Genomic DNA, 288358 nt, shown 5'->3' on the forward strand with positions numbered 1-288358 from the left:
GATTGTACCTAGACCTAGAGTGTAATATCAACTTGTCAAGTATATCCTGAGCAACTTTGCTTTTTGAAAACCTAGCACAAAGTAGATCATGAGTAAAACGTGATTGTTGATAATTACATGGAGAAATGTGAATAAATGACTCTTTAAACCCTGTAAACTAAACTCGGAGTAAAATAGGTGGTTTGAACATTTGGGAAACATTAGTTTTTCCTGAAATCCAATCCTTGCAAAGCAATTATGACAAGAGGTGGATAAAGCGGTCTTATGGAAAAGGGCGTTTTACCGGTCCCCTCTAATCACATCATCCCCCGTCTTTTTAAAACATTTCTTCTCAGATAACCAGTTAAATCTAGTTCAAATGAACCTTTTCGTTTTTGAGGAGGACCATAATAGCAGTGAACACCAAAACGAAAGGGGATCTGGGCTTCGCAATACTAACAGTTCCATTTCCTAGCCAGTCGCCTCCCGGGCTGGATGTGCCCCCGTCCTAGATCTCAGCGGCGGCCGGAGAGCGCAGAGGTAGGGAGAGAAAAAGGAGGCGTCGGCAGGGCGCGAGCGGCCAGGGGGCTAAGTTCCGCCTCACGGTACTGGGGAGGACTGGAGACGCCGGGCCGCCCGCGCCGTCTGTCCCAAGCTCTCCTCCTGGACACCCGCCTGTCTCCCCGTCGTCTCCAATTGGCCGTCGGGGAACGGAAGCCGAAGCAGACTAGTGAACCCGGAAGTGCTTCGCGGCAGAGGCCCGGGCAACTCTTTTGAATGGAATCGGGCTGATTCATCGCCGGTTCGCAGAGTCAGAACCGCGTCGGGTCTGCGCCGCTGCTGCTGTTGTCTCTGTCTTCACGTCACCGCAGAGGCAAGACAAGGGTCCAGATCGCGGCATCCAGCTCCCGCCCGCCTTCAGGTAAGACCCAGAAGGCAGGCCTGGGAGGTCCGGGGAGGCAGCCGTGCTAGGCCGCCACCAGCCCCGTGCTTTCCTGAGTCACGTTGCCCAGCTGAGTTGCCACTAGAGGCCTGGGCCTCGAGGGAGGAGCCCGAGCTCCTTCATTCTCTTCGCCTGCTCTCAGGGATCTCTGGCAGGGTCAGGTGTGCATCTTGTCTCCTTTCTCCATTCTTTTCTGCTTGGCCGAATTCACATAATGGGAACCTCTTCTCTCTGAGAGAATCCTTGTTTATGGCCTGTTTGTCTGTGCTCTATCCGTAGTTGTTCCTGTCTTGAAAAACTTCAAAGCAGACCGGAGAAACAAGGGAGAGAGAGTAGAATTAACTTTCCCATTGAATACGTTTGTTTTATCTCCTGTCCTTTCTGTAAGCCTTGACCCTTTTTCTGTTAGTGTTAGGTTTTCAACTTCCTCCAAAAAATAAACAAAAGTCCTGCAGATACACTGGTTTTGGACCTTGAATATCTTAAAAACAAAGTGTGCTACTGTGCCTGTTAACTTACTTTCAATATTATACTAATTGAGTAATTGTTGGTGAATTGATTACATTTCTCGTGTTAAGTAGAAATCTGCTACCGTATGTTCCATCTTGCAACTTAATTTTCCTGGGGATGTAGCTCTGTGTCTGTCAAAAGAAAAAGAATGTAAACTTTTGAGTCTATAAACCTAGTGACTGAACGAAAAATTCTCGAGAAAATAAATGGTAACCAAAAGTTGATAAAAATTTTATGGAAAGGCAGGGGAGAGGGTTTAAAAATTAGCATAAAATAGAGTTCTAGTGTGAAAGTGATTTTATTCCACTGGTCACAAGTATGTTTTTAGTGCTACTGACTTAATGTGTTTGAGAAAAGCAGCAAGACATGCACTGATACTGTTGAAATAACAAAAACATGAACACAGTTTTAGTGCAGATGATTAATATAATGGTGGCCTTCCTGTCACGTAAGGCTACCTACCAGCTGACTCATTTGAAGTTTAGAGGTTAAGATATATAGTGGTTCTGAATTAACTACAGTTAAGGTGTGTTTAGTGAAGTGCTGTTTAGTGAAAAAGCCTGAATGTTGTCTTGAATTTGTCCCTAAATCTTGCCAAGGGAGGAAAGGTTTCAAGTTATTATCTTTCATTGATGCTTCACCTGTTGACTTTGGGAGTTTGGTTTTTTTGTTTGTTTGTTTGTTTCAGCCTGAAGTGTTTGGTAAATAATATATTGCCATTTTAATTAAAAAGCTGGATGGATTTTAGGCCGGGCGCGGTGGCTGACACCTGTAATCCCAGCACTTTGGTAGGCTGAGGCGGGTGGATCATGAGGTGATCCAGCCTGGCCAAGACTAGCCTGACTAACATAGTGAAACCATGTCTCTACTAAAAGTACAAAAAAATCAGCTGGGCATGGTGGCACGTGCCTGTAGTCCCAACTACTTCGGGAGGCTGGAGGTAGAACGTGGGAGGTGGAGGTTGCAGTGGGCTGAGATCACGCCACCGCACTCCAGCTTGGGCAACAGAGTGAGACTTTGTCTCAAAAAAAAAAAAAAAAAAAAAAAAGCTGGATTTTAATCTCTTTGACATGGGTCTATCTTATTTTTATACTGGCCATGTGCTTGTTAGTATATAGTTTGTGAACCCTATGTATGAAAATCAATAAAAGTTATTATTGCTGTTTTTATTGTTATTATCTTAGAAGTGGAAGAGATTATTTAATCTAGTCCTCTTATTTCAGTAACAAGAAGCAATTATGCTTTTTTAGTTTTCAATTTTGTAGTAATGTTCATTTAATAATTCAGTGTCCACCTGTGAAAACCTTGCCTGAATATCCATGTGATTTCTTGCTCAGGAACTTGTCATATTCCCTGTTTGTTGCAGTCATTTTTACATTTCATATTCTGCTTTGTGTGTGGTACTTTGGTGACCTTATTTGTGAAATGGGAGAACTGGATTAAATAATCTCTGCTAGTTCTAAAATGATAATAACAACAATTATAACAATAAGAATAGCAACGACAACATTTATTGAGTACCTTGAATGTTTCAGACACTATAAGTTGCTTTGAACATATTTTTACAACAGACTTGCAAAGTAGGTATTATCCCCACTTTATAAATGAGGTTCTAGAGTCTAGAAGAAGAAAAAAATTAGTGTCATATAGTGAATAGGTGTGAAGCCAGGATTCAAATCAAAGTCAACTGGTTCAAGAGCCTTTTTCACTCTATACTGCTGTCCTTTCCCTTTACATATTTTTTATGGGTTTATGTCAAACTTCTTCTACCCACCTCCCCCAGTAGATTATAAATTCTGTCAGTGCATGCCACTAAATTTCTTGAGTCAGCCCTCCATATCTCTGGGTTCTGCATCTGTAGATTCAACCAACCACAAATTGAAAATACTTGAAAAAAGTTGCATCTAGGCCAGGCACGGTGGCTTACGCCTGTAATCCCAGCACTTTGGGAGGCTGAGGCAGGTGGATCATCTGAGGTCAGGAGTTCCAGCCTCGCCAACATGGCGAAACCCCTTCTCTACTAAAAATACAAAAATACAAAAATTAGACAGGCATGGTGGCATGTGCCCGTAATCCTAGCTACTGGAGAGGCTGAGGAAGGAGGATCGTTTGAACCTTGGAGGTGGAGGTTGCAGTGAGCCGAAATTGCAACACTACATTCCAGCCTGGTCAACAGAGTGAGACGCGGTCTCAAAAAAGGGGAAAAAAAAATTGCGTCTGTATTGAACATGTGTAGACATTTTTTTTTCATTATTCCCTAAGCAATATAGAATAACTTTCTATTGTATTTACATTGTATTAGTTATTATAAGTAATCTAAAAATGATTTTAAAGTATATGAGAGGATGTGCATAGGTTATATGCAAATAGGGTACTATGCCATTTTATATCAGAGACTTGTGTATCCATGATTTTGGTGTCCTGGAACCAGTTCCCCACAGATACAGATGGATGACTGTACTCAAATGCTGAAATTGGGAGACTCCATAATAGGTTATTTATGATGAGTCCATTCTCACTCTTCCTTTTTTTTTTTTTTTGAGACGAAACTTTGCTCTGTTGCCCAGGCTGGAGTGCAGTGGCGCAATCTTGGCTCACTGCAGCCTCCGCCTTCCAGGTTCAAGCCATTCTGCCTGCCTCAGCCAGCCTAGCTGGGGTTACAGGTGCCTGCCATCACACCTGGCTAATTTTTGTATTTTTAGTAGAGACCGGGTTTTGCCATGTTGGCCAGGCTGGTCTCAAACTCCTGACCTTAGGTGATCCACCCGCCTCGGCCTCCCAAAGTGCTGGGATTACAGGTGTGAGCCGCCGTGCCCAGCCACCATTTTCACTCTTCTAAGTTGCAGAAATCTTGTTTTCAAAATCCTGTTTATATAATTAGATTTAATGTTGACTCACTCAAGATCTTCCACTGGAAAAAAGTCCTTAAGAAAGTGAGAGTATAAAGTTTTAACTACTTTGCACAAATCAGAAAACAGAGGAATTAGAAATACAGTAAGATAACAAATATGGAATAGCTTAAAAAGGATTGAGCATCAGTCTGAAAAGTAATTTTTTTTTTTTTTTTGAGACGGCGTATTGTTTTGTCACCCAGGCTGGAGTGCAGTGGTGCGATCTCGGCTCACTGTAACTTTCACCTTCTGGGTTCAAGTGATTCTTCTGCCTCAGCCTCCTGAGTTGCTGGGATTATAGGCATCTGGCACCGTACCCGGCTAATTTTTGTGTTTTCAGTAGAGATGGGGTTTTGCCATGTTGGCCAGGCTGGTCTTGAACCCCTGACCTCAAGTGATCCGCCCCCCTTGGCCTCCCAAAGTGCTGGGATTATAGGCATGAGCCACTGCACCTGGCCAAAAATTGATTTATTTTAAATCCAGCATGGACATGATCTAGCAATATCAGGTTCTAATCAGAGATTAAGAGAGAAAGAAAAAGTGGAAAGTAATCAACTTTGGAAAGTACTGATATCTTTTTTGTACTATTTTTACCAATTACGATTCTAAATATTATTGTATGTATGACATTATGTTAGGTATAAACACTTTATTCATATTGTCTGATAATATTTTCCATAAAGTTAACTATGTCATGAATGAGCTTTTGAGTCTTCTGCTTTTTTTTTTGTTTTTTTTTTTTGTTTTTTTTTGTTTGTTTGTTTGAGACGGAGTCTCGCTCTGTCGCCCAGGCTAGAGTGCAGTGGCCCGATCTCAGCTCACTGCAAGCTCCGCTTCCCAGGTTTACGCCATTCTCCTGCCTCAGCCTCCCGAGTAGCTGGGACTACAGACGCCCGCCACCTCGCCCGGCTAGTTTTTTGTATTTTTTAGTAGAGACGGGGTTTCACCGTGTTAGCCAGGATGGTCTCGATCTCCTGACCTCGTGATCCGCCCGTCTCGGCCTCCCAAAGTGCTGGGATTACAGGCTTGAGCCACCGCGCCCGGCCGAGTCTTCTGCTTTTTGATAGCTGTAAAAACTTGGTTTAGATCCATCAACCTTTTTATTGCTTTTATTTCTAAGAATTGAAAGTGTTCTCTTTTATGTTAAGTATAACACATTCACTTTGTGAATCTTTCTGCTAAATTCTGCGAAATGCAAGTCCCTATCTCCAATGTGATTTAGTCATGTGAAATACGCCCAGCATTTTGAAACCCAGTAAGTGGCAAACTATGTGAGGAAGAAGGATCTGTGTTGGTAGCCATGCTCAGGATGGGGTTGCTGATGAAGTAGCTAGTGTTTATTATATGCTTACTATTTGCCAAGCATTGTATTAAATGGTTTTTTTTGGGTCCATTGTTTTTGTTAATCTTTTAAATGGCTCTATGAGATATATATCTCTATTTTGCAGATGAGGAAACTGAGGAGGAGAGAGGTGATTGACTCAAGGACATAGAGCTTGTAAGTGTTAGAGCCAGTATTTGAATCTGGCACTCTGACTGTAGAGTCATAGTACTTGACTCTCATGTACCAGACAAAATAGTCATTAGTCATCGCCATTTACCATCTAGGCCCAGTAGACCATAAAAGGATAGTGAAAAACAACTATATCAGAAATGTTAGTAAAGCTTAAACATAGCAAATACAAATTTTTATATTAATTAATTAATTAATTAATTTTTGAGATGGAGTCTTGCTGTGTCACCCAGGCTGGAGTGTAGTGGTACCACTTTGGTGCACTGCAACCTCCACCTCCTGGGTTCAAGTGGTCCTCCTACCTCAGCCTCCCCAGTAGCTGGGATTACAGGCACATGCCACCATTTCTGGCTAATTTTTGTATTTTTAGTAGAGACAGGGTTTTGCCTTGTTGGCCAGGCTGGTCTTGAGCTTCTGACCTCAAGTGATCTGCCTGCGTTGGTTTCCCAAATTGCTGGGACTGCAGGCGTGAGCCACCATACCCAGCCTAAATACAAGTGTGTATTCTGTATTTTCTTGGTTTTGAAGGTACATATATCTTCATATGTCATCCTTTGAATGGGCATCATGGTTTGAATGAACTGCTTATCAGCCACCATGCATGAACCTAGAACATACTTGTCTTGTATAGATCAGTTCTATATTTCAAATACATTTCTAGTAGGCTCTAGCTTATTACTTCTGGTTCTTGTATTTATTATCCTGTGTGTGTATCTATGTGAAAATATACATCACATAAAATTTACTATTCTAACTTTCTGGTGTATAGTTTAGTGGCATTAAGTATATTCACAGTGTTATGTAACTGTCACCACCATCCATATCTAGAATTTTTTCCGTCCTCCCAATTACTTTTCTTTTGAAAACATTGAGAGCTCATAATTTTGTTGAAGATAGGATGCCATCTTTCCTTCATAATTGCAAAACATTTATATTTTTAGATTTATAGGCACCATTTAGAATTAGTCTAATGATTTTTAAAATTTCTACATTATCCATTTCCTTTTATTCACATTTGTGTACACTTTAGCATTTTTCCGTGTGTGAACTGTATTAACATCATAAGACATCAAAAAATATGTCACACATCTCTTTAGAAAACAGGTTCTCATTGCAAAATGCTGTGTGATGAAGTCCTTTCATGTTGAATAAGTAACTGAGTAAGAATGTCACTTTTTTGGTTTTAGAAATATATTGTTCACTCACTGACCCTTTAAAAAATAATCTGTTGAGGAGAAATTCACATAATGTAAAACTAACCATTTTAAATTGAACAGTTTAGTATCATTTCGTCCATTCACAGTGTGCCATTACCACCTCATTTTAGTTCCAGAACATTTCTGTCATTCCAAGGTAAAAAATCTCTTAGCCATTTAGCAGTTTCTCCATTTTCCTCCCTTCCCCACCCACTGATAACCACCAGTCTGCATTCTGTCTCTGTGGATTTATTGGATACTTCATATACATGGAATCACATAACATGTGACCTTTTGTGCCTGGCTTCTTTTACGTAGTGTGATATTTTGAGGTTCAGCTAACTTGTAACATGTACCAGTAGTACTTCATTCCTTTTTATAGCTAAACAGTATTTCATATTACAATATTCCTTTATGTGTTTATAGTAGAATTTGTTTATCCATTCATTCTTTGGTAGACATTTGGACTGTTTCCACCTTTCGGCTATTGTGAATAGTGATGGTGTAAACATGCATGTACATGAACTTATTTTGAGTATTTGTTTTCGGTTTTATGGGGTATATACCGATGAGTGGAGTTGCTGGATCAAGTGGTAATTCTATGTTTAACTTTTTGGGGAACTGCCAAACTATTCCCAGCACTCATTGGTTCTTAAGTTTGAGAAAATTAATCTAGGGTATTATCATCTCAAGATAGTCTGAGATTTTGTTTATATCAATGGTTCTCAATTGTGAGTGATTTTTGAGACAATCAAAACTAACTTCAAACATTTGTCCCCCGGGGACATTTGGTAAAGCTTGGAGACATTTTTGATTGTCACAACTGGATAGGTGCTGCTGTTGTCTAGTGGAGCTGGGGATGATGTTAAGCATCCTATAGTGCACAAGACAGCCCCACGAACAACAACAGATTATCTGGTTCTGAATCTTAGTAGTACTGAAGTTAGTAAATCCTGGCTTGTACCGTCAATTTTATTGTCATCATTAGAGACTAGAATGCTATAATCTGTCTCCTTCACATTCATCTTTGATTTTGTAGTAATGTGAAACATTTTCTTTGTTGCTTTTTTCCTTTTGCCATTATTAAAATGAAAAATTCTGATTTCTTAACCGTGCTAAATGAAGACTGAAAAAAAGACTACAAAGATGAAGTCTCTAGTGTTCTATATCTTTTCGAAAGATGGATCAGTGCTTTGGACAACACAATAAGAATGGAAGGATGATGTAATAACTATAATTTTTTTCACTATTGCATTATTTTAGACAGTTCTTATCATTTTTCCATATTCTTGTCATTTTAGTGTTTTTGGCATAGTTTTGGGAATAATTGATTAAGAAATGATGGACTACTAATGCCTCCTAGTATGATAAAATAGCAAATTTTCAGGGTGTAAGAAAAGTAACCACTAATATTCCATAATATTTGATAGATTTGTAATAATGTACAATTAACCTATATAGTAATTACATGAGAGAATGAACTGTCCTATTTAAAAAATAAGTAAATTTTTATTTTATTCTTTTTTTTTTTTTTGAGACCAAATTTCACTCTTATTGCCCAGGCTGGAGTGCAATGGCACATTCTTGGCTCATTGCAGTCTGCCTCTGGGATTCAAGTGATTCTCCTGCCTCAGCCCCCTGAGTAGCTGGGATTACAGGTGCCTGCCACCATGCCTGGCTAATTTTTTTTGTATTTTTAGTAGAGAAGGTGTTTTACCATATTGGCCAGGCTGGTCTCGAACTCCTGACCTCAGGTGATCTGCCCGCCTTGGCCTCCCAAAGTGTTGGGATTACAGGCGTGAGCCACCGTGCCTGGCCTCTTTTGTTCTTTGAAAAATGTCTGGAAAGACTAAAAGTTTTGAAATGTCTGTCTTCAAAGTTAGTGTTCACGAGAGAAACATACACATAAAATTTGGATACAGGGTTACTCACTGTGCTCTGTAGCTCCCTGTAAAGTAGCTTATTCTGTATTCAGAAAATGATTATTAAGAAACAGTTTTGATTTCTACTTCATTTTTAGGAATGTTGATTCTTTTAAAGATTTTGGTATAAAGTTTTTCTCCTTAAATTATCAAAATAATTATATTTTATTTTGTTTACTTTTTTCAGGAGAGAAAGAAAAAATAAAATATACTTGGGGAAATTGTGCCTGCCAGAATTAGCAAGAGCTTTCTTTCAGAAGAAATTTGTCAAACTCAACAAATTGAAGGTTAACACCTTAAGAGTTATAGTTATTGACCAGGTAAGGTTTAAAAATGTATTTTACTTTTAATTATTCTTTTAGGGGTGGATAGAGAGATAGCATGAAAATGTATTATTTTTAACAGATGTCAAATTATGAATATGTTTGATAGATAACCAGATTTTCAAAAGTGGTGTGATTTAGAATATGTATCAATATACTTCATTCCCAAATGTTAGTATTTTTATTAAACCTGGTTATCTCAGCTTAAATGTTTTAATTTGTTAAATATGTTTCCTCTTTGCTGAGACATCTAATTTTGCTACAGAAACAAATTTGACCTGCCAGATTTTCTTTCTTTCTGCTTCTTGCATCACTCATGTATATTCACAGCATCTGGAGTCTGTGTAAAGTCATCAGAAACAACACAGAGGAATAGATAAACTGAACACAGCTGGGAATCAGTTTTGGCCTAGAATAAATATATATATTCTAATGTACACTGTATGTTGTTTGTTTTTCTGTTGGTTCTTTAAGTTTGTAAGGTTGAAATGGTCCAAAAGAAATTTTTTTCTTCTTTGGTAATTTATTCTAGAGAATTGCTTTAATATTATAAAATATACAGGATCCCCCGCCCCCGCCCCCGCCCCCCACCCAGTTTACAGCCTTTAAAAAGTGCTGCGTGTTGAATGCCATATTTGATTTGAGGAATTTCAATGAGTATTTGATGGAGATTTTATTTGTAAGTGTTGGTATTAGGAGGATGCGTTAAGATTGTGAAGTGGAAATTTTGTCTGTATTACCATGTTTTCTTATATGCCTTTTCATTTTAAAAAGAAATTGTTAAAATTGTGAGTTTCATAAACATGTTACATGAAACAGTCCAGATACAAAAAATATATGATTCTGTTTATATAAAATTCAAAAACAGCTGAACTAATCTATGCTGTTGAAAGTTGAATTTTTACCTTTTCAGGGTGGAATAGACTGGAAGAGGGACTTGGGTGGTGTTTCTGAGGTGCTGATAATGTTCTGTTTCTTGAACTGGGTGATGGTTACATGGATGTGTTCATTTTGAAGAGTCCATGGCTATATCGTTTGTGTTCTTTTCTGTATGTGCACTTGAGTAAAGTTCTTTTCTGTAGGTGGGCTTGAATAAAGTTTGCAATATTAACATTGTTAAATTGTTACCAGGATTCAACAAATGTGATTGGTGGGGGGGTAATATATAAAGTACATTATTGAGTTTTAGTTTATATAGCAATTTGAACTCATAAAACAACATGGATGAAGGATGAAATGAATCTTAGCATTTAATTTAGAATACAATTTGTAATAATACCATTTTCTAAAGCATACACTTAGGAAAAAGGAATTTTATTTAAGGACATAGCAATTTTCAAGTAGAAAAAATTGCTTTGTTGTCATTTTTAAATTACTTAGTTGTACTGCTATTCATTTTTAAAATTTGGTTACTTCTTTTTGTTATTTAAGACTATATAAATACACTTGCTATTTCTTAACTTCTTCTCTGAGGTTTTCAAGCTTGAAGAATATCTTCTGTAGTTACTCCAAACATTAAAACTAAATCAGATTGGTATAATAAAACCACCTTGTATTGGTTAACTCTGAAGTTATAATTGAGAAGCACAGTTGAATTTCCTTAGTGAAAAAGTCGTATATCTCTACAACATCTGAAATAACACAAAATATCTGTGTAGGTTCTAGAACACTGTCTTAATACGTTTAATGTTTACGCTATAGTATTTCTTTTAGTATAATGAGTTTAGTTTTTAAAAGCCTTTGATGCTAATTCAGAGATCCATAATCTGCTCACAATGTCTTTCACATGTAGTTTTGATGATAACTGACAAGCTGTAAGTTAATTAGCACAGAACTTACTAATGAGGATGTTAAAATTTAATTTAAAAGTGAGGATTTTTATTTGTACACTCTGGACAAATTGAAGGAAATTCAATCATACATATGATAAGCATTTCAGGCACTTTTTCTGCATTCAGGTACTTTATTAGATAAAAATAAGAAAATATAATTAACTTAATGATAGCAAAGTTTTGAAAGTATGCTAAGATTGCTTGTCTTTAAAACTGGGGATAACCCAAAACCAAAGCAGTAAAATAAGGTCTGTTAATTAGCATGGAAGACAGCTTCTTGAATTAATATGTGGTGTTAATTAACAGGAAGTCTGATGTTGTGTTGTAATTACCACCAATATTTTTGACATACTGAGTGACTGAAAGTGAATTATATAGATAGCAATTGAATAAACACTTTTGTGCTTAGGAACGTTTTTTCTTTGTTTCTGTTTTCTAGAAATATGGACAGACTTCTTAGACTTGGAGGAGGTATGCCTGGACTAGGCCAGGTTAGTATATAGTCTCTTGAGCATTTCCTTGTGTGTAAACTGCAAGCCTTTTTGTAGTTATCCAAAGAGAAAGAAATTATCCCCAAGAAAATCACCTAACGGATAACTTTATGGTAAGAATCTTACCTTATTGATGTTTGCTATCTTGCAACACTAGATAACATGTGGTAAACATTTACTGTCTTAGTTTACTTTTCTCCTGGGAATAAGAATTTTCTGTTATTTGCTTTGTTTAAAATTTTGAGATATGTGAGATTATCAAAGTTGTCTTTTAGGGAAAAAAAAACCCCTCAACATTGCTTAACTTCCTGAATTTACAATGTAAACTTTAGATGTAACACAAGAAAAAGTAAGCACGTCATCCTGTTTGCGAGATCCAGAAAACTGACCCATAGAATGTTTGTATGTACAGTCTTAACACTGGTAAATTTCTGCTAGTAATTATAATATATAGATGGATTAATAAGTAATCTCTCTCCTTTCCTTTAAATTTGGTATAAATGGTTTCTTTTATAATCTTTTTTAAAAATAAATAAGCTTTCAGTTGTTTTAATATTGTTTGTCTTGTTCCGTTTGCTGTTGAGCAAATGACCTCTAGATTTCTTCCTCAGGATAGTCTATATGCTTTCAGGTCAAGAATTTCTGCCTCTTGTGAGTTCTACACTTTTGCTCTGTGCAATCATACATTGAGTTAATACTAATCAACAAAAGAAATGACTATGTGTTTTTCTGTTCCTAAGACTTCTATGTATGCAATGTATTGTTTTATGACCAAATATTGGAAATATTTTTATAGTCCCTTTTAAAATCTCTTTAGTTTCCAGCTTTCCCACATTTCTTTATTGCTATCAGTGACTTCATCTTTCTTCAAAGTAATCTATGTTTACTGTAAGAAGCAGTTTTTGTTTGAGACTTCATGAAATTCTCAGTGTTTTAGAAGAACTTTCATAAGAACTATTTGATTAGGTCTATCATGGTTTATGACTTTTAGAAAGTTCGAATCTTTTTGTGGTTCTGTATTGCATTCTTGGATGGATTTCAGTTTTTTCATTTACTTTTAGTTTTGATGATTTCTCATGTTTCTTTGCTGTTAGCCTATTTCTTCATGATTCTTCATTTTTGTAACACCTGTATAACTCATTCTCTCAAGAGGCCTAAGCCTCTTTGAACTTGATCCTGAACCATTCCCATTTTTTCGTAAACATTCTAGAGAGCTTCTAGAATTTCTCTAATTTATTCTGAAATTAGTAGTAATAATGTTCAGGCATGTGAAAATGTGAGAAGTGAGGAGAGGTTGTGTGTAGATACTGCAAATTTACCTGCAAATTATAGGTAAAGATGTTGCCTTAGAATTCTTAAGGGAAGTTGTATCAAATTTAAATATAAAAATAACTTTCCTTAAGCATAGATATAATAAATTACCCATTTTGGAAATCCATGCTGGAAAACCCCTGGACATGAAATAATGGTTTTACTGACCACAAATTGAGCTACATTATATGTCAATGGAGACTTCAAACCTTTGTATCAAGTGAAAAACTTGATGTTTTCTCAGTAACCGTATTGGTTTCTGATTAATCAGCCATTGTGTCCTTAGTTTGTACTCTTTTTTGAAGTTAAAAATCTGCTTAAGAATCATTTCATCTCAATTAGATGATAAACTCAAAGAAATAATTTGTGGAACTCTTATTTTTATGGTATCTCCCTTATCCTAGACTAGGTGTTTAATTTTCTTTTTCTCTAAAATTTTATTTTATCTTGTTACAGGAATAATTTGACAAATACATAGCATGTTACTTTTGCAACATGAAATGTTAAGTGTATTTTTTGCCTAATAAGAATATGTTGTTTATTATTTACTTATTATAATTTTTTTTGAGATGGAGTCTTGCTCTGTCACCCAGGCTGAAATGCAGTGGCATGATCTCGGTTCACTGTACCCTCTGTCTCCTGGGTTCAAGTGATTCTTCTGCCTCAGCCTCCTGAGTAGCTGGGATTACAGGCATTCACCACCACGCCTGGCTAATTTTTGAATTTTTAGTAGAGACCAGGCTTCACCATGTTAGCCAGGCTGGTCTTGAACTCCGTGACCTCAGGTGATCCACCTACCTTGGCCTCCCAAAGTACTGGGATTACAGGCGTGAGCTGCCACTCCCAGACTATTATTTATTTTAATAAGAAGTCAAAGATCTTTGGATTGATAATAGCTATCTTTTCATTAGATAAGGCAAGGCACCAATAGTAGTAGAGAAAAGGAGACACAAATTGACCCTTCTCTCTAGAAATCAGTGGGAAATGTTATCTTACCATTTAATGGAAAAGGCAGAATTCCCTCCCAAATAAGGAGCAGGTCACTTGCTGGTAAGTTTGTAGATGGCCCTCTTAAAATGTGGCAGTAGGCAGGAGCAGAACAGGTAAGGGCCTCATATGATTGAGAGTCCCTTAAGGTTATTTTATTTCCTTGATTGAAGAACAAGAACCATGGACATTTTATGAGTGAATAGGCCACCTTAAATCATGATCTATACGAATAACCTAACTTTGATGAAAGAAATGTCCAAGACTTACTTTTTTTATATCAGTCTCCAAACAGTTGCTACTTTACTGGCTTGAAGACATTCTGTTGCACTCCTGGTTGACGCAAACCTGGTGGTTAGTGTCCGACTCTGCAAGTTAAAGGCTCACTTCTCCACAGAACTACCCTTACTTCAGATACCAGCTTCCTGTGTCCCCAAGCCATCCACACTTCTGACCGACACTTTGACCTGACTATAAATTTGGAGGCCCTCACAACCTCCTCAGGTTTGATAATTCACTAGAACAACTGACAGAACTCAAGAAAGTGCTGTGCTTATTATTACAGTTTCGTTATCCAGGAATACAGATTAGGAGGACCAGTGAAATGAAGACACACAAGATGGGGTCTGGGAGGAGATGCAGAGCTCCTGTGCTCTCTCTTCATGGAATTAGGGCTTGTCACCCTCCCTGCACATCAATGAGTTTACTAGCCAGGGAGCTCCACCTGGTGTAGCTTTGGTGTCCAGAGTTTTTATTGGGACCCGGCATACATGAGCTTGATTGATTAAATCATTGGGTGATCAAACTCAAAATTCAAAATCTCCATCCTTCCTTCCCTCCTTGGAAATGGGCCTGGCTCAAAGTCTTAGCCCTCTATTTACCATGGTCTTTATGGTGATCAGCCCTCATTCTCAAGCTATGTAGGGGTGGTCACTGAGTCACTGTGTTAGCATAACAAAAGAAACTCCAAGGGCTTTTGAGGCTTTGTGCCAGAAACTCAGGAGAAAGACCAGATTATTTTGCAACAAAGACTTGTTTTCAGCCTTGACTTCATTATTTGTAGAAACAAGTCAATATTTCATTTGAATTTTTCTTGTACTATTATTTGATACTGATTTTGTGCTGTTTCCAAGAGACATGATCCCACCTTGAGTCCCAATGCCTTTAATATAACCCAATAGTAGTAAAAAGGTCTTTGGGCTTTGCTCTATGTGCTAATTGGTTATGTTATCATTATTATTATTTTGAGTCAGAGACTTGCTTTGTTGCCCAGTCTGGAGTGCAGTGGCATGATCTCAGCTCACTGTAGTCTCACGCCCCTGGATACAAGTGATTCTCCTGCCTCAGCCTCGCAAGTAGCTGGGATTATAGGCATGAGCCACCACGCACAGCTAATTTTTTTTATTTTTAGTAGAGATGGGGTTTCACCATGTTGGCTGGGCTGGTCTTGAACTCCTGACCTCAAGTGATCTGCCCACTGCAGCCTCCCAAAGTGCTTGGATTACAGATGTGAGCCGTTGCTCCCGATCTGGTCATGTTTTTTAATGGAGGAATTCATAGTAGTAATATAGGAATATCAGTATTATAATCACAGTTGATACTGATATTTCATTGTTTTTGAGGCCACTTGGCCTTAGTTGTTTTATTTGGGAGTTGTAGTAGGGCTAGTAGGTAAAAAAGGAACTTGTAAATAATCAAAGTCCCCATTCATTCTAGTCTCTTAATTTTCTCTAAATAGGAGGTGACTTTTCTCTTTTCCAAGGCTATTCCTTGTTCTCAGATCTCGTTCTCTTGACACATTGCAGATCTCCATTGACTCCTTTCTCTGCCTACAAAGATGTTTAAGTCTCCTGTATCCAAAAAAGGAAACTCTACTGCATACTGCCATAAAACCTTTTCTTCCATTTATTTCTAGAATTCCTGAAATAATAGCTTAAACTCCATAATCTACTTAATTACCTCTATTCACTCTCACGAGAATGCGTTCTGGCCAACTCTTGTATTACTGTATTGGAATTTTTTAAACTGCCAAGTCTATTGGCCTATTTTTAGTTCTCTTTTAACTAAACTTCAATATTCCACACTTACTGTCTTAAACCTTTCTCTTCCATTTGTTTTTATCATGCTATCTTTTCCTGTTTCTCATTATGGTATCCATTCCTACAAAACAACTAAGTTTTATATTTTTTAATATCACATTTTAAAATGTTAGTATTGGCCAGGCCTGGTGGCTCACGCCTGTAATCTCAGCACTTTGGGAGACCAAGGGGGCAGATCACATAAGGCTAGGAGTTCAGGACCAGCCCGGCCAACATGGGGAAACCCCATCTCTACTAAAAGTACAAAAATCACCTGAGTGTGGTGGTGCACATCTGTAATCCCAGCTACTCAGGAGGCTGAAGCAGGAAAATCACTTGAACCCAGGAGGTGGTGGTTGCAGTGAGCCAAGATTGTACCACTGCACTCAAGCCTGGGTGACAGAGTGAGACTATGTCTCAAAAAAAAAAAAGAAAAAAAGTTAATATTTGAATAGTGATAGGCTAAAATAATTAAATTTGTCCTCAGTCCTCTACTTCAGTTTAACTTACCAGTAGTTTGAAGCAGAAATAAAGATGTTTTATTAGTACTATTAAAATTTGTAAAGTAACAGCTTTACATTTTAAATGTATTTTTAGATTTTCTTTGTTAAAGTACTTACAAACTTGAAATTACTAAAAGGTGTGAGATTATTATATTAAAAACATATATTACTATAATTTGGCTGCTTCGTTGTCTTTATAACAAACTCCACCTAGGTCTTGGCATCTAAACGATTTCCAAAAGCAGTGAAAATAGAGCCCAAGAGATGAGAATAGCCAAAGCATATTCTGCAGTTTTTAAAAAATTTTGGTTTCTCCCTGGGTTCATTTTAGCTTTGGAAATAGTCAATATAAGCTTGAAAGTAGGTGGAACTTCAGCAAAATGACAGTGGCATTTAGTAACTTGTCTTCAGTTTTAATTTGTTAAGTCAATATTTGGAGTTTCTGTGTATCAGGTATTATATACTGTAACGAATTCCAAGATGAACAAGAATATCAATGCCTAATCCAGAGCCTTACATTATAATAGACACACAAGCAATCGTGTTTTAAGTGCCTACCACACATTAACTACTTTGAATCAGTGAAAGCTAATGCTCATTGGAAATAATGTGATTTGTAAGTACAGTGGAGGTTAGTTTAACTTCTTTTGGGAAAAATGAGACTAACTTGGGAAAAATGGGAAAAATGAGACTCAACTGAGGAGATGATGTTTGAGCTGAGTTTTGAAATATGTGTCAAGGCATATTCAAAAGGCTAGAGAATAAATACATAAGAAAATACTGGGAAAAGAAGCTTGTAAGGGACTCTGAGGTTGGTTATGAAAGGCTTGGAATGCCATACTTAGTGATTTTTAATTTTTCCCCTAGGTGTTGTAGTTTCATGAAGATTTTCTTTCTTTCTTTCTTTTTTTTTTTTTTTTCAGATGTGAAGATTTTTTTTTTCTTTCCAGTAGACTTGTGAGATAATTTGATCTGTGTTTTTGAAAAGTAATTCTAGTGGTAGTTTGGAGAATAGGTAAAGGGGAACAGATTAAAGGCAAAGTCATCAATTACATGAATATTTGTGACTTTCAACCTTCCAGGCATATAACAGGATTATATTTTTCTGTCATCTTTGAAGTTAGCATTACCATGATTTTGCTTTGACCAATGGAATGTGATTGGTTAATAGGTCACTTTTAGGTGGAAGCTTTAAGAATCAGTATGTGATTTGTCTGCCCTGGTAATAAACAACATCATGATCATGGAGCCTCTTTTTGCCAGGTCCCTTAGTGAAAATGACATACAACCTGCAAGTCTTTTTTTTTTTTTTTTTTTTGAGACAGAGTCTCGCTCTGTTGCCCAGGCTGGAGTGCAGTGGCCGGATCTCAGCTCACTGCAAGCTCTGCCTCCCGGGCCCACACCATTCTCCTGCCTCAGCCTCCTGAGCAGCTGGGACTACAGGCGCCCACCACCTCGCCTGGCTAGTTTTTTGTATTTTTTAGTAGAGACGGGGTTTCACCGTGTTAGCCAGGATGGTCTCGATCTCTTGACCTCATGATCCGCCCGTCTCGGCCTCCCAAAGCGCTGGAATTACAGTCTTGAGCCACCGCGCCTGGCCAACAACCTGCAAGTTTTAAGCAAAGTTAAAAATCATGTGATTTCTGTGTAAAATACCCTAATTTTTTTGGTCTCTTTAAAAAAAAAAAAAAACAAACACTGTGTAGGCCAAACTAAGCACATATGCAGCAGGCTATATAATGCCTATAAGTTGTCACTTTTTGTCTGTGGTACAGACCTCATTAATTTCAGATGCAAAAATAAGGCAAAATACTGTGGGTGAGTGATCCCAGAAGGCTTCCTGAATGCGGTGAGATATAGTGTACATTTTGAAGAATTATTTCAGGTGGCTAGATTTAAAAAATGAAATTCATGAATTGAATAGGATGTATTTTGTTATAACTCCCAAATCCTCACAGTGTATAGATTTTTTGTATATTCACTAATAACTTTTTCTGGTTTCTTATTGTGGTTATTGGACCAGAAATGTTGTTTCAATTGTTTGTCTCAGGTTTTGGTCTAATGTTTGGTAGAGAGAATTAATTTAGCATAGCAATGGAAAAAATGACTGGAATAAATGAAAATATAATACTGTTTTCATGGACGAGGAGTCTTTGTATCACCACATGCCAGTTCTTTCCAACTAATCATACATTCAATGCAGTTTCAATAAAAATATCAACTAGAATTTTCATGGAAATAGGCAAACTGACTCTAGAATTCATATATGAAAAAATAGTTCAAGAATAGCAAAGAAATTCGTAAAAAGGAAAAAGAAATTTGCTCTACCAGATTTCAAAATATATTTTAATGCTCTATGACTGAAGTAGTAATATATTGTTGCAGAGATAATCAGGTAGACCAGTATAATCAAAAACCCAGAAACACATCCATCAATATATGGGAACTTGGTTTGTAATATAAGTGACATTAAAATAGTGGAGAAGGAGAGGCCTGTTCATTAGACGATGCTGAAGCAAGTGGTAGCCAGTAAGGGGAAAAACTAAAATTAGATTCCAGCCTTATTCTATACAAAAAATATTTGTATCAAATGGATTGAATATCTAAATATGAAATCAAACTTTATAACATTTTTTTTTTTTTTAAAGATGGAGTCTTGCTCCGTCACCCAGGCTGTAGTGCAGTGGCATGATCTTGGCTAACTGCAACCTCCACCTCCTGGATTCAAGAGATTCTCCTGCCTCAGCGTCCTGAGTATCTGGGATTACAGGTGCCCACCACCACACCCAGCTAATTTTTGTATTTTTGTAGAGATGGGGTTTCACTATGTTGGCCAGGCTGGTCTCGAATTCCTGACCTCAATTGATCCGCCCACCTTGGCCTCCCAAAGTGCTGGGATTATAGGCAAGAGCCACCATGCCCAGTCCAAACTTTATAATTTTTGAAGATATGCCCATTTGAATGGCTATTATCAAAATTAAAAAACAACAACAACAACAAAATAAGTATTGGTGAGGATTGGAGAAATTAGAACTCTTGTACATTGATGGTAGAAATGTAAAATGGTGCAGATAATATGGATAACAGTATTGTTCCTTAAAAGATTAAACATAGGATTACCGTATAATCCAGCAATTCTACTTCTGGGTATGTGCCCAAAATAATTGAAGGCAGAGACTCCAACAGATGTTTGTGCACCAATATTCTTAGCAGCATTACTTATAATAGCCAAGGGGTGGAAACAACCTAGATGTCCCTTAACAAATGAATGGATAAATAAAATGCATACACATTCATTCCTTAGTATCCTTGGGGGATTGATTCTCGGATCTTTGTTGATACCAAAATCTGTGGCTGCTCAAGTCGCTTAGATAAAATGGCATAGTATTTGCATATAACCTATACATGGTCTCTCCCATACATTAAATCATCTATAAATTACTTATAATGCTTAATACAGTGTAAATGCTATGTAAATACATATATTTAAAACATTTTTGTTTTTTATTGTTGTATTGTTACTTTTTATTGTTTTTTCCCTCCGGTATTTTGTGTCTGGTTGGTTAAATCTGTGGATGATGAACCTGTTGATATGGAGGGCTGATTGTACATACAATGGAATATTATTAACTTTAAAGGAATGAAATTCTGACATATGCTACAATATGAGTGAACCTAAAAGATACTGTGCTAAGTGAAATAAGCCAGACACAAAAGGACAAATGTTATTATATGATTCCACTTACATGAGGTACCTAGAGTATCAGATTCATAATGATAGAAAGTAGAATGGTAGTTGCCAGGAGCTGGGAAGAGGAGAGAATAGGGAGTTATTGTTTAATGGGTACAGAGTTTCCGTTTGGGATGATGAAAAAAGTTCTGGAACTGGTGTTGGAGATGGTGGTGTTGGTTGTGCGACAGTGTTAATGTACCTAATGCCACTGAATTGTTACTTAAAAACAGTAAAAGTGGCAAATTTTATATTTTTACTACAAAGAAGACATTTTAAAGTTCAGTTACCGTATGTTTAAAATGAGGTTGATAATACCTACCCTGATGGTTCTTTATAAGGATTAAATAATCTCCAATATGAACTAGTTAGGTGCATAGCAGATACCCTTCCCCAATCCCCCAGTTTTTGGGGGCAGAAATTTTTATGTCTTTATGACCTCAATATAGGAAAGCACAACTCAAAGGATTCATAATTTGACTATCTCAAGACAGTATTACTAATTCTTGTCCCCAAAAGACAACAGAAACAAACTTATAAGACAAGCAAAGATGGAGACAAGATACTGGCAACACATTAATCTGCAACACTGTGTGGTTCATTCAGCAGAACCATAGATAAGTAAGACAAAAAAAGACCTCATTTAACAAAAGAATGTGAAATAAGAATGGCCAAAAAAAAATTATGACAAGATACTCAGTGTCGTTTTATATCAGGGAAATGAAAACTAAAACAACTATTAGATTAGTTTTTTTAAAAAAGCAACCTGTTGAATTAAGTATTAATGAAAATTTAGGAAAGCAGTAATTTTCATGTAAGCTGTGTGCATGTGTGTGTGTACGTGTTTGTGTGAGTGTGATGTTGGTTAGGAATTATAGCGCAGTGCTTAGATCATTACCTGGCAAATAACAGACAATAAATGTATGTTAAGTGGACACACCATATGTGGTAAATGGTTAAAGTCACTTTGGAGAGCAATTTGACAATATCTAGTAAAGTTGAAAATGACCAAACTTCTGTTACTCAATAATTCCATTTATTCACTTTAGAGAAACTTTTATATGTCAATATCAGGAGACATATTGAAGAATATTGTTAAAGCATTATTTGCAATATTAAAAATTGCAAAATATTTAAATGTCTAAATGTGTTATGATGAAATTAATGCAGCAGCTAAAATGAATGAACTAGGTTCTATATACCAATATGCATAATAGATCTTATAAACATAATAAGAGAAAAATTCAGTTGTAAAAAGATACATACAACATGGAAGCATGTAAATTTAAAAAACATAAAGTAACACCCTTTTTTAGGGTTATATAAGTCCAGAGTAAAAATATTACAAGTTGTTCTACAGAAGCACTGTCTAGTACAACTTTCTGCAGTGATGGAAGTGTCCATATCTGCACCATTCAATACAGTAGCCACTAACCACATGTTAAGTACTGGAAATGTGACTGGAGCAGCTGGAGAACTGAATTCTAAATGTTATATTACATAAATTTAAAGAATCACATGTACCTGCTGAGCCCATGAGATGTACTTTGTCTAACTGAAAACTGGACTTCTAATTTTATTTAAATTTATATGGTCACATCTAGCTAGTGGCTACCATATTGTACAGCGCAGGTCTAGATAACTCACAACAAATTCATGAAAAGGGAGGGAGGCAAAAGGAACTTCAACTTTATAATGTTCGCTTTTTAGTATACAAACATAAAACTAAAGCAAAAGAACAAGTTGTGGAATAACACTAAATAACATTAAATGACATTAAATAACATTTTTCTTTAGTACTTTTTAGAAGAGCCACCAAATAAAGTCAGAAATTCATTTGAATTTATTTTTTAGTACTTTTTTAATGCCTTACCTAGGTATTCCATTTTCTCTCCCACTCTTTAATTTGAAGGCGATAATACTAGAGAGGTTACCACAGTATAGATCTTTCAGGGCCCTGTAGAAAGTTCTCTTCTGAGTGATTTGGGAAGCTATTAGAGATTGCTGAGCAAAGGAGTTATGCTTATCAGACATACATTTTTAAAGAACTTGGACACACTGAAGATGAAGGTACCGTAATAATGTTTTAAAATAAATTACAGATTATTGTTTTATTTTTATTCTATATCTGCTACAGCAATCCTGCCATGTAGTGAACCATCATAGATTAATGTGTACAATTAGTCTTTATTTATATGTGTCACATCTGTCATAAATACAAGCTTTAATTTTGCTATAAGCACTGGTATAGTAGTATGCAAATGAGCAGACCTTTACAAAATTTTTTTATAGGTTTTCTTTATATTCCTTGAGTTCTTTAGCTTAGCTGTATTGACAGTATTTATATGCTCATGAATATTCTGGTTCCTTTTTTTTTCTTTGACTCTTGAGTATCTGATGTAATCCTGTGTACATTTATGAAGAGCCTTTCTAAACATTAGTAGATTAATGTGGGCATTTTCTCTTAAGAAGTAGAGAAGGGTCAAGAAATTTTAATTGTTTTATTTCTTAGCTTAACTACAAATAATAGTGATTTTGCTTTAGAAACAAAGCAGAATTACAAGATGCCTTTAACGTTTTTCTTATTTGCTGCTCTTGTGAAGTTATAATTTTATTAAATATAGTTCCTAATCATTCTATTCATACTCTGATACGTATACGATAGGAAATTAAGAAAGGGGTCAGGTTAAAAGCAAACTAATTAGAGCATATTCTTTCTAGTTGTCATTGTAGTGTGATTATTCTGAGTATGTATTAAACTCTGTGAAAAACAGGGTGCTCCTGAGAGGCCTCAAATCTAGTCTCGAGGGTTCTCAGATAAGTAAAAGGGACATAAATTTTCCATAGGTATATGATAGTTAACCTGTGTCAGTTTGTTTGAATATTTTAATTGTGATAGGTCTTCTTTTGGGAGGAAAGGTCTTTGACACTTGTGAATGCTAAATTTCTATTTTGATATGCAATTGTGCTAAACAGTTTTGTTCAAGTTCTTTAGAACAGAAGGGGATTGGTGATAAATTTTCAGTTACAGTGAAACTGTCCTTCAAATTAATCACATTCTGATGAAATAAGAGAAAAAATAAAAATTGTGAAAAGTAATGAAATGTTTAAAGTTTTAAATATAAAGTCAGGGATATGATGGATCTATTACATCCGATACCATTTTTGGTAGAAAGAGTATATGGGAAAGAAGACAGAAGAAGATCTCTCTATCTAATATGGGAAATTAAGACATTGCAACTTAATCTCAATATTGCAAATGTATGGGATATTATGATCAAAGATCCCATCTGTGTCTTTTCTTTCCCTACCTTCGACATTGTCTTACATGTTTGATTTACTGGTTACATTGCTGATTTGGCACATTGATCTTTGGGTTTCCTATCTTAAACTTGCATAATTTTACTTGTAATTTTTCAGTTCATTTTATCATTTGGGAAGTTCTCTAATTATCAGATTCATTTAAAACCCAAGCAGGTGGGACTGATTTTCTTACAACACAGACTCAAGGTGGTTCTCTGTGGGATATTGTCTGGGTTGAGTACCCTGAAAGTATGCCACCAGAGCAGGGCAGTGGTCTCCACTGGGCAGCCTCTCAGTGCTGCTTTTTAAGCTGTTGCCAGTGATTGCACAGGCTCTTCCCTTCAGAAGACTGAATGCCTGTGAAGGGCATAATGATTTAGGGACAATAGAGTAAATAATAATAATAATAAAAATTATGATAGTTGTACTTTTCTCTTACTCATTGTACATTTCCCCCTCTTTTTACTCAGTTACGTTCTTGCCTGCCTGTGGTAATTTTCTATTCCCTAGTGTTGTAAATACCGGAGCCTGAGTTATTAGAAGGAAAATGCTTACCAAAAGTAGACAGTAGAATGACAAAACCTAGTTTTTGAAAAGTGCACCATTCTGTTTTATAGAAAAGGAAAATTTTCACTTCATAAGAAACAATATATTTCACTACCTAGTAGAATACATTTTTGTTGTCATTGTATAGCTGTATCACCATAGAGAGATGATTTTGATTTTGCTTTAATTTGTACCTGGTTTTACGGTTTCAGGTTATTTCACTTCCATTTGTGATTTCTGGTTACTGTATTCATTTCCTGATTTCTACTGTATAGACTAGATGATGTCTTTGGATTTTTTTTTTTTTTTTTTTAAGACGGAGTCTTACTCTGTCACCTGGGCTGTAGTGCAGTGGTGCGATCTCAGCTCACTGCAACCTCTGCCTCCCGGGTTCAAGCAGTTCTCCTGCCTCAGCCTCTCGAGTAGCTGGGACTACAGGCATGTGCCACCATGGCTAATGTTTTGTATTTTTAGTAGAGACGGGGTTTCACCATGCTGACTGGGCTGGTCTCGAACTCCTGATGGTGATCTGCCTGCCATGACCTCCCAAAGTGCTGGGATTACAGGCATGAGCCACCGGGCCTAGCCTCTTTGGATATTTTATAGCTCAGCCATTCTATAAGACTTTTGCCTTGGGAGCTTTCAGCTTGAAATGGTATGAAAATTATAGTAATATAGGGAGACAGCCAGATACTGTGAGTAGGGAATGTCATTGTAACATCTAGAACAAATGTATGGATCTATAAAGAGAACCCACATATTTTGAAACTGTATTAAAATTTTCCTCTAGAATTTTAAAAATTGGGGTGGGGGAGCAGAGGAGAGCCAAATGGACTGATGCTGAGTACCTTCCTTATTCTGATATGAGGTGGTTATGCACTCAATCTTTTAATCCTCACAACGATCCTACATGGGTAGGGATAATTATTTTCATCTTATTATAGGGTCGAGTCATAGAACTAACAAGAAGTGGAGCTAGAGTTGGAACACAACTTTTTCTGATGTCCCAGCCTATTTACATCAACATTTCTTTAGGTAGAGAAAATCAATAGTGTTGTCATGGTTACTTGTTTCATAAATTAATAAAATTTAAATAGTCTTGTAATTTTTATTGTAGATCGAAAGTAAGATGCTTGCCTTTTAAAATTTTTGGGAAACTAAAATATTTAGGAGGGTTTTTCTTTATCCTGACATGTAATACTTGGCCCATGTTTTAAGAATATTTAAGGAATTAGTGAATATTTCATTTTATTCCCTCTGATAATGTGAATTTTGACACATTGGTAAAGGTAGAGGTTACAAAATAGTACAACTTTTAAAAGAAGGTTTACATTTCTTACTTTTTAAAGTTTTTAAAACATTTTCCTTACACTCCAGAAACTGACTAGCACTTCTAATTGCCAAAATACGTTGTTTTATTTTAAAAAATTATTTTGGGAAAAAGGCTTCTCTTGTTAAGCTAGTTTCAATGACCAGTCTTGTTGTACCTTGACTTGTAATAATGAAAAAAGAGGTACAGAAAGCTGTTTTATTTGAATAATAGATTTGCCAATTAGCCATCAAGTGCTTCCATCTGTGAAATTGTTGATCAGATGGGTTAGCTGGGATGTTTCCAGACTAGGGCATCATAAATGGCACTTGAAAACTGTCACTTTAATGATGAGGTTTCAAGTATTACACTGCTTGATGCTGTGGAACCTTTTTCTCCTTTTGCAGTACCATGTTTTTTTAGAACATACTGATCCCACTTATGAATTCTGTGGCATCAAGAAAATTTGGGAGACCTGCCACTGATGTAAAGTTCTGCCTAATCTGCTGCTCTGGCCTGTGCTGGGATTACACCAGAGTGCTAACAGCTTCTTTCGTAGCCTTTCCAGTAATGTTGGTTGGGGATCTGACTGGCACAGACAGGTGATGCTTATTGCTTGTGGGCTATGGAGCTGGCACACTTTGGCAAGTTTCTTTGCACTTTCCCATTAATATAAACTCATTTTCAAATATCTCACCTCCTTAAATAAATGTATAGGAGCATAGTAGCCTAAGGCCACATAAGTGTTGAGATTTCTATGTGTACCCCTTGTGTTAAATGACTTTAGCATCTGTCTTGTACCTTTTTGAAGGATTTAAATTGCTTATAGGTAATTATTACATTTTAAAATTTGTTTAATAATAGCATAGAAATATAAATTTCTGGAAATAATTGTTGTATGTCTTTCCTCACTGTTCCATGTCTTCATTGCTCATCCTTCCATTTTATGGGAAGTTTCCTTTTTAGTAAGTTGACTTCCTCAATGCCGGTGCGTGTGATTAGATATTAGAGTCTCTGAGTGACATTTTTCCTTGGTAGGACTGTACTGTGCTTTTCTTTTCCTGTAAATCCAAATTCCTGAAATTTGGGCACACTTCTGGGTTACCAGTCTGTGTGGGGTCAAATTCATGGCCCATGTCACTTTTTGGACAACAGCGTGGCCTTCTGCCTGATCTGGCACAGGTTTCAGACCTACCACTATGAAAGGCAGTATATATTGGGCAGTGGTGAAAACCCAGGGCTCTGGAGTTAGGCTAGATTTAAACACTGGCTGAGATCCATGGAAGAGGAAGAGGGAATGAGAATGCAGTGTAAATGTTCAAGAAAGCAGATAGTTTAGGATCTTGTTCCTATTCTTCTTCCAGAATAGATCACAATTTAGCATCATTCCCAGACCCTTCAACCTCAAGTGGACAAGCCCCCAATGAGAGAAAAGTATCAATGTTTTAAAAATTATGTTATTTTGCCCGGTGCGGTGGCTCACATCTGTAATCCCAGCACTTTGGAAGGCCGAGGCAGGTGGATCACCAGGTCAGGAGTTCGAGACCAGCGTGGTCAGCATGGTGAAACCCTGTCTCTACTAAAAATACAAAAATTAGCCAGGCATGGTGGCATGTACCTGTAATCCCACCTACTTGGGAGGCTGAGGCAGGAGAATTGCTTGCATCTGGGAGGTGGAGGTTGCAGTGAGTTGAGATGGCGCCACTGCACTCCAGCCTGGGACAGAGCGAGACTCCATCTCAAAAAAAAAAAAAAAAAAAAAATTAGGCCGGGCCCAGCGGCTCACACCTGAAATCCTAGCACTTTGGGAAGCTGAGGTGGGCGGATCACCTGAGGTTGGGAGTTCGAGACCAGCCTGACCAATGTGGAGAAACCCTGTCTCTACTAAAAATACAAAATTAACTGGGCATGGTGTTGCATGCCTGTATCCCAGCTACTCTGGAGGCTGAGGCAGGAGAATCGCTTGAACCCAGGAGGCGGAGGCTGTGGTGAGCCAAGATAGCACCATTGCACTCCAGCCTGGGCAACAAGAGTGAAACTCCGTTTCAATTAAAAAAAAAAATTGTGTAATTTTTTTTGACTGCCTGGCCACAGTGTCTTTTTTGTTCTCAAAGGTTTGTGTGGTCTCTCTCCATAGCAGAAATGTCCAGTAGTTAATAGATAACCTTGATTAATCAATAGGTTTCCCTTTACAGGTGAGGAAATTGAGGCATGTAGAAATTAAGTAACTTATTCAGTGTATTAAGACATTAAAAAAAGTGCCTTCAGAGCAGAACTAGAAGACTGTCTTGCTTTCAAGTGCTCCTGTGTAGAGCATTAAAGGAAGTATAAGAAAAAGAAAATGGAAACAGATGTGACCATGTTCATGGAAGAATAGAACTTTCCCTTCTTTGACTACTGCTACTTTTTCATCCTTTTTAAGTATTTTTCTTCTGATGTGTTTTCTTTTTTGGAAAATAGAGACAGGGTCTCACTATATTGCCCAGGCGAACTCCTGAGCTGAAGTGATTCTCGCTCCTCAGCCTCCCAAAGTGCTGGAATTACACAGGCATGAGCCACCATGCCTGCCGTTTGATGTGTGTTTTTCTATCTCCGTTCCCTTAATTCCTCAGAAATAGGCATCCTGTCATCTTTTGTGTGGTATCTCAAATAACATTGTGAATAGATGAATGCTTAATGAAATTAGGGTAGTGGTCAGCAGTATTTCTAGGAAGCCGCAGAGATGACTTCTGTCTCTTAAACTCTACCATGCCTCAGAAACTCTGAGCCATTTATGCTTCTCATTAACAGAATTCAGGCAGTTTTTATGAGAAACAAACAAGGTATTTTTTTTTTTTTTTGACAGTTTAGTTAACCAATTTTATTGTTAGGAGCAGTGTTACAACAAACATCCTTGTGCACACTTATAAATGGCATTATGTGGTAGTGTACATGCATGTTCTAATTTATAGATTTTGTTCAATTGCCCTCTAAAATTATTATTTTTTCTTTTTTATTATACTTTAAGTTCTGGGGTACATGTGCACAACATGCAGGTTTGTTACATATGTACATGTACCATGTTGGTGTGCTGCACCCATTAACTCATCATTTACATTAGGTATATCTCCTAATGCTATCCCTCCCCGCTTCCTCCACCCCACGACAGGCCCCAGTGTGTGATGTTTCCTTTCCTGTGTCCCAGTGTTCTCATTGTTCAATTCCCACCTATGAGTGAGAACATGCAGTGTTTGGTTTTCTGTTCTTGCGACAGTTTGCTGAGAATGATGGTTTCCAGATGCATCCATGTCTCTACAAAGGACATGAACTCATTCTTTTTTATGGCTGCATAGTATTCCATAGTGTATATGTGCCACATTTTCTTTTTATTATTATTATTATTATTATACTTTAAGTTCTAGGGTACATGTGCACAACGTGCAGGTTTGTTACCTATGCATACATGTGCCATGTTGGTGTGCTGCACCCATTAACTCGTCATTTACATTAGGTATATCTCCTAATGCTATCCCTCCCCCCCGACAATAGGCCCCGATGTGTGATGTTCCCCTTCCTGTGTCCAAGTGATCTCATTGTTCAGTTCCCACCTATGAGTGAGAACATGTGGTGTTTGGTTTTCTGTTCTTGCAATAGTTTGCTGAAAATGATGGTTTCCAGCTGCATCCATGTCCCTACAAAGGACACGAACCCATCCTTTTTTATGGCTGCATAGTATTCCATGGTGTATATGTGCCACATTTTCTTAATCTAGTCTGTCACTGATGGACATTTGGGTTGATTCCAAGTCTTTGCTATTGTGAATAGTGCCGCAAGAAACATATGTGTACATGTGTCTTTATAGCAGCATGATTTACAATCCTTTGGGTATGTACCCAGTAATAGGATTGCTGGGTCAAATGGTATTTCTAGTTCTAGATCCTTGAGGAATCACCACACTGTCTTGCACAGTGGTTGAACTAGTTTACAGTCCCACCAACAGTGTAAAAGTGTTCCTATTTCTCCACATCCTCTCCAACACCTGTTGTTTCCTGATTTTTTAATGATCGCCATTCTAACTGGTGTGAGATGGTATCTCATTGTGGTTTTGATTTGCATTTCTCTGATGACCAGTGATGATGAGCATTTTTTCATGTGTCTGTTGGCTGTATGAATGTCTTCTTTTGAGAAATGTCTGTTCATATCCTTTGCCCACTTTTTGATGGGGTTGTTTGTTTTTTTCTTGTAAATTTGTTTGAGTTCTTTGTAGGTTCTGGATTTTAGCCCTTTGTCAGATGAGTAGATTGCAAAAATTTTCTCCCATTCTGTGGGTTGCCTGTTCACTATGATGCTAGTTTCTTTTGCTGTGCAGAAGCTCTTTAGTTTAATTAGATCCCATTTGTCAATTTTGGCTTTTGTTGCCATTGCTTTTGGTGTTTTAGACATGAAGTCCTTGCCCATGCCTATGTCCTGAATGGTATTGCCTAGGTTTTCTTCTAGGGTTTTTATGGTTTTAGGTCTAACATTTAAGTCTTTAATCCATCTTGAATTAATTTTTGTATAAGGAGTAAGGAAGGGATCCAGTTTCAGCTTTCTACTTATGGCTAGCCAGTTTTCCCAGCACCATTTATGAAATAGGGAATTCTTTCCCCATTTCTTGGTTTTGTCAGGTTTGTCAAAGATCAGATGTTCGTAGATGTGTGGTATTATTTCTGAGGGCTGTGTTCTGTTCCATATCTGGTCTATATCTCTGTTTTGGTACCAGTACCATGCTGTTTTGGTTACTGTAGCCTTGTAGTATTGTTTGAAGTCAGGTAGCGTGATGCCCCCAGCTTTGTTCTTTTGGCTTAGGACTGTCTTGGCAATGTGGGCTCTTTTTTGGTTCTATGTGAACTTTAAAGTAGTTTTTTCCAATTCTGTGAAGAAAGGCATTGGTAGCTTAATGGGGATGGCATTGAGTCTATAAATTACCTTGGGCAGTATGGCCATTTTCACGATATTGATTCTTCCTATCCATGAGCATGGAATGTTCTTCCATTTGTTTGTGTCCTCTTTTATTTCATTGAGCAGTGGTTTGTAGTTCTCCTTGAAGAGGTCCTTCACATCCCCTGTAAGTTGGATTCTTAGGTATTTTATTCTCTTTGAAACAATTGTGAATGGGAGTTCACTCATGATTTGGCTCTCTGTTTGTCTGTTATTGGTGTATAAGAATGCTAGTGACTTTTGCACATTGATTTTGTATCCTGAGACTTTGCTGAAGTTGCTTATCAGCTTAAGAAGATTTTGGGCTGAGATAATGAGGTTTTCTAAATATACAGTCATGTCTTCTGCAAAAAAATAAAGGGTATTCAATTAGGAAAAGAGAAAGGCAAATTGTCCCTGTTTGCAGATGACAAACAAGGTATTTTTAAATAGGTAAATAGTTATTTTTAAATAGGTACCAGTATATGACATGTTACTTCAGAATTCAGAAGTTACAAGTGGGCATATGTTGAATACTAAGTTTCCCTGTTGTCTCTGTTCCCTTCTTTTTTTTTTTTTTTTTTTTTTTTTTTTTTTGAGACGGAGTCTCGCTCTGTCGCCCAGGCTGGAGTGCAGTGGCCGGATCTCGGCTCACTGCAAGCTCCGCCTCCCGGGTTCACGCCATTCTCCTGCCTCAGCCTCCGGAGTAGCTGGGACTACAGGCGCCCGCCACCACGCCCGGCTAGTTTTTTGTATCTTTTAGTAGAGACGGGGTTTCATCGTGTTAGCCAGGATGGTCTCGATCTCCTGACCTCGTGATCCGCCCGTCTCGGCCTCCCAAAGTGCTGGGATTACAGGCTTGAGCCACCGCGCCCGGCCGTCTCTGTTCCCTTCTTTAGAGACAACCTCTGTTACCAGTTTATGTCCTTCCAAAGATAATTTTATGTTAGTATTGTCCAGTGGAACTTTCTGTGTGGTGGAAATATATTATATTTAGCTGCCTAGTATGGCAGCCATTAGCCACATGGTGCTACAGAGTCCTTGAAATGTAGCTGGTATGACTGAATAACTAAATGTTTAAATTCTATTTAATTTAAAATAGTTTAAATTACATAGCTGCATGTGGCCAGTGGCCACTATATTGGACAGTGCAGTGTACATAAAACTGGATCCTGGAGATTGTCTCATCCCATATCCATAGATATAAAGCTGCATGTATTTTCTTAAAGAATGGCTTGCTTTCCCATTTTTTAGACAAACCATGGTTTACTTAATTAGTGCTCTACTGATATACACTTAGGTTGTTTCTTATCTTTTGATTTACAAACCTTGTTGTAGTAAATCCCTCGTTGAAAGCGTTATTTCACATGCATTTTTCTAGAGGATAAATTCCTAGAAGTGGAATTACTGTGTTTAATCAGTGTAGTTAGCCTGATACGGTAGAAAGAATACAGGATTTGGCCTTGAATTTAGGCTTTACTGAGTCACTTTTCAGACATTGATTAACTTCTGTGACCTTCAGTTTCCCCATTTATAAAATAGGCACGGTAGAATCCACTTTGCCAGGGTTGTGTTATTATTAGAAGTAATATATGTAATGGTCTTCTCAACTGGTATTAGGAGCTTAAATTAGGAATGGTAGATAATGAAAGCCCTACTACTATTACTTGTTTTACTAATAAGGAGACCATTATAAGCCTAGAGGCCTATGTTTAATGCTGAATGGCGGCAGAACCTTCAGAATAGCTTTGCTTAGCCCATTTTAGGTTTGTAAATATGGTCTCCATCTTTTATTCATTTGGTCTCCACCTTTTATTCATTTAACTTGCCTGAATTATATATCTATATAAATTACTTTTCATGTGCTAATTTATCGCTTTTTTATATCAACTGGCAAAACTGTTGTGCCCTGCCTGTCACCTGATAGTTAAATTTAAGCAGAATCGCCATCTTAATAAATCATTGCTTATATTTGAATATTTTATGGCATATTGGTGAAAAACAGGGAAATGGAGATATTGATTACTATTTACAAGCAGCTATAGGTTCTAAAACTGGATGAATTATGGAAGCATATTATGAGTTTGGATATCATTTTTTTCTATAGTATTTTCAGTGATGTTACTTATTTGAAACCTTTAGAATTACATTGAAGAAGTAAACTTTGTAACTTGATTTCTTGACCACAGTTATTTGTTATTTATGTATTTATTTATTTAGGATGAAATCTTGCTCTGTCGCCCAGACTGAAGTGCAGTGGCATGATCTTGGCTCACTGCAACCTCTGCCTCCCGGGTTCAAGGGATTCTCCTACCTCAGCCTCCTGAGTAGCTGGGACTACAGGTGTGCGCCACCATGCCTGGCTAATTTTTATATTTTTAGTAGAGATGGGGTTTCAGCATGTTGGCCAGGCTGGTCTTAAACTCCTGGCCTCAAGTGATCCACTTCCTCAGCCATCCGAAATGCTGGGATTATAGGCGTGAGCTCATCCTGTTTGTTATTTTTATATTCTTAATACACTGGCAACTACTAATAAGCTCATTTTAAGTTTTCCTTGACTTCATTTTTTATAAACATTAAGTGAGGTCTTTTTTCAAGAATTTATACTTTCATATGAATGGTTACTTTAGAAGTAACTACTTATTCAAAGTCATTTAAAGAAAAATTAATCTTTTAAAAACCGTTAACCAAGATTTTTTTTTTTTTTGGGGGGACGGAGTCTTGCTCTGTCGCCCAGGCTGGGGTGCAGTGGCCGGATCTGAGCTCACTGCAAGCTCCGCCTCCCGGGTTTACGCCATTCTCCTGCCTCAGCCTCCCCGAGTAGCTGGGACTACAGGTGCCCGCCACCGCGCCCGGCTAGATTTTTTTTTGTATTTTTTAGTAGAGACGGGGTTTCACCGTGTTAGCCAGGATGGTCTCGATCTCCTGACCTCGCGATCCGCCCGTCTCGGCCTCCCAAAGTGCTGGGATTACAGGCTTGAGCCACTGCGCCCGGCCCCAAGATTTTTACAAGTATGCTGATTAAGAATCAGTTTCAGGAATGCTCTGTATCTGTATGAGCAAGAGGGAAATGTGCTTTGCTTTGTTTTTTGTTTTCGTTTTTTTTTTTTTTTTTTATGGTAAATCTGAGTAGCTAAAAGCCTCGTTTGGGAGTGAAACTCAAGGGAAAAAACAAACATTGTTAAATTTTATACCTAAATGTAGTATTTGTTTCTACATCATATATATTATGTTGAAATTATAATTGCTCTTTTTTGGTATCAGTAACCTAAATATTAAAAGAAGTTTATTGTTAGGAGTAGTAGTAGCAGCAGCTGTGTGCCAGACACTATATCAAATGCCTTACATATGTTATCTCATTTAATCTTTACATTAACCAGTACCATGTAGTATGATTAGCACCATTCACAAGGGAAAATGGGTCATAGCTTTAAGTGGTTAAGAGAGGATTAAACCTCAGACTTGGTCTTTCTAATTCCAAAGTATCTCTGCATCTAATCAATATTTTAGTTTGGGAGAGTGTCATTCAGGTTGTTGATAGGCATTGCTATCTTTGTATACTGAACTTACGTGAATTACCCAGTGCAGAAATGATTGTTCTTAGTTTATGGTGATGGCCCCATGGCTCCCAGTGCACATGACTGTGAACAGTAAGTAGTATATTTTTCAAAGTGTATAAACAAGTACATTTGCAGTAATTGAGATGATGTGCTGTAGCAGGAAGGGGATTCGACTATGGATCAGGAGATACAGGTTCTGTTTCTGAATGTATGTCTTGACCTGTAGCATGCACAAGTTATTTATATACATTTATTTTTCTATCTGTATGCCGTTAAAAAGTATGATTATATGCTCTGGCTACTTAATTGTTATAAGAATAAAAAATGATGAGAAAAATCTAAAAACATTTTGTAATATCATCTAGCACTCACTAAGTAATTTAACCTAAAAGATGAAGGTCTCTAAGCACATAGCCTTGTGGTGAGTTGTAGAGCCTTGATGAAGCATTCCTAAGGTAGTTTCTTCTTTTTTGCCTAAAATTTCTCTCAAAGAATCCTTGGAACTATATTTAGAGCTATAGATTATGAGAAATGAAGTTCAGAAACTTCGTATGTGTGTGCACACGTGCGTGAGCATGTATTCACAGGTCCTATAACGCAGTTATATTGTTGGTAGGGTTAGGAGAGTTTTTTTTTTTTTAAAGAAAAACTTGTCTTAAAAATTTTTTATTTGTTGAGCTGCTGTAATCATATTATCTACTCTGTAAGTCTTTTTTCTAGTCTTTTAGACTTGGAAAAATATTTTACTTTGTAGTCACTGTATATGAGAATGATCACTGGAAAAGCATTTTACTTTGTAATCACTGTATATGAGAATGATCACAACAGGAAGTACTAAAAAAGGCATTCAATAACTTTATAATACTTTTTGAATTTTGAGAATTTCAGTATAAGAGTATTTATAGGCCTTTTGTATGTTTTTAATAGCTTAATTGAGATATTACTGACATACAGTAAACTATACATGTTTAAAGTGTATAATTTATTAAGTTTTGACTGTATTTACTCAGGAAACCATCACTACAATCAAGATGGTGAACATCCATCACTCTCAGAATTTACATATGCCCCCTGGTGTAGTCCCTTTTCTTGCACTTCTCCCCCCACCCCCAGACTACCACTGATTTGCTGTCACTATACATTACTTTGCATTTTCTAGCATGCTAATCAATGGGATCATATAATAGGTACTCTTCTTTTTGTCTAGCTTTCATTACTGCAATTGTTTGGAGGTTCTTCAGAGCCTGTATTAATGTTTTTTTTTTTTTTTTTTTGCTGAGTAGTATTTCATTGGATGGATATATAACACTTTGTTTATCCATTAACTTGTTCATGGATAATTTGGTGTGTTTTGGTTTTTGGCTGTTACAAATAAAACTGCTGTAAACATTATGTACATGACATTGTATGGACAGTTGTTTTTATTTCTCTTGCTTAAATACCTAGGATTAGATTGGCTGGACCATATGGTAGGTATATGTTTAACTTCTTCAAAAACTGCCAAATTGTTTTTCAGATTGGTTGTATCATTTATATTCCCACCAGCAGTGTGTGAGAGTTCCCATTCTTCCACATCCTTGCCAGTAGTTGATATGGTTAATTTTTTAAATTTAGCCATTTTCTAGTGGGTAAATAGTATCTGATTGTGGTTTTAGTTTGCAATTTCTGGATGACTAATGATGGTGAGCATCTTTTTATGTGCTTATTTGCCATTCATATATATGTTTTAGGGATATATTCATGTGTTGCCCAGTTTTTACTGGGTGGTTTATTTCATTAATGAATTTTATGAGTTCTTTATATGTTCTGGATATGAGTTCTTTATCAAATATATCATTTGCAGATGTTTTATCCCAGTACATGGGCTTATCTTTTTATCTTCTTAATACTTTTTTGAAGACCAGAGTTTTTAATTTTCATAGTTTAATTTATAAAAATTGGGGCCAGGCACGGAGGCTCACACCTGTAATCCCATCATGTTGGGAGGTCGAGGCGAGTGGATCACAAGGTCAGGAGATTGAGACGATTCTGGCTAACACAGTGAAACCCCATCTCTACTAAAAATACTAAAATTAGCCGGGCGTGGTGGCATCTGCCTCTAGTCCCAGCTACTCGGGAGGCTGAGGCAGGAGAATCTCTTGAACCTGGGAGGCAAAGGTTGCAGTGAGCCAAGATCGCGCCACTGTACTCCAGCCTGGGAGACAGAGCAAGTCTCTGTCTCCAAAAAAAAAAAAAAATTATAAAAATTTGTGTTATAAATTATACTTTGATGTGGTAATTAAGAAGTCTCTTCCTAACCCAAAGTCACAAACATATTCTCTTGTTTTCTTCCAGAAGTTTTATAATTTTAAATGTCACATTTATGTTTGTGTTCCATTTTGAATTGTTTTTTGTATATGGTGCAATATATGGGTCATGCTCAGTTTAAAAAAATATTTTTTGCATGTGGATATCCAGTTACTACAGCACCACTTGTTTAAATCCTGATGGCCTTTTATTTCTTGCCTTACTGATCTGACTAGAACCTTTAATAAAATGTTAATAGAAATGGTGAAATGAGCGTTCCTGTCTTGTCCTGATCGTAGGGGGAAGCATTCATTCTTTGACCATCAAACATGATATTAGTTGTACATTTTTTATAGATACTCTTTATCAGGTTGAAGAAATTCTCTGCTATTCCTACTTTGTTGAGACTTTTTTTTTTTTTTAATCAGAAGTGGATCTTGGGTTTAGTCAAACACCTTTTCTGCATGTATTGAGATGATTATATGACTCCTTTATTGTAATAAGATGATTTTTTTTATTCCTTATAACAATTCTTTGCTCTGAAATTGGTTGATGTAATATAGGCATTTCAGCTTTCTTTTCATTAGTGTTAATGTGGTCTATCTGACTGTCTACCTATTTGGATCTTTATTTAACCTATTTGAAATAAGTTTCTTGTAGGCAGCATGTAGTTAGATTTTGAGGTGTTGTGTTTTGCCTTTTTTTTTTTTTTTTTTTTTTTTTTTGAGACGGAGTCTCGCTCTGTCGCCCAGGCTGGAGTGCAGTGGCCGGATCTCAGCTCACTGCAAGCTCCGCCTCCCGGGTTTACGCCATTCTCCTGCCTCAGCCTCCCGAGTAGCTGGGACTACAGGCGCCGGCCACCGCGCCCGGCTAGTTTTTCGTATTTTCAGTAGAGACGGGGTTTCACCGTGTTAGCCAGGATGGTCTCGATCTCCTGACCTCGTGATCCGCCCGTCTCGGCCTCCCAAAGTGCTGGGATTACAGGCTTGAGCCACCGCGCCCGGCCTCCTTTTTTTTTTTTTTTTTAATCCAGTCATAGCCTCAGCTTTTTAATTCAGATATTTAAGTAATTTACATTTCACAAAATTATTGAATGTGGTTAAGTTTAAATTTTTCATATTGCTGTTTGCTTAATAATTTTCTCATTTGTTCTTTTGTCATTTTTTCCTTTCTTTGACTCCTTTGAGATTAATTGGATATTTTAATGATTCCATTATATCCCCTTTGTTGGATTTCTAGCTATAACTTGTTTTGTTAGTTTATTAGTTTATTTTTTGCTTTAGGGTTTATAGTATACATCTCTAACTTACCATAGTCTACCTTCAAGTGATACACTACTTTATTTATAGCACGTGAATGTTATAATAATATACTCCATATATACTCTCCGGACCTTTGTGCTATATGTTGAAACTCCATGCTTTATTTTCGTTATTTTTGTCTAAATAGTCAGTTGTCTTTTTTTAATTGTGATGATACATATATGTAACATAAAGCTTACCATTTTAATCATTTTTAAGTGATCAGTTCAGGTATGTTCACATTTTTGTGCAACCACCACTACCATCTGTCAGAACTTTTTCATCTTCTCAAACTGAAACTCTGTACCCATTAGACCATAATTCTTCATCTTCCACCCCCTCATCTCTTGCAACCAGCATTCCACTTTCTGTTTGTTACGAATCTCACTATTCAAAGGAGCTCACATATATGGAATCATTCAGTATTTGTCATTTTGTGACTGGCTTAGCATAATGTCATTAAGGTTCATCCATGTCGTAGTATGTGTCAGAATTTTATTCCTTTTTATGGTTGAATAATATTCCATTGTATGTATGTGTACCACGTTTTGTTTGTCCATTCATGTATTGATGAACAGTTGGGTTGATTTCACCTTTTGGCTATTGTGAATATTGTTGCTATGAACATTGGTGTAGAAATACCTGTTTGAGGATTGAGTATGGTGGTACATGCCTATAACCCCAGCACTTTGGGAGGCCAAGGTGGGCAGATACCTGAGGTCAGGAGTCTGAGACCAGCCTGCCCAACATGGTGAAACCCTGTCTATTCTAAAATTACAAAAGTTAGCCATGCATGGTGTCCCACCCCTGTAATTCTAACTCCTCAGGAGCCTAGGGCAGGAGAATTGCTTGAGCCTGGGAAGTGGGGGTTGCAGTGAGCCAAGATTGCGCCACTGCACTCCAGTCTAGGTGATGGAGTGATACTCTGTCTTTAAAAAAAGAAAAAAAGAAATATCTCTTTGAGTCTCTGCTTTTAGTTCTTTTGGGTATATAGGTAGCCCTCCTTATCCATGGGTTCTGCATCCATGGATTCAACCAACGTTTACATCTGTACTGAACATGTACACTTTTTCTTGTAATTATTCCCAAAACAATATAATAGCTATTTGAATAGCGTTTACATTGTATTAGGTATTATAAGTAATCTAGAGATTAAAGTATATGGAGGATGGGCATTGGTTATATGCAAATACTAGGCTATTTTATATTAGAGACTTGGTGCCTGAGGGAGGTCCTGAAACCAGTGCCCCGAGGGTACTGTGGGATGACTGTACACAGAAGTGAAGTTGATACATCATTTAGTGTCTTACTCGGTTGGGGATGTTCTAACAAATTACCATAGATTGGGTGGCTTAAATAACAAATATGTATTTCTCACAGTTCTGGAGGCTGGAAGTTGGAGATCAGGGTGCCAGTGTAGGGCCTGCTTCTGTGTTATAGACTGCTGGCTTCTTGTTGTATCCTCGCATGGCAGAAAGAAAGCTAAGAGTTTTCTGGAGACCCTTTGTAATAAGGGCACTAAATCTCATTCATGAGGCTTCCACCCTGGATGTCAACATATGCATAAGAAGGAGGGGGCACAAATATTCAGTCCGTAATAAAAATTACTTTTTTGAGAAAATGTTGTATTGTTTTTTACAGTGAATGATTATCTTTTAAAGATATTTAAATAAGAAAAAAATAACATTTAATGATGTAGTTAACATTTCTGGTGTTCTTCTTTTTGTTGTGTAGATCCGTATTTTTATCTGGTATCATTTTCCTCCTGCTGGAAGGATAAAACATTTTTGTAAGGAGGTCTGCTGCCCATTTAAAAAATTAAGTTATTTTTCTTTTTATCTTTGAGTCGTAAGAGTTCTTTTTATCTGTAGACACAAGCCTCCTCATATGATTTTCAGATATTATCTCCCAGTCTATGGCTTATCTTTTCACTTTCTTGAGGGCGACCTTTGAAAAGGTTTTAATTTTGATGAAGTCCAGTGTATCAGTCTTCTTCTCTTTTTTGACTTCTGCTTTTGATATCATGCTAAGAAATACTTGTCTAACCCAAGTTCATGAGGATCTACTCTTCTGTTTGCTTCAAGAGTTTTATTGTTTTATCCCCTATATTGAGTTCTGTGATCCATTTTGTGCATATTTTGAGGTGCGAGTCCAAATTTATGCTTCTGGATGTAGATACTCAGTTGTCTCAACACCGTTTGTTGAAGAGACTATTCTTTCCTCATTTAATTGTCTTGGTCCCTTTCTTAAAGATCAGTGGACTGTTAATTGTTAGAATTTATTTCTGAAATTTCAATTCTGTTCTCTTGATCTCTATCTTTTTTTTTTTTTTTTTTTTTTTTTTGAGACAATCTTTCTCTGTCGCCCAGGCTGGAGTGCAGTGCCGTGATCTCAGCTCACTGCAACCTCTGTCTCTTGGGCTTAAGCGATCCTCCCACCTCACCCTCCTGAGTAGCTGGGACTACAGGTGCATGCCACTATGCCTGGCTAATTTTTCTTTTTTGTTTTTTTGTACAGACAGGGTTTCGCTGTGTTTCCCAGGCTGGTCTCGAACTCCTGGCCTGAAGCAATCCGCCCACCTCTACCTCCCAGAGTGCTGAGATTATAGACATGTGCCATGTGCCACTGTGCCTGACCTCTATATCTGTTCATATTGTTGTATAATACATTTAAGATATTTTTATTTATCACTGATTTTGGGTTAAGACATTCATTGATGTAGTTTTCTTCATGTTTCTTGTGCCTTGGTTTATTCAACTTCATATGTCTGAAGGCCTGTTATTTTAATCACATTTGGACAAATTTTGGTCACTGTTTCTTATTTTTTCTATTGTCCTACCACCCTTCCCAGGAATCCCAAAGATATGTATATTTTTTCTGCTTATAATTGCTTATAATTGTAGATGGCTTAATTTTTTTCCCTGATCATTTTGCCTTGTGTTTCATTTTTCTATTGCTACATCTTCAATTTCATTATTTTTATTATTATTTTTATTTTTTCTGAGACAGGGTTTCACTCCCGTCACCCAGGTTGGAGTACAGTGGCATGATCACAGCTCACTGCAGCCTTGACTTCCAGGCTTAGGTGATCCTCCCACCTCAGTCTCCTGACTACAGTCATGTGCCACCACTCCCAGCTAATTTTTTTGTATTTTTAGAAGAGAGAGGGTTTTGCCATGTTGCCCAGGCAATTCTTGAACTCCTGGGCTCCAGCGATCCGTCCGCCTTGGCCTCCTGAAGTGCTGGGATTATAGTTGTGAGCCACTGTGCTCGGCCATTTATTTATTTATTTATTTTGTTAAATCTTCTATTAACCCCATCTAGTGTATTTTTTTATATTGCATCATTTTTTCTTCTGGCCAACTATTGACAGCCTAGAGATAAAGTTTTGTCATGCCTCTCTCAACTCACCCCCTGCTTTATCCTATTGCTAGTGGTACATTGTCATTTTCATCCCAAGAAGTTTGATTTGGGTCATTTTTATGTTTTCCATGTGTCTCCTTAACTTTTTGACAGTTTTAAAAACTTTTAAGTGTCTTTGCTAATTTTAACATCTTTGTTGGTGCTCAATTTCAATTGACTGACTTATCTCCTTACTGTGGGTCATATTTGTTTTGTTGCTTTGTATGCCTGATAGTTTTTACTTGATGTTTCACATTGTGAGTCTTATCTCATACGCTGGCTACTTTTTATTCTTAGAAATATTCTTGATATTTGTTATGGGATGCAGTTGAATTACTTGGAAACTGTTTGATTCTTTGTAGTTTGGCTTTTAACACTTGCTAGTTAAGACTGGGGCAGTGCCTTGTTTAGGAGTCATTATTTTCTACTATTAAGGCTAGACCCTTCTGTCTCTTCTAATTTTGTGAATTCTGAAATTTTCTAGTTTGACTGGTGGGAACAGGAACTGTTTCCAGTGCTGTGTGGGAGGTAGGTATACTCTTCCCTGTAATCCTTTTGGGTGATTCTTTCCCCAGACCATGCACTGATTGACTCCTCACACATGCACTGATCATTATTAAGCTAAATACCCAAAGAGGACCCTGTGAAGATCTCTAGGGTTTTGTCTCTTTGCAGCTATTTTTTCTGTGGTACTCTGTCCAGATTACTAGTTGTTTTGGTCTCAGTAATCTCAGCTCTGTCACCTCAACTCAGAGAGTCTACTGTTCTCTGCCTGGGTTTCTTCCCCTCTGCACTGCAGTCCAAAAAGTCTCTTAAGGCAGTAAGCTAGGGCAGTAGTAAGGCTCACCTCATTTGTTTCCCAATTTTTGGAGATCATTGTTCTTTGTTGCCTGATCAGTGTCTTACAAACTATTGTTTCATAGAATTTTGTCTATTTATTCTTTGCTTTAGGTGGGAATGTAGATTTAGTTTCTGTTACTCTATCTATCTTGGACATAAGCAGATCTCCCTTTTATCTACTTTTATTTATTTATTTTTTGAGACAGAAGGTCTTGCTATATCTATAGGCTGGTCTCAAACTACTCAAGGAATCCTCCCGCTTCAGTCTCCTGAGTACCTGGGACTACAAGCATGAGCCTACTGCACCTGGCTAATTTACTTTTTAATGGGAAAAAAATTGTGTTGGAATATTCTAGATGGAGTTCTCTCTATACTCAGATGTTAGAGAGATCAGTATTAAGATAGTGCTGAGATTTTAAGAAAATCTGTTCAAATTAAATAGTTAACTGATACCAGATTAACAGAAAGTGCTATTCTTAGCATACAGAGATAGTGAATAAATAAGATGAGGTTTAGATTTATATTACTTTATGGATACTTAAAATTGAATATATAGGGCAGGATTTCTTAAACAAGATAGCACAAATAATAAAGGGACAATTGGTTCGTTTTCATCTAAAAACACTATAAAAAATAAACAGCTAATATTTGTGGAGCACTTACTGTGTGCCGGGTACTCTTCTAATTACTTTAAATATATTAGGTCATGTAATCTTTACAACCCTTTGCAGTTTGTTTATCGTCACAGTGCTCATTTTTCAGATGCAGCTGAGGCATGAAGCATAAAAAGCAAACAGGGAGCTATGGATTGGGAAAGTTTTATCTAACATATAATTGACAAGGTATTAGTCAATTATATGAGCTTTGACAAATCAGTAAGAAAAAGATATCCATTTAAAAATGGGCAAAAGATACAAACATTAGTAGAAGCACAAATGTTCCATAAACATGTATAAGCTAGTGAGAGTATACAACCCTCTTGGAAAAACTTTTGGCAGAATCTATTAACAATGAAGATTTGACTAACCTACAACCCAGCAAATCTTCTAATTACATTCCCTAGAGAATGTCTCCCACATGGATACTGGGACATTCATAACAGCATTGCTTATAAGAGGGGTTGATAATCTTTTCTTTAAAGGGCTAGATAGTAAATATTTTAGACTCCTTTAGATATCCATATGATATCTGTTACAACTACTCATTCTGCCATTGTAGTGCTAAAGCAGCCATATATATTACAAAAATGAATGGACCTGGCCATATTCCAATACAATTTCACTTTAAAAAACAGTCAGCTGGTTTGCTGATAGGTTGTAGTTTGGAGATCCCTAGTTTATAATTTCAGGAAATTGAGAATGGCCCAACTATCTATCAGTAGGAGAATGTGTACATAATTGTACTTAATAGTAGAATTTTGTAAAGTATTGAAAAATGAATAATCCTCACCTATTAACATGATTAGTTCATATTAATGAAAAAGCACATAGAGGAATAATTCTATACAATTGTTTTTATGTACAATTTTAATATATGCAAAATGATACTGTATGTTATCTGTGTATACTTATGTAGTAAAGGTATAAAGAAATGTATGATCACGAAGATTAGAATAGTGGTGACATCTGAGGGTATGGAGTAAGGATGCAGTCAGTCAGGGAAAAGGATACAGGAGCTTCAACCCAAGCTACTTTAGTGATGTTTTATTTCATAGGCTGGGTAGAGTGAGCTTATTATATTATTCATTAGACCTTTTTGTATTTCTTAAGTATTTCATAATAAATTTTAAAAGAAATAAAGTAAGTAGCAGTGGTTAGAAAAAACATTTGTTCCTATTCCAGGTAGTTGTTGCGTGGCTCTTTCTTCCTCTCTGCTGCTCACATACCTGGTTCATTGGCCTCTCACTCCCAGAGAGGCATCTTTCTATCTTAGGCCCAAGACAGATCAGCTTTCTGAGTAAATGACCCTTTTGCTCAGTCCGCTGCCAAATTGGTTTACTATAGGTTGGTGCAAAATTCACTGCAAATTTTGATATTGAGAGTAATGGCAAAACTTGCAATTACTTTTGCACCAATGTAGTAGCCACAGTCTCTTGTTTTATAAGTATGCGTCAAATCCTAATAGTTTCCCTTTCTTTAGCCTCTCATTTATTTTGCCTTTTGGATATACTTACTCTTCCTAGAGAAAGGATCTAAATTTCTTAATGGAGACCACACAGGCAAAGGATTGCCTTTGGCATTTTCATGTATGCTTGGCTCACAGAGGCATCAGAATGCCTGCTTGGCATGTTTGTGGGTGAGATAGTGAGTCAAAAATAAAAGCTAAAACTGCATTTATTTATAAAGAGATTGAAGAGTTATTTATTGAGCATCTTTTTTGTGTATGTTTGGTAGTCTTTCCTAGTGTGGAGTTATTTCAATTATTTCGGTACCCTTCTCTAAACTTTTTGACTTTTCTATTAAGATTTTCGATCAGGTAACAGATGTAGTCTGTGAAGCAATGACCTAGATCCTGTGTGAAGTTACAAATAAGTGAATGCCAAACCCTTACAGAGTGTTTGAATTAATGGAGACTTAATGACATGATGAGGAGAAGAGCTGTAGCAGAGAATACGTAGGGCAGCTGAGGTGCGCTGCTTAGAGGAGGGAGGAGAGTCTTCTGTGAGCCAGACCAGCAGGGTGGAGTTGGAGAGACCAGCAGGGCTTGCAAGGTGTGGTCTAAACTGTGAATGTTTTCTTGCCTGAAGTAAAAGACGTATTTGTTGGTTAATGAATAATTATGTTAGCATTTGGAGAGAGAAGATACTTCAAACTTGATATTGATTTCCAACAAGATTAAAAATACGATATGTATAACATTGAGATATAGATTTAATTTCTATTCTTTTCATAAGAGGAAACTGGGAATGTCCATTTGGTGAGGGTACTTAAGTCTTAAAAGTATGCTTATTTAAAGACAAATATGTGATAACATTTTAAAATAAATGTTGGTATGTTTAGTAATATAAAGTTACCTTTGGCTTAAGTAAGCTAGGCAGAACAAATAAAATGTGTAAGGAACTTAGAATAGAAAGTACTTGGGATAGTGTTGCCAGATTTAGCAAATGAAAATACTGGATGCCCAGTTAAATTTGAATTTCAGATAAGTAATCATTTAGTTTTAATATAAGTGTGTCCCAAATACTGGGATGTACTAATAAAAATACTTATTTATCTGAAATTCAAATTTAACTCAGTATCATGTATCCGGCAATCCTATTTGAGGATGAAGAACTTCAGTAATTTATACCAAGAAGGAAGTTAACTAGTCCTAAAACTAGATGTGATGTTGTTTAATTTTGAGTGAATAACTGACTGTTGTAATGGTTTTGAATAGTCTTAAACCATTCCATTTTGGACAGGGCCTAACCAGCCATTTGCAGACAGACAGATAAAATGTTATTATAGTTGTGTTGACTTAACTTTGAACTTTGTAATGTTGTGTCTTGATTAATCAAGGTAGCAGGAAGGAGAGGAGATCTCAGATCATTTCCAGTAAGAGTAAAAACAAACTAAAATGAACAATAAGTGGATTTCATGTTCACATAAATACATTTATAGTTAATCACTAGATTGCTGTAATGCAGGTATGGTTAGAAGCAGTTAGATTTTGGAGATTTTGGATATGGCCTGAAGGTATTCCATATCTTGGTTAATGGTATTGATATTTACCCTACTGCCTAAGGCAAAACCTGCAATCATATTGTACTTCTCCATTTCCCCCAATTGTACTGTGCAGTGTGCTTCAAATGTTTATTCTCGTCATTGCCTCTGCTTATTTCAGCCTTTCTATAATCCTGTCTGTGCCCTCCTTTGTCTAGTCTTCCTTAGTAAATCTTCCCACCACCAGAAATTCTATAGTTCTTTTTAAAATGTGGAACTTACTACTTTATTTATTTGTTTAAATATCCTTAATGAGACCTCAATCATTTTCAGTTTAGGATAAAAATTATGGTCTTCAGGCCAAAGTGTAGTGAAGGGGGATGGGGAAAAGGGGATGGGAAAGAGAGGGCCACCTATCCCTTTTGGGTGTGATCAGGATCATCTGGGAGCTTTCTAAAATGATTTGTATGGTTGTGTGTCATTGTTGCTGGTGAAAGTGGCCTTATCACTTAGCTTATACTAGGGCAGAAAGAAAGTTGCAGCGTAGTATCACAGAATGGCCCCTTTGGCCCTTTTATGAGTTGATCTACTGTCTAGAATTTCTGTCCTCATGATTTGTCTCTTTCTACATTCATCTTTTGCTCTGAACTTCTCATATCTCAAACTAGCCATGTTATACTCTATAAGTCCTCAAGTTTCCCATACTATTCTGCTTATCCATTATATTACTTTTTGTAAGGTGTTCTCTGTAAAGGAAAGCCCTTTAACCCCATTGTGTATTTAATGTATTTACTACTTTCTTTCTAGACTACTTAAAAATGATCCCTTACCCTCCTCTTTCCCCTGGAAGTCTTCTGTGGTGTGCTAGTTAGGAAAGGTTGATTATGTTTCAGGAACAACCTCCAAATCTCAATGGTTTAAAACCAGAAGGCTTTCTTTTTCACTCATACTATATGTCTACATGGGTCGTCTGGGTGCTCTGTTCCGTGGTATCATTACTGTGGGACTCAAGCTGACATAGCACTATCATTGAACACTGGCTCCTTAAAAAGCTTTGATTGAAGGTGACACTGGCCACTCTGCTTACATTTCCTTGGCTGAAGCGAGTCACATGTTCATACCTGACCTCAAGAGGTCAGGGAAGTGCAGTCCTATTACGTGCCTGAGAGAGTAACCAAAAATATTTCATGGAGAGCAGCAATTAGTGCATATGATGTCTCTAGCCTGATAAACTCTCTACTTCATATTTCTGTGATAATTTGTAAACCTCTGTATCTCACTAAATTGAAATTATAATAAATGTTGTAGTAATTCAGAATTTGATGCATTTGGTGATTGGCTCTAGACCTCTGAAATTCCTAGACAACTGGCTGGGCAAACTAACTGTAGCCATTTCATTAACCTCACAATAATGAAATTCTTATTTTGTAAGTTTATATCAGTGGTTTTCAACCTTGATATAAATAACTTGGTTATTTATATCCTTGATTTAGAATAACTTGGGGAGCTAAATAAGAAAGGATTCCTGAGCCTCAATCCATAGCAATTAAATCAGAATCTCTGAGGGTAGGCCCAGGTATCAGAATTTTTTAAGCTCTCCTTGTAATTCTGAGCTATAAATACAGTTAAGAACCTCTGGCTTACATTCACTGCTTATTTGCTTTCTGAGGAGGCTCTTTGAAATAGGGCCTTGCTTTTATTATATTCCCAAGACTTACTCTCTTTCCTTTTATTTTGCCACTAAAATAATAAACTACACTGGGTTATAATCAAGTATTAATTTTTATGTATACTGTGTATTTTCTGTCTCCTATGTTACATTTTAAGGACTAGGACCACATCTAGCATCATATACCCAGTGCATGTCATAGTATCTGCCACCCAGTTTCCCAAGTCTTTTTTTTCTTCCTTTTTTTCGGATATTCATGCCCACATTCACCCATTTTTTTGGATTCCCTCTCTTCTGTATGTTGCTTTCTTTTTCTTGTATTGTTTCTTTGTCTTTCTCTTCTTTCATTAGATGAGGTAAAGTAACATTTGAGAAATAAAGCAAAATGTAATTATATTTGAAAAATGTAAAGCAAGATACACACAAACAGAAAGGTTATTTGTATTCCGTGTTAACACCTCCAGGGCCCAGCTTTTATGGCTGCTTAGTGGCTCTAACAGCTGATCACTGTAGCATCCACTTAACCTTCAGCTCCTTTGATCAGTGATCCAGCTAATCCCCCAGTCTTGAACTCCGTGTCTTCTTATCCATTGGTGTCCATTGCTTGGATGTCAGATAATCAGCTGTTTATAATATTATTTATTAAAGGAATATTTTGTTCTGAGAACTGTATATTAAAGAGAAATAATCTGGCTTTAAGACTATGAGTCAGATGTAACATTTATACAAATTCTGTAAACTGAAAAGATGCTCTATATCATAATAGTGAAATCTTGAGTCCTTAAGACTTAATATTTTGTGTGGAAAATATATCATCTTATCCTTCAAATATTGTCTTATAACTGCGTATTTATTTTAGGCATATCAGGGAACTCCAAAATGATTTATATTCTTAAGTGCTGAATATTTTTCATAAAGCCAAAAGTATGGATAAGGAAGAGCATGTCTCCTTTAAAGATGACCCTACTTATTTGAAAAGTCACATCCTCAGAAAAACAACCACTGAAATTTAAACAGTATTCACTCATGTTTGACTAATTAGAAATCCATGCTTTAGTTAGCCCATTTTATTGTTTAAAAAGCTTTGAGTGGTAATGTGTTTTATGTCTCTGTGCCTTTCAATGTGTCGTTTTTATCTTCCCAGAATGCCTTTATCCCCCTGCCGCTTTTCTTACTTGGAAAAGGTCTATATATTCCTTAATTCTTAGCATAAAGGAAGATTTTATCCAATAGATTGCTATCACTTATGTGTTTGTTCCCTATTTATGCATCTATTTTGGTACTTATTCTATATTGCAGTTATGGTTCTTCTCTTTCTTCCCTGCCCTCTACTTTGTAAACCTTTTTAGGGCGAGGACTTTCCTACTTGTGTGTAGCTAGTACATGGTACGTGGGCTGTCAAGTCTAGTTGTTGAGTGAATAAATAAAAACGTAGATTCTTTGTATGTCTCTCTGTGTGTAACATTTCATACATGGCTTTGCATAGTATAATTTAGAAGATGGTCTAGTTAATGAATTATGAATTATGGGTGCTTCCCAAAATAACCACTTAATTTATTTTTTATTTATTTTTACATGTTTTGTAATTTAAATACATAAATAGTACCATAGCTGAACAGTGTTTTCAAAAAGGCCACTGGCACTATAAGAACTCTAGAGCCAGTTGCAGTCTTTTGTGGAACAATTCTGATACCTCAGTGTTCTGTTATGAGACATTCACATTCTGCTTGATTCTGGGCCCCTCTTTCCAGTTATAAAAGACAGTATGTTTTTGCCAATCTTAAATGTTTATATTTTCTGGTTTCTGAAGTTTGAACTGGTCTCCATGAATGATGCTGCCTTTTTGTATGTGTGTCAGGTGGTGGGGGGTTGGTGGAGACAGAGTATCACTCTGTTGCCCAGGCTAGAGTGCAGCAGCACAGTTTTGGCTCACTGCAGCCTCCACCTCCCAGGCTCAAATGATCCTCCCACCTTAGCCCTCCAAGTGGCTAGAACTACAGATTTGAGCCACCACACCTGGCTAATATTTGTAGTTTTTTGTAGAGACTGGGTTTCGTCATGTTGCCCAGGCTGCTGAATGATGCTTTTTTATAACAAAGGTAGTTGAGCATTGTGCTTGGTCCTTTCTCATTGTAATGGAGCATAGTGATTGTTACCCAAAGTGGGAGACAGCCATTTCCTATTCTGATGAGACAGATTTCATAGATCTCTAAAGTGATTGGTGCTCATGGTATATTTCACACACACATAGACACTTTTTGTTTTTAGTTTTTGTGGGTTGATAGTGGGTATATTTATTTATGGAGGATACACACACGTTTTTTAAATAGGTGAGAATTGTTTCAAAGTGAGTACCAAAGGTGGTCTTAAAGGGAAAGAAATATCAGTTAGGCATTGTGCACTGGGCTGACAGCCCCTATGTTACTTTGATGGGGTCTCTTATAACCAGATAATGGTGTCATTTACCCCTCTCCCCTGCTAGTACATTGCTTCACCCACTGCCTGTTTCTTGCTGCAGTTTTTATATTCTCAAAATACTGGCTGCAGGGCCACCAAACTTAGGTGTGCTATATTAGAGGAACTCAGTAGGCCTAGGAAAAGAAACTTTTCAGAGAGGCAGGAACCGAATTTGTTAAATAATTAGAAAATCTGAGAGCAGGTGGGTGAGGTAGGAAAGGGATATAGAGTATGGTATAGGAATATAGTATACTTCTCGTTGTTTGACATCCTTGAACCATTATATTTCCCATTGTTTTCTTGTCTCTTGCTAATCAGATTTTTAATAAAGAACTATGTCATTGGTTAAAGTTACTCAAGAACCTAGGTATATTTCAGCAGTGGATGAAATTATGTCTCTGTTGTTATGTTGGCAATTATTTATTTATTTATGTATTATACAAGGTACATAGTGTTAGGTATGTTTTCTAATGTTTAATTCTTACTCTGATATTCTGAGTTTTTACTAAAGTCAGTACTTTCAGGATTACTCAGATGAAAGATGCAGTATATGTATGTTTTTATTTGTAATATTTGTAATATTATATAATTGCATTTTATTTTAAATTTCTATAATCCTTAAAATATATGGAGATATTAGTATTTATAAATGTAGCATTTCAAAAGCAATGCATCATTATTTTGACATTTCCATTCTTACTTTCTTTCCTTCTTTTTGTCTTTCTTTTTTTCTTTTAAAGAATTAATGCACCATCTGGAAACCTCTGAGATCATGCCATAAAAGGAATTTGGGCTTTTTTTGGCAACCAGTCATCAGGCTATGCTGTGATTATGCACCTTATCAAAATAATAAAACATAATTAGAAAGGTGTATTAACTCGTTTATGTTTTAAAACACTTTTATATTGAGGATTCTTGTATAGACATTATGGGAATAAAAAATTACTACTTCTCTATCCCAAGGTTAAGATGATTAATGGGACAGTTGTTGGATCTGCAAACAGAAATGTAAATGGAAACCCTATGTGATTAAATTGTTCTGAGCTATTTCTGAACACTATCTCCTCTATCTTCTTTTCAGTGTTAAAATAGGCAAATACAATTAGTTTATATGTTTTTCTGAGGGGAGATTGCAGTATTACATTGCAATTAACTTGCTCTGTTCTTCTCTTCTGAATAATATAGTCATTGGAACTGTCAGCCAAAGAATCTTTTTTTTGGAACATTTTTTTTTTTTAACTCTAAAAAGTAACAAGTTTTTTAAATTAATTGAAAGCAAACAGCTGAAATCATGCATTGAAAGGGTTAAGTCGACATGAAAGAATTCATTTCCACTTTAATGACCTAGCCTTGCTGGGTTAGGACGATGGGGAACATGCTTCTGACTTGTACTCCTATTGCCAATTAACACCTCCTATAACAGGTTGCCTTAGCTAGTCATTGAAGCTCATACAGTAGAAATAGTTTACATGCAGCTTGTTTTTCACACTAGTTGTTTAATACTCACAAAATTAAAGTATTAAAAGGTTGTTTCTTACCTTGCTGGGTAAGAGATAAACAATACAATGGTAGTTATTTGTATGTGTTTGAATTCACTTGTGTTGTTTTTTTTTTTTTAAAGAATTTTTAATTGAGGAAACAATGTAGTGGTTTCATCAAAATTTTTGATTTTATGACAAAATTTGTTGAGGGTTATATTAGGTACCATAAAATTAAGAATTATTTTCCATCAACTCAATAAATTATATGTTTAGGTTTTGTTTTAAAACATATAATCACCTTCATTTGTTCCTAAAGCCTATTTTCTTTTTTGTTATAAAGCATATATTTTAACAGACTTTTAAAAATAATGTTAAAACACAGGACTAAATATGTACTTTTAAATAGCCATTATAAACATAAGCCATATGTAATACTTAAATATTCAAACTCCTGTTTTTTTTTTGTTTTATTTTTACAAATTTTTGAAATGTTTAATGTGATTTCCCGAGATAAATTTATATTTTTAGATATTTTTGGAATGTTGCAGTTCAGTGATGCTATTTATTTTACATTTCTTTTAAGTGACACTTTAGTTCATGTTTAATCAGCAGGTATTTTAATAACATAATACAATTGGCTAAATAATTGATACCAGTTCACACTAAGAGAAAGGTGGAGTAATAGAACTAATAGTGTTAACAAATTTGTTAAAAGGCCTGAGTAGGTAACACTTTGAGGCGTTAGTTTTTATGCTGTTATAATGGCAAATGCCTTTTTTTTTTTTTTTTTTTTTTAGCACTTAGTCAACAAGGGCTACCCATGTAAAAGTCATAGGTTTTTATACTAGATCAGAGTTTAGTCTTCCAAATGGAAAAAAAAAATCTACCTCATGCCTCAGTTAATTTAACCACATTTAAAATTTGTAAACCTGGATGATAATATCTGTCTTACTAAATGTGGCAGATCAAAACTCATTGTACTGAGGTTTATTTGCCTTTGCGGAATTAATAACAGGTTTTATATCACTGGTTGCTTAGATTTTCATGAATGAATAAAGGCTGATCACACTGCTTGTGCTCAGCTCTTTACCCTACAGTTCTGTTAGATCACTGACTTACAGTTTTAGTCTGTTTAAAGGTGTGAATTTTCCCCCTTTTTATAACAAACTTATTTTCAAGAGTCAGAATTACTTAAGTGATTTCAAAGTTGCTTATAGGAATTTAGTATTGAGGATTTATATAGCAAAAGTAATTATTTCAATTCCTTATTTTTACAAGGGACATGTGCATTTTAGTTTCATATTTTTTACAGAAGTATGTAACTATAAATCATATTCCAAGTTTCAAGTGGTAACATTCATTTAAGTTTTAGCAGCAGACTGTGAAGTTGCAGAATGTTCAGATGTTTCTTATTTACTTTTCTATTGTCAGTGATGTGTGTGCTTATTTTATAGTGGCATTGTGTGAAAGACAGACTATTTATATAGCTTAAGTACCTCTTTAGTTATACTGGTGCCTTGGTTTATTCTAATAGTTATTATTAAGTGACCTTGAAGTTTAAGTTACATCACATTCAATCTCCAATAAATGACTTCTGTTCTTTTTTTTTAAATGGTGGTGAAACAGTTGTTATAAGGTCAACAAAGTTAACTTGAATAGTTCACATACTACATAAGCTGATAATTTTAGAACTATGCTCTTGATTAAGCACCAGAAAAAAGACTTTTTTTTTCCATTACGGTTTTTTATAGTAGTAGCAGCCTAAGCCAATTTTAAAAATTCAAAAAGTATTTGGAGGCCAGGTTTTCATTTGGTTTATATCATTATATAATTTTTTTAACCTCACTTTACCTAGCATTTCACTGACTTTCTTAAACATAATAATTTCTCAATAAATAAAAGATGATTGAAGGATTGATACTCTGTAAATTTATTCTGGTCTTTTTTAGTCCTATAAATAAGACATGTATAATTTGTCCTCATGTGATCACTTAGTCCATTTTAGTTGAATGTTAATATAAACTAACAATGCAATAGTTACAACTTAAGTCTAACTTGAGAAAACATGTTAACAGTTTCTACTTGTGAAATCTTTACTTTTTCATTGAAGTCTAGGATTGGAAATATGAGACATAAGCGTTGGGGTAGAGGGACTTGGAAACTTACTTGTGGGTGAGGGATAAAAACCATGCGCTGTCTCCTTTCCACTAGGTAGCTCCTCCCAATCCTGAAACTTTGTGTCTCTGCCCGTTACAACCTCATTAACCTGACCACTCCTACTCGACATTTCCCCTCACTGAAACTCTTGACTCATACGTTTTTCCCCTTAAGTTTTTTCATATTTAAAACAGAGTCTGGCCAGGCACAGTGGTTTATGCCTGTAATCCCAACACTTTCGGAGGCTGAGGCAGGCAGATCATGAGATCAGGAGTTTGAGACCAGTCTGGCCAACATGGTGAGACCCCGTGTCTACTAAAGATACCAAAAATTAGCCGGGCTTGGTGGCACATGCCTGTAATCCCAGCGACTTGGGAGGATGAGGCAGAAGAGTCACTTGAATCCGGGAGGCAGAGGTTGCAGTGAGCCAAAATTGTGCCATTGCACTCCAGCCTGGGCGAGAGGGTGAGACTCTGTCTCAAAAAAAATAGAGCCATACCTCAATATCTATATTTGCTCAGGGCATAGCCATCTAGCACATGAAGTATCTTGAAAATCCTTCATATTTGAGACTTCTGTTTCTACAAGGAATTAGTGTCTTATTTTTGTTGTTTATTCAGTTCTTTTTCTGAAGACAGGGCCTTGTTGTGTTGCCCAGGCTGGAATGTGCAGTGACACAATCACAGCTTGCTACAGCCCCAACCTCCTGACCTGAAATAATCTTTCCACCTTAACCTTCTGAGTAGCTGGGAATACAGGCACACACCACCATGTCTGGCTAATCTTTAAAAAAAATTTTGTGGAGATGCTGTCTTACTATGTTTCCCAGGGTGGTCTTCAGCTGCTGGGCTCAAGTGATCCTCCAGCCTTGGCCTCCCAAAGTGCTGGGATTGTAGGTGTGAGCTACTGCACCCAGCCCTATTCTAATATACAACAAATTTTGGGATTATAGGTGTGAGCCACCGTGCCTGGCCCTACTCAGTTCTTTAAAATACATTAATACTAAGAATATAATTTTATATTCTTATATATATGCATCCATAATTTAATTCTTTGGACTGGTAATATATTTGAGAACTGTGCTTGCCTGCTTTTTATTTTTCTATCATTTGTATGCCGTGACTTTTAAAAAGTCTCAAATGCTTTGTGTGACTTAAATTTCCCATAGCTTTTAATAAAAAGTTATTTTTTTAGGGCAAAGGCTTTTTTTTAATTGGACTTGGAAAAAGGCATATTAATTTTTATATTAGTATCTATACAGTGTATAGTGCATTTTGCTCTCTATAGCCCACTGTGCCCATCTAGACTTCAGGAAATATGGGGAGACACTGAAGTGTTCCCTGTTCTCAGTGAGCATACTAACTACTTTTGAATAGGAAGGACATCTCAAGTTTTCTTTCCATTTTCTTTAATAGGAAATGGCTCCAGGAGGCAGAAACTTCTAAAATTATAAACAATGAAAGTGAACTAAGCTCCTAGAATAAAAGTAGATTGGGGCATCTGAAAATGGGATGGCATACTCTACTGGAAAGTATATTACTAGTGTCAGAAGTTGCATTTTAGCTCTGATTATAATACTTTTAAGCCTTGTGGTATATGTTGATGCATATTTTGACTACCTCACAAGCTTCTCGAAGCTTTTGTTTAACCACGCAGTTTGTGGCAGCACAAGTATTATTTGTAGTTTGGGATTGGTATCTATCACACATTTGAAAAAAAAAAAAAAAAGGTGTGTTTTTCCAGAGCCTGAAAAATTCCAGATTTTCTCTGATAGGACTATGTGGCTCATGGAATGATTTAGAAAACTTAAGGTTAAACAAAGATAAACAGCTTTTATTACACCCTGTAACATATATATATGTGTGTGTGTGTGTATATATATATATGTGTGTGTGTGTGTGTGTATATATATATATATATATTTTTTTTTTTTTGAGACAAGGCCTCACTGTGTCCCAGACTGGAGTGCAGTGGTGAGATCATGGCTCACTGCAGCCTTGACCTGGGCTCAAGTGATCCTCCACCTCAGCCTCCCAAGTAGCTGGGACTACAGGCATGTGTCACTATGCCTGGCTGAGCCTTTCATATTGTTTTTTGTTTTTTGTTTTTTCCACCCGCTCTGTCACCAAGGCTAGAGTGCAGTGGCATGATTTTGGTTCACTGCAACCTCTGCCTCCTGTGTTCAAGCGATTCTCCTGCCTCAACCTCTGAGTAGCTGGGATTACAGGCACCTGCCACCATGCCTGGCTAATTTTTGTATTTTCAGTAGAGGTGGGGTTTCACCATGTTGGCCAGGCTGGTTTTGAACTCCTGACCTCAGGTGATCCGCCCGCCTTAGCCTCCCAAAGTGCTGGGATTACAAGCGTGAGCTACTGTGCCCAGCCCTATTCTAATATACAACAAATTTTGGGGGTTAGGGTGGATACACAGTATATTCCAAACTTACTTGCCTAGGAGTGAACTCTTTGGATGTTATTTTCTTGCCACTCATTTCTCAAAAATGAATATTTAAAAAATCTCTGCCCACACTGCAGAATAACAAATAATTGATGAAACTTGGTGATATATTGAATATAAGGACTGAAGGAGAAAGTCAACAAAAATTTTGCCTAGATTCATAGTTTGAGACTCAATGTATTAATTAGAATAAGTTGGCAAGTTAGTTTGTAGAGAAACATGGTTGAGTTTGAATTTTGAAGGCCTTGAATTTGAGATTTCTCCCTTGGGAAAGAATGTGGTCATAGTAAATTAGGAAGGAACCTTTAAAAATCATGTAATTTTTTTTTTTTTTTTTTTTTTTGAGATGGAGTCTCTCTCTGTCACCAGGCTGTAGTGCAGTGGCACGATCTCAGCTCACTGCAACCTCTGCCTCCTGGGTTCAAGTGATTCTCGTGCCTCAACTTCCCAAGTAGGTGGGGTTACAGGCATGCACCACCACACCCAGCTAATTTTTGTATTTTTAGTAGAGACAGGGTTTCACCATGTTGGCCAGGATAGTCTCGATCTCCTGACCTCATGATCCGCGCCCCCCTCGGCCTCCCAAAAAAATCATCTGATTTAATCAGTCATTGAATGTGTAAGCTTTTTCTGTAATACTTTTACCAATTTGAACACCTGTGTTTGATTAACTCCAAATATATGGGTAGCTTATTAACTTAAACTCTTCTTTAGATAGTTTGGACCAATACAAAATTTGTGTGTGTGTGTGTGTGTGTGTGTGTGTGGTTTTTTTTTTTTTTTTTGAGACGGAGTCTTGCTCTGTTGCCCAGGCTGGAGTGCAGTGGCGTGATCTCAGCTAACTGCAAGCTCCGCCTCCCAGGTTCCTGCCATTCTCCTGCCTCAGCCTCCCGAGTAGCTAGGACTACAGGCGCCTGCCACCACGCCCGGCTAATTTTTTTGTATTTTTAGTAGAGACGAGGTTTCACCGTGTTAGCCAGGATGGTCTCCATCTCCTGACTTTGTGATCCGCCCGCCTTGGCCTCCCAAAGTGCTGGGATTACAGGTGTGAGCCACCATGCCTGGCCCAAAATTTTTCTTAAATTGAACCCAAATTCACTGTCCTATAGCTTCTTCCAATTAGCTCATAGTTCTGCATAAAATGTAGTCTGAATCAGTAGTTCACACACTTTAGCATCATGATCACCTGGAGGGCTTTTTAAAAACCCACATGTCTGGGCTCTGCCTCCAGAGTTTCTGATTCAGTAAGAATGTGCATTGCTAACCAGTTCACAGGCGATGCTGACTGTGAAGGGTTCAGAGACTACACTTTGAGAACTGTTAGTCTAAACTTTGTCTATCTGACAGCTTTTCAGATTTTAAAGAGAGGTGTTTTGTACCTTGGGTCTTCTGTTTCCCAGACTTTATCAAGTTCTTTTGAACATTTCCTAGATATCATGCATGATTTGAAGTCACATTCCTGTCCTGGGTAGCTCAGATTTTGAGAGTGAAGAACTCTCTGAAGTGGAATCTCTAAAGAGCCAAGACTTGCCCCAAAAAAGCTGTATCCTTCAGTGCCTAAAATACTTTGCATGTGTAAACATAAGCCTAGCTGGTTGTTGCATGGGTTAATCTGTAATTTACCTCTTGTTTTTGTAGCCTCCAAGAAAGGAGAGAAATCTGCCTCCATGTGAATGTACTTGGTAGCCAGGCTCCTTTCTCTTAGCTTTTTTTTTTTTTTCCTCCCCAGGTTTGTTGAGGTATAATTGACAAAATTATATGATCTTAAGGTATACAATGTGGTGATTTGATATATGTATATTTAATGATGTGATTATCACAATCAAGTTAGTTTACATGTGTCACTTCATTCGATCCTCTGAATTTATTCATCTTATAATGAAGTTTGTACCCTTCAACCCACATCTCCCCTTTTCCCCACACCCCTGGCTAATGGTAACCACCATTCTACTCTCAGATTCTATGAGTTCAACTTTTTTAGATTGCACGTATACATGAAGTATGTGTTTTTCTCGGTCTTGCTTATTTCATTTAGCACAATGCTTTTGAGGTTCACCCATGTTGTCACAAATGGCAGGGTTTTCTTTTATGGTTGAATAATATTCCATTTGTGTGTATATGTGTGTGTGTGTGTGTGTGTGTGCATCACAGGTTCTTTATCAATTCGTCCATTGACAGACACTTAGATTGTTTCCACATCCTGGCTATTCTGAGTAATGCTGCAGTGAGCAAGAGACTGCAGATATCTTTGTATGGTGTTGATTTCATTTCCTTTGGGTATCCAAAAGAGGAATTGCTGGTCATATGGTAGTTCCGCTTTAATTTTTTGGTGAACTTCCATACTGTTTCCATCATGGCCATCTCCACTTATGTTCCCACCAACAGTGTATGAGGTTCCCTTCTGTCTATAACATCACCTTTTTCAAGTTAGAGGAGGGTTCCTTCAAGATTGTAAATTAAAATATTCAGTGTAGGAGTAGGTTAGAGTTCTTTTAACTTAAGGTTATATTACTGGTTAAAATGGCTAGAGTCATCAGATATCTCAGAGAAGGAGACTTTCAACAATATTCTTTAATTATAGGTTAAGTTCCTAGGTTTATTTGCCTTATTAAAAGAACTATCATGAACACTCTGGTTTCTGCAAACATCTCTGCTTATTTACTTAAATAATGTCTAGGAGTGAAAAAGTAGGTCAAAAAGTTCGTGCAGTTGAAAGGCTCTCGATATACCTTGCCCAGTTGCTTTTCTGATAGACTATCCCATTTTACATTCCCATCAACAATGCTGATAGTGTTTCTTTTATTATACCTTTTCTAAAATTGGGCTTTGTAAAGCTTGTTTGGTAGACAGACAAACCCCCACAATATCTTAATGTGTTAACTGGCACTTCTTTAATTAAAGAAGATCAACTAGGGAGCTTGAACATTTTTCATATTTCTCCCCTCCCCTCCCCCGCCTCCCCTTCCCCTCCACTCCCTCAGAGTCTCACTCTGTCACCCAGGCTGGAGTGCAGTGGTGTGATCTCAGCTCACTGCAACCTCTGCCTCCTGGGTTCAAGCGATTCTCCTGCCTCACGCTGCTGAGTAGTTGGGATTACAAGTACATGCCACCATGCCTGGCTAATTTTTTGTATTTTTAGTAGAGACAGGGTTCCACCATGTTAGCCAGGATGGTCTCCATCTCCTGACTTCATGATCCGCCCGCCTTGGCCTCCCATAATGCTAGGATTATAGGCATGAGCCATGGCGCCTGGCCTTCATATTTATTTCATCACATTTTCTGATGTAATTAGTCTCTTTATTATTCTTTGCCCATGCTTCCATTATGGTTTTAGTATTTTTAATTTGCTTGTGTACTGACTTTTAGTCATAAATGGGAAAACTATTTTTTCAGGGTGTTTTGTTTTAAATTCTTTAAGTATTTAGAAATTTAGATTATGTTGGCAATTTTATGTTCCTTTATTTGTTCAGTTGGGTTTGTACCTAAAATGTGCTTCTTCACCCAGATCAAATAGATATTCACCAATATTTTTGGCATAGCATTTGTTACACTTTAATTTTTTAAAAAAACATGTAACTCTTTAATCCATCTGGGTGGTGGTATAACATGATATAGGGAAGGAAATTTAGTTTTAAATGCTTCCAGTACTAAGAAAAAATGAAAAATTAAAATAGAATATGTTCAATTCTATGGTGATAACTTTGAAATCTAAATGAAATGAAGCTTTCTGCAACACTATAATAGTTCATCTGGCCTCAAGATATAGATAACCTGAATTTATCAATACAACTGAAAAGGTTATAACACTTAGCCACAGAACAGCCTCAAAGCCAAATGTTTTAATAATGAACACTTCCAAAATTGAAAAACATGGATAGATTTTTTATTCACATACATTTTATTGGAACATAGAAAATGGAAAACTTTGTAATTGGGAAACTTGTAAATTTTTCAGTTTGTTTTGTAACTAATATAATGATATCAAAACCTGGCAATTTTCACACACAAAAAATGCCAGAGCAATCTCACTTATGAGAAAAAAAAAATCAATGAACAAATAGTAAAGAAAACATGAACAATTAATCTAGAAGTACAAAGATGATTTAATAGTGGGAAATATTAATGTAATACACCACTGAAGAAAGGTAAGGTGAATGAACTGGTAGCCATTGTGGCTTCTTTTAAACAAAAAATGTTGGTATCTCATTGACAAATTTTGCTCAGTCTTTTTGTTTTAATTGTTACTTGTAAGCAGCATACACATGAATTTCCATTTTAAACCCATTATGAGAGGCTTTTATCTTTTAACAAGGGACTTTAATCCATTTATATGTTTTCATAACCAATATATTTGATCTTACCTTATGTTGCTTGGTATTTTTGTTTTTCTTCTTTCTTGATTTCCTTCTGTTGTTTTACTGTCAGTATTGTGTTTGGTTTTTCTTCCCCAGTGACTTACTAATGTGTACATAGCTTTTTAATTTTAGTTTAAAAATTTTTTCGAGACAGGGTCTCACTCAGTTGCCCAGGCTGGAGTGCAGTGGTCAACCATGGCTCACTGCAGCCTCAGCCTTTCGGGTTTTAGCCATCCTCCCACTCAGTCTCCTGAGTAGCTGGGATTACATGCTTTTTAATTTTTACAGTGGTTAAAGTTGTTCAAAAAACTAATTTATGTTTCTAGAATAATAAAAGTCAACACTTACATCTGTATTTTCTCCTATTATATAAGATAGAGCATATTGTGTACTTCATTTCTCCCTCCTGCCTGTATAGTTACCTGGATAATGGGGAGTTTGGATCCTGATTACATTATTTGTATCTGTATCTTTTTAACTGCATTCACTGGTTGTAACAGATTTCTTTATATGATGACTCTTCCACGTTTTAGCCTTTAATTTTTATTTGAGGAATGGGATGCTCAAGTGGATCTTTTATTCAAGAAGCTCTTTCAGGGAAGATATATGAAATCCTATTTTCTGAGCCCTTATATATTTAGTAATATATTTGTGGGCCTTTGGATGTTTTTAAAAAATTGAATATAAAATTCTTACTTTCAGTTTTTTACCTAAAACTTTGAAGATTTGCTTCATTGTTTTCTGCCATCTAATGTTGCAAATAAATCCAAAGTCAACCTGTGTTGCATTTGTTTCCCAGCAGGCTGTTTGGTTTCTCTACTCATATGGTTTTAGACATTTTACTTAAAGTAATTGAGATTTAGCTAAGATTTTTCAAGATACAGGTTTTTTTTCATTGCTTATTGCCTCACATATGACGGTCCCAAAAGTGAACTTTTTTTTTTTAATTCAAGAAAATTTTCTTCAGCTTTGCCTTTGCTTGTTGTTTCTGTTTATTTTATCCTTAGAAACAACTGTATTTTTTAGCTTTGAGCTCTTGTCTGTCCTGTAATTCAGGTGTCCCCATATGAGTCTGTGACCATAGAAAACGGGCCACACAGAAAGAGGTGAGCGGCAGGCAAGTGAGCATTACTGCCTGAGCTCCACCTCCCGTCAGATTAGTGGCGGCTTTAGATTCTCATAGGAGCACAAACCCTGTTTTGAACACCCATGTGAGGGATCTAGGTTGCATGCTCCATCTATAATGCCGGATGATCTGAGATGGAACAGTTTCATTTCAAAACCATCCTTCCCAACCCAAAACTCGAAAAGTGGTCTTCCATGAAACCAGTCCCTGGCACCAAAAGGTTGGGGACTGCTGCCCTAATTTTATTGTATTTCTAAAAGTTTTCATCTCTAACTTTTTACTGTACATTTTGGGACATCTAGACATTTATATTGTATATAACTGAATTAAATTTGTTATAATGCTTTTACCCTTGTTTCTCTTAGTGTGATTTTAATTCTTAATTATTTTTCATCTTTTTATCTTGTTCTGTCCTTCAGCTTTCCGTTTCAAAGATAAGGAACTTCTATTTTACTGATGTCAAATAGTTTTCTAAAATTTTGTTCATGATTCCTATATTTAGGTGACTTTTCTTTTTGAATCACCAGAATACTGCCCCCCAGGAGTGTTTGCCAAAAGATAATGTAGTTAGATGGTCCACAGCCCCACATTTTTCTCATCTTGGGAGCTAATTGGGTCATCCTTGATCTGTAGCTGTGAAACGGGAAAAGTTCCCTTGTCCCCTTCACAGGGCGTTCAATTGGGATGTAGCTCGCTTCTTCAGTGCACCACTGCTCACACCTCTAGGGGAGCATACAGACAGGCAGGCTGTGGGGCTCTGACCCCCAGCAGTGTCTAGGATTGAATATTTACAGCTGAAGCCCCAGTGGGTGTGTGTTACAGGGTGCTCTTTTAGTTTAGCCATCCATAGGTGGCTTGTGTTAGACAGCTCAATTAGACCCCCTGCCTTACTGCAAGGACAGAGGCCTTTCTGTATCTGGGAATTCTTGCCTTGGTGTACTGGAAGAATCCGATCACATGTGGGCTTGGAGAATGAATGCAAGGTTTTACTGAGTGGAAGTAGCGCTCAGCAGATGGGGGAGCCAGAGGGAGATGGTTTTCACCTGGAGTCAAGCTGCTGTCCTCTGACTGCCTTGGCCAACTCTGCTTCATTCTGCTGGTTGATGGCCTGCTTGCATGCTGGTTTGCTCCTACCCCGGTGGTTTCTCTCCACATCCAGCCATCCGTGTGTTCCTCTGCTGATGTGCTCCTCTCTCATGTTCAGCCACCGGTGTCTTCTTCTGCTGATGTGTTCTGTTCCTCTCAACGTCCAGCCACTTGTGTCTTTGCTTGGGTCTTGGAGTTTTAATAGACACAGGATGGGGGAGTGGCAGGCCAGGGTGGTCTTGGAAATGCAACATTTGGGCAGGAAAACAAAAATGCCTGTCTTCACCTAGGTCCATGGGCGCAAGCCCGGTGGTGGTGCCCTAGCCAGGGGCCACACCCTCCTCTACCCAGCCCTGCCCTGGCTCCCCTCCCCCCATATCAGCTGTTCATGTTCTTACGTACTTCTCTGAGCTCAGTTTTGAGTCTTTAATGGGGTTTTCTTCTGTTGCCTGGTTTTTGCTATTCTGAACAGGTGAGCATGTAGGAAAACAACAGCCTTAGTCACTGCTAGCCAAGGTCTTTAGTATCTGTCCCATTGACAGTCTATTATATGCGATTTCTCTCTCTCTCTGGCATCATTTCACCGCTACCAACCTTTATCTAGTTCTTGCCAACAGTAGTGAAAGGGGCAGCAGTAAGTATCACTGGCTGCTGTTTTTAAAACAGCACTCATGGCTGGGTGCGGTGGCTCACGCCTGTAATGCTCGCACTTTGGGAGACTAAGGTAGGTGGATTGCCTGAGCTCAGGAGTTCAAGACCAGCCTGGGCAACACGGTGAAACCCCGTCCCTACTAAAATACAAAAAATTTGCTGGGCATGGCGACGTGCCCCTTGTAATCCCAGCGCCTCAGGAGGCTGAGACAGGAGAGATGCTGGAACCCCGGAGGCAGTAGTTGCAGTGAGCCGAGATTGCGCCATTGCACTCCAGCCTGAGCGACAGAGCGAGACTCTGTCTAAAAAAAACAAAAATAAAACAGCACTCATACAATAAACAGCTGCATAGTCTTCTCTTAGTACATGGCTTTCTTGTTTACTATGTTTCTGAATCAGAAGAAAATCCATTGTGAGTTAGTATGTTTCTGAATTAGAAGAAAGGCCACTGACATGTGGCTTGCTTCCTGTCTCTCAAGGTAACTAGCTGGTATTTCTCTTTTCTGTTCCATTGGCTTGCAGTAGCACCTTAATTTATTCATTCATTCTTTTTTTTTTTTTTTTTTTCCAAATCAACAGGACTTTTATTGCATCATTTAAATATCACAAGTAGGTCTTAGGAGTCATCTGGCATCTTCTTTCTGTAGCTGGATAACTTAGATCTTATTCATCAGCCTGCTGAACAGTTCCTTTTTCAGAGACATAGATACCATCCAAAAATTTCCTGATATCCTTGTTTTTAACTGTTGTGGCTTGCTGAATCAAAGCCGCTGAATTTGAAACAAGTTCAATGTCATTTCCTTCAAGGATTAATTCATCTTTCTGGGCTTGAGATACTGAACAAGCAACACCTGGTCTCATCCGAACCCTGCGGATGTATTTTTCACCCAAGAAATTTCGGATTTCAACAAGAGACCCATTCTCCTGGATAACAACGTTGATGGGGAAGTGAGCATACACAGACCTCATCTTGTAACGGAAGCCCGGTGTAACACCCTTGATCATGTTCTGTACATGACTACAAATAGTCCGAACGGTAGCCAGTTCCTTTCTGTTACCCCACCATTTGTCAACCCGAAGCCTCTTTTTTTTCTTTCCAAGAAGACTGAGTTCTACATTGATGTGATTGAAGTCCCTCCGCAGGGTTCCTCTGGGGCCCTTCACGATAACTGTGCGTCCCTTCAGGGTAATGTCGACATTTTCTGGAATGTCGACAGTCTGATTGCTGAGAATGGTCTTCATTCTGGCAGTAGACGCAGCCTATTCATTCATTCTTTCAATCAGTACTTAAGTTCTTACTACGGCCGAGGTACTTTTCTAGGTACTGGTTATATATATAATATTAAACGAAATAGTGTTTCTTCCTTCTTTGGTGGCAGAAATAGTTTCTGGATTCTGTCAGTAACGCATTTTGGTGATGGTGTGATGTTTTATTTCCCTTTTTTTCTAAAAAAAAAAAAAAAAATATTTTCGGGCAAGTTGAGAAAGGCTGTATTAAAGCTACAGTCAAGATACCAGTTTAACTTCTTTCTCCATATGCAATGTATAAGGTTGCTCTGGATCTAGGAATAATTTTATGAATACAGTGTTCGTTAACCTATTTTTCTAGTTTTATTTTATTTTAAATTGGCAAATAATTATATATATTGGTAGGGGTAATGTTTTGATAAATATGTATGTTGTGGAATGATCACATAAGGCTAACATATCCATCACCTCAATATTTATCATTTCTTTGTGCTGAGAACATTTGAAGTCATCTTTTAACTATTTTGAAATATACATTATTATTAACTATAGTCACCAGGCTATGCAGTAGATCACAAGAATCAATTCCTTCTGTTTAACTGAAATCTTACTATTATCCTAACCTTTTAAGGCTACTACTACTTCCCCTAAACCTCTCATCACAACTAATTTATTGTTGTCCTCACCTTTTCGTTAATCTTTCTTAACTTTCTAAGTGAAATGAGTAAAATTATTATACCACTAAAATTAGGTTTGTATGATGACTTCAGCAAGATGCTTTGGCCTGATATTACTTTACTTTAGCAGAGTTTTCATTCTGAAGGAGATCTTAGCTATTTGAAAAATAAGCAATAAAACTGCATTAGGTGATAATAGATGAAGAATTTGGTCAGTTTCCAACTTTATTGCCTGACATTTATGATGAAAATTAAATTTGAGGGACTTGATTTTTTCCACCACTTTGAACAGAAGTAAATAAAAAAACAAAATTATTTTATTTAGAGAAAACTCATTCTAGAACCTTTTATACTTAATGCTTCCAGTAAATATTATGAACTTTTGAAACAATATAAAGTAATAGAATTTAACACACACACACACACACACAAAAGCACGAGGTACACATAGACCTATAAGTATGGAATGTAAAGCGATTGTTTACTTTCAGTATGTAAAAGTGTAAATAGGAGAGAGAACATAGCTTACAATTTGGATAAGGTAACATGTTGTTTACCTAATTTGTAATAGGGTTACTGTCAGGGAAAGGGAACTTTAAGCAAAACAGGACCTGGCAATTATGTCATATCTCCTTTTAATTTCCTAGATTGTTCAATATTAAAAAACAAGAAGCTTTCTATGTGCACTAATTGTGGGGCAGAATCACATTTATAAGACTGTAGGCCTCTTGAGGGTAAGAACTATATGTCAGTTACCTTGTGCAGCTGAATGTTATAGTCAAGAGAAGTTTGCTTCCTTACAGGAAGAAGATAGAATCCTTAGAGGAGAAACATAGTGTCTTCCTTAGCCTGTAATAAGATTGGTAGTAATACTTGTTTTAAAGATAGTGGTTAGGATTTTGGAAGTATTTTCACGTCAGCTATACCTGTCTCAACTGGTTTGTTCACACCTGGGGCAATTGTGTTAAATTTGTTGTTGTATAGGGGGAGGGGAACAGCTTCATTAGGTGACGTGCAGAGGATGTTGTTCACAGCTCTTTCACCCAGGGATTAGAAGTCTTCTTTCCCCTTCTCCTCCACTGTAGCGATGAATTTGCAGAGGAATCCCATAGCCTTAATCTATTAATACATGCTGTCTTTAGCTGAAAATCAAGAAGCTCAGAGAATTTGCTGTTTGATGTTGATGCTTTAGTTAATTGTGCTAGTCCAACAGCATTTCACATATACACACTGTGGTAACAAACGTGGCTGATTGGTAAATTATAGCCATTTTGTAGCCAAGGTAGATTGGCATTGCCGAAAGACTTAAACTTTGTGTCCATTAGACCCTTGGCTTAGTATTAAGTTTTACCTCTTTTCTACAGGTTTGATATTTGCAAATGTGTTTTGATTGTGTCGTAGCCAAATAAAAGGGTACTTGACATGTTTTTCAAAACTATTTTAAAAATATCAAGTTTATACCACATGTAACTTGAATTTTAAACTCATAAACTCTCTGTGTGTGTTTGTAATAATTGATGTATTTGTTTCTAGGGGCCACCTACAGATGCTCCTGCAGTGGACACAGCAGAACAAGTCTATATCTCTTCCCTGGCACTGTTAAAAGTAAGTAGTGAATGTAGTTACTTGCTTTAGAGAACTCTTTTGCTTTCATTTGGAGTATTTGCTTTGGAGTATTTGTCACCTTAATCCTCTCAGACATAAATAAGCTATTGTTTTAGCTACATTTATAAAAAGAGTTTTTTATTTTCGCTGAAACAAAATTTGGTTTTTGTTTTATAAAGAGGAACCAGAGACCTTAACGAACTTTGCTTGTATCCCCATCTCTTCCTTTCTACAGATGTTAAAACATGGCCGTGCTGGAGTTCCAATGGAAGTTATGGGTTTGATGCTTGGAGAATTTGTTGATGATTATACCGTCAGAGTGATTGATGTGTTTGCTATGCCACAGTCAGGAACAGTGAGTACTTTTATGGTTGCCTGCTGCAAGTAAATGTGTTTCTTTTCATTTTTCTTTTCCTATGCAAACTAACTCATCATATTACATTTTCTCTTTCCAATAGGAAAAATTAATCGTAAGCTTGATAGAAATTTTAGATTGTATTGAATGAAATCATTAATCTCTGAAACACAGCATAACTTCTTATAGGTCTACAAACTGAATGATGCTAATGCTAAATTTATTTTCTCATGCCTTCAGCTTAAACTGGTAAAATACTGGATTTAAAAGTTACTTACCCTATAATAGCAGAGTGTTAGTTTCATTTCGAACCAAGTTTTCAAAAGATTTGAGATTCTCTTATTTAGATTTTCAACTCACATGCACTAGTTCTTATGTCTTGTTCCCATTGTTTTGAAATATGTCATTTAAAAAATGTTCTATATGGTGATGAATGACTTTTAAGCTTTTTTTATTTAAAATGTTAAGTTAAAAAACAAACAAACACACACAAAAAACAATAGCAAACCTGAGTATTTTTGCCCAGGTATGGTATTTTGTTTATATGCACCGTACTCCATACAAATTACCTGTATAGAATACATTATTCTTTCTAGAGATTTTTGTTTTGTTTTGCCTTTTTGTTTGATCAACTTGTGTTGATAGATGTGCATTTTGACTGAAAGAAAATAGCAAAAAACAATAACCATTCCATCTACCTTCCAAAAACATAACACATATATCCTTCTCACCTGTTTGTTTAGAAAAATATGCATGCATTTTTCCAAGGGATATTTCTTCTTTGCTAGGCAATATTTCTCTTACTGAGCCTTGTAAAAGAAGGATTAAAGAAATTGTGTTATAAAGCTGTTTGTTCTGTTCGAGGCTCTGTAAGTTTACTTTGATAAGGTAGATGCTAGAGAACAAATTACAATTTCAAGTACTGTAATATATATATAGTATGTATATTAAAAATAAGCATTTAAAATAGAATGCTACAGAATGCAATATATTTATAAATGTAAGGTTTTCTCTAAATAGATGAATTTGTTGAGGGAAACTAATTTGGATCTACTGATTTTATCCATCTCGATATCCATTATATTTATTTTATACATTTGGAAATAGAGAAACACTCTACATGTTAACTAAAGGTTTAGATTTAAATCGTAGACTATTTATTACGTGTCTCTATCTTTTTATATTTGGCTACATGAAATACATAAAACTGACATATATGTTATGGGTACTTACGTAGATATCCATTATAATACATCGTTCTTAGGTTTTAATATCATTACTTCCATGTAAATGCTTGTTTGACAATGTAAAATGAAAGATTTTGATCCCTATATTCACTCTAATTCTATTTCCTAGTGTCATAGAATTAGAAAGTTTTCCTTCTGACCCCAGAGTCAGTAAACTTTTTCTATAAAGACATATGTCTCTGTTGCATATTCTTCTTTTTTTTAAAGACAGTCCTTTTAAAGTATATATATGAAAAGAAAGAACAAACCCGAAAACATTCTTAGCCTATAAGCAGCAGATTGCATACCCCTGTTCTTGAGGATGTACTCTCTGTTGGAATTCAATATGCGTACTGTTTGTTTTGGTGGGAAGGAAGTGCTTATGTTAACTAGTTTCTTTAAGTACATTTGATTTAGATTCCTGAGGTTAGAAGAAAGCCCTGGGAGCTTTAAAGACAATACTCTATAGCCAGAGAGATGATCTGAACCTTTTAATTCTTCCATGTTCAAATATTTTATTTTGGTTGAACTAGCAAAATAATGCTGTACGTAAGAGACTTGAGGCTGTTTCATTATGATAGCTGAATATTTGTAGAACTTTGGATGAGGCTCATTTTAGTTATCAGTTATGATAAGATGGCATTAGGAAGTATGCTTGCCTAGATAGGTCTAACCAACAGCTATGGTTGATTCAATTGTTTTTGTATTTCTGGTAAACATATACATAGCAATGGCCATTATATTCTTAAGAACCCTGAAAGTTGGCTTAACTCATTAGCCAACAGCAGTTTGTTAGTTGGCAATTTTAGAAGCTTGATTGGTATGAGGTTTATAATTGAATGACTTGAGTAGGTATCAAATGTAGGTATCAAAACCTATAAAATGATTTTGGCAACCCCAAATAATATACATAGGGAAGCTTTTTTTTTTTCCAAATTTACAAAAATTAATAATTTTTATTTCTTTCTAAATCAGGGTGTAAGTGTGGAGGCAGTTGATCCAGTGTTCCAAGCTAAAATGTTGGATATGTTGAAGCAGACAGGAAGGTAAGCATTTTAAGTGATCAGCTAAAGAAATAATGGGAAATATTTATAGAAACATACCTCAAAGTTATAGATGTTTATCAGTATCATTTCTAGAAAAAGAGGTCACATAGTTGACATGAAAGTATCTGTAAATATCGGTGCCATGCACCGCCTGTCTAGTATGTCTTCCCTTTAGAACCAAAGAAATTTGCCCATCAGAGAACTGCCTCATGTTAAAATTCTTGACTGTCACATAGTAAGCTTGGGCTGTAGCTTCCCTCTGTTTAGCATATGGAGTTACTGTCTAGTCACTTATAATTGAAAAAGCTTGTATGTTCCATGTATTTGAGAGCTGCAACTGAATGAGATTATGAATATTTAATTATGTTTGTAGGCATAGTTTTAAAGACAGAGAAAGTATAATCCAAATATTCTGAAGTTTTTTTCCTCAGACCAAATCTCTCAAAGTTGCCATTCTCTTGCTCAAATTCTTCTACTGTGGAAAAAACTTCAAAATTAATGTTAGCAAAAGGCTCAGCAGCTGAGCAGAACAGTGCAAATTGGTTTTTGACTGAGTTCCTAGTTCTACTGCTGGTTTAATTGATATTTAATCCTTTCACAACAGTGGATCCTGGTGTCCATTGTTAAAAATGTACTCTGTGCCTGAAAAATCCAACTCCCAGAGCTAAGGAGTTAAAGAGTAGATATTTACTTGAATGCTGAAAGGGTAAAAACTGGCTCTGAGAAACTGTGGTAACAAGGTGAAAAACTGAAAGCCTTATCTACCACTGCTAATGTGCATCTCTTAATGATAGTACTCCTTTGTCACACATATTCATTTCCATGTTTTCTGGATAATATGGTGTACAATTTCAGGGTTTCTAATGGTGCTTTTTCACACCTGTGTGTTTTTCATCTCTTCTTAATTTATACCCCGTTAGTGTGTTGTTTCTTTTCATATCATAAATGTATTTCTTGTTCTGTTCTGAGCATCTGAATGCCCTCTTTGTTTCAGGCCGGAGATGGTTGTTGGTTGGTATCACAGTCACCCTGGCTTTGGTTGTTGGCTTTCTGGTGTGGATATCAACACTCAGCAGAGCTTTGAAGCCTTGTCGGAGAGAGCTGTGGCAGTGGTTGTGGATCCCATTCAGAGTGTAAAAGGAAAGGTAGAGTAGATTCTATCTTTATTGCCATCTACTGCCACATTCTGTTTACAGATACATTAAATAAAAATCCATTTTGTTCAAAGCAGGATTCTTAATTATACAGAAAGCTGCTATCTGTTTACTTAAAAAACAAACAAACAAAAAAACTTTACAAGTTGATAACTGTGTCTTGGTATTATTAGCAATTTATTTAGAGATTTCTTCTTTAATCACTTGCGTAATTGTCATGAATATTTATCTTTAAATTTTTTGAATTTCATAAAATTAGGAAAGTTAAACCATACTCAAAGCCTGCCATAAACATTTTATTAATATTTAAATAAACATTGCTTTACCTTTATTTTCAAATGATGAATTTGGAATTGGCAGAACATTTTAAAAATCTATTTAAAGGGCATTGTTTTGCAGACATTGTACAGAACATATTCTGGAGGTGTGTTTTCCAAATATTTTAGACAATGAAAACTTGCCCAAAGACTTGGTATCAACCATTCACGTTTTTGGAGTGAGGATGCAAATGAATGATTAAATATGCTAAATAATTCTGAAAACAGATTAACTTGGAAAGCATATTGTGTTATAGTTCTTTGTTGAAACCCCTTTTGTTCTTGTTTAGTTCTCTTTCTCTTTTTTTGTTCATTCTTTCTTTCTTTCTTTCTTTTTTTTTATTTCTTTCTTTCTAGCCCCATATGCCATTTTCCTATTTCCTGCCTCATGACAGCAGGGAGCAGCTCTATTATCACCTTCACAGAGCTGTCTGCAAATGTGAGAGGCAATTCGATTTTGCTCAACCACAGGGAGAGTGGATTAGAAAAACTACAGAACATACAGAAATTGGCTAGGTGGTTACTGCTTTAAAATACTGCTGAGGTGTCTTGTTTGAGCATGTACTTCCATTGTAGTGTAGAATAATTGTTAAAATAAAATCACAATATATTTATGCAATCCTTTTTATGCAGGTTTTACAAATAATTTTTAGAGCACTTAGAAATAAATATTAGCTTGTTATCTATCAGACCTGGAGTTTGATAGTAGTGCAGATTACATTTATATCTGCTCACCAGCTCAAACAAACTAAACATGGCTGTTAAAACATGGAGTTTTTATGTGTCATAAATTTGAAGTTGAATGTTTTCTGACATCATACCATTATCATGTATAAAAATTGAGGTCTTCTCTAAATCATGATCTTATTTGGTGTGATTTAGCTTTTCAGAGGCAAAAACTATCCACAAAAACAATAATAGAAACTGATATACTAGACCATTCAGAATGGATAGCTTCTGATTCTTACTATATGCCTATATTTCAATTTATTTACTTTTTTTTAACTAAATGGGTTAGATAAAAGAGGTTGAAAAATCCTTGATTGTTATTGGCTTTATGAATTACAGTATAATATCTCTTAAGTTTAATTCTGTATTTTAAGGTACCCTTTTAGTAACTCGGAAGTAATTTCATTTAAGTAATGATTACTGTTTTACAAATGTAACAATTATCTAACAAAGTCCCCTACCACAATATTTACAAGTAATAATTAAAGCTTAATTTTAAATATAATTAGAATTCTGTTTCGTAGTAATTAGCTTAACTTAGGTTTTATGATATCTTGACTCGTGATGGTGGCTACTTTGAAAAAGGAAAGTAAAAACAAACACAATGAAAGAAAGCATTCTCAAAATACAGTAAATAAATGTAAATGTAAATAAATGAGTATGTATTTTATTTTTGGTTATCCTTTTGTAATGTTTAAAATGGCAATTTTAGTTTCCAAACCTAGTTTATGTGTTGTATAATATTGGAATTTTCATTATTTCTAATTAATTGTAATTTATATTAAAATGATGAATTTCATTTAATAATATGCATTCATCACATGTCTTAACAATGTTAAATTTAGTTTTTAAAAATAATATATCTAAAATTTATGAAGTCATATGTATCACTGTGTACTTTTGTATAGTAGGAAGAAATCTTTTTGAAAAAATTTAGTGTAAATACCTATCATTGATGATTTGCATCACTTGTTGGACCTAATGTCTAGATTCATACTATTATATCTCCTGAAATAAGGATCCAGTTCTTTGTCAGTAATGCAACTTCATCTTTAAGGAGTCAGAGTTTGATTGTAATTTATGGTTCTTTCAGTGTCAAGTCCTCTCATCACTATGAATCAGATTAAATGCTAGTAAATCCTTAGGGTGTTTTAGTTAAATCATGATACTTAGGAATATAAACTTATAAAAATGAAGAATAGCATAAGAGTCTCCCTCTCCTTTCTCTGTGTGTGATTTATGAAAGCTGTCAAAATATTTAGTAAGGCAATGATTAGATCAAGAATTAAAATGACATTTTATATATAAATGATTTAAGTTGGGTCTCTGTTCACTTTTTTTAAAACCTCTTTCTTGAACGTTTTGTATATTTCCATCTTTATAAATTCCAATATTTCTGTCTTTGAGAAATTAGATAAGCCTGGATTCTTTCTTGGTAATCTCAATTCATTCACAATTAGTTTGATTTTCTTTTATGCTGACTTGATTATATTTTTTATTGAATAATTGCTGTGAGCCAGGTATTGTGAATAACCATTTCAACTTATTTATTCTTTGTTATAATCCTAAAGATAGGACCTGTTACTATTACATGTTATTAGCGGTTAAAAAAAAAAAAAATTAGGGCCAAGGAGGTTGCTTTGCCAAAGTCAGACCATGAGTTAGCAGCAGAACAAAGATACGAATCCAGTTCTGTAAAATTTCAGAGCTCAGGCTTTTTTAATGACTCGTTAATTCTTTAATATTAAACCATTATGAATGATATAATCAGAGTAACTGCAGAATGCAAAATGAATACCAGAGGTCATTGTGAGGCCATTCCTTAAGTTACTGTGGATAGGTGTCACTCTCTTCAGCATAAGTCAGGGGAAAGAGCTGTACATTTCCTCTAAGTTCTCCATAGTTTTCTCTAAGTATTATGTATTATATATTAATTGATTTTTTAAAAATGTGTTGTTCCATTAATTTTAAAAAACAATTTAGACAGATTTATTCCTGTTGACTTTTGTGACATCCCTAGGAGTAAACACTGAAATTAACATAAATAATGAAGTACATTATATGATAAAGAGTCTGTAACCCTACTATAAATGTTTTTAAATGATACAGGTGAAAATCAATGGTAATTGCATTCATAATTTAAATGGAGAGTAAGCTCACAGAAGTTACCAGTGAGTTCTGCTCTAATCAGGGAAATAGTTTATAAGATCTGCTTGCAGCATTTTGTTCATTTGTAAAATATACATATTTACATATTTTAAACTTTAGTTCTCAAATGGCACAGTGGGGACCTCTTGCTGAATGTTTTATTATCTTGTATACTCAGCCCACAACTAGATCCAGCAGCAAATTTAGAAGTTAATTCAACTTGTAATGTGACTATACTTCTTTCTTGAGGCAAAAAGAATGGTCACTTTGGGCAAAATCATAAAACTAGCATACAACTTAATTAGGATATTGTAATATATTTATTAAAAAGCATTACTGCTTTAAAGAACTCATTTTCCTTGACGGGGTTCCTATTAGTAAAATGCTCAGTTGTTACCAGCTAACTAACTCCTAACAATCATTGTGTCTGTTCTCTCTTTTGAAAACATAAAAAAAGGAATGACTATGTCCAAATGTGTCTTCCACTGGTTAGGTTTTCTTGAAACATTTTTATTTAATCTGATCAAAACACTCAATAGACTTTAAAAAATGTGATGTTTATTTAACTGCAGGTCAGCTTATCTGCAGGTATTTCTTAAGGATACCTGATCTGTATGCTAATGATTCTAAGGTACAAAATAAATTTTAAAAAATGGTCGTTGTCTTCTTTGAGAAGATAAGTTATATCCATTTAGTGTTAGTAGTGAGCAAGATCTCATTCTGCCAATTATATACTGATAACCTATACTGATATTTTGCATACTGATACAAAATATACTGAAATTGCTTGTTTCTGTAAGTATTAAATTGGTTGCTAGAGACAGAAATAATTTAACAAATACTTATTCAGAATTTTGTATGTGCCAGTATACAATAAAGTATTACTTGTATAGCAAACACAGTAAATGTAAATTAAAATTAGAAGAAGGGAGAAAAATCAGTGTAGGTTGCACAGAATAGATAAAGCTTGGGCTGAGTTTTGAGAGGTAGGCGGGACATCAGTCAGAAAAGAGGAGCTTGTACCGCATGGGAAGAATGTAGAAACAATATCATTCCAAGAGGTACTCACCTCTTTGTTCATTCTTTTTTCCACAGATATTAGAATGTAAAAGGAGTGGTTTCATTGGTTTTAATTTGTTTAAACAACTAGCATTTTACAAAAGATGGGGCTTTGGAGAATAAATACAAATGCAAGAAGAAAGTTAGGGCATGTGGCTAGGTACCATGGCTCACATCTGTAATCCCAGCACTGTGCGGGACCAAAGTGAGTGGATCGCTAGAGCCCAGGAGTTTGAGACGAGCCTGTGCAACATGATGAAACTCCGTCTCTAGTTTTTAAAAAAGTTAAAATAAAAAAAAAGTTAGCGAATGAATGTTGTAAGAGCGTACCCTTTATTTTCAGATATCTAGAAGGTTGTGTCTTTTCTTTTAGGGGTGGGTAGCAAATATTTTACTTTTCCAAGAAATTTTATATTAGAAAGTTTTAAGATGGCGAAGGTTTTAAGTACTCAAATAGTTTACTCAAATTTTAGTCTTATTTTGAGCTTCTTATTTTATATATCTATGTGTATATATATATATACTCTCTCTCTCTATATATATATAATATATTATATATATTAGTAGTAGGCCATAGCCAGGGCATAGAGTAATGTAGAACACAGACTTAGGGGTCAGGCCTGCATTAAAATCTCATTTTTATCTCCTCTTTACAGTGTGACCTTGAACAAGTTACCTAATTTTCTTGAGCTTCAGATTTTTCCTCTATATAACAGGAATCTTAGTACCTATTTCATAGCATTATGACTATCATGAGGTAATATATGTAGAGATTAGAGTACACATGTCATATTAGGAGGTATGCAATAAATGATACTTTATTCTGAAGATTAACATAATTCACACTTAAAAGGATCAAGAACGGCCGGGTGCGGTAGCTCACGCTTGTAATCCTAGCACTTTGGGAGGCCAAGGCGGGCGGATCACGAGGTCAGGAGATCGAGACCATCCTGGCTAACACGGTGAAACCCTGACTCTACTAAAAATACAAAAAATTAGCTGGACATGGTGGCAGGCACCTGTAGTCCCAGCTACTCGGGAGGCTGAGGCAGGAGAATGGTGTGAATCTAGGAGGTGGAGGTTGCAGTGAGCTAAGATCACACCACTGTACTCCATCCTGGGCGACAGAGCGAGACTCCATCTCAAAAAAAAAAAAAAGGATCAAGAACTAGAATATTAAAAAAATAGAATGTGAATGTTTCTGCAAATTTTGATAAGAACAAGCCTATAAATTAATCTCTAATTTGCTACATTTAGGAAGATGGTAATGACTACAAAAGAAATGAAGTCTTCCCTTCTTATATTTTGTACATGCTAATTAATCTAGGAATACTCTTCTGATTGGCCAACTTTTATTTAGCACTTACCATTTTCTAAGATATTTTCCTTGGGCATGCTGATGAAACTGAAGTGAATATATTACTTTGAAACTTGGGCCTATGAGGTGATTAATGTATTGCACTTCATCATTTTGTGTTTTATTCATCTGTCTGTGTTGTCTTCCCCACAAGACTGAGATGTCTTTGAGGAGAGATACCAATATCTTGGAATTTAGTGTGTTGCAATAGTTTTTTCATAAATGTTTATAAAATAAAATTGAGGAATGAATTTGCATCAGTGTTCAGCCATTACCAGTTCTATTTTTTTTTAGCTTTTAGCATATCCAAACAATTGCAGTTAATTTTGTGACATTTATTAATTTTTTATATGTCAGCATAGAGTCATTTATTAAATAACTGGAACATGTGATTGACAAGGTCAGTTAGCCAGTTTACTTATGAACATTATCCTTGGTCAATTTGGACCCTGTAAAATTAGAGCTAGAGTTCAAGTTTAATATGTCATTTGTCTTCTAAAAGTAGGAAAAGATATTTAGCACAGCTGTTATATTTATAAGATTATTTTTTGATCAGTATCCCACAAGTGTCAGCTAGGGATGGGTAGTCCTAATCATAAACTGTGCACACTCATGCACACCCCTTTTCTTTGTCTAGTTTTCCAGGCAAAAAGAGAAAAACAGGAAATAGAATACATAAAAAAATCTATTTCCATTCCTGATATAGCTCTGTGAGCATACCCTTCCAAGGTATTCTTGGAACACATTTTGTTACTGTATTATCTTTTGTTTGCTTCCTGTCTTTCACTCTTATTATCAGTTTGAAGTTTTACAACACTCTCAGATCTTGTGAGGACGCCTAAGAAAATATTACAGGTACTAATGTTCCTATACTATTTATGATAGAAACACGTGTAATAGTTTATCACATTTATTTAGCTGATATAAGGAATTGTCAGCTAGGAATGTAGAAATAATTTTACTTTTAAAATTCTAAGAGCATAAGTCGTATATAGAGGTAAGAGTTCCTATGGAGTTCTTTTAACCTGGAGCTTCTAGATTAATATAATCTCTGAGCTAATTTGTTATGCTTTACTACTTGCTGTGCATTTTGAATGATGTGAATGTGCTTCAAATTAGTTTGAATCCAACTGTTTCAGTAAAAATACATCATTCATTACCTGTAAGAATATTATTTATTGACTCTCACTTCTTGAATGCTTTTCTTTCTGTAGTCATCTAATTATCCCTGGTCATTGGTTCAACAGACACCTGTTGATCGCTACTTTATGCCAAGAGTACATTGGAGTTATAGAGAAGAATATGATTTACTCCCTATCCTTAATGCCAGTTTTGAACTAGCAAGTGGAAACGTGGAAACTATGACTTTGATTGAGAGGCCTTTTCAGAGCCTATATATTTTAATTTTAAAAGATCACACTCTAGATGTGACGTTAGCCATTGTTAGTTGTGAGGATATTTCTGGACCTGGGACTTAGTTTTGTCAGGTTTAATGTCTTCTTGTCATTGTAATTTCCTGAAGAGGGTAGAAATGAAGTGGTAAATTTTCTTCAAAGTCATAACTGATCCCTCGGTTGTGATTTTTAGGCTACTAGTAAGCTGATTAATAGATGCTTACAGCCACTTTTCACATTCCACATAGCTTTACCATATGTAGTTTTAAATCCAAATTAAATACAAGTCAGTGGTCTATGAGTTTCTCAGTTTAGCAGGTCACAAAAAAGTATTTCATGAATTCAGAACGGAGCAGTGATAAGTAAAAACTATATTGTTAACAAGCTAGTGATTAGATTTTGTTTATAGATAATGGATATTTTTCTTTTCTTTCCTTTTTTTTTTCAGGAAAAATAAACATAAGTGTTAAAAATTTCTATAGCATAGTAACCAAAAGTGCTTTTTTTTTTTAGTTTTTCATTTCAGTAGATACTTAATTTGCGCTGTGTTTTGTGTGCCACTTACTCTGTTATAGAATGGATATTCAGTGACGAATGAGACACAAACCTTGCTGTTGAGTAACTGAACCTAGTAGTAATCCTTTCTTGTTTTTGTGTCAGGACAGCTATTATAACAAACAGCTTCATGATGAAGAGTACTGGCTTTGGCAGGCTGTATAGGTACAAATCATAGTGGTATCATTTAGGTTGTGTCATTTCATTTAATTGATTTAAATTCTCTACACTGCAGTTTCCTCATCCGTGGATTGATAATATTAATACCTAAACTTGGTTGAGAGGATTAGCAAGATAATTTCTATATATATTTAATTGATAAGCAAAATAAAAATACACAAAAGTGATACACAGCAAAGTAATTGGCCTTTACATATTTTTCCTACTAAAATGCCTTTGCCTATTGAGAGATAGTAGTTCAGTGGATATACTTTGTATTTTTCTTTGAATGTGGTGTTATAGCACAAGCAATGTATATACATCCCTTATTCTCATCCACATGCTCTACTGCCATGCTAACATAGTTGAGCCCATCTTTGTTCTCTAGGGCCCTTTATTCCTTTGCTTTATATGGAATTGCCAACAGACAAACCACTTGTTTTAATTTTTCCACTAGAAAGGGATCTGAAGTCACTGGTTCCATTTTATGTAGACTGAATAGCCACTAGATAGAATTGATATCAGATTAGTGATCCATAGGTGATAGTCTCTTGTAGCTTATTAGTAGTCCCCTGAGGAGTTCAATTTTAAGCTCACTGTTTGTCACTTATGAGTCTAGAAACACTGATCATGCAGGAGTAGTATCAAGATTCTAGGCATATTCAGTCATTTTTAAAAGAGAGATAATAACCTTCAGTGTAACTATACGCTTTCTTATGGTAATCAGGAATTTCCCTAAAGAAATACATCTTAAAGTGTCACTCTCTAATTTCCTATTGTTTTTTAATACTTCAGGTGTCTCCTGAAGCAAAATTTATAGTTATAACTCGATTTTTAGGGTAACTTTGTTCCAATTTTAACACTCTTCATGATACCAGTACTCTGCTTTGTTAACTGTATCAGTTTGGGTCCTCTGTGGATCAGATGCCAAAATGAAATTAGACATGCAAGAGATTTATTGGGGGAGACACCCATGTTGGAGAAAGGGGAGAGCCTTCAGACAGCAGTGAAGGTTTGACCCTGCAAAAGGAGAAAGTGAAGGTAGATTGGGTAGAAGAGCCACAGACTGTAGCTAGTGCTCAGAAAATTTCAGCCAGGCTGCTGGGGAATCCTTGAGCCAAAATTAGCCTTTACAGGAATCCCTTATTTGGCAGGAATGACTAGGTTCTAGTACCACTGCTGTGTTCAGTTGTTGGCTGGGAGCTGCCCAGGAGAAGTATGACCTGGTGTGAATGCCCAGTGGATCCAAAGGTGTAAAAGCTGGAGGTTGTGAGTCAGTCATACACTCCACAGCAGGTTCTGTTGAAAGATCTGAGCTGGGCAACTCCATCACTGCCACGCTTAGTAACAGTGAAAACTATAGTGGCAGAAACACATATATTATTTTATTACCAAGTCTGTGAGGCATTGTCATTCATGAGCAAATGGAGAAATTGAAGGGTTAAATAACTTGTTTGAGGTCCCTTAGCTAGTAAGTGATAGACCCAGAATTCTAACTTAGGCAGGATTGACTCCAGAGTGCCTCAAGCATTTAAACCTCTACACCATACTGATTACATGCATATGTTGAAAAAATTCTGTGAAACTTTATTTTTATTATAACTTAAGTAAATTCTTCTCCCAGTGTTTCATGACTCTAAAAATGTCTAATTACCTTTTACCATACTAGTTTCTAAAGATCGATTTGTTTTCATTAAAGCATATATGTTCAAAACTTGTGGATTTACTCTTTGAATTTTGATGCATGTCTTCACTTGTCAAAAAAAGTAAATTATGCAAGTTACACCCCATCCCCCTTTTCTCCCAATATACTGAAGTTGTACTACAGATCTCTAGCTACAGTAAGCAATTCTCCGAGGATGAAGAAAGAAAATGTACATACACATAGGAATTTCTTTTCCAGAGCTAAAATTGACATTTTATAAATAATTTCCGTGTTGCAAACTTGAGACTAAGAAATCACAGCAATTCAGTGATATGCATTTGGCATGAGTCAGTTTTAGTTCTTAGTGCTTTTCATTGGAAATGGCATAAAAAGTAAGATTTCTCTGAATTTTTTATGCTGTGGGCTTACAAGAGACATAAGATGTTTTTCTCTTATAGATGTCTGGCAGTGCATGGCAGCAGAAGTAACGAAATGGTCACAAACCCCAGCAGTACTTCCCAGGTCACATGCACTCTTAATTTTTAAAGAATCTAGAAACAACCTAAGCAGTTGATAACAGGTCATTTCTAGGTGATAAAGAGTATTTGATATGGGTTGCCTCTCTTTCCACACCTTTCATTTTTATAATCATTTAGAGATTTACTTTACATAGTGATGGTTTTATGTTTTAAAATATGTCGTCTAACTAGTAACTGAATTTTTACTTTCTTTTTAGTGTTTGACATTGATTTTGAGGTCTTAAAATTTTTTCAAGTTTTTAAAAATTATTTCAGTTCATTGCATATATACAAGTTACAGTTCATCTATATATGATGAATAATTTTATTATATATAATATATAAGCATACATATATAATATATATTATATATATAGTGAGCTGACCTGAGGTTATGGAAGATTCTGATTGTTTCATTTTTAAGCTCAAGAAAATGAATGCATTATAAATTCTTAAAACATTAGTTCTACTCTGTAAATACCCATAATCATTGACTGTGATATAAGTACAACTGGACCAAAGGCAACTACTGAAAAGAGAGAGAGAGAAAAAAATTACAGCTACTGCCAGAAGTGTTTGTGTATTTTTCTTTAAAACACCTTTGTATTAAACTAATTTGAAGAGCTTTGCTTAAAAATAGCTTCCTTTGGATGTAAAAATTGGGAACTATAGATTGGTGCTTTAGAAATTTAGTCTAGTCTTTCAGTGACCTAGCAGTTGATGTGAAAACACGAATTTTAAAATAAATAGCATATTGGATGAACTGTATTCTACTCATGAAAGAAGCCAAAAAATTATGGATTAGACTGAGTTTTAAGTCATAAACCAGATTCGTCATTAAAACGAAATGATAGATCCTTGACCCTTGGGCATGCTTGGAATAAATACGGAACTCAGTATTGTTTTTAAAACTATTTTGCTTTTATAATCTAAGACAGATGTACAAAAAACATGCAGTTTTTATTTTGTATTGGCAGCTTCCAAATATTTAGTATCTATTTCCAAGAGTTGCAATTAGTAAAGCAACCATGGTACTGAAATCTGCACATCCCACAAGCTAATTATATTTGCAAGGTCAGAGTGAATACATATTTTCAGAAAAATAAAGGGTTATATAAATATGTGTCTTCTACTTGGCTGTTATATCACAGTTTGTTGATCTGGAGTATAATGTGTACAATTCACAAATTTGTCTGATAACAGAAAGTGGTGTGTGATTGTGTTTATTTTACTAACCAGTATATTCACAGCAATCACTTCCAAATATCTCTCCAGTAAAGATGTGTTAATTACAAAACAGACAAGGTCTTCTATTATATTAAAGCTACTAACAAGAAGACAGCAGGAATCACACATGTAAATAGCATCATCAACCCCTATTTTAGTCCTCTGTTTTGATCTGTGAGTTGCGCATAGACCAAAGGTGCTATTAAAGACTGAGTGTATGAAATAGGCAGCATTATATGAACAAAATTTATTCAACAAGAAAACAGACCTTTAACATGAATTTAACAAGCCTGAGAAATTATAAACTATCATATGCTGCAGATTCATGCAGTGATAATAAACAAAAAAGGAAAGTAAGAGGTTTCCCTAAGCTAGCCAAACTGCTAATGGTTTTGTTATAAGCTGTCTACTGTTGCAGTGACCTCTGAAAAGTCTCAAGGCACTTGTACCAGAAAAAATTAAATGGTCAGGCTGGTGAATAGAGACTCAATGTGGTGTGTAGGCCTTCAGTATGGAAAGGAATTTTTCAAAGTCTAGCATCATATTCCTGAAAATATTCTTCATACTTTACTCAGAGGTTTTTGTTATTATATATTAAGGAGATACTTTTTGTGTAAAGTTTTTTGGTTAATTACTGCTTTAGTTTATAAGATACAAACTGAACTAATTTAATGTCTATATACTTCAAAATGAACTGTTTAGAAAACTCAGAGAGCTCAAAAAAATGGATTATTTCCCCTACCCACCCATACCTTAATTAATTCTTGGGGGTTCTTTGTTCAGTGTGTTGTATCTAAGATTTCTGTTCTTAACCATGGAGTGATCATTTTGCTGTCATTCTGTTGCATCATGCTGTAAATACATAAACATGGAGAAACGTTTTCAGCTTATACACACCGTCGAGTGCTCACTAGGGCTTTTTTTTTTTTTTTTTTAATCTTACTGTGGCATAATTAACACCTTCTTCACCCGTTGCTCATTAGTGCACTGGACATTAATGAGTCTATTTTGATAGGTTGCTCTCAGGGATGAATCCACTTATTTTCACAGCGCAAAAAGCAATGATAAAATTATACAAAAATTAAAATGTAGACTATATTGCCATGTTTATATTTTATTGCATACTAAATCTAATTTTGGTCTGCAGGTTGTTGAACATGTTAGTTTCCTTAAGACAGTTGCTATAGTGATGGCAGCAAATTCCTTTAATCTTAGTGTAAAGTAGTCATTTTCTATAGGCCATCATTGATACTTACGAATTGTCAATGAAAGCATGTCATTTTATTAACTTCTTGAATTTTTCTCTTAATTTCTTAAGAAAATTTAAAAAATTTGTTTTTAACAGATCATGATACCTACTTAACTGGTATTTTCATTTCCTTTTTATGAAGTTTCACACCTGCTTATAATATTTCAGAGAAATAATACAGACTTCTACAAGTAAAATAGCTGTCTGCCGTTTTAGTTTGAAAGCATTCACTATAAAAAAGTATACAGGAATTTTGTTGTGCTATATAATGAAATTTTCATAGTTTTGTAGGAGCTTTTTCTCCCCCTCATAAATGATTTTACTGAAATCTTGAAATGGACCAAAATGATGCTTTGCTCGTAAATATTTACCATTAATAGTTAGGGTGGCAATTCTTAATTTTGTGTTTAAGTTATATACCTATCTTTGAAAATGGTCACCTTCTTCCTCCTTTGCCAACATTTTAACTTTATCTTATTTAGTATGAGTGTGAGAAAATTTTACTTCTGTATTTTTAACAATTGTTTGAAGTTATTTATGATAACATCTGATTAAAATATGTCTGATGTTAGTACTTGTTTTTATTGCTTTTTTAAAAAAAGAGAATATGTTTAGAAAAAAAATTTAAGTATAAGCAATGTAGGCCGTATTTATTTATATATAAACCTGAAAGTTAAGTGTGGATTGAGGTTATTGTATAAAAAGAAAAAAGTTTTCACAAACCATTAAATCATTCATGTTCTTGGGATACTTGGCTTTATTTTGATGCAAGAGGAATGAATCTTTGGGAAAATGTTAACTGTTCAAAATAAAAGTAAAATTCAGAGTTGATATTGTAGGCCAAATGAGTAGACAGAAACTTGGATTGATTCACTTGCCATCATGTTTTAGTCTAGGTTTGTATTTTTTGTTATTGTCTTTGGACCCATCATAGCAATCTTTTACAAAGGGTGATTTCTTTCTTTAAATCTTGTTCTTTAGCATACAGCATGCAGTAATACTTATTACAAACAGAATTTTCAGACTTGATTAGATTTGGTTGGCTTAAGTATTTTTAATCTCTTAATATCCTCAAGTAATAATTGTACACATAAGAACAAATCTAGTTGACACAGCTTTTAAAACATTGATTGTTCAGCACTTTTAAAGGCAAAATATAGAAATACTCTGCTACTATACTATCTTGCTTTGATTGTTTTATGTGATAAATCTATTGAGTTAAATTCCCTTAAAGTGGCAATCTGTCTTAAAGTCACATGACTTTATGTAAAACTTTACAGTGTTGAAAAGCTTTAGCAAGTATGTGATTCTTGTCAATCTCTTTATATGTAAGAGCTAACAGATGTTATTGTATCATAGAAGAATTTGAAGTATTTCTGTACACACAAAAAGAATATACCTATTGTAATTTCTTTACCATGAATTTAGAACCTTATCATTCCATACCATGTTCTTGGCTTAAAGCATGGATGACCTTGGTTTTCTTATATTGTGCCTTCTATACTTGACAGTGGCTTGGACATTTAAGGCCATCAGACAAGGTATAAAGTCTTTCATAGTCACAAGAAGTAAAAGGTATCTGACTAGAAGAGAATACGTGGGCAAGTGCCTTGCTGGCTGTAATTTTGTTGTCATTTCAAGTACTGTGGTGGTGTAATTGATGTGACAGGGCTGGGCTTTAGATGTGGTCCCTTAACTTGTGCTCACTTTCAGTTTTAGTTTCTCTGTCATTCATTTTGATTAGGTAAAATTTAGGTGACAAACATATGCACACCAGTGAAGGCTGTTTGGTGTAAGTTTAGTAATGACATATTTCAATAATAAAGATGCAAAGTTAATTTTTTTCTTTACTGTTTCATGAAAATTGCAATAATTGGTGTCACCTTACATTACAAGATAGAGGGTGGTGTGCTGATGGCACAGTCAGCAGGAGGTTCTTTTTTATTAATATTATAATTAAATGATTTTCTGGATATAGTCCAGAAACAGATGCACGTTGATCATGCCTTGTCCACTGTTGCTTGGCATTATCACTTGCTTTTAAAAAAAGAATTGACTTGACACCTTGTTTTTACAGGTTGTTATTGATGCCTTCAGATTGATCAATGCTAATATGATGGTCTTAGGACATGAACCAAGACAAACAACTTCAAATCTGGGTCACTTAAACAAGCCATCTATCCAGGTATTGCCTATATTTGATAATGTGTTAAAACTCTGTTTTACATTTTAAAAGCCTGCTATAAGTAGTCTTTTTAAGTTCTAATTCTTAGTATTTTAATTTGCTTGCACATTAATTTTTCTTTTGTTTTAAAAGAGAATTGTAGAAATACTGTAAAAGTTAGATTTGCTCATGTGTGAGTCAATTTTTAATGGGGTCTTTAAATTTTCCTATCATATTTGAAGACACCCTTTTTGGGAGCATAGTAGATCCTTTATCTTGAAAGCATTCTGGCTTTGCATGGTTAACATTATAGAGAAGGACCAATAGGAGTTTCAGGTGAAGGACATAACTATTATCATTGCTTGATTAGTAGGTATTTTTCATAGCAGAAAACAATGGAGAAATTGCTGTATATTTTAAGATATCCCTAGAAATAATTCTTAAATATACTTAAAATTTTCTTTTTTAAAAAACCCACCTTTAAAATAAACCCTATAAAAGACCTCCATGTGTTACTTGTGATGAGAGTTTATATCTTGTTTTTTATTGTGATAATCAGTTACCATTAATTGCAGTTACCGATATTCAGACACTTAATATCCTCTTGAGTGATTGTTTTCTTTGTATCATTCACATGCCATGTTGTTTTTATACAAATCTGTATTGTCTGCAAAAATTATTTTAAATGTGTTTTTAAATGCACCACAGTCTGTGGCTATCTAGTTAATTACTTCTCTAAAGATTAATTAAATGGGCAGAAATACCACGTTTGGTTAAGTAGAATACATAAAACAAAGACATTTTAGTAGTTATTGCTGCTCCCTTCTGAAACCTTGCTCTGTCATGAGGTTGTCTTTGGGGAGTTATGGCTTTGACAGTTAACCATGGTTAAGCCTTAGTTACACTTTGATAACTTTATACTTTTAAATGCTTAATTTTGCGGCAGTCACTCTTCCGAAATCTTCATCAAAGTGAAGTGTTTTGTTTTAAAGGATTGAGGTGTGATTTGAAAAAAAAAAAAAAAAAAATTGCAAGTCAAGGAAAACTGCAAAGTATAATGAGTATGAAATAAGCTACCAGTGGTTTTGACTGGGTACAGACAAGCCCGTACTTGCATGTTCCAAGAGAGTATATTATTGGGCCTGTTTAGCCTGTGATAATGACCTTTTTTTATAAACTCCAGTAGCATCATACTGCTTCATTATTTTTTGCAAAAGGTTAAGTAGCATCTCACAAGCCAAGATCATTGTGATTACTACATGGTATGTTTCTGCCAGAAGTTTTTACTAATTGCAACTCACTTACCACCTGTTGCAGATTTCTTTTTTAAAATTAAAGCGCTGCTTTTTAACCTTAAAAATTGACTGTAATCAATATTAATAATGTGTTTTTTTAATACCAGTCCAGTTTGTATTTTTTAATCTTACTTTACAGCCTGTAATTTAAAGTGCACCTTATAAAGCAGGTTCCAAACCTGTGTTAAACAACATGTGTATATAACAACTACAGCATCATTATTTTTCCTTTCATTTTAGTTTGTTTTGCCTTCCAATTAGAACTTCTAAATATATTTATTTCACAGTTTATATAGCGCCCATCAGAATGACATCTATCTGGGTGCTCTACAGTTTTAAGACAATTTCAATACTAAAACACACAAATGGGACCAAGCCAACAAGTCACAGAACAAAGCCATACCTTAATGTACTTTCTTATTTTTCTAAGACAAGCTAGAAAACAACCCAGAAGAGCCTGAAGGGAATGGTAATATCTGTAATGAATTTTACTTTATGTTAGCAGAATATTTAACTCTGGGATCAGAAGCCTTTCAGAAATGCCATGCCTTTTATTTTGAAGGGGAAATTAGCTGGTGTTAAGAGGGGCCTTGCTCTTAAACCAGCTTTCAAGTAGTAGGGATAAAAGTCTGATAACAACCATCAGCTCACATGCTGGTGGTCACTAATGATTTTCTAACAGATTTTTTTTTTACTATTATACTTAAAGTAGTAGAGAAAAATTATGATTCATTGTAGACATCTATTTAATAATTTGGGAAAAGTTCAAATATGTTAAGTAAGAAAAAGATTATACAGCAGAATATATCAGTTCTCCATTCTGCAAGCGTGTATTTTATAGATGGTGCCTGTATATTTTATACCAGGATATTAGCATTGGTTACCTTTGGATGGTAGAATTGTGAGATTTTTTTGTCTTTCCTTGCCCATGTTTCTTAAATTTTTGTTCAGTGAAACATACATTGCTTTTAGAAAATGTTATTTTTAAAGTACTAATTGACAGTGTTGAAATAAGCTAAGAGACAAAGGTTATTTTCACTTTCATGTTTTATATAATAGAAGCCACTAATAATCTTCATAGAGAGGAGAAAGTATAATGCCTGTACTCTAGGCTTTTATATTAATATATGATAATGTATATTATTTTGCACTTGGAACATTTGTCTGTTACTGTCAAATGTTTAGAATTGAGAGTTAACAAGCATTTATTTTAGTGACTAAATTTTTAAACTATTCCATTATAAACTGTTCAGTGACATTTTGGATTCTTAAGTGTCACAGTAAATTTGAAGATTGGTAGTCAGTCTAATGGAAATTTAGTAAATACTGATGCATAGATGCATGTGCTAAGGCTAAGAGCCTCTAAGTATAGTGTTGAGTACAGTTGCATTGTTTAATAGAGTTAAGCTATTTGGAAAACATTGTATCAGTAATTACTGAACATATAAGTTATAAAACAATTGCACTAGAAAGGAGCCATTGTAATCATTTCGTACATGAGGAAACCTGAGGCCCATAAAGGTGAGTTGCCCAGGTTGCCCAGTGAGGTAATGCAGGAACTAGTACTCATAACCAGATTGCTTCATTCTTTTATATTATCGTTGGAAATTTAATTAATTAATTTTGGCATAGATAATATATATACAGTTAAAAAAAATTTACAGTACAAAGTCATTTAGCAAAAACTCTCCCTTCCTCTTTCGCCTTCTGCAACTCAGTTCTCCACTCTAGAGGGAACCACAAAACACATTTTGTTTCTTTTCAGTTATTCTATTTATATTCAGAAAGCTTCATTTTAGAACGTGATTTAAAGGATATCAGTTACCACCATATTTTCAGTTTATCAATATAAAATAAAGGCAAACAAATTTGTCTTTAGATCCAAGCACACCTTTTTAAGGAGCATGAAAACTTTAAAAACTTATCAGGAACCCATGAATAGCTTATATATAATTCGTAAACTGTGTGTTTTATAATGCGCCTGCTTTTCCACAGCAGTGAGTGCATAGAGGTAAAATCATAAGTCAGTTGGTCGTGTGTAGTTCTACATGAACCCAAAAAGGACATGGCTGGTTGACTTATGATTTGGGAGGAAGGCACTGGAGGCACCACAGCAGGTGAGTAAGTGAAATTGAAAGACTACTTGAGGATATCATTTGATTTAAACTTACCATTGTTTTGTTATTTTTATACCTGCTGATCTTTCTTGCTGTCTGTGTTAGTTTTATTGCTTTTATCTAAAAAACTGATTTTCAAGTAATAGGGATAAAAGTCTGATAACAACCATCAGCTTACATGCTGGTGGTCACTATCAGGAACCCATGAGTCACTATCATGAACCATGACTATCAAAATGAGACTATCTGATTTTGATAGTCTCAAAAATATAGGGCCTAGTATCTGTGGTTCCATCAACTGGCTTCTGTATGTATTGGCTATAGCAGTTACTAGCTTTATGACCACCATGTAGGGTTGTGCAATTAGTGAGTGCATTGCGCAAACATGCTTGGATGAGGGCGCTTCCAGCTCAAGCTCCACTGTCTGCAGCCAGACTATGTCTGCTTAGAGGACTGAGCACCTTTTTCTAATTCTCTACCAGGATGATTCATCTCCTAATGTACACAAATAGCACAGATTAAAGGAAGCCCTGATCACTTCTACTTTTTGGTCTGTACAGAATAGCATTTTTATGCACTAAAATTTAATTCATTGCTCCCGATGATTATTGAAATGAATAAGGATTTAATATATACCCTTGGTACTTTACAATCAGTCACTGCTTCCTATGGAATTTCATAGCTCACTTTTATAACAGACATTGGTAAAATAAGAATCTATTGTTAAAGTACTCATCTAAAATATTTTCATACTCATTGGAGTGATTTTTGCTAGCAAAGCTTAAAAATTAACATAATGCTTTGTTTCATCCTGATCCTTAAAGTACACAGACTTAATCCAAGAATTTCCTGACATGTATTGTAGCATAGTATGTTAGAAAGAACATAGGCTATGGAATAAGAATGACCTAGGTTCAGATCCCCATCTAGCCTTTCACTAGCTATAAACTTGGACAAATTACTATTTGTGTCTTATTTTCTTTCTTTTTTGTTGTTTTTGTTTTTTATAGAGATGGGGTCTTGCTATGTTGTCCAGGCTGGTCTTAAACTCTTGGGCTTAAGTGATGCAGTGCTGGGATTACAGGCTTGAGCCACTGAGCCTGATGCTGCATTTTATTTTCATCTGTCAAAATACAAATTGAATTGCCCTACCTTACAGTACTGTGAAGACTAGAAGATTTAATGTGTAAAGCAGATACTAGCTGCTCATTAAATGTTCTCTTTTTTACCCCTTCTTCCTCTACCTCGGTGACATCTTAAGACCTACATTGTAAAAGTCCATTAGTTAGAGAAGTGGTGATTATTTTGGTTAGCTTTTGTCTTTAGATTCCTGAGGGTTAACTCCAAAGTCCTTTTTGTTTTTATACTTGTTAAAAATATCCCTAAAGGTGTATTTCTGTACTTTCATGTTTTTCTAGGCTGCCAGAGGGTCCTTTAGGTCCACCACAATACTGTTGAACCTCATTTGAACACTTGATGTTGTTAGACTTAGATATGGGGGCAGTTGTGATTTGATTTCAGGACATCCAGGATTATTGTTTCTTAATAAAGCCATGCCGTTAGCTTAAGATTTTATTATGATTGGACTGTTCACCTTGGAAATAGAGTGAGGTGAAAAAAATTCTGGTTAGTGAGACTGCATGTCACTGGATAAGAGCATTAGCTAGACAGACCCAGTAAAGACCAAAATCCACATTGTTAATTTGGAGACATGCATAACATAATTATCTGAATCAATCATAATTGAATGAGGAAAAGGGGAACTCCAGATTAATGTGGGTAAAGAAACAGTTGTGTTATTGTAGCTTTTTAGGCTTTTCATTTGAAATACCCATGAGCCCCCTAGATATCATAAAGTTAGATTTAATAAATTATGAATGATTTATAAACTTAGCTTACAATAAGATCAAACCTTATCTCTGACTGAGCAAGGCTACTGAAACTGCTTAATTTGTGCTCCTCCATATCATGCTTTGAAGAATGTGTAACCCATTCCTCTAAACCTTAGGTTTAAACTTATAGCTAAGGAAAATACTTTAATTTTGTCTTAATTTACTTAAAATAAAATGCCTTTATTAGAGGATGGTACAGGTATTATGTAAGAATATCAACAGTTTCAAACATTTTTATTAGGTGAAAAATAGTAATTTGTCCTTTTTAAAATCATTTATCTATATAGGCATTAATTCATGGACTAAACAGACATTATTACTCCATTACTATTAACTATCGGAAAAATGAACTGGAACAGAAGGTAAGTTTGAATTTTTATCTTATAGGAGGAAAAAAGTCTTTTTCAAACCATTTAAACTATTACCTGGAATGTGATTTAAATTTGAATTTTTGACCTCTTTCAGTGTTTCGAAATATTATTCCATTATTGATGAATTGCAGCACAAAATAAAGGCATATTTTATTGGACTATTTAAAAACACATTTTACCTTATTGGTAGGTGCTGAAGTGGGAGAGGAAGTAGGAAATAAATCAAACACTCCACTTTGGTTTTATGATAAATCATAAAAATATTTCTTTTAGTTCTGTGATTTTCTGATTAACTTATCCTCTTCAAGAAAAAGGCTTCTTGTAATTAAATTAGTAAATATATTGCTCTATAAATTTGAGAGGAATGACTTAAATTGCAGTTGTGTCATGCTTTTTGATTGTTTATTTTAAGAGAGAGGGTCTTGTTCTGTCTCCCAGACTTCAGTGCAATGGTGTGATCATGGCACGCTGCAGCCTCAAACTTTTAGGTTCAAGGGATCCTCACTCTACAGCCTCACGAGTAGCTGGGACTATCGGTATGCACCACCACACCTGGCTGTTTTTTGGGTGGTGGGTGGGAGGTAGAAACGGACTCTTGCTTTGTTGCTCAGGTTGGTCTTGAACTCCTGTGCTCAAGTGATCCTCTCACCTCAGCCTTCTAAAGTGCTGGGATCATTAGCATGAGCCATTGCACCCAGCCTAGTGCTTTTAGAAAACATACCATGTTTACTTTAAGGAAAACTAAAAGTGAGTCAAAGAGAAACAGTTATAGGGTTTTCAGATAATTTGTACTAGATTCTTATCCCATTTTATACCAGTTTTCAAGTTTGATTAGTTTTTAACATTACCTGACATTTTGATGAATTAGCATTCTCATTTGTTTCTGCTATTTTAGGATTATTTCTAGTATAGTTTTTCTCTCAACTAATGCCAAGTATTTAACTCTGCCTGTTGTTTTTTGATATTACAATCTGAACCACTTTCCCCCTCTTTACTATTACAATTAGTCATCCACCTAATTAGTTTCTTGTATTTCTCTCTGAGAAAGTTAAAAGCATTTTTTAAAAGAACACTGAGTTTACTGTTGATTGATAGCCAGTAAGTTTTGGTTAGTGAGACCACTCTCAAGTCTGAAAGTGATAAGTAATCAGTAGCAAATAAGATCATTCTATCTAGCCCAAACTGTTTCTCACCAAGGTGTCTTAGATGGGGATTCTGGTACATGGCAAGTGGCGGATGGAGTGAGCTGGGCTCTCCACGCTTACCCCCTCTTTCAACCAGATCACGTCCATTTTTAATCTAATCTATACACTGGGGGGGGAGGGTATGCAATATAAGATTTTCTTTGAAATAAGAATTCTAATTTTGTTTTTTTTAAGTTTGATAAACTAGAGTTTTAAAAGGTGAAATCCACTTATAAACTCATCTGAAGAGCCCAGTGCTTGAGCATGTAATGAGCGAGGGGAGTGGGGGACTACTTCCCCCTTGGCCTGAGGGGATCCTATAAAGCTGTCTTCTAATTCCTGCCTGTGTACCACAGTTTACTTCTGCTGTGATAGATTTAGTTGATTAAGTATATTTTTAACACTTATTTTTAATTTTACATGGAATGAGTACAGGCTGTGAAAAATGGCACCACTCAGGTACAAACAAAATTCATTCAGAATATAAATATTTTATCAGACTGCTATCTGATACCCATCTATTCGGAAATGTCTAGCTAATTACATCAATTTTTTCTTTCTCTTTTTTGGGGGATTATCTCATAAACTTAGCCATTTTCCTTGGCATAAACAGCAAATATATAAGCACTTACATAAATTACTTAATGTTATGTTTATGTTCTTAATAGCCCAGTTTAGCTGTTAAACTGCCTTCTTGGTAACAAAAGCTCTGCCTTTACTCTTATCCAGACAACTTGTATATTTAACCCCAAGCCTTACTTGAGGGTCTCAAGGGAATCCTTGTCCAGGTATGATAGGAATATCCTGCTGCTCCTTGGGAACTGTCTTTGTTTGCTTTTGAAGTGGTAGGGAAATCTTAAGTCTCAACACTTAATTATAGGTGGCTATATAGCATAGGTAGTTGTAGCAGCATCCACATTTCTCAAACATGTATTTTCTAGAATGGTATCAGTGGAGAAGCTAGGAAGCAATCAAAGAAACTGAAATCATCTGTGGAGGGTTTTCCTAATTTTTTTTGGCATACTCTCTTTGCCCCTGGAGCCATAGTAAGAAAATGGGAGAATTAGTGCCTTTGGAACCAAAGGAAGGGAATGGAGGAGTTTTGTATCTTGAAAAGCCTTATAGGTGATTTTGACAGGCAGCTTATTTTCCAATATACGATAAAATTTGTACCACAAATAGCTGTAAATTTCTAAGCAAGTAGGATAATTTTTCTAAACTAAACCCCCATATATCTCCAAGTACATCTTCAGATTCTCATGGGTCAGGGATCTCATTTAAAGTATAACGGTTCTATTGACAAAACAACAATCATTTTATAGCCATCATTTTTTTTCTTTTACTTTTCACAGTTTTGTGAATCATCCAAAGGGGAAAACTTATTTAATGATAGTCCTTAATTGAAGGAAATTTGTAGGGTAGGACTTTAAGAAAAACTGTCTTAAAATGTAAACTTGAAAACTTAAAAACTTCTAAGAATAAGTACTCAGAATTGTAAGTCCAATTTGAGAAACATTGAACTAAGGTGTTTAGTTTCATGATCACTAATATAGGGTCCAACCCTAATTTGCTGGTGTGATTGCACATGAGTTTGTTTGTTTGTTTTTTTTTTTTTTTTTTTTTTTTTTTTTTTTTTTTTTTTTTTTTTTGGAGTCTCACTCACTCTGTCACCCAGGCTGGAGTGTAGTGGCGTGATCTCAGCTCACTGCAACCTCCGTCTCCCGGGTCCAAGTGATTCTTCTGCCTCAGCCTCCCAAGTAGCTGAGATTACAGGCGTGTGCCACCACACCCAGCTAATTTTTGTGTTTTTAGTAGCGACAGGCTTTCACCATTTTTTTTGGTTTGTTTGTTTTAGAGGTATGAAGTGGGAGATCAGGGGTCTCACAGCCTTCAGAGCTGAGAGCCATGAACAGAGATTTGCCCACGTATTTATTAACAGCAAGCCAGTCATTAGCATTGTTTCTACAGATGTTCGATTAACTAAAAGTATCCCTTATAGGAAATGAAGGGATGGGCTAAAATAAAGGGATGGGCTTGGCTAGTTATCTGCAGCAGGAGCATGTCCTTAAGGCACAGATGGCTCATGCTGTTGTTTGTGGTTAAAGAACGCCTTTTTTTTTTTTTTTTTTTTAATTATACTTTAAGTTCTAGGGTACATGTGCACAACGTGCAGGTTTGTTACATATGTATACATGTGCCATGTTGGTGTGCTGCACCCATTAACTCGTCATTTACATTAGGTATATCTCCTAATGCTATCCTTCCCCTCTTCCCCCTCCCCACAATAGGACCCGGTGTGGGGCTTTCACCATTTTAACCAGGCTGGTCTTGAATTGCTGACCTCAACTGATTCGCCCGCCTTGACTTCCCAAAGTGCTGGGATTACAGGCATGAGCCACTGTGCCCAGCCTAGATAAATCTTTTATTCTCAGCTTCATGGCTTTTCATCCTGACAATAAGGAAGTTATAGATGGAATACCAGAATGTGAAGGAAACTTTGAGATTACCTAATACAAGCCCTTAATTCATAGATCTCTAAACTGAGGATCAGAAAGATTGACACAAGGTCACTCAGTAAATAGGGCATTTATCTCGTTATCTTGGCATTGAAAAGCTAGGCTATATGAAAAATTAGAGATACTTTGTGTAATATTAATATGAATGTCATTCATTCATCAGATGTTTATTGAGCTGTTATTAGATATTGTTCTAGAATATAGACCCTAGTGGTCTTGAAATGAATAGGGCAAAATCCCTGCCTTCTTGATTTCCCTTTAGTGGGAGAGAAATGCAGTAAACAAGTAAACAAAAATTTCAGGTCTTTGTAAGCGTTATACAAGTAATACAGCAGGTTAAGGGAAGAAAGATTTTGATTTTGTTTAAGGTAGTGTAGTGCGACTATTTTAGGTATAGTATTGTTAGGGAAGACATCTATCTATAAGGAAGAGAGGAAGGCAAGTTATGCAAAGATGAGAATAGCCTTCTAGGTAGAAGGACAGCAAATGCAAAGGCCTTGGTGTTGGAGTACTCCTTAAGTTATATTAATATAAATACAGGAGCATTCTAATTGGAGTTTATTTGCATTAATAAAGTTAAATTTAAATCATTAAGTCAAAAAAAAATTTTTTTTTCTCTAGACAATGAAGGGGGTATCCTCAAGGCAGAAAAATAATTACTTTTTCTTTATTTTTTAGATGTTGCTAAATTTGCATAAGAAGAGTTGGATGGAAGGTTTGACACTTCAGGACTACAGTGAACACTGTAAACACAATGAATCAGTGGTAAAAGAGATGTTAGAATTAGCCAAGAATTACAATAAGGTAAAAGTTACTTCCACCGTTTGTTCTTTATAATCTTTGGAATACATATGATTAGATGCCAAGCATTGTATAAGTAATTAAAAATAGAGAAGCCTTTTTTGTAAATAAAATAGTAAATATTTGCTTAGCAGTTCATCTGGTCTGCAACTACTCACCCTTGCCTTTCTAATGCAAAGGCAGCCTTACACAATATGTAAAGGAATGAATGTGTTTGGGTTCTATTAAAACAAGCAGCTAGCCAGATTTGTCCCATGGGCTATAGTTTTTCAACTCCTGTTGAAGACCATGTAATACAGTTGCATATTTGAAATCTCTTCATTATTTAAGGTATGTTTTTCTTGAAGGGGACAGGGAGTAAGGGGATATAGATAACGATTAACAGCACTTACTACTTGCTGTGTATAATTTATATTATGAATGTTTCTATTTTTCATTTAATAATTATTTATTAAAAATCGAGTGTGCCAGGCATATCATACATGTATACATATAGATTGCAACTCATTAATGGGTTGAAAACCTGCAATCTGAAAATACACATTTATACATTATGCAATGTTACATTAACAAATATTTATTGAACATCTCTTATACAAGTTATAGTAAAAAAAAGAATCCTTGCTTTATTTATAGGAAAACAGGAACAGTTAGACAAGCTTCTAAATAATCAGCGCATTAGTTAAAAATCAGTCTGTACCATAACACCTTCATATTCAGATTGTCCACAGACCAGCTATATCAGCATCACCTAGGATCTTGTTAGAAATGCAGACTTTCAGACCTACTGGCTCAAAATCTACACTTTAACAAGTTCTCCAGGAGATTTGTATACTCTTGAAATTAGACATTAGGAAATACTACCATAGAGAAGACCATGGGAAGCCCTGTAGGAGTTCAGAGGCTCTGACTTTGAGGCTGGCCAACATTCAGGTTGCTGTCTTACAGATAAACAACAATCGAACTAGGCCTTAAAGCATAAATAAGGCTTGAACATACAAAGAAATGTTACCCTAGGCAAAATAAACATCACAGGCAAGGGCTAGGAGATAGAAAAGGCATAGAACAGATCCCGCAATCCCACCACTGGTTGCACATCCAAAGGAAATGAAATCAGTATGTTGAAGAGATGTATATACTCCCATGTTCATTGGAGCATTATTCATAGTACCCAAGATATGGAGTCAACCTAAGTGTCAATCAACAGAGGAATAAAGAAGATGTGGTATATAGATATACATACAATGGAATACTATTCAGCCATTAAAAAAAAGGAAATCCTGTCATTTATGACAACATGGATAAACCTGAAAGGCATTATTTTAAGTGAAATAAGCCAGGTATTGAAAGCCAAGTACCACATCATCTCACTTATATGTGAAATCTAAAAAAGTTGAACTCATGGAAGTAGAGAGTAGAATTGTGGTTACCAGGAATGTGAGGTTTGGGTGGAGCAGGGTGGGTGGGGAGGTGTTGGGGAGAAAACAACACACAGGACATGTTTAGGAAACAATATGCTTGGCTAGTATGCATAGTACCTGAGGGTGAACAGTGCGGAATTAAGTTTTAAAAAGTTTTTGAAGTCAAATAACAGCACTTGGGATGTCAGGATAAGAGGTTTTTTTGAGGAGTTTTTTGTTTTGTTTGTTTTGTGAGATGGAATCTTGCTCTGTCACCCAGACTGGAGTATAGTGGTGCGATCTCGGCTCACTGCAACATCTGTCTCCTGGGTTCAAGAGATTATTCTGCCTCAGCCTCCCAAGTAGCTGGGATTACAGGTGCCCGCTGCAACACCTGGCTAATTTTTATATCTTTTAGTAGAGATGGAGTTTCACCATGTTGTCCATGGCTGGTCTCAAACTCCTGACCTCAGGTTATCGACCCGCCTTGGCCTCCCAAAGTGCTGGGATTACAGGAGTGAGCCACCGTGCCTGGCCTGAGAGTTATTTTTGATCAGAGGCATGATATGCTTAGAACCTGACTTTAGAAACATAATTTCACAACAGTATAGAAGGAATGCTGTAAGAGAAGATTTGAAATGGAGAGTCTGTTTGAGAGGAGCTTGCTACTACCCAAACAAAAGATACGAAGAGCCTGTATTATTACCATGGTAGCAGTGGGAATGGAGGTATCAATAGGCAAATAAATAAAGCATGGTACTGGTTGGATAGACGAAGTAAAAGCAGGAGGAGGAATCAAAGAGGAATTCAAAGTTTCCTGCCTAGGTGACCAGTAGTATGGTAGTACCACTAGCATTTTCAATTTAGGTACAAGTAGAAGGATTGAGGAAGGAGGTAAAGAGTTTATTTTTAAGGAAGCAATTAGAAATGTGGGACTAGGAATTAATGGTAAGGGCTAGAGCTCAAGATTTCAGGATCATAGTTAAGATTGTTGTTAGTTATTACACCAAAACGTAATATTTCCCTTTTAAAAATAAATACATCTTAAAAATATATTTTATCCAAGAGACAGTGTATAAAATTTACCAAGTGTAACAAGAAGACTTTTGAGAGAACTAAGCTTTAAAATAAAGTTGATGGGCCCATGCAAATGAAATCCCAGCAGAATTAGGGTTGGCTTTGAAAAGTATGCCCTGATTATAGTGTTTCAACTGGAAATCCCCATTAGTGCTAGATCGTAGGGAAAATATTTCTTATCTTTCTAGTGTATGTTTTCATGCTGTGGAGATTAGATAAAGAGAAATAAATCACTTACCATATTTTAAATAGTTAACCTTTTATAAGTAAAAAAGTTATGACTTAAGTAATTATTCAGCAGACTGTAGGAATGGTTTTCATTTCTCTGTAACATTACACGTTTAAGTAAATTTGTATTGGTACCACTGCCAGGAAATAACCTATTTATGGTTACTGCTGCCCATCTACAGAAGTTTTTCCTATTTTACAGTTTTAAAAAATCTCTGTAGTACTCAAAAACTTGTAAGGTTTGGTTATAAAATGAAAACAATGTGTAAGCTGTGATATGAAAGAGTCCAAATTTGGGAATGTAATTCCCTCTGTGATTGAAAGAAATACGGTGGGTTTTTTTAGTAACACTTAAAATATAAAAAGAAAGGCCCATGCTACCAATTCTTCATAGTATTCTTTTTAATTGGTTGGTGTTTTAAGCTAAGGTAATTACTGTTGGATGCCAGTTAGGTCCTAAAGTAAAAGAAGGTTAGAAAATAATTAAATTCTTATGTCGCAAGTTTTCAGTTTCAAGTCTGAATTCCACACAAATTCTGCTTGATTATTATTAGTCATTTGATTTTTTCTAATTACTGAACCACAACACCCACAGTTCTGTTTTTCCAAGTCTCCTAATTTATTCATGCCAAGATGCATCTGCTATTTTTTTTTAAATTTTGATAATGTTTGATTACATACTTGTAAATGAATGTGCAGGTGAAAAAATGAATTGCGAAGAACATTTTAAGAATAGCATAGAAACAAAAATTTACCTTTTTTTTCCCCAAGCATGTAGCGCTATAAATTCTGAGATCTGACACTTTACTGTTCAGGTGGAAATATTGACCTACTTAGTAACCTGAAAGAAAGTTTGAATATTTCTTTTATATGCTTACATATGAAATATGTAAATATACAATTACATTTGGTTTAATACAGTAGCTATACTAAATGCAGATATCTCATTTGGTAGTACAATATGATAAAAACAACAGATATAAATATTGGGGAAAAGAGGTAAGATTATTATTATTTGGATGTGATAGAATGTGTTTGCAATCAAACATAAAAATCTAAGAGAATAAACTTAGAAAACTCTTAGAACTGTTTTAATCAAGAATTATATAATTGGTAAACACAGTTATATAAACTGAAAACAGTCGAAAAGTAGGCAAATCAGTTACAGTAGCATCTAAAATTATAAAATATTCAGGAATTAACCATCACAAGAAATGTAAATGTGTAAGTGTGTATGACTTATGTGAAGAAAACGAAAAACATTTGTAAATAAATTGGGACATACCATGTTTCCAAATGGGAAGACTTAGTATTGTAAAGCTGCTGTCAGGCTTCCCAAAAGTTACTATAATTCTAGTAAGAATATTAATGTGAGCTTTGAAAAATTTGACAACGTGACGTTAAAGTTTATCTTCATAAAATAACAACTAGCATTTATTGTTTGTTATGAGTCAGAATGGGAGAAAATATTTTTACCTATAACACAGAGTGAGCTAGTACCCAAAAATGCATAATACTCAGAGAATTCCTATAAAATATTTATTTTATTTTTGTTTTTTATTTCTGTAAGTTACTGAGGAACAAGTGGTGTTGGGTTCCATGAGTAAGTTCTTTAATGCCGATTTGTGAGATTTTGGTGCACCCATCCCTTGAGCAGTATACACTGTACCCAATTTGTAGCCTTGGCCTATAAAATATTTTTTTTTTTAAATAAGTTGAGCAAAAGAGAAAACTCACTGAAAAAAAAGACAAATGGTATATAAACATGGAAAAGTTCTAGCCTTTTTAAGTAGTCAAAAAAAAGTTAAAATAAGTAGAAAATTTCTTTTTCTTTTTAAATAAAAAAGAATTTTTTAGGAAAATATAGCAGTAGTGGGAAAGTAATTGATAGAACATTTTTGGAGGCCATCTTTCAGTTTTAAGTGCATATAACTCTTTAAACAACATGTTCTCTGTAGAGGATTTATTATGAAAAATAAAATTTCACAAAAACTAACTTAGAGAAATATCTACAATCTGCTGTTAGATGTACAAAATTAAATTGTATAACAATGTGAAAATAATTCCTATCACGTTACCTTCTCTCCCTTTTTCAAAAGTATCTCTATCTTGCATATATGTCAACATATTGTGTTGGTAGCAGTATGTGTGAGGCAGGAGACTCTATACTTTATGTAATGCCTGAATTATTTTCAGTTTTTGCTTTAAGCAAGTAATACTTATATGTAAGGTTGTGTTAGCTCAAAATAACAATGGCTTAAACAAGGTAGAAAGGTATGTCTCATATTTCAAGGCCAATATAAAACTTCAAAGACATTAGAGACCCAGGTTCATTCTGTCTTTCTGCTCTACTTTCCTTGTGTTGGCCTTCTTCCTTTAGGTCACCTCATGATTCATTGTGATTGCGATAGCTTCAGCCATCTCATCTAAGTTTCATGCAACAGGAAGAGAAGAAAGGGCAAAAGGGGGATAAATCAGTTTCCTTTCAGGATCCTTTGCATAAGTTCCACACAGCACTCCTGATTACAACCGACCCTGGAACTATATGGATTTGAACTGTATAGATTCAAATATATACATGGATTTTTCTCATAAATATACTATAATTTTTTTTGAGATGTACAACAATTTGAAAAACACCTCAGACAAACTGCATAGCCCAGAATTATTATTATTATTATTAAAGACAAGGTCTCACTCTGTCACTTAGTCTGGAGTGCAATAGCATGATCATGGTTCACTGTAGCTTCCACCACTTGGGCTCACACAATCCTCCTGCCTCAGTCCCCCGAGTAGCTGGGACTACAGGCATGTGCCATCATGCCTAGCTAATTTTTTGTAGAGATGGGGTTTCACTATTTGCCTAGGCTGGTCTTGAACTCCTGGGCTCCAGCAGTCTGCCTGCCTTGGCCTCCCAAAGTGCTGGGATTACAGGCATGAGCCACAGCACCTGGCAGCCCAGAAATACTGAAAAAAAAAAAAAAAAGGCATGTCACAAATGCATAAAATATAGGAGACACTAGTCTGGTTTATCATTTGCTACCATAAACTATACACTAATCTATTATAAAATAAAAAATTGTCAAAACGTATACATACAAACACAGTTGTACATGGCCCCATGCTCAGTTGAGAAGGTTGAATTGCTTGATATGTACTATAGATTGAGGTCCCCAGCTGCTGTTGCCTGCCATTTCAGACAGGTAATTCACCTTGTAAACAGATAATGTAAACTTATTGTATTGATAAATAAGTATGGTACTGTAAATGTATTTTCTTTTCCCTATACTTTTCCAAATAACATATTCTTTTCTCTAGCTTACATTGTTGTAACAATATAGTATATAATGTATATAACATACAAAATATGTGTTAACTGTTTATATTATCAGTAAGGCTTTCAGTCAACAGTAGGCTATTAATAGTTAAGTGACACACAGATTCTCACCTGTGATGGGTTAGCCCCCATAACCCTCATCCCCATTTGTTCAAGGGTCAACTGTATATCTCATTTGGCAGGACGTAGTTAAATGGACACAACTAGCTGCAAGAAAGTTTATGCAATGTGGTATTTTAGCTGGGATCATTGATACCTGTAGTAAAATCAGGGTTATGTTACAGAAGAAGGGGAAGATGGACATTAGGAAGGTGACTATCAGATTCTGCCATAGAAATGTTTTCCAACAACCTTAACTACAGTTTCTCTTACATGCACACGTACACACACACAAGCATGTGTGCACATACATGTATGATCTTTATTGTTCATCTCTATTTCATGTAATTACATTTTGAAATTGAATTCTCTGTGAAATTTTTATGAAGCATCTATGTTGTTTAGGGCCACTTAATAAATCATGCATTTGACATTATTATTATTATTCAAGTTGTATCAGTGAAAAGTAATGATTTCCCCAATTGCCATGAATGTTTCTTTGAGGTCTTTGGAGATACATAGGATTGTGTTTAAGCCACAGTTTCACTGCTTATTGCGTGTCTGGCTAGAGGCAAGTCAGCCTTTCTGAACTGTGTTTCCTTATCTCTAAAATTAGGTTGAGGATTGTGATATATATGAAGCATCTGGCACATGATAGGCATTTAATAAAATGATGGCTACAACCACTTCTGATGTTATTAATGTTATTCTTGACTCCTCTCTCTTTTTCTCACATCTACTCAATCAGTAAACCATTCTGACTAAATTCTTGACTTAATCTGCTTCTTTGCATTGCCACTTCCATTGCCTTACCTCCTCATTGGTTTCCTTGCATCTCCAGTCTTTCCCATTCAAATCTATTTTCCATTCTGTAGAATGATCTTTCTAAAATGCATATTGGTCATGCATCAAAGAAAACTATTAAAAAAAGAGAAAAGACAACCTACAGAGGGGGAGAACATTTTTGCAAATCAGATATCTGATAAAGGTCTAATATCTAGAAATAGAAAGGCATGTGTGGTGGCACATGCCTGTAAGCCCAGCACTTTGGGAGGCCAAACCAGGAGAGGATCATCACTTGAGCCCAGGAGTTCAAGACCTGGGCAACATAGGGAGACCCTCTCTCTACACAAACACACAGAATTAGCTGGGTGTGGTGGCCTGTACCTGTGGTCCCAGCTACTCAGGATGTTGAGGTGGGAGGATCACCTAGGCCCAAGAGGTCAAGGCTGCAGTGAGCCATGATCATACCACTGTACTTCAGCCTGGGCAACAGAGAAAGGCTCTGTCTTTTAAAACAAAACAAAACAAAAATGAAAAGAAAGTATATAAGAATTTAAAATAGGAAAAAAAAAAAAAGAAAGAAAGAAACCATAAAGAACTCTTGCAATGCAGCAACAAAAAGACAATCCAGTACAAAATATTAGGCAAGGACTTGGATAGAAATTTCCCAGAGAAGATATGAAAATGGTTACAAACACATAAAAAAGATGTTCAATCAATATTATTAATCATTAGAAAAATGCAAATCAAAACCACAATGGCTATAATCAAAACAATGAAAAATAACAAGTGTTGCCAAGGGTATGAAGAAATTACTAGTGGAGATATAAAATGGTACAGCCACTGTTGAAAACAGGTTCCTCAAAAGGTTAAACATACAGTTCCCATATGACCCAGCAATTCTGCTCATAAGTATATACTCAAAAGAACTGAAAATCAGTATTCAAACAAAAAGCATGTATACGAATGTTCATAGCACTATTCACATTAGCTAAAGTTGGAGACAATCCAAATGTCTGTCAGTAGATGAATGGATAAACAAATTGTGGTTTATACGGACAACGTACTACTACTCAGTCATAAAAAGGAATGTAGTGCTGATACATGCTACTACATGGATGGATCTCTAAAACATGGTAAGTTAAGACAGATGCAAAAGGCCACATATTATATGATTCAATTTATATGAAGAAACCAGACTAGGTAAATCCATAGAGACAGAAAACAGATGTGTGGTTGCCAGGGACTTGGGCAAGGCGGGAATAGGGAAGTAACAGCTTAATGGGTACTAGGTTTTCCTTTGGGGTGATGGAATACAGGTGATTGGGGCACTAAATGTGACTGAATCATACACTTTAAAATGGTTAATTTTATGTTATGTGAAATGTACCTCATTTTTTAAAATGCAGATTCGTTCATGTCACTACCTTGCTTTTAAAAAGCCTTTGATGACTGACTTCTCATTGCCTTAGAATGAGGTCCAAACCCCATTTGGCTCCTGCTTGCCTCTGTAGCTTTATTTCTTATCACTCTTATGTTGTTGAAATACTGAGTAATTTGCAGTTCTTCTAACTTATAATGCTTTTTCTTGCTTCCTGGACTGAAGCACTCCTTACCAATATATCCGCATCCCAACTCCTTCTTTTCATTCAATTCTCAGCTTAACCCTTTCTCACTTTTGAGGACCTCACCATACCACCAAGAGTGCTATTTACTCCTTCTTTATTTGCCAATAGAACTTTGTTCTTCTATCAAATGAATTTAATTTTTTTTAAGGGACCAGGTCTTGCTCTGTTGCCCAGGCGGGCTGCATGATACCATCATATCTCACTGTAGTCTTGACCTCCTGAGTTCAAGCAGTCCTCTTTCCTCAGCCTCCTGAGTAGCTAGGACTCCAAGCACTCACCACTATGCCTGGCTTTTTTTTTTTTTTTTGAAAGATACAAAGTCCTGATATGTTTCCCAAGGTGGTCTCAACCTCTTGGCCTTAAGTGATGCTCCCCCCTCAGCCTCCTGGGTAGCTGAGATTATTACAGTCGTGAGCCACTATGCCCAGCCTAATTACTACTTTTTAATTTCCTGGTTTTTACAGCTAGTCTATAAGCTCTGTGAATTCAGATATTGTCTCATTTTATCTTTAGTACACTGCCAGATAAATGGTAGATGCTCAATAAGTATTTGTTAAATGAATGAAATTATGCTATACTTGTATTTTTCTACCAAAAATGTAACTTTATTAAGTGGCCAATCATAAGCACTGTTATTAACTAATATTAACATAATATAAACTAAAATTTAAGGAAATGCAATGTCCTCTGAGGGGCACCTTTCTTTCTAATCTTCAGCTGTTCTCTATCATGGCACCCTTTGCCCCTCTCCCTTCCTTAAGGCTAACTGGATAAAATATAACCTCCTACATCATTGATCATTTCCTTCCGCCTGCCTCCAGTGTTCTCAGAGTCATAACCTTTTCATGACAGAGTACAGTGCTGATGACAATTTGCTGTTTCCAGCTCGTTAAAAGAGATGAGTGATTTATTTTCTTAGTGCACTGAGTCTTGCATCTCTTTCAGTAATTTTCCTTGTCCTCTTGCCTTCACATCATACCTTTGAACTTCTGAAGTCTCTTCTTTTTACTTCCATGGCCATACAGTCCCATGGTTCTCCTGACTTTTTGGCAACTACACACTCTGCTGCCTTTGCTAGCTAGCTTTGCTGCCTTTGCTATGAGCATTTCCAAGATTCAACCCCTGCCTTTCTGCTCTTCTGTTTTTATACCTTTCTTTAAAAGTCTGTTTTCATAGTTTAGTAATGCCAACAACTTTGAAATCTCTTCATTTCCTCTCATTTGAAATGTATTATCATCTCCACTGTTTGAGACCTTTCCACTTACATATTCATTACTTCAGATGCTGCTGTTCAAGAGTAAGCAGTATTGTCTACCTTACTTTCTACTTTTTCATGACAGTTCCCTCTACCAATTAGGTTATAACTGACACTTATTTTTCTAGGCATCATGTAGGTCTGAAACTTTGGACTCGTCTCTCTTGCTCTTCTTCCACATCCAGCCATTGTCTCATGGTTTTTCCCTTTCCCTATTACTACTAAGTATCACATGATGTGTTACTCCCTAATGCATTCTTTGTGCTCTCACCCTGACTTTCCCTCTCTTTGCTCAGGTGATGCACAAGAAAAAGTTAGGTACATTTACTTAACCCCTATGTCCCTATCGTGCTTTGTGCACACTCCTTTTTTGTATGTTTCACACTGCATTATGATTTGAGATTTATGGGCAAGTAAAGCCCAAATGTGAGCTCCTTGAGATCAAGAAGAGTTTGAAAAATTCCTTTTATGTTAGAAATTTTGCTGGAATTAACATATGAAGTGTAGATTAACTTCTTTATTGAGATGTTTTAAGGATTCAGTAAATTAATATTTGTAAAAATCATGCCTATATTGATGTTTAATTAGTGATGGTAGTAGAAAAGCTAGTTTTAATGTCTCCATATGTAAGCCTCTTATACCTTCTCAGTTTTCTAATTGCTAAATGTTTGTTAATTTTGCTTTCCCAAGTATGTTTTATCAAAGCCAGTTCTTTAAACTTATTCTCAATCCCATAACACATGATGTTTATATAGTCAATACTTTAAAAATCATGAAAGAAGTAAAATACATTGTCTTGAAATCCACTAGCAGTTATGCGTTGATTGCTTAATAGTGAAAAATTAGTATATGCCATTTTAGCAGTTTGTGCTGTCTTATGTAAAAATTGCCGTAATGGTGATATTAAAAAGATATTTAAATGGGATCATGGCATGTTATAGTGTGAACAAAGTTAACATGTTAATGTGGGAAAAAGAAACCAAAGGAATAGTGAAAGAAGTATGATGTGGAATAAGTGACAGGGTGGCAAAAGCAAAAGCTAAGGGAATAGAAGAGAAAACAGATGTTGGGGTAGCTCTAAGTATGTTCAGAAAGTTAAAAAAAAAAAAAAAGGTCCATTGGAATTGACCTCCTGGAGATCCTTAAGAGTGTTAGTGAAGTGCCAAAGATCCCATCAGTGTTTGTAAAAGGGTAAATAAAGTGATGGAATTTGAGATACAGATTGTCCATATAAGAAACTTGACTATTAGCAGAAAAAAGAGAATGAGGTTAATGGGTTTAGTAAAAGCCTCTGTAAGATAGGGGGTACATTGGAGGGGATTATGATCACATAACAGACCAAATTCCAAGGATTTCTTAGAACTGTGCAGACCGTGCATGATGGGATAGCCATCTGGGGGTCTTTGTTGATAAACTGTTAAAAACGTTTCTAGTGTGAATAGCCACAAACATTTTCAGTGCTTTTTTGTTGGTTGAGTAAACCGAAGAGCACGAATGCAAAAGCAAAATTTGACGCCAAATCACAGAAGTTGCCATAAACACAGAAGTTCCCTAGTGAGGACACTGCCTGTGCCTGAATTTCATTTGTTTCTGCTGCAACCATTTCTTACATTTTTCCTGGTGACTAGCCAGATTAGAACTGTGAATGAAGACAAACTGGTCTTGCTCAGATGGTAGATGAGATACAGGTAACTTGGGTAGATAGAGAAAATATTTAGGCATTTGATTTGGAATATCTTAGAATCGAAGAGATATGCTTACTCTTTTGTCATGGGGGTTTGCAACCTTAGTATATGCCTAAATCTACAGCTGCTCCTCATTTCCCAGATGGCATCTATGGCTGGGAGTACTTTTTACCATCTGTACTTCTCAAAGAGTTTGTGAACTCTCTCTTTTAATTATTGGGAATGGAAAAACTAATTGGTAAAGTGGGTAAATGATGTAAAAGATTTTTAAAATTTGAATTAGCGCTTTTTATACCTATTTAACTTTTCAAATAAGATCAATACTTCAAGTGCTTTTTGACTTTCATCGTTCATTGTCTATCTACCATCTTTGTTGTTTGCAATACTCCACAATATTCCCTAATAACTGTTCTTTACATGGATTGGTATTTTGAGCCAAATTCCAAAATTTTTGCCTCCTTCCAATACTGTAGTAAGTACTGTTGTTGGCATGTACGTAGAACAACTAACACTGAATGGGTATGTAGTACAAACTTAGTGAATTGTTCCATTCATCTAAATGCTTTTAAGTCAATAAAGTATAGTGTCACAATTTGTGAAAGTAATTCAAAAAAACATACTCTTAATATGTTTTGTCAATGTTTCCATTTATGTAAAACATTGAATAGTGGGAGAACCATTTCCCAGTTAGGAAATACTGAAAATAATAGAGTGACATCTGACTCTGAAAATGAGCATATTCTCTGTCTAGGGATTTCTAGATTTGGCATGTTATTAACTTTTACTTTTTCTTCTTTTGGGCTTATGAGTCATAAATGCATTTCCTAATGATGTGTTGTAAATAAGTATCTTCTGATAATCAGTAGATACAATACCTATTCACTATCTTTTCTCTTTAGGCAGGTTCTACTGGGGAAAATTCTCTAGATAGTTTGTCCATTTATAAAATTAGACACTTGCCATCTTTGCTCATTTTCAAGTTCTCTGTTTACAAAACTATTAAGAAGGTGTGAAATGCAGCCAAACTTCCCAGTTTATGGGGAATGTCTGATGATTACATTTCCTACATGTTCATTGTTCGCACATGAAGAAATTTGGCAGCTGTGAGACTATAAAGTTCAGAGTATCCAAATCTAACCCTCACTGGGATTTTGGTTCCCTGCTTTCTGCCACCACCATCTCACCCCCTTTTGTAACTCTTTTTTGTGGTAAATGCTGTGTTGGCATTTCTTAAGGTTAGTGATCCTTACATTTTCTTGTTTTTTCAATTTATCAGATGCTATGAATAAATCATAGACTAAAAGTTCACCTGATACAGAGTTTTGTCTTCAGGCCATAACATACCTAAACTGTTAAGATTTCTTATGTGTGAAATTCTCAATAAAGAGGTTTTATATTGGTGCCATTATTGGGAGAGGAGGGCAGTAGTGGTAGCTAATCTAAATGTTATAATTATTTCAGAATTACTCTGCCAGAAAGTTATGATCATACATAGAAGAGTTTGTAGCTAACTTTGAAAGTAGTGGAAAGTAGTTTTCATGTATTGTTTGGGTTAATTTAATTTTGATTATATTTGGTTTTTAGTTCAGGTAATTTTTTGTTGAAAACTTCAAATGACAGTTTCTTCATGGTTACTAAAGATCACTCATGTGGAGTAGTTTCAGATTTTTTTCTGAATACATGTATTACTTTTAGAGATTTAAAGATGTGAAATTACTAAGAGAGAAACCCATGTGATTTGTTTAGTGGATCAAAAGTCAGTAGCTCCTTTGATCCTAAGTGCTATTGATAGTTAAATAGATACTGAAGTTATGGGCAGGCTGGATTGATAAGAAAAAAGGAGACAGAGAAATGGGAAACTGGGAAAGAACTGTGCAAATAGGAAAAGGAGAGGGCAACAGAACAGAATTAGTTAGTACCACAGTGCCATAAGTGCCACTGCAGGTACTTCCATCTCCCATCTCCTGAAGAATTCAGTAATGGTCAATTTGTGTTGCAAATGGTCAACACAACCATTTAGTGATCCTGTTAGATATTTTCAGTACTTTCTGTGTATTTCTTGTCTGTTTTCAAAATGATGCTGCTGATAGTTTTTATTGCCCTGAAGGTTATTATGAAGTTTAGCATAATTTTATTCAGTAGATTCTTTGAATAAAAGTTCTATGAATGAAAATTCTGGTCATCATTATTTTTGGTGATTATCCTGCAGTGGGAATAGAGAATTTATAATTTTAAACTCTGTCCTTTGTGTTTCATTCACAGGCTGTAGAAGAAGAAGATAAGATGACACCTGAACAGCTGGCAATAAAGAATGTTGGCAAGCAGGTGAGGTATACTGTTAATAAGTTATGCAGTTGCATAATAGCATGTTCTTATAGAGTTAAAACTGTTTTACAGCCTATATAATTTTTTTCCTGTCCACTCTACATTTTTCTTCTGTCATGTAAATGTGATACTAATTGTAAAGGTCACTAAATTTATTTGATGTCAGGTTCTCTATAGAGAAGTAAATCACAAATACCTATGAGATACTATCTTCAGTGAAAATAATTAACCAGGAACAAATTAGGACACTTGTGTTCTGAATTAATTTTTTAAGTATTATTTTAATCTACAGATAAATAAGATAATAGAAAAGATAATAGAAGGGTAGATTTATTTCATATGTAACAAGTTTTGTTAATTATGTACTTTATCAATATGTAGGTAATATTCCTGAGAAAGGTTAGAGCCTTATTGGGTTACACTGAGTGAAGAGAAAGGGCTTTAAGTATTTGCTCTTTCACTTTTCTAAGATGAAATATATATTTTAGTCTCTATTATCTGAGGGTGGGGGAAGATACCAACCAATTAAAGGAATCTACAGATTAATTAGACTGTTTTTTAAAGAATGTCGATTACATTTTTTCCCCATTTCATGGAACATGGTTATCATATTGCTGATGTTGGCAGAATCTTGATATTTCAGATGCAAGACACTAAGCTGTCTTTGCTTTCAGCCATCCTACCATATGCTCTGATCCCATCACATCTCACAAGCTATGTAGGTTTGGGCCAGGACCATTCTTGGATGGGAAATCTCTAAGAATCACCCAGCTGCCACAAGAAGTAATGTAGATAACTGAGGGAAGCATGTTACCAATTCACTATAAAATGAATTACTCCAACAGAGCAGTAGGGGCAAAGGTCTGACTTTATCATATGTCATAAATGAGAAAATCAAATTTCACTACCTTCTGAGTATTATAATTTAAAAACAAATACCCCCAAAAAGCAAAATGAAATACAGTTCATTTTGTTTTCTCATCTTATGTGATATCACCCTTGTTATCTTTCCACTACTTATTTTAATCATAATACTAGATCACCAACTTGGAGCCTTATACTTTATGGAATTCAGTAACTGTTTTTTGAATAAATGTCTTTCCGAGGCCATAGTTTCTTGATACAGATTTAAAGCAGCAAATAAAAGGTCTAAATAAAAAATGAAACTGAAAAATATGTAATTGGCAAAGTTTAATAATCATCAGAGTCATTTTTAAAAATATAGTTATTACCTCACTGGTTTGGCCTACTGCGTGGCAAAAGCAAAACTGTCTATAATGGAATTAAACCAATATCTTTTTTTCTCCTGCCAGTGTTTCTCAGTCTTTTTCACCTAAAATGCCCTGAGACTTATTTCTGAAATAAAAAATATATTGTAGTCTAGTCACTTGAAATTATTTGTAACATATTGTATCTCTGGGTTGTTTTAAAAAAACAGGGTATTAAAATAAGGGTTAGAAAAGCACGGCCAAGAAATAATTCCAATAATGAGCATTTGTTTAAAGTTAGGAGTCTTGGGTATTTTAACAATAACCGTAAGAATATAATCCTTTAAATTATAATTTTTCTATTGTGTATAATGTATATTCCTTATTTCAAAACTTTCAAATTTTGCTCAAATACTTAATCCCACCTAAAACATAAATACATACTAAGCATTTTAATTTAAATTCCTTTATTACAATACAATTTTAAGCCTCCTTTTTAACTCAGTCTATTTCAAAAATAGATATGATCGGGTTTAAGTTAAAGGATTGTACCTATATAATTTTCGATGATACATTTTTTCAGAATAGCTACATGAAACATTCTTAACATTTTAGAATTGATCCAAATTGTATTTAAATTCTTCAACTACAAACAGCAACTTTTGATCCAAGAATATTTTCTGAATCATTTAAAGCACTACTCTTAAAAGATTAAGATTGTACAGAATTCTGATTTTTGCTGTTATAAAACATAGAAGAAGTGCTGAGAATTCACACTGAACTCTTACCCATTGGTATGTCCGCTTTGAATTAAGCATTCCCTCAGACATTCAAGATATATGAATGGTAGAGAATATACACATCTATGCAGACAGGTAGACATATGTAAATGAACTTTTAAAAAAATCAGATGATTGTAAGCTGTATAGAATTCCTTGTTACTCCTTATAAAAATCTCTGGTACACAGTCATTGCATTGTGTAAATCAAGCTTTCATTGTGTAATCTATTATTTTATTAGCTACTTATTGATTTAGAAATTCTAAGAATGTAACAATATACTAGTAAAGTTAAATTGTGAAATATTTAAGTTAGGTCTGGCTTTCTTTACCAGTTTCATCGGCTACTGAAAAAAATTTAAGTAATTTATCTACCAATAATATGGTTCTGTTTTCTCTCTCCTTATTTTTGCTCTTTTAGGACCCCAAACGTCATTTGGAGGAACATGTGGATGTACTTATGACCTCAAATATTGTCCAGTGTTTAGCAGCTATGTTGGATACTGTCGTATTTAAATAAAGCAACGAAAAACGCTATTGATGATGCTTTCAGTGTATATTCCTCTGTTGTTCCTAATGCTCAAAATCAAGGGACCTCTGAAGGTGTACTTGGCTAAATGTAAGACATCTGGCATCATCTGCTGCACCGTAACACCTTCAGTCTCAGTTGTGCAATTACTTCTGTTTCTTTAGTCAGGGTCTTTGCAGATTCTAAAGTTATACATGAGTACATCAAAGTGGACAAATTTTGTTAAGATCCCATTTAATATTTGAAAAAATCAGTAGCACAAATATATTTTGATTGTTACTTACAAAATAAAATACATTTACAGTCTATGCTTCCTGAGGTCTTTTTGGCAATGGGTGGGATTGATGGAATAACGTTTGACAGTGATCTAGAAATCTCACACAAAGATATGTTTCCCTTTGCATTTTAAGATCTTATAACACATAAAACATCAGTGTGATAACAAACTTTCACAAATGTATAATGATTTCCATTAATGAGTGGCTACCTAATTAGTAACTCAGAAAAAATGTTGATATTTTATTAGCATTTGTCATAAGCTAAATATTGTATACTCACTCTCTTATAAACATATTATACTTTTAGGATTTTGGAGGAGTACATTTACAAAGAAAAGGGAGCAATTTTAATTTAGACTTTATCATGTTTTAAAAGAGTACATTTCTACCAACAGTTTTGAAACTGGGAACTGGCTACTGCAGACTCTACTGGACTTTTATCTAAAATAACCACAGAAAGTATATAATGTCTAAAAAGCAAAATGAGAAAAGTAGTCATAATGTGAGGTTAATATAAGCTTATAAGCAATAATTTTGTCATTGTTTGGTCTCATCTTTTCTAAATTAGGACTACCCAGTTTTCTAATAGAGAAAAAAAATGGCTAATACCAACTTCTAATGTGATGTACAAAAGTAACTGCCCCTGTTATTACTTACGGTTCAGAACCATACTGATTATACCAAGGAGTATGGCAAAAGATAGAGAGACAAAGATCTAATTCTAGTCTGCACCCTTGCTTGTGAAAATGTGGTGAGAGTATTACTAAGGCTTCATTAAAGGAAGGTTTTACATGGGGACTTGGAATTTAACTTAACCTACTAGAACTGTTATGAGTGCTGTGATAGATCAAGTTACTGTCCTACTGGAACAAGTCTAGGCTCTTATTGGTTGCCTAGTGAAGTTACCAGAAACTGAAAGTAGAAATGGCTTAAATTCCCAGTATGTTTCACAATATCTTTTTTGGTGGGTAAGAAGTATTCTGAGCATTTCTTGCTTGTCCTGTGGTTTATTGTTTCTGATATAGTGACTATATTTTATGTAGGACATGTAAAATGTATTAAAGTTGTTGGGATTACATTTAACCATTTAAAATTAAAATATAAGTGGAAGTTAGTGAAGTTTTATTTTGCCTAATTCAAACTTGTGTGCAGGCTTTTTGGATATGATTTTTCCCTTTACAAATAAGATTCTCTAACTTATTTCGCAGATGTTGTTAATGAGTGCTAGTCAGTGATTTCTGGGGGGCACAGTGCCCTCAGAAGAAGGCCTTAACATTTCAAGAACTATTCTCAATATGTGGGTTGAAAGGGTTTTTTGTTTTTGTTTTCCACTTAGTCCTCTGAAAATATCCTGAATCCTGTGACTGGGAAGGCTTACCTTGCCTGTTTTTGCCCTTATTTGATCACCCCATCTTCCTGGACTCCCTGTAGCCACACACCACTTACTGTCACTTGGTTCATGTTGGTGACATTCCCAATTTCAGAACCTTGTCAAAATCTTTGCTAGCAAAAACCTATATTTTTGTAGATTTGGAGTCGATCAAAATCAAGATGCCCTAAGAGGCGAGGCTCAGTGAACACATTTGTCTTGGAATGTACAGCTATTTTCACAGCAGCCTGATGTCCCAGGCCCAGTTAGGCATTGAAAAGATGCGTTTAATCACAAACTCAGGAAGCTGTTTATGTGTGCGCACACACGTGCACGCATTCAAGCATGCTTATGTGAGCATATCTACCCCTCCACCATGCAGAGGTAAAGCAGCTCTGGAAACAAAACTGTTTGTCTCTAGTGCAGAAATGTCCCTGCTTTTCTCTCAGACTAGTATGGCGGCACTGAAAGCTCTGGCCTCACCATTCAAAGTGTCATCTGCCTGGACCAATAGCATCTGGGTCTTATGGAAATTTGTTATATATACAGAAAGCAAGCCCCACCCCAGGCCTATTGAATCATAATCAAGAATTCTGGTGTGGTTCATATACACTTTAAGGTTTGAGAAGCCCTGGCCTTCTTTTAGAAGTATGGTTCACAGGCACGTGTGGTGATTCTGAGGAAAGCCTTAATTTTCCTTAGTATATATAAATTCAAGGCATAGCCTATATTTGAGCAGTCACTGAATTTGTTACTGATAATCCAAAGTGGGTCAGAGAGCACATCAATTCCTTAAAAACTCTGAAGAAGGTGCACTCTTTCCCTTTTCTATCCTTTAACACCTTAACATTTCATTTTAGCATTCTTCCTTTAAAAAAAAAAAAAAGAAAGAAAAGAAAAAAGTAGTTTAGGGTGTCCAGAATGGCAAAGCCTCAAAAAGAGCCCAGGTGATGTCTCACCTCTTTACACACTTAAGGCTCTGTCCCACTGAGAACGGAGGAAAGTACTGTTTTCCGAAGCAACGGAGGGAGAGGCACTCAGGGACAGAGAAGTTGAAGATGGGAGAAAGACGGAAACGAAAGTAGCCAAAAGTAGTCAAGAGGTCAAAAGCCTCTCATGAGGCAAATGGCGGTAGAAGGTCAAGGGCAGAAAAACAAGTGTCAAATGGCATCCCCTACTCCCCTCCCCCGCACCCCAACGACTCAACAGCTAAGACTGCTTGTTTATGAAGCTTCCTGACCAAGAGCTGAGGTTTGCTTTCGAAAGGAAAAATGGGTCTGGCTCTCTTTTTATCCCAGAAAATTGTCTCGGCTTTAGTCTGGGACATCTGGTCATCAACCTGCCCTGTCCAGGCCGCCCGCGCAGGGCCTTGCCCGCGGCGCCCTGATGGAGGCCGCAGCTGGTGCCCTCTGTAGCCAAGGCGCCCAGCCCGCCTCGAGGGGCGCAGTCTCGGCTGAGCGCTGACCGCTCAGCCCACCGAGGGGCCGCTCTGAAAATGCACCACAGTGGCGAAGCGGCGAGTCTGGTTAACCCGTCTCCGCCCATGCTCAGGACCCCACCCAATGTCCCCAAGCGCTGCTCTCACTCTGGGAGCTGCCCCAGGTACGGGTAGGACAGACGCGCTCGCTCGAAGCCAGAAGCTCCCCCAGCTGAGGTGCCCAGGCCGCGCCTCCAGCACGGAAAGAGTGTGTGCCCCTGGGGTCTGCACCAGACGCAGCTCAACCCGCGCTCCCTCACTCCCCCGGGCGGAGCCCGCCCTCGGGCCGGCCAGCTCTCGGGGCCGAGCGGAGCTCCGGGCGGCGCTCCTCCTGCTCATTCCCGCGCGGCTCGGCGTCCGGGACGAAAGCCGCGGGAGGGCAGGTCAGCGAGCGCCGGGCCGCGGGAGGCAGTTTTGGGCAGATAAAAAGCCTCTGCCGCTGTTGGCCCTCTGGCTCAGGCCGAGGGCTGGGCTCCTCTGTAGAGCGGATGCTGAGAGACCTCCTTCCTACACCTCGGGGTCTCTTTGGGCCTCGTGCTATTTATTTGTGCCAACATCCTTTTAAATTGGTTTTTTTCTATTCCTCTTTAGATTCTTTTTCCTTTTAAAATTACTGGCATGGATGCTTTTTCTCCCCTCCAGATTATATAAACATTAAACACACACACACACACACACACACACACACACACACACACACACGTTTTCAGTAGCGATTACTGTGTTGACACCACTTCCACTCTGTCTCCCCAGATCAGCGCTTCTGACGAGCCCATTTGCACGGGGACTCGGCCCTCTCTTTTCCTGGCGAAGCTTTTGAACCTGTCGCCAAGCCAGTACCTCAGAGAGAAGGATATGCAGAGGGACGAGAAGGATGCATGGCGCCTACCCCCAGTTAGATGCTCTTCAGATAATCTGCAACCAAGTTCGCTGATAAAATATTTAGTAAAGACCCGGTAAACATCACTGCAAATACATTAAGGCATTTTAGCCCGAGAGCTTATGATTATTTCAAAACTTAAAAAGGAGATCATAGATTGTCACTGTTTCTGTGCTCAAACAAGAAACCGAACCTTCCTGAGGTGGGTGGATTGGTGGGTGAGTTGCTGCTTTTCGCCCCCTCTTCTCCCCCCCTTCTGCTTGTCGCTGTGGCTCTCAGCAGCAGGGATTTATTTATTTATGTTTGCAGTTTAAAAGGTGGGGGTGGGGGCGCCGAGGACACGTAGGACCTGCTCACAAAGCACCAGCTCAGGTGTTGTGTGCTTTTGTATTAGCTGGAAAAGACAGACTCTGGAACTTTTACAGGGCGAGAAGAGGCCACCGGCTCGCGCTTTGTATACTTTGCACTTGAAATCGTTACATTCAACTGAATATTTGGCTCATTCAGATCCGAAAAGTCTCCTAGCATCGTCGAATTCCCTCCTCCGCCCCTCCGCTCTAAATGGGGGAAGGGGGGGAAGGTAGGAAATGTTTAGTAAATTGCACATCTTTGAATCTTCCTAAAGCAGTGGTCACAAAGCTTAAAGGTGACACAACAGTGCTCACGTAAACCAACACACATTCCCCACCCCCCAAGCCAACAATAAAATCATCCCCTTCAATTTGCCATGATCGTCGCTACCAGGAGCCAGGTGATTATCCTAATTAATGTCTATCTAATTAAATTACTGTCAGCAGTTAACCAATGGCAGGAGCCGTTTCATCGGCAGCACAAGCAGCAAGATCAAAAGTGAGCCTTTTCTGATTGCTGCATAGTGTCAATTGGCCAATCTCTTCTCCCAGGGAAAAAAAAAGTAAATCAAACCTTTGAGAAGCATTTGCTGGTTGAAGTGCTTTCTGTCTAGTGAGGGGGTCTGTGGATTTCTAGTTTATGATAAATAGGACTTTAAAAACCAGGGACGGGAGGGCGAGTGTTCAGGTTCTAGAGCTATGCAGCTGGAGCACTGCCTTTCTCCTTCTATCATGCTCTCCAAGAAATTTCTCAATGTGAGCAGCAGCTACCCACATTCAGGCGGATCCGAGCTTGTCTTGCACGATCATCCCATTATCTCGACCACTGACAACCTGGAGAGAAGTTCACCTTTGAAAAAAATTACCAGGGGGATGACGAATCAGTCAGATACAGACAATTTTCCTGACTCCAAGGACTCACCAGGGGACGTCCAGAGAAGTAAACTCTCTCCTGTCTTGGACGGGGTCTCTGAGCTTCGTCACAGTTTCGATGGCTCTGCTGCAGATCGCTACCTCCTCTCTCAGTCCAGCCAGCCACAGTCTGCGGCCACTGCTCCCAGTGCCATGTTCCCGTACCCCGGCCAGCACGGACCGGCGCACCCCGCCTTCTCCATCGGCAGCCCCAGCCGCTACATGGCCCACCACCCAGTCATCACCAACGGAGCCTACAACAGCCTCCTGTCCAACTCCTCGCCGCAGGGATACCCCACGGCCGGCTACCCCTACCCACAGCAGTACGGCCACTCCTACCAAGGAGCTCCGTTCTACCAGTTCTCCTCCACCCAGCCGGGGCTGGTGCCCGGCAAAGCACAGGTGTACCTGTGCAACAGGCCTCTTTGGCTGAAATTTCACCGGCACCAAACGGAGATGATCATCACCAAACAGGGAAGGTAATACTACATTTTTGGCTGCCGCTGCTCCAGGCGCAGCCGGGGACAAGTGCACCTAGGTTGTGACTGCCGCGGCAGCGACGATTTGGGGTCGGGAGCGGAGTGGAAGGCGCCCTAGAGTTGGCTGGTTTTAGAAAGGGGGAAAGTGGAAGGGATAACCGCCACGGGGATGTTGGTGGCGGGCACCCCGTTCTAGGTACGTGGTTGGAGAGCCAGTCAGTGGCCAGAGGAAGGCAAGAAAAAGGAAGAGCCCCGGCCAGCGGCTGGGCGATGGGAGGGACGCATCAACACTGGCATGCACGGACAAGTGGAGACGCAGGTCGCCAACCTCTCTCTCCACCTGGGCAGTGATACCTGCCGCCTTCCCACTCCAGCTCACCCGCCGCTCTCCCTGATTTGGGTTGCACTTCTTTTCTTCTCCCACCACCCTTTTTCTAACCCATCAAATATTCGTCCCTATTTGCTGCAAGAACAAGTTTTGCTTTGCTATCTGGCGCCCCGCTTCTTGCATTTAATCTTTAACATTTATGTTTCTTTTTTCCTTGTTTTCTCCCCCCACCCCTTAATTTAAATAGGCGCATGTTTCCTTTTTTAAGTTTTAACATTTCTGGTCTCGATCCCACGGCTCATTACAATATTTTTGTGGATGTGATTTTGGCGGATCCCAATCACTGGAGGTTTCAAGGAGGCAAATGGGTTCCTTGCGGCAAAGCGGACACCAATGTGCAAGGCAAGTCCTTCCAATTAACACATTTTCTTGACACTTATTTAGGTGAGAATGATTAATTAAAGCCTTTGTGGACTGGCTCGAGCGACTTTTAAAACGATCGGCCAATGACTTCTAAAAGGAAACGAGGGGGACAGGGGGACAGACTGAGCTGCGAGAAGGGGGAGGATTATGCAAAAGCTATTTTAATCACCCCCAGTTAATAGGAAGAAAGAACGGCCTAAAAAAGCCCCAGCTAATGGGCTTCACGGTGGAGTAAGGTGTGTGTGTGTGTGTGTGTGTGTGTGTGTGTGTGTGTGTGTGTCCTACGTGGTGAGGAGCTGGGACTGGGCAGTGCCGGGGGCATATGTAAACAACGTATTGCTTTCTCTAGGAAATCGGGTCTATATGCATCCGGATTCCCCCAACACTGGGGCTCACTGGATGCGCCAAGAAATCTCTTTTGGAAAATTAAAACTTACGAACAACAAAGGAGCTTCAAATAACAATGGGCAGGTCAGTGGCTCAAGCGCTCGTGTTCTCTCTCACCCCTTCCTCCCTGACATCCAGTTCGTCAGTGCAAAGCAGCATATGGAACTGGATACACGTTTCTTTGCTTCATTAAAAAGACTTAAAAATTGGATTTCCACCCTCCAAATTTATGTTAAATTTATGAGGTTGTTCTCATTGACAACACCCCCGTCGGCCCAATTTTGGAGTGCCCGACCTTCCCAAGTACTAATACTGATTGATTTTGAGAAGAAACCCCACAAGATCTGCAGGTTGTGGAAATCTTTGTTCCTCCTTACAGGAGGACTAGGAGAAGGGCCCTGAGGATCGGGCGGTCGGCTTCCCCCTTTTCTCCGGTGCCCCGGCTTATCTTCGCTCCCAGAGGTGCGAAGGCCGGTCTGCCCCAGCCAGTCAGCCGCCAGCCAGGCGAGTCCTGCGGTCAGTGAGCCTGGGAGGCTGGCTGCAGGCTGCGTCCGCCAGTCCGGGCGCGCAGCGGGGCGCACACAGCCACGCGCACAGCGACCGCGTTAACACGCCACCCGGCGCTCCCCTTTCTTTCCGCCGGACAGATGGTGGTTTTACAGTCCTTGCACAAGTACCAGCCCCGCCTGCATGTGGTGGAAGTGAACGAGGACGGCACGGAAGACACCAGCCAGCCCGGCCGCGTGCAGACATTTACTTTCCCTGAGACTCAGTTCATCGCCGTCACCGCCTACCAGAACACGGATGTAAGGAGACCTACGGGCTGGGCGCGAGGCGGGCGGCACAGACATCTCTCTCCTACCCTCTCACATCCTCCGGTCATGCAGGTCTAGGGTACTAGCAGCGCTAACATCAGCAACAGCTGGCTCCGCTGTGCGTTTTAAGGCCTAGGGCTAGGGGCCTGCCCACGGCACCTTTCCTAAACACCAAGCCGGTGGGAAAATGCTTTCTATTTGTTTTCGTCGCGGGTTACCCGGGCCACCTTTGAGGTGGCCAGGATTTCTAAAGACTCTTCTTTTGGGAGTTTTAATTTGGGATTCGAACTAGAACAGATTAAAATCTACTTTTTTTTTTTTTTTAAGTCTCTCTTTCCTTTAGAAAACAAGCAGATTTCCCCGTGCATTTTATTCTTGGCAAGCTTTGGCATCTAAAAAAAAATTTCTCTCTCTCTCTTTTTTTTCCATCTCAGAACTGATGGCTGAAATGAACAAACATCACTGTTCTGGGAGATCAAAAGAACATACACATTCATATATGTGAAAACTACAATAAATCAAATTACTAAGGGCTATGGATTGAGCTTTCTAGCACTTGAACCTCTTCCGATTTTGCAAGTTTGCAAAAACTGATTTTAGTGGCTGATTTGACTACTAGGAGTGATAGGGGTTTTTGTGTTTGTCTTTTTTTTTTTTTTTTACTTAAATGATAATATCAGAAATTAAAACATGTTTTTAAATCCAACCTGATTTTAAGATGCAACTTGTGGTTTCTCAGGTTGTGAGTCAGAAACGACAAATGTTTTAAAATATAAAATACTTAAAATAGTCAACATTTAGTGATGAATTCAAGTTCTCCTTAAAGATTTTTGTCTGAATAAGTACACTGTGTGTAACAAGCATTTTAAAAATGTGATTTTGAATCAATTTAGAAAAAGCAGGAGAGCTAACTGAAAGCAGTCCTTTAGTTATAGGTATCGTTTATTTAAACATGTTTCTCATAACTTTCATGATACTTCCTTTCCACTCAATCCCTCAAATTTTTCAGTTAGGAAAACCTTGCTATTTAATAAATTGTAGGCCTTAAGCCCCTGTAAAAGTGGCAGATGATATATTCTCAAACACCCAGTCTTCATGTAAAAAAGGTGAGATAACATTCATTTTTTTCTTTGCCAGATTACACAACTGAAAATAGATCACAACCCCTTTGCAAAAGGATTTCGGGATAATTATGACACGTAAGTAATTTTGTATCTTCCTTTTCAAATAGTTGTGGAATTGGGCTTTAGGTCAAAGGTGGATTATTATGTACAAGGATTTTGAAAGCTAGAATGTGTGAAGACAAGGTTGTTTTACAGGTTTTCCCTTTCTTCTCCTCCTTCTTCTTTTTTTTTTTTTTTTTTTTTGGTCGTCGTTGTTGTTGTTGGCTCCCCTTCTCTCTGGTGACCTTGTGGCTTGGTACTTGTGTGGTTTTTGGTCAGAGGTTTCCTCCACCTAATTTTAGCTTTCCTGTGGATTACAAAGTTGTTGGCGGGCCTCTGGGGCTGGCTGGCTGGCTGGGGAGGCTGCCCTGGTTCCCGGATGCGAGTACTGTATGTAGCGCTGCAGATGCTCAGCTCAGATTGTCTATGTCTGAAACGGGCAATTCTGCCTAAAAGTGCATGTGGCTCCTCTGGCAGTTGTTACCAGTCTCCTTAGCATATGTGACTTTTATTTACCTATTTCCAAGTTTTGTGTAATAGCATTTCCTGTGCAAGTTTACCATGGACTGAATACAAATGTGCACCCACCACAGGCGAGTTCGTGAGCAGAACCGCTGTTATGGTCATTTTAGGCTTTTGGAAAGATTCAGACGGTGTTGCTGTGTATTATTTATAAACTTCAAAAGAAAAATATTTTCCTCTTTCTTTTGTATCTAGGTGTGTTTTAATTAAACATGCTGGTGCCCTTTTCTTTAGGCCTCCCTTACCTCCCTCTTTTGTATCAAAAGGCTGTTCTCTGGGGGCAACAGTAGGTGTAAACTGAATGCTTTCTGGGCTTGTTCTGCAATTCTCACTCAGGGTCCATAGTGCCTAAGAGTTCAGATAGTGTTATAAATCTAACTCTGGATTGTGGGGTTCCCCCATGTTTTCTGACCATAAAAGGAAAGGGTACATACATCTTAATTTCATGGCTTACATTGAGCGCCGGAGACAGAGCTAAAAAGTTGAAGCTGCCTTTGACTAGCATAGATTATGTGTGTGCAGAAAGGGACAAGTGACTGCCTCTATTCCATCTCCAAGCGGATACTAACTATCCCTCCTGATATTTTCTAATAATTTAAAAGACAGTCATTGATATTACTGCCTATAACCACTATATATATTCTTCAAAAGTACTCCAAAGGAAGCAAGTCTCATCAATATGATTCCCCAGAATAAAAACTTGGCTACTCTATTCCTCACAATCTAAAAAGGTGTGCCCAGCACAGTGGAAAGTGTGTGGCCCAAGAGACTAGAGATGTTGGAGGAGAGTCCTGTAGATTTTGAGATTTTAATTCTGTTGTGAACATCTGTTCAAAAGCATTTTATTTTGCACAAATCAATTCAGCAATCCCAAGTGGGTGGGACCTGGATGGGCATCTAAACTGTATCTTTTGCAGACTGCTTTTTTCTTTTTAAAATATTGTGGTGATAAACAGAGAAGATATTTGCACCTTGCTAGTTATGTTCCCTTCCTGCCTCCCTCTACTTCTCTTATTTGAAACTGGAATTCAATTTCAAGAGGGAAATTTTGTGCACTAAACAGAATGGACCTGAGCAGCCACAGCAAAACTCTCACATGCCCCTCCTCCTCTGGCTGCCTTCTGTTGGAAAAGCCACTCCTCTTTGATGTTAAATCAATTTAAATTTTTCATAAAAACTTCTTTACCTCTACAAAAAAAACAAAGCAAAACAAAGAAACAAAACAAAAAACACCTGATATCTTTAGGGGATAGGGAAGAGTTGACTGGTTTATGACACTCTTCCTTTCCCCTTTTACATTGGTTACTTGGGCATGGCTCAATTTTGGAGAAAGAGGGAGAAGTATAAGGGTTCATGGGGTACTAGGAGCTTGCTTGGCCACTCACCAGGGAATCTCCTCCCTGAAGGATTAAGGTCTGACAAGACTGAGGTTCTCCTTCAAAACAGTCTGTTGACTAAAGATTAAAACATTTATGTGTGAGCTAAATAAAAAGGGAGGCATGTGTGCATGTGTATGAGAAAACACTTCTACCAATCTTCATCCAACCCTTGCTTTCCTCTCAATTCTAATGTGATTTTCTAGGCCCAGGGCCTAAAGTTAATCTTTGATTATTTTATCTAAGGTAATTCCCAACAACACAATCACTGTCGGTGGTTGGGCAAGTTATTTAACGTCCTTTTGCCTCAATTTCCTCATCGGTAAAGTGGGATAATAAAAGTTACCTAGCTCGCAATGCCTGGCATATAGTCAAGCTCCGTAAAGGTTAGCTATTATTAGTGGTCCACTGCACGGAGTAGACTGGTAAGTGCACAGTAGGTTTGCACCGTAGGTTTGCCCCGAAGTTTCTGCCGTAATGGACTAAAAGCTAGGAAAAGCAGGTCAGAGTAAAGAACACCTTTTCTTTTAAGAGAATATTTCTGATTGATGACTACTGTTTCTGAGTAGTAATTCTTGTTTGTATTAATAGACGTGGGAGTGAAAGTTTCACACAGGGGAAACAATAGACACTAAGTACCTTGCAGGCTTCCAGCAGCAAACCTCGAGTTCCAGAACACGGGTGAAGATCAGTCTTTGATGATTTCTGCGTGTGCGGCTTTTCCCTAGGGGTTTCTGAAACAATCTAGAAAAAGGAGAGAAATGACCTGAACAATCAAACGGACATAGGTCTTAAAAGGGTGGAGGAGTGAGTACCTTGTTTAGAAATTTCACCCAGAAACTCTGACTGCAGAGGAAAGGCCCAATGGGCAAAGAGCATCTTAGTCCCTAGGTAAATCTGCCTCAATGTGCACACAAATGTTGGAAAAGTGGGATGAAAGCCCTTGCTTGTGCCCCTCTCTCAGTACCCCAGTATACTTGACGAGAGCAAGAGAAGAGGGAAGTCGTTCCCTTGATGGTCTGCATCTTGCTCAGGTCCCTGCATAGACAGATTGGCTCCTTCATAATACCATGATTTATTTTGGGAATGATAGAGGTCTGTGGCCTCTTGTATTCTCCAGGAAATTCTGGACTGCAAGTTTGTAGATGGAGGGTGTGGGGGTGGGCGAAAAGTAGAGGTGGCCTTCCCTTCTGCCCCCCCCCCCCCCCCCAGGGGCCCCCGCGCCACCCCCCGGCTCTCTCTCTCTCTCTCTCCCTACCCCGCAGGATCTACACTGGCTGTGACATGGACCGCCTGACCCCCTCGCCCAACGACTCGCCGCGCTCGCAGATCGTGCCCGGGGCCCGCTACGCCATGGCCGGCTCTTTCCTGCAGGACCAGTTCGTGAGCAACTACGCCAAGGCCCGCTTCCACCCGGGCGCGGGCGCGGGCCCCGGGCCGGGTACGGACCGCAGCGTGCCACACACCAACGGGCTGCTGTCGCCGCAGCAGGCCGAGGACCCGGGCGCGCCCTCGCCGCAGCGCTGGTTTGTGACGCCGGCCAACAACCGGCTGGACTTCGCGGCCTCGGCCTACGACACGGCCACGGACTTCGCGGGCAACGCGGCCACGCTGCTCTCCTACGCGGCGGCGGGCGTGAAGGCGCTGCCGTTGCAGGCTGCAGGCTGCACTGGCCGCCCGCTTGGCTACTACGCCGACCCGTCGGGCTGGGGCGCCCGCAGCCCCCCGCAGTACTGCGGCACCAAGTCGGGCTCCGTGCTGCCCTGCTGGCCCAACAGCGCCGCGGCCGCCGCGCGCATGGCCGGCGCCAACCCCTACCTGGGCGAGGAGGCCGAGGGCCTGGCCGCCGAGCGCTCGCCGCTGCCGCCCGGCGCCGCCGAGGACGCCAAGCCCAAGGACCTGTCCGATTCCAGCTGGATCGAGACGCCCTCCTCGATCAAGTCCATCGACTCGAGCGACTCGGGGATTTACGAGCAGGCCAAGCGGAGGCGGATCTCGCCAGCCGACACGCCCGTGTCCGAGAGCTCGTCCCCGCTCAAGAGCGAGGTGCTGGCCCAGCGGGACTGCGAGAAGAACTGCGCCAAGGACATTAGCGGCTACTATGGCTTCTACTCGCACAGCTAGGCCGTCCCTGCCCGCCCCGGCCCCGCCGCGGCCCGGACCCCCAGCCAGCCCCTCACAGCTCTTCCCCAGCTCCGCCACCCCATACTCCTCCTTGCGCACCCCCTCATTTTATTTGACCCTCGATGGCCGTCTGCAGCGAATAAGTGCAGGTCTCCGAGCGTGATTTTAACCTTTTTTTGCACAGCAGTCTCTGCAATTAGCGCACCGACCTTCAACTTTGCTGTAAACCTTTTGGTTTTCCTACTTACTCTCCTTCTGTGGAGTTATCCTCCTACAATCCTCTTCCCCCTCGTCTTTCTCTTACCTCCTACTTCTCTTTCTTGTAATGAAACTCTTCACCTTTAGGAGACCTGGGCAGTCCTGTCAGGCAGCAGCGATTCCGACCCGCCAAGTCTCGGCCTCCACATTAACCATAGGATGTTGACTCTAGAACCTGGACCCACCCAGCGCGTCCTTTCTTATCCCCGAGTGGATGGATGGATGGATGGATGGTAGGGATGTTAATAATTTTAGTGGAACAAAGCCTGTGAAATGATTGTACATAGTGTTAATTTATTGTAACGAATGGCTAGTTTTTATTCTCGTCAAGGCACAAAACCAGTTCATGCTTAACCTTTATTTCCTTTTCTTTCTTTGCTTTTCTTTCTCTCCTCTCTCATACTTTCTCTTCTCTCTCTCTTTTAATTTTCTTGTGAGATAATATTCTGAGAGGCTCTAGAAACATGAAATACTCAACAGTGATGGGTTTCCCACTTCTCCTCAATCCGTTGCATGAAATAATTACTATGTGCCCTAATGCACACAAATAGCTAAGGAGAATCCACCCAAACACCTTTAAAGGATAGGTGTCTGTTCATAGGCAAGTCGATCAAGTGGCATGATGCCTGCAAAGCAAAGTCAACTGGAGTTGTATGTTCCCCCCCTTCCTTCTAAATAGAATAGCTCGACATCAGCAATATTATTTTGCCTTATTTGTTTTTCCCCAAAGTGCCAAATCCATTACTGGTCTGTGCAGGTGCCAAATATGCTGACAAACTGTTTCTGAATATCTTTCAGTACCCCCTCCACCTTTATATGCTGTAAATCTTTGTAATGAATACTCTATTAATGATATAGATGACTGAATTGTTGGTAACTATAGTGTAGTCTAGTGAAGATGAATTGTGTGAGTTGTATATTTTACTGCATTTTAGTTTTGAAAATGACTTCCCCACCACCTAGAAACAGCTGAAATTTGACTTCCTTGGGAGAACACTAGCATTAATGCAAGTAAGACTGATCTTCCCCTAAGTCTTGTTATATTTGATAAGGAGCATTAATCCCCCTGGAAATAGATTAGTAGGATTTCTAATGTTGTGTAGCAAACCTATACTTTTTTGTATTTAAAAATTAATGTGAAATATGCATCATACACAATATTCAATCTAGATTCCAGTCCATGGGGGGATTTTTTCCTAATAGGAATTCAGGGTCTAAACGTGTGTATATTTTGGCTCTTCTGTAAATCTAATGTTGTGATTTTTATATTTGTTTCGTTTTGTCTGTGAACTGAATAATTTATACAAGAACACACTCCATTGAGAAACGTTTTGTTTTTTGCTCGTTTGTATCGTCTGTGTATAACAAGTAAAATAAACCTGGTAAAAACACTAACTATGGTGTTTGAAAGCAGTTTACAGTTTGAAAATAATTTAATTATTATAGGTGATGATATTTAAGGGTTAAGGAAGACTAGCCCGTCCCCACTCCAATATGGGCAGCCTGTGTAATGGAAGCCACCTCCCATTCCCCCCTTAAATTTGTTTTATAGTACTTCCAGGAACTACTTTTTTCCTCTTATTTATAATTATTTGGCTACCTATGAGCCAAATTTCACTTTTCTGTGCTCATTTTCTTTTTTCAGGAAAACATATGCACTTTTCTCATCATATTTATCTGATTCTCTCTGAAGTTGGAAGTAATGCGAACAGGAAAAGGAGGTTCTTTAAATAAGGAGTTAAGAATTTCTTTAAATTTCACAGAGTAAGGCGGGAGGCGTTGGCTGAAAGTAGGGTGTAATTTAAATGCATGTCAGAATAGGATGTTGACCGCAGATTTAGTAAATTCTGGTTGTACATACGAGGCCTTGGAGGTGAGTGGCGAATCTGTAAACGCAGACACAGAACAGCCTACGTTTCTCGAGTGGATGGTGTCCGAAGATTGGGCAGGGGTAGGGTGGCGAAAGACCCGTAGAACAAACTCGCGAAAGGGCCGTTTTTTAACCACTGAGCTTAGAACTGCTTCTGGGAGGTATCTGGGGTGGGGGTAGGGGCACTGCTCTGTCCCTTCTGTAGTGGAATCTTATGCCAGTCCTATCCAGGCCAGATCCACACCTGGGGAACAAATGCAGAAATGCGAAATTCCAACCTGGAGGGCGCTGCGTCTTAGTGGAGCCCGCAGAACTGTTTACCTCGTGGAGAAGAGACTTTTGTACTTTTGTCTCGAAAGAAAGGTGATCCAGGCAAGAGGCGGAAAATGGTTAGACATTCTTGCTTAGTCTTGGCCAGCCTCAGGTTACAGGACTAAATTTACCTTTACCTAGACATTGTCCTGTGTCCTCTCTGCAGTTTGACGGATGTAAAGAGGCCTCAAATTTCTAATTAAAATGAAAATTCGTGGGAGGATAAAACTAACTTGCCTTCCCTGGACAATTCCACCACTAGACGGCGTTCCGTGGAGTTTTGTCTGCCACATAGAAAAGCAAGGACTGAATTTCCTTTGTGTTTCTTTTCCCTCCTCACATCTAAGAACTAAGTAAGAGGACAAAAGTACAAGACACGGTGCATGTGTGGCGACTGAAGTGGAGCAGTGCATTTGTGTCATCACCCACTCGACCCCGGCTGCGCTCCTCGGACCCCGCCGCCCACTCCTGCCGAGGAGGAGGAGCACGTGCGGTCGGTGGGGCGCAGGGCCGGGGAGCCAGGGGGGTGCCGGGGCTCTAGGCCGCGGGGCCGCGGGGGCCGCCCTCTCCTCTCCGCCCAGGCCGGGTCGCGGGAGCGCTGGAGCGCGGGAGCCCAGGAGCCCGGAAACCCGGCGCTGCCCGGCCCTGCCCGCCGCCCTCTGGACAATCACCGTGAGCAAAAGAGCCGGTGTCATGTGCGTAAACGAAGCTCTTAGGAGCCGAGGATAGATTTCACAGGAACGTAGTGCCTTGTTCTGAAAGACGCGCTTTGGTTGATATTAGGAAGTATTTTTAAAAAATTGGGGAGGTCGTTTCCCTTGCAGCTCTGCCACCATCTGCTGTGTGGACTGAGTCAGCGTGAGGTAAATTTGCAGCTTCGCGCTCCTCTCGGAGGCATTGTGATTTCTTGTCCCTTTAAAACATGATCATTTCTCCTCGCTTCCAAAAAGTCTTGGGTGTCTGGTGAAATGACACTGTCCGTGCGTCTGAGAGGCTGCTGCTGTTCCAAGGAAATCAAAGTCTAGATTTGGGAGGCCCTTTGGGAATCAAAGTTCGCGTCCCCTGTTAGAGTTGCCTTTTCTCTCCTGAGACAGCCTGAGAGGAACGACGATTCCTTTCCGTAAACCCAGATTTCCTCAGTTTTTAACAGTGTATTTTCAAAAAGAGGTAGAAAGACGACGAGCGTGCGGCTAGCACTGTATTCTGGCTCGTGCCTTCCCGCCACTCGCAATCCGCGCCATCTTAACTAATTTTCAATGTCCCTCGAGGCTGAGCGTGCCGGCGGCGGGTGCTGCTCGGGCCAGGAGATGCTGCGGCCTGGGTTCTCAACCTTCTGGTTGGACGCCGCCCGTCGGGTAGACAGAGGCGGGAACAAAGCGCGCTGCGGCGGTGGGAGGCAGGTCTTGCCCCCGCAGGCGAGGTTACAGCTTGGCCCTGGTGCACCCGAGCCCAGAGAGGCGGGGACGGGCGTCCGGGGAGCTCGCCCGGGTGCGGGGTGGCTCCTGAGGCCTGGGCCGGGGCTTTCGTGCTTTGCCGTCGGGCGGGCAGCGGCGCCCAGGGCTGTCCCAGTCAGGGATCCAGGTCAGAGGTCCAGGCCGAGAAGCAGGCTGTGGGGCGAGACTGGAAGTCCAGGCCTAACTCAGGCCGCGGGTCTCAGCCTGGGTCCAGGCAGTTCTCTGAGTAGCCCCGACCGCAGCATCGGTTGAGAAGGGCCGCGGCCTGGGCCCTGGCCTAAGCGCGCAGCCTCTCTCCGCTGCTCTTTCAGAGCCAGGCCTGGCAGCCGCATAGGATTTAGGGCGTGGACTTCTGTTTCGGACTACCAGAAACTTACTAACAGTTTGTTTCAAAAATCAGGTTGTTTCTATCTTTTTAGGACCGACTTACATCACTGGAGCTTTTAAATTGTAACAATTTAGGGTCTATAGATAACTTTCTGAACCTCTTATCTCCTGCAGTTAACATTTTCATATAAATATCACTGCTACAACTCTTTGTGACCCACCTTTTTTGGGGGGTGATATTGAGTATTTATATTTTTAGCACTGAAGCTTTAAAGGATGCTCTGCTTTCTGCTTAAGCTGCAGGTTTGGAACAAAAGCTTCGTTGAACAGAGACCGTTCCTATTCCCAGAGTTTAAAATGCTTCATAGGTATTTGGACAACATATGTGTTCATGAGTGATTTTTATAAGATGTTCAGCCTGTCCTATCTGGTGCAGCACCTTTTGTGTGTGTTTTTGAGTTACTTTGTCATATAGGCATTTTGGCCATGAGACGAGGGAAAAAACGTAGAACCCATGCTCTTGTATGAAAACAAACCTATGTAGACTCCCGGGAAAGAAACAGCAACAATTATTATTTTTAGACAAATGTACTTATGAAGTAGTCAGCAACTTTAAAGGTAGTGATCAATTTTAAACATATTTAATTGACCCTGGTATGTTGGTGATTGCTTGGCTAATTTTGATGTTTAAAAGAGTAATATTTTAGCCTAATATCAGTAAAATCAGTTTTTAAAAAAGTAACTGATACTTTTTAAGGAAGTTGAATGTATGTGATTTATTGAAGTTATAGTCTGAGTGCAACGAGATTTACTTTTGGACAGTCGGGTTTTCTTTTACCAGAACAAAATAAGAGTCTCTCAGAGAAGACTAGGCAAAATTTTAGGCATTGCGTTATATTTGGTTTAATTCAGTTGCTCTGAGATTTGTGTGTTTTCCTGGTTCCCGTCCTCAGTTTGTATGTTAGGTTGCCACACACATTAAAAAATATATTCACTTGAAAGAAAACCCCATTGCTTTCACAATAAAGTAAACTTGATGGTGTACAAGTCACTGGTCTCATCTGAGCTGATTATATCTTCCTTGCGTGTATTTTACACCCACAGTATGGTTTGCAGTGGTGTTCAAGGCATGGCGTGAAAAATTTGATTTGAATAGTTCTATTAAAGCAATGAAAAAAAACACATGGCTTAATAGACCTTCTAGTGATAGCTCCCCCTCTTACTATGCTAACTCTGAAATAAATATGTAATCTAGTATTAGGAACATGGCATTTAGAAGACCCTTGCTGGTAATATTTAATTTAATAAACATACTAACTGTGACATTATTAATGCAATGAGGCTTGTACTATAAGCTGATTCTTACAGGTTGTTTGACCTATTACTTATCACTAGATTCCTTATAAACATATCCTGCAATTTAGAACTTGAATTGTGTATTAAAATTATTTTGAATTCAAATCCTTAAAAATATCAGCATGACAGGGCACTCATTTTATATACAAAGTATTTATACTTGGGTACCCTGGCATGCCTTTTATGAGAAGGAAGAGGGAATTTAGGAGGGGAGGGTGTCTCCAGGGATATGTGTCTGGTTGTTTTAGTCAATATAGTTATTTTGTTCCAACACTAGCAGAAAAAAGAAAGAATATAAGTTTAAATTTTGGAGCAAGAGTTGACTCTATATTTTGATGGTTACTAAGTTTTATGAAATGGCAAATTAATTAAACTTTTTGGTTGACAAAGAAAGCAAATCGTGCTTATATTAGGTTAAGTGCTTATATTAGGTTTCTTTAGCTTTAGATTTCATACATGTCTTCATGTTAGCAAAAGGGTACTGTGTGGGAAAAAGCCTTTACATTACAGTCTTATTTCAGGTGTCTAAAAAAAGAAAAAAGCCAACAATGTTGTTCTCAAACCACAGGGTCTTCCTAGCTCACATTTAAACTTTCAAGATGTATTTGTCATTTATTTTGCCATTCCTAGTATGAGAGGGAAGGCATTTTTCAATCTTAGGAAAATTCAGAAGCAATTTTTTGGTTCTCAGTTAATTCAGTTTCATCTTAAAAGTTCAAATTTAGCAAAGCACATGTTCCCTTGTTCATGCCAAGTGTGATAAAAACTAGTCGAAAAATAAAACCATTGCAAACAAGTAGAGCACTGCATTTCACTGCACACTATACAGGCCACATCATCTCTAGGACTGATGTCACTGCCTGCTGGGTTGCCATTTGTGGGCACACGTAAGTCTGCCTTTGAAGGCTAATAGAAAGCATTAGTACTTCAGATAAATATGTGTGTTTGAATCATGCATGCATATCCTCTTTGAGTTGTGATATGCACACCCGTGAACGTTCAAACATTTGCCATCTTTTATCAACAAAAGGTTATTCTTTGTAGAACTCCAGGATGTTGTTATTTTCTCCCTGTGCACTAGGAGATAATACTTTCTTTGTATTTAAAATATGAATTTGCAAAATCACTTTTACCCCTTTGTAATGTAGTCAAATTATAGGCTATTTTGTGGAGTTACAACTACTTAAATTAGTTTAATCTTTGTATTGACAATATTAAGCTGTCACATATGTTTTTTTAGTTCAACATCCTTGACCTTAATGAATAAAATACACATGCATGTTATGCAGATTCAGGTTAGGCCATAACAATCAATACGGACATTTTACGAGAACTTTTCAGTTGTCATATAGTTTTCTATTATTTTGAATGGCTTGCTCAATTGAGAATTTACTGAAGGCCAAAGTATTACTCCTAATTAAATATGTTTCAAAAGGTGGCTAGTACTTTTATAACCGAATGTGTTTTTGAATTGCAAAATTATAATTTCAGAGATAATTTTTACCAGATAATAGCAACGTTTACTACTTAGCACCTTTCTTTGAGAAAATAGAAACTATAATGAGGACTTATCCTTTCACAGTTTACTTACCATTTAACGCTATATATTTTGTTCAAATAAAATCTTTTTTTTTTCTACCTCTGCCTTAATTTGCTATTTGTTAAAATGACTGTGTTCTTAATAATTCTTAGAGTTCACTCACCTTTGGGATTCACTCTTTTAATTTATGCTTTCATTCTGCTTTGTTCCTGTGGAGAAAGGCAAAGAAACATACTGACTTCCTTCTCAACAAATTTGTTCTTTCCTCCTCCAACTCTGCTCTCTCTGACACTCATTTTGCCCTTGTTGACTCTCTTGCCAACAACTTTTTTTTGTAACCTACTCTTTTTTTTTCTCACGCTACCACCCTGAACTTGAATCTTTATAAAATCTATGCTTGATTCATCAGTGTGTTTATTTCAGGTCAGAACTTTTCTATTTCCCCAAAAGCAATTGGGGGAAAAAAGCAATGTTTTTGGGACAAACATTGGGTAGAATATGTTTTCCTGTTTCACCTCCTCACATTATTATACTTTTTTCCTATGAACTTCTATATTACTTCATCTCTTGATAGTCACTTCTCCATTATCTTGTTTCTTTTTTGTATTTGTGAAATGACAACTTGATATTTTTGTCTCTTATTGGTATTTCTGTTCTCTTCTTTACACATAACATTCTTAGCTAGGTGAGGCACTGCATTTATCCCTGCTCGCTTTTGTTGTACTTAGGACCCATATTTCAATACTTTCTTTGATCCTTTTCAGTTCAGCTTTCTCATTTGCACGGACATTACAATCTTTCTTACTAAGTTCACCAGTGTCCTCTTAACGAAATGTAATGGCCTTATTACAGGCTAATCTTTATTCTCTTAGCTATTTAAAATCATAATTAGCCCTTTGGGTGATTGAGAATCACAGATTCTGCAACTCCTTCACTTTTCCCTTCCTTCTTCCAGCTTTTCTTTCATGGTTCTCACTTTTTGCTCGCTCATTCATTCATTCATTTATTTTGCAGGTTTCCATAGCGTTTGCTTTTCACAGGGTATGTCCTCATATGGCTCTCCTAAGAAAACTTGCCAGACATGTGACATGTGATATGGAAGAATAAGGTGGAGGAAAGAAGATCTGCTAATGTTTTTCTTAATAGTCTTTTCAACCCATTTTCTAACAGCCTTCCCCTACTCCATGGTTTCTTATTTCTTGTAGCCTAATACATTTTAATTGACATTCTGGATTGTCCTTCCTTGAACCATCTGATACCAATTCACTTTCTCTGTACTCTTCACCTAAGTTTATCATGATAAAGATTAAAAGGAATTTTTTAAAAAGCTAAGTTTTCTTAGTTAATATTAATTTAACCCCTTCAGAAGATTGCAATATGAAGTGTACATGCCACTATTAAATAGGAAGGGTTTCTACAATTATCTGCACTATATCTTATTAAGTAAATACATCACTATCAGCCCTTTCTCAACATAGCCACAAAAAAATAAGGTACAAAACCTAAGAGATTCAGGCCTTGCAGATCATGAGAAACAGTTTTACTTGCATTACCACTTCTTTAGGAAACTGTTCCTGAGTTTAAACTTTAAAGTAACACACATTTTATTTTAAATTCTTTTTGCTTTAGGGTCATATTTCAAAATATAAATTGTGTGTATGAGTGTGTCTGGTGTGTATCTATAGCAGCCTGATGAGTCTGGAGAAAAAGAACATAAAATCAAGAAAAGCAAATAGGGGATTTTTGACACTCCTTGCAGTTTGCTGCTCTAGGTGCTGTCATGACTGTGTGTTCTTTGAGGATCTCCTGTTGGAGTCCGAAGTGCTCTTTTAATAATCTCGTATTTGTGTAAATAAGTATCTACTTCCTAACATTAGTATCAAAAGTCTTTAAATTTATTATTACTTAATTTGCACATAGTACAATTTACATTTGAGTAAGAAGTTGGTAAAAATGCCATGTCAATAAAGTGTTTATATAACTGAAAATTTGTAATTGGTGTCATGGAAATTTAGTATGTAAGATATCATATTAAATTAGTTTTGAAAATACAGATTTCAAAGAAACTTGATTCCTATGGTACAGTAGAAAACTACGGGCACAAGTAAGAGGCTTTTTTTTTTTTATGATTTCCACTATCCTTATTTGTAAAATGAAATTATAATTAATCTTTCAAATACCTTCCAGACTTAAACGCCATGGGTTTTGTGGACTTCTGACTGCCTATGCAGTTTGAGTTCAAATGTTCTGAGCTAGGGTAGAACTACCTCTAGAGCAGTGGCTTTCAAAATTTTTAAACTGGGACTCACAGTAATAAACGTACGTACATGCCCACAAACAAAAGTTTCACAAAATAATGTTTACCCTGTGTCACATTTGATATACTCTGATATTTTTCTTTTGTATTTAATTTCCTTAAAAGAAAATTCTGGTTATGACCTAGTAAATTTATTTCATGATTTTCTAATATATAGAGACTTGAAGTTTGAAAAACATTGCCGTAATGATACTGTTAATTTAACTAGCCTAGAATGTTCTGTTGCCTTGTAGGTCTCTACACACACATTTTGATATTGCATTTCTAGAATGGTAAACTATACATGTTAGCAACCGTGGGAATCACTTTTTATGTAATAACACACTTAAGTGTATGGGAGTAAAGATGGAGAAACTGTTCTTTACAATATTCCATGATGATCTGCAGGGGTTTTTTGCTTGTTTTTTAAAATCATTAAGGCATTTCTCTTTAAGATTGCTTTATTTTATTTAGGACTTTATCTTATCTTTATGTTTCCTTTTTTCGCATTTCATATTTTTCTCCCCTTTCTCTTTCTCTCCCTGCCTCCCACCATGCGCATGCGCACACACACACACACATACACACACATACTTCCTCCAAACATACTGATTTATTGAAAATCAAGGTGACTTCTGGTCTTGGAGATAAACAGGCCCACACTTGTTGGTGTGGTTCTTTGCATGAACTACCTCCTTCCCTTTCCTGACACTAAGGCACAGCTGAGTGGAGGGAAGACAATAGCAGTGAATTCTCCTATCCTCTAGGTCATTGGCTTCACATTAGAAGCACCAGGGGAGTTTTAAAAATTATCATTCCCAGATTCACACCCCATCCCAAATAAATCAGGATGTGAATATCTTGTGTTGAAATACACGTATCTGTATTTTTTAAAGATTCTTAAGTGATTCCAGTGTGCTGCAAAGTCTGCGATGCAAAGTCTGGGAGACACTCTAGGTTTTTTGTTTGTTTTTATAATGAAACAGTAGTGTGTGTGTGTGTGTGTGTGTGTGTGTGTGTGTGTGTTTAAAGTTTAACAGCTATTAATGGTGGCATAGTACCCTGCAGGTAGTTTTTCAATCCTCACCCTCCTTCTAACCCCTCCCCTCAAGTAGGCCCCTGTGTCTATTGTTCCCCTTCTTCTATCCACGTGTACTCAATGTTTACTTCCCAGTTATTAGTGGAAACGTGATATTTGATTTTCTGTTCCTGCATTAATTTGCTTAGGATAATTGCGTCCAGCTGCATCCATGTTGTGCAATGGACATGATTTTTTTTAATGGCTATATAGAATCCCATGATGTGTATGTACTGCATTTACTTTATCCAGTCTACCATTGGTGGGTATATAGGTTGATTCCATGTCTTTGCTAATATGAATGGTGCTGTGATGAACATACAAATACATGTGTCTTTTTGGTAGAACGATTTATATTCCTGTGGGTGTATACCCAGTAGTGGGATTGCTGGGTTGAATAGTAGTTCTGTTTTAAGTTCCTTGAGAAATCTCCAAATTGATTTCCACAGTGGCTGAACTAATTTACATTCCCACCAGCAGCGTATAAGTTTTTCTCTGTAACCTTGCCAACAGGTTATTTTCTGACTTTTTAATAATAGCCATCCTGACTGGTGTGAGATGGTATCTCATTGTGGTTTTGATTTGTATTCCTCTAATAATTTGTCATGCTGAGCATTTTTTAATATGCTTGTTGGCTACTTGTGTGTCTTCTTTTGAGAAGTGTCTGTTCATGTCCTTTGCTCATTTTTTAATGGGGTTGTTTGCTTTTTGTTGTTGAGTTTTGTTTAAATTCCTTATAGATTTTGGATATTAGAATTTTGTCAGATGAATAGTTTGCAAATATTTTCACCCATTCTGTAGGTTGTTTGTTTACTCTGTTGATAGTTTATTTTGCTGTGCAGGAGCTCTTTAGTTTCATTAGGTCCCATTTGTGTATTTTTGGTTTTGTTGCATTTGCTTTTGGAGACGTTGTCATGAACTCTTTGCCAAGGTCTATGTCCAGAATGGTATTTCCTAGGTTTTCTTCTAGGGTTGTTGTAGTTTTAGGTCTTACATTGAAGTTTTTAAACCGTATCGAGTTGGTTTTTGTATATGGTATAACAAAGGGTCCAGCTTCAATCTTCTGCATATGGCTAGCCAGTTATCCCAGCACCATTTATTGAACAGGGAGTCCTTTCTGCGCTGCTTGTTATTGTCGACTTTGTCAAATATCAGATGGCTGTAGGTGTGCAGCTTTATTTTTGGGTTCTGTAACCTGTACCATTGGTTTATGTGTCTGTTTTTTTATTAGTACCCTGCTGTTTTGGCTACTGTAGCCTTGTAGTATAGTTTGAAGTCAGGTAGCCTGATGCCTCTGGCTTTATTCTTTTTGCTTAGGATTGCACTGGCTTTGGGGGCTTTTTTTTGATTCCATATGAATTTTAGAATATTTTTTCTAATTCTGTGAAAAAATGATGTTGGTAGTTTGATAGGAGTAGCATGGTCACCTTTTAGAACTGGCAGTTTATCTCCTTGACTATAAGAGAAAAGTGACCTGAAGTACATTGTCTTCTCACTTTCTGTATAAAAGAAGCATTTGCACTCTTCTTCCAGTTCATCATGATAAAACATGATGATTACTGCTGTATCTGGAAACTCTGCAATCATCCATAAAGTAGCCTTTATCTAGATAGACTGAAATTGGAAGGTTGTCTGTAAATAATGTGTGTTTGACATCTGATGTCATTCTTAAAAGAATAAATGCCAGAGCATCAAGAATGGTCCCAATCCATGGAACAATACAGAATTCTAATGGTGGGAAGTCTGTACAAGCAATGCCATCCATATACCATATTTTAATTCTGTTACAGAGGGATTACCTCTAAATATGTCAGATGGAAAAATTTCTTCCTCTCAATATAGGCCAGATACAAGCAGCTTACTTACTCACATAGCTTCATAGTCCATGGCAGCCTCCCAAGTCATTCATTTTTAAGTAGTTGCATCTATTTGAGTCATGATGTGAACATTACCCAGCAAACTGAGTCACAAATTAATTTACATATTTGAGAAGTTGTTGTATTTGGTATATTGCAATAGAAATATCATAGAAGCTTTTTATTCTTGTTTCATTCAGATTCAGAATTCACTAAAGTATGAAGAGTTATTATTGCTACTATTATCCCTAGGAATAAGGAATATTAATTGATTGCATTTGTGTTTTACGTGATATTTATATGTGGGAACATTATACCATAACTAGAAGATAGAATGCAATGAGAAACATAATTGTATAATGTGAAAATTCACCAGTTGTAAGATTCAAAATCGTTAAAATTCAAAAAGGTAAAAGGAAAATGCTTGGTTAAATATACTGGGATTTTCTAAGCTTACAGTATTAGAAAAGCCATATAGTTTTTGTTATGTACAAATAATTCAGCTTATACAATCTTTAGAAAGCTTCGGATTCTGGTATTTAAAAACAAAAGGGAACCAACCAGAAGAAAAGTTAAAGTTATTGATTCTACTTAGTTTTTATGCCACATAGTACCCACCTCTCCAAATGCAATATTTCATGTAAGCTGGAATTAAGTATTTATTAATGTTCAAGAAACTAGACAGTCATATGATCGTGGCTTATTATAGCTTACTCCTAAATTTAGAAGTGTTCCCAGATTGAAAAATGGTAAAAGGATTAGAGAACAAATGCACAGTTTGTAGTTTATTCTTTGTTTTAGATTTAATATATTTTTTGAAACTAGATTTTATTTTCCTAATCATACCATATTGAACCTTTTAAGAGAATAAAATAAGATTGTGTTAGAATTTTTTGAGATCCCCAAGATTTATTTGTATAATTATGCTTCTTTTGTTTGTTCAATTGACATTCTTTCTATAAATGAAATGTCAAAGTTTTATTATTTAGGCATTTCCTGTTTCTGAATTATCTGTGTACATTACTTCTCACTTGTCTCCATCTGTGAAGCTTTTGGTTACTTTTACTTCTTATTTTTACTAGACAACAAAAAGATAAGTGTATGGTAAAAATGAAATCTGTATATCAGTAAATGCAATTTGGCAAGAAGGAGGATACAAATATTTCTAAAATGAAATCTTTGGACTAATACATTTTATTTATTCTTGCTTTTTTTGCTGGTTTGAACTATAATTAAACAAAAAGGTCCTAGTTTATTTATTTGCAAACTCCAAGCAACATTACAATAGTTCATTTCATAGAAATCCTAGTGAATATGTACTTACCAAGGTGAACTAAGATAGGAATACCTGAACAAAAGCTCAGGACTTCTCTGCTCTTAGTTCAATAGACCTCCAAGCTAATATCTGACCATTCTTCTTTTTTCCTGTGGCTTGCCAGTTGAGAGAAGAGCAATAATGGACAGTGTTACACTCCCATTTCATGTTTTTGTTTAGGGTTATTGTGGTTTAGATTAATTTCCTTTCTCTCTTTCTACCTCCTTTGCTCTCACAACTTTGAGAAATGAAAGTAGCTTCCCTTCATAGAAAGATTTGGGATCCTTTATCTGATCATATAAACTGATATAATAAATACTTTTTATATGGATTTGATTATTTTGATTAGCAAGCCTCTGTTAATTGCTGACTATGATTGAGGCATTATATAAGGCATCATGGGGATTGTAAGATGAATTAAATATGGATTCGCTGTAATTTGTGAAAACACTATTACAAGATAAAAAGTGGTGAGAGTAGTGGGTTCTAGAATAGAAGCATAGGAAAAATCCTTTGGAAGCACAAGGGAGGGTGTGGTTATGTCTACCTGAGAGAATTATGAAAACCTTTATGGCTGTGATACTTGTTGAGGTTGTACTTGCAGATTTCCTGGGGTGGAAAGGCATTCTGGACAGAAAAAAGGTCATAAGCAAAGTCTATGAGGTAGGGAAGCAGAGACCTATTTGAGAAACAGGTTTTCATGCCTGGGAAACAGAGTGAGTAGAAGAGATAAAAGGAAGGTAAGACTAGAAAAGCTGGGTGCCGGACCGGGCGCGGTGGCTCACGCCTGTAATCCCAGCACTTTGGGAGGCCAAGGCGGGCGGATCACGAGGTCAGGAGATCGAGACCATCCTGGCTAACACGGTGAAACCCCGTCTCTATTAAAAATACAAAAAATTAGCTGGGCGTGGTGGCGGGCGCCTGTAGTCTGAGTTACTGGGGAGGCTGAGGCAGGAGAATGGCGTGAACCCGGAAGGCGGACCTTGCAGTGAGCCGGGATTACGTCACTGCACTCTAGCCTGGGAGACAGAGTGAGACTCCGTCTCAAAAAAAAAAAAAGAAAAGCTGGGTGCCATATAATGGAACACTTTGAGTGTTAGGTTAAGACAAATTGGGCCTCTGATCAAATGGAAATAAGAGTTTGATTAAACTTAATTCACTTTTATTATGAATTCCAGTAGAAGGAACCATGTGAACTGTTGTGCAACTTATATTTGATCACATTGATAAGATTAAAAACTGGCATCTAAAATAGGAAGACATTCATTAACTAGGGAACATATAATGCTGAGAGATGTGTAATCTTGGAATCGGATGATATAAGAGAAAACGCACAGGAATAATATGACATACCTTTCTAGATTGTTAATTCAACTTAAGGATTTGGGAGGAGTGCATGTTAATTTCATTTTAAAACAAGTTGAAAAATACAAAGGTAAACTTTATGTTATTTCTTTTTTATTAATAAAAGGAACATTTATTCTATTTCACTATTAAATAATATATCTGACAGCACTTTGCATATTGGGAACTACTATAAAAATCTCTTTCACTACTGAACCAAACCGTCAACATATAAGAAAAAGGAATCACAAATTGTTTACTTATTTAAATGTTTCGATAGAGTTGCCACATATGCAAATCAGAAGGTATCATAGGGTAGTTAACACCTACTTCTCTTTTTTCTTTTCACGTTGTAAACTTTTACATTGCTTTAAATAACTTCATTGTAATATGTGTTTGTTAACATGTTTTGCTTTTAATGAAAAAGCCATTTCTTACAGTTGCAGGCATTAGTTTTTTTTCTGTCACCATATAGTTTACAACTCTCTTAACTGGCAGATGAACTGAAGGAAACAGGCTAAAAGTACTTAGCAGAATCCCAGAAAACAGGACTCTAATTTCTCAGCAAAATTCCATCAACATCAATAAAATATTTTTTGTCTATTATTTTTGCCATAATTACTTACACATTTCTCATATACTCAGTTCTAATTCAAACTTATTTAAATTCATATTTAAGATAACACATTAGGGCGAGGTGCAGTGGCTCACGCCTGTAATCCCAGCACTTTAGGAAGCTGAGGCTGGTGGATTGCTTGAGCCCAAGAGTCTGAGACCAGCCTTAGCTGGGCGGGGCGCCTGTAGTCCCAGCTACTTGGGAGGCTGAGGTGGGAGGACCACTTGAGCCAGGGAGGCTGAGGTTGCAGTGAGCTCAGATTGTGCCACTGCACTCCAGCCTGGGCGACAGAGAACCTGTCTTAAACAAAACAAAAACAAAACAAAAAGAGATAACGCATTCAAAATAAAGAAGCACTAAAAAAAGATTTTGAATTTTCTGTCTGTGTTTACCAGGGAGGATGGTGGTCAACAGAACTCTTTATCAAAATGCGTTGATATGCATAATATAAAACATGTAAATGTAGAGCTGTTCTGTTGAAGCAGGGTGAGGTCCCTGGACTTCTGGTCACTGGGCCTTTCTTGCTCAATTCATCCAGTGACTCCTAACGTGCCTCCAACAATATCTAGGTTATTGGGAACACAGTGCAGGAAAAATGCTCTTCTAAGCGATTCTGATGCCCCTGCTTTTCAGGAGACACTAGAGAAAAGCCCTAGTTGCTCAATGGATTAATCCGTAGTCTATTCTAGGAAGACAATAAGTCCTGAATTTAATATATGAAAAGCTAAAAGCCCAAGGTTTTAGCTTCCAGGTTTCTTGGTGAAAGCAGACAGGTCTTTGAACTTCACTTTGTTTATTGATTTCCATGAGCTGAGCAAACATAATAATAAGTTACCTCTGTGACCCTTGAGGAACTTTTCTATTGTGATTCATTGATCCTTTCTTTATGGATTTATTTTAAAACGTGAGACTTGAAGGGAATTTTACAGCTGGACTATATGCTTTGGGCTGTGCTCCTGATTTACAGGATCTCCTAAGCCAAAATAGTAACTCTGGTGGAAAAGCTAAAAAAGAACTCATTTTAAAAATAATGATCATGTGTTTCTGAGATAAGTTAAGCTTTGGTGATTGGCTTATTGATTCATTTTAAAGGTAGCTTTATTCCAGGAATTCTGCCTTAAATATTCTGTTATAAGAATACCGCTTTTTAATGATCATGTTACAGATAAATCTGGCCACATAGACAGAGAGCAATGAAATGTGACAGATAGACTAAGCCACTAATGCCAACTCTGTGCATTGAAACTTGTGATTAAATCCAAAAGAAGGCTAGAAGTGCCATAAAGTGCTCCTACTGATCTTCAAAAATTATGAACCGAGATCAAATTGAAAAGGCTTTATAAATTTAAACTTTACAGAGCTTTAATGTTTTTGTTTTTTGGTCAACATTCTTTAGGACTTTAAATTATTGTAGTAGTTGTTAATAAGCAGAGGACTCTAACCTGGAATGTTCTGGATAATCCTCAATATAAAAGTGCGCATGTCCATCAAATTAGTGCCCTTGTTTAGTGCCACATCTTACAAAGGTATTAAGTAAACTATATTTACTTATGGATTTAATTAGAATTTTTACAATCTTCTTTTTACCTTCAACTAATGAATGGATGAGAGAATTGGTTACTCTGCATTTTCTAAAGTTCAGAGCTTCTTCTTTATTTATTTATTTAATATGAGACAGAGTCTTACTCTGTAGCCCAGGCTGGAGTGCAGTGGCGCGATCTTGGCTCACTACAACCTCAGCCTTCCAGGTTCAAGCGATTCTCCTGCCTCAGTCTCCCAAGTAGCTGGGATTATAGGCCCCTGCCACAATGCCCAGCTAATTTTTTGTATTTTTAGTAGAGATGGGGTTTTGCCATGTTGGCTTCAAGTGATCCACCCACCTTAACCTCCCAAAGTGATGGGATTACAGGTGTGAGCCACTGCGCCTGGCCCTCATAGCTTCTTTAGTTCTGGTCAGCAGTATATGAATTCTCTGACCATTTAAGTAATTTTCTTAAAGAAAATATTTATGAAACGCTGATAAGTGAACAAGTAATACAATATGTGATAATTTTTACACCCTTCCTACAGTGTGTAAAATTTTAATACAAACTTGGTGTATACTTGATAACAATTTACATGTTTATTTTACCATCTGGTAAATGTGTAAACGATATTTTGAGAAGCACATTTCATATTCACTTTGACAACTTATCCTTGACAATATGTGCCCTATCTTATGTATCAACTGGAAGAATCTTGGAAATTTTTGAAAAAGATGAATCCAGGAAAAAAAAATTCATGTCCTAGTTTGTTTGTTTTAAAAATATTATGGAGATTTGAGGCTTAGATTTTTTGTACTTAACTGAGGAATTTTGTTGTTTGCTGACTTTTACCAGATATCCTGCTAATTAGGGTAGAATAATCAGAGCAGCTTCCAAACATTATATCATGTACATCAAATCAAGTTTCCTGCTAACACTATAGGCCACATAGGTAGTAATAATAAAATGAATATGGTTCTGTGTGTTGTTGTATAACAGTATCACATCTTTTACAGAGTATTTGGTTTGCTATCACTTATGTCTAAATTCGGGATGATCATTTTTTCCAATGTGTTGTAGTGAACCTCAAGTGAATAGCTTTTATCGAATAACAGCATTTATGACACTTTGGCCTTCTGCCTTTTTTCTTTCATTCTCTCTGCTTATTGGTCTCACTGGAATAAATCTCAGGAACTTACACAAAACAAGCAAGCAGATAATTTCCATATTTAGTTTTAGTGCACTATTTCTTAGCTGGTAATGATGTAAGAACCTTTGTAGGATATCATGAACTACATCTACATACTAATTACTCTTTTTTCTAAAGTAAAGTGGTTTGATAAGCAAATTACAAATTTTGGCTTGACAAATTTATCTCTTATTACAAGTATTTAAATTGAAGTAAAAATAAAAACTCAAAGCTACATTTTAATCTCTTAGATTTAGAAATCAAAGTACAGTGGTATCTTAAAAATATTTGTTTAAATGAATCATACCATCAATTACTTTTGTATTCTAGATAGCCATTTGAAACTTTTCAGTGTAGTTATTATCATTTGCTTCCTCATAGAATAAACATCTTACTGTTGAAATGATCATATAGTATAATTTTGAGAAATATTTTCTGTTTATATCTTTATCTGCAGGTATGGTATTGAACTACATTATTCCTGATGCTGTATAAAGCTTATAACCTACTCTCTGCAACAACCTTGCAGGATGAACACCAACTTCATTTTATAGATAAGGAGATTGAGGCACAGAAAGTTTAGGCTATGTAAACTTTCCCATGGTTTATACAAGGAGCAAATGTTAAAGCAAGAATTTAACTCCAGATTTGTTTTGCCCGAAACCATGTTCTCTTCACTATACTATTGTCTCAAGTATTTAGTCAGGCGGACATGAAACCTTAAGTATTTAAAAGCTCAACATCATGTCATTTAGTCTTGGAAGCATGAAGCTGCTTGATATAGGTGTGAGATGGTAAGGGTGAAGTTCGGGCTGAAAGAGAAGAAATGGGGCTGACCTCCTAGAATCCCTGTAGCATTTTGATTTTATATCTTTTTTTGTTGTTCTGGTTGAGACGGTCTCGCTCAAGGTCACCCAGGCTGGAGTGCAGTGGCATGATCTTGGCTCACTGCAATCTCTGCCTCCTGCCTGAGTAGCTGAAACTACAGGTGTGTGCTGCCATGCCCGGCTAATTTTTGTATTTTTAGTGGAGATGGGGTTTCACTATGTTGACCAGGTTGGTCTCAAACTCCTGACCTCAAGTGATCCATCCGCCTCAGCCTTCCAAAGTGCTGGGATTATACAAGCTGATTTTACAATTTAAAATCTGCCTCTGTTCAAACTCTTATCATGTATCCAACTCATCTCAGACCAATGCACAGGGTTTAGTTTGTCATAAAATGGATTTGAAATTCAAACCAAGCATCTAAGAATCAACTACTCAGAGTTTTTTAAAAACCAAGCAAACATAGTATCTCAGACACCATGGCAACTAAAAAAACTTTTTTGAAATACCTAAAGTATTATAGTGATAATATTAATGATACTTAGTGAATGCGTCCTTCGTGACACTGTTCTTCTACATATATAACTAATCCTCACAACAATTATATGAGATCAATGCTATTATTATTTCCATTTTGCAGTTGAAGAAATTGAAGTATAGAAAGGTTAAGTGATTTGCCTAAGGGCACAGTAAATAATAATTGAGCCAGAATTTGAACTCTGGCAATCTGGTATTAGAGTCGTGACTATTAGTAGCAGTAGTATTAAGATCAATGGGATGGTAGCTGATTTCTCTTTCAGGGTGATTACTACAAGAAGTATGAAGAAAAATAATGGATTGAATGGAAGCTAAGAACTTGAAGAAGAAAGCTAATCTGCAATATTTTACATTTGTGCGAAAGCAATTGTGATTTTTGCCATTAAAAACAACAGCAAAATCAATTGCAAAAACCCGCAATTACTTTTGCACCAATGTAATATTATTTAGAACCTTAGTTTATTTAATGATGTAAATATGAACAAAACAAATGGATAATTTGCTTTTCATTTTACTTTTCTTTCTTTCTTTTTTTTTTTTTTTGAGTCTCACTCTGTTGCCCAGGCTGGAGTGCAATGGCATGATCTCCGCTCACTGCAAACTCTGCCTCCCAGGTTCAAGTGATTCTCCCTGCCTCAGCCTCCCCAATAGCTGGGATTACAGGCGCCTGTCACCAAGCCCGGCTATTTTTTGTATTTTTAGTAGAGACCGGGTTTCGCCATGTTAGCCAAGCTGATTTCAAACTCCTGACCTCAGGTGATCCACGTGCCTTGGCCTTCAAAGTGCTGGAATTACAGGTGTGAGCCACCGTGCCCGACCTGCTTTTTATTTTTCAAAAAAGAATTAGGTTTTTATTTTAGTTATACAATATTTATTGTTTCTTCCAAATGGAATAATGATTCCTCTTTATTGGTCTCTCATGGTTCTTTATAGTTTACAATAAGTGGGACTATTTAAGAATTTTTAAAAGTTTAAGCTATGTAACCTTTTTTTAAAAAAATAAATAATGAAGAGAAACTTTTCAACTTTTGCTCAAAATTATCAGTGCCTCAGTGATATTTTTGTTGTACAACTTCCTTTGTACAAAAAAATAAAATATACCTTGGTAAAATAGTTATAATTTTGAATTAGAAAAGTTATTTTTACCAGTAGCATTGCACATTTTAAAAGAGTTAATCAGAATCTTGTTAAATTCATGTGGAATAATCTAGTTCCTTATTTGGCCAATAACGATCGTCAGAACCTCTGAAAGAGATTGCTAAAAGGAAAAGTTTTAATAGTGTTTTGAATGTTTTATTGAACACAAGGTCAGTTAAAATGCTTATGTGGAACATATGGTAGGCTGGTAGGCCTAATCATCGGGTATTTAAGCTTAGAGATCAAGCTTTTTTGCAACAGTTTTCATTCTAAAGTTGACTATTTTATGCACTTTATGATTTTTCTGTTTGTTTGTTTGAGATGGAGTTTCCCCCTCCTGGGATTTTCCAGCCTCAGCTTCCCGAGTAGCTGGGATTACAGGCATGCACCACCATGCCTGTAATTTTTGTAGTTTCAGTAGAGACGGGGTTTCACCATGTTGGCCAGGCTAGTCTCAAACTCCCGACCTCAGGGGATCTGTCCGCTGGCCTCGCAAGTACTTGGGATTACAGGTGTGAGCCATCGCACCCAGCCATTTCATGCGCTTTATATTTATTGTTAATTTCAAAATGTAAATATGCGTTTCTTTTTCTTAAAAAGAGGAGCAATTTCAACAAAAAGGGAAACAAATAGGACATGTGAAAAAAGAAATAGTAAGAATTTATTTTTTATTTATGTGGCTTATTTTACAGATTCAATGAAATATATATGTCAAATTGAGAAAAATTTCCTCCCATATTTTAAAAATGTTTATGTTTTATGAACGGTGTTTTACTTTGTGGTTTCAGCTTTCAAATAAGGCTGTAAAAGAGAGTAAATACTTCTGCGCTAGTAACTATCTTTTTTTTTTTTTTTTTTTTGAGGCGGAGTCTCGCTCTGTCCCTCAGGCTGGAGTGCAGTGGTCAGATCTCAGCTCACTGCAAGCTCCGCCTCCCGGGTTTATGCCATTCTCCTGCCTCAGCCTCCCAAGTAGCTGGGACTACAGGTGCCCGCCACCTCGCCCGGCTAGTTTTTTGTATTTTTTAGTAGAGACGGGGTTTCACCGTGTTAGCCAGGATGGTCTCGATCTCCTGACCTCGTGATCCGCCCGTCTCGGCCCCCCAAAGTGCTGGGATTACAGGCTTGAGCCACCGCGCCCGGCCAGTAACATCTTTAATAGTTTATTTTTACACTTTTTTTTTGGCAGTAGCACTGCCCTATGCCTCCCATTCCAATACTGTCCCAAGGAGCAAGTTGTAGGTTTACATTGTTGGCCAAGGCAAAATTAAAACTCTTGCTTTTGACTGCCCTAGCCTCCTGTGTCTGTCTGTCTCTATTTTGTATACTGACTGCTTCTCTAGTCTTTTTTCAGTGACTACATATCCTTTTGCTTTCTCTTGTACTTACTCAAATTTGCTTGAATATCTTACCGGTAGTTCTTAACGATGGCTGCTCATTATAATCACCTATCATGCTACAAAAGAAAACAAACAAAAATAAAACAAAACAAAAAACCAAATGCCCAGGCTAAATAAGAATCTTTGGGACTGAAGCTAGGGCATTGATGTTTTTAAGAAATGCCTCAGATAATTATAATAATTAGCCAGGGTTGAGGACCACTGAGCTAAAAGGATGAAATGCGAATGCTTGCTTCGGGAATCAGCAGATAGGATAGAAAGAAGATATTTTGGGCCTGAAGGCTTTCTGATATCCTAGGCTCACATTACATAGTGCCTCCTTAGTTTATGGTTAGCCATGGTGTTGCCAGTAACCCAGTGAGGAGTGGCTGTGTAGCAGTTTGTAACGATAGTCTATGGAATTCGCTTCATTTGTGTTTATTATCCCCAAGAAGCTGACATTAAGAAAACAAGAGGTCAGATTTATCTGTTCCCACCTCCGACAGCCTACATTGTCAGTTCTCCTAATATTTGGTATTTGGGATAAGACAAATTATTCTGACTGAGTCTATTCCTACTTTGTGTTTGCAAAAATTTCAATACATTATATAATGGGAATTGATGCTGGTCTTGGCAGCTCATCCATTATTCAAATACCTTTGTTGAAAAAAATAAAAACAACCCCCATTTTTTGGATAAGTCAATAAATAATAGCCAGAGCTTGATTACATCTGGTCACAAGCCCTGACATTTAGATTAGGTGTTATCTGAAACTTACATGGATTAATCTATTATTTTCTTTTAAAGATCTTACACTGAGATGCACCAGAATGGATCAAATACTTTTAATTAACTCAAATGAAAGCAATATCCAGCACCTACCTATGGTTTCAGAAAATGTTTTGCTGTTTGGTTGAACTAAGATTGTTCAGACTACTTGATAGAACTTGTTCAAACCGGCTCAAAAAATTAAGCTTATTTGAGGAGACTTTAAAGCCTAAATTACTTTGGAGTAAGTAGCATTTCTGTAGAAAATTTTTAAAGAAATAAAATATGGCACTGGGATTGACTTTTGAGTTCTGTAAGTCATTTAATTTTGTTGAGCCACTATTTCTCCACCAATGATTTGGGTATAATGATGCTTGCCCTGCACATATTAATATTTTAGAGGGATTTGGAGAAGGAAGATCTTCCTATAAATAAAATATTGTTGAGCCTTTGGTAAAGCTTGGTTGACATCTTTTAATAAAATGATATCTTCTTATAAAGATAGTAGAGCAATAAAAATTGCTAATATTATTGAGAAACTAAGAGTCACAAGTGGCATAATGTGATGTTTCCCTATAGTGCTTTGTGTTACCTTTCCTGTATCATGTAGACAATTTTAAAATATTTGTTTTTTTAGAGACTGGGTCTCCCTGTTTCCCAGGCTGGTCTCAAACTCCTGGGCTCAAGCAATCCTCCCACCTTCCAAGTAGCTGGGACTACACTGTGTGCAGCTTGAGACTTTTAATGAATTGCTTATATCTATTTCTTCTACTAGTGAGCAGACTTTCTTACTAGACTTTCATCTTACTAGGCTGTTCTTGAAAGCAGGGTGTCTATTTGTCTTCGTATAGAGTCTGGTGTAGGCCTTGGTACACAATAGATTGAATAAATATTTTCTCAGTGAATGCCTTTTTTGCATTTTGGATAAAAATATTAGCCATTTACAAAAACTATTATATCACTTTTTTTCTTTTTGGGGGAGGTATACTGTTAGAAAATATAATTATACTGTGTTGTAGGTATGTACACATAAATTTATGAAGAGATTCAGTGCTTTTGAAAATGCACATTGGATTGGAAAGTGCATAACATTAAGTCAAAGTGACCTGGTGGAGGATGGAGTTTGCTATTTTACAGTAGTAGGTAAGGTGTCAAGGCAAGATCATGGACTTTGGAGCTATGCTGACCTGGATTTGAATTAACAACTTTGAAGTGTGTGATCCTGAGCAAATTTCTTAATGTCTTAGTTTCAATTTCTTTATCTGTGAAATAGGGATAATACTATTTATTTCATAGATAGTTGTAATGATTAAGTAGAGAGCTTGGTAAAACACCTGATACAGTGTCTGGACATATTAGAGACTATGATAGCTGTTGTTATTAAATTAAATTATTGAATTAGGAAAAGGATTATTTTTAGGTAGAAAATGATTTAAAGTGTACTTCTATTTTCCAAAGACAGTCTTTTCAATTGGATAGCAATCTCTGTCTTTTGTCTTCTTCTTTTACTTTAGTTAGCTGGAAGTTAATTTCCAAATGTTTCCAAATTAGACGTTATAAGATTGTATAGAGTATATTTTGCTCTTTGCTGATAAGGGATCTTGTACTACCAGAGGATTACAAGGTGAAGCTAAGCTGGTGGTTTTCATTCTAGCCCCTGTTAGTCCCTGTCACCAAACTACCACACAATTTGGGGCATTTGCCAGAGTTGGCTCAAGAGAGGCCAATCGAGACACTAATAGATGCATTTTCTCCATGAATACACCCTTGGATCACACATAGAATTCCTATTAACAGCAATGAGAGTTAAACTTGTAAATCCCTTATGCATTGATGGGAGAATAGACCTTTTAGTTTACTTAGCCATCTTCCAGTTATTTGGCACTTTCCCCATCCCTTGTGAGTTCTCCAACATTTTCATTAAAGGCTTTTCTATTTTCTATTCTGCTTCATTCAGTTTGGGTAGTAATTCATGTTGGCCTGATGCCTTGGCAGCAATGAATGATTCTAATTGCCTCACTATCTATCTAGTCTGGCCTACCCATAAAGCCTTTCAACTTTTCATTCAAGCTTCCTGCAGTATCAACTTCATGGGTCACGAACTTCCCACTCATGTCCTTTCATTGCATTTTAGCTGCTTACCTCTTGTGTATTTAAGAAACTTGAGAGAGTTTATCATTATCTCACTACTTTTCTGTTACACCACCTTATCCTTTTTGTAAAATTAAAGCAGCATTGCAGAAACCTAAGGATGCAAGGAGGACTTTTCTCTAGACATTGTATCAGAAGAGCTAGGTACCCGAGTTCACATTTACTTAAGTTAGCTAATAGTAAATGGTTAGAAAATAGAAAATTTTAAGTATCCTTCTACATCTACTCTGTTATCCCTTTCATTATTGTCCATTCTACTTTCTTGCTCACTCACTGAAATACACATTTTTCTCTTCTGATTCTGAGTATGGATGTAGCATGTGGATCATAACAATAAATGGAAAAGAAAGGTCTTGCTTTGAACTTGTGATTTTCTGGCAGACAGGGAGGCTGCTTCTGTACTTTGTATAGTATGGGTGTTCTGCTTTGATTCTATGTGGCAGTGCTTATTTTGGAGGTTTTACAGGAAGCTTTCTCATATGATAAAAAGAAGTAGAGTAAATAAACAGCCCCAGAATATTTCAAAGGAAAGAATTACATGCTAATAGATTATGAGATATTTTATTCTTTGCCTGCTTTTTTAATAGTACAGTGGTGCGATCTTGGCTCACAGCAAACTCTGCCTCTCGCGTTCAAGTGATTCTTCTGCTTCAGCCTCCCAAGTAGCTGGGACTACAGGCATGTGCCACCACACCTGGCCAATTTTTGTATTTTTTAGTAGAGGTGGGATTTCGCCATATTGGCCAGGTTGGTCTCGAACTCTTGACCTGGTATTCCACCTGCCTCGGCCTCCCAAAGTGCTGGGATTACAGGTGTGAGCCACTGTGCCCGGCCTAAAGTATTCTTAAATTTAAAAAAAGTTTTTAATTTAGAAAATTTTAAGTATTGCATAATAATATAAGAAACTCTCATTTATCCATCGATAGATCTATGAGCCTTATCAGAATCAGGTTGGATTTTTGTGGCAAAACTACTTCATACATGATATTTTGTACTTCTATAATGTCTGATTGTCTTTTTTTTTTTTACAGCCAAAATAGATGTCTTTTTTGTCTATCAGCTGAGATGATTATTGTCAAAACCATTAATTCATTTGATTTTTGCATAATGAGCTTTAAAAATTCTATCATTTCTTCATTTATTACCTAGAATACTTATAAAAAGTACTACCCTCTCTATTTGGTTACAACAAAGTAAATTAATTCATTCTCTTTGTCAGTTTTCAAAATAATTACTTGGCTTCTAATATTTTCCAAAGGTGAACAATGAGGTATTTTCTTCTATCATCATGAATTCATGAATTTAAACATATTTGATTGTGTTTTCATCCATTGTAGTAATCATCAGATCATTGCATCTTTGGCCTGTGATGGCCTACTCATTGTAACTCTTGACTCCTTTTGGCAGGACTCCACTAATCATTGATAGCATCTTTTCCTTTCTTGTATAGCAAGATTTTAGCTTCATCTTGAATTCTAAATAGTTAATCTAGATTTAGTTTCTTTAAAAAAAAAAAACAAAAACCGGATCTCCCTCCTTCCCTCTGGCTTGAGTGCAGTGGCATGATCTTGGCTCACTGCAACCTCCACCTCCCAGGCTCAAGAGAGCCTCCTGCCTCAGCCTCCTAAGTAGCTAGGACTACAGGCGTGAGCCACCACACCCAACTAATTTTTGTAGTGTAGAGACAGGGTTTTCCATGTTGCCCAGACTGGTTTTGAACTCCTGAGCTCAAGTGATCTGCCCACCTTGGCCTCCCAAAGTGCTGGGATTACATGTATGAGCCCCTGTGCCTGTCTCCTTTCCCACCTTTAACATATTCTCTAGAGAGCTCTACTTAATTTTTGTGGAAATAGAAATGAAAAACAATCTGGATGCTACAGGTGCTCATTGCTACTGGATTGATCCTTTCAGGGGATTGTGCTAGGGAATTTTACGCACACATATAAGATTATAAAATAAAATACATCCTGGGTTGAACATACCAATATTTCTACTCCCAATGTAGGACTCTAGAGTTTTTATTTAACCATCTCTATAATCTTAAATTTTTATCTCTTTCCTCTCATGCTGAAATTCCTATTCCCTACCTTAGTGATCTAATTACTTATTTGCATTTTGACCACAGTACACTCACAATAACAATACCAACAGTACTACCAATAACATGACCACGGAAAACAGTTTAAGATTTTTTGTTTTTGTTTTTGTTTTTGTTTTTTAGATGGAGTCTCACTCTGTTGCCCAGGCTGGAGGGCAGTGGCACAATATTGGCTCACTGCAACCTCCACCTCCTGGGTTCAAGCAATTCTCTTGCTTCAGCATCCAGAGTAGCTGAGACCACAGGTGTGCGCCACCATGCCTGGCTAATTTTTGTATTTTTAGTAGAGATGGGGTTTTACCATGTTGGCCAGGCTGGTCTCAAACTCCTGGCCTCAAGCGATCTGCCTGTCTCAGCCTCCCAAAGTTCTGAGATTACAGGCTTGAGCTACTGCCCCTGGCCTGATTTCTTTATAGTTCTTTTCATGCCTAGGATATATCCCATTAAGTAGGTATAGTCAAATCACTGTCTCTTAAAGGAATGTGGGATATTCCTTTCTTTGGGGTTGTGCCATCAACTGATGGGGTAGGCAGAATAATGGCTTCCTTAAAATGTCCATGTCTTAATCCCTGAATCCTGTGACTATGTTTCCTTACATGAAAAAAGAGATTTCCTGCACTAAATGATTAAGTTAAGGACTGGAGATGGAGAATTTCCTGGATTATCCAGGTAGGCCCAATGTGATCACAAGGATCCTTAAAAGTACAAGAAGGAGGCAGAGTAGAATAATGTGATGTGAGGATTAAACCCACCATTGCTGGCTTTGAAGATAGAAGGGGACCATTGACAATGTATGGTACTGTATTTCCATCACTAGATTACCCAGGCCTGGTAATGAAAGCAAGGTGAGCCTTGTGCTTATTGCAATTACACATAATAATCTATTTGCAAAATTTTTACTAACAGTGCTTATAATCCTAGGGTTTGGTAGTCAGGGAATTGTTCATCAGAAGCAGGAATATAGCTCTTCACTTTTAGCAAGGTTAATTGGGCATTAAAAAATATTGATAATTTTGAGTAGTAACTAATGGGCACTGAATCTTCCCCTTAGTTTTATGTTTCCATCAGACTAGCATCAGGTTCCATGTGTGGCTTCAAACATTTTTCTCCTCTATTCCTCAGATATTTCCACTGTGTGAGCTGTAGGACACATTCATCATGCAATGTGACCTCTGCTTCTGCGCCTTCATTGGGTGAGTCAGTACAGTGCGGGGTAGAAGTATTTCTGAAAGCCATTTCTATAGTGGGATGGCTAGAAATAACTTGTGGAGATGACCACATATATATCCAACAAAACCAAAACTGAGTATGTCCCTGACTCAACTTTCCTGTGGCAGAATCCCCAAAATGCCTGAAGCCACTTCAGCACCACCCAATGTGAGGAAAGTGATGAAGAAGCTGGAGTGAAAAGAGACAATGGTTTTAACTGATGGTGGCTAAAATATATTACTTTTGTGAATGTTACAAAATATTACCATGGGAGCCCATTGCAGAAACCCTTTCCAGGATTTTGGAAGGGTATTAATTTCCTACTGCTGTGGTAATAAATCATCACAAACTTGGTTGCTTAAACTAACACAAATTTATTACCTTACACAGTTCTGGAGGTCAGAAGTCTGAAATGCATTTTGCTGGGCTAGAATCAAGGTGTCAACAGCATTGTGATTCTTCCGCAGGTATGGGAGAATCCATTTCTTTCCCCTTTTCAGTTTCTAGGTGCTGTTTGTGGTCCTTGCTTCGTGGTCCTCACCTCCTGGTCCTCCTCTCTCTTCAAAGCCACCAGATAGCGTCTTCAAATCATTCTCTCTGACTCTGATCCTCCTGTGTCCCTTCTATAAAGGTCTTTGTGATTACAGATAGGCCACAGGCTAATCCCTCATCTCAGGATCCTTAAATTATATTTGTAAATTTGCAAGCCCCTTTTACCATGTAAGGTAACATATCCACCGGTTCTGGATACTAGAACATGGACATCTTTGGGGGGCCATTATTCAGCCTACCACAGGACAAATGCAGGACCCTGAAACTAATGAAGCTTTTTTTTTAAGTTTCACGGTAAATCTGCCTCTGCCCTTCAGTAAGATTTAAAAAGTTTAAAAATATAGGTACTATATGGTCCTTGTTAAATATGCTTTTAAATACTTGGTTTATATTGTTCCAGTTATGAAAAGCCTTTCCCATTTTCATTTCTAGATGGCTATGGTGATAAAGAGAAGTTACTACTTTTTATATGTTCCTTCTGTATTAAAAAGACATAGTACATTTCATTATGAATTCTAGTGTTTTTTACTAGAATCAAACATTTTCTGGCTATATAATTATATCATTAACAAAAATATTGTTCTATTTTCCCTTACCAATTGTTTTATTTATTTTTTCTTATTGCGTTCACAGTCTGCACTCAATGCCCAGGTTTTATTGAAATATTTTATTACTTTAGTTCCAGATTATTATTAGATTTTTAAATAGCAGCATGTCTCATCTATTTCAAGAATTCTTATTTAGCACTTACATTACAAACTTTTGTCAATCTGTTATTATCTAAATGAATAATTATAAACTATGTCAGTGGTTCTTAACTTGGGTTGATTTTGTCCCCTAGGGAACATCTGGCAATATCTGGAGACATTTCAGATTTTCACAACTGGGAAGGGGAGATGCCACTGGAATCTAGTGAATAGAAGGCAGACATGCCGCTAAACACCCCACAATAGACAGCCCACTCCTCCTCTTCCCTAACAAGTAATTATCTGATCCATTATGCCAAGGTTAAGAAACACCTAAGTGTATTACGAGGCTTATTGCTTACCTGTGTCCCTCTCCTCTTCATTTTCTCATATCTTCAGGTTGTCATTCTGATGTATGTGCTGTTTTTTTTGTGTACTATCTTTAATATTTTTCCTTATGTGTTTTATGTTGATAATATGTTCTCTGTATTCTTATATCTATGCAAACCATCTTTATTATAGTTGACAAGTGAATGATACAATTTTTCCATTGTAAATAACTAGAGATTTGAAGATATCTTGGCTAAGTATAGGACTTTTGAATTATATTACTTCTCAGTATTCTGTCAATGTTGTATTCTTTCTGTTTTCCAGTGTTGCTGGTATCAATCTGACTTTTTCCTTTTCTTTATTAAAAATTTGCTTTTTAGCTCCTTAGTTGATTATATATTTCCTTTTATCCTTGAAACTTGAGACTTTTATTAGCATATGCTTAGCTATATTTCTTTCCTTCCTTCCTTCAATTCTTTCCTTCTTCCCTCCATCCCTCCCATTCTTTCTATCAGTGAAGACTTTTAAGTGCAGACTTGAATGTTTTCTTGTTTCAGGGAGAGTTTCTTCTTTTATTTCTTGAATTATCGCCCCTCTTCTATACTTCAGTTTTTTGATTATTCACATTTTAGGCCTCCTCAATCTCTTCTCCAAGTTTCTAAACTTTCCCCTCATGATTTCTTTTTATATTTTTTCCTTGGAGCCAAACAAACCCTTTGAACTTTAAAACATTGAGATATTATTTACATATAGTGAAATGTACAGATTTTAAGTGTACAGATTTGTAAGTTTTGACAAATGGATACACTCAATGTAACCCACACTCTGAGAAGATACAGAACATTCTTATCATACCAGAAAGATTCCTCAGGTTTCTTCCCACACATTTTAAAGCCCCCCACCAGACAACCACTCTTCTGATTTCCTTCACCTTAGCTTAGTTTTACCTGTACTAGAATTACATATAAATAGAATCACATTTAATTTAATTTAATCACATATAATTTAATCACATAACTCTTTTCTATCTTTTTTTTCTGGGTGTTATATTTGTTGAAGTTTATTCATGGATGTTGCATGTATCAGGAGATTGTTCCTTTCTATTGCTGAATAGTTCCATTGTTTGGATATATCATGATTTATCATTTCTCCCTATGTGGAATATGAGTTTTTTTCCATTTATGTACTATCACAAATTTTCTATGATCGTCATTGTGCAAGACTTTTTGTGTACATATGCTTTTATTACTCTTGAGTAAATATATGGAAGTAGAATTGCTAGGTCACAGGTTAAGCACATATTTAACTTTATAAAAAAACAGCTAGACCAATTTCCGAAGCGGTTAGGGAGAATATCAGATGTACAACCATTAATCTATTTCTCTATTTTTAAATCAGTTTCACACTGTTGTGATTACTGTAGCTTTATAATAAGTCTCTAAAACAGGAATATTCTTTTTCAAGGTTGTTTGGCTATTCTAGGTTTTTTACATTTCTATATGAATTTTAGAACCAGGTTGTCAATTTCTATAGAAAAACTTGCTGTAAATCTGTAGATTAATATAATAATATTGAGCCTGTTAATCCATGATTGATTATCATATATCATATTTATTGGCCTCTTGTAATTTTTATTACCAGTGTTTTATAGGTTTCAAAGAAATCTTATACATATTTAGTTAAATTTGGCCTTATGCAAATTTTCTTTTGTAAATAGTCTTGATTTTAAAATTTTATTTTCTGATCATTTATTTCTAGTAGATTAAAAAAACTATGGCCACTGACCTTCTACTTTGCAGTCTTGCTAAATTCACTTATTAGGTTTAGTAGATTTTTTTTAAAATAATGACTTAGGATTTTCTATGTACATGATAATTTAAATGGCAAAAACCATATTTTTACTTCTTGTTTTATAATCTGTATATCTTTTACTTCTTTTTCTTGTCTTATTGCACTTGCAAGGATCTCAGTAGTATACCCTCCCCACTCCACCAACCAAGAAAAAGAAGTAGTGAGAGCGGATGCCTTGCTTTATGCTTGATCTTAGGGGGAAAACATCTAGTATTTCACCATTAAATATGATGTAAGCCATAGACTTTTGTAGATGCTCTTTATTAGACAGATGAGGAAGTTTTCTTCTCCTAGCTTACTGAGATTAAAAAAATCATGATTGGGTGCTGAAATTCAACAAATACTTTTTCTGCATCTATTGAGGTTGTCATGTAATACCTTCTGCTAATGTGATGGATTCATTTATTTATTTTCAAGTATTGAACTAATCTTGCATCTCGGGATAAACTCTACATAATCATGCCATATTATCCTTACTTCATATTCCTGAGTTCGATTTTCAAATATTTTGCTAAGGTATTCTTGTGTCTAGTAAATGATATTCGTTTGTAGTTTTCTTTCCTTGTTAAGGTTTTTTTTAATCATGGATTAAAAAACATAACATTATATTTTATGTATGCAATATAATACATAATATGTATTGTATTTATTTACTTATTATGCTTTAAGTTCTAGGATACATATTTCGAAAAGTGTCTGTTCATAGCCTTCACCCACTTTTTGATGGAGTTGTTTGTTTTTTTTTTGTAAATTTGTTGAAGTTCCTTGTATATTCTAGATATTAGCCATTTGTCAGATGGATAGATTACAAAAATTTTCTCCCATTCTGTAGGTTGCCTCTTCACTCTGATGATGCTTTCTTTGCTGTGCAGAAGCTCTTTAGTTTAATTAGATCCCATTTGACAATTTTGGGTATTGTTGCAGTTGCTTTTGGTGTTTTAATCATGAAGTCTTTGCCCATGCCTATGTCCTGAATGGTATTTTCTAGGTTTTCTTTTAGGGTTTATATATATATATATAGTTTTAGGTCTTATGTTCAAATTTTTAATCCACCTTGAGTTAATTTTTATGTAAGGTATAAGGAAGCGGTCCAGTTTCAGTTTTCTGCATATGGCTAGCCAGTTTTCCCAACACTGTTTATTAAATAGGGAATCATTTCCCCATTGCTTGTTTTTGTCTGATTTGTCAAAGATCAGATGGTTGTAGATGTGTGATGTTATTTCTGAGGCCTCTGTTCTGTTCCATTGGTCTATATATCTGTTTTGGTACCAGTACCATGCTGTTTTGGTTACTGTAGCCTTGTAGTATAATTTGAAGTCAGGTAGCATGATGCCTCCAGCTTTGTTCTTTTTGTTTATGATTGTCTTGGCTACATGGGATCTTTTTGGCTTCCATATGAAATTTAATGTAGTTTTTTTTTTTTTTAATTCTGTGAAGAAAGTCAATGGTAGCTTGATAAGAAGAGCATTGAATCTATAAATTACTTTGGGCAGTATGGCCATTTTCACGATATTGTTTCTTCCTATCCATGAGCGTGGAATGTTTTTCCATTTCTTTGTGTCCTCTCTTATTTCACTGAGCAGTGGTTTCTAGTTCTCCTTGAAGAGGTCCTTCACATCCCTTGTAAGTTGTATTCCTAGGTATTTTATTCTCTTTGTAGCAATTGTGAATGGGAGTTCACTCATGATTTGGCTCTCTGTTTGTCTATTATTGGTGTATACGAATGCTTGTGATTTTTGCACATTGATTTTGTATCCTGAGACTTTGCTGAAGTTGCTTATCAGCTTAAGGAGATTTTGGACTGAGACGATGGGGTTTTCTAAATATACAAGCATGTCATCTGCAGAGATAATTTGACTTCCTCCCTTCCTATTTGAATACTTTCTTTCTCTTGCCTGATTGCCCTGGCCAGAACTTCCAACACTATGTTCCATAGGAGTGCTGAGAGAGGGCATCCTTGTCTTGTGCCAGTTTTCAAAGGGAATGCTTCTAGCTTTTGCCCATTCAGTATGATATTGACTGTGGGTTTGTCATAAAAAGCTCTTATTATTTTGAGATATGTTCCATCACTACCTAGTTTATTGAGTGTTTTTAGCATGAAGGGGTGTTGAATTTTATCAAAGGCCTTTTCTGCATCTATTGAGATAATCATATGGTTTTTGTCACTGGTTCGATTTATGTGATAGATTACGTTTATTGATTCGCATATGTTGTGCCAGCTTTGTGTCCTAAAGATGAAGCTGACTTGATTGTGGTGAATAAGATTTTAAATGTGCTGCTGGGTTTGGTTTGCTGGTATTTTATTGAGGATTTTCACATTGATGTTTATCAGGGATATTGGCCTGAAATTGTCTTCTTTTGTTGTGTCTCTGCTAGGTTTTGTTATCAGGATGATGTTGGCCTCATAAAATGAGTTAGGGAGGATTCCCTCTTTTTCTATTGTTTGGAATGGTTTTAGAAGGAATGGTACCAGCTCCTCTTTGTACCTCTGGTAGAATTTAGCTGTGAGTCTGTCTGGTCCTTGGGCTTTTTTTGGTTGGTAGGCTAGTAATTACTGCCTCAATTTCAGAACTTGTTATTGGCCTATTCAGGGCTTTGGCTTCTTCCTGGTTTAGTCTTGGGAGCGTGTATGTGTTCAGGAATTTATCTGCTTCTAGATTTTCTAGTTTATTTGCACAGAGGTGTTTATAGTATTCTCTGATGGTAGTTTGTATTTCTGTGGGTTCAATGGTGATATCCCCTTTATCATTTTTTATTGTGTATATTTGATTCTTCTCTCTTTTCTTCTTTATTAGTTTGGTTAGCAGTCTATCTATTTTGTTAATCTCTTCAAAAAAACACCTCCTGGATTTTTTGATTTATTGAAGGGTTTTTTGTGTCTCTATGTCCTTCAGTTTTGCTCTGATCCTAGTTATTTCTTGTCTTCTGCTAGCTTTTGAATTTGTTTGCTCTTGCTTCTCTTGTTCTTTAATTGTGATGTTAGGGTGTCATTTTTAGATATTTCCTGCTTTCTCCTGTGGGCATTTAGTGCAATAAATTTCCCTCTAAACACTGCTTTAGTTGTGTCCCAGAGAATCTGGTATGTTGTGTCTTTGTTCTCATTGGTTTCAAAAACTTATTTATTTCTGCCTTCATTTTGTTATTGACCCAGTAGTCATTCAGGAACAAGGTGTTCCATTTCCATGTAGTTGTGCGGTTTTGAGTGAGTTTTTAAATCCTGAGTTCTAATTTGATTGGACTGTGGTCTGAGAAACTGTTAGTTATGATTTCCACTCTTTTGCATGTGCTGAGGAATGTTTTACTTCCAATTATGTGTTCAATTTTAGAACAAGTGCAACCTGGTGCTGAGAAGAATGTATATTCTATTGATTTGGGGTGGAGAAGTTCTGTAGATATCTATCAGTTCCACTTGGTCCCACTATTATTGTGTGGGAGTCTAAGTCTCTTTGTAGGTCTCTAAGAACTTGCTTTACGAATCTGGGTGCTCCTGTATTATGTGCATATACATTTAGGATAGTTAACTCTTCTTGTTGCATCAATCCCTTTACCATTATGTAATGCCCTTCTTTGTCTTTTTTGATCTTTGTTGGTTTAAAGTCTGTTTTATCAGAGACTAGGATTGCAACCCCTGCTTTATTTTGCTTTATTTGCTTTGTAAATGTTCCTCCATCCCTTTATTTTGAGCCTATATGTGTCTTTTCACATGAGATGGGTCTCCTGAATACAGCACACCAATGGGTCTTGACTCTTTATTCAATTTGCCAGTCTGTGTCTTTTAATTGGGCATTAGCCCATTTACATTTAAGGTTAATATTGTTATGTGTGAATTTGATCCTGTCATTATGATGCTAGCATATTAGTTGATAATATTTTGCATATTAATTGACACAGTTTATTCATAGTGTTGAGAACATTTACATTTTGGTATGTTTTTGCAGTGGCTGGTACCAGTTTTTCTTTTCCATATTTAGTGCTTCCTCCAGGAGCTCTTGTATGGCAGGCCTGGTGGTGACAAAATCTCTCAGCATTCGCTTGTCTGTAAAGGGTTTTATTTCTCCTTAACTTATGGAGCTTAGCATGGCTGAATATGAAATTCTGGGTTGAAAATTCTTTTCTGTAAGAATGTTGAATATTGGCCTCCACCCTCTTCTGGCTTGTAGGGTTTCTGCAGATAGATTAGCTATTAGTCTCGTGGACTTCCCTTTGTGGGTAACCTGACCTTTCTCTCTGGCTGCCCTTAACATTTTTTTTTCCTTCATTTGAACCTTGGTCAATCTGATGATTATGTATCTTGGGGTTGAGTTTCTTGAGGAGTATCTTTGTGGTGTTCTCTGTATTTCCTGAATTTGAATGTTGGCCTGTCTTGCTAGGTTGGGGAAGTTCTCCTGGATAATTCCCTGAAGTGTATTTTCAACTTGATACCATTCTCCCCATCACTTTCAGATACACCAATCAAACATAGGTTTGGTCTTTTCACATAGCCCCATATTTCTTTCTTTCTTTTTGTTAAAAAGTACTTTAAGTTCTAGGGTACATGTGCACAATGTGCCGGTTTGTTACATATGTATACATGTGCCATGTTGGTGTGCTGCACCCATTAACTCGTCATTTACATTAGGTATATCTCCTAATGCTATCCCTCCCCTCTCCCCCCACCTCCACAACAGGTTCCGGTGTGTGATGTTCCCCTTCCTATGTCCAAGTGTTCTCATTATTCAATTCCCACCTATAAGTGAGAACATGTCTTGTTTGTTTTTTTGTCCTTGCATTAGTTTGCTGAGAATGATGGTTTCCAGCTGCATCCATGTCCCTACAAAGGACGTGAACTCATCCTTTTTTATGGCTGCATAGTATTCCATGCTGTGCATGTGCCACATTTTCTTAATCCAGTCTATCATTGATAGACATTTGGGTTGGTTCCAAGTCTTTGCTATTGTGGATAGTGCTGCAATAACCATACGTGTACATGTGTCTTTATAGCAGCATGATTTATAATCCTTTGGGTATACACCCAGTAATGGGATGGCTGGGGCGAATGGTATTTCTAGTTCTAGATCCTTGAGGAATCGCCACACTGTCTTCCACAATGGTTGAACTACTTTACAGTCCCACCAACAGTGTAAAAGTGTTCCTATTTCTCCATATCCTCTCCAGCACCTGTTGTTTCCTGACTTTTTAATGATCGCCATTCTAACTGGTATGAGATGGTATCTTGTTGTGGTTTTGATTTGCATTTCTCTGATGGCTAGTGATGATGAGCATTTTTTTCATGTGTCTGTTGGCTGCATAAATGTCTTCTTTTGAGAAATGTCTGTTCATATCTTTTGTCCACTTTTTGATGGGGTCGTTTGATTTTTTCTTGTAAATTTGTTTGATTCTGGATATTAGCCCTTTGTCAGATGAGTAGATTGCAAAAATTTTCTCCCATTCTGTGGGTTGCCTGTTCACTCTGATGGTAGTTTCTTTTGCTGTGCCGAAGCTCTTTAGTTTAAGTAGATTCCATTTGTCAATTTTGGCTTTTGTTGCCATTGCTTTTGGTGTTTTAGACATGAAGTCCTTGCCCATGCCTGTGTCTTGAATGACATAGTCCCATATTTCTCGGAGGCTTTGTTCATTCCTTTTCATTCTGTTTTTGCTAATCTTGTCTTCATGTTTTATTTCATTAAGCTGATCTTCAATCTCTGATATCTTTTCTTCCAATTGATTGATTCAGCTATTGATACTTTTGCATGCTTCACGAAGTTCTTGTGCTGTGTTTTTTAGCTCCATCACATCAGTTATATTCTTCTCTAAACTGGTTATTCTAGTTATCAGTTCCTGTAACCTTTTATCAAGGTTCTTGGCTTCTTTGCTTGGGTTAGAACATGCTCCTTTAGCTCGGAGAAGTTTGTTATTACTCACCTTTTGAAGCCTACTTCTATCAGTTCGTCAAACTCATTCTCCGTCCAGTTTTGTTCCCTTGCTGGCGAGGAGTTGTAATTCTTTGTAGAAGAAGAGGCATTCTGGTTTTTGGAATGTTCAGACTTTTTGCATGGGTTTTTCCTCATCTTCGTGGATTTATCTACCTTTAGTCTTTGATGTTGATGGCCGTGGGATAGGTTTTTGCATGGTTGTCCATTTTGTTAATATTGATGCTATTGCTTTCTGTTTGTTAGTTTTCCTTATAATGGTCAGGCATCTCTTTTGCAGGTCTGCTGGAGTTTGCTGGAGGTGCACTCCGGACACTGCTTGCCTGGGTATCACCAGTAGAGGCTGCAGAACAGCAAAGATAGCCACCTGCTGCTTCTTGTGGAAGCTTTGTCCCAGAGGGTACCCACCAGATGCCAGCCCAACCTCTCCCGTATGAGGTGTCCGTCGACCACTGCTGGGAGGTGTCTCCCAGTCAGGAGGCATGGGTTTCAGGGACCCACTTGAGGAGGCAGTCTGTCCCTTAGCGAGCTTGAGCACTGTGATGGGAGATCCGCTGCTCTATTCAAAGTTGGCAGGTAAGAGTGTTTAAGTCTGCTGAAGTTGCTCCCATAGCCTCTCCTTCCCCCCGGGTGCTCTGTCCCAGGGAGATGGGAGTTTTATCTATAAGTCCCTGACTGGGGCTGATACTTTCTCTCAGAGATGCCCTGCCCAGAGAGGAGGAATCTGGAGAGGCAGTCTGGCTACCATGGCTTCAAGGTGCTGCAGTGGGCTCAGCCCAGTCCGAACTTCCCGGCAGCTTTGTTTACACTGTGAGGGGAAAACCACTCACTCAAGCCTCAGTAATGGCAGTTGCCCCTCCCTCCACCAAGCTCAAGCGTCCCAGATCGACTTTAGATGGCTGTGCTGGCAGCCAGAGTTTCAAGCCAGTGGAGCTTAGCTTGCTGGCCTTCTTGGGAGTGGGATCTGCTGAGCAAGACCACTTGACTCCCTGGCTTCAGCCCCCTTTCCAGGGGAGTGAAAAGTGCTGTCTTGCTGGCATTCCAGACAACACTGGGGTAGGAAAAAAGTCTGCAGGTAGCTTGGTATATGCCCAAACGGCTGCTCAGTTTTGTGTTTGAAACCCAGGTGTAGGCACTCAAGGGAATCTCTTGGTCTGGGGGTTGCGAAGACTGTAGGAAAAGTGTAGTATCTGGGCAAGATAGCACCATCCCTCATGGCACAATCCCTCACAGCTTTCCTTGGCTAAGGGAGGGGGTTCCCCAACCCCTTGTACTTCCCGGGTGAGGCGATGCCCCACCCTGCTTCTGCTAGCCCTCTGTGGGCTGCACTCACTGTTTAATCAGTCCCAGTGAGATGAACTGGGTACCTCAGTTGGAAATGCAGAAATCGCCTGCCTTCTGCGTTGGTCTTGCTGGGAGCTGCAGACCTGAGCTGTCCCTGTTCGGCCATCTTGCCCAGGAATTTGTTTTATTTTTAATCTGGTTTGGTATTGGTGGAATGCTGACCTCATAAAATGACTTGAAAATTGTTTTTTCCCTAATTTCTGGCTGAGTTTGTGTACAATTGGTATATTTTTTCTCTCAAATGGTTCATAGCATTTATTGATGAAGCCACATGGACCTGGAATTATCTTCGAGGGGAAGTGTTTAGTAATAAATTTCTTAAGAGTACAGGGCTTTTCAGAGTTTTAAATTTACTCTTGTGTCAGTTTTAGTAATTTCTACCTTTCAAAGGATATGTCCTTTTCAATTAATTTTTGAATTTACTATCATAAAATTATTTGTGATATTTCATTATTATTCTTTTAATGTCTGTAGTATTTATAGTAATGTCCCTATTTTATTTATAATATTGGTAATTTGGGTTTTTTTCTTCTCTCTTTTTGTCTTGCCACTGATTTATTAATTTTGTTGCTCTTTCAAAATACCAGCATTTGGTTTAATTATATTTTATATTATTTGTTTTCTATTTCACTACACTATTATTTCCTTTTTTATACTGAAAGTTTTATTTTCTAGGTACTGAGTTCTTGGTTGACCCTTTTAAAAAAGCACATACAAAATATAATTCCATTGTTTTTTAGCCAAAGTTTCTGACAAGAGGTCTCTTTTTCTTATCTTGGTATCTCTGTAAGCAATGTATTTTTTTAATGGATGCTTTTAAGCTTTTATTATTATTAATATTATTAATTAATTTTTTTGAGGTAGGGTCTCACCCTGTTGCCTAGGCTGGAGTGCAGTTGTGCAGTCTCAGCTCACTGCAGCCTCAATCTCCTGGGCTTAAGCAATCCTCCCACCTCGACCTTCCAAGTAGCTGGGATCATAGACATGTGTCACCATGCGTGTTAGTTTTTGTTTATTTTTTTGTAGAGATCAGGTCTTACTGTATTGCCCAGCTTGTCTTGAACTCCTGTGCTCAAGTCATCCTCCCTCCTCAGCCTCCCAAAGTGCTGGGATTACAGGCATGAACCACTGCACCTGGCTTAAGGGTTTTTTTCTCTCTTTATCACTGGTTTTCAACAATTTGATCATGATGTACTCAGTGGTTTTCTTTGTGTTTATTCTGCTTAGGGTTCACTGAGCTTCTGGGGTCTCAATGAGTTTATATTTTTCATAATTAAGAAACATTTTGGCTGTATTTCCTTAATTTAATATTTATTTATTTATTTATGTATTTATTTTGCCAGAGTCTTTTCTGTTGCTCAGGCTGGGAGGCTGGAGTGGAGTGGCATGATCCTAGCTCATTGCAACCTTGAACTTCTGGGCTCAAGTGATCTTCTGCCTCAACCTTCTATATAGCTGGGACCACTGGCATGCATCACTACGCCCAGCTAATTTTTTCATTTTTTGTGGAGATGAGGTCTTGCCATATTTCCCAGGCTGGTCTCAGTCTTCTGGACTCAAGTGATCCTCCTCCCTCAGCTTCCCAAAGTGTTGGGATTATAGGCATGAGGCACTGCACTTGGCCCCTTAATTTATTTTTCTTTACATCTCTCTTCCTTGGACTTTAATTACGTATGTTTTAGACATTGACATACTGCTTGACATTGTCTCACAGGTTATTGCATTATTTTACAATCTTTTTTCTTTATGAGCTTCATTTCTGGATAATTTCTGTCCATATGTCTTCAAGTTTATTGATCATTTATTTTCCCATTATCTGATCTGCTATTAATCCTTTCCAGTGAATTCATTATTTTTAATAATATATTTTTAATCCCTAAAAATTATATTTTGTTCCTTTTTACTTCTTTTTTTTTCTCTTCTCATTATATTGATGTCTTTCTTCTCTCTCTCTCTCTCTCTCTCTCTCTCTCTCTCTCTCTCTCTTCTGTCTTTGAGTTGTGCTCTGTCGCCTAGGCTGGAGTGCAGTGGTGTGATCTTGGCTCATTGCAAGCTCCGTCTCCCGGGTTCCCGCCATTCTCTTGCCTCAGCCTCCTGACTAGCTAGGACTACAGGCGCCTGTCACCACGCCCGGCTAATTTTTTGTATTTTCAGTAGAGACAGGGTTTCACCGTGTTAGGCAGGATGGTCTGGATCTCTTGACCTCGTGATCCACCCACCTCAGCCTCCCAAAGTGCAGGGATTACAGGCGTGAGCCACCCCGCCCGGCCGATGTTTTTCTTTAAATATTTGAGCAAGTTATAATAGCTGTTTTAACATTCATGTCTACAATTCAATTACCTCTGTTATTTCTGTGTCTGTATTATTTTTCTCTAGTTATGAGTCACATTTTCTTATTTGAAGGCCTAATTTATTTTCTTCTGATTTGTTGGGTTTTATTTGCTCTTCTTTGATTTATAGTTCTTAGTGTGTATACTAATGTCATTGATTTAGGACATTTAAATTTGTCTCCAAGTACTTCTTAGCTGCATCCGCAAATTTTGATATGTTGACATGTTTCACTTTATTCAATTCAAAATATTTTATAATTTCCCTTGTGGCTTCTTTTTTTACATAATAATTTGGGGTGTGTTTTTTAATTTGCAAATATTTAGAAATTTCCTATTTGTCTTTCATTATTGACCTCTAGGTTAATACTGTTATGGTTAGAGATCATATTTTGTATGATTCTAATTATTTTAATTTTTTTGAAGAGGGTTTGTTTTCTGATTCAGAATATGATCTATATTGGCAAATGTTCCATTTACACTTTTGAAAGGAATGTGTGTCTGCGTTTGTTGAGTAGAGTTTTGTGAATTTCAGTTAGGGTAAGTTAGTTGATAATGTTGCTCAGGTCTTCTAACTGTTATTTTCTGTCTACTTTTTCTATGATTTTGGATTTGTTTATTTTTCTTTTGAGTTCTGTCAGTTTTTGCTTCATATACCTTGAAGTTCTGTTGTTGGTACATACACATTTAGGATTGTTATGCCTTGATGAATTGATGCTTTTAACATTATATTTGACGCTATTTGTTCTTGCTAATATTTCTTCTTTTGAAGTCTACTTTGTATGATTTTAAATGGCCACTCTATTTTTTGATTAGTGTTAGCACTGTACATCTTTTTCTGCCATTTTACTTTTAATCTATCTACATTTAAAGTGGATTTATTTTCAATAGCATATAGCTGGGTCTTGTTTTTTTCAGTATAATATGATGATCTGCATCTTTTAAATGATGTTTATACTATTTATATTTAATGAAACTATTGGTATTTTTGGATTTAGGCTTACCATTTTATTATGTGTTTTCAGTTTGCTTCCTCTTTTTTGTTCGTCTGTTCCCTTTCCCTATCATCTTTTCAATTATTTAAATATTTTTTAGTTTTTTATTTTAATTCATCTGTTGACTTTTTCATTATTTTTGTTTTGTTAATATTTTAGTGCTTCTTTGGATCACAGTATACATATATAATATTTTATAGTCTATTTAGTATTGTACCATTTCATGCAAAATGTACATGTCTTTTAGATTTTCCCAGATATTTATCATTTTATTATTTATCCCTTATTCCTGAAATTCAGATTTCCTGCTGGAATCATTTCCCTTCATTCAGAAGAACTTTTCCTTCATCTCAGAATGTCTTTACTTGACCTTCAGTCCTGAAGGGTATTTTTGCTGGCTATAGAATTTTGAGTTAACAGTAATTTTGTTTCATCACTTTAAATACATGATTCTACTGTCTCCTGACTTTTGTGGTTTCTGATGAGAAATTTAGGTAATTCAATTATTGTTCTCCTATATGTGCAGCCCTGTACAACTTCTGTGGACCATAGTTCCAATCCAAGTTCAATTTTCAAAGGTCTTGATGTGTTGATTTAGTCTGTCTTGCATATGAACCATTATGGGTGATATTTAAAGCTTAGAACAGTTTCTAAAGCCCTTGCTACACTACCTTTGGTTCTCTTCCATACACACACATCCTCAAAAGTGAGCCCATGATTTTGTGGGTTTGTATACAGAATGTGAGAATCCCTTTCTCCAGCTCTATCTTATCTGAAATCTCCTCACACTTTCTGGCCTAGAGGGATTTCTGTTCCTTGTATTTCTGGTCAGAAAGATAGGATTTATTTTGGAATTGTAGGTAGGAAGCTTACCCTCTTGCAGGTTGCTTGTCCCAGTTTGAATCACTTTTTATAATCAGTCATTTTCTAAAAAATTATTTAACAGTAGAAAATTTTTAATTGTGGTAAAAAATGTATTACATAAAATTTATCATTTTAACCACTTCGAAACATACAGTTCAGTGGTATTAAGTATGCTCACATTCTTGTGCAACCTATCACCAGACAGACACCAGAGCCTTTTCTTTTTCTTTCTTTTTTTTTTTTTTTCAGATAGAGTTTCACTCTTGTTGCCCAGGCTGGAGTGCAATGGCGTGATCTCACCTCACTGCAACCTCTGCCTCCCGGGTTCAAGTTATTCTCCTGCCTCAGCTGCCCGAGTATCTGGGATTACAGGTGCCCACCACCATGTCCTGCTAATTTTTTGTATTGTTAGCAGAGACGGGGTTTCACCTTGTTGGTTAGGCTGGTCTCAAACTCCTGACCTCAGGTGATCCACCCACCTCGGCCTCCCAAAGTGCTGGGACTACAGGCGTGAATCACCACGCCTGCCCAACACCAGATCCTTTTCATCTTGCACAATTCTATACCCATTAAGCAACAATTTTCCATTTTTCCCTCCCCAACCCCTTGGCAACCACCATTCTGCTTTTGCTATGAATTTGACTGCTTTAGCTACCTCATAGAAGTGAAATCATACAGTATTTGTCTTATTTTGTGACTGGATTATTTGACTTAGATGAATGTCTTCAACATTCATCGATGTTGTACCATGTGTCAGAATTTCATGCCTTTTTTAAAGCTGAATAATATTCCTTTGTATATATATGTGATGTATGTGCCACATTTTGTTTATTCATTCGTCAGTTGATAGACACTTGGATTGCTTCTACATCTTGGATATTGTGAATAGTGCTTCTGTGAACGTGGGTGTGCAAATGTCTCTTCAAGATCCTGCTTTTAATTATTTTGGATATATAGCCAGAAGTGGAAATTGCTGGATCATATGTTAATTCTATTTTAAAATTTTTGAGGAGCCACTATACTATTTTCTATAGCAGCTACCACCATTTCTCATTTTCACAACAGTGCACAAGAATTCCAGTTTCTTCATGTCCTCACAAACACTTGTTATTTTCTGTTTTCTATTTTTTTTTGTAATAGTCATCCTAATGAGTGTGAGGTAAAATCTCACTGTGGTTTTGATTTGCATTGCCCTAATGACAACCTAATTACTTTTGTTCACTTATCATTGTTAACAGATTTTTGCCTTTTTTTTTTTTTTTGGTATTTTGCCTAGTTTTAAAAAATTGTAATCAGTGGGAGAGATAAGCTTTGGGAAGCTAATCTTGCCATAACAGTACCAGAACTCTAGTAATTTTTAATTGACTGTCTGACATTGTGAATTTTATGTTTTAAGTGATAGGTCTTTGTGTATGTGTGTGTGTGTGTGTGTGTGTGTGTGTGTGTGTGTTGGACTTTGTTCCAGAAGGCAGTTAGATGTTTTGGGTAGTAGCTTGATGTTAGAGGACTTGTTTTTAAATCATTATAGGGTTACTATTGAGTAGCCTTTACTCTAGGGCTAGTTTATTTAGCCTTAGTACTAAAGAATACCCATCCAGCATCTCTACTGACTACCTCATATTTTCAGCAAGATCTCTTCAATCTGGTTGGTGGGAACTTGAAAAGTTCCCAGTCCTAAGTGAACTTGGAAATCATTCAGTGTGCAGTTTCCTGGAAATTGTTCTTTTCTTGGCAGCTTTTTACCTGGCATTGTGGAATTTCACACTCTGGGCACACAAATTAGTATTCAGCCAGAAACTCAAAGGACCTTATATAAGTTTTTAGAGCTCTTTGTGCAGCTTCCTCCTATGTGGTATTACCCCGTAACTTCTATTCTTCTTAGTTTACTTGAATTCCAATTTCTGCCTCCAACTCAGTGGCACTGATGGACTCTGTTTTGGTTCTACTCCTTGCACCACAGGCATTCCTGTAGGGATTTTCTTGTTTGTTTCCCTTCTCTTAGGGATCATGGTCCTGCACTGCCTGTTGTCTATTTGAAATTAGCTGTTTTACATATTTTGTCCTTTCTTACAGTTGTTTATAGCAGAAAGATAAGTCCCAGAGCAGTTACATTTTTGTGGATAGAAGCAGAAGTCCATCTCTTTGTAGTTTTGCTTTGTGTTTTGAGCTGTTTCTTCCACTTACGCTTCTTATTTGATTTTCAGCAGTGATAATACTTCTTTTCAATTCAGCTATGGAATTTTGGAATCAGAAAATCATACTTAATTCTAAAAAGTTATTTTTGTGTTATAGTTGAATCTCATGTATTCTTTTTATCTTTGTGTTAAAGTTTTTTAGTTGTTTATCCTTTTTTTGGTTTGTTTTTAGCATTTCTCTTTCATTAAAAGATTCACTAAAAGATTAGTGGCATCTTGATCTTTTTCTTGAGTTGTTTGGATTACATTAAGCACACTGTTAGTTTTTAAAAATCTTACTCATATTCACTCTCAGGGTATACAGCTTTTGGAGGTACCTGGAGTATTAGTAGCAAACTCCTGAATAGAAGGAAGGAAAATGGTTTCCTCCTATGGGTTGTTGATGTGTCAGCTAAAAATCTGTAAGTCTTTTGTTCTGTCAAAATAAAGTCCAACATTTTTAGCATGGTAGATAATGTCCCTATCATTCCACTGACATCTCTTGCCATCTTTTTAAATGCATCCTGTGTTAAGATATTCTAATTGGGATTCCACATACAACCCATTTTCTTATCCTTTTGTACTTTTGTAACCACAATATCTTCTGCCTGGTATACTTTTCTCCACTCTTGTCCTTCCAGGATATTCTTTCTTATTGATACTTTTAGATTCAGTTGGGCAGGACTTTCGCTTCAAGAGTGGCAGGGCATGGCTCAACAGGCTGATCAGTGATGAGGGAGGATCAGAGAAAAGAACACCCACTGGGCAGGTTATTCTGAAGTAGAGAGCCAAATAGTTTCTGTGCTATGTACATGCAGTACATTAATCATATTCAGAAGAGAAGTAGGTACCATAGGGTATAAGTCTTCTATCATATTTCCAGAAAATCATTAAGGAGAGGTGGTGAAATGACAGAATCTTATTCCCCAATACTTCTGAGAGGCTAGGGGCTTCATTTCATGGGCCAAGGCAGGAACACTGAAGAGAAAGAGAAAATGGTTCTTCTTACAGTCCTGATTTTCCTCCTCACACACAACTCATGATTTTGTCACTGGGCTCAGAGTCTTCTCTATATTCCAATTCTTGTGATCCTGGAAACTGCAGTTTCAAAGACCCATTCAAACATTCTCAACTTCAGTGATGTTCATCTGCCCTCCAGACAAAAAAACATTTCCTTTGGCCATACCTGAGATTTGAACTGCCCAGATTTGAAATTTTAATCTTCAAATTTTATTTTTTACTAACTTAAAAAAAATTAGACTAGTTCTTACACATCTATACACATTATACTTTTTTTTGGGGTACATGTTGATACTTTGAGTCCTTGAAGCTCTATCTCCTTTCAAAGTATCAGCACCCTTCTAGTTGTATTATTATCCAGCATAGACACCAGGGTACATAAATTCAATTACTCTCTGGTCAGTATTCTCAACGTTCCTACAGTTTGTCATTTCACTGTATATAGCTCCACAATCACAAATAAAAAACAATGCAATCTTGGGATTTCCCCCATGTAGGAAGGGTATTTGGAAGCTGAGCTGCCAAAAATAGCAAGGGGAGTGGGGATTGTCTTCTTTATTTCAACATATGGGTTTCTGGAAAAAAATAACAACCACAAATATTAGTATTAAACATAATAGAAATGTGCTATCGTTAATAATACATATATATTTACATATAAAATGTAAAGCCAACCAATTCCTTATGGAAATCCAAGTCTTCATGGTACTATGCCTAGACAAAGATTGGTCCCAAAGTTCACATAGAGAGAATAACATGTTGTTTTGAAAATATAAAAAAAAAAAATGAGAATGTTAGAGTTGTATCACAACATACCATCGTGGTATCACGTGAAAGTTTACCTGACTAAAGACAATTCTAGGAGGTCTGCATTATATGATTAGGGTAGTTAACTTACCTAATTTAATCCATGAAAAAATATCTTAAACACTCAGTATTCTCAATTGCAAACAAAATAAAACCAACTCTGTCTAAATTAGAAGCAAAAAGAGATTTTTTTTTAAAGATATCACACAGAATAGTTCATAAAAAGTTTGGAGAACAAACCTTGAAAAATGGGCGGGAATCAAGGGAGGAAAGGCAGAGAAAAGATCCTATCATAAAAATAATCTACAAAGGACACTTATTGTACTGTTGCAGATAAACTTACTCCCATTCTGTTGATTCTTCCTTCTGTTGCCACTACTAAAGAAAATCATGATACAAAGCCCCAGTTATGTTTCCTGCCAGGAGCCAAAAAGAAACAAAACAAAACAACAGAGTCCCAGTTGATTAAGCCTCCATCCAACCTATCAAGCCTTGATCACATGTATACCTCTAGCTTCTAGGGAATGGGGAGAGGGAATATTTGTTCTTCGGTGTTTGCAGAGGGAAGCAAGGTCCTGCTTCCCCATATCTTGGGATTCTCCCAATACAGGAAGGATATTTAGATGTTTAGCTGCCAAAAACAGCAAGTGTCCACTCTATCCTTCAAATAACCCTTTCTAAGTATTATTTATCTCAGCCAAGATTTTGATCTATATCGGACAGTATGAGTTCAAGATTGTATTTACTGACAACTACCTGGAGTGCTGCCAGTCAGTGTTGCCAATTAAATAACAGACAGTTGAATTGCTTTAACAGAGAGTTGAATTGGGTGTAGGATTAATAGCCTATTGTAAAAGTTAAGTTTTCTGAAGTAGACACAGGCCTGACTAGAAGGCCACCACTGGTGCAAAGCAAGTTGTGGGGGCATCCATTGGCATGGCCAAGAGTCCATTTTTAAAAATGTTTATGAACTTTAAAAAATGATCATGAGGCTGGGCGCAGTGGCTCACGCCTGAATCCCAGCACTTTGGGAGGCTGAGGTGGGTGGACCATGAAGTCAGGAGATTGAGACCATCCTGGCTATCACGATGAAACCCCGTCTCTACTAAAAATACAAACAATTAGCTGGGCATGGTGGTGGGCACCTGGAGTTCCAGCTACTTGGGAGGCTGAGGCAGGTGAATGGTGTGAACCCGGGAGGCAGAGCTTGCAGTGAGCCAAGATCATGCCACTGCACTCCAGCCTGGGCGACAGAGCAAGACTCTGTCTCAAAAAAAAAAAAAAAAGAAAGTTCATGAATTTGCTCTAATATACAGACAGAGGAACATTTATATCTCATTTATCAAAACCAGAATAATATTAGCCTAGAAAAATTCAAGACAGGGATAATTGATGCCTCCTTAGCCATTAAAAAAAATCAGTAAAGGTCCCATAGAACAGCAGTCCCCAAGCTTTTTTGGTATCAGGAGGGTCCAGTTTCATGGAAGATAGTTTTTCCATAGATGGGAGTGGTGGGGTAGAGGTTGAGGGGGTGATGGTTTCAGAATGAAACTGTTTCACCTCAGATCATCAGATTTAGATCATCAGATTTAGATCATTAGGTTTTCATAGGGAATATGCAACCTAGACCCCTCACATGTACAGTTTACAATAGGGCTTACACTCTTATGAGAATCTAATGACATTGATGATCTGACAGGAGGCGGAGCTTAACTGGTAATGCTTGCTCACCTGCCTGCTGCTAACCTCCTGCTGTGTGGCTCAGTTCCTAAAAGGCCATGGACCAGTACTAGTCCATGGCCCAGGAGTTGGGGACCCCTGCCATAGAATACAATGCCTAGCTTTGAAAGTTGCTACTGAGTATTGCTACTATTTGGTATATTTTTTAAAAAGGTGATTGAGAAACATACTCCAAAGCAACTGAAAGAGGAAAGTTTCATGAGATTTTTTTCTTTTGATAAAAATGGATGTGGAAAAAATTTTATGTTAAAATTGTATTTTGTATAGATAATGTGGTTACATGGCTAAAATAGTACTGAGTGCAAAATTTCCTCACATCCCACCTGCCCAGTGCTTTCCCCACCATAGTTAACTACTTATTGATTTTTATAATCCTTCCAGTCACTTTTATGCAAATTTAAGCAAATATATACATATAGTCTTGTTTACCCAGTTTATTTATTCATTTATTTTATATACTTATTTTAAATTTATTTATTTTTAATTTTCATGGTTACATAGTAGGTGCATATGACACCTTTAAGAAAACACAAAAGTATCATACCATATTCACTTCTTTCCACCTTGCTATTTTTTAAAACTTACATATTAGAGGAACGTGCAAATTTTCTCACTCTTTTTCCTTTAAATAACAAGCCATTGCATGCACATACCATAATATTAAAAAAATGAGTCCTCTATTGAAGGAGATTTGAGTTGATTCCTCCCATAGAAGAACACAGTTTGTTTTAGCATTTGACATCAAGTGTTCTTTGGTGTCTTTGAGTAATGTGTTCAAGTTTTCTTTTTATTGGTCTTGACCACTTCTTGTCAAGTTTATTACGCATACTGTATTTTGGGAAAGGGTATTGAAAATGAAACCCTCCCACAATTTATATTTTCTACCAGTTGTTTTTATATATAAACCATAGTGATTTATAGATAATGATTTTGTATTATACTAATGTATTGAATTATTTTGCTATTTTTGGTAGTTTTGCAGTTAATTCTTTTGGGTTTTCCAAATATTTAATTACCTGCATTTTTGTGATTGTATTGGCTAGCACTTTCAGTCCATATTAAACAACAGTGATGACAATGACCCATTTTACTGTATTAAAGAAGTATCTTTCTATTTCTATTTTATTCCGTTTATTTTTGTTTTAAATAAAAAATGGTTGTTGGATTCTTTCCTTTTTATTTTCCTTTCCTTTCCTTTTCGTTCTCTCTCTCTCTCTCTCTTTTTTTTTTTTTTTTTTTTTAGATAGAGTCTGACTTCCATTGCCCAGGCTGGAGTGCAGTGGCACAATCTTGGCTCTATGCAGCCATGACTCCCCAGGCTGAGGTGATTGTCCCATCTCAGACTCCTGAGTAGCTGGGACTACAGTTGTGCATCACCATGCCTGGCTAATTGTTGTATTTTTTTGTAGAGACAGGGTTTTGCCATGTTGCCTAGGTTGGTCTCCAGCTCCTGGACTCAAGTGATCCACCTGCCTCAGCCTCCCAAAGTGCTGGGATTACAGGCATGCGCCTGGCCAAATATGCTTATGTTTAAATTGTGATGTGTTATCCTAAAAAGTTATCCTTTGAATCTCAATTGTTATAGGTGAGGTAATCAGTGAACATACTGTTTCTGCCAACCTCCTATACTTCTCCGTGGAACTTAATTCCTTTTGGATTTATTTTTAGTGTCTTTCATTTTATCTCAAAAAGCTGTTCATTTTTTCCCTCCGTGCTTTGAATCCATGCTTCTTACCTTCTTACTGAGATCCTAATTCATCATCTTCTATTCTTTACCTTCAGTATTTTCTTTTCTATAGGCATTTTTCTTTCATTGTATGCACATTCTTAAGTCTTTATCACCTTACAAAATAACTGGGGGCTGTGTGCAGTGGCTCATGCCTGTAAATCCCAGCATTTTGGGAAGCTAATGTGAGAGGATTTTTTTTTTTTTTTACAAAATGTAAAAAATATTAGCTGAGCATGGTGGTGTGCACCTCTAGTCCCAGCTACTTCAGAGGCCCAGATGGGAGGATCACTTGAGCCTAAGAGTCTGAGGCTGCAGTGAACTTTGATCATGCCACTTCACTCCAGCTGGGGTGACAGACTGAGATCCTGTCTCTAAAAAAACCAAACAAATAAATAAGCAACTGTCAACAAAGTCTCAGGATACAAAATCAACGTGCAAAATTCACAAGCATTCATCTATACCAAGAACAGACAAGCAGAGAGCCAAATCATGAATGAACTTCCAATCACAGTTGCTACAAAGAGAATAAAATACCTAGGAATACAGCTAACAAGGGAAGTGAAGGACCTCTTCAAGGAGAACTGCAAACTACTGCTCAAACAAATGGAAAAACATTCCAGGGTCATGGATAGGAAGAATCAATATCATGAAAATGTCCATACTGCCCAAAGTAATTTATAGGTTCAATGCTATTCCCATCAAACTACCATGGACATTCTTCACAGAATTAGAAAAATCTACTTGAAATTTCATATGGAACAAAAAAAAAATTGCCCGTGTAGCCCAGACTAAGCAAAAAGAACAAAGCTGGAGGCATCACACTACCTTACTTCAAACTATACTACAAGGCTACAGTAACCAAAACAGCATGGTATGAGTACAAAAACAGACACATAGACCAATGGAACAGAATAGAGAACTCAGAAATAAAACCACACACCTATGACCATCTGATCTTCAACAAACTGACAAAAGTAAGCAGTGGAGAAAGGATTCCCTATTTAATAAATGGTGCTGGAAGAACTGCCTAGCCATATGCAGAAAATTGAAACTGAACCCCTTCCCACGTGTTATACAAAAGTTAACTCACGATTGATTAAAGACTGAAATGTACAACCCAAAGCCATAAAAACCCTAGAAGAAAACCCAGGCAATACCTTTGAGGACATAGGCATGGGCAAAGATTTTATGACGAAAACATCAAAAACAATTGCAACAAGAGCAAAAATTGACAGATGGGATCTAATTAAACTAAAGAGCTTCTGCACAACAAAATAAACTATCACTAGAGTCAACAGACAACCTACAGAATGGAAGAAAATTTTTGCAACCTATCCGTCTGACAAAAGTCTAACTTTGAGAGTCTACAAGGAACATAAATTTACAAGAACAAAACAAATAACCCCATTAAAAAGTGGGCAAAGGACATGAACAGACACTTCTCAAAAGAAGACATTTATGAGGCCAACAAACATAAGAAAAAAATTTCAGCATCACTGATCATTAGAGAAATGTAAATTAAAACCACAATGAGATACCATCTCATGTCAGTCAGAATGGTGATTATTAAAAAGTCAAGAAACAGCAGATGTTGGCAAGGCTGCGGAGAGATAGGAACAGTTTCACACTGTTGGTGGGAATGCAAATTAGTTCAACCACTGTGGAAGACAGTGTGGCAATTCCTCAAAGACCTAGAACCAGAAATACTATTTGATCCAGCAATCCCAATGGGAACGAACTCATTTACATTCCCACCAACAGAGTAAAATTGTTCCTATCTCTCCGCAGCCTCACCAGCATCTGTTGTTTCTTCATTTTTTACCTAAAGGAACATAAATTATTATATTGTAAAGATACATGCATGCGTATGTTAATTGCAGCACTATTCATAATAGCAAAGACATGGAATCAACCCAAATGCCCATCAGTGATAGACTGGATAAAGAAAATGTGGTACATATACACCATGGAACACTGTGCAGCCATAAAAAGGAATGAGATCATATCCTTTGCAGGGATATGGATGGAGCTGGAAGCCATCAACCTCAGCAAACTAACACAGGAACAGAAAATCAAACATTGCCTATTCTCGCTCTTAAGTGGGAGCTGAACAATGAGAACAACAGGGACACTGGGTGGGGAGCAACACAGACTGGGTCCTGTCGGTAGGGGTTGCTGGCAGAGGGAGAGTATCGGGAAAAATAACTAATGCATGCTAGGCTTAATACTTAGGTGATAGGTTGATAGGTGCAGCAAACCACCGTGGCACACGTTTACCTATGTAACAATCCTGCACATTCTGCACATACACCCTGGAACTTAAAATAAAATAAAAGAAAATAATTGAAAAAATTCTCTCTTAATCAGCATATACTATTAATTTGATAAGGAGGAAATTTCTTATCAAATGAGTGGTATATGCTTCCACATCAGTTATTCACTCATGAACCACTACAATGTGGCTGTCACCTCAGTCATGCTATTGAGAGCATTCTTATCATGACCATTAGTAAATTCTAGCTTATGATTTTCAGCTAATCTTTCATGACCTCTCTGTACCATTTGGCAATATTGACCACTGTTTCCTTCTTGACTGTCAAGATAGTGTATCTTCTCACTACTATGACTTCTGAATTTTCTTCATGGATTTCTATCTCTTTGTACCTGTTCTGCAGGAATAAAAAATTATATATTTAGTTATCTTCTTTCCTTTTGTAATCTTGGAAGAGCTCACCTATTCTTACGACTTTCAGTTCCACCTTAAAATAGCTCAAGACCTGGCTGGGGACAGTGGCTCACACCTGTAATCCCAGCACTTTGGGAGGCCGAGGCTGGTGGATAACCTGAGGTCAGGAGTTTGAGACCAGCCTGGCCAACATGGCAAAACCCCGTCTCCACTAAAAATATAAAAATTAGCTGGGCGTGAGGCTTACGTCTGTAATCCCAGCTACTTGGGAGGCTGAGGCAGGAGAATGGCTTGAACCTGGAAGGTGAAGGTTGCAGTGAGCCGAGATCGTGCCATTGCACTGCAGCCTGGGCAACAAGAGTGAAGCTCCATCTCAAAAAAAAAAAAAAAAAAAAAGTTCAAGACCTTTGGTCTTCACAAATTTATAAAAAATCTATAGTTTTAGCATAGCATAAAATATTTGAAATCTCTTGTCTGTGTTTTCTTTCATTATTGCTTTTGAAAAATTATATATATTCACTGTAAATAATTCAAAAAATGTAGAAAGGTACAAAAATTAAAGAAAATAGTCTGAGTTCCATTATGCAGAAATTACCATTACTAACATTAGGTAAATATTCCGTATATCTTTTAATGCTAATGTGTAAAGTTGGCCCTTCATATCCTATGTTCTGCATTTGTGTGTTCAACCAAGTGCAGATCAAAAACACCGTATTTGTGGGATGTGGAACCTGTGGACACAGAGAATCCCCTTTTCCTATTTCAAATTCTGTAGGGCCTACTGCGGGATTTTACCATCAGCAGATTTTAGAATTCTTGGGGGTCCTGGAACCAATGCCCTGTGGACACCAAGGGATGACTGTGTCTATATCTATATGTGTGTGTGTGTGTGTGTGTGTGCATGCATGTGTGTATAGGCAGAAATGTGACATTAAAAATAGTTTAGGTTGGAAGATATAAAAATAATTTTTTAAAAGTGGATCACATTATTCTATTTTAAATAAAATAATAAATTTAATTTTATGTAAATTTCATAGATGGAAAAGAGACTGCAGTTAATAAAGCCATGTTGACCTTTAAGCCTATTCACCAAATTATTTATTTATTTTGAAATTCTTTTTATGGTTAAATAGTATTATTAAAAAACCCAAGAAGTTGAAGCATGATGTTTTATTTAATGAATGTTCAATTTCAGACAGTATTGCTTGATACGCTGGTATGGAAAATAAGAATATTAGCACTCTTATACATCCTCCTGGCTTAACACCCTTCAACTTGTATAAGTTACATTGTTTTATTGTCTATGTTTATGATATTCACAGTCTATTTATTACTGTAATTCCTGCAGTTGTTTCATTGTTCTTTATTTGTAGTATATGTGAATTTACTGTTTACCATCAATCTTATTATTTTTTCACTATGGCTTCTTTATTCCTGAATTTTTTAGTTTGATTCATCTTTTAATTGTCTGATTCATTGGCAAGAAGGAGTTATGGTTTTGTAATCTCTGTGTTTTTTAATATTTTGTGATGTCTGCCTGTTGTCTTTGTCTATGAATAACATCTTGACTCTTAACATGTTCCCTGGTGAAAGTGTACCCACTTTAGGGAGCAGGACCCCTAGCTTTACCCAGCCCAGAGCTGCAATGATGAGAAATGAAGTCCTCCAATAGGTCATTGGTAGTAACAGTGAGGCGACTCCTGCTTCTACCTTTTAGTTCCAGACCACATATTCTTTCTGTTGTGACACTGCTTCATATAAAAGTCTTCGATACAGGAAGTGTTGTACTTGGGGTTCACACTCCATTCTTGAAAAGTATTGTTGAAGAGACTTGGAGCAAGATGGCTGATTACAGACACCTGATGCTTGTCTCGCCAACAAAAAAGGACCAAGACAATGAATAAACAGATAAAATTTGACTGAAGCTTCAAAGGGAGAGTGCTGAAGTGCAGTTGGGGAGTAGAGATAACACCTGTGGTGATTAGGAGTCCAAGAGGGCAGAGTGGAGGCAGCTGGCCTCGGCAGCCCCATCTTTCCTGCTTGCATTGAATCTGCCTGGAGTCAGGAGAGACTTCCCATTTCAGGGAAAAGGTAAGCAGAAGATAAGCCCCAATTTCCATCACAAACACCTACAATTCTTACTACAGGAGAACCCCCACAGTCCTCGCAAACCCTGAGTCCAGTTTGGAGAGCTGCTGGGAATTTACATAGCCGTATTGACCTGATTAGGAGCACAAGGTGGGCACTCCCCACCCTCCACTTACCTGCTATAAGCCAAGATACTTGGCAGCTTGGTACAGGCATGGGATTATCTTGAGATCAGAGCAACCTCTGGAGTGTGCCCTCTTCGAGGGTTAGTAGCCACTGCACTTCTCCAGCACTGTGGCTACATCTTCATTCCACCAAACCCACATTGGTGGCTGAACACTGCAACCCCAGCAGTGGGGAGCATGGGCCCAGACTGGCTTATCCTGCACAGCAGGGAAACTAACTCCCACTGCCTTCACTTCCAGCTGAAGGAAAAGCCTGGCAGTCCCACCCAAGATGAACCCACTCTACAGCTGCCCAAGCTGTTGCATGCCTCCCTCAGGTAGGAGAGGCCCTCAAACCTTTGAGTAGTTGACATGGTCCTAACTGGCAGGATAGTTATGTACCCATACCCAGGGTCTGATGAAGAGCCCTGTGGTGCGTCACCCCCTGCAGACAAGCCCTTGGCCAGCCCAATGGCCTTGCGCCTGTAGTCAGAGACTTAGAAACAGCTTTGGGAGCTGCTCCTGGCAGAGGTGCCCCAGGTTCAGCTGAGCAGCTATGTGCCTGCCGCCTAGGCCTGAGAAGCAGCCCCACAGGCTGCCACTGGCAGACTCACCCCCAGGCCAGCCAGCTGAGCAGCCATGTAGCTGCATCTTGGGCCTAAGAAATAGCCTCCTGGGCCATGCGCATGCCCCTAGGCCAGCTGAGCAGCCATGGGCCTGTGTCTGGGACCTGAGAAAGAGCCCTGTGGGATCCCCCAGCAGACGTTCCCCCAGGTTGGCCAAATAGCCTTGTGCTTACGTCCCAGGTCTAAGAAACAGTCCTGTGGGCTGCTCCTGGCAGGCACACTCCCAGGCTGGCCAAGCAGCTTTGCATTCTAGGCCTGAGAGAGAGCCTTATGGGGCACCCACCCTCAGAAGACACACATGCAGGCCAGCTGAGAAGCTGTGTGACCACATTCTGGAAATGAGAAACAGCCCTACATCCTGTCCCTGGAAAATACACCTCTAGGCTGACAGAGTGACTCTGTGCACATGCTCCTAACCAGAATAACAGCCCCATATCCCCAAGTTGGCTTACTCACTGTGGCATGCCTGTTCTCCTAACCTGAGAAACAGCCCAGTGTATCCACTCCCAACAAAGCTGTGCCACTGCTGCCACAAACTCTCTCAGCCTAGGCCACTGAGACACTTGCAAACATTACTATTATAGCAGGGATTAGTTGAAGAAATACTACACTATTGCATCCACTTATAGCCAAAACCAATGCACTCCACTGAATTGACACTTTAAGACCCATTAATATGAATAAGTCTTTCCATATGAAACCTACTCCATAAAATTGGAAGAGATGACTTTTCCACCAGATACGTAGAAATCAATGTAGGAACACAAACATGGAAAAGTAAGAAAATATAACACTTCCAAAGGGACAGAATAATTCTCCAGTAACAGACGCCAACCATAATGAATATATGAAATGCCAGAAGAAGAATTCAAATAAAAAATCTGAAGGAAACTCAGTAAAATATAAGAGAATACAGACAGACAATTCAATGAAATCAGGTAAACAATTCATGATTGAGAAATTCAGTGAAGAGCTAGATGTTACAAAAAAGAACCAAACAGAAAGTGTACACCTGAAGAATTCATTGAATGAAATAAAAAAAGTCATTGAGAGCTTTAATAGTAAACCAGACATACTTAAAGACTTGACATTTGAAGTAACACAGATAAAAATTTTTTAAACAAATAACAGAAAAGAAGATGGCTGAATAGGAACAGCTCCAGGCTACAACTCCCAGTGCGAGCAACACAGAAGACGTGTGATTTCTGCATTTCCAACTGAGGTACCGGGTTCACCTCACTGAGGTGTGTCGGACAGTGGGTGCAGGACAGTGGGTGCAGCCCACTGAGCAAGAGCTGAAGCAGGGCAAGGCATTGCCTCAACCAGGAAGCACAAGAGGAAAGGGAATTCCCTTTCCTAGCCAAGGGAAACCGAGACACACAGCACCTGGAAAATTGGGTCACTCCCACCCTAATAGTGCACTTTTCCAAGGGTCTTAGCAAACGGCACACCAGGAGATTATATCCTGCATCTGGCTTGCAGGGTCCCATGCCCATGGGGCCTCCCTCATTGCTAGCACAGCAGTCTGAGATCTAACTGCAAGGTGGCAGCGAGGCTGGGGGAGGGGCACCCGCCATTGCTGAGGCTTGAGTAGGTAAACAAGGTGGCTGTGAAGCTTGAACTGGCTGGAGCCCACTGCAGCTCAAGGAGGCCTGCATGCCTCTGTAGACTCCACCTCTGGGGAGAGGGCATAGCCAAACAAAAGGCAGCAGAAACCTCTGCAGATTCAAATGTCCCTGTCTGACAGCATTGAAGAGAGTAGTGGTTCTCCCAAAACGGAGTTTGAGATCTGAGAACAGACAGACTGCTTCCTCAAGTGGGTCCCTGAACCCTGAGTAGCCTAACCGGGAGGCACCCCCCAGTAGGGGCAGACTGACACCTCACACGGCCGGGTACCCCTCTGAAATGAAGATTCCAGAGGAACGATCAAGCAGCAACATTTGCTGTTCAGCAATATTCACTCTTCTGCAGCCTCCGCTGCTGATACCCAGGCAAACAGGGTCTGGAGTGGACATCAAGCAAACTCCAACAGACCTGCAGCTGAGGGTCCTGACTGTTAGAAGGAAAACTAACAAAGAGAAAGGACATCCACACCAAAACCCCATCTGTACGTCACCATCATCAAAGACCACATGTAGATAGAACCACAAAGATGGGGAAAAAACAGAGCAGAAAAGCTGAAAATTCTAAAACTCAGAGTGCCTCTCCCCCTCCAAAGGGACGCAGCTCCTTGCCAGCAATGGAACAAAGCTGGATGGAGAATGACTTTGACGAGTTGAGAGAAGAAGGCTTCAGACGATCAAACTTCTCCGAGCTAAAGGAGGAAGTTTTAACTCATCGCAAAGAAGCTAAAAACCTTGAAAAAAGATTAGACGAATGGCTAACTAGAATAACCAATATAGAGAAGTCCTTAAATGACCTGACAGAGCGGAAAACCATGGCATGAGAACTACATGACAAATGCACAAGCATCAGTAACCGATTCGATCAACTGGAAGAAAGGGTATCAGTGATTGAAGATCAAATGAATGAAATGAAGTGAGAAGAGAAGTTTAGAGAAAAAAGAATAAAAAGAAATGAACAAAGCCTCCAAGGAATATGGGACGACGTGAAAAGACCAAATCTACGTCTGATTGGTGTATCTGAAAGTGATGGGGAAAATGGAACCAAGTTGGAAAACACTCTGCAGGATATCATCCAGGAGAACTTCCCCAACGTAGCAAGGCAGACCAACATTCAAATTCAGGAAATATAGAGAGCGCCACAAAGACACTCCTCGAGAAGAGCAACTCCAAGACACATAATTGTCAGATTCACCAAAGCTGAAATGAAGGAAAAACTGTTAAGGGCAGCCAGAGAGAAAAGTCAGGTTACCCACAAAAGGAAGCCCATCAGACTAACAGCAGATCTCTTGGCAGAAACTCTACAAGCCAGAAGATAGTGGGGGCCAATATTCAACATTCTTAAAGAAAAGAATTTTCAACCCAGAATTTCATATCCAGCCATGCTAAGCTCATAAGTTAAGGAGAAATAAAGCCCTTTACAGACAAGCAAATACTGAGAGATTTTGTCACTACCAGGCCTGCCCTACAAGAGCTCCTGAAGGAAGCACTAAACATGGAAAGGAACAACTGATACCAGCCACTGCAAAAACATGTCAAAATGTAAAGACCATTGATGCTAGGAAGAAACTGCATCAACTAACGAGCAAAATAACCAGCTAACATCATAATGACAGGATCAAATTCACACATAATAATATTAACCTTAAATGTAAATGGGCTAATGCCCAATTAAAAGACACAGACTGGCAAATTGAAAAATGAGTCAAGACCCATTGGTGTGCTGTACTCAGGAGACCCATCTCACATGCAGAGACACACATAGGTTCAAAATAAAGGGATGGAGGAAGATCTAACAAGCAAATGGAAAACAAAAAAAGGCAGGGGTTGCAATCCTAGTCTCTGATAAAACAGATTTTAAACCAACAAAGATCAAAAGAGACAAAGAAGGTCATTACATAATGGTAAAGGGATCAATTCAACAAGAAGAGCTAACTATCCTAAATATATATGCACCCAATACAGGAGAATCCAGACTCATAAAGCAAGTCCTTAGAGACCTACAAAGAGACTTAGACTCCCACACAATAATAGTGGGAGACTTTAACACCCCACTGTCAACATTAGACAGATCAACGACACAGAAAATTAACAAAGATATCCAGGAATTGAACTCAGTTCTGCACCAAGTGGACCTAACAGATATCTACAGAACTCTCCACCCCAAATCAACAGAATATACATTCTTCTCAGCACCACATCACACTTATTCCAAAATTGACCACAGAGTTGGAAGTAAAGCACTCCTCAGCAAATGTACAAGAACAGACATTATAACAAACTGTCTCTCAGACCACAGTGCAATCAAACTAGAACTCAGGACTAAGAAAATCACCCACAACCACTCAACTACATGGAAACTGAACAACCTGCTCCTGAATGACTACTGGGTACATAACGAAATGAAGGCAGAAATAAAGATGTTCTTTGAAACCAGTGAGAACAAAGATACAACATACCAGAATCTCTGGGACACATTTAAAGCAGTGTGTAGAGGGAAATTTATAGCACTAAATGCCCACAAGAGAAAGCAGGAAAGATCTAAAATTGACACTCTAACATCACAATGAAAAGAACTAGAGAAGCAAGAGCAAACATATTCAAAAGCTAGCAGAAGGCAAGAAATAACTAAGATCAGAGCAGAACTGAAGGGGATAGAGACACAAAAAACCCTTCAAAAAAGCAATGAATCCAGGAGCTGTTTTTTTGAAAAGATCAGCACAATTGATAGACTGCTAGCAAGACTAATAAAGAAGAAAAGAGAGAAGAATCAAATAGACGCAATAAAAAATGATAAAGGGGATATCACCACCGACCCCACAGAAATACAAACTACCATCAGAGAATACTATACACACCTCTACCCAAATAAACTAGAAAACCTAGAAGAAATGGATAAATTCCTGGACACATACAATCTCCCAAGACTAAACCAGGAAGAAGTTGAATCCCTGAATAGACCAATAGCAGGCTCTGAAATTGAGGCAATAATTAATAGCCTACCAACCAAAAAATGTCCAGGACCAGACGGATTCACAGCCAATTTCTACCAGAGGTACAAGGAGGAGCTGGTACCATTCCTTCTGAAACTATTCCAATTAACAGAAAAAGAGGGAATCCTCCCTAACTCATTTTATGAGGCCAACATCATCCTGATACCAAAGCCTGGCAGAGACACAACAAAAAAAGAGAATTTTAGACCAATATCCCTGATGAACATCGGTGCAAAAATCCTTGGTAAAATACTGGCAAACTGAATCCAGCAGCATATTAAAAAGCGTATCCATCATGATCAACAACCATCTGATCTTCGAGAAACGTGACAAAAACAAGAATTGAGGAAGGGATTCACTATTTAATAAATGGTGCTGGGGAAACTGGCTAGCAATACGTAGAAAGCTGAAACTGGATCCCTTCCTTACACCTTATATGAAAATTAATTCAAGATGGATTAGAGACTTAAATGTTAGACCTAAAACCATAAAAACTCTAGAAGAAAACCAAGGCAATGCCATTCAGGACATAGGCTTGGACAAAGACTTCATGTCTAAATCACCAAAAGCAATGACAATAAAAGCCAAAATTGACAATGGGATCTAATTTAACTAAGGAACTTCTGCACAGCAAAATAAACTACCATCAGAGTGAAGAGGCAATCCACAGAATGGGAGAAAATTTTTGCAATCTACTCATCTGACAAAGAGGTAATATCCAGAACCTACAAAGAACTCAAACAAATTTTCAAGAAAAAAACAACCCCATCAAAAAGTGGGCAAAGGATATGAACAGACCCTTCTCAAAAGAAGACATTTATGCAGCCAACAGACACATGAAAAAATGCTCATCATCACTCACCATCAGAGACATGCAAATCAAAACCACAATGAGATACCATCTCACACCAGTTAGAATGGCGATCATTAAAAAGACAGGAAACAACAGGTGCTGGAGAGGATGTGGAGAAATAGGAACACTTTTACACTGTTGGTGGGATTGTAAACTAGTTCAAACATTGTGGAAGACAGTGTGGTGATTCCTCAAGGATCTAGAACTAGAAATACCATTCGAGCTAGCCATCTCATTACTGGGTATATACCCAAAGGATTATAAATCATGCTGCTATAAAGACACATGCACACGTATGGTTATTGCGGCACTATTCACAATAGCAAAGACTGGTAACCAACCCAAATGTCCATCAGTGACAGACTGGATTAAGAAAATTTGACACATATACACCATGGAATATTATGCAGCCATTAAAAAAGGATGAGTTCATGTCCTTTGTAGGGACATGGATGCAGCTGGAAACCATCATTCTCAGCAAACTATTGCAAGAACAGAAAACCAAACACCACATGTTCTCACTCATAGGTGGGAACTGAACAATGAGAACACTTGGACACAGGAAGGGGAACATCACACACCGGAGCCTGTTGTGGAGTTGGGGGAGAGGAGAGGGATAGCATTAGGAGATATACCTAATGTAAATGACGAGTTAATGGGTGCAGCACACCAACATGGCACATATATACGTATGTAACAAACCTGCACATTGTGCACATGTACCCTGGAAATTAAAGTATAATAAAAAATTTTAAAAAAAAGAATTACTCTCCCAGGAACCATTTAGATGAACTTTGCAAAAGGTATAAAAATATATTTAGGTTTGATCTCTTTGTGCTTTGTTAAAATTTTTAATAATATGAAAATTTGCTTTTTTAAAATAATAACTGGTTTATAAATAAAGATGGATGGAGAAGCAGTTTATGTAGTGGGGGGTTGTAAGCTGGTATTTCTTTCTGAATTATGTTTTAATATTCTATTAGGCTTTCACTTATTATGTATATGAAAAGAAAATGGGTTATGAGTTATTGCATGATATCCAGGTTTTAGAAATCCTTACTTAATAATTTTACATATATACCATCGATATGTGTAAGATCTAGCTTAAATACAAAAAGGCAATAAAAATGTACAATGAATAACTGAAGAAAAATAAGAGAAAAGAATAAAAAAATATAGAACAAAACCTACAGGATATATTGGACACCATTAAGTGAACATTATGAGCATTCCAGAAGGAGAAGAGAAGAGAAAAGGTGAGGAAAACATATTGAATGAAATCATAGCAGAAAAGTTCCAAAGTCTTGGGAGATAAATGGACATTCAGGTTTAGGAAACTCAAAGAATGCCAAATAGATTCAACCCAAACAGGTCTTCTTGGAGGTACATTATAGTCAAGTTGCCAATGTCAAAGATAATGAATTCTAAAAGAAAAAGAGAAAAGCATCAGGTCACATATAAAGGAATCCTTATTAGACTACAGTGGATTTTTCAGCAGAAAGCTCATGAGCCAGGAGAATGGAATGATACAGTCAAAGTGCTGAAAGAAAAAAAAAAAAGAATATTATACCCAGAAAAACTATCCCTCAGAAATGAAAGAGAAATAAAATCTTTCACAGACAAGCAAAAACTAAGGGCGCTAATTACCACTAGACTGGCCTTACAAAAAGATGCGCAAAGGAGCTTTACGTCTGTAAGTGAAAAGACTACAATCATCATCATGAAAATATTTGAAACTGTAAAACTCACTGATGGCTGAGTGTGATGGCACATGTCTGTAATCCCAGCACTTTGGGAGGCCAAGGCAGGCAGACTGCTTGGGCCCAGGAGTTCGAGACCAGCCTGGGCAACATGGCAAAACCCCATCTCTACAAAAAATGCAAAAATTAGCCAGATGTGGTGGTGCATGCCTGTAGTCCCAGCTACTTGGGAGGCTGAGGTGGGAGTATCACTTGAGCCCAGGAGGTCAAGGCTGCAGTGAGCCAAGATTATGCCCCTGCACTCCAGCCTGGGTGATAGAGTAAGATCCTGCCTCAAAAAACAAAAAACAACCAAAACCCAACGAAAAAAACCTCAACAGCAACAGAAAGCAACTCATTCATAGAGCTAATACACAAAGGAGAAAGAGAAAGGAATCAAACTGTATCAGTGCAGAAAGCTACCCAACCCACAAAAATAAGCGAGTAGAGAGGAAGCAAGGAGGAAAGGATATACAAAACCACCAGAAAACAATAAATAAGATGACAGGAGTAAATCCTCACCTATCAACAATAACCCTGAATGTAAATTGATTAAATTTCCTATTTAAAAGATATAGTCTAGACCAGGTTCAGTGACTCATGCCTGTAATCCCAGTGCTTTGGTAGGCTGAAGTGAGAGGATTGCCTGAGCCCAGGAATTTGACACCAACCTGAGCAACATAGTGAGATCTTGTTGCTACAAAAAATAAAAATAAAATAAAAAATTAGTGTTTGGTGACATGTGCTGTGGTCCCAGTTACTTGGGAGGCTGAAGTGGGAGGACTGCTTGAACTCAGGAGATTGAGGCTGCAGTATAGACTGGCTGAATAGATTAAAAAACCCAACAAAACCTAACTATGTGCTGCCCATGAGAAACTCACCTCTAATGACACACATAGGCTGAAAGTGAAAGGATGGAAAAGGATATTTTATGCAAGTGGAAAACAAAAGCAAGCACGAGTAGCTTTGTTTATATCAACAAAATAGGCTTCAAGTCAAAAGCTGTAAAGGGAGGCAAAGGACATTATATGATAAAAAAGGGAATAATTCAGCAAGAGACTATAACAATTGTTAACATATATGCATCCAATACTGGGACACCCAGATATATAAAGTAAATATTTTTAGGTTTTAAAAGAGAGATAGAGCCCAATACAATAATAGTTGGGGACTTTAACAAAACTCGAGTATCAGCATTGGACAGTTCACGTAGACAGAAAATCAATAAAATTGGATTTAAACTGCACCATAAACCAAATGGACTAACATACATTTGTAGAACATTTCACTCAATAGCTGCAGAATACAATTCTTTTCATTAACACATGGAACATTCTCTAGGACTGATTGTATGTTAGGACACAAAACTAATTTCAACAAATTTTTAAAAACTGAAATTATACCAAATATCTAACCACAATGGAATAAAATGGAAATCAACAGTAGAGACATTTGAAAGTATATAAATAGGTGAAAATTAAACAACATGTTCCTGAACAAACCCATGGGTGAAGTAGCAAATTAAGAAAAAATTTAAAAATTCCTTGTAACAAATGAAAACAAACACAACATACAAAACCTATGAAACACAGCAAAGCAGTATCAAGAAGCAAATTTATAGTAATAAATTCCTACATCAAAAAAACAAGAAAGATTTCAAATAAATAAGTTAACAATGCATCTCAAAGAGCTAGAAAAGAAAGACAAGACATACCCCAAATTAGTAGAAGGAAAGAAATAATAAAGATCAAAGCGGAAATAAATGAAATTGAGACAAAAATATAAAAGATCAACAAAAGTTATTTAAAAAGATAAATAAAACAGACAAAACATTAGCTAGACTAAGAAAAAAAGAATCTAAATAAATAAAATCATACACAAAAAAGGAGACATAACAAGGTACCACAGAAAAGAAATGATCTTTTTTGGTTAGTTATTGTTATTATTATTTTTTTAGACAGGGTCTTGCTCTGTCACCCAGGCTTGAGTGCAGCGACCTGAACATGGCTCACTGCAGCCTTGATTTCTTGGGCTTAAGTGATTCTCCCGCCTGAGCTTTCCATGTAGCTGGGATCACAGGTGCATGTCACTGTGCCTGGCTATTTTTTTTTTTTTTTGAGTTTTTATAGAGATGGTGATTCACTGTGTTGCCCAGGTTGACCTTGAACTCCTGGGCTCAAGTGATCTTCCCATCTCAGCCTCCTAAAATGTTGACATTATGGGCATGAGCCATTGTGTGTGACTAATGATATTTAAGACTACTATGAATAGCTATCTGCCAATAAACTCGTAAACCTAGAGGAAATGGATAAGTTCCTGGACACATACACCTACCAACATTGAACCAAGGAGAAACAGAAAACCTGAACAGAAAATAGCAAGTAGTATGATTTAATCGGTAATAAAAAGCCCTCCAACAAAGAGAAGTCCAGGACCAGATGGCTTTACTACTGAATTCTACCAAATCTTTTAAAGAGAAATTAATACCTACTTTTCTCAAACTATTCCAAAAAATCAAAGCAGAGGAAATTTTTCCTAACTTACTTTATGAGTCTAGCATAACCCTGATATCAAAACCAGACAATGACACAGTAAAAAAAAGAAAACTACAGGCAAATATCCCTTATGTACATAGATGCACAAATCTTCAATAATACTAGCAAACCTATCCAGCAACACATCAATAAGATAATACCACCATGATCAAATGGGATTTATCCACGGAATGCAAGGAGGTTTCAACATATGCAAATCAATAAATGTGATACATTACATTGACAGGATGAAGGACAAAAACCATATCATCATCTCAATAGACGCAGAAAAAGCATTTTATAAAATTCAACATTTGATGAAAACTCTCAATAAATCAGTTATAGAAGGAAGGCACCTCGACACAACGAAGGCCATATCTGACAAACTGCATCATACTAAATGGGGAAAAGCTGGAAAGTTGTCCTGTAAGAACTGGAAAAAGGCAAGGATGCCCACACTTACCGCTCTTATTCAACATAGTACTGGAAGTCCTAGCCAGAGGAACTAGTCAAGAGAAATAAAGGATATTTGAATTGCAAAGGAGAAAGTAAAATTGCCTCTGTGTGCAAATGACATGATATTACATAGAAAAACCTGAAGATCCTATCAAAAATACTTAGAACTGATAAATTCAGTAAAGTTGCAGGGTACAAAATCAACATACCAAAATAAATAGCATTTCTATACACAGACAACAAACTAGCTGAAAAAGAATTCACAAAGATAATCCCATTAACAATAGCTACACACACATAAAAGAAAACTCTAGGAATAAATTTAACCGAGAAGGTTAAAGACCTCTACAAGGAAAACTACAAAATGCTGATGAAAGAAATGGAAGAGAATTGAATGCAAACAAATGGAAAAACATCCTATGCTTAGGCCCATCAGTTGGAAGAATTAATATTGTTAAAATGGCCATACTGCCCAAAGCAATCTACAGATTCAATGTAATCCCCGTAAAAATACGAATGACATTCTTTACAGAAATAGAAAAAAATCTTAAAATTTGTACAGAACCACGAAAGACTCCAAATAGCCAAAGGAAACCTAAGCAAAATAACAAAGCTGGAGGCATCATACTACCACACTTTAAAATATACTACAAAGTTATACAAACCAAAATAGATGGTACTGGCATAAAAACAGAAACACAGACCAATTGAACAGAATAGAGAATCCAGAAATCAATTCATATCCAAAGCCAACTGATTTTTGACAAAAGTGCCAAGAACATACACTGGGGAAAGGGCAGTCTATTCAATAAATGGTGCTGGGAAAACTGGTTATTCCTATGCAGAAGAAGAAACTAGACTCCCACCTCTCACCCTATACAAAAATCATTCAAAATAGATCAAAGACCTAAATGTAAGACCTGAAATGATGAAACTACTGGAATCAAACACAGGGGAAAATGCTTCAGGACTGGGAAAATGCTTAGTCTGGGAAAAGATTTTATGAATAGGACCTCAAAATCATAGGCAACAAAAGCAGAAACTAATAAATATGATAATATCAAACTAAAAAGCTTCCACACAGTAAAGGAAACAGTCAACAGAGGGAAACAACAGCATGCAGAATGGGAGAAAATATTGGCAAACTATTTATCTGACAGGGGATTAATATCTAGAATATAAAAGGAACTCAAATATCTCAACATCAAACCCCCAGATAATCCTGTTTTAAAAAGGGCAAATGATGTGAATAGTCATTTCTCTATTCAGAAGTCATACAAATGGCCAAAAATATATTTTAAAATGCCAACATCACTAGTCATCAGGGAAATGTAAATAGCAACCACAGTTAGGTATCATTTCACCCTAGTTAGGATGGGTACCAAAAAGACAAAAAATAACTCATGTTGACAAGGATGCAGAGAAAAGGGAACTCTTACACACTGTTGGTGGGAATATTAACTAGTACAACCACTATGGAAAACAATATGGAGATTCCTTGAAAAACTCCAATAGAACCACCATATGATCCAGCAATCCTACTACTGGACATTCATCCAAAGGAAAGAAAATCAGTGTATCAAAGAGATATCTGCACCCTCTTGCTTATTGCAGCACTATTCACAATAGCCAAGATAAAGAATGAACCTAAGTATCCAACAACAGATCAATGGATGAAGAAAATGTGGTTTATATACATTGCAGAATACTATTCATCCATAAAAAAAGATGAGATCCTGTCATTCATGACAACATAGATGAAACTGGAGGACATTTTGATAAGTGTAATAAACCAGGAAGAGACAACACTGCATGTTCTCACTCATATGTAGAAGCTAAAAAGGTTTTGATCTCATTGAAGTAGAAAGTAGAACAGACCATACTAGAAGCTGGGAAGGGTCTTCCTCACTAGTTCTTAAACCAAGGACCAATATGGAGGTTAGAGCAACAGCCAAATATATCAATCTTAATTATACATTTGAAGACCAGGGACATATATACTGGCTGGGTCTGCAGATCTAGTGGATCCACTGTATGCTGGATCTTGCTCAGGATTGCATTTATTACTTAATTCATATTTTTCTAATGAGAAAAACACGATGATGTTTCAGGTCTTTAGGTATTTATGAAGTTCGCACTGTTTCCACTAGTCCTCAAAGTGTTTGAGTATGCCCCTTTTCTCAGTGTGTAGTTTCCCAAGTAAATAAATGTCCCTAGGCCCTTACGGAGAAGGACTGAGGAAGTTATTACCATGTATAACTTCCCGTGTTGTTACAGGGTCCTTTCTTCTGCAGACCTAGCCACTTTTTCAATCATTGGGGTTTAGCTCTGAAAATTGGTTCAGATCCCAAAACCAGGTTAGGAGTTGTTAATTTTTGTGTGTGTGCATGATCATTCTCAGTCTCTATCTACATTTAATTGATTCTGGTACAATATGAGTCATACCCTTCCCCGCCCCCCAACCCTGTCACCCAGTCTGGAGTGCGGTGGTGCGATCTCGGCTCACTGCAAGCTCCGACTCCCAGGTTCACGCCATTCTCCTGCCTCAGTCTCCCAAGTAGCTGGGGCTACAGGTGCCCACCACCACGCCCAGCTAATTTTTTGTATTTTTAGTAGAGACGGGGTTTCACCGTGTTAGCCAGGGTGGTCTCGATTCACTGACCTCGTGATCCGCCCGCCTCTGCCTCCCAAAGTGCTGGGATTACAGGCGAGAGCCACCGTGCCTGGCCGAGTAGTACCCTACTTAATTGCCCATCTAATTTTCCTCTAGATAAATGTTCTATTAACCATCTCTATAACCCTCTACACATCAGGACCCCCTTGGCTGCCATTCTTGCCCTTTTGGTCGTTACGACAATTACGACCCCCCTGGCTTCTGGCCGTAAAGTGTCATCACCTGACTCTTACTTTCCCATTGCTATTTCTGAAGCAAGTTCTCCTACTGCCGTCCCTGGCCAACAGAGGAGAGTCATCACTACATATTTTAGTAATGCTGGTGCTCCTCTTACCAGTATATTTCGTATGGCCTTGGTAAGTTAAATGGTGTGTCTTCTTGGCCTTCCAGTGGAACATAATCAGCTGGTGGTCTTTTAGCTATACATCAATTTCAGTGTGCATACTTCTCTGAGCCGTTTAATCCTATCTTCCACTGTTTTCTATGACCGTTATGGCATTTCAACTTCACTTAGTGTGTACCATCACTTTTTAAAATGTTTCTAAGAGCCATCCTAGTAATGAGTTTACATTATCTCCTAGAAGTCCTAGCCAGGGTGTTAAATTCTGCATCTTGGGAGAATTTTCCTAGGTGACTAAACTATTCCTGATACAATTTATGTTCTGGTGCCTTAATTAAACACCTTCAGAATCGGGTCCCACATGTACTCCTGAGGTTCTTGTTGATATATACCGCCTAGATTTTGCACTTGTTTCAAGTATAATTTCCTTCCCTCCTTCCCTCCCTCCCTCCCTCCCTCCCTCCCTCCCTTCCTCCCTTCCTTCCTTCCTTCCTTCCTTCCCTCCTTCCTTCTTTTCTCCTTCTTTTTTTTTTTGACAGAGTTTCGTTCTGTAGCCCAGGCTGGATTCTTTTTCTTTTATAGGGCTACAATTTCCTCGGTTGGATTAGGCTGGAACTTAATTCTAATTATGGGTCTCATAGCTCAGAGGAGAGCCAGGGCTAGGTACTAAAGAGGCATATATTGTCTTGCAGGGCAGAGGCCTCTGAATTATCTTCTACCACGTGGGGTGGTGGTGGGTGGGGAGGTATGGCGATGCATGGGAGCTGGATGGAGGATGGAGGTCAGCTGTACTAGCTCTCAATAAGGAGAAGTCTGTTTTTAAAGTCTCAGTAGGTTAATAGGAGTCTAAGGAGTCAAAATCTTTGGGAATATCCACCAAGATGTCCACATTTCACGTGCTCCAGTTACGTTTTTTCAACCAAGTTCTTGGCCTTTGTACACAGACCTGATTTGGTTGCATATATAATTGTCTTTGAAGTTCAGCCACTCTGACAATTAAGTCCTGAGCTTAGTTCTTGCTTTCTGTGCCCTCCCACTGTGGGAAATGATAGTATACAATTGAAGAGGTCTGCTGGCTTTCACATCTGGCTTTCAATTGCCTGTTACTCTTATTCGTTTGGTATCTACTATTGGGCATCAATGGGGCTTGGAAATAGTAATCTAAATTTATTACCCTTGTGGTTACTGTTTCCTCCATGCTAGTGTATTGCCTTCTATCAGTACATGCTCCCAATTTGTTACCAGGGAATGTTTCAATAACTGGATGCCACTTGACTGTCTGTGCTCTACCTACCAACCACTGATGGAATCTTCATTGTCATTTCATGCTCCATAGTTTCACCTTACTGCTCATTTTGAGACCCAGGGCCAATTTTCATAGGCTGGGTTCTCTGGAAGTCAGCATTGAGATGGAATTTGGGGTGCAAGATGTCTGTTAGGGATCAACTCCTATTAAAGACAAGGGCAGGGGAAAGTGGTATTGCGAAGAAGAAGAAACTGAACTGTGAAGTGGGCCTGACAAAGTCTTGTCCAACTCAACAGGGAGCTCTAGAGTTGCCCCATGTCAGGCCAAAATTGCTCTCATATTAGGTGATTCATTAGACCTAAAGTAATTGTAAAGAGTAAAACCAACATAGGTACTGAAATTACATGGTAGTATATAATGTATTCTTTGAGATGGTCTTGCTCTGTCACCCAGGCTGGAGTGCAGTGGCCTGATCACAGCTTACTGTAGCCTTGAACTCCTGGGCTCAAGCGATTTTTCTCACCTCAGCCTCCCTATAGCTAGGACTACAGGGACGTGCCACCACCCCTGGTTAATTTTTTTATTTTTATTTTTTGTAGAGATGAGATTTCCCTGTGTTGTCCAGGCTGGCCTTGAACACCTGGACTCAAGCAATCCTCCCACCTCAGCCTCACAAAGTGCTGGGACCATGCCCGACAAATTACATGGTAATATTATTGGAAGGCAAGCATTCAAATGATAAGTAAAGTAGTGATAATAATTTCTAAAAATTAACATGTAAATTAGAATATATAAAACAAAATCATGGTCCGGTGCAGTGGCTCACGCCTGTCATCCCAGCACTTTGGGAGGCCCAGGCCGCAGATCGCTTGAGCCCGGGAGTTCCAGATCAGCCTGGGCAACATGGCAAAACCCCATCTCTACTAAAAAATACAAAAATTAGCCAGCCATGTTGGCTCACACCTGTAGTCCTAGCTATTTGGGAGGCTGAGGTGGGAAGTTCGCTTGAGCCCAGGAGGCAGAGATTGCAGTAAGGCATGATCACGCCACAGCACTCCAGTCTGGGTGACAGAGTGAGACTCTCTCTCTCTCTCTCACACACACACACACACACACAGAGAAAATCCCACAGAAAATACATGTTGAGACTCCCTGGGACCATAAACCCATTGTGAGACACATTCATTTCCATAGCTTCAGCCTGGCATAGTATCTAAATCATAGTCAATGCTCTGTAGATATGAAGGAATATATTCCTTCATAGTGCCCTTTATTAACACTGACTGCTGAATTCCTTGGCAAACTGCTTATTTTCTGTCAGTTGATTTTGGACTCTGAGGGTTTTCAAGTGTTCCTTCTTTTCACTATTTAGACATAGCAGATATTTACCCCTCAAGTGAAGAATTTTAGAGAATTTTTCACCTTCAAGCCTTTTCCACCCTCTGGAACAAATGTGGATTTAATTGTTACCAGGTGGAATGGAAAGAAGCATCAGGAAAAAGATTCAGTCTTATAATTTCCAACCCATTGGTCTTTCCACTAGACTATGCTACAGATCTATTCTATGAAGCTAGATTTGTCCCATCACCTTAAACAAGGATCTATGGATAGGAATGCTATGCAAACTAATTATACTTATATCGTTAATATTGCATAAGAATTATATGCACATGATATACTGTCCTAAGCATGTGGAGTTGATACTACTGATTTACTATCACTAGGACATGCCTGTGAATGAACTGCTTTTCAAATATAGTGTGATACTATTTGGTAATCTATATACTTTGATGACCTCCTCTAATACTGGTGAAATGGTGGGCCTTTTACCAACCCTTGAGATATAGTCTGGGATCCTGAAGAATAATTTTGCGTTTTTTTTCCTAGCTAATTGGTTATTATAGCCCTTGAGCTCACACCCTTGGCTTAATTAGTATAAGGTTTCACAACTGAGTAAAGTGGCTTAGATATTTGATCTTTGAAATGTCACTGCAGAAGATAAAAATGTTGTGGATATAACGTCTGTGAACATGAGGAGATTAGAATGTTATAAATGTGTTCAATATGTCTAAGAGTCAAACAACACATAGAAATCATTTTTTAGAATAGTAGAGATACAGAGTTTATCAATGTCATCCCACTGATGGCAGGAGAAGAAAGGTCATATATACAGTCTGCTCGTTGAAATTAAAGGCATCACCAGGATGGGAAAATTCATTGAAAATGATGGTGTGCGAGATGAAATAATCATTTCCTTTTGACAATTATGAAGTTAGGATAGAGAGTGTGGAAGGTGTAAGGGTTACAAAGAGGATTAGGTGTAAGAATAAGAAGGCAGAGTGGGAGGATAGCATTTAGTGCAGATGGTAATTAATGTATTGTGGCTATATTGTTGGGCTTACTAAAACTGGTTAAAGAGACGATGTTAAAGCTGGTGAAGATGAACATTTTTCAAATTTTTACAAAGAACAGGTGTTACCTTTTTATCAAAATTAGGAATGGTTGATCCATTTATGAAATGAAACATATTTTGATCATATTAACAATAAAATGGGTGTCATGGGGGTTTATGGAAGTCTCAGTGAAGTGTTTGTACCTATTCTGATGAAATCTCTATAAATGGTATATGCTGAAGCATGGTACTACTCTCTTTTAGTAAATATTGCTTTGGACAGTTGTGGCCTAAAAATGGTGTAAAATAGCTTGTTGAACAAGTTGGGTGGAGTATACCGTAAATTTAACTTTCTTAACTAAACTCGCAGTGACACTATAGCGCATAGATTTATACATTAGAAAAGTTCCCTTATAAATTTTATAATTTCATAACATCTGTACTGCCTACAGTAAATCTGCAAACAAGTGTTCCATAGTAAAGAAGTCTGAGTAATCCACAATGGTTGTTGCTCATAAAAAATGCTTCAGAAATGTATTTATTCTCAGAAACACCTAATAACACAATATTAGGAGGGATAACTTTCTGTTGAAATGAAAGCCTGCTCTTCTGTGGGCAATATATTTGTAATCCAAGAACACTTCATGGCCCCTTGCTGATAGTAGGCACTCAATGATGTTTATTGAATGGCTGTTAATGAATGACAGTTGCATGCAGTAGGGGTAGTATCATAAATAGGCTGGCAATAGTCATTAAGTGATGTCATTTGAGGGATTTTAGAAAGGCCGTCCTGCTCCAATTCATAATCCCTAAGATCATATTGCCTAAAATGGAATATCAGAGGTTTTTGCTGTTGAATTAAGGTATTGCTTTCTACAGGATTCCTTATAAAATGAGAAAAAATGTTTAGAAAAAGGTAACAAATTACCTACAGCACAGCATAGCATATGGATTTATAGGTTAGAAAATTTCTCCCATAAAACGGAGAAGTAATGAATCTGAGGTTAGGAGTTTGATTAGAGGTAGACAGAAAGCATGACCATTGTGATGAGGAGAAGAAGGGAATTTCTTAGGATCTCTGGCCTTATTTGTTGCCTTATGTAACTGGTTTGAAAATCTGTAGCCCTTAATGGGAAGAGGAGTGAAAGAAAATAATCAAAGAGGAAGATCTACTTTGTTATTTTTATATTGGAGAAGAGTTCAAGAATCTAAGTGCCTATTTTGTTATTATACAAACTCTACCTGAGGAAAAAACAGCCACAGGTGACTCACTAAATATAAGATTTCATGATTTATGCCATGTGACTCTGGTACTCTGCTAATAGAGACTGAAGACAAGATACTGCTGCTGTAGCCAAGCCACCTATCTGGCTACTTGTTGGGTGACCTGACCTGAATAGACACTCACGATTGGACGGTAATTAACTCATGAAACGAGCGTCTGTCTTGAGAGTTTTGAGTTCAAGATAAATGGAGGCAGACTAGTAGAGAGAAAGGCAGAGAGACATAGGAAATAATTAGTTTTTTAAACAAATATTGAATGTCTGCTATGTGCTGGGTTCTATGATGCTCAAGATGCAATAGTAAACAAAAGTTTGCCTTCATGGGCTTAATTCTAGCTGGGGAGACTGACTACTATATAAAGAACAATTATAGGCCTGGTGTGGTGGCTTATGCTTGTAATCCCAGCACTTTGGGAAGCTGAGGTGGGAGGATCACTTAAGCCCAGGAGTTCAAGAGCAGTCTGGCCAACATGTTGAGACCCGGTCTCTACAAAAAAAAAAATAAAAAATGCCAAGTGTGGTGGCATGTACCTGTGGTCCCACTTACTGGGGAGGCTGAGACAGGAGGATCACTTGAGCCTGGGAGGTCGAGGCTGCAGTGAGCTGTGATCACTGCCACTGCACTCCAGTCTGGGTGACAGAATGAGATTGTGTCCTCCCCCCAAAAAAGAACAATTTTATAATATTATTTCAGGTAGTGATAAGTCCTGGAAGAATGATAAATTGGAGAAGGGACTAGAGTCATTTTTTAGTTTAGGTGGCCAGGGAAGGCCCCTTTTAGAAGTTAGAGAGACACTTGGATAACATAAGGAGGAAGCCATGAGACTATCTGGGAAAAGAGTATTTTAGGTAGAGAAAATAGTATGTGGAAAAGCCTCGAGGCAAGAGTATGCTTGTCATATTTGAGGAACAGCCAGAAGAAGGCTACTATTAGAAGAAGAAGGCTTCTTCTAATGGGATTGGTAGCTAATGAGACTGGGTTGTTTCTAGGGATCAGATTATATACAGCTTTACAAACCATAGCAAGAAACTTTTGTTTTATTTTAATGTAATGATAAGTCACTGGAGGGTTTTGAACAGGAAAGTGACATGGTATGATATGCATTTTAACAAGATTATTTGAGCTACTGTGGGGAGAGCTGACTGAGTTACAGTGGAAATAGAAAGATGGGCTAGTAGGGAATTGTGGTAGTCCAGGAAAGATGATGGTGGTTTGGAATAGGGTATTAGCTGTGGGTCATGAAAGTGGTTGAATTCAGAATATATTTTGAAGCTACAACAGACAGGATTTCTCTCCCTTCCTTCCTTCCTTCCTTCCTTCCTTCCTTCCTTCCTTCCTTCCTTCCTTCCTTCCTTCCTTCCTTCCTTTCTTTCTTTCTTTCTTTCTCTTTTCTTTCTTTCTTTTTCTTTTCTTTCTTTCTTTTTCTTTTCTTTCTTTCTTTTTTTTTTGTGGTGTGTGAGGGAAAGAGAGGGCTGAATTCCAAAAATGGCAGAATTACCGTAAGATAGGCAACATATACTTGAGACAGAGGAGATCAGTATATAAGCAAGTTTTCAGGGCTCCTAGTTGGTTCCTAGGGTTGGGCTTTAAAACCACCGTTGTATCCAGAACAACAAGGAGCTGATTTTATACTTCTCCATGTTGTTTGAGTGTTGTTTGCTGATTCGGTTTCCTGAGTTTTCTTTCTTCCTCGTGTATTTGTATAGTAAATCTGTTTCACTTCAGCGTACCTATATTCCCTGCAGTGCAAAAGACCCTAATTAATATAGTTTTGCTGAGTACTTCCCAAGTTTGCATAAATATTATTGATGTTATAATGTTAATCCAAAGTCTTGGCAGAATTGTCAAGCATTAGGCTTTAATCTCTAAAATCTCTGGTAGCTCTATTTAATCTTAATGTCTCAGGTCTTAATAATATTTTTACAAAGCAAATTTAAAAACGTTTGGAATTAAAAAAAATACCTTAATGGAGGCATGTCACGACCCTTTAAAATTATTTAGTTATTTGAATAGTAATATGATTTAATACCCTGACAACAGGATAACCTCCTTCAGAATAGGAAATGTGTTTGTTCTCAGATGTATCATTAGTGCCTTGCTTGTTATCTGACAAGCAGCAGATTTTTAATAGATCTTAAGGAATGAATAAATTGATGCATGCTAACACTTTATATATACTTTTTATATAGAGAGCCTATCACCTTTTTTCCTTGGGTACCCTGACAGGTTTAGTGGCCTGGCACAGAACTCCTTACATTTAATGTAGTCATTGAATTAAAGGAGATATAACCACAGAGGGTAGATTTCAACTTGTAGGAATTGAGCCAGAAATTTATTTGGGTTTAAAATGTAGATGTCATTTGTTTACTTAAAAAAGTCCCAATTTTGTGTGTTACATAAAAATAAGCACAACTAGAATAACAAGAGGTTAGGTTTTATAACATCTTTGTACAAATTATTATTAGCATTGCTAATCCAGGGTCTTAATCACTGGCATGATACCTGTATCACCACCAGATGCAAGCTTTCTGAACCTAATGGTAAATCAATGATTTAGAATAACTTTAGTATAATTTTTAAAGGAAACAAAAATGTAAACATTTTTTTCCCCAAAGCTAGCTCAGTGGTTCAAAGCTAGCCCATTTATAAATGAATATTTTAAAAATGTGCCATTGTGTTTCTAAATTTCAGTTTTCCTTTCATATAAAACAAAAATAGACATCCATGAATAGTAGTTGTTATGAAAACAGAATTTTAGTGGCTGTACTAACATAATTAGAAAAAAATACAGAAAGATTTTCAAACAAACTCATTCCTCAAGACAAGGAATTAACTTTTGTTAAAAATGGAAACCTACCACCAGCCACATCTGTCAATGAAATGTTTTGTAGACAGGCTTGGAATAAAATATTTTAGTGGCAAAAACCATAATTTACTTTTGCAGCAACCTAATAGGTCTGAAGACTCAAATGGACTTATATACATATAGTGAATTAAGAATAAAGAAACTACTATGTGGAGTTGGTCCACAGTTTTTCTGACCCAATATTTAGTCTACTAGTTAGAACCAAGGAGCATATTGAAGGAGGCAAACATTTCTCTCCCTCATATCAATCAAACTAAATCATTGTAAATTTCCTTAAGACTTTATGATTCTATCATATTTCACTTTAAATAATTTTGAAGATATTTATATAATTAGTTTGTACATTCTTCTAAGTATTGAATCCCATGTATTCACTACTTCTTACTATTGTAATTCTCTTTCTTTAAAAAAATTATTCATTGTTGCCATGAAAGACAGGGTCCAGACTGTCTTATACTTTGCCCTCTTTTCAAGTCTTGGCAGTAAGTTTATTTTAATTTTTAATTTTTTAATAGACAGGGTCTTGGTCTGCTGCCCAGGCTGGAGTGCAGTAGCACAGTCATGCTCACTGCAGCCTGGAACTCCTGGGCTCAAGTGATCCTCCTGCCTTGGCCTCCCGGCTAAGTAAAAAAAATTAAAAACATATTTTTTTAGAAATGGGGTCTTACTATGTTGACCAGGCTAGTCTTGAAGTCCTGATTTCAAGCGACCCTCTCACCTCAACCTCCCAAAGTGTTGGGATTACAGGTGTGAGCTACCACATCAAGCCTTGACAATAAGTTTAATACTTTGTATTAACTTTGAAAACCTTTGTAAAACTGATTACCAATTTCCTTACTTACTTATGAGGAAAGTTGGTATTACTAATTTGTTACCATTTGAACATGATCATTGAATGAATATATATATAGTGGCCAAATACGTATAACATAAAAGTCACCATTTTAATAATTTTAAAGTACCCAATTCAGTTACATTTAGTACATTCACAATGTTGTGCAACCATCTCTAAGGTCCAGAACATTTTCATTACTCCCAAAGGAAACCCCAGACCTGTTAAGTATTAACTCCTCATTTCCCTCTCTCCACAAACCCTGGCAACCATTAGCCTGCTCTCTGTATCTGTGGATTTGCCTATTCTGGATCTTTCATGTAAATGATATTATATAATACATGGCCTTTTGTGTCTGGCTTCTTTCACTTAGCAAATTGTTTTCAGGTTCATTCATGTTGTAGCATGTGTCAGCATTTCATTCCTTTTTATGGCTGAGTAATATTGCATTCTATGGATGTATCACATTTTATTTATCCATTCTTTTGTTGATGGACATTTGGGTTGTTGCCACCTTTTGGCTATTGTGAATACTGCTGCTACAAACATTTATGTATGAGATTTTTTTTGAACACCTGTTTTGGTTTATTTGGGCATATATCTAGGAGTGAAATTATGGGGTTCATATGGTAGTTCTATGTTTAACTTTTTGAGGAACCACGCGGAATTGTTTTCCACAGTGTGGACACCACTTTACATTTTTACAGCAATGCAGGAGGTTTCCACTTTCACCACATCCTTGTCAACACTTATATTCTTTTTCTTTAAAATCTTTTTTGTAGCCATCCTAATGTATTTGAAGTATTATCTCACTGCAGCTTTGATTTACATTTCTCTAATGACTAAGGGGGTTGAGCATCTTCTCATGTGTTTGCCAGTCATTTGTATATCTTCCTTGAAGAAATGTCTATACAAGTCCTTTGCCCATTTTGTAACTGAGTTTTGTGTCTTATTGTTGTTAAGTTGTAAGAGTTCTTTAAATATTCTGGGTGTTAGACCCTTATCGGATATATGATTTTCAAATATTTTCTCCCATTCTGTGAGTTGTCTTTCCACTCTGTTGATAATGTCCTTTAATATACACACATTTAAAATTTTTATAAAGTACAATTTATCTATTATTTCTTTAGTTTCTTGTGTTTTTGGTGTCATATCTAAGAATCTATTGCCAAATTCAAGACCATGAAGATTTGTCCTTATGTTTTTTTTCTAAGAGTTTGTAGTTTTAGCTCCTGTATTTAGGTCTTTGATCCATTTTGAGTTAATTTTTGTATATGGTGTGAGGTTAGGGTCCAACGTTGTTCTTTTGCACATGGGTATCTAATTGTCCCAGCACCATTTGTTGAAGACACTACACTTTCCCCATTGAGTGGTTCTGGTACCCTTGTCAAAAATAAGTTGACCATAGATACATGGGTTTATCTACGTACCCATCAATTCAATTCCATTAATGTGTATGTCTGTTTTCCTACCTGTACCACTGTTTTGATTATGGCAATTAAATGGTTTTGAAATCAGGAAACTTGAGTCCTCCAACTTTGTTTTTCTTTTTCAAGATTGTTTTGGCCATTTGGGGTTCCTTGGGATTTCATATAAATTTGGGAAGAGCTTTTCCATTTCTGCAGAAAATGTTGTTGGGATTTTGATAGGGATCACATTGAATCTGTAGATTGTTTTAGGGGAGTATTGTCATCTTAATAATATTAAATCTTCCAATTCATGAACACAGAATGCCTTTTCTTTTCTTTCTTTCTTTCTTTTTTTTTTTTGAGATGGAGTTTTGCACTTGTCACCCAGGCTGGAGTGCAATGGTGCGATCTTGGCTCACTGCAACCTCCGCTTCCTGGGTTCAAGTGATTCTCCTGCCTCAGCCTCCCGAGTAGCTGGGATTACAGATGCCCGCCACCACACTCAGCTAATTTTTGTATTTTTAGTAGAGACGGGTTTCACCATGTTGGCCAGGCTGGTCTCGAACTCCTGACCTCAGGTGATCCACTCAGCTTGGCCTCCCAAAGTGCTGGGATTGCAGGTGTGAGCACAGAATGCCTTTTATTCTGCTTTATGGATGTATAATTAACAAACAGAAATAGTATATATCCAAGATGTACAGTGTGATGTTTTGGTGTGGGTATACATTGTGAAATGTTTACCACAATTAAACTAATTAACATCTTTATTTCACATAGTTGTCCTCTTTTTTTGTGAGACTAAAGGTCTACTTTCTTAGCAAACTTCAAGTGTGCAATACATGATTTTTTTTTATTATACTTTAAGTTCTATGGTACATGTGCACAACGTGCAGGTTTGTTACATATGTATACATGTGCCATGTTGGTGTGCTGCACCCATTAACTCATCATTTACATTAGGTATATCTCCTAATGCTATCCCTCTCCCCTACCCCCTCCCCACAATAGGACCCGGTGTGTGATGCTCCCCTTCCTGTGTCCAAGTGATCCCATTGTTCAATTCCCACCTATGAGTGAGAACATGCGGTATTTGGTTTTCTGTTCCTGCGATAGTTTGCTGAGAATGATGGTTTCCAGTTGCATCCATGTCCAAACAAAGGACACGAACTCATCCCTTTTTATGGCTGCATAGTATTCCATGGTGTATATGTGCTGCATTTTCTTAATCCAGTCTGTCACTGATGGACGTTTGGGTTGATTCCAAGTCTTTGCTATTGTGAATAGTGCTGCAATAAACATACGTGTGCATGTGTCTTTATAGCAGTTTGATTTATAATCCTTTGGATATATCCCCAATAGTGGGATGGCTGGGTCAAATGGTATTTCTAGTTCTACATCCTTGAGGAATCGCCACACTGTTTTCCATAATGGTTGAATTAGTTTACAGTCCCACCAAGAGTGTAAAAGTGTTCCTATTTCTCCACATCCTCTCCAGCACCTGTTGTTTCCTGACTTTTTAATGATTGCCATTCTAACTGGTGTGAGATGGTATCTCATTGTGGTTTTGATTTGCATTTCTCTGATGGCCAGTGATGATGAGCATTTTTTCATGTGTCTGTTGGCTGTATGAATGTCTTCTTTTGAGAAATGTCTGCTCATATCCTTTGTCCACTTTTTGATGGGGTTGTTTGTTTTTTTCTTGTAAATTTGATTGAGTTCTTTATAGGTTCTGGATATTAGCCCTTTGTCAGATGAGTAGATTGCAAAAATTTTCTCCCATTCTGTAGGTTATCTGTTCACTCTGATGGTAGTTTCTTTTGCTGTGCAGGAGCTCTTTAGTTTAATTAGATCCCATTTGTCAATTTTGGCTTTTGTTGCCATTGCTTTTGGTGTTTTAGACATGAAGTCCTTGCCCATGCCTATGTCCTGAATGGTATTACCTAGATTTTTTTCTAGGGTTTTTATGGTAGTAGGTCTAACATTTAAATCTCTAATCCATCTTGAATTAATTTTCGTATAAAGAGTAAGGAAAGGATCCAGTTTCAGCTTTCTACTTGTGGCTAGCCAATTTTCCCAGCACCATTTATTGAATAGTGAATCCTTTCCCCATTTCTTGTTTTTGTCAGGTTTGTCAAAGATCAGATGCTGTAGATGTGTGGTATTATTTCTGAGGACTCTGTTCTGTTCCATTGGTCTATATCTCTGTTTTGGTACCAGTACCATGCTGTTTTGGTTACTGTAGCCTTATAGTATAGTTTGAAGTCAGGTAACATGATGCCTCCAGCTTTGTTCTTTTGGCTTAGGATTGTCTCGGCAATGCAGGGTCTTTTTTGGTTCCATATGAACTTTAAAGTAGTTTTTTCCAATTCTGTGAAGAAAGTCATTGGTAGCTTGATGGGGATGGCATTGAATCTATAAATTACTTTGGGCAGTATGACCATTTTCACAATATTGATTCTTCCTATGCATGAGCATGGTATGTTCTTCCATTTGTTTGTGTCCTCTTTTATTTCACTGAGCAGTGGTTTGTAGTTCTCCTTGAAGAGGTCCTTTACATCCCTTGTAAGTTGGATTCCTAGGTATTTTGTTCTCTTTGAAGCTATTGTGAATGGGAGTTCATTCATGATTTGGCTCTCTGTTTGTCTGTTTCTAGTGTATAAGAATGCTTGTGATTTTTGCACATTGATTTTGTATCCTGAGACTTTGCTGAAGTTGCTTATCAGCTTAAGGAGATTTTGGGCTGAGACAATGGGGATTATTAACCATGGTCAGCATGCCATACATTAGATTCTAGAACTTATTCATCCTGTCTAACTGAAACTTAGTACCCCTTGACCAACATCTCCCCATTTCTCCCACCCTTCATGGCAACCACAATTCCAGTCTCTGCTTCCATAAGTTTGACATTTTTAGATTCCACATATATGTGAGCTCATGCAGTGTCTGTTTTTCTGTACTTAGCTTATTTTATTTAGCATAATATCCTACAGGTTCATGTTACAAATGACAGAATTCCCTTCTTTTCAAAGGCTGAATGATATTCCATTAAATATCTGTGTATCACATTTTCTTTATTTTATTTTATTTTTTGAGACAGTGTCTTGCTCTGTCACCCAGACTGGAGTGCAGTGGTGTGATTTTGTCTGTCTGCAACCACCACCTCCCAGGTTCAAAACAATTCTTCTGCCTTTGCCACCTGAGTAGCTGGAATTACAGGCATGCACCACCATGCCCAGCTAATTTTTAAAATTTTTAGTAGAGACAGGGTTTTGCCACATTGGCCAGGCTGGTCTCAAACTCCTGGCCTCAAGGGACCTACCTGCCTTGGCCTCCGAAAGTGCTGGGATTACAGGCATGAGCCACCACTCCCAGCCTACATTTTCTTTATTCATTCATTCAGCAACACTTTGTTTCTATGTCTTGGCTATTGTGAATAATATTACAATGAACATGGGAGTGCAAATATCTCTTTGGGATACTGATTTAATTCTTTTGGATATATACCCAGAAGTAGGATTGTTTGATTGTGTGATAGTTCTTTTTTATTTTTTATCTTTGTGAGAAACCTCCATACTGTTTTCCATACTGGTTGTATTAGTCTATATTTCCACCAACAATATATATGGGTTCTTTTTTTATTTTTTTCTCCACATTCTGGACAGTACTTATTTTTTGACTTTTTGATACATAAATAGTTATTCTAACCCTTGTGAGGTGATATATTATTATGGTTTTGATTTGCATTTCTCTGATGACTAGTGATGCTGGGCACCTTTTCATATACCTATTGGCCATTTATGTCTTCTTTGAAACAATGTCTATTCAAGTTCTTTGTCTATTCAAAATATTGAGTTATTTGTTTTCTTGCAATTGAGTTGTATGAGTTCCTTATATATTTTGGATATTAACCCCTTATCAGATATTTGGTTTGTGAATAGTTTCTCTTATTATGTAGGTTACCTTTTCATTTTGTTGATTATTTCCTTTGCTGTGGAAAAACTTTTTCCTTTGATGTAGCTGCACTTGCTTATTTTTGCTTTCATTACCTGTGTTTTTGGTGTGATATCCAAAAACTCATTGCCAATACCAATGTCATGGAGCTTCCCACCATATTTTCTCCTAGTAGTTTTACAGTTTCAGGTCTTACAGTTAAATCTGTAATCTATTTTGGGTTGATTTTTGTGTATGGTGTAAGATAAAGATCCAATTTCTTTTTTTTTTTTTTTTGCATGTGAATAACCAATTTTCCAAACATAATGAATTGAACAGATTATCCTTTTCCCATTGTTTATTATTGCTGCCTCTGTAGAAGAATATTTGAGTGTATATGCATGGGTTTATTTCTGGGCTTTCTATTCTGTTCCATTAGTGTATGTGTCTGCTTTTATACCAAGACCACACATAGTGTTTTCATTACTATAGCTTTGTAATATAATTTGAAATCAGCAAGTGTGATGCCTTCAGCTTTGTTCTTTTTGCTCAAGATTGCTTTGACTGTTGGAGTGTTTTATGTTTCTATATGAATTCCAGGTTTGTTTTTATATTTCTGTGAAAAATTACATTGGAATTTTGATTAAATCTGTAGATTATTTTGGGTAGTATGGACTTTTTGATGGTATTGGTTCTTATGGTCATAGATATTTTTCCTTATTTGTGTCTTCAATTTCTTTCATCAATATTTTGTAGTTTTCAGTGTATCAGTCTTTGACTTCTTTTGTAGAATTTTGTTCTCAATATTTTATTCTTTTTAATGCTATTGTAAATGAGATGGCTTTCTTAATTTATTCTTCAGATATTTTGTTGTTAATATTAGAAACACAACTAATTTTTGTATGTTGATTTTGTATTCTGAAACTTTATTGTATTTGTTTGTTAGTTCCAGCAGTTTTTTGGTGGAGTCCTTAAAATCTACTGTCTATGCAATTATGTCATTTGCAAAAAGAGGCAATTTTACCTCATCCTTTCCAATTTTGATTTTTCTTTTCTTTTTCTTTTTCTTTTTTTTTGACAAATTGCTCTGCCTAATACTTCCAGTACTATGTTAAGTAGAAGTGGCAAGAATAGGTATCCTTGTCTTGTTCCTGATCTTTGAGAAAAATCTTTCAACTATTCACTGCTTAGTACATATGATGTTAGCTGTGGGTATGTGATATATGGCCTTTATTGTGTTGAGGTACATTTTTTATATCTAATTGTTGACGTTTTATCATAAAATGATGTTGAATTTTGTCAAGTGCCTTTCTGCATCTATTGAGATGACAATACGATTTTTATCCTTCATTCTGATAATGTAGTGTAACACATTTATTGATTTGCATATGTTCAACCATCCTTTCACTTCAGGGGACTTATCCAATTTGTTGGTGTTCATTGTAGTCTCTTATGATGCTTTGTATTTATGTGGTGTTGGCTGTAATGTCTCATCTTTATTTCTGATTTTATTTATTTGCATCTTCTCTCTTTCGCTCTTGGATAGTCTAGCTAAAGATTTTTCAATTTTGTTCATCTTTTAAAAAATCAACTCTTTCAGTGTTCTTTTCTATTTTTTTTGGGGGAGTCTTTATTTCATTTTTTTTTCTCTTATTTTTGTTATTTCTTTCCTTCTTCTAACTTTGGGCTTAGTTTATTCTTATTTTTCTGCTTCACTGAGGTGTAATATTAGGATAGTTTTTCTGATATCTTTGTTCTTTTTAAATGTAGATGTTTATTTCTACAGACTTTCTGTGTAGAACTGCTTTTCATGCATTGCACATGAACATAAACAAGAACTATCTTTTCTATTAATTTAGGGGTTCTTTAATTTAATTCAGCACTGTTTTGTAGTTATCAAAGTCTTGCACCTTCTTGGTGGGCTTTATTTCTAAATATTTTGTTCTTTTTGCTGCTATTGTCTATGAAATTATTTCTTAATTTTCTTTTTGGATTGTTTACTGCTAGTGTACAGAAGTACAATTGAGTTTTGAGTGTTGGTTTTGTATCAGGCAATTTTGCTGAAATCGTGTATTAGCTTTTTGTGCATTCTTTAGGATTTTATATGCAAGATCATATTGTCTACAAATAAGGGTTTTTTTAAACTTCTTTTTCTATTTGGATAATTTCTTTCATTTATTTGCCTAATTACTCTGGCTAGAACTTCCAATATAATGTTGAATAGAAATGGTGAAATTGGGCCAATGTCCTTCATTAACATAGATGCAAAAGTCCTCAACACAATACTAGCCAAGCAAATCCAGTAGCACATCAAAAAGCTAATCCACCATGATCAAATAGCCTTCATCCCTGGGATGCAAGGTTGGTTCAACATACAAAAATCAATAAATGTGATTTATCACATACACAGAACTAAAACCAAAATCCACATGATTATCTTAACAGATGCAGAAATGGCTTTTGATAAAATTTAATATCCATTCATGTTAAAAACTCTCAATAAACTAGGCAGTGAAGGAACATACTTCAAAATAAGGGCCGTCTATGACAGACCCACAGCGAACATCATATTGAATGGGCAAAAGCTGGAAGCATTCCCCTTGAAAACTGGACTAAGACAAGGAAGCCCTCTCTTTCCACTCCTATTTGACATAGTACTGGTAGTCCTAGCCAGAGCAATCAGGCAAGAGAGAAATAAAAGGCATAGAAATAGGAAGAGAGGAAGTCAAACTATCCCTGTTTGTGGATGATATGATTCTGTACCTAGAAAACACCATAGTCTGTGTCTAAAAGCTCCTTGATGTGATAAACAACTGCAGCAAAGTTTCAGGATACAAAATCATGTACAAAAATTAGTAGCATTCCTAAACATTAAGAACATCCAAGCTGAGAGCCAAAGCACAAATGAAATCCCATTCTCAGTAGCCACAAAGAGAATAACATACCTAGGAATGAAGTGAACCAGGTAGGTGAAACATCTCTAAAATGAGAGTTACAAAACACTGCTCAAAGAAATCAGAGATGATACAAGGAAATGAAAAAACATTCCATGCTCATGTATTGGAAGAATCAGTATCATTAAAATGGCCATACTGACCAAAGCAATTTACAGATTCAATCATATTCCTATCAAACTAGCAAGCACACTATTCGTATAACTAGAAAAAACTATTTTAAAATCATATGGAAGCAAAGAAAGAGCCTGAATAGCCAAGACAATCCTTAACAAAAGAACAAAGATGGGGGCATCATGCTACCTGACTTCAAACTATACTATAAGGCTACAGTAACCAAAACAGTTAAAAAAACAGACATAGACAAATGGAACAGAATAGAGGGTCCAGACATAATGCCACATATCTACAACCATTTGATTATTGACAAAGTTGACATAAACAAGCAATGGGGAGAGGACTCCCTATTCAATAAATGGTGCTGGGATAGCTGGCTAGCCATATACAGAAGATTGAAACTGGACCCCTTTCTTACACCATATACAAAAATTAACTCAAGCTGGATTAAAGACTTAAATGTAAAACCTAAAACTATGAGAACTCTGAAAGATAACCTAGAAAATACCATTCTGGACATAGGACCTGGCACAGATTTCATGACAAAGACATCAAAAGCAATTGCAACAAAAACAAAAATTGACAAATGGGAACTAAATAAACTGAAGAGCTTCTGCACAGCAAAAGAAACTATCAACAGAGTGAACAGACAACCTACAGATTGGCAGAAAATATTTGCAAACTATATAACTGACAAAGGTCTAATATCCAGAATCTATAAGGTATTAAACAAATTTGCAAGCAAAACCAAACAACCCTGTTAAAAAAATGGGCAAAGGACATGAACATGCACATTTCAAAAGAAGACATATTTACGGCTGATGTCTGGCAAGACGGCCGAATAGAAACAGCTCCGGTCTGCAGCTCCCAGTGAGATCAATGGAGAAGGTGGGTGATTTTTGCATTTCCAACTGAGGTACCCATCCCATCTCACTGGGACTGGTTAGACAGTGCCTCACCCAGGAAGAGCAAGGTGTCAGGGAACTCTCCCCTAGCCAAGGGAAGCCATGAGGAACTGTGCCGTGAGGAATGATGCATCCCAGCCCAGGTACTATGCTTTTTCCATAGTCTTTGAAACCCACAGACCAGAATATTCCCTCAAATGCCTATACCACCAGGGCCCTGGGTTTTAAGCACAAAACTGGGCGACTGTTTGGGCAGACGCTGAGCTAGCGGCAGGAGTTTTTTTTGTACTCCAGTGACACCTGGAAAGCCAGCGAGACAGAGTCGTTCACTCCCCTGGAAAAAGGGCTGAAGCCAGGGGACCAAGTGGTCTAGCTCAGCAGATCCTACCCCTGGGGAGCCCAGCAAGCTAAGATTTACTGGTTTGAAATTCTTGCTGCCAGCACAGCAGTCTGAAGTCAACCTGGGACACTCAAGCTCGGTGTGGGGAGAGGCATCGGCCATTACTAAGGCTTGAGTAGGAGTAACACTGTGAGTTTACACTGTGAGTTTCCCCTCACAGTGTAAACGAAGCTCCTGGGAAGTTTGAACTGGGCAGAGAACACCACAGTGCCACAAAACCACTGTAGCCAGACTGCCTCTCTAGATTCCTCCTCTCTGAGCAGGGCATCTCTGAAAGAAAGGCATCAGCCTCAGTCAGGGGATTATAGATAAAACTCCCATCTCCCTGGGACAGAGCACCTGGGGGTAGCAGCAGCTGTGGGTGCAGCTTCAGCAGACTTAAACATTCCTGCCTGCTGGCTCTGAGAAGAGCAGTGGATCTCCCAGCACAGTGCCTGAGCTCTGCTAAGGGACAGACTGCCCCCTCAAGGAGGATCAGGGACCCCTGATCTCATACAGGAGAGCTCTCTCATACAGGAGAGCTCCAGCTGGTATCTGGTGGGTGCCCCTCTGGGATGAAGCTTCCAGAGGAGGGAACAGGCAGCAATCTTTACTGTTTTGTAGTCTCCGCTGGTGATACCCAGGCAAACAGGATCTGGAGTGTACCTCCAGCAAACTCCAGCAGACTTGCAGAAGAAGGGCCTGACTGTTAGAAGGAAAACTAACAAATAGAAAGGAATAGCATCAACATCAACAAAAAGGACATCCTCACAAACACCCCATCCGAAGGACACCAACATCAAAGGCCAAAGGTAGATAAATCCACGAAGATGAGGAAAAACCCATGCAAAAAGGCTGAACATTCCAAAAACCATAACGCCTCTTCTCCTCCAAAGGATCACAACTCCTCACCAGTACGGGAACAAAACTGGATGGAGAGTGAGTTTGAGGAATTGACAGAAGTAGGCTCCAGAAGGTGGGGTAATAACAAACTCTCCAAGCTAAAGGAGCATGTTCTAACACAATACGAGGAAACTAAGAACCTTGATAAAAGGTTACAGGGACTGCTAACTAGAATAACCATTTTGAAGAAGAATATAAATGACCCGATGAAGCTGAAAAACAGAGCACAAGAACTTCGTGAAGCATACACAACTATCAATAGCCGAATTAATCAAGTGAAAGAAAAGATATCAGAGATTGAAGATCAACTTAATAAAATAAAGCATGAAGACAAGATTAGATAAAAAAGAGTGAAAAGGAATGAACAAAGCCTCCAAGAAATGTGGTACTATATGAAAAGACCAAACTTACATTTGATTGGGGTACCTGAAAGTGACAGGGAGAACGGAACCAAGTTGGAAAACACTCTTCAGGATATTTTCCAGGAGAACTTCCCCAACCTCGCAGGACAGGCTGACATTCAAATACTGGAAATACAGAGAACATCACAAAGGTAAGAGCACAAAGAGAAGAGCAACCCCAAGACACATGATCGTCAGATTCAGCAAGGTCGAAATGAAGGTAAAAATGTTAAGGGCAGGCAGAGAAAAAGGTCGGGTTACCCACAAAGGGAAGCCCTTCAGACTCACAGCAGATCTCTCTGCAGAAACCCTGAAAGCTAGAAGAGAGTGGGGGCCAATATTCAACATTCTTAAAGAAAAGAATTTTCAACCCAGAATTTCATATCCAGTCAAACTAAGCTTCATAAGAAAAGGAGAAATAAAATCCTTTACAGACAAGTAAAAGCTGAGAGATTTTGTTACCACCAGGCCTGCTGTACAAGAGCTCCTGAAGGAAGCACTAAACGTGGAAAGGAAAAATTGGTACCAGCCACTGCAAAAACATACCAAATTGTAAAGGCTATTGACACTATGAAGAAACTGCATCAATGAGCAAAATAACTAGCTAGCATCATAATGACAGGATCAAATTCACACATAACAATATTAACCTTAAATGTAAATGGGCTAATGCCCCAATTAAAAGACAAAGACTGGCAAATTGGGTAGAGTCAAGATCCATTGGTGTGCTGTGTTCAGGAGATTCATCTCACATGCAAAGAGACACATAGGCTCAAAATAAAGGGATGGGGAAATATTTGCCAAGCAAATGGAAAGCAAAATAAAGCAGGGGTTGCAATCCTAGTCCCCAATAAAGCAGGCTTTAAGCCAACAAAAATTAAAAAAAGACAAAGGGCATTACATAATGAATAGTAAAGGAATCAATGCAACAAGAAGGGCTACCTATTCTAAATCTGTATGCATCCAATACAGGATCACCCAGATTCATAAAGCAAGTTCTTAGAGATGTACAAAGAGACTTAGACTCCCACACAATAATAGTGGGAAACTATAACACTGCACTGTCAATATTAGACAGATAAATGAGACAGAAAATTAACAAGGAAATTCAGGACTTGAACTCAGCTCTGGACCAAGCAGACCTAATAGACATCTACAGAACTATCCACACCAAATCAACAGAATATACATTCTTCTCAGCACTACACCACACTTCTTCTAAAATTGACCATGTACTGGGAAGTAAAACACTCCTCAGCAAATGCAAAAAAATGGAAATCATAAAAACAGTTCTCTCAGACCACAGTGAACTCAAATTCGAACTCAGGATTAAGAAACTCACTCAAAACCACACAACTACATGGAAACTGAACAACTTGCTCCTGAATGACTACTGGGTAAATAACAAAATTAAGGCAGAAATAAATAAGTTATTTGAAACCAATGAGAACAAAGATACAACATACCAGAATCTCTGGGACACAGCTAAACCAGTGTTTAGAGGGAAATTTATAGCACTAAATGCCCACAGGAGAAAGAGGGAAAGATCTAAAACTGACACCCTAACATAACAATTAGAAGAACTAGAGAAGCAAGAGCAAACAAATTCAAAAGCTAGCAGAAGACAAGGAATAACTAAGATCAGAGAAGATCTGAAGGAGCTAGAGACAAGAAAAAAACCTTCAAAAAATCTGTGTATTCAGAAGCTGTTTTTTTGAAAAGATTAAAAACTAGATAGATTGCTAGCCAAACTAATAAAGAAGAAAAGAGAGAAGAATCAAATAGACACAATAAAAAATGATAAAGGGGATGTCTCCACTGATCCCACAGAAATACAAACTCCCATCAGAGAATGCTGTAAACGCCTCTGTGAAAATAAACTAGAAAGTCTAGAAGAAATGGATAAATTCCTGGACACATACACCCCCCAAAACTAAAGCAGGAAGAAGTTGAATCCCTGGAAAGACAAATAAAAAGTTCTGAAATTGAGGCAGTAATTACTAGCCTACCAACCAATAAAAGCCCAGGTCAGACGGACTCACAGCTAAATTCTACCAGAGGTACAAAGAGGAGCTGGTACTATTCCTTCTGTACCTATTTCAAACAATAGAAAAAGAGGGACTCCTCCCTAACTCATTTTATGAGGCCAGCATCATCCTCATAACAAAACTTGCAGAGACACAGCAAAAGAAGAAAATTTCAGGCCAGTATCCCTGATGAACATCAATGTGAAAATCCTGAATAAAATACTGGCAAACCTAATCCAGAAGCACATCAAAAAGCTTATCCACCATCATCAAGTCCGCTTCATCCCTGGGATGCAAGCTGGTTCAACATTCGCAAATCATTAAATGTAATCCATCACATAAACAGCAGATCTCTCGACAGAAGCTCTACAAGCCGGAGGAGAGTGGGGCCAATATTCAACATTCTTAAAGAAAAGAATTTTCAAGCCAGAATTTCATATCCAGCCAAACTAAGTTTCATAAGTGATGGAGAAATAAAATCCTTTACAGACAAGCAAATGTTGAGAGATTTTGTCACCACCAGGCCTGTCTTACAAGAACTCCTGAAGGAAGCACTAAATATGGAAAGGAACAACCAGTACAACCACTGCAAAAACATACCAAAATGTAAAGACCATCGATGCTAGGAAGAAACTGCATCAACTAACGAGCAAAATAACCAGCTAACGTCATCATGACAGGATCAAATTCACACATAACAATATTAACCTTAAATGCAAATTGGGTAAATTCTCCAATTAAAAGACACAGACTGGCAAATTGGATAGAGTCAAGACCCATTGGTGTGCTGTATTTAGGAGAACCATCTCACATGCAGAGACACACATACGCTTAAAATAAAGGGATGGAGGAGGATCTACGAAGCAAATGGAAAACAAAAAAAGGCAGGGGTTGCAATCCTAGTCTCTGATAAAACAGACTTTAAACCAACAAAGATCAAAAGAGACAAAGAAGGCCATTACATAATGGTAAAGGGATGAATTCAACAAGAAGAGCTAACTATCCTAAATATATATGCACCCAGATTCATAAAGCAACTCCTTAGAGACTTATAAAGAGACTTAGACTCCCACACAATAATACTGGGAGACTTTAACACCCCACTGTCAACATTAGACAGATCAATGAGACACAAAGTTAACAACGATATCCAGGAATTGAACTCAGCTCTGCACCAAGCGGACCTAATAGACATTTACAGAACTCTCCACCCCACATCAACAGAATATACATTCTTCTCAGCACCACACTGCACTTATTCCAAAATTGACCACATAGTTGGAAGTAAAGCACTCCTCAGCAAATGTAAAAGAATGGAAATTATAACAAACTGTCTCTCAGACCACAGTGCAATCAAACTAGAACTCAGGATTAAGAAACTCACTCAAAATCACTCAGCTATGTGGAAACTGAACAACCTGTTCCTGAATGACCACTGGATATATAACGAAATGAAGGTAGAAGTAAAGATGTTCTTTGAAACCAATGAGAACAAAGATACAACATACCAGAATCTCTGGGACACATTTAAAGCAGTGTGTAGAGGGAAATTTATAGCACTAAATGCCCACAAAAGAAAGCAGGAAAGATCTAAAATTGACACCCTAACATCACAATTAAAAGAACTAGAGAAGCAAGAACAAACACATTCAAAAGCTAGCAGAAGGCAAGAAATAACAGATCAGAGCAGAACTGAAGGAGATAGAGACACAAAAAACCCTTCAAAAAAGCAATGAATCCAGGAGCTGTTTTTTTGAAAAGATCAGCACAATTGATAGACTGCTAGCAAGACTAATAAAGAAGAAAAGAGAGAAGAATCAAATAGATGCAATAAAAAATGATAAAGCAGATATCACCACCAACCCCACAGAAATACAAGCTACCATCAGAGAATACTATACACACTTCTACCCAAATAAACTAGAAAACCTAGAAGAAATGGATAAATTCCTGGACACATACACTCTCCCAAGACTAAACCAGGAAGAAGTTGAATCCCTGAATAGACCAATAACAAGCTCTGAAATTGAGGCAATAATTAATAGCCTACCAACCAAAAAAAGTCCAGGACCAGACGGATTCACAGCCGATTTCTACCAGAGGTACAAAGAGGAGCTGGTACCATTCCTTCTGAAACTATTCCAACTATAGAAAAAGAGGGAATCCTCCCTAACTCATTTTATAACATTATCCTGATACCAAAGCCTGGGAGAGACACAACAAAAAAAACAGAATTTTGCAATAACATCCCTGATGAACATCAGTACAAAAATCCTTGGTAAAATACTGGCAAACCGAATCCAGCAGCATATTAAAAAGCTTATCCATCATGATCAAGTCGGCTTCTTCCCTGGGATGCAAGGCTGGTTCAACATACACAAATCAATAAACATAATCCAGCATATAAACAGAACCAAAGAGAAAAACCACGTGATTATCTCAATAGATGCAGAAAAGGCCTTTGACACAATTCAACAGCCCTTCATGCTAAAAACCCTCAATAAATTCAGTATTGATAGAACATATCTCAAAATAATAAGAGCTATTTATGACAAACCCACAGCCAATATCACACTGAATGGGCAAAAACTGGAAGCATTCCCTTTGAAAACTGGCACAAGACAGGGATACCCTCTCTCACCACTCCTATTCAACATAGTGTTGGAAGTTCTGGCCAGGGCAATCAGGCAGAACAAAGAAATAAAGGGTATTCAATTAGGAAAAGAGGAAGTCAAATTGTCCCTGTTTGCAGGTGACATGATTGTAGATTTAGAAAATCCCATCGTCTCAGCCCAAAATCTCCTTAAGCTGATAAGCAACTTCATCAAAGTCTCAGGATACAAAATCAATGTGCAAAAATCACAGGCATTCGTATACACCAATAACAGACAAACAGAGAGCCAAATCATGAATGAACTCCCATTCACAATTGCTTCAAAGAGAATAAAATAGGAATCCAACTTACAAGAGATGTAAAGGATCTCTTCAAGGAGAACTACAAACCACTGCTCAGTGAAATAAAAGAGGACACAAACAAATGGAAGAACATTCCATGCTCATGGATAGGAAGAATCAATATCGTGAAAATGGCCAAACTACCCAAGGTAATTTATAGATTCAATGCCATCCCCATCAAGCTACCAATGACTTTCTTCACAGAATTGGAAAAAACTACTTTAAAGTTCATATGGAACCAAAAAGAGCCCTCGTTGCCAAGACAATCCTAAGCCAAAAGAACAAAGCTGGAGGCATCATGCTACCTGACTTCAAACTATACTATAAGGCTACAGTAACCAAAACAGCATGGTCCTGGTACCAAAACAGAGATATAGACCAATGGAACAGAATGGAGCCCTCAGAAATAATACCACACATCTACAACCATCTGATCTTTGACAAACCTGACAAAAACAAGAAATGGGGAAAGGATTCACTCTTTCATAAATGGTGCTGGGAAAACTGGCTAGCCATATGTAGAAAGCTGAAACTGGATCCCTTCCTTACACCTTATATGCAAATTAATTCAAGATGATTTAGAGTTTTAAATGTTAGACCTAAACCCATAAAAACCCTAGAAGAAAACCAAGGCAATACCATTCAGGGCATAGGCATGGGCAAGGACTTCATGTCTAAAACACCAAAAGCAATGGCAACAAAAGCCAAAATTGACAAATGGGATCTAATTAAACTGGTAGCAAAATAAACTACCATCAGAGTGAGCAGGCAACCCACAGAATGGGAGAAAATTTTTGCAATCTACTCATCTGACAAAGGGCTAATATCTAGAACCTACACAGAACTCAAATAAATTTACAAGAAAAAACAACCCCATCAAAAATTGGGCGAAGGATATGAACAGACCCTTCTCAAAAGAAGACATTTATGCAGCTAATAGACACATGAAGAAATGTTCATCATCACTCACCATCAGAGAAATGCAAATCAAAACTACAATGAGATACCATCTCACACCAGTTAGAATGGCGATCATTAAAAAGTCAGGAAACAACAGGTGCTGGATAGGATGTGGAGAAATAGGAACACTTTTACACTGTTGGTGGGACTGGGAATTAGTTCAACCATTGTGGAAGACAGTGTGGTGATTCCTCAAGGATCTAGAACTAGAAATACCATTCGACCCAGCCATCCCATTACTGGATATATACCCAAAGGATTATATATCATGCTGCTATAAAGACACATGCACATGTATGTTTATTGTGGCACTATTCACTATAGCAGAGACTTGGAACCAACCCAATTGTTCATCAATGACAGACTGGATTAAGAAAATGTTGCACATATGCACCATGGAATACTATGCATCCATAAAAAAGGATGAGTTGTAGGGACATGGATGCAGGTGGAAACCATCATTGTCAGCAAACTATCACAAGAACAGAAAACCCAACACCACATGTTCTCACTCATTGCTGGGAATTGAACCTTGAGAACACTTGGACACAAGAAGGGGAACATCACACACTGGGGCCTGTTGTGGGGTGTGGGAGCGGGAGCAAGCCTACAGTAACCAAAACAGCACAGTAGTGGTACCAAAACAGATATATAGACCAATGGAACTGATCAGAGTCCTCAGAAATAACGTGACACCTCTATCACCATCTGATCTTTGACAAACCTGACAAAAACAAGCAATGGGAAAAGGATTCCCTATTTAATAAATGGTGTTGGAAAACTGGCTAACCATATGCGGAAAACTGAAACTGGACCCCTTCCTTACACTTTATACAAAAATTAACTCAAGTTGGATTAAATACTTAAACATAAGACCTTAAATCGTGAAAACCCTAGAAGAAAACCTAGGCAGTACCATTCAGGACGTAGACATCAGCAAAGACTTTATGACAAAAACACCAAAAGCAATGGCAACACAAGCCAAAATTGAGAAATAAGATCGAATTAAACTAAAGAGCTTCTGCACAGCAAAAGAAACTATCTTCAGAGTGAAGAGGCAAGCTACAGAATGGGAGAAAAAATTGCAATCTATCCATCTGACAAAGGGCTAATATCCAGAATCTACAAGAAACTTCAACAAATTTACCAGAAGAAAATGAACAACCCCAGCAAAAAGTGGGCAAAGGATATGAACAGAAACTTCTCAAAAGAAGACATTTATGAGGTCAACAAGTATGAAAAAAAGCTCATCATCACTGATCACAACCACTAAAATGTAAGATCTAAAACCATAAAAACTCTGGAAGAAAACCCAGGCAATACCATTCAGGACATAGGCAAGGGCAAAGACCTCATGACTAAAACAACAAAAGCAATGGCAACAAAAGCCAACATTGACAAATGGGATCTGATTAAACTAAAGAGCTTCTCCACAGCAAAAGAAACTATCATCAGAGTGAACAGGTAACCTACAGAATAGGAGAAAATTTTTGCAATCTGTCCATCTGACAAATGGCTAATATCCAGAATCTACAAATAAACAAATTTACAAGAAAAAAAACCAACCCCATTAAAAAGAGGGTGAAGGATATGAACAGACACTTCTCAAAAGAAGACGTGTATGCAGCCAACAAACATAAGAAAAAAAAGCTCATCATCGCAGGTCATTAGAGAAATGCAAATCAAAACTACAATGAGATACCACCTCACGCCAGTTAGAATGGCAATCGTGAAAAAGTCAGGAAACAACAGATGCTGGAGAGTATGTGGAGAAATAGGAACACTTTTGCAAGATATTGTGGTGATTCCTCAAGGATCTAGAACTAGAAATACCATTTGACCCAGCAATCCCATTATTGGGTTTATACCCAAAGGATTATAAATCATTCCACTATAAAGACACATGCACATGTATGTTTATTGCAGCACTATTCACAATAGCAAACACTTGGAACCAACCCAAATGCCCATCAATGATATACTGGATAAATAAAATATGGCACATATACATCATGGAATACTATGTGGCAATGAAAAGGATGAGTTCATGTCCTTGGCAGGGACATAGATGAAGCTGGAAACCATCATTCTCAGCAAACTAACACAGGATTAGAAAAGCAAACACATCACATGTTGTCACTCATAGGTGGGTGTTGAACAATGAGAACACATGGACACAGGGAGGGGAACATCACACATGGGGGCCTGTAGCGGAGCGGGGGGCTAGGGGAAGGATAGCATTAGGAGAAATGCCTAATGTAGATGATGGGTTGATGGGTGCAACAAACCACTATGGTACGTGTATACCTATGTAACAAACCTGCACATTCTGCACATGTATCCCAGAACTTAAAGTATAAAAAACAAACAAACAAATAAATGAAATGTTTCCAAAAAAAAAAAAAAGAAAGACATGCATACGGCCAACAATCATATGAAAAAATGCTCAACGTCACTTATTATTAGAGAAATGCAAATCAAAACAACAATGAGATACCATCTCACACCAGTCAGAATGGCTATTACTAAAAACGTGAATAAATAACATGTTGATGAGGTTGCGGAGAAAAGGGAGTGCTTATTCACTGCTGGTGGGAGTGTAAATTTGTTCAGCCATTGTGGAAAGCCATGTGACGATTCCTGAAAGAACTTAAAACAGAAATACCATTCAACCCATCAATTCCATTTCACTTAGCATAATGTCCTCAAGGTTCTTCCATGTTGTAGCATATGCCAGAATTTTCTTCCTTTTCAGGTTAAATAATACTCCATTATTACTTGTTACATTTACTCCATTATTACATTATTATTGCCTTCCTTTTTAAGGCAAATAATACTCCAGGCGTATCTTGCATTTTGCCTATCCATTCAGCTGTTGATGGACACTTAGCCTGCTTCCGCATTTTGGCTATTGTGAATAATGCTGATATGAACATGAGTGTGCAAATATTTCTAAGAAACCCTGCCTTTAGGCTGGGCATGGTGGCTCATGCCTGTAATCTCAGCATTTTGGGAGGCCAAGGCATCCCTTTGGATCATGAGGTCAGGAGTTCAAGACCAGCCTGGCCAAGATGGTGAAACCCCGTCTGTACTAAAAATACAAAACTTAGCTGGGCACGGTGGCGGGCACCTGTAATCCCAGCTACTTGGGAGGCTGAGGCAGGATAATCACTTGAACCCATGAGACAGAGGTTGCAGTGAGCTGAGATCATGCTACCTCACTCTAACCTGGGGTGACAGCGTGAAACTCCATCTCAAAAAATAATAATAAATTAGCCAGGCATGGTGGCATATGCCTGTAATCCCAGCTACTTGGGAGGCTGAGACCTGAGAATTGTTTGAACCCGGGAGGTGGAGGTTGAGGTGAGCTGAGATCGCACCATTGTACTCCAGTCTGGGCAACAAGAGCAAAACTCTGTCCCCCGCCGCCCAAAAAAAAAAAAAAAAAAAGAAAAAAAAGAAACCTTGCTTTTAATTCTTTTGGATACATACCCAAAAGTAGAATTACTGGTTGATATGGTAATACTATTTACAATTTTTGAGGCTGTACTAAACTGTGTTCTATAGTGGCTGTTGCAGTTTACATATCCACCATTAGTGCACAAAGCTCCAATTTCTCCACATCATGTCTTTGCCATCAATAATATCACTTGTTATTTTCTGTTTGTTTTTTAAGAAAATAGTAACTATCTTAATGGCTGTGAGATGGTATCTCATTGTAGTTTTGATTTGCATTTTTATAATGATTAATGATGTTGAGCATCTTTCCATGTGGTTATTGGTCATTTGTGTATCTTCTTTAAATAAATGCCTGTTCAAGTCAAATTCCCAATTTTACACCAGGTTTTTTTGTTGTTGTTGAGGTTTAGAAGTTCACTATATAGTGTGTATATTAATTACTTAAAAGATATATAATTTACAAACATTTTATCCTATTTCCTGGGTTGCCTTTTTACTTTGTTAATATTGTCTCATTTGGTGCTCAAAATTTAATTTTTTTCACTTTTTCTTGTCGACATTCATTTATTTATTTTATTTAAATAGGTTTTTGGTGGGGAACAGGTGGTGTTTGGTTACATGAATAAGTTCTTTAGTGGTAATTTCTGAGATTTTGGTACATCCATCACCTGAGCAGTGAACACTGTATCCAATGTGTAGTCTTTTATCCCTCACCCCCTCCCAGTCTTTCCTCTGAGTCTCCAAAGTCTATTGTATCATTCTTATGCCTTTGTGTCCTTAGAGCTTAGCTCCCACTTATGACACTTATGAGCGAGAACGTTAAACTTTATTAAGTCCAATTTATTTTTTCTTTTGTTCCTTGTGACATATTCTCTTTTTTTCTTAGCATATCATTTGTTCTTTTCAACTTTTTTAGTGTTTACCCTAAAGTTTTCAATATACATTTACAACAAATTCAAGTCCACATTATTTATTTATTTATTTATTTAGTTATAGACAGGGTCTTGCTTTATCACCCAAGCTGGAGTGTAGTGGTGCAAACATGACACACTGCAGCCTTGACCTCCTGAGCTCAGGTAATCCTCCCGCCTCAGGCCCCCGCCAGGTACCTGGGCTACAGGCCCATGCCACCATGCTTGGCTAATTTTTGTATTTTTTTCTAGAGATGGAGTTTCGCCACATTGCCCAGGCTGGTCTAGAACTCCCAAGCTCAGGCAATCCGCTCACCTCAGCCTCCCAGTGGGCTGGAATAACAGGTGTGAGCCATTGCTCCTGGCCCCAAGTGCACTCTTAAATAACACTATACCACTTGATGGGTAGTATGAATTATTATAGTAACAAAATAATCCTAATACTTCCCTTCCATCCTTTGTGTCATTGCTGTCAGTTATACATAAACATGTATGTATACATATATCCCCATATATATATATATTCATAACATACACAACCAAAAACATTGTTACCATTATTATTTTGAACAAACTGTTATTTGTTAGATCAATACAAATAAAAAATTTTTTATTTTATCATCACTGGTCCCTTTTCTCATGCTCCTCTTACGTATATTTGGGTTTCTGATGTATGTCATTTTTCTTCTCTCTAAAGAATTTCTTCTAACATTTCTTGCAAGGCAAGTTTACTGGCAACAAATTCCCTCATTTGTTTATCTTTCGCTTTTGAAGCATAATTTCACAGTGTACAGAATTCTACATTAGTGTTTTTCCCTATTAACACTTCAAATATTTTACTTTACACTCTTCTTGCTTGCATGATTTCTGAAAAGAAATCTGGTATAATTCTTTTCTTTACTTCCCTATAGGTAAGGTATCTTTTTTCCTGCCTTTTTTGAAGATTTTTTTTTTAATCTTTGATTTTTTTTTGTAGTTTGAAAATGATATGCCTAGGTATCGTTTTATTTTTTAATTTTTAAAAAAGTTTGTCTTTCTTGATGTCCTTTTAGCTTCCTGAGTCTGTTATTAGGTTTCTGACATTAATTTGGGAGAAATTGTCAGTCATTGTTTCAGGTATTTCTTCTGCTCTTTTTGCTTTTTCTTCTCCTTCTGGTATTTCCATTATGTGTATGTTACACCCTTTGTAGTTGTCCCCACAGTTTTTGAATATTATGTTCTTGTATTCTTTTCAATTTAAAAATATTTACTTTTTAATTTTGGAGGTTCTTACCAATACATCCTCAAGCTCTGAGATTCTTTCCTCAGCAGTGTCTACTCTACTAATAAGCCTATAAAAGGCATTTTAAATTTCATTAACAGAATTTTTAATCTCTAGCATTTTTTCATTTTTTCTTATAATTTTCATCTCTCTGCTTATATTCTGCTCATTATCAGTACAATGTTAAATAGCAGTGGTACAAATATGCATTGTTGTCTTGTTCCTGATCTTAGGAGAACAGCCTTCAGTTTTTTTTTTTTACCATTGAGTATGAGGTTAGTTGAAGGTTTTCATAAATGCTGTTTATCATATTGAGATAGTTCTCTTCTATCCCTAGTTTGCTGATAATTTTTGTTATGAAAGTGTGTTAAATTTTGTCAGATGCTTTTTTCTGTGTTGATTGAAATGAACATGTGTTCTTTTTTCTATGTTCTATTAATGTTGCATTACATTGGTTAACTTTCTTATTTTGAGCTACTTTTGCATTCCTGGGACAAATCTTAGTTGGTTACAATGTATAATTTTTTAATGTGCTGCTGAATTTGGTTTGCTAGTATTTTGTCAAGGATTTTTCATTTATATTCATAAAGGGTATTGTTCTATACTTTTCTTTTCTCATGATATATTCTTCTGGCTTTGGTAATGCTGGCATCCCAGAATGTGTTGGAAAGTGTTGCTATCTCTTCTGTTTTTTGTTTCAATAGTATTGGTGTTAATTCTTTAAATGTTTAGTAGAGTTCCCCAGAGAAGCCATCTGGTCCAGGTTCTCATTTGGGGATTTTTAATTATTCATTCAATCTCTTTATTTATTATACGTCTGTTCAGATTTTTCTCTTTCTTCTTGAGATACTTTTGGTAGTTTGTGTTTTTAAGATAATTTGTCCCTTCCCTTCAGGTTACCTAATTTGTTGATACACAATTGTTCATATAATTCTTTTGTAATTCTTTAATTTATGTAATCCTGTAGTGAAGTCTACACTTTTATGTCTGATTGTAGTTATTTGTGTCTTCTTTCTCTTGATCTTAGTTAAGAGAACCAACTTTGGTTCCATCGATTCTTTGTACTACTTTTCTATTTCTGCCCTTTTATTGCTTCTTCCTTCTACTAGTTTGGAGTTTGGTTTGCCATTTTTACTAGTTTTTTAAGTTAAGTTAGGTTGTTAATTTGAAATCTTTTCTTTTTTAAAAAAATATATGCTATAAATATACCCCTGAACACTGCTTTCACTGCGTTCTGTAAGTTTTTGTACATTGGGTTTTTGTTTTTATTCATCTTATTTTCTTATTTCCCTAGTGAGTTATTTGACCCATTGGTTATTTAAATGTGTTGTTTAATTTCCATGCATTTGCAGAGTTTTCAGTTTTGCTTCTGTTATTGACTTCTAGTTTTGTTCCATTATGGCCTGAGAAGATACTTTATATGATTTAAATCTTTTTAAATTTATTGAGGATCTAAAAGAGTGCATCCTGGAGAATGTTTCATGTGTACTTGAGAAGAATGCATATTGTGTTGTTGGAAGGAGTGTTCTGTATCTCTCTTTGAGTTATAGTTTATGGTGTTCAAATTCTCTATTTCCATATTGATCTTCTCTTTAGATGTTACATTCACTACTGAAAGTAGGGTATTGAAGTTTCCAAGTAATATTGTAGAACTGCCCATTTCTCCCTTCATTTCTGACAGTTTTTGCTTGCATATATTTTGAGGCTGTATGCAATGTGTGTATGTTTATAATTGTTATACCTCCTTGATGAATTGATTTTTTAAATCAAGATAAAATGTCTTTGTTTTTCAAATAATTTTTATCTTAAATTATATTTTGTCAGATATTGGCATAGGCATTTCAGTTTACTTTTGGTATTATTTGCATGGAATATCTTTTTTCATCTTTCCACTTTCAGTCTGTTTAAATTGTGTCTCTTTTAGGTAGCATAGACTTAGGTCATATTTTATAAAAATTCAACCTATTTGTGCCTTTAGATTTAAATTGTGTTTCATTTAGGTAGCATAGAGTTGGATCATATTTTATAAAAATTCATTCTGCCAATCTCTGCCTTTTAATTGTAATTGAATTCATTTACATTTGAAGTAATAATGATAAAGGAAGGTCTTGACTCTGACATTTTGCTATTTGCTTTCTATGTGTCATATCTTTTTTGTTTCTCAATTCCTCTATTACTGCCTTCTTTTGTGTTTAATCAATCTTTTTCTAGTATACTGTTTTGATTGCCTTTCCTCCTGCTCCTCCTCTTCTTTTTCGTGGAGTATTTTTTAGTTATTTTCTTAGCTGTACTTGAGGATTACAGTCAACATTTAAAATTCATCACAGTCTAGTTTGAATTAATAGCAACTTCTTTTCTTCCCTTTTTTTTTTTTTTTTGAGACAGGGTCTTACTCTGTCGTATGAACTGGAGTGCAGTGGCATGATCTTGGCTTACCGCAACCTCAGCTTCCTGGGCTCCAGCGGTTCTCCCACCTCAGCCTCCCAAGTAGCTGAGACTACAGGTGCACACCACCATGCTCAGCTGACTTTTATAATTTTTTGTAAAGATGGTGTTTCGCCAAGTTGCCCAGGCTAATCTTGAACTCCTGAGCTCCAGCAATCCACCTTGCCTATAAGTGCTGAGATTACAGACATGAGCCACCACGCCTGGCCCTTATTTTTAATGGTACACAAAAACTCTTCTATTAATAATTTCATTTCCTTTTATATTTGCATTGTCACAAATTACCACTTTATATATTATGTGCTTATTAACATAGATTTATAATTATATTTATGTATTTGCATTTTAAATTACACAGAAAACAAAAAGAAGAGTTACCAACCAAAAGTACAAAAATACTAGCTTTTATATTTACTTACTTAGCTACTTTTACCAGTTTTAAATTTCTTCATATGGCTTTGAGTTATTATCTCATGTCCTTTTTTTTTTTTTTTTTTTTTTCTGAGACAGAGTCTCGCCCTGTCACCCAGGCTGGAGTTCAATGGCACGATCTTGGCTCAGTGCAACCTCTGCCTCCTGGGTTCAAGTGATTCTTCTGCTTCAGCCTCCTGAGTAGCTGGGAATACAGGTGCACGCCACCACACCCAGTTAATTTTTGTATTTTTAGGAGAGATAGGCGTTTGCCATGTTGGCCAGGCTAGTCTCAGACTCCTGACCTCAGGTGATCCACCTGCCTTGGCCTCCCAAAGTGGTGGGATTACAGGTGTGAACCACTGTGCCCAGCCACCCCCCTCTTTTTTTTTTAATTTTAAGGACTGCCTTTTGTCATTTCCAGAGAAGGCCTAGTGGTAATGAAGTTCCACAGTTTTGGTTTATCTGGGAATGTGTTAATTTCTCCTTCATTTTTTAAAGGATATTTTGCTGGATATAGAATTCATTATTAACAGTTATTTTTTTCCCTTGCAGCACTTTAGTTAGATTATTTCACTGCTTCCTGGCCTCCACAGTTTTTGATGAGAAATTGGTTGTTAACCTTGTTGAGATTCCCTTGTGTATAACAAGTTGATTGGTTTTGCTGTTTTCAAGATTCTGTTTTTGTCATTTGACAGTTTGCTCATAATGTGTCTCAGTATGGATCCCTTTGTGTTTTTCTTATTTAGCATTTTTTGAGCTTCTTGGATATGCAGGTTCAGTATCATCTGGTTTGTCATGTTATTGACATTATTACTTAAAATATTCTTTATCTCTCATCTTCTTCTGGCATCCTATCTTGCAATTTTTTTTTTGTTTTTGAGACATGGTCTCACTGCATCACACAGACTGGAGGGCAGTGGTGTGATCATGGCTCACTGTGGCCTCAACCTTTTGGGCTAAAGTGATCTTCCCACCTCAGCTTCCTGAAGCTGAGACTAAAGGCACACACCAGCACACCCAGCTAATTTTTGTATTTTTTGTAGAGACAGGGTCTCACTATGTTGCCTGTGCTGGCCTTGAACTCCTGGGCTCAGCCAGTCCTCCTGCCTCAGCCTCACAAAGTGCTGGGATTAAAGGTATGAGCAACCATGCCCTGCCTTGCATATGTTGTTATGCTTGTTGGTACCCCACAGGTCCCTTATGCTCTGTTTTTTTTGTTTGTTTGTTTGTTTTTTTTTGAGATAAGAGTTTCACTCTGTTGCCCAGGCTGGAGTGCAGTGGCAGGATCTTGGCTCACTGCAACCTCCCCCTCCTGGGTTCAAGCGATTCTCCTGCATCAACCTCCTGAGTAGCTGGGATTATAGGTGCCCACCACCACGTCTGGCTAATTTTGGTTGTTTTTTTCTTTTTTAGTAGAGAAGGGGTTTCATCATGTTGGCCAGGCTGGTCTCAATCTCCTAACCTCAAGTGATCCACCCACATTGGCCTCCCAAAGCACTGGGATTACAGGCGTGAGCCACAGTGCCTGGCCTGCCCTGTTCATTTTTCTTTACTTTTTACATCTTTGCCCCTCAGATTGTACAATTTCCATTGGACCATTTTCAAGTTCTTTAAGTCTTCCTTTTACCTACTCAAATTTGCTGTTGAATGCCTCTAGTGAATTTTTTACTGTAGTTAGTGTACTTTTCAGCTCCAGAATTTTTATTTGTTTTCTGTTTATAACTTCTATTTTTTAAAAACTGATATTCACTACTTGATCATATATCATTCTTTTGATATCCTTTAGTTTTTTATACAGAGTTCCTTAGCTCTTCAACATATTTAAGACAATTTAAAGCTTTTTTTCTAGCAAGCACCATGCCATGTCACTGTTTCCTCAAGGATTTTTTCTTTAAATTTTATTTTATTTTTTCTGTGAGTGAGCCATGTGTTCCTATTTATTTATATGCTTTGCAAAGAGGACACTGTAAATATTGTAATGTGTCTACTCTGGAAGCTGGAAGTTCCCCCTTCCCAGAGAATGCTGTTGTTGTCTTGTGAGGCTGCAGTTATTTGTTTATTTAGTGAATTTTCCATATTATTTTTACAAAGCTATATTCTTTGTCCTGTATGATCTGGAGGTCGGTGTTCTGGTAACTTCATGGTCAGCCAATGATCAAGCAGAGATGTCTTTAGATGTCTGATGTAGTAAGAAAATAAAAGAAATAAAAAGATTTTCTGTCCTTAAATTTTTTTGACAGAGACTTCCTGGGAAACTGCTTCAGATTAATGAGGTTTAAACAATGTCCAGCCCCTGTACCAGTCCCTCAGTGTATTGCCAGGCAGATAAAAACACATACCCTGATTTTTGGAGGGTAATGTTATTATTGCCCATTTTGGCAACATTCAGTTGCACCAAGAAAACAGGCTGCTGTCCCCATGGCTGCCTGCTGTGTGCTTGGAAGATGGGGAATAGGGGGGTGATGGTAGGTGCTATGCAAAACACTGAAATTCATCAAAGTTTACCAGCCTTTCTTCACGAAGCACTCACTTGGATGCTGCCATTGTGTGACTAGACTGCAGTTTTGAAATAGTGGAATTTGAGGTTTTTAGCTCCATAGGGAGATTCCTATTGTGCTATTCTCTGTAACTTCACTCCGAGCTATGTTTTCAAATGCATTATGCTAATTGTATTTTTAAATTTGTGTATTTATGTCATTTACCTGTAATTTAATTATTGATGGGTCTTTTATTTTATTATTTGTTCTTCTGCTTTTCATTTCTTTATTTCACTTTTCTTGCCGTCCTGTTGGTTACTTGAAATTATTTAGCATTCCATTTTGGCTTATCTTTTGAGTTTATAAATGTATTTCTTTTTACTAGTGGTTTTCTATGTATTAAATTATATATACATAACTTATCATAGTCTTTACTGATGTCAGTGTTTTACCAGTTCATGTACAGTGTAGATACCTTACTTCCACTTGAGACCTTTTTTATGCCCCCTTTATAATATAGTTGTTCTAAATACTTAGTCTATATACATTGAGAACTATATCAAACATTATAATTTTTACTTTAATTAACTAACATAATTTAGAAAACTCAAGAGGAGAAGGGTAATCTATTTTATCTATCCATATTTTTTACTCTTTCCATCATTCTTTCTTCATTCTCAGTATTCCAAATTTTCTTCTTTCATCATTTCTTTTCTGTTTGGACAGCTTCTTTTAGCCCTTTTTGTTGTTGTTGTTGTTGAGTAGGTCTGCTAGTAACAAGTTCTTTTGTTATTTTTTTTTTAGTCTGAGGATGTCTTGATTTTTCCTCTATTACTGAAGAATAGTCTTACTATGTATATAATTCTTAGTTGACAGTTTTTTTGTTCTCTTTATCCCCCAGCACCTGAAAAATGTGCCATTTCCTTTTGGCTTTCATGGCTTCTGATTTAAAAAAACCTTTCATTTCAATCATTCTTCTTCTGTAGTTATTATATTATTTCTCCCTTAATTGCTTTCAATATTTCTTCTTTGTCTTTAGATTTTTAAAATTTGAATATGATGTGTCCTTTCACAAATGTGTATGGGTTTAGTCATTTGTGATTGGCTTAGCTTCTTGAATATGTAAGGTTGCATATATATATATATATATATATATATTTTTTTTTTTTTTTGCTAGATTTGGGAATTTTTTAAGCCACTATTTTTTTATTATTATTATTATTATACTTTAAGTTCTAGGGTACATGTGCATAACGTGCAGGTTTGTTACATATGTATACTTGTGCCATGTTGGTGTGCTGCACCCATCACCTCGTCAGCACCCATCAACTCGTCATTTACATCAGGTATAACTCCCAATGCAATCCCTCCCCTCTGCCCCCTCCCCATGATAGGCCCCGGTGTGTGATGTTCCCCTTCCCAAGTCCAAGTGATCTCATTGTTCAGTTCCCACCTATGAGTGAGAACATGCGGTGTTTGGTTTTCTGTTCTTGTGATAGTTTGCTAAGAATGATGGTTTCCAGCTGCATCCATGTCCCTACAAAGGACACAAACTCATCCTTTTTTATGGCTGCATAGTATTCCATGGTGTATATGTGCCACATTTTCTTAATCCAATCTGTCACTGATGGACATTTGGGTTGATTCCAAGTCTTTGCTATTGTGAATAGTGCCGCAATAAACATATGGGTGCATGTGTCTTTATAGCAGCATGATTTATAATCCTTTGGGTATATACCCAGTAATGGGATGGCTGGGTCATATGGTACATCTAGTTCTAGATCTTTGAGGAATCGCCATACTGTTTTCCATAATGGTTGAACTAGTTTACAATCCCACCAACAGTGTAAAAGTGTTCCTATTTCTCCACATCCTCTCCAGCACCTGTTGTTTCCTGATATTTTAATGATCGCCATTCTAACTGGTGTGAGATGGTATCTCATTGTGGTTTTGATTTGCATTTCTCTGATGGCGAGTGATGATGAGCATTTTTTCATGTGTCTGTTGGCTGTATGAATGTCTTCTTTTGAGAAATGTCTGTTCATATCCTTTGCCCACTTTTTGATGGGGTTGTTTGTTTTTTTCTTGTAAATTTGTTTGAGTTCTTTGTAGGTTCTGGATATTAGCCCTTTGTCAGATGAGTAGATTGCAAAAATTTTCTCCCATTCTGTAGGTTGCCTGTTCACTCTGATGGTAGTTTCTTTTGCTGTGCAGAAGCTCTTTAGTTTAATGAGATCCCATTTGTCAATTCTGGCTTTTGCTGCTGTTGCTTTTGGTGTTTTAGACATGAAGTCTTTGCCCATGCCTATGTCCTGAATGGTACTACCTAGGTTTTCTTCTAGGATTTTTATGGTATTAGGTCTAACATTTAAGTCTCTAATCCATCTTGAATTAATTTTCCTATAAGGAGTAAGGAAAGGATCCAGTTTCAGCTTTCTACTTATGGCTAGCCAATTTTCCCAGCACCATTTATTAAATAGGGAATCCTTTCCCCATTTCTTGTTTCTCTCAGGTTTGTCAAAGATCAGATGGCTGTAGATGTGTGGTATTATTTCTGAGGACTCTGTTCTGTTCCATTGGTCTATATCTCTGTTTTGGTACCAGTACCATGCTGTTTTGGTTACTGTAGCCTTGTAGTATAGTTTGAAGTCAGGTAGCGTGATGCCTCCAGCTTTGTTCTTTTGACTTAGGATTGTCTTGGCAATGTGGGCTCTTTTTTAGTTCCATATGAACTTTAAAGCAGTTTTTTCCAATTCTGTGAAGAAAGTCATTGGTAGCTTGATGGGGATGGCATTGAATCTATAAATAACCTTGGGCAGTATGGCCATTTTCACGATATTGATTCTTCCTATCCATGAGCATGGTATGTTCTTCCATTTGTTGGTGTCCTCTTTTATTTCACTGAGCAGTGGTTTGTAGTTCTCCTTGAAGAGGTCCTTTACATCCCTTGTAAGTTGTATTCCTAGGTATTTTATTCTGTTTAAAGAGATTGTGAATGGAAGTTCATTCATGATTTGGCTCTCTGTTTGTCTGTTACTGGTGTATAAGAATGCTTGTGATTTTTGCACATTAATTTTGTATCCTGAGACTTTGCTGAAGTTGCTTATCAGCTTAAGGAGATTTTGGGCTGAGACAATACAGTTTTCTAAATATACAATCATGTCATCTGCAAAGAGGGACAATTTGACTTCTTCTTTTCCTAACTGAATCCCCTTGATTTCTTTCTCTTGCCTGATTGCCCTAGCCAGAACTTCCAACACTATGTTGAATAGGAGTGGTGAGAGAGGGCATCCCTATCTTGTGCCAGTTTTCAAAGGGAATTTTTCCAGTTTTTGCCCATTCAGTATGATATTGGCTGTGGGTTTGTCATAAATAGCTCTTATTATTTTGGGGTACATTCCATCAATACCGAATTTATTGAGCGTTTTTAGCATGAAGGCTGTTGAATTTTGTCAAAAGCCTTTTCTGCATCTATTGAGATAATCATGTGGTTCTTGTCTTTGGTTCTGTTTATATGGTGGATTATGTTTATTGATTTGCGAATGTTGAACCAGCCTTGCATCCCAGGGATGAAGCCCACTTGATCATGGTGGATAAGCTTTTTGATGTGCTGCTGAATCCGGTTTGCCAGTATTTTATTGAGGATTTTTGCATCGATGTTCATCAGGGATATGGGTCTAAAATTCTCTTTTTTTTGTTGTGTCTCTGCCAGGCTTTGGTATCAGGATGATGTTGGCCTCATAAAATGAGTTAGGGAGGATTCCCTCTTTTTCTATAGATTGGAATAGTTTCAGAAGGAATGGTACGAGCTCCTCCTTGTACCTCTGGTGGAATTCAGCTGTGAATCCCTCTGGTCCTGGACTTTTTTTGGTTGGTAGGCTATTAATTATTGCCTCAATTTCAGAGCCTGCTATTGGTCTATTCAGGGATTCAACTTCTTCCTGGTTTAGTCTTGGGAGAGTGTAAGTGTCCAGGAAATTATCCATTTCTTCTAGGTTTCCTTGTTTATTTGCATAGAGGTGTTTATAGTATTCTCTGATGGTAGTTTGTATTTCTGTGAGCTCGGTGGTGATATCCCCTTTATCATTTTTTATTGCGTCTATTTGATTCTTCTCTCTTTTCTTCTTTATTAGTCTTGCTAGCGGTCTGTCAATTTTGTTGATCTTTTCAAAAAACCAACACCTGGATTCATTGATTTTTTGGAGGGTTTTTTGTGTCTCTATCTCCTTCAGTTCTGCTCTGATCTTAGTTATTTCTTGCCTTCTGCTAGCTTTTGAATGTGTTTGCTCTTGCTTCTCTAGTTCTTTTCATTGTGATGTTAGAGTGTCAATTTTAGATCTTTCCAGCTTTCTCTTGTGGGCATTTAGTGCTATAAATTTCCCTCTACACACTGCTTTAAATATGTCCCAGAGATTCTGGTATGTTGTATCTTTGTTCTCATTGGTTTCAAAGAACATCTTTATTTCTGCCTTCATTTCGTTATGTACCCAGTAGTCATTCAGGAGCAGGTTGTTCAGTTTCCATGTAGTTGAGCGGTTTTGATTGAGTTTCTTAGTCCTGAGTTCTAGTTTGATTGCACTGTGGTCTGAGAGACAGTTTGTTATAATGTCTGTTCTTGTACATTTGCTGAGGAGTGCTTTACTTCCAATTATGTGGTCAATTTTGGAATAAGTGCTATGTGGTGCTGAGAAGAATGTATATTCTGTTGATGTGGGGTGGAGAGTTCTATAGATGTCTATTAGGTCTGCTTGCTGCAGAGATGAGTTCAATTCCTGGATATCCTTGTTAACTTTCTGTCTCGTTGATCTGTCTAATGTTGACAGTGGAGTGTTGAAGTCTCCCATTATTATTGTGTGGGAGTCTAAGTCTCTTTGTAAGTCTCTAAGGACTTGCTTTATGAATCTGGGTGCTCCTGTATTGGGTGCATATATATTTAGGATAGTTAGCTCTTCCTGTTGAATTGATCCCTTTACCATTATGTAATGGCCTTCTTTGTCTCTTTTGATCTTTGATGGTTTAAAGTCTGTTTTATCAGAGACTAGGATTGCAACCCCTGCTTTTTTTTGTTCTCCATTTGCTTGCTAGATCTTCCTCCATCCCTTTATTTTGAGTCTATGTATGTCTCTGCATGTGAGATGGGTCTCCTGAATACAGCAGACTGATGGGTCTTGACTCTTTATCCAGTTTGCCAGTCTGTGTCTTTTAATTGGAGCATTTAGTCCATTTACATTTAAGGTTAATATTGTTATGTGTGAACTTGATCCTGCCATTATGATATTAACTGGTTATTTTGCTCGTTAGTTGATGCAGTTTCTTCCTAGCCTCGATGGTCTTTACATTTTGGCATGTTTTTCCAATGGCTGGTACTGGTTGTTCCTTTCCATGTTTAGTGCTTCCTTCAGGGTCTCTTGTAAGGCAGGCCTAGTGGTGACAAAATCTCTAAGCATTTGCTTATCTGTAAAGGATTTTATTTCTCCTTCACTTATAAAACTTAGTTTGGCTGGATATGAAATTCTGGGTTGAAAATTCTTTTCTTTAAGAATGTTGAATATTGACCCCCACTCTCTTCTGGCTTGTAGAGTTTCTGCCGAGAGATCTGCTGTTAGTCTGAGGGGCTTCCCTTTGTGGGTAACCCGACCTTTCTCTCTGGCTGCCCTTAAGATTTTTTCCTTCATTTCAACTTTGGTGAATCTGGCAATTATGTGTCTTGGAGTTGCTCTTCTCGAGGAGTATCTTTGTGGCGTTCTCTGTATTTCCTGGATTTGAATGTTGGCCTGCCCTATTAGGTTGGGGAAGTTCTCCTGGATGATATCCTGAAGAGTGTTTTCCAACTTGGTTCCATTTTCCCCCTCACTTTCAGGCACCCCAATCAGACGTAGATTTGGCCTTTTTACATAATCCCATACTTCTTGTAGGCTTTGTTCATTTCTTTTTCTTCTTTTTTCTTTTGGTTTCTCTTCTCGCTTCATTTCATTCATTTGATCCTCAATCGCTGATACTCTTTCTTCCAGTTGATCAAGTCGGTTACTGAAGCTTGTGCATTTGTCACGTATTTCTCGTGTCATGGTTTTCATCTCTTTCATTTCGTTTATGACCGTCTGTGCATTAATTACTCTAGCTATCAATTCTTCCACCTTTTTTTTCAAGATTTTTAGTTTCTTTGCGCTGGGTACGTACTTCCTCCTTTAGCTCTGAGAAGTTTGATCGACTGAAGCCTTCTTCTCTCACCTCGTCAAAGTGATTCTCCGTCCAGCTTTGATCTGTTGCTGGCGATGAGCTGTGCTCCTTTGCTGTGGGAGATGTGCTCTTATTTTTTGAATTTCCAGCTTTTCTGCCCTGCTTTTTCCCCATCTTTGTGGTTTTATCTGCCTCTGGTCTTTGATGATGGTGATGTACTGATGGGGTTTTGGTGTAGGTGTCCTTCCTGTTTGATAGTTTTCCTTCTAACAGTCAGGACCCTCAGCTCTAGGTCTGTTGGAGATTGCTTGAATTCCACTCCAGACCCTGTTTGCCTGGGTATCAGCAGCAGAGGCTGCAGACGATAGAATATTGCTGAACAGCGAGTGTACCTGTCAGATTCTTGCTTTGGAAGCTTCCTCTCAGGGGTGTACTCCACCCTGTGAGGTGTGGAGTGTCAGACTGCCCCTAGTGGGGGATGTCTCCCAGTTAGGCTACTTAGGGGTCAGGGACCCACTTGAGCAGGCAGTCTGTCCCTTCTCAGATCTCAACCTCCGTGTCGGGAGATCCATTGCTCTCTTCAAAGCTGTCAGACAGAGTCGTTTGCGTCTGCAGAGGTTTCTGCTGCTTTTGTTGTTGTTTAGTTGTGCCCTGTCCCCAGAGGTGGAGTCTACAGAGACAGGCAGGTTTCCTTGAGCTGCTGTGAGCTCCACCCAGTTCGAGCTTCCCAGCGGCTTTGTTTACCTACTTAAGCCTCAGCAATGGCCGGCGCCCTTCCCCCAGCCTTGCTGCTGCCTTGCGGTTACATCGCAGACTGCTGTGCTAGCAATGAGGGAGGCTCCGTGGGCGTGAGACCCTCCCGGCCAGGTGTGGAATACAATCTCCTGGTGTGCCCGTTTGCTTAAAGTGCAGTATTGGGGTGGGAGTTACCCGATTTTCCAGGTGTTGTGTGTCTCAGTTCCCCTGGCTAGGAAAAGGGATTCCCTTCCCCTTTGCGCTTCCCAGGTGAGGCGATGCCTTGCCCTGCTTCAGCTCTTGCTGGTCGGGCTGCAGCAGCTGACCAGCACCGATTGTCCGGTACTCCCTAGTGAGATGAACCCAGTACCTCAGTTGAAAATGCAGAAATCACCGGTCTTCTGTGTCGCTCGCGCTGGGAGTTGGAGACTGGAGCTGTTCCTATTCGGCCATCTTGCTCCGCCTTAAGCCACTATTTTTAGGAATACTTTCTCAGTTTCACACACTTTATCTTCTGTTTTTGAGACTCTGATGATATGAATAATAGATCTTTTATTATTTTCCTGCAAATCCTTTAAAGTCTGTTCAATTTTTCCTGATTTTTTCATTGTTCAGATTAGACAGGTTGTTTTTGTTCTTTTAATGTATTTGTTTTTTTGAGATGGGAGTCTCACTCTGCTGCCCCAGCTGGAGTACAGTGGCATCATCATAGCTCACTGCAGCTTTCAACTCCTAGGCTCAACCAATCCTCCCACTTCAGCTTTCCAAGGAGCTGGGATTACAGGTGCATGCCACTGTGCCCAGATAATTTTTAAATTTTTTTTTTTGTAGAGACAGGGTCTTGTTTTGTTGCCCAGGCTGGTCTCAAACTCATGGCTTTAAGTGATCCTCCCGCCTTGGCCTCCCAAAGTGTTGGGATTACAGGCATGAGCCGCTGTAGCTAGCCAGTTTTTTTGTTCTATCTTAAAGCTGACTAATTCTTTCCTCTGTCATATTTATTCTGCTATTGAGCCCACTCAATGAGACTTTTAGTTATTATATTTTTAGTTATTGTATTTTTTATTTCTAAAATTTGCATTTGGTTTTTTTCTTATATCTTCTTTTTTTTTCCTGAGGCTTTCTGTTTTTTTTATTATTTGTTTCAAGCATGTCTGTAATTAGTTGTTGAAGTGTTTTTATGATGGCTACTTCAAAATCCTTGTCAGATAATTCTAACATCTGCATTATCTCTGTTTTGATGATCTTTTCTCATTTAAGCTAAGATTTCCCTCGTTTATGGTATAATGAATTGTTGTTTTACTGTATCCTGGATGATTTTGGGCATTATTTTGTAAGACTCAGCATCCTATTTTACAGACAGTCTTCATGTTTAGATGTAGTGCATAGGTCCAGGGGCAAGTAGATATTCAGCTCCTCACTGAGTTCTGCTGACACAATCCTGGCAAAAGAAGAAAACTGCCTCACACTATCTTATTGCTGATAGGTGCGGGTGGAAGTTCGGTTTTCCACTTACCCCTGCTGACATCTCCCCAGCATAAGTGAAGTACCAGCTTTGAAAGTGTATCATGAAGCAGAAACAAAGAACTCAGAGAAGGGATTGCCACACAAGAAATGAAGTGTATTAGTTTTCTATTCCTACCGTGACAAATCACCACAAATTTAGTGGCTTAAAGCAACACAAAATTTTATTTTACATTTCTGTATGTCAGAAATCTAATTCAGATACCAAAAGGACTGAAACCAAGATGTTGTCAGGCTACATTCCTTTTTGGAGGCTGATATGGTTTGGCTATGTCCTCACCCAAATCTCCTCCTGAATTGTAAAAATCTCTATGAGTCAAGGGTAGGGCCAGGTAGAGATAATTGAATCATGGAGGTAGTTTCCCCCATAATGTTTTCGTGGTAGTGAATAAGTCTCATGAGATCTGATGGTTTTATAAATGGGAGTTCCCCTGCACAAGCTCACAAGCTGTCTTTCCTGCTGCCACCTAAGATGGGTCTCACTTCTCCTTTGCCTTCTACCATGATTGTGAGGCCTCCCCAGCCATGTGGAGCTGTGAGTCAATTAAACCTCTTTCCTTTATAAATTACTGAGTCTCAGTATGTCTTTATTAGCAGCGTGAGAACAGACTAATACAGAGACTGTAGGGGAGATTTCATTTCCTGCTTATTTGGATTATTAGAAGAATTCAAGATTATAGGATTGAGGTTCCCATTTTCTTACTATAAACTGAAGGCTGTTTCCACTTTCTAGGGGCTACTGCTTTGGTTGGTCTGTGGTTCCTATCCTTCGTTTTTAAAGGTTGGAACAACAGATCAAATTCTTCTTACATAGCATCTCTCTGATCCGCCCTTCTTCTGTATCCTATTTGTAAAGATTCATGCAGTTATATTGGGTCTATCAAGAAAATTCAAGATATCTCCATTTCAAGGTCTCTAACATTATTCACACCTGAAAAGTCCCTTTTGTTGTGTAATGTGACATAGTCGCAGTTTCCAGTAGTTGGGATGTGGACATCTTTGGAGGGCCATCACTTTGTCTACTACAAGAAGTCTGAAGAAAGAAAGATAGGTCTTATTTTATAAAGGCATTAATTAGAGATAACTAGACAAAAATTACTAACCTTCCTAAATATCAGGAAAAGTGCAAAAATAAAAGAACAAAGAAAATTTTGCAATGTTTTAAAAAATATGATATTGGATTGAATCAAATAAGCCATAAATACATACATCCTAATTTCAGAGAAGTTCAAAGGGGAAAAAATGAACAAAAGAGATTGTAAAACATTAGTTGTAGTACAGAAATCAAAATCAGGGATCTCAAAATGTGGAAAAAAACACGTTTTTAAGAATAGATATACAATATACATAAATTAAGTCCAGACAAATTACAACAATAAATGTAAAATAGCTTACCTCAACTATAAAAAGAAAAATTGCAGATCTTACAAAGAAAAAAACCACCCCATGCTATGCATAAGATACACTTAAAGTGATTAAGAAAGGAGGAAAATTAAAAGTTGGGCATTAACATTAAAAATTTTAAATAAGTAAAAAATTAATATTAGCATTAACAAAGAAAACAGAAGTCAGAATTTTGATACCACAGAAAAATATTTCAAACCAAAAAAGTATTAAATAAGACAGAGATGGACCCTCATAATGTTAAAGATTACAATTCACAATGAAGATATAACAGTTGTGAACATCTATGTGCCAAAAACCCAACAACAGATTACAGGATATACAAGAAAAAGTATATAGAAGTACATTAAAAATAGGAGTGATTATCACACTTTCTCTTGTCTCAAGACTGATCTAGCAGTTAAAAATTAAAGACAGAAAACAAAAACAATATAACAAGAAAGTTATGTTTTACAGATATGTATGGAGCTTTCTGTCATGGCAATAGGAAATACATCTTTATTTTCAATGAAAGTTAATTATTAATATATGATAAGCCACAAATGAAACCTTAATAAAATACAAATATAGAAAGTTGACCAACATTATCTGATTATAGTACAATGATATTAGAAATTAATAACAAAATTAGAAAACCTAAAGGCACTTAACTGAAAAAATAAAACCAAGGTATAGAATAGAATACATAATGCTACACTTTTTGAAAGAAGATTAGAAGTATACACATATTTGGGGCATGATGGCAGAATAGGAGGTCCCAGATTTTATTACCCCTCACAGAAAGTTTAACTAGCAACTATCCACAGATGAAAAGGCCTGAGTCATCTGCATGGCTAACAGAATGTAATAAAAACTGCATGGAAAGGGTAAGAGAAATGATCTTCTTTGACCACATCGCCCTTTCCCTCTCCCAAATTGGCAGAATGAGGAAAGAGATAGAGGAAAAAGAGAGCAAGAGATGGATATTCAGCCTTCCTAGCATTCCAAGACATTTCCCAGGAAGCCCACTTCAGTCTCACCTCATAGAGAATACAGGAGGAAATGTCATGGCTAGACCATCTGAAGTCAGGTAGAAACAAAGCAAGGAGGTAGAGTTCACAGCCCCAAACACACCTTAGACTCTGCCCAGGTTGGGAGACAACTGCTGCAGTGAATTACCACAAAGAATAAGGGGTAGATCTGCCCCTGCTGAGTTCAAGCAGTGCTCAGTTCAACCTCAAAGTCATCCCAAGGCCCCACCTAGGCAGGGAGGCAAACCTCAACTATGTATTTCTACAGATCATAACAGCTGGTCTCATCCACTCAGTCAGCACTCCACTTAATCTCTGTGGCTCACTGTAACCCTGTCCAATTGCTGAACTCAAATAGTAGTACCATTTGACCAGGGAATACACCTTGTGGCTCAGCCTGATCAGAGGTGATTGTAGTGTCCATCCAGCACCTCAGCCTGATTGTACTGCTCAGCCAGTGCTTTTAATGAATAGCAGAGCCCAGCCAGCAGCCCCATCCAAAGTCAGAGCAAAGGCAGCTGCCCAGCCATCTAGAGAACCCAAAGCAAGCTCTGCCTGCCCAGAATTGTTACCAGTTGGCTCATCCAGAATCACAGACTAAACTAAACAGTGAAGCTCTAGCTGTGACAGCCAGAAAAGGTGGCTGTCTCCTGAAGTTCATGGATACCAATGTGAAAAACACAGATATTACAAAGACTCAAGAAATCGTGATACAGTCCAAAGAAACTAACAAAGCCCCATCAATGGACCCTAATGAAAGAGAGATCTATGAAATGATAAGGAATTCAGGATAATCCTCTTAAAGAAGTTTAGTGAACTACGAGAATATGGTAGTTCACTCTTATCTGCAGAGGATATGTTTCAAGATACTCAGTGGATGCATGAAACTGTGGCTAGTATTGCACCTTATATATCCTATGTTTTCTTTTATATGTACATACATACCTATGTAAAGTTTAATTTATAAATTGGGAACAGTGAGAGATTAACACAAACAACAAAATGAAATAAAACAATTATAACAATATAGTGGCATCTCTACTCTTGCACTTTGGGTCATTATTAAGTAAAATGAGAGTTACTTGAACACAAGCACTGCAATACTGCAACAGTCAAGCTGATAATTGGGATAGCTACTGAGGGACTAATGAGCAGATAGCATATAGAGTATACTGCATTGGACAAAGGGATAATTCAGGTCCCAGGAAAGATGGAGTCATACAGCGCAATATTTTATTATGCTACTCAGAATGGTGAATAATTTAAAACTTATGAGGTATTTATTCTGGAATTTTTTATTGAATATTTTTAGACCATAGTTGACCATTGGTAACTGAAACCATGAAAAGTGAAACTGCAGATAAGAGAAAACTACTGTATATAAATAAAATATTAAATAAAATTTGGAAAACAATGCAGAAACAAAATGAATGGTTTAACAAAACATAGAAACAATTCAAAATAAACAAATATAACTACTAGAGATAAACCAAACTGAAAAATGTAATAGAAAGATTCAAAAGTAGGCTTGATCAAGTTGAAGAAATAATCAGTGAGCTCAAAGACAGAATATTTGAAATTATCCAATCAGAGGAGTAGAAAGAATAAACAAATGAAAAAGATTGAAAAAGGCCTATGACAATTATGGGATAACATCATATAGAAGTTAAAAATGGAGAAGGAAGAGAAAAAGACTGGAAAGCATATTTAAAGAACAATGGCAGAATTATTCACAATAGCATAAACATGAAATCAACTTAGGTATCCATCAAATAACATAATTTCATTCTTTTTTTATGGCTAGGTACAAATTAAAGAAAAATGTGGTGCATATGCAACATGGAATACTACACAGCCATAAAAAGAACGAACTCACATTCTTTGCAGCAACACAGATGCAACTGGAGGCCATTATGCTAAGTGAATTAGCACAGGAACAGAAAACCCAATACTACATGTTCTTACTAGTGGGAGGTAAACATTGGGTACACATGGACATAAAGATGTGAAAAATAAATACACTGGGGACTACTAGAGCAGGGAGGATGGAAGTGGGACAAGGCTGAGAAAACTACCTATTGGGTACTATGCTCACTACCTGGGTGACAGAATCATTCATACTCCAAACCTCAGTGTCACACAATCTACCTATGTAACAAACCTGCACATGTACCCTTTGAATCTAAAATAAAAGTTGAAATTATTTAAAAAAAAAGGCTGAAAACTTCACTAATCTGCAAAAAGATACTAGCATCCAGGTATGGAAAGCAGAAAGAACTCAATGAAACTTAACTCAAAGGGAATTCACTAAGAGACATAATAATCAAACTATCAAACATCAAAAACAAAATATTCTAAGAGCCTCCAGGGATAAGAAACAGATCACATACAAAGGAGACCCAATACAGTCATTGATGAATTTCTCAGCAGAAACTCTGGAAGCCAGGAGACAGTGGGGTTATATATTCAAAGTGCTGAAGGAGGAAGAAAAAAACCTCCTGCTAACTGAGAATATTTTACTCCGTACAGCTGTCTTTCTGAAGTGAGGAGGAAATAAAAACTTGCTCAGATGAAAAAAATGAAGGGAGCTTATCACCACCAGTCCTGCCTTATAGAAACTGCTAAAGGAAATTCTTCAAGCTTAAACAAGAGACCACTTATTAATAATGTAAACTTACAAAAGCACATAATGCAATGGCAGTACACGGACATATTCAGAATGGTCCAGGAAATGTAATGGTGGTGGGTGTTTAAAGCAATTTTATCCTTAGTCTGAGGGTTAAAAGACAAAACTATTAATAATAATTATAGTTAAAATTAATTTCCAAGAAAACCATGTTATGGAATGATACAAATTCTGATATCAAAAACATAAAATGTGGAAGGGGGAATAAAAGTGTCTAGTTATTTTATACTACCAAAGTTAAGTTGTTATTAGCTTGAAGTAGACTATTGTATTCTATTTAAGCCTTATGGTAACCACAAATCAAAAATCTACAGTAGATGTGCAAGACAAAAATAGAAGGATTCAAAGCACATCACTACAGAAAACCATCAAACCATAGAGGAAGGCAGCAAGAGAGGAAGAAAGAAACAAAGTATCTATAAAACAACCGGAAAATGATTTAAAATGTCAGTAATAAGTGTTTTCTATCGATAATTGCCTTGAATCTAAATGGATTAAATTCTTTAATAAAAAGAATGCCTGAATGGAGAGAAAACAAGATCCAACTATATGTAGCCTATAAGAGACCCACTTTACTAGTAAGGACAGAGAGAAAGTGAAGGGGTAGAAGAAGATATTCCATGCAAATGGAAACAAAAGAGACTATACTTACATTAGACAAAACATACTTTAAGTCAAAAATGATTTAAAAAGACATTATATAATGATAAATGGGTCAATTTATTAAAAGGATATAAAATTGTAAATATATATGCACCCAACTTTGGAGCACTGAAATATGGAAAGTAAATATTAAGAGATCTGAAGAGACAGATTGAAGTACAATAATATTAAGGGATTTTAATACCTCACTTTCAATGATAGATTATCCAGACAGAAGATTAATAAGGAAACACTGGACTTAAATGGACCTAAAAGATGTATGCCAACAGAATACACATTCTTCTGAAGTGTATACAGAACATTCTGCAGAATAAGTCGTATTAGGCCCCAAGACAGAATGAACCCAAGTATAAACCATGGACTCCTGTTAATACTAATGTATCAATATTTATTCATCAATTATAACAAATACACTACACTAATGCAGTATGTTAACAGGCCGGGTGTAGTGGCTCATGCCTGTAATCCCAGCACTTTGAGAGGCTAGGGTGGGAGGATTACTTGAGGCCAGGAGTTCAAGACTGGCCTGGGCAATATGGCAAGATCATCTCTACAAAAAAATAAAAAAATTAGCTGGGCCTTGTGGCACACAAGTAGTTGTAGTTACTCTGGAAGATTATATGGTAAGATCCTTTGAACCTAGGAGTTTGAGGCTGCACTGAGCTATGATTGCACCACTGCACTCTAGGCTAGGTGACAGAGTAAGACCCTGTTCCTAAACAAAGAAACAAAAAGATGTTTATAACGGGGCTGTGGGGCAGGGGAAGGAGTCGAGGTGGTAGTGTATGGGAGCTCCCTGTACTTTCTGTTCACTTTTTCTATAAAACTAAAACTGCACTAAAAGTGAAGTCTATTAATTTATTTTTTTAAAAAAGGACACAGGAGCCAGGTTGGAAGGACTCTATTGGCCAAAGTTGTGATGATTTGAACATCTAAAAGATTGTTACTCAGTCCCTGGCCAATCGTTCATTGTCTTTCCTCCCTGCTCTATTCTCATCCCTTGGAAACTGCTGAATGGCTTCATATTACTATAGATAACTTGCACTTTATAGAATTTATAAAAAAGGGAATCAAATTATAAGTATTCTGTTTTGTCTGGCTTACTTCATTCAGCTAGTTATTTTCAGATTAATCCATGTTTGTTGTGTGCAGCAATAGTTTGTTCTTTTTGAGTAATATTCCATCGTGTGGATATACCACAATTTGTTTATTCACCTCTTAATGACATTTAGACTGTTTTCATTTCTTGACTATTACAAATAAAGCTGCTATGAACACTCTTATAAAAATTATTATTTAATAATTATTGAGGCATTTTGAATCTGCAAAAAATCCATACATCCTTAATGATAAAATGATAATGCCATAAAACCAATTTATCTCTATGGGAGGCTATTATTAAGCCAAATAATTAATTTGAAAATTATTAACTTGAGGGAAATAATTAAGCATTTATTTGTCTTTCCAATAGGAACTATATTTCAAGGTAACCAAATGAAAAGGGAAACTGTATGTTACAAAATGATGCCCCAGTTAAAGAAGAAAGCTCCGGTTTTACAAAACAGTGGCATAGGTGTAGGGAAAAAGGCTAGAACCAGAAAATTACCATTTCACAATACCTATCAAAATTATTATAGTAGAACATGAGTATTCATTGGTGTTAAAACAAATAGGTGAATGGTTGAAAGCAAACTGGACATTTGATGCTAAAGTAATAACATGCAGATTCCTCACTGAAATAAAAAGAAACTGTATAATGGAGGTGTTGTGCTGTCACCACTAGCACAGTGATTAATGGTAGGAAACAATATTATGTATCTTCAGCCATGATGCAGTATGAACCATGTAACCTCACTTATGATGTATTTTAGCCAAAAAAAATTTTAATTTGAATCCAGGCAAATCTTTAAATCTAACTTCTAGTTGATTTTTTTCAGGAAATTCAAGGGATAGTTACTGAACTAACTAAACCACAAGGAAGCAACCAGATAAATCTGGAAAGGTGAGATTTTATGGGACAAATGCCCCTATAGCTTCAACCAGTTGGTGTCATGAAAAAGTGAAGGATTTAAAAGAGACTTAATGGCTGAACAACCAAATGCAATGTGTGGTTCTATTTTGGATGCAGTTTTGGAACACCAGCTGTAAGATATTGTGATAGAAATTGCAGAGGGGGGTGGGATTTTAATGAACTGGCTATTAGATGATACTAAGGAGTTTCTGTTATATTGGTGAAAATGTTGTCTTAGCTGTACAGAAATGTCTAATTGCATTAAGATAATGTGGCACAGAGATAGACAAATGACTGATGGACTACAGAATCCAGAAACAGTTTGAGGCTTGATATAGTACTAACATGGCACTGCAGATCATTAACAGAAAAGTGGTCTATTTAATTAATGGTACTGAAATAAACTGATTCACCATAAAGAAAAAAATGAAATTGAATTTCTACTTTACACCATATATAAAAATCAATTACAGGTGCACAAAAGACATAAATGTGAAAGACATAAATTTAAGACTTATAAAATAGAACACAATCTCTTCATGATTTTGGTGTAAGAGATAATTTCCTAAATGTAACTAAAAATTTTTTTTTTTTTTTTTTTTTTGAGACGGAGTCTCGCTCTGTTGCCCAGGCTGGAGTGCTGTGGCCGGATCTCAGCTCACTGCAAGCTCCGCCTCCCGGGTTCCCGCCATTCTCCTGCCTCAGCCTCCCGAGTAGCTGGGACTACAGGCGCCCGCCACCTCGCCCGGCTAGTTTTTTGTATTTTTTAGTAGAGACGGGGTTTCACCGTGTTAGCCAGGATGGTCTCGATCTCCTGACCTTGTGATCCGCCCGTCTCGGCCTCCCAAAGTGCTGGGATTACAGGCTTGAGCCACCGTGCCCGGCAATAACTAAAAATTTTTAACCATTTAAAGAGTAAAAGATCAATAAATTTGATTTCATTATAATCAAGAGCATGTAAAGAAAATAAAAACAAAAAAACAAATCATATACTGGGAGAAGATATTCACAAGACATAAAATTGGCATAATGTTGTTATCCAGAATATGTAAACAATTTTTATAATTCCATAAGAACAAATAAGCAATTTGAAAATATAGACAGTGAGCATTTTAGTGGAATTATGATTGCAAGTAAATCAATGAAAAAGATTCTAAACCTCACTAGTAATAGATGATTTATCATAATGAGATATTATTTTACACTCATTAGTTTGGTTAAATTAAGTCTGGCAATCAAAAATCTTGATATGTATATGGAGGAACAGGAACATTTATATATAGCTAGTAGGAGTGTAAAGTACATTCCTTGTGGAAAAAACTTTTAAATTCAAATTGTACACGTGGTCTATACCTAGCTATTTTGTGTAGGTATAGGTTTTAGATAAACTCTTAAGTACATCAGCATACATGAACAAAAATACTTGTAGTAACATTGTGATAGCAAAAAAACTGAAAATAAGTCAATCGTCATTTGACCAGAGAATGGATTAAGAAACTACATTGTCACACAGCAAGAATGAATATAACAGCTTCACATAATAATATAGATGGATCTTAGAAATAATGTTGAGTAAAGAAATCAAAACAGTTTGATATTTTTATAATGCTTTTAAAAAAGGGAAAACTAAAGATTACATGGCTTAGTGATCCATATATATGTGGAAAAAACTTTTTTTTGTAAGCAAGGGAATGGTACTATTCAGGATAGTTGTCACTGAGGGAGGCAGGGATGTGATCAAAGAGGTAACACAGTGTTAATGCTATGGGTAATGTTCTCGTTCATAAAATAACCAGTGGGTTAGTATATTTTGGGTATGTATTAATTATTTTAAAATTGAAATTAAAATAGAATTTATGAAGGATTTCTGGCAAATGCTGGATTGCATTCTTCTGTATGAATATTTATTCACCAGTAAGGATGAAAAATAATATTCTTACCTTTAGAATATTTTGTTTGATGTTGAAAATAGTTTAATAGCTAAATAGTTTAATAGCTAAATAGTTGAGATGGTGCTTTTTTTTTTTTTTTTTTTTTTTTGAGATGGAGTCTTGTTCTGTCGCACAGGCTGGAGTACAGTGAGGTGATCTCCACTCACTGCAATCTCCGCCCCGGGGTTCAAGCGATTCTCTTGCCTCAGCCACCCTAGTAGCTGGAATTACAGGGCCCACTACCATGCCTGGCTAATTCCCATGTTTAGTGGAGACAGGGGTTTCACAGTGTTGGCTAGGCTGGTGTCGATTTCCTGACCTCAAGTGATATGCCCACCTGGGCCTCCCAAAGTGCTAGGATTACAGGAGTTAGTCACCGCACCCTGCCAAGATCGTGCTATTTTTACTAGATCTTTCCTAGGAGAAAAAATGGTGTTAACTGTTTCTTCATTTGGATAGCCTAATGTATATTTCCTAATTCCTTTTCCCCATGGCATCTAAAATGGCATAATCTCTGAGAGGATATACCTAATTGAAATATCTCAATGGTGTTGAAGTAAGCCTTGGTATAGATTTTATTTCATTTGATATAGTACCTTAGAATTCATTAGTATGAAATTTATTCTGGAAGTAAAGTGAGAGTAACTATATATTTTAGTGTTTTATTACTATTTTAAAATATTTACTAGTCTGTTTTCACATTACTATAACGAAACACCTGAGACTGGGTCATTTATAAAGAAATACCTGAGACTAGGTAATTTATAAAGAAAAGAGGTTTAATTGGCTCACCATTCCCCAGGCTGTACAGGAAGCACGGCGGCTTCTGGGGAAGCCTCAGAAAACTTTTACTCATGACAGAAGGCAAAGCAGGAGCAGGCATCTTACATGGCAGGAACAGGACTGAAAGAGAGCGAGGTGGTGCCACACACTTTTTTTTTTTTTTTTTTTTTTTTTTTTTTTTTTTTGAGACGGAGTCTCGCTCTGTCGCCCAGGCTGGAGTGCAGTGGCTGGATCTCGGCTCACTGCAAGCTCCACCTCCCGGGTTTATGCCATTCTCCTGCCTCAGCCTCCCGAGTAGCTGGGACTACAGGCGCCCGCCACCTCGCCCGGCTAGTTTTTTGTATTTTTTAGTAGAGACAGGGTTTCACCATGTTAGCCAGGATGGTCTCGATCTCCTGACCTCGTGATCCGCCCGTCTCGGCCTCCCAAAGTGCTGGGATTACAGGCTTGAGCCACCGCGCCCGGCCGCCACACACTTTAAACCAACCAGATCTTGTGAGAACTCACTCACTATTGCGTCACAATACCAAGGGGGAAAATCTGCCCCCATGATCCAATTGCCTCCCACCAGGCCCCACCTCCAACAATGGGGACTATAATTCTTCAAGATATTTGGGCGGGGATACACATCCAAACCACATTGTTAGACTCAGCTGATCTTTTAGAAATGTGTAGTTTTACCAACTGTATGGAAATAATTCCAAGATAATGTGATGAATTTTGTTTCTTTTTCTATAGTACACGTTCTCAGCGGCATTACAAAAATATTCTTCAGAAACGACCTAGGCACTACATACAAGCTTTTAAAATCCTATTTGTCGATTTCATATAAGGCACAGTTCAGGGAAGCAGCCACCAAATTTTCGTATGGTGCTAGTTAATAACTAGATGCGGATAAAATACTATCACAAAATATGAGCCAAAACTGTTCCTAAGGATCTCTACCAGAGATAGTTTAGATTTCACAGTAGCTGCCAATTTATAACTGGGTGAGGGTACTGCCTTTAGGCAAAATTGCTAAGCAAGCAAAATATGTCTTCAGTGTTTCATGAGTCTTACCCCCACCCATCCATCTTTAAACTTTATACAATTTGTATTAGTTTCTTTTTTCTTTTCTTTCTTCTTCTTCTTCTTTTTCTTTCTTTCTTTCTTTTTTCTTTTTCTTTCTTCTTTTTTTTTTTTTTTGAGACAGTGCCTCGCTCTGTTGCCCAGGCTGGAGTGCAGTGGTGTGATGTCAGCTCACTGCAGCCTTCTCCTCCTGGCTTCAAGCAATTCTCCTGCCTCAGCCTCTCAAGTAGCTGGGATTACAGGTGCGAGCCAGCGCACCTGGCTAATTTTTGTATTTTTAGTAAAGATGGGGTTTCACTATATTGGCCAGGCTGGTCTTGAACTCCTGACCTCAAGTGAAACACCCGCCTTAACCTCCCAAAGTGCTAGGATTACAGTCATGAGCCACAGGGCACGGCTGAGTTTCTGACTTTTCCTTCCAGGCTTTTTTTTTTTTTTTTTCAAGCTAGGCAAACACACATGTACACACAGACACATTCTTGCATCTCCTTTTTCACAAAAAGGGTAGCATGTTTTCTGTCTTGCTTTTTTCATAAAATAGATCCTGGAGTTCATCCCATGTTAGTATATAGAGGTCTTCCTCATTCTTTTCTGTAGCTGGGTGTTATCTATACATTTTGTGGAAGTATCATAGTTCAGCTAACCTATCCCTATTAAATGATATATTTGAATTGTTTTCAGTTGTTCGGTATGACAATGCAACGGTGAATAACCTTGTTCATATGGTGTCTTGTATTTCTTGAAGTGGTTCTTCAGGGAAGGTTGCTAGAAGTAGGATTGCTGGTTCAAAGGTAAATATATATATCTGTATTTTTTTTTTTTTTAATATTACCAACTTCTCAGTAGGAATCACACAATTTTGTACTTCAGCCACAAATGTTTGAGAGTGCCTGTTTCCCTACAGCCTTGACGATGGAGTGTGTTGTCAAACTTTTGGATTTTTGTCGATATGATTGGTTAAAAAAATGAATCTCAGTATAGTTTAATTTGCATTTCTGAGATAGGTAGAGTATATTTTAATTTGTTGATGGGTCATTAGCATTTCTTTTTGTGTAAACTGTTATTTTCCTATTATTCTGTTAGATTTTTGGTCATTTTCTTCTTAGGTTTTTAGATCTCTTGGTATATATCTGTGGCTACACACATAATACAGATGTATATACTTTTGTCATGCAAATTTATTTTGTATTTATAAAATCAAACATCATATTTGTTTTATGCCTTCTGGATTTTAAGTCATAGTTAGAAAGGCTTTCCTACTCCCAGGTTGAAAGGTATTCAGCCATTTTTTTCTTTGAGTACTTACATAGTCATAATGTTCTCTGTTAAGCATTAATTAGAACAAGGGAATTAGATTAATTGAATCCAAGAATGTTATTTTCAGTGGGTTTGGTTTTGGCCCAAACAGATTCTCCTGTGTACAAGTGCTTGGATGAGCATTGCCAAAATACTGCTTCCTAAGCCTTATTTTTCCATTTGCATTTGATTGGCCAATTCCCCTTTTGATTGACACATTTAATAAAGCATGGTAATATAATTAATCAAATAGCAGCCAAGGCTTTCAGGCCTGTCTTTCATTCATCTTTAAAGGTGACTTTGCTCTCTACTCTCATCCATTAGGCATTTAAAGTTTTACACTTATGAGGCATTCTTAACTTTCTAATTTCCAGGTTCTTGTGGGAAGCCTTACTGCTTACAAGTACTTAGAATACGTTGTATTAAATAATTGTGTTTAGGCATAATTTTAATGAGTTACTCAAGAACTATTTAGCTATCTCAATTGTTTAAAATACAGATAATATAGAGTGAGGGAGGGGAGAGATGGAGAAAGGTTATGAGATGTGTTCAATACAAAGAAAGCTTTTAATGGGTGTTAATATTCAGTAAAGTATTTCAGAAGTACACTGCTTTTCGTACATTTTTTGCTGCATGCTCTAGCTTTAGCCCTCAGACCTCCCATGCAGACAGCACATATGTTCAATGGGGCTGTGCTGTTACAGTTAGTATCTAATGATGTGTGCTCTTAGTCTGTGGTAATGTTCTCGGGGAAGCTGAATTAGGCTCAGGATGTTACCTAAAAAGGACTTCATTGCTTACTAAAGATGTATTTTTGTTTCTTTTCCTCACTTTATTTGATACTATGTTTCTAAGATTTTTCTTTCTATAAATCACCACATTTCTTAAATTCTATTCTACTCCACCCTGAAAATCAAAAGCTGACCCAATCACCACAATTTTATATAAATGCATACTGTTAAGCAACACTCAGTCTTCTGAAGCAATCTCTAGTTGAGGAGCTCTAAGCATTTATTAAGTACAGCTTTCTAGTCTTTTCATTTAATCAGAATTAGGGCTAAGGGGACAGGGAAGATGGCAGATTTTGAATTTTCTTCAATTCTGTGATTCCTACATATGCAATATGGGGCACATCATGAAGTGATTTTGTATAACTGGTTGTGGTGACAACTTTTTCAAAAGGAAAATTATTCCTTTGTATGAAACTGTTACAACTGGGGCAAATTCACATATATGGCTTTGGGACTTACTACTTCTTCCTTATAGAACTGGGGAGATTGACAAATCTTTTTTGTGACTAGAAAAATACCTTATATGGTTAGTAAGATAAAACCAAAAAGTTCTATTTAAAAAATTATTAATAGTTATTTCTGAGTTTTGGGGTGGGAGGTGATCAAGGGAAGGCGGTTGTATTTAAGAAGACTGTACTGGACTCAGATCATTTTTGTTATGTAGCAGAAGACTGTTGGTAACATTTCAAGAGGGAGATGAGAAAAAGAGATCCCAAAGTTATTCCTTGTGATTTGAAGTTAGAGAAAGCTTCCAGGAATGAACAAGGAATCTCTGAGGAGGGCAAGTTAGAAAGGGAATGGGCCTGGTTGACAGAATGAGACAGATGTGAGAGTGGGAGTGGGTGGTAACGGAGGTAGTTCTGAATCTTTGAGGCAGTGGATTCTAAAACTGATTCCAACATTTTTGGGATCAGTTTTAATAATGGGAAAAGGTTGTATGTGTGAACCTGGATCTGGGCCCTAAGAACTGAAATATTTGGCACTTGGGCTTGTTAAAAATGATTTTGCCTTTATTGAGCATAACATGAGGGGTCACATTCAACTTTCAGAGAAGAGGACGCAGGCTCCAATTCTACATTCTGTTTCTATCCTTCAGGGGTAGTTTTTCAACCTCAGAAAACATTTTCTGAGTTTAGGTTGTATTTTGCTTCCATGAAATTTGTTTTAGTTCAGGCATTTCTTAGAGAATTTTTGTTGTAACAGGATAGAGTTGGACTTTTCCTGCTAAGATCCTAATGATAAGGTTGAGCGTACAGGCAACCTTTTATGTTTTAAGGCATAAACGGGGGGCTAGACTCTGCACCTGCTTGGGGCTTATTAAGAAATAAAGAGGCTCTGCTGTTCCTAATCATCCCATCAGCACCAACCTTGTCATTCTCTCTCCTCTCCTCCCTCTCAGAAGCAGATCAGAAGACTAGGGTGAAAAAAGCACTGGAGCTATGAGTCGTTAGCCTAGAGAGAAAGGGCTGTGGTTTTTATTTTCTTTTCTCGAGGGGAAGAAGAGGGATACTCAGCACCCCAAAGCCAAGCAAGGGGACAGTTATGTGTAATGGTTTTTATGTTCTCCTGGTTTGAAGTTTGCTTATGCTGCTGACTTGGTGATCTGCCCAGTTCCCATTTGAACAGGAGAATAGATAATTGGAAAGAGAATGCATGATGGGGTGAAGGGCAGTGGGGAGCAGCCTGCAGTCTCATTAGGCTTAGAAAGGATGTGTGAGTTTCTTGAGTCAAGTGGAAAGGTAGCTGGGCCTTAGCCATCTTGACAGAAGCCTACCCAAGACAGCTTGCCACCAGGCAAGTATATCCTGGCAGAAAGAGGATGTAAAGTGAATTGTTCTCCAGGGTACACACTGAGGGAGCATTGGAAGAGGATAAACTGGAGACAGATTTACCACCTTATGAAACCACATTTGCCTAATGAAAGAACCAGCATTTTAATGCCTGCCACACAGAGTTCATAAATACCCAGCTTTGGCCAAGAAAGGATAACAACAGGGATCCAATAAGAAAAAGCCACTTGTCACTTTTCAACTTCTTCCTCCTTACCACAACAAGCCAGGACAAAGGGGCCTGTAAATGGGGCTGGGGGAGGAAGAATGAAAGATCAGATTACTTTCTTTCTTACTCTTAAGTCTTTCAGGCTAAGGATTGGACAACACTTCAGGGGAAGGGATGAAGTGAGCTCTTAAGTTGGAAATTTCAAACTGGACTGGCTGTTTTATATCTGAAAAATGATCCAGAAAGGTCTTCAGTCCTTCCAAGATGTCAGTTAGGAAATGACAGGGATGGGAAAAGGTAGAATGGAGCTAGTACAGCTGAAGGCAGCAATGGGAGAAATATGAAATCCTTCAATGCCTTGTATCCTGTCTCAACCTACAGCTGCCTACCCCTTCATGTTCCATTAAAGGCCCTGTTTCATAAAACCCAAAACTTATCTTGATTCATGCCTATATGTTGACTGTCACCCGAACCTGACCCATGTTCACTTGTAGGACTGTGCAAAAGTGACTGAGGGAAGGAATGAAAGGAATTACAGGACCTAGTAGTCCCTGTTCAACTTGACTGCAAGTCCTCTTCCATGAGTAGAATAATAGGATGATATTCTGGAAGACTTACTACCACCAGTCCAAGGTATTGTCCAAGCACTCAGATTGTTATGGAAGTAGGAGCTCCTGCCTTAGATTCTGGGTTCAGTTTCTTCCTGCCAAGGCCAGCTTTTACCTAACAGTAATACTTTTTACAGCTTACAGTGGGGATAGACTGTTTCCTCAACTACCTTATTACTAATGGCCTAGACAGACAAACATTGCCCTGGGATGATTTTTGCGCTCCAAATTATGGTTAAGTAATATTCTGTTTATGTATCACAACTTTTAAATTTTTCCACATAGTTTACATAGTCCACTTAAAATTCTATTAGGAATATGTGTCATACTTTTCCTAATTTTGGACATTGAGGTGTTTTTTTCCTTTAGAGTTGTTGCTATTTTTGTGTACCTATTATTTTCTTTTTGTGAATTTTGAATTTCTTTATTTTAATTTTTGTGGATTATTTGTTCAACAGAAGAATTTACTGGTTGTAAACATTTAAACATGTTTAATACTCTTGAAATATGTCAACAATATATCTTTTTTTTTGAGACGGAGTCTCGCTCTGCTGCCCAGGCTGGAGTGCAGTGGCGTGATCTCAGCTCACTGCAAGCTCCGCCTCCCAGGTTCACGCCATTCTCCTGCCTCAGCCTCCCGAGTAACTGCGACTACAGGCGCCCGCCACTATGCCCGGCTAATTTTTTTTTTTTTGTAATTTTAGTAGAGACGGGGTTTCACTGTGTTAGCCAGGATGGTCTCGATCTCCTGACCTTGTGATCCACCTGCCTCGGCCTCCCAAAAGTGCTGGGATTACAGGCGTGAGCCACCGCGCCCGGCCTCCACAATATATCTTTAAAAATATTTTAAAATTGTCATTTGCTGTTTTCAAACTTTCCTATACACCCCTATTAATCTTTTGAACACACTTAAAAAAAAATTCTTGTGTTAAAAAGTTTTAATGGTTCCCATCATCTCTTAGTTTGGATGAGTTAAAACTAATATTAATTTTTTATTCTGGTCTGGTTCCAAAAGTTCTTTTAATCCTTGTACCTACTACTTTCTAATGTGAAATCCTTGCTCGCTATCTTAAAATATACTACTTCAACATCTTTGCTATACTGTTTCATCTACATAGAATGCCCTCTCTCCACTTTTAGGTCTCAGGAAATTCTAGCTACTTATTAAGGTGTACTTTTCAGGAACATACTATTTTTATAAAGTTTTACTTGCCCATTCCTGCCCTGTACAAACACTTCTCTCAGCTCTGAACATTTAAAGTACTTACTTTTTTATGTTAACTTTTACCATCATTTCTTTTGCTGTCTTGTATTGTAACTATGAAAGATTGCCTGAGATAAAATGCTCCAGATTGGACAAACAGAACAAAAAACAAACCAAACCAAAAAGACCCCCAAACACATCCACTTTGATGAGAACAGTAGAAGCTACAAAAACTGTTATTTCAAAACAGATGCGCTCTGTCTTGCAAGAAGAGATAGAGATTTGAGCAATTCTAGGTGTAGGTTCTTTATTTCGGGGAAAAAATGGAAAGGGTTCTTTAGCTGAAGTGGAACTCCAGCAACAACATACATTTTAATCCTGTAATAGTATAGCGGCATAACCAGAAAAATATATGATGATATTGCTGTCTTGAGAAAACAAGACCATTACATATGGTGAGTAGAACGGCTAAAAATCTTACTCTCTAAAACTCTGAGTATGTATCTCTTGAATTATTTAACTAGAACCTGCAAGGGGTGGAGCATTATGCTGTTGTCTAAAATTTATGCATGTCTAGGAAATGATGTCTGTATCTTGTGAGCACCAGGGATATTCTTACATTAACCTAAATTTTTGTATGCAGGGTAGAGGGAAGCCTGCCTTACTTCCTCCCTCAAATGTTCAAGCCTGAATGGAACCTCTCTGGCACTGGCATTTCATGCAGTATCAGCTCAGCTTGAAACAATGAAAGTAGCATATCTGATCACAAGCAGTTGATCCCCAGACATGTTTATTGATGGCACTATGAAAGAAAACAGCATACTGACATACAATACAAAGATACTTGGCAGACTTTATAGTGGCAATTCAGTTTTGGCATTTATATTGGTAAAAACAGATTACAAGGCTTAGTGTAGCTCAAACCTTATTTAAGCTTGCAAAATGTCTGATATGATCAGTTGGCATTCCACTGAGAGCAACACCTCTATCTCTAGGAATTCCTCTTAAGCAGTTTACATTCATGTAGTGTCTGTGCTTTGCTTTAAGTGTGTTATGTAATCTAATCATTTTTATTTTTTCTGATTGACCCCATTCAAAAGATTCTACTGAGTCACCATGCCCATCAGCGTAGTTAAAAAAAAATTTAAATGAACAGTGACACTTAGTGGCTAGAAATATTCATTACAGTGCTCTTCTGTAAGAATCTCCATTAACACGTCCCATGGTAATAAAGTAAATGATACCAAAATTTAGTCTTCTTGGCAAAGTAATATACAGTATTTGAAGTGTGTTGGTTTTGCAGCAGCTGTCATTCCATACCAATTCATTTAGTTAAAAAGCAAACAGGTGGCTCACACATATTGTTTTTACTACATAAATTTTTAAATTTTCTTCAGTCCTACTGAAATAAATGGGGCATTTTTGCTGTTGATTTCAGTTCACTAGAAAATATATATGACAATACAGTGGAGATATTATTAATAGCACTGTTCAAAGTGCATGCTTTCTTCTAAGCAGGTATCTATTGACCCAAAATATGGACAAGTAACTGAAGTGAGACAAGTAAGTTACACGTATACTTGTGAGACTGAAACAAAAAACAAACAAACACAAGATTAATGTGTCCTAATTAATTCCTTTGTTTTGGTACTATGGCACACAAAAAGTAAAATTATAGTGAGGTTTTAAAAATATTTACTCCAAGATCAAGACTTTATTCCTTTAAGGTTTAGGTTAAGTTTTTCCTCAATTTTATTGCATTTATGGATTTATTTTTGACCTTTAAGGAAGGCTTTGTGACAATAATTAGTGTTTTACTTTCTTGCAAAATGAAAGCATGTTATCTTGCCTGAGGTTAATGTGTTTTTAAGTCTTTTGAGGTGATGCAGTTGGAAAGCAATTTAGAATATTGTCTTCTGCCAGCTTCACATACAACAGAGAGATGAGTGGAAAATATCTGATTAGTGGGTGTGACAAAATATGGCAAGACAGTTATGGAAATATATGTAAACCATGTTGTTTGACTTACATATTGGTTTTTTAAGAACCAAAACAAATACAATGAAAAACATTTTTGACAACTTAATTAGAGAGTGGGAAGAGGGAGGTGATACAGTAGTCTTTTACAAGTGTAGCAGGAAGTCTCTTTTAAGTAAATTCAGTGTGTAAAAAGCTGACTTTACAAAATAGATAAGTTACAGTGTGATTATGAGGTTTATAGAAGCATTTACCAAAGCCTGGAAGTAAACCATGTATCACTTAAAACACCCAAAACAATTATTTAGTTTAGATACTTTCCCAGTTGAGTGAATTGAGTAATTCAATAGCTTAATTCTCCACTCACTGGTTACATTGCACTCTCACTCCTCCTTCTCTCAAATCCCTTCCCATTTGAATCCTCTCTCCCTGGTCAGTAGTGGATGATGCCTGTGCTCTCAGGGTAATATGGATTTACTCTTAATCCTTCATGTACTGTACTGTAATTGCCTCTAATTGTCATCTCTCACAGATGACAACCTCCTTGAGGATTGAGGTTGTATATCTTATTCACTGTCTAGCATGTAGCACAGTGCCTGGCATATAATAGGTGCTCATTAAATATTTAATGTTTGTAAGTGCCAGAATGTTGGAATAGAGCTAGTGGGATGAGGCAAAGTGAAATTCCTTTGTAGTCCCTTGGGGACAAGGGGAACCCCCTACTTGTGGGGCTTTAATTTGTGCTTGCCCGGGTGGGATACATTTCCAGACTATTGATGTTTCTTTTTGCTATTGATAGCTTTGAGATATGGGGTTGGAGATCAGCCATCCTATATAAAAGAAGCCATTCTGTTCCAGAGAGTGTGTAGTTGGAATTCAGCTTCAGATGGTATTCAGCTTCAGATGGTATACAGATTCTTAAATAATAATGCATATAAAGGAGGCTGTCTCTTCGTTTAGGAATGTGTAAAACAAAGTACTATGATAAAAAGAATGTTGTAAATCCTTTTGTAGTTCATGAGCATGATGATTGGGTGTTCACACGCATGTGTGAAATGTGCCACCCTCAACCTTATTATGAGGTCGGCACATTACCCGTCTGACATGAAAGAAAGGAAAAACAAAGAAAAGTGTTGTATTGAGAAATGGGACATTAGGCCTTGTTTCACTACTAACTCTGTATTTAACCTTGACCTTATCATGTATCTCTTTTGTCTTAAATTTCTTCTTTTAATTATTTTTTATTTATTTTAAATTTTTAATAAATTTAGAGGGTTCAAGTGCAGATTTCTTACATGCATATATTGCATAGTGGTGAAGTCTGGGCTTTTAGTGTCCCCATCACCAAGATAGAGAACATTCTACCCAATAGGTAATTTTTCAGCCCTCATCCCCTCTCCCAGCCTCCCACCTTTTGTAGTCTGCAATGTCTATTATTTTACTCCGTATGTCCATGTGTCCCCATTGTTTCACTCTCACTTGTAAGTGAGAACATGTGGTATTTGACTTTCTGTTTTTGAGTTATTTCAGTTAGGATTCTGGCCTCTAGTAACATCCATGTTACCAAAAAAGACATGATTTCCTTCTTTTTTATAGCTGAGTAGTGTTCCTATATATATGTGTATATATATATACATACCACATTTTCTTTATTCAGTCCTCCATTGATAGACACTTAGGTTGATTCTGTATCTTTGCTATTGTGAATCGTTTTGAAAGAAGTGCAGGTATCGTTTTGGTATAATGAGTTCTTTCCATTGGGTATATACCCAGTAATGGGATTGCTGGATTGAATGATGATTCTATTTTTAGTTATTTGAGAATTCTTCATACTGTTTCCCATAAAGGTTTTACTACTTTATAGTTCCACCAACAGTGTATAAGCATTCCCTTTTTTTTTTCTACAACCTTGTCAACATCTATTTTGCGTTTTTGTTTTTTTTGACTTTTTAATAATAGTCATTCTGACTGGTATGAGATGGTGGCTCATTGTGGTTTTTATTTGCATTTCTCTTATGATTAGTGATTTTAAGCACTTTTTCATATGTTTATTGGCCACTTGTATGTCTTCTTTTGAAAAATATTTGTTCATGTCCTTTGCTCACTTTTTAGTAGAGTTATTTGGCTTTTTTCATGTTGAGCTGTTTGAGTTTCTCATAGATTCTGGATATTAGCCCTTGTTGGATGCATAGTTTGCAAATACGTTTTCCAATTCTGTAGGTTTTGTGTTTACTCTGTTGATAGTTTCTTTTGCTGTGCAGAGGTTTTTTGGTTTAATTAAGTCTCATTTGTCAATTTTTGTTTTTGTTAATTTGGATTTTGAAGACTTGATAACAAATTCTTTGAATAGGCCAATGTCCAGAAAAGTTTTTCCTAGGTTTTCTTCTAGGATTTTTATACTTACAGATGTTACATTTAGTTCTTTAATTTATCTTGAATTAATTTTTGTATATGGTAAGAAGTATGAGTCCAGTTTTATTCTTCTGCATATGACTATCCAATTTTCCCGGCATCATATATTGAAAAGGGTTTCCTTTCCCGAGTGTATATACATATTTTTTACTTTGTAAAAGATCAGTTGGTTGTAGGTTCGTTGATTTATTTCTGGGTTCTCTATTCTGTTTCATTGACCTATGTGTCTATTTTTAGACCAGTACCATGCTGTTTTGGTTATCATGGCTGTGTAGTATGATTTGAAGTCAGGTACTGTGATTTTTCCAGCTTTGTTCTTTTTGCTTAGGATTGCTTTCACTCTTTGGGCACTTTTTTGGTTTCATGTGAATTTTAGGATTGTTTTTTTTCTAATTCTGTGAAAAATAATGTTGGTAATTGATAGGGATTTCATTGAATCTATAAGTAACTTTGGGCGATGATATGGTTTGGCTCTGTGCTGCCACCCAAATTTCATCTTGGAGGTCCCATAATTCCCATATGTTGTGGGAGGGACCAGGTGGGAAATGATTGAATCATGGGGGTGGGTTTTTCCTGTGCTGTTCTTGTGATAGTGAATGGGTCTCATGAGATCTGATGGTTTCAAAAACAGGATTTTCTCTGCACAAGCTCTTTTTTTTGCCTGCTGCCCTCCACGTAAAATGTGACGTGCTCCTTCTTGCCTTCCGCCATGATTGTGAGGCCTCCTCAGCCATGTGGAACTGTAAGTCCAATTAACCTCTTTCTTTTGTAAATTGCCGAGTCTTGGATATGTCTTTATCAGCAGCATGAAAATGGAGTAATATAGTAAATTGGTACTGGGAGTGGAGCGCTGCTGAAAAGATACCTGAAAATGTGGAAGTGGCTTTGCAACTGGGTAATAGGCAGAGGTTAGAAGAGATTGGAAGGCTCAAAAGGAGGCAGAAAAATGTGGGAAAGTTTGGAACTTCCTAAAGACATGTTGAATGGCTTTGACAAAAATTCTGATAGTGATATGAACAATAAGGTCCAGGCTGAGGTGGTCTCAGATGGAGATGAGGAACTTGTTGGGAACTGGAGCAAAGGTAACTCTTGTTACATTTTAGGAAACAGACTGGTGGCATTTTGTCCCTGCCCTAGAGATTTGTGGAACTTGAAACTTGAGAGAGATGGTTTAGGGTATCTGGCAGAAGAAATTTCTAAGCAGCAAAGCGTTCAAAAGGTGACTTGGGTGCTGTTAAAGGCATTCAGTTTTATAAAGGAAGCAGAGCGTAAAAGTTTGGAAAATTTGCAACCTGACAATGAGATAGAAAAGAAAATCCCATTTCTGAGGAAAAATCCAAGCCAGTTGCAGAAATTTCCATAAGTAACAAGGAACTGAATGTTACTTCCCAAGACAATGGGGAAAATGTCTCCAGGGAATGTCAGAGGTCTTCATGGCAGCCCCTCCCATCAAAGGCCTGGAGGCCCTAGGAGGAAAATGTGGTTTCTTGGGCTGGGCCCAGGGTCCCTGCACTGTGTGCAACCTAGGGACTTGGGGCCCTATATCCTAGCCACTCCAGCCATGGCGGAAAGGGACAAATATATAACTCAGGCTGTGGCTTCAGAGGGTGCAAGCCTCAAGCCTTGGCAGCTTCCACATGGTGTTAAGCCTGTGAGTGCACAGAAGTCAAGAATCGGGGTTTGGGAACCTCCACCTAGATTTCAGAAAATGTATGGAAACTGCTGGATGCCCAGGCAGAAGTTTGCTGTTGGGGTGGGGTCCTCATGAAGAAACTCTGCTAGGGCAGTGCAGAAGGAAAACATGGGGTGGGAGCCCCCACACAGAGTCCCTACTGGGTCACTGCCTAGTGGAGCTGTGAGAAGAGGGCCACTGTCCTCCAGACCCCAGAATGGTAGATCCACTGACAGATTGCACCATGCACCTGGAAAAGCCACAGGCACTCAACACCACACCATGAAGGCAACCAGGAGAGAGGCTGTACCCTGCAAAGCCACAGAAGTGAAGCTGCCCAAGACTAGGGAACCTACCTCTTGCATCAGCATGACCTGGAGGTGAGGCATGGAATCAAAGGAGATTATTTCAGAGCTTTAAGATTTGACTGCCCCACTGGATTTTAAACTTGCATGGGCCCTGTAGCCCCTTTTGTTTGGCCAATTACTCCCGTTTGGAATGGCTGTATTTACCCAATGCGTGTACCCCCATTGTATCTAGGAAGTAACTAACTTGCTTTACCTTTTACAGGCTCATAAGTGGACGGAATTTGTCTTGTCTAATGAGACTTTGGACTGTGGACTTTTGAGTTAATGCTGAAATGAGTTGAGACTTGGGGGACTGTTGGGAAGGCATGATTGGTTTTGAAATATGAAGATATGAGATTTGGGAGGGGGCAGGGATGGAATAATATGGGTTGGCTCTGTGTCCCCACCCAAATCTCATATTGGAGATTCCATAATTCCCACATGTTGTGAGAGGGACCAGGTGGGAGATGATTAAATCATCGGGTGGGTTTTTCCTGTGCTGTTCTCATAATAGTGAATGGGTCTCATGAGATCTGATGATTTTAAACATGGGAGTGTCTTTGCACAGGCTCTCTTTTTTTTGCCTGCTGCCATCCACATAAGATGTGACTTACTCCTCCTTGCCTTCTGCCAAGATTGTAAGGCCTCCCCAGCCACGTGGAACTGTAAGTCTAATAAACCTCTTTCTTTTGTAAATTGCCCAGTTTCGGGTATGTCTTTATCAGCAATGTGAAAACAGACTAATACAGGCAGTATGTCATTTTAAAAATATTGATTTTTCCAAATCATGACCAAGGGTTGGAAGCATGGTATGTTTTTCTGTTTGTGTCATTTTGATTTTTTATATCAGTACTTTGTTGTTTCCTTATAGGAATTTTTTACCTCCTTGATTAAATATATGCCCGGTATTTTATTATTATTATTTTTTTTGTAGCACTGTAAGTGGAATTGCCTTCTTGATTTGGTCCTCAGCTAGATTATTGTTGCTGTATAGAAATAGTACTGATTTTTGTATGTTAATTTTTTATCCTGAAACTACTGAATTCATTTATCAAATCTAAGAGTTTTTTGGTGGACTCTGTAGGTTTTCTGGATATAAGATAATATCATTAGCAAACAGTGATAATTTAACTTCCTCTTTTCTCATTTGGATGCCTTTTTTTTTTTTTTTTTTTTTTCTCTTGTTTGATTGTGCTGGTGAGGACTTGTAGTACTATGTTAAATAAAAGTAGTGAAAGTAGACATCCTTGTCTCGTTCCAATTCTTAGAGGGAATGCTTTCAACCTTTCCCTGTTAAGTATGTTGTTGGCTGTAGGTTTGTCATATGTTGCTTTTATTATGTTGAAGTATGTTTTGTTCTATGCCTAGGTTGTTGAGGATTTTTATGATGAAAGGTCATTGAATTTTATCAATTGTTTTTTCCACTTTCATAGAGATGATCATACGGTTTTGTTCTTAATTCTGTTTATGTAATGTATCACATTTATTGATTTGGGAATGTCGAACCATCTTTGCATTCCTGGTATAAATCACTCCTGATCATGGTATATTCTCTTTTTAATATGCTGTTGGATTCAACTTGCTTGTATTTTGTTGAAGATTTTTGAATCTGTGTTCATCAGAGATATGGGTCTGTACTTTTCTTTTTTTGTTGTGTCCTTGTCTGCTTTTGGTATCAGGGTGATCTTGGCCTTATGGAATGAGTGAGGGAGAATGCCCTCTTCAATTTTTTGGTGTAGTTTTGGGATAATTCCTCTTTGTTTTTCTTTGTGTGTTTGGTAGATTTTGGCTGTAAATTTATCTGGTCCTGGGCTTTCTTTTGGCAGTTTTTTAAAATGACTTTGAAAATGCCATTTAATGTTTTTCTGGCCTGTAAGGTTTCTTCAGAAAAGTCCACTGTTAGTCTGTTGAGAGTTTCTTTTCTTTTTCTTTTTTTTAATAGATGACTAGGTGCTGTTCTCTAGCCAATTTAAAAATTCTTTCTTTCACTTTGACTTTAGACATTCTTAATATAATATGCTGTGCAAAGTCCTTTTTGTAATGTATTTGCCTAGGGATGGCTGGACCTTCTCTATCTGGATGTCAGCTCTTTTGATAGACTTGGAAAATTTTCATTGATTATTTTCTTAAGTAGATTTTCTGAACTTCTTGATCTCTCTTCTCCCTTGGGAATATTGATAATTCATATTTTGTCACTTTGTATAGTCCCAGATGTCTCAAAGGCTTTTTTAATTCTTTTGTTTTTTTCCTTATTTTTGTCTGACTGGAATAATTCAAAAGACCTGTTTTCAAATTTACAAGAAAAAAAACAACCCCATTAAAAAGTGGGCAAAGGACATGAGCAGACAATTCTCAAGAGATCACATTCATGTGGCCAACAAATAAATTTTAAAAAGCTCAACATCACTGATCATTAGAGAAATGTAAATCAAACCCACAGTGAGATACCATTTCATGCCAGTCAGAATGGTGATTATTAAAAAGTCAAGAAAGCACAGATGCTGGTGAGACTGTGGAGAAAAAGGAATACTTTTTCACTGTTGGCAGGAATGTAAGTTATTGTAGAAGACAGTGTGGTGATTTCTCAAAGATCTAGAAGCAGAAATAGCATTTGACCCAGCAATCGCAATACTGGATATATACCCAAAGGATTATAAATCATTCTATTATAAAGATAAATGCATGCATGTGCTCATTGAAGCACTATTCACAATGCAAAGATATGGAATCAACCCACATGCTCATCAATAATAGACTAAATAAAGAAAATGTGGCACATATACACCATGGAATACTATGCAGCCATAAAAAAGGAATGAGATCATGTCCTTTGCAGGGATATAGATGGAGCTGGAAGCCATTATCCTCAGCAAACTAACACAGGAACAGAAAATCAAATACCACATGTTCTCACTTATAAGCAGGAGCTGAAATGATAGCAACACGTGGACACATGGGGAGGAACAACACACACTGAGGCCTCTCAGAGGGTAGGGGATGGGAGGAGAGAGCATCAGGAAGAATAGCTAATGGATGCTGGGCTTAATACCTAGGTTATAGGTTGATCTGTGCAGCAAACCACCATGGCACACATTTACCTATGTAACAGACTACACATCCTGCACAGGTACCCTGGAGCGTAAAATCAAAATTGAAGGAAAAAAAAGATTTGTTTTCAATTTCTGAGATTTGTTCTGCTTGATCTAGTCTGTTATTGAAGCTTTCAAATGTATTTTGCATTTTCTTCAATGAATTTTTTACATCCACAATATCTGCATTTTTTAAAAAGATACCTATTTCCTTGATAAATTTCTCATCCATATTCTGAACTTTTTTGTACTGTTTTTCATATTTCTCTTGCACCTCATTGAGCTTTGTTAAAATCAATATTTTGGATTATTTATCTGGCATTTTGAGGCATTATTTTTGATTTGGATCTGTTGCCAGACAATTGTTGTGGTCCTTTGGTGGTGTCATAAATCCCTACTTTTTCATGTTTCCTATGTCCTTCCATTGATATCTGTGCTTCTGGTATAACAGTCACCTTTTCATATTTCTTTGTCCACATTAATAAAAAATTTACTTTCTATATAATTGTTACAGATTTTAATAGTTTTATTCTTTTCACTCCCTCTTCTTGTTCTAAATGCCATTTTAAATTGTTAACTACGTATTGAAGTCAGCTCCACTATATGCCTCTTGTAGTTCCAAAGATTTCTTAAGTGATATCCAGGTCAACACTACTTACACCAGTACTGCAGCTTCAGATGCATGAAACCCCAGCTACCACAGAGGATGAAGTATCCTGTAAAGAGCATTGTGATACCACTGACTCCACTCTTCTTTATGGTGGTATTGCCCTTAGTCCAGCCTTTTTGTACAGCTCCCAAGAGCTTCCTTAGAGAGAATTTGGAGATTGTAAGTCTGATTGGGGGTTTCAAACTTCTTATATCGTCAAATTGCTTTCCAACAAAGGAATTGTGAAAGTCTTCCCTTCTGGGGACTGATAAACTGTGGTTTCTGGGCCATTGCATTCCAACACTGAGGCTTTCCTGGGAACACCCCTAGTCCAAGATAGGCAGGAAACAACTCCAGCCCTATGGAGCTGGAAGGTCCTTTCTGTCAGCGGTTGTAGCATGATTGGTGAAGGGGCTCTGAGAAGTGTGATCCTGGGTTGAACCTAAAGGGCTCTGTCACTAAATATGCAATGCTTGGAACTGAAGCCAGATATGGGCTCCAGAGAGACTTGTTCTTTACTCTCCACTAATGCCTTTACATCTGAGACTCAATTATGACTACAGTCTTTTACTTTCTCTTCTTGAATACATTTTGTAGACAGAGAGGCAAGACTTTGGCTGCTTGGTTGTGTTACAGAAAGAAACTCATTGTAAGTTATCGCCCTTGGAATGAACAAGCTTAAATGGAGTCTTCATCTTGAGATTTCTTCTCTGTGGCTGAATCATCAGTGTTGAAGTCCTCAGAGCCATGCTCATGGCAGTCCATTCCTGCTTTTCTGTCCCAGACACACTTTTCTCCTGCATGTTCTCTACTCTGAGGCTAAGTTCTTATTCTTGGTTCCCCATGACTCAGATTTTGCCTAATGAACTATTTTTAAGGCTTAATTAGTATTCTATGTTCTTTTCCCAAGTCTCAGTGTCTCTAATATCAGTGGAGACTCTTGAGGGGTGATCTCTACCTTTGGAATCTCTCTCATTGCTTGACAATGAGATTGTTACTGTTCTAACTCCATCAGTGAGATTCTTTGAACGGTGATAATCACCAGTAGGCATATCTAGTACTTTTACTAGACGCTGTTATCTTTGGGGATCATTTTTTTTTCAATTTCAGATCAACAGAAACTGCTTACACATCATTAAGTATGGCTGAGGAATATTTTCTGTCTTGTTTTGACAAAGAAGTTTTCATTGAACTAACCAGTAAAGGTGCTTCAGTTTCTGAAGGATTACATCTACATTCCCCTGATTTAGGCAAATCTTTGTTAAGTTCTAGTTTAGGAACAATGTTCTCTGACGCATAAAATGGAGCCTTGGTTTCTCCTTGGAAAGTACTCTTTGGCTCAGTACTTTTTAACATTTTGAAGGAATTTGATTGTTGATGTCTTTGTCTGCTTTTGTAGTACTTGCTCTTTCCAAACCAAGGCTAGCAGTGGAAAGGACTTAATTGTCCATTCTGGTTTGCCCCTTATCAACTTAGTATTACTTACCTCACTCACTCTCCGTTTCTAACTCTCTCCTTTTAGCTTTAATTAAATTTGTGTTTGTCACCACCCCCCCTCCCTTTTTTTTTTAGCTTGTGGGAGTATAGCTTGCTTGAACTTTTTGATTAGCAGGTATGATTGGTGTTGTCATCTTACAATATGGCAAATGGAATTTTAATCATCTAAATGGCTTCATACAATAAAGACAGCCTTCTCTTTTGGATGGAATATCACTCATCCTCTTCTGGTGCTCCTTTAGGGGGATACTGATTTTGCAGTTGTTTCTCCCAGATCCCCATGTTTCCTAATCACCATTTCCGAGTTTGGCAGAGTTTGGCAGTTTTCATGTCAGTCTTGGAAGAGCTGAAAGCCCAGGAAACCCCCATGATGACCCCCACAGGGAAGCCCCATTCCAATTTTTTGAAAATTATTTTCATAGGGGAGAATTTTTTCCTAAAGATGTGTGTATATTGTTGGTTGAACAGGATATTTTAGCTTTGATTGTGGGTGCCTGTGATAGTGTGATCTTTGCGTTGACTTCTTCAACAGTACACAGGGTCAGTGGTATCTGTGATTTTCCTGATGGATTAGGGTACATTTATTATTACAGTTATTAGTCGAAGTAGTAGTGAAGTTTTGCTGGGGACTTGGATGTCTAACTGAGCAAGGCCCATGGTGGCAGCAGTGGGGCAACGTGCCTTTTTTTTTTTTTTCTGGACTCAGAACAGCTTATACCGACTCTGGTCTTTGCAGGTCCTGGAGGGCTGATTCTTGGGCATTCAGGTAGTTTTCTTAGAAGCTATAAGTGGCAGCAGCGGGCCAGGAGTGTGGGTGGGTTCTCAGGTCCCTCTGCTGTTGGTATTGTGTGGGTGATGGCAGTAGCAGTGGTGGAGCAACCTACTGGGACTTAAGCAGTCTGTGTTGGTGTTCCTAGAAGCAGCAATGCATTCAGCAGTGTAGTCCCCAGTCTCACAGCTGCATGTAGCAGGGCAGTGGGTATTGTCTTTAGGAGAGCTTGGTTTCCCTGTCCCTCCTACTGCTGGGTGGTGGCTGCAACCACATCACCTCAAATTTGGCCCGAAGGTAGGACACAACTCACTGTTAAACTCTCAGAATGGTGCCAGCTGTGGGCTGGTGACCAGAGTGGGTAGGCCCTCCCACCTCAGGCGAACAGCATGGGGAAGAAGCTATGAAGAGTGTAGTCTGCTCAAGTCTCAGTCTCATAGGAGCCTGTGGCAAGGCAGTGGATATTGTTCTAGGTATGTGTAAGAGAGCTTTGTTTCCTTGTCCCTCCTTGGCTAAGCGGTGGTTGCAACCACATCAACTTGAACTTGGCCCGAGGGTGGGGCCTAACTTAGCATTAAACTCTTAAAATGATACCTTGGGCTTGAGACCAGAGAGGGTGGTGCCCCTCCCAGGCAGGCAGTGTGGTCAGGAAGCTGTGGAGAGGACCGGCCACTCACATCTCGGTCTCAATAGCATACTGCATCTGGGCAGTAGAGACCCTCCCAGAGGAGAAAGGGAGAACCTAGTCTCCCATTTCCCTGCTTGGAGCTGCGCAGTGGCAGCAGCCACATCTGTAGGTCCCCTGTAGCTAAGATCTCAAAGTGGCACCTTGCTGAGGCTGCTCTAGGCCTGGATGCCTGTGGGATTTCATGTGGGTTTCCTTTCTGGAGCAATGTCTCTGTGCAATCTTTAGGCAGCTCTGTACGTCAGGCTCAAGGGCCTAGTGGGTCAGGGGTCTCCCCTGTAGTCAAGGTCATAAAAGCTAAGCCCTTGGGGTTTCTCTCTTCCTGTTTCCCTGTGTTTAGAAGCCTCTCCCAGCTCTTAGTGAGTATCTGGCTGAGCAAGATGCCTCAGATCCTCTACTTACTTCTGATGCTTCCCATCTATTCTCTGTGAATCCCAGCATGCTCTCCTAGACCATCTCTTCAAAAGGTGAGTATCTACTTACTATTCTGATTCCTCTCTGTGGAAGAGGCACATACTACCTACATCTAGTCAGCCATCTTCCCTGAATTTCATAAAATCTGGTCACCCATCTTCCCTCAATTTTTTCTTCTGTAAAATGAAAAAGTTGAATTGGATGACCTCTAAGGTTCCTTGTGACCCTTTACACTAAACTTGCGTTGCCCATCATGACACAAAACAAGGATGTTGAGTTGGGTTTTAATTACCTGCACGGTCAAGACAGGGCTATCCATTAGATGAAGCATAGACCAATAGGAATTGCCTAGTTGTTTAATCATTCTTCGATTTAACACTATATTTAGGAAATGTATTTTGTTGACTATGGGATACTCACTATTGTTTCCTTATTCTAGTTCTTTAAGAAAAATGATTTTTTTTTTAAAACTTAGAAATTGGATTTTATTGTACATTTACGTATACTTATAAGAAATAATACAGAGAGATCCTGTGTACCCTTACTCTTACAATATTGTGATATTATGCTATAGTTTTACAAGATGTAACCATTGGGTAACATTGGGAGATTGATATTGATACAGTCATGATACAGAACATTTCCATCACCACAAGGGTCCCTCATGTTTCCCTTTTATACCCACACCCAATTTCTTCCTGCTCCCCACCCCTTCCTTAATCCCTAATAACCCTAGTATGTTCTCTACTTCTGTAATATTATCATTCAAGAATGTTATATAAATGGTACCATACAGTATGTATGAGTTTCTCTGCATTGTTACCAGCATTTGATTTTGTCACTATTTTTAATTTTAAACATTCTGATAGGTGTGCAGTTGTATCTCATGGTTTTAATTTGCTATGCCACTAATAACTGGTGATATTGAATATCTTTTTATGTGCTTCTTTGCCATCTGTGTATCCTCTTTGGTGAAATGTTTTTTCATGCCCATTGCCCATTTTCTGTTTTTTGTTTTGTTTTGTTTTGTTTTGTTTTGTTGAGATGGAGTCTCACCGTGTCACCCAGGCTGGAGTGCAACCTCTGCCTCTCAGGTTGAAGCAATTCTTTAGCCTCAGCATCTCCAGTAGCTGGGATTACAGTTGCCTGCCATCATGCCCAGCTATTTTTTTTTTGTATTTTTAGTGGTCATGGGGTTTCACCATGCTGGCCACTCCTGACCTAAGTGGTCTGCCCGCCTCAGCCTCCCAAAGTGCTGGGATTACAGGTGTGAGCTGCTGTGCCTGGCCCTTTTGCCCATTTTCTAATAGATTTTTTTAAGTGCTGAGTTTTTAAGAGTTCTTTTTATATTTAATGTATCATCATTTTTTGGATATGTGGTTTGCAAATGTTTTCTCACAGTCTATAGTTTGTGTTTTCATCTTAGTAACAGAATCTTTCAAAGAGCAACATTAAAAAAACTCAGAGTACAAGAATTTATTACACAATGTACATTAATTCTGATACGCCTCCAACTTTTATTTAGTTTTTGGAGTACATGTTCAGGTTTGTTACATGGGTAAATTGTGTGTCTCTTGGGTTTGGTGTACAAATTATTTCATCATCCAGGTAGTGAGCAAAGTACCTAATACATAGTTTCCCCCCCTCCATTCTCACTGTCCTCCCATCCTCCACTCTCAAGTAGGCTCCAATGTTTATTGTTCCCTTCTTTGTGTACATGTGCACTCAATGTGTAGCTTCTACTTATAGGTAAGAACATGTGGTATTTGGTTTTCTGTTCCTGCATTAATTTGTTTAGTATAATGGCCCCAAGCAGCATCCATGTTGCTGCAAAGAACATGATTTCATTCTTTTTTTTATGGTTGTGTAGTGTTCTATGGTGTATATATGCCATATTTTCTTTATCCAGCCCACCATTGCTGAGCATCTAGGTTGATGCCATGTCTTTACCATTGTGTGAATAGTGCTGTGATAAACATACAAGTGTATGTGTCTTTATAGTAGAACAACTGATATTCCTTTGGTTATATATTGCTTTCCACAGTGACTGAACTAGTTTACATTCTCACCAGCAGTATATAAGCATTCCCTTTTCTCTGCAACCCTGCCAGCATCTGTTGTTTTTTGACTTTTTAATAATGGCCATTCTGACTAGTGAGAGGTGGTATCTCATTGTGGTTTTGATTTGCATTTCTCTAATGATTAGTGATGTTGAGCATTTTTTCATATGCTTGTTTGCTGTGTGTATGACTTCCTTTGAGAACTTTCAGTTCATGTACTTTGTCTATTTTTTAATGGGGTTGTTTTTTTACTTATTAATTTAATTAAGTTCCTTACAGATTCTGGGTACTTGACATTTGTTGGATGCATAGTTTGCAAATTTTTTCTCCCATTCTGTATGTCAAAGAGAAAAAGTTTTTAATTTGGAGGAAGTCCAGTTTGTCATTTTTTTCCTTTTATTGATTATGCTTTTGGTGTCAAATCTTAGAACCTTTTTGCCTAACCCTAGATCTTGATTTTCTCCTATGGTTTTTTTCTAAAAGTTTTACTATTTTATACTTTATTTTAATGTATATAACTCATTTTGAGTTAATTTTTATACAAAGTGTGAGATTTAGGTTGAAGTTCATTTTATTGCCTATGGGTTTCCAATTGCTCCAACACAGTTTGTTGAAAAGTCTGTCTTTCGTCCCTGAATTGCTTTTGTACTACTGTCAAAAACCATTTGGGCATATTTATATGGCTCTATTTCTGTGTTCTCTGTTCTATTCCACTGATGTATGTATCTGTAGACCAATATCACTTAGTCTTGATTACTATTGTTATATAAATAGTTCTGAAATTAGGTATATTGATTCTTCTTCATTCTTCTTTTAAAAAATTGTTTTAGCTATTCTAGTTCTTTGATTATTCATATAAATAGTAAAATAGTCTTGTCTAAATATAAAAAAAATACCTACTGAGATTCTGATAAGAATTGCATTAAACCTATGCATCAATTTGGGGAGAATTAACATCTTTAATATATTATTTCAATGCATTAACATGGTAGTTTTTATTTTTTTTATTTTTGGTCCTATCTTTGGTTTTGGGCTAAGTGTAATACTATCTTCATAAAACGTATTGGAAAATGTTTCTTCCCTTTCTATTTTCTGCAAAAGATTATGTAGAATTGGTGTTATTATTCTTCAAATATTTTGTGAAATTTTCCAGTGAACCCACCTAGGCCTGCAGATTTCTTTTTTTTTTTTTTAGTTAAAAATTCAATTATTTTAGTGGTGATATAGATTTTCAAATTATGTATTTCATATTGGGTGAGTTATGGTGATTCGGGTTTGTTGGGGAATTGGTTCATTACATCTAAGTTGTCAAATTTATGTTTGTAGTGTTGTTCATAGTATTTCTTTATTATCGTTTTTGTGGCTGTAGGGTCTTTAGTGAAACTTCCTGTTTCATTCCTGATATTGGTGATTTGTGTCTTCTCTCTCTCTCTTTCTTTAGAGACAGAGTCTCACTCGTTACCCAGGCTGGAGTGAGGTGTGATTATAGATCACTGCAGCCTCAAACTGCTCAAGTGATCAAGGGATTTAAGTGATCCTCCCCTCTCAGGCTCCCGAGTAGCTGGGACTATAAGCACATACCACCATGCTGGGCTAAGTTTGTTTTATATTTTTGGTAAAGATGGAGGTCTTGCTATGTTGCCCAAGCTGATCTCAAACTCCTTGCCTCAAGCAATCCTCCTGCCTCAACCTCCTGAAAGCACTAGGATTACAGGAATGAACCACTACCCCTAGCCTGTATGTTTTTGTTGTTTTAAAATCTATTCATCCACTGTTTTTTTGTTTTTTGATTTTTTTCATTAGTGATATGGGATAGGGAGCAGGGAAATGCTAGGAGGAGAAGGCTGGGGTCCCTGGCCAGCATTCCATCCCCGGGCCTGTGCCCATGGACCTACGTAAGGACAGGCATTTCTGTTTTCGTGCCCAAATGTTGAATTTTCCAAGACCACCTGGCCTGCTATGCCCCCATCCTGTTCCTGTAAAAACCCTGAGACCCTGGTGGGCAGAGATGCAAGTGGCTGGACGTCGAGAGGATCACACTGGTGGAAGAACACACAAATGGTTTAACGTTGGGAAGAACACATTGGCTGAAGAGCACACTGACAGGCACCAGCAGTTGCTGGCGGGCCATCAACTGGCAGAACAATGCCGACCTGAGGGGAATTTGGCTGGAGTGGTTGGAGGATAGTCTGGCCGCTGGGCACCCCAACTCCAGGGGAAAACCACCTTCCCACTCCATCCCCCTTCTGGGCCTCCCCATTCACCTCGATGAGAGCTACCACCACTCAATAAAAAACCTTGCAGTCATTCTCCAAGTCCATGTGTGATCCGATTTTTCTGGTACACTAAGGCAAGACCCTGGGATACAGAAAGCCCTCTGTCCTTGCGATAAGGCAATTTGCACTGGTTAACACAAGCCGCTTTTGAACGGCTACACTGAAAGAGCACACTGTAACACATGCCCACTGGGGCCTCAGGAGCTGTAAACATTCACCCCTAGACCCTGCCATAGGGTAAGAGCCCACGTTCCCCATGACCTACCCGTCTGCCTGCTATCCCTAGGGGTTTCGAGCAGCGGGTCATGAAGAAGCGAGCCACACCCCCGGCACATGAACTGTTCCTATTTCAACAGGACTTAAATTTACCCTATATTTTTTCTTTTATGTTTGTTCTCTTTTCTCAGCTCTCTGTTTTCTTCTTGTCTTCTAGTGGGTTGTTTGAACAAGTTTTAGTGTTCCATTTTGTTTTATTTATAGTGTTTTTTAGTGTATCTCTTTGTATAATTTTTTTTTAAAGTTTGCTCTAGGTGTTGAAACATATATAGTTTATCACAATCTACTGGCATCATTGTTTTACCAGTTTGTGTAAAGTATATGAATGCTACCTGCATCCTTTTCCTCTCCTTTGTTTATAATTGTCATGTACTCTACATCTACATTTAGAACCATGTAATAGAGTCTTATAATTTTTGTTTCAATGGTCTATCATAATTTAGAAAACTCAGGAGGCAAAGGAAAGCCCATTTTATTTACTCATATTTCTGTTGCTGCATCCTTTTTTCATTTCTGATGTTCCAAGCTTCCTTCTTTTAACATTTGTGTTTAGAGAGCTTTTAAAAGCTGTTATTTTAGGGTAGGTCTACTTTTGAAAAACTATCCTAATTTTCCTTTACCTGAGAATGTACTGCTTTCTCCTTAATTCCTGAAGGGTAATTTCACTGGGTGTAAAGTTCTGGGTTGACAGTTCTTTTCACTTGAAAGATACTGTGCCACTTCTTTCTGGCCTCCATGGTTTCTCCAGGGAGAAACTCACTGTTATTCAAATTGTTTTCCCCTACGTGTACAGTGTCATGGCTGCTTTCAACACTTTGTCTTTAGTTTTCATAATTTTAATTATGGTGTGTCTTCCTGTGTATTATTTTGTTATCTTGTTTGGGGTTCACTCAACTTCATGAATTTGTAGTTTTATGTTTCTTGCTAAATGTGGGAAGTTTTCAGCCATTAGTTCTTTAAGTACTTTTTCATCCCTGCCCTCATTTTTCTCTCCTTCCAGGACTTCAGTGGCACAAATTTTACATTTAAAAAATGCTTCCAAAGGTTCCTGAAGCGTGTTCACTTTTTTCAAGTCTTTTTTCTCTATGTTGTTTGTATTGAGTAATTTGTATTGTTCATTCTTTCTGTTCATGATTTCTTTCCTCTATTTCCTCCATTCTGCTGTTGAACTTATTCACTGAGCTTTTTAAAATTTCAGTTACTATATCTCAGTTCTAAATTTCAATTGCTTCTTCTTTATGTCTTTCATTTGTTTGTTGCGACATTCTTTTTCTTTGCTAAAGCTTTTTATTTTTTATTTGTTTCAAGCCTGTTTGTAATTACTCATTGAAACATGTTTATAATGACTGCTTTAAAATATTTGTTAGGTAATTCTAGCACCTTTGTCATCGGTTGTTGGCATCTATTACTTTTTTTCATTCAGTGGAGACCTTTCTGGTTGTTAGTATGATGTGTGATTTTTGATTGAAATCTGGACATTTTCATATTATGTTATGAGACTCTAAATCTTATTTAAACCTTCCATTTTGACTGGCCTTCTCTGACACCACTCTAGTAGTGGAAGGAGGGAGGTGCCACCTTGTTAATATCATGCATAATGGAAGTCTAGTTTCTCCAATTGACCTTGTTGACACTTGAATGGGAGGAACTACCTATTACTGCTGGGTGAGGGTGGGGATTCTGGCTCCATTGACACTGTGGTGGAGGTGGCCTCATTATTGCTGGGTGATGGTGAAAGTCTTGATTCTTTAGTAGGCCTCCTCTAACACTACCTCAGTGGGGTGAGGAGGGTGCCTCATTACTGCTTGATGGGGGCAGAAGTTCTGGCTCCTTGTGTGGTTTTTACTCACACTGCAGGGAGGAGGAGATCATGTTATTGGCCAGAGGGATGAACGTCCTGGCACCCTACTTGGCTTTCTTTGATACCACTCTGGTGAGCGTATTGGAGCACCTCATTACTGTCTCATGAGGGTGGAAATGTAGGCTCCCCACGTGGTCTTCATTGGCATGGATGAGAGTGGAGCAACAGCTTTTTCTGTGGGGTTAGGCTGGAATAGAGTTCTTCTTGTCTAAAAATTTTCTGTCTGACTAGGCCACCCTTTTCCTGGCCTTCAGCTAGAGAGAACAAGCTTTTGTTCAGGCTATTTTGCCCATGCGTGTTGATATTTTCTTGTTTCTGGCTTCTTCAGCTGCAGGTCTCAGATATATTAGGCAAAAATGAATCCCAAGGAACACACGACCATGTTGTTCTTTGGGTTTTGATGTTCCTAGCAAGGAATCTTCTCTCCACCTTTCAGAGACTTCCTGTGTTTGCTTTACATATTGTGTCCAGGGCTTTTAGTTTTACCTAATAGGTGGAATAAGGAAAAGTACATTTATTTCATCTTCCTGGAATAATGTGTCTTATAGAAAAGATCTTTTATTTGCTGCTGAAGTTAGGGGTTTTAGTGGATGAGAATGGGGTAGTTGAGGGGAGGAGGAAGAGAAAGGAGAGGAAAGAAAAACAGATTCTACCACTCCTAAAAAACTCTGCGAGTCCTGATTGAATATTTGTTCATTCATCATTCAACAAATTTTTTTTTATTATTATTATTGTTATACTTTAAGTTCTAGGGTACATGTGCATAACGTGCAGGTTTGTTACATATGTATACTTGTGCCATGTTGGTGTGCTGCACCCATCAACTTGTCAGCACCCATCAACTTGTCATTTACATCAGGTATAACTCCCAATGCAATCCCTCCCCCCTGCCCCCTCCCCATGATAGGCCCTGGTGTGTGATGTTCCCCTTCCCGAGTCCAAGTGATCTCATTGTTCAGTTCCCACCTATGAGTGAGAACATGCGGTGTTTGGTTTTCTGTTCTTGTGATAGTTTGCCAAGAATGATGGTTTCCAGCTGCATCCATGTCCCTACAAAGGACACAAACTCATCCTTTTTTATGGCTGCATAGTATTCCATGGTGTATATGTGCCACATTTTCTTAATCCAGTCTGTCACTGATGGACATTTGGGTTGATTCCAAGTCTTTGCTATTGTGAATAGTGCNTTCTAGATCCTTGAGGAATCGCCATACTGTTTTCCATAATGGTTGAACTAGTTTACAATCCCACCAACAGTGTAAAAGTGTTCCTATTTCTCCACATCCTCTCCAGCACCTGTTGTTTCCTGACTTTTTAATGATCGCCATTCTAACTGGTGTGAGATGGTATCTCATTGTGGTTTTGATTTGCATTTCTCTGATGGCCAGTGATGATGAGCATTTTTTCATGTGTCTGTTGGCTGTATGAATGTCTTCTTTTGAGAAGTATCTGTTCATATCCTTTGCCCATATTTTGATGGGGTTGTTTGTTTTATTCTTGTAAATTTGTTTGAGTTCTTTGTAGGTTCTGGATATTAGCCCTTTGTCAGATGAGTAGATTGCAAAAATTTTCTCCCATTCTGTAGGTTATCTGTTCACTCTGATGGTAGTTTCTTTTGCTGTGCAGAAGCTCTTTAGTTTAATTAGATCCCATTTGTCAATTTTGGCTTTTGTTGCCATTGCTTTTGGTGTTTTAGACATGAAATCCTTGCCCATGCCTATGTCCTGAATGGTATTACCTAGGTTTTCTTCTAGGGTTTTTATGGTATTAGGTCTAACATTTAAGTCTCTAATCCATCTTGAATTAATTTTCGTATAAGGAGTAAGGAAAGGATCCAGTTACAGCTTTCTGTTTATGGCTAGCCAATTTTCCCAGCACCATTTATTAAATAGGTATTATTTCTAAGGGCTCTGTTCTGCTCCATTGGTCTATATCTCTGTTTTGGTACCAGTACCATGCTGTTTTGGTTACTGTAGCCGTGTAGTATAGTTTGAAGTCAGGTAGTGTGATGCCTCCAGCTTTGTTCTTTTGACTTAGGATTGTCTTGGCAATGCGGGCTTTTTTGGTTCCATATGAAATTTAAAGTAGTTTTTTTCCAATTCTGTGAAGAAAGTCATTGGTAGCTCAATGGGGATGGCATTGAATCTGTAAATTACCTTGGGCAGTATGGCCATTTTCACGATATTGATTCTTCCTATCCATGAGCATGGAATATTCTTCCATTTGTTTATGTCCTCTTTTATTTCATTGAGCAGTGGTTTGTAGTTCTCCTTGAAGAGGTCCTTTACATCCCTTGTAAGTTGGATTCCTAGGTATTTTATTCTCTTTGAAGCAATTGTGAATGGAAGTTCAGTCATGATTTGGCTCTCTGTTTGTCTGTTACTGGTGTATAAGAATGCTTGTGATTTTTGCACATTAATTTTGTATCCTGAGACTTTGCTGAAGTTGCTTATCACCTTAAGGTGATTTTGGGCTGAGATGATGGGGTTTTCTAAATATACAATCATGTCATCTGCAAAGAGGGACAATTTGACTTCTTCTTTTCCTAACTGAATACCCTTGATTTCTTTCTCTTGCCTGATTGCCCTGGCAAGAACTTCCAGCACTATGTTGAATAGGAGTGGTGAGAGAGGGCATCCCTGTCTTGTGCCAGTTGTCAAAGGGAATTTTTCCAGTTTTTGCCCATTCAGCATGATATTGGCTGTGGGTTTGTCATAAATAGCTCTTATTATTTTGAGATACATTCCATCAATACCGAATTTGTTGACAGTTTTTAGCATGAAGCACTGTTGAATTTTGTAAAAGGCCTTTTCTACATCTATTGAGATAATCATGTGGTTTTGTTTATATGTTGGATTACGTTTATTGATTTGCATATGTTGAACCAGTCTTGCATCCCAGGGATGAGGCCCACTTGATCATGATGGATAAGCTTTTTGATGTGCTGCTGGATCCGGTTTGCCAGTATTTTATTCAGGATTTTTGCATCGATGTTCATCAGGGATATTGGTCTAAAATTCTCTTTTTTTGTTGTGTCTTTGCCAGGCTTTGGTATCAGGATGATATTGGCCTCATGAAACGTGTTAGGGAGGATTCCCTCTTTTTCTATAGATTGGAATAGTTTCAGAAGGAATTGTACCAGCTCCTCCTTGTACATCTGGTAGAACTCGGCTGTGAATCCATCTGGTCCTGGACTTTTTTTCATTGGTAGGCTATTAATTATTGCCTCAATTTCAGAGCCTGCTATTGGTCTATTCAGGGATTCAACTTCTTCCTGGTTTAGTCTTGGGAGAGTGTAAGTGTCCAGGAATTTATCCATTTCTTCTAGGTTTCCTTGTGTATTTGCATAGAGGTGTGTATAGTATTCTCTGATGGTAGTTTGTATTTCTGTGGGGTTGGTGGTGATATCCCCTTTATCATTTTTTTATTTCATCTATTTGATTCTTCTATCTTTTCTTCTTTATTAGTGTTGCTAGTGGTCTATCAATTTTGTTGATCTTTTCAAAAAACCAACTCCTGGATTCATTGATTTTTTGAAGGGTTTTTTTGTGTCTGTATCTCCTTCAGTTCTTCTGTGATCTTAGTTATTTCTTGCCTTCTGCTAGCTTTTGAATGTGTTTGCTCTTGCTTCTCTAGTTCTTTTCATTGTGAAGTTAGGGTATCAAATATAGATCTTTCCTCCTTTCTCTTATGGGCATTTAGTGCTATAAATTTCGCTCTACTCACTGCTTTAAATGTGTCCCAGAGATTCTGGTATGGTGTATCTTTGTTCTCATTGGTTTCAAAGAACATCTTTATTTCTGCCTTCATTTTGTTATGTACCCAGTAGTCATTCAGGAGCAGGTTGTTCAGTTTCCATGTAGTTGAGTGGTTTTGATTTTCTTAGTCCTGAGTTCTAGTTTGATTGCACTGTGGTCTGTGAGACAGTTTGTTATAATTTCCGTTCTTTTACATCTGCTGAGGAGTGCTTTACTTCCAGCTATGTGGTCAATTTTGGAATAAGTGTGATGTGGTGCTGAGAAGAATGTATATTCTGCTGATTTGGGGTGGAGAGTTCTGTAGATGTCTATTAGGTCCGCTTAGTGCAGAGTTGAGTTCAATTCCTGGATATCCTTGTTAACTTTCTGTCTCGTTGATCTGTCTAATGTTGACAGTGGGGTGTTAAAGTCTCCCATTATTATTGTGTGGGAGTCTAAGTCTCTTTGTAAGTCTCTAAGGACTTGCTTTATGATCTGGGTGCTCCTGTATTGGGTGCATATATATTTAGGATCGTTAGCTCTTCCTGTTGAATTGATCCCTTTACCATTATGTAATGGCCTTCTTTGTCTCTTTTGATCTCTGACGGTTTAAGGTCTGCTTTGTCAGAGACTAGGATTACAACCCCTACCTTTTTTATGTTTTCCATTAGCTTGTTAGATCTTCCTCCATCCCTTTATTTTGAGCCTATGTGTGTCTCTGCATGTGAGATGGGTCGCTTGAATACAGCAAACTGATGGGTCTTGACTCTTTATCCAATTTGCCAGTCTGTGTCTTTTAATTGGACCATTTAGTCTATTTACATTTAAGGTTATTATTGTTATCTGTGAACTTGATCCTGTCATTGTGATAATAGCTGGTTATTTTACTCGTTAGTTGATGTGGTTTCTTCCTAGCATTGATGGTCTTTACATTTTGGCATGTTTTTCCAATGGCTGGTACCGGTTGTTCCTTTCCATGTTTAGTGCTTCCTTCAGGATCTCTTGTAGGGCAGGCCTGATGGTGACAAAATCTCTAAGCATTTGCTTGTCTGTAAAGGATTTTATTTCTCTTTCAATTATGAAACTTAGTTTGGCTGGATATGAAATTCTGGGTTGAAAATTCTTTTCTTTAACGATATTGAATATTGACCCACACTCTCTTCTGACTTGTAAAGTTTCTGCCGAGAGATCTGCTATTAGTCTGAGGGGCTTCCCTTTATGTGTAACCCGACCTTTCTCTCTGGCTGCCCTTAACATTTTTTCCTTTATTTCAACTTTGATGAATCTGGCAATTATGTATCTTGGAGTTGCTCTTCTCGAGGAGTATCTTTGTGGCATTCTCTGTATATCCTGAATTTGAATGTTGGCTTGTCTTACTAGGTTGGGGAAGTTCTCCTGAATGATATCCTGCAGAATGTTTTCCAACTTGGTTCCATTTTTCCCCCTCACTTTCTGGCACACCAATCAGGTGTAGATTTGGTCTTTTCAAATAATCCCATATTTCTTGGAGGCTTTGTTCATTTCTTTTTCCTCTTTTTTCTCTAGACTTCTCTTCTCACTTCATTTCATTCATTTGATCTTCAATCATTGATACATTTTCTTCCAGTTGATCAAGTCGGTTACTGAAGCTTGTGCATTTGTTACATAATTCTCGTGTCATAGTTTTTATCTCTATCAGTTCATTTATGGCCTTCTCTGCATTGATTATTCTAATTATCCATTCTTCCATTCTTTTTCAAGATTTTTAGTTTCTTTGTGCTGGGTACGTAGTTCCTCCTTTAGCTCTGAGAAGTTTGATCGACTGAAGCCTTCTTCTCTCAACTCGTCAAAGTCATTCTCCGTCCAGCTTTGATCTGTTGCTGGCGATGAGGTGAGTTCCTTTGGAGGGGGAGATGCGCTCTGATTTTTTGAATTTCCAGCTTTTCTGTCCTGCTTTTTCCCCATCTTTGTGGTTTTATCTGCCTTTTGTCTTTGATGATGGTGACGTACTGATGGGGTTTTGGTGTGGGTGTCCTTTCTGTTTGTTAGTTTTCCTTCTAACAGTCAGGACCCTCAACTGCATGTCTGTTGCAGTTTGCTTGAGGTCCACTCCAGACCCTGTTTGCCTGGGTATCAGCAGCTGAGGATGCAGAAGATAGAATATTGCTGAACAGCGAGTGTTGCTGTCTGACTCTTGCTCTGGAAATTTTGTTTCAGAGGTGTGCCCAGCTGTGTGAGGTGTGAGGTGTCGGTCTGCACCTAGTTGGGTATGTCTCCCAGTTAGGTTACTCAAGGATCAGGGACCCACTTGAGCATACAGTCTGTCTCTTCTCAGATCTTAACCTCCATGCTGGGAGACCCACTGCTCTCTTCAAAGCTGTCAGACAGGGTCATTTACATCTGCAGAGGTTTCTGCTGCTTTTTGTTTAGCTATGCCCTGTCCCCAGAGGTGGAGTCTACAGAGGCAGGCAGGCCTCCTTGAACTGTGGTGGGCTCCACCCAGTTCGAGCTTCCTGGCAGCTTTGTTTACCTACTTAAGCCTCAGCAATGGTGGGCACCCCTCCCCCAGCCTCGCTGCTGCCTTGCAGTTAGATCTCAGACTGCTGTGCTAGCAATGAGGGAGGCTCCGTGGATGTGGCACCCTCTGGTCCAGGTGTGGGATATAATCTCCTGGTGTGCCATTTGCTAAGACCCTTGGTAAAGCACAGTATTAGGGTACGAGTTACCCGATTTTCCATGTGTTGTAAGTCTCAGTTTCCCTTGGCTAGGAAAAGGGATTCCCTTCCCCCTTGCGCTTCCCAGGTGAGGGGATGCCCTGCCCTGCTTCAGCTCTCACTGGTCAGGCTGCAGCAGCTGACCAGCACTGATTGTCTGGCACTCCCCAGTGAGATGAACCCGGTACCTCAGTTGAAAATGCAGAAATCACCTGTCTTCTGTGTCACTTGCACTGGGAGCTGGAGGCTGGAGCTGTTCCTATTCCACCATCTTGCTCAGGATCCATAAGGCATATTCTTAATGATGGAATGTGGGATTATAAGATATTAAGAAGTTCAGTTTTACTAGGTAAAGCTACACTGTTTTCCAAAATGATTGTGTCAGTTTCCATAGTCAGCAGTAAAGAATGAAAATTCCTGTTGCTTCATATTCTTCCCAGCACTTGGTAATTTCCATTAAATCTTTTCTTGCCAATGTTGTGGATATGAAATTGTACCTTGTTTTATTTTGCATTCTCTTGATTACTAGCAAGGCTGAGCAGCTTTTCTTATATTTACAGGCCATTTGTGTTTCATTTTTGGAGAAATTCCTGGATTTTGCCAATTTTTTTTTTTTTTATAAATTGAGTTTTGCTCTTTTAGCAGTTCCTTTTTATTTTAGATTAGATACTAATTTTTTTTGTCAGTAGTGTGTTACAAATATGTTCATCAGGATCAATTGCAGTCATATATGTTGCTGGAGAGTGGGCAAGGAAGTGTTAACAAAGAAGGCTTTTCTCTGGACATGAAGCATTTTAAGGTCTTTCATTTTCGAGTGTGTACCTCTTTCCAAATCTTTGTCATGATTTGGAGCCACTTTCTCGGTTTCTGCTTTGGATCTCTCTCCAGCTGTTATATACAGATTAGGAGCCATGCCTTCTCCTTTCTTCCTGCCCCTACTAATCTGGTGGATCTCCACTTTGTTTAAAGAACTATCATAGCTTTATCACAGTGAAAATCACCTTGTGTCACAAGAAGGGAGATGAGAAAAGTGTATCTTACTCAGCATGTATCAGACAGTCTTTAAGTTTACTGTTGATTTGTCTAGTGGTTCTCAAATTGTGCTGCACTTTGGAATCACCTTGGGTCTTTAAAAGATACCTATGCCTGGTTCCTATCCTTCTATATTCTGATTTAAATGGTAAGGCCTGTGACCTGCAAAGAGGAATTTTTTAAAAAGCTCCCCAGGTGATTTTAATGTGCACTGGATTAGTCCTTCAGACTTAAAGTGTTATATGTGAACCAGTAGCATTCCGATCACATGGGAGGAACTTTTTAGGACTGCAGGATTTCAGGTCTCACCTCAGAATTTGTATTTAATAAGAACCATACTTAATAAGAAATAAGTGCATTGCGTTCATATTCAGGTTTGAGAAATGCTGGCTTGTCTACAGTCAGCTTTTGCTCGGATTGTTAACCCAGAATTTTTCTTGAAAATCTTTAAGGATGCTACCTTCTCAGTAGCTCTCAGCCATACCTACTTTGGTTGTGGTTTTTCTGTTCTGATTGCTCTCTTTTTCTGATCCTATTAGCTTTTGGCTTCCAGAAAATCCTCACATTTCTCATCCATTCTCACCCTCACATTTTCTCATCCATTCTCATTCATTCTTTCCTGTTTTGTAACATGGTTACAGATTTATTCTTTTTCTTATGTATTTTCTCTCATTTCAATGAAATATTTTTGAGCAAGACAATATTGTTACTATAGCAATACTTTCCAAAGTGATCTTTACAATTCATTGCAATCCCTATCAAAATTTCGATAACCTTTTTTGCATTTATGGAAAGACTGATCCTCAAATTCATATAGAATTACAAGGAATTCTAAATATCCTAAACAGTCTTGAAAAAAACCAAGTTGGAGGACCCATACTTTCACATTTCAAATTTACTACAGAGCTACAGAAATCAAAACAATGTGGTACTAATATAAGAATAGACATATGTATATACAAATGTAATAAATTGGGAGTGTAGAAATAGACTCACTCATATGTATATGGCTATTTGACAAGATGACCACGTGTGTCAAAATCATTCAATAGAGAAAGAATAGTCTTTTCAATAAATATGCTGGGGCAACCAGATAGCCACATATGAAAGAATGATATTTAACTCTTGAGAAATTTAATCCTCATGTATTACTGGTGGTAACTTAAACTGATGGAGCCAGTTCAAACAATAGTTTGACAGTTTCTCAAAAATTAAATGTAGACTTACCATATGACCCAGCAATTCTACTCTTAGGTATACCCTCGCCAAAGGAAAATATATCTTTAGGTAAAGGCTTGTCTGCAAATTCTCATAACAGCATTATTCAAAACAGCCAAAAAGTGGAAACAATCGAAGTGTTCATTAATTGATTATTTAATATAATGTAGTATATCCATGTAATGCTATGTTATTCACTGATAAAAAGGAAATGAAATAGCTATACACTACAACATGGATGACCTTGAAAACATTATACTAAATAAAAGAAGCCAGACACAAGGCCATATATTGCATGATTCCATTTATATGAAATGTCCAGAATAGGCAAATCCACAGAGACAGAAACAAAATTAGAGATTAGTAGTTGCCAGTGATTAGGAGAGGGACTTCTTTTTGTGGTGATGGAATTTTCCAGAATTAGTGCTGTAGTTGCACAACATTGTGAATATGCTAAAAACTATTTTAAAAGTTAAAAATGGTGAATTTTATGTTACATGAACATGATCTCAATAAAAATGTTTCTGATAAAAAGAATGATTGTTTGTTTGTTTGTTTTTTTGGTAGAGACAGGATTTCATCATGTTGCCCAGGCTGGTTTTGAACTCCTGGACTCAAGTGATCCACCCACCTTTGGCCTTCTAAAGGTCTGAGATTACAAGCATGAGCCACTGCACCCACCCAAAAGAATGAGTTTGACTCTTATTTCATACCATATACAAAATTAACTTAAAGTTAATCAAAGACCTAAAGGTAAGAGCTAAATTATACGACTCTTAGAGGAAAATATAGGAGGAAATGTCACGACCTAGTGTTTTGCTTTGGCTACTTAGATATCACAACAAAAACACAAGCAACACAAGGAAAAAACAAATTGGTCTTCATCAACATTAAGAAACTTTTGTTCATGAAAGGACACTATCAAGAAAGTAAAAGACAACCCACAGAATCAGAGATAATATTTGCAAATCCTCTATCAGATAAGGAACTAGTATACAGAATATGTTAAAACACTAACTACCCAACAGCAAAATGACAACCCAGTTTTTAAAACGAGTAAAGTCATAAATAGACATTTCTTCCAAGAAGTTGTACAATGGGCCAGTCATCAGTCACTACAGAAATGTAAATCAAGACCACAGTGAGATGTCATTTTCCACTGCTAGGATGGCTATAATTTAAAAAATGGCAAATAACAAGTGTTGGTGCAGATGTGGAGAAATTGTAACCCTCATACATTGCTGGTGGGAATATAAAATCATGCAGTTTCTGTGGATAACAGTTTGGCAATTCCTCAAAAAGCCCTACTTATAGTTACCATATGATCCAGCAATTCCACTCCTTGGTAAACAATCATATGAAATGAAAACAGATGTTCAAACAAAATCTTATAAATGAATGTTCATAGCACTATTCACAATATCCAAAAAGTGGAAACAACTGCAATGTCTATCAAGAGATGGGTGGCTAAGCAAAATACAGTATATGTATTCAACACAATATCATTCAGGCATACGAAGGAATGAAGTACTAATTCATGCTACAACAAGAATGAAGCTTGAAAACTTCATGCTAACTGAAAGAAGCCAGTCACAAAAGGCCACATACGGTATGATTCCATTTGTAGGAAATATCCAGAATAGGCAGATTCGTAGAGGCAGAAAGGTTACTGGTTGCTAGGGCATGGGGTTTGGGGTGAATGAGGAGTGACTGACTGATGGATGAGCATGGGCTTTCTTTTGGGGCGGGGAAAATGTTCTGGAACTGGATATTGGTGGATGGTTGCACAATATTGTGAATGTTCTCAATGCCACTGAATATGCACTTTAAGATGACTAAAATGGTGTCTTTTATGTTATATGACTTTTACCTCAATAGAGTATTCTGATTGTAAGATGCCTGAACTTCTTATAAAATTTATTGGGATGAATTAGCCACTTTTTTCTCTTCATCCTAATCTTTAAATTGTGCTTTAAAAAATTGTGTTTTGTATAGTAAATAGTCTCTGGGTCTCACTAAATGAGATTAACAAATATGCTCTATAGTATTATATAACCTGTAGCCAAATAAAAAACTCTTATTATGCTGAATTATAAATATGATTATTTCATTAGGTCTGAGTTGCCTATTCATTTATTTTATGTTAAAGGGGAACGTACATTTAAAGTGTTATTCATAAAGCAATACTTGGGGTTATAACATTTAATTTCTCATAGTTTAGTAGTGTACTGATCCATATGCTTTCATATTAACTATTTGAGAGTTGCTTAATGAATATTGTACTTGTTAAATGAAAAATTAAAATAATATTTTTAATGTTTTTAACAGGAAGTGAACTTACTGTGTAAAATGCTGAACACTGCACATAACATTCAAAGTATAGTTTATATATTATCACAAACTTGTGCTGAAAAGTAGAAATATGTAAACACTTAGAGTCACTAAATCTTACTGGAGCCCAAGTATTTCCCAGAGAGTTATTACATATTAAAGTATGTATGGCTTTTACATGTAAACCAAAAATAAAATCTTGTAATCAGATTAAAATATGTTTTCTAATTGATATTTTCCCTTAGCTTTTTTAAATTGACACATATAATAATTTCAAGAGATGATAGTATATATATAAGGTATACATGGCACGTGCAGCAATCTGTACACTTCTCTAGCATATACTAATATATCCATTTGAGATCTAGCTAAAACAACTGAGATGAGTGCTAACAAAATTTGGGTTATTTAAACCAGGCTGTATGAGAGTACAGTTGGTTTTCAAACTGTGTGTGACAGAAAATGATTGTTGACTCTAGCTCAGTGTTCTTGAATACTTGTTTCTAGTCTTAATATAAATGTAATTTGTATATAGATACATAATGCTAAACTGACTTCATTTCTTTATGGATTTTAGGGTACAAGTTTCAGAGTATTGATTTGGGCTTAAGCAGCAGGGAACAGAACAGAATTGAGACTGGGATAGCTTAGCATTTGGGTATACTAGATAATGTGCCTAGAGGCAGATAATTGGAATTTTTGAGTCAGATATGAATTGAGACTCCAGGTGAAGAAGTGAATCTGAAACCAGGGAGGCAAACAGAATTCAGGTTTATAGATAAACCAATTGAACATTAGGGGAAAGCAGAAGACCAGAAACTAGGCAGACAAGTTAGCAGAACAAGATAATGAAGTACTATTAAGGCAGATACTTTAATCTAGACAGATAATTCATAGGAACCAAAAAGGCAATAGCTGACTTTCATTTTGAAGCATGCTTTTGATAAAAGGTGATGATTTTCATAAGCTTCCCATTAAACCAAACGCCAGTCTCAAGTTTTGGTTTTTATAATACTTGTTGGTATTAATAGAAGTAGAAAATAATGACTCAGTCTAGCAGGAATAGAGAAGGTGCCCACAGCATATAAGGCCACATTCTAAATACTATTGGGAATATATATTCCTTTGCTTTTTAATTTTTTTTGCCTGGTTGGATTTAAAAATTCAGATTTCTGAAGTTTGTCTGAGACAGAAGTTAAAGATTTTTTGACAGTTCACTAAATCAATAATTCTTTCTTAATTATATATTTTATTATTTCATCCCAGAAAGGAGCCACATTCTTAAAAGATAACTCTCAGAAAACCATATGAGTGGCTTTCAAATTTGTATTTATCCGTCGGCCATTCTTCAAATCATTCAGCTGTCATTCGACATAATATTTATTACTCGTCTGCTATGTGCTGGGCATATTTTA

The 288358-nt window shown here is 37.4% G+C and overlaps 2 protein-coding genes, 1 non-coding gene and 1 pseudogene across 5 annotated transcripts; 3 read left to right on the forward strand and 1 right to left on the reverse strand.

The window, feature by feature from the left end:
* The first annotated feature begins 333 nt into the window (after window positions 1-333).
* PSMD14 (proteasome 26S subunit, non-ATPase 14) lies at window positions 334-111422 on the forward strand. Its single transcript, XM_025404321.1, has 12 exons — window positions 334-901; window positions 9142-9274; window positions 11549-11600; window positions 66233-66304; window positions 66540-66659; window positions 68861-68931; window positions 69926-70076; window positions 84520-84627; window positions 90198-90272; window positions 94660-94785; window positions 108537-108599; window positions 111007-111422. Exons 3-12 carry the CDS (start codon window positions 11553-11555, stop codon window positions 111103-111105), a joined length of 933 nt encoding a protein of 310 aa, XP_025260106.1. The 5' UTR covers window positions 334-901; window positions 9142-9274; window positions 11549-11552; the 3' UTR covers window positions 111106-111422.
* LOC112636033 lies at window positions 63323-81171 on the reverse strand (annotated as a pseudogene). The gene is made up of 3 exons (XR_003122121.1): window positions 81168-81171; window positions 80476-80477; window positions 63323-64034 (listed from the first exon to the last, which is right to left on the reverse strand). The product of XR_003122121.1 is annotated as a 60S ribosomal protein L9 pseudogene (transcript).
* Window positions 111423-115851: 4429 nt separating the features above from the next.
* Window positions 115852-128542, forward strand: TBR1 (T-box, brain 1). Of its 2 annotated transcripts, XM_025404383.1 has the most exons (7): window positions 116054-116859; window positions 117435-117589; window positions 117960-118081; window positions 118645-118803; window positions 119950-120011; window positions 123139-124010; window positions 128209-128542. In XM_025404383.1, the coding sequence occupies exons 1-6, from the start codon at window positions 116168-116170 to the stop codon at window positions 123995-123997; spliced, it is 2049 nt and encodes a 682-aa protein (XP_025260168.1). In that variant the 5' UTR covers window positions 116054-116167; the 3' UTR covers window positions 123998-124010; window positions 128209-128542. The 2 variants fall into 2 exon arrangements, with proteins under 2 accessions (XP_025260167.1, XP_025260168.1); XM_025404382.1 differs by lacking the exon at window positions 128209-128542 and having other exon boundaries at window positions 115852-116859; window positions 123139-125650.
* A 130385-nt stretch (window positions 128543-258927) lies between these two features.
* On the forward strand, window positions 258928-259030 carry LOC112636828. Its single transcript, XR_003122300.1, has one exon. It is a non-coding gene; the product is annotated as a small nucleolar RNA U13 (small nucleolar RNA).
* Window positions 259031-288358: the final 29328 nt, after the last annotated feature.

This window comes from Theropithecus gelada, chromosome 12, assembly GCF_003255815.1.
Source record: "Theropithecus gelada isolate Dixy chromosome 12, Tgel_1.0, whole genome shotgun sequence".
Taxonomy (NCBI): Eukaryota; Metazoa; Chordata; class Mammalia; order Primates; family Cercopithecidae; genus Theropithecus; species Theropithecus gelada.

What these genes read in the sequence shown, in the direction of transcription:
- PSMD14 (XM_025404321.1), top strand. Translation starts at nt 11,553, where the DNA reads ATGGACAGACTTCTTAGACTTGGAGGAGGTATGCCTGGACTAGGCCAG. An exon ending in GTATGCCTGGACTAGGCCAG is followed by an intron (nt 11,601 to 66,232) that starts GTTAGTATATAG and finishes ATTTGTTTCTAG; the next exon opens with GGGCCACCTACAGATGCTCC. An exon ending in AAAATGAACTGGAACAGAAG is followed by an intron (nt 90,273 to 94,659) that starts GTAAGTTTGAAT and finishes TTTATTTTTTAG; the next exon opens with ATGTTGCTAAATTTGCATAA.
- TBR1 (XM_025404382.1), top strand. Translation starts at nt 116,168, where the DNA reads ATGCAGCTGGAGCACTGCCTTTCTCCTTCTATCATGCTCTCCAAGAAA. An exon ending in ATCATCACCAAACAGGGAAG is followed by an intron (nt 116,860 to 117,434) that starts GTAATACTACAT and finishes TAATTTAAATAG; the next exon opens with GCGCATGTTTCCTTTTTTAA. An exon ending in CCGCCTACCAGAACACGGAT is followed by an intron (nt 118,804 to 119,949) that starts GTAAGGAGACCT and finishes TTTCTTTGCCAG; the next exon opens with ATTACACAACTGAAAATAGA.